This window comes from Leucopleurus acutus (assembly GCF_964270905.1).
Source record: "Leucopleurus acutus genome assembly, chromosome: 13".
NCBI lineage: Eukaryota > Metazoa > Chordata > Mammalia > Artiodactyla > Delphinidae > Leucopleurus > Leucopleurus acutus.
The window spans coordinates 61,846,249-62,050,947 of record NC_139155.1 but is presented as its reverse complement, the minus strand read 5'-3'; the positions used below and the strand labels follow the sequence as shown (position 1 = coordinate 62,050,947).

Here is a 204,699-nt window from a genome sequence, read left to right as displayed (position 1 = left end):
TGTTCTGAGGAATGCGGCTGCAATTCCTTTACTTCTGCCCCTCCTGCCTGCGGTCCTGGGCTCCCAGCCCTGCTGCTGGGCGTGTGAAGCAGGGAATGGGTGGGAGTCAGGTGGGCATAGCAGGGGTCCGAGGGGATCCAGGCTGTGATGGGGGTGGGGGCGGGGGAGCACGAGTCCGGGCCCAGGGGTCTGACTGCAGGCAGTTCTGTGCTTCTGGGACAAGCTGTGGTGTCTCCCACTGTCCTGGGTTGTCAGCCAGGAAGGGGACAGGCCTCTGTGGCAGCGTTTCTTAGGAGGAAAACCACAGATCCGAATGGCACCTGGCTCCTGCGGGTCTCCTAGTCTAGCAGCGGCGCCCCGTTTCCCCGCGGGAGCCGCGCTGCCCCCTCCCAAGCCGTGTGGTCGGGGCTCACCCCGCGTCCCTCGTGGCCTGGGGTCCCGCCTGACTCGGCCACGCCCGCCCTGCATCAGGCCCCACTTCGGAGCAGCTTTGTTTTAAGGAAAGGTTGCCAGTGCAGCTTGATCACCTCCAAAAATTCAGATCCACAGGCTTTCAGGTCACTGGGTTCATTCAGGACCGACATAAAACCCCACAGTAACATCTGACCCTCCTGTTTCCTGACAGACTTAAAAGTGATTCCACGTGTTAGCAGAGCATCTCTGGCTGAGTTTTGCTTCTGTGAGGTATGCTTTTCTGACATGAAGAAGACAGGAGGAAGAAGTGCGGTATCACAGCGACTCTCTTGACTGGTTTATTGTGGAGCCGCAGGCCTCATGCTGCCCGCGTCCCCCCACCCCATCCCCACCCAGGGGGCCTCCACCGCCTGGCCCCTGGAGGTGCCCTCAGGCCCCTTTTCTTTCCTGAGCAGGGGACACGTGGTGGGAACACAGCGTCTTCCGAATGCGTCCCTGGAGAGGGACCTGCGGGGTTGAGGTCAGCGGAGACTCCGCACTGTGCACCCCTATCCACTTGTGATCCCCCGGCGAGGGCGCGGGCTGGGCACCGCCCGCTCCTCTGTGTCAGCCAGCACTCGGAGCATGTAGGTGCCCGTGTGGACGAGACACTGACCGGTCATTTGGGCGGTGTGAGACAGGAACAACAGCAGGCTCCTGCAAGAGATGGGGCGGTCGGGTGGGGTGGCGGTCCAGCCTGTGGGGCAGAGGACAGGGGTTCCCCACTCCCACCCCCACATGCGCTCAGGGCCACACAGCCCACATCCCAGCACTTTCCGGTCCCAGCTCCCAGGGCACAGCCCCCCATCGCTGAGATGCGGGCGCCGGTTCTGGAGGTCTGGGTGGGACCTGGGACTCTGCGTTTCCAGCAGTTCCCCTGCCACTGGCCTTGGACCACTCATCCCCTGGCCTCTCCCGAATGTGGCCTGTCACAAAGTCACTGGAACATGCTGAGTGGGCGGCCCAGGCAGCACAGGCTCTGTCCTCCTTTGGCTGCTTGCTAACCCTGGCGGCCTTGCCGGGGCTGTGGAGCTTGTTGCTGAACTCAGTTGAGTCGGGGTGAAAGGAAACCCAGGCTGGAGGAGACTCAACACACCTGCCGTTGCGACCCTGTGACCCAGTTCGCTTAGGGCGGACAGGACACCCCGACTCGACCCTGGGCATCTGAGCCCAAGGCTGACCTGGCATTCGTGTTGTTTCAGACTAAAAAATAGCTCTAACTCAAATTCTTATCCTCTACCAAGTCCAAAGCTGAGGAATTCCACGCATTTTAAGGTCCGTCCCTTCACAAGGAACCAGGGGCTCGGCCGCAGTGGTAGGGGGACCTCCATTTCTGGCGTCCCCGCGGGGCCTGGCCGGCAAAGCCTCATATCTGGGCGCCTCCTGCAGCTGCTCGCACCACCCTCAGATCCACCAGACGGTGAGAATCAGTGACAAGAAGGCTGGGTCGTCTCTCGGGAAAGATTTTGCTGAGGTGGGTTCACTTTCTTTACACTTATCTAAGTTGTTGTAACTCTCCCGTCTCACTTGAAAACTCAAGCAATCAAGCTGTTCTTTCCTGTCTCAGCAAAAAGAGGAAGATCACTGGGGAATGGGGGTGGGGGCGGTCCAGATTCCAGCAGCAGGACAGTAACTGTTGTCTGGGACTGGGCCTCGGTGACTCTGGGTGGGAAAGGAGGCCAAAGGAAGCCACCGTCTGCCCGCATGACCATGTACTGGGCGTGCAGCCCCGTCAGAAGGACCAGCCTCATTTCCAGAATGAGAAAAGCCTCGTTCCCCGCCCACACTACCCTGCCCCATGCTTCCCTCAGGGAAGCCGTCCTGGGACAGCGGAAGGAGGGGACCAGCGCCCCAGAGAAACAGGCAGGCCCTGCCGGGGAGTTGTGCAGGGAGCATCAGGTGTCACGTGGCACCTCCTAGGCGAACTTCAAAGACCTCCTGCTCCTGTCACCCTCTCCCTGCATCCCCCCAACCCGAATCCCTTCTTTAGAGGCTCAGTGACAGATTAACGGAGGGCTGGAAGCAGGTGTATTTAGGGCCTATGCGATCAGAGAACTTGGAAGCAAACTCCTCATTTTAAAGATGATGAAACTGAGGCTCAGAGAAGTTGAGTAACCTGTTAAAGGTCACACAGCTCGCTGCTCAGAAGCAAGGCTGGGTGGGAGCCCCTGGTGCAGGGCTCACAGGCCGGGTGTCAGGAGTGTTCCTGGTGCACATAGAGAATTTGTTCAAACTGTTTTGGGGTACAGATCGGGACCTGTCTTCTCCAGGCCTGGCCTGTGGGGTAGGGGTGTCCTGGCAGTGCGTGGAGAGGGGCAAGGCCAGCGCCTCCTGCCCACCAGGTTCAAGTTCCGTAACACAGAACTACGTGTGCGAGTCCTCCTCCAGGTTTGGGGGCTAATCTGTACAAACCAGGTCAGAATCTCCCTGGCTCTGGTTTTAGCTGTCATTGCTGAGAAATAAGGTTTTTAAATGCACAGCTCTAGCTTTTAAAAGGAATTTGGTTCTTCTATTTATTATTTAGGTCATTATTTAGGTTTTCTTTCCATTTCGTATTTATTGGTCTTTGGAGAAAACTATGTATTTTGCCTCAAGTTTTTGTTTTCTGAGTAAGTCTGTGGCGTAAGAGTTTTTATGACAACATGAGTGAGAGTCAGGCCGGGGCTCGAGGGGATGGGGATGGGGATGGGCTGCCCGCCATGTCCAGACTCTCTGGTCCCCAAGTCTGTTACCTCAGCAGGGCCTTGAGCCCCGGGCAATGGATGTCGTAGGACACCGAGTACATCTCGTACATAGTGGCTTTCACGTTGAGGCAGCCAATGACATCCTTGGGGTTCAGCTTGTACAAGTCGAAGGTTACTCTCGCGATCCCCTGTCTCTTTGGCGGCTGGCGGGCTGGGATGTAGGTAGCACCCTAGAGCCGTGGAAGAAGAGAGCCTGCAGCACTGGCCCCGCTGTGACCAACAAATCCTGTGCCTCTGGTTTTAGGCTGGTTTCAGCTGTCCTGTCAGCTTAAAATCTGTGACTAAGCTGCTAACTATTCGAGGAATGTTTTCAGCAGAGCAGTGTGCTTACGTTGCCATGGGGTCCAAACCCATAAGAAAGTACCCTCCTCCAAGCTGCTCTGTTCAGTGACTGGAGATGAGTGTGATTTGGCTTCAGGGTCCAGGGGTCAGTGGACAGTTGTGCTGGTGACTTGAGGTGGAAATGCACTCACCCTGGTCACCTAGGGCCACACGGCCACCTGCTGATGACCGTGCCACAGCCCGCCTGACGGCCAGCGGGCACGCTATTCCCGCCGTACGAGAGGCACCATGGAGAGTGCCAGAATCCACGGCTAAGCCAGGGCTGGTGGCGTGTGATAAATCGTGGGCTCCCCTGATTTCTAGTTCCTGACCTGGAGGAAGGTTGGCCTCTTGCGGACACTAGTGGGACCTAGTCTCGGTCTACCTGAGACCCTTGTGGTTGGGAAAGAAGGTCAGAGACCTCTATAAATCCCAGGTTTATAAACAGTCTTCCCCCAGAAGCTTTGAGAAGAAACAAGAGAGAACAAAGCTGTCCCAGGTACACATCCCAGGTATATGTCCCAGGCACACGTCCTGGTGGGTTTGCTGCAACATGGTCCTGCAGTGTCCAGGATTCAAATAGAGGTACAACTTTCATGAACCTTAGGTGTTGGGAGTAGTTGAGGCTGTGAGTGTTAACTTCTCTGACAAAAATCTACTAAATTTGAATTTAAACCATAAATTCCCCTAAAAGCACCCAAACCCTTCTTGCTGGAGCCCCTCTTCTCTTCCCGCCCCCCGCCCCCCCCCCCGCCCACTTGGACACACGATGGTTGCAGCCCATCGACTAACGCACCGAGGTCCTGCTGCCTCGGAGGGGGTGTGTCTGTCGTTTAGGAAACGTTAGTAAAAATTAAGATTATAGAATCAAGGGGTGAGTTCCACCTGAGCCCCTGACACAGCTCCTCTCTGATGCATGAAAGTTTTAATCTCACTCCCCCAACATCCTTGGTCTTGAGTCAAAATCGAGATGCCTCCCCAAACTCGGGACCTAACGGGGGGTATGGTTTCCATCATCTGGACCCAGGAGACCCCTGAAGATGCTCTGAGGACCTGCTCCCCACGGGACAGGCTCCAAAGCTTTGGATTGAGGAAGGGAGACCCCTGGCGGCTACTTCTTGGAAGTTCTGGCCACGTCAAGTCAAGTAGGCTCACGTAGAAACCCCTACAAGTGGGGCAGGACTTACGATCCCTGCAGGAAGGAGGTCCAGACGCCTAAGACCCCGCATAAGACTCACGTCAACCAGGCTGTTACCAGACAGAGAAGCCTCCTCCCACCCCGAGAACCACCATATCGGTGCCACTCTCGTCCACAGCCTCCTGTCACCACCCTGACCCCCAGCTCAGCGCCCACCACGCGGGGGCTTCAACCTGTCACATGGCAACTGACTCCCCCACTAAGTAAAAGAGAATTTCACTCGCAAAACAAACAGAACAGACCCTTTCCTTCTGAATTAGTTTCCTGGGGCTGCTGGGACCAATGGCCACAAGCTGAGTGGCTGAAAGCAACACAGACTCATGCTCTGACAGTTCTGGGGGTTGGAGGTCCTGAGTGAGTCACAGGCTGTCCTGCTGGGGCTGCCGTCCCGGCTCCAGGGCGCCTCTGTCCCTCGGCCCGTGGCCCGTCTTCCAGTCACTCCTCTCTCTGCTTCCGCCCTCGCTGACCCTTCTGTGTCCCCCTTACAAGGACCCTGTGATGACACCGCCCCACCAGGCAATCCAGGATCATCACCCCATGCCAAGTCCCCTTTGCCACGTAAAGTGACACGTTCCTGGGTTCTAGGGATGAGGACGTGGGTCATGGGGGCCGGAGAGAGGGACGAGCTGGGTCACGAGCATCAGTGAATAAACTCCGTCCACTGATGCTTCCTCCCCGGGTCTCTGTAAACTACACTCCAGCTTGTGTGGTTTGGGACTCAGCAGTCCCTAAAGCCTCAGGGGGGCAGCTTGAGGCCAGGTGCTCAGGAGAGAGCTCTGGGCAGCTGTCCTCCCAGCGTCCAGCAGAGCTGGGGTCACTGTCTGCCCACAGCGGAGACGCCAGCTTCCCTGCCTGCTTCCCTCTCTGGATCCTGGTTTCCATAAAACGTTGGATTCTGAGGATTTCCCTTTCTTGAAGGTCAGTTAGGCATATAAAAAGATGTTTGAATATTTTGCTTTACATTTTTAGGTGCTTTATGGTGGGAGTGTTTTCCAAGATATATAACCTATAGTTTTCTCAGAAATAAAACGCTTTATTCTACCTCTTTGCTTGCCTAAATCACTGTGTTTACACCACACGCCCCTCCCTAATTTTACCAGTTGTGTCAGCTCGCCTTCTCCTGAGGTCACAGACAGTGAGTGGTCACAGGTCATATCCACACACTCTAACCGGATCTGCAGCCCCTCACTGGCCAAAGCCTGACCCTCAGAATTACTGGCTCTAAATCACACAGTCCAGGCTCATAAAGATGCCAAGTTTCCTAGAAATAGTTGAAAGCATCCCTGGAGGGTAGGAGATCCAGTTATCAGGTGAACACAAAGGAAGTATTTGGAAAGTGGGCCAGTCAACCCCAAAGTGGGGACCACACTTCCATAGGTGAGAAGCCTTCCCAGAAGCTGCCCAGACAACACACTTACCGGTGTCCACTTCTGTCCCTTCTCCAGGACCATGAGGTGCGTGTTGTCCCCCAGGGTCTGGAAGAACGCCTCCGTGTCCACCACGGTGCCGTCCTCCTCCAACACCAACGTGACCAGTCCGCTGTCAATAACCAGGGCATCCAGGGTCTAGGTTAGAACACACCAGCGTCACGGGGTGAAGTGAGAGACTCCGTTTGGACCCATCCATGGCATCAACTAAATCATGGTTCCAGAAGTGTTGGCCAATTTTGAGGGTTTTAAATGGTAAAGATGTACCTTACCTGGTGTCTATGACTCAGCCTTTGCTTGGAAAAGAGAAGTTAAAAAATCAAATGGACCTAACATCTTCAGAGGTTTCAACGACGTGAGATAAGGGGTTACACTGAATAATATTCAGTTTCTAAAATGTCCTGCTTATTTGGACAAATAAAAAGAACGAGCCTGTATCTGTGATACTTAAAGAGCCGACATCTCTGTCGCTTCAGAGACGGCATGTTGGATTCTCATTTCTCGTCTCCTATGAGTCTATGATTCTTCTTCATCTGGCGATCGAGGACGCTGTTTTAGATTAAGGACAATTCGTCCCTGGCCTTTATAACCAAAACCAGATTTCTACAGTTGCTGCCTCCCATATTCCCCCTGTCAAAGAACCAAAGCCACATAATCAATTGATGGCTACTTTGAAGGTTTTTGTCTCTGTACCTAAGTCTTTTATGGGACAGGGACACAGCAATATTCCCTTTAATGTCAGAAGGCTCCCCCAGACCCTCCGAGGCCAGGACACAGACCCTCTGTCTTGCACTGGCTTGTTCCTGGGGCCCATGTGGGCTGGTGGGGTACCTTGGTGAGGAGCTCCTGCAGGCTGCTGGCGGTCACCCCTCGGCGGCTGCTCCTGTCATGGTTGGAGACCCGGAAGGGGCGAGCGGGACGCATGAGGGGTGTGAGCAGCACCTTCTTCGTCTGTGACCCCATAAACGTCAGGGGCCTAGAAATGGAGGGAAAAGTAAAAACAAATTGATGTTACTTTATTATTATTATTATTTTTTTTTTTGCGGTACGCGGGCCTCTCACTGTTGTGGCCTCTCCTGTTGCGGAGCACAGGCTCCGGACGCGCAGCCTCAGTGGCCATGGCTCACGGGCCCAGCCGCTCCGCGGCATGTGGGATCCTCCCGGACCGGGGCACGAACCCGCGTCCCCTGCATCGGCAGGCGGACTCTCAACCACTGCGCCATCAGGGAAGCCCAAATTGATGTTACTTTAAAGCAGAGTCTTTAAAGAGAGGTTTGAAGTATACAGAAATAAGACAAGCTTAACATTTGCACCTAAAAGAAAGGAAGCCAATGGCTGGGGATGATTAAAAATTGTGTACCTGACATCCCAGGAACAAACAAATACATAAAATTAAAAAATACAATCATCGTTACACCCATTTTTACCAGAACATTCAAAGCCCTTGCAGTAACAGTTTGAGAAGGAAAGGTAAGGTCATCAAAAGAGAAATAACAATTATATTCTGCAAACATGGGTTTTAGAGCTGAAAAATCTAAGAAAATGATTTCTCCAGGCCATGTAGTAACCGAACAGAGTTAAAGAATTAGGCACACACACAAATAGTTACATATCTGCACAATACAACAAAGCCAGAAATTTAAAAGCCAGATAGTGTTCACTATAGCAATAAACCAATTTTTTGAGATTAGGATAAATGAGGAACAGCAGAACCCTGTAATCACTGCGGCTGGAAAACCAACCTCTTCAGATTGTATGTCTGTCATGTGGCACTTTGGAGTGAGTTCCACATTTATCAAAGAATTAATTTAACAATTCACCACAAAAAAAGAACTAACATAGGAAAAGAAAACAACGTAGGAAAACCAAATCAAGACAATTTTCTGAGGAAAAAATCCCCAACCCTTGATTATTAAAGTTTTGTTACCTAGCAAATACTAAAAAGTAATAAAGTGAAGGATAAATTAAAAACAGCTGATAAGTAGTAACTTTAGTAGTTTTTTTTTTTAACATACACATATTTTGCTTTATATGTATTAACTCAATCCTCAAAAAACCTAGTTTTCTCAATTTACAGGTGAAGAAACTCAGACCAGAGAGCGGGCCCCACAGGTCAGAGCTGGGATTTAGACCAGGCACCTGGTCTCTGCCTCAGAAAGGTGATCTAGATGCCACAGGCTAAGAAGGAATAAGAAAAGCCTGCATATCAGTGAAGAGGTGAAGATTTCACAACAATCAAAGAAATGCAGAACCACCTTTGACACCAGTGCTCTTAAACCCACATGCAAGAAGTTGTCTAAATAACTCTGGAGGGAACCAGATGTGCCTTGTTGGTGGGGCTGGAAGGGGGTTTTCAGTCTCTGTGGCGACCAGTCTGGTACTGAGGGAGGAGCTCCACCCTGGACAGTGGATGTTTTTATATCAGGAATGTATCTGTAGAGAAATTATTCACAATATAAACAGAAATCAGCAATGTCCCATGTCCTGCTTTGTGTTGGCCACTGTGATAAATGTTGGACACTCAATCTCCTCAGACTCCGAGGGACTAGCACCTGTCATGGCACTGTCCCCCAACCCTGAACAGCGCTCAAATAGGTGGTGACTATCTGGACAAATCCTTGTTCAGTGGCAATCAAGAGAATGAAACAAAGGGCTTTATTTTGGGGGACAACCTTGAAGAAGATACAAAGTGAGGACATCACTGCTTTCTGACACTTATAGCAGTTTGTCTAGAGTAACTCTACAAAGGTTAAAATTCTAGGAATACCTGCTCTGTTTGCCAGTGTAGGCCACCTGCATATATATATATACTATATACACACACACCTGCATCTATATACATATGTGTGTATATATATATATATATATATATATATATATATATATAAAATCTCACACTCACAGTCATTTATCTATCTATGCTTTATTTCTCCAACTAGACTGGACTTTCCTTATGGACAAAGGTGACAACCTGGACTTGCGACTGGCATCTGAAGTGCGGGGGGCGGGCGGGGGGCAGTCTTGTGGGGCTGAGCCCTCACCCTGTGGAATCTGATGCCGTCTCTGGGTAGATGGTGCCAGAACTGAGTTCAGGGACTTCCCTGGTGGTCCAGTGGTAAAGAATCTGCCTTCCCTGGACACCCTGCCAGAGACTGAGAAACGCTTGGTGCTGTGTGGGAAGCCCCTCCCCCATCCTTACATGCTAGAATTGGTGTCACAACCTCTTTACCTAGATTGTCAGCAAGAATTTGGTGTGACGCATATTTAGCCAGCATCGGGCTTGTGCCTCGTGACTGCAGGCATCCGAGCACCTGCCATAGCCAGCAACGTGCTGGCTTTTTATACATTTATTTATTTTTATTTTTGGCTGCATTGCGTCTTCGTTGCTGCGCACAGGCTTTCTCTAGCTGCGGTGAGCGGGGACTCCTTTCATTGTGGTGCACGGGCTTCTCATTGAGGTGGCTTCTCTTGTTATGGGGCATGGTCTCTAGGTGTGTGGGCTTCATTGTTGTGGCTCACGGGCTCAGTAGTTATGGCTCTCGGGCTCTAGAGCGCAGGCTCAGTAGTTGTGGCACACGGGCTTAGCTGCTCCACGGCATGTGGGATCTTCCCAGACCAGGGCTCAAACCCGTGTCCCCTGTATTGGCAGGTGGATTCTTAACCACTGTGCCACCAGGGAAGCCCTGTGCTGGCTTTTTTAATATATTAACTAATTTCATCAAAACCTTACAAGGAAAGTATTACCCCATTTCTCAGGTGAGAAAACTGAGGCTCAGAGTGGTTTCTCAAGGTCACCCAGTTAATAAGGAATCTCTCTGAACTTCAAGTCCCAAGCAGTAAACATTGGCCAGAGCCAGTGAAGAAGAGCTGTGGGCTGGGAGGACACCCACAGCTCCTCTCCAGGGTCACCACCCAGCCTGTGGCCAGCGTGGCAGCTGCAAGGGGACTATGCCTAGCCAGTGGTCCCCACATGGCTCTCCCACCAGAATTAGAGCGGCCCAGCGAGGGAGACCAGGGCTGAACCAACCCTGTGGAGGGCCTGGCACACGGCCGCCAGACCTCTGCCCCAGTTCCAGGGAGTTACACAGGCTCCTCATTACACAACACGACAACCAAGGGCCCATGTTCTGCTGGGCTGACACTCAGAGCCCTCCCTGGCAACCCGGTGGACAAGGCAGCGAGGATTATCCACACAATGCTTCCCAGCTGGGACCTGGCTCTGTTCTCAACCTGATCATAGCATCATAGGAAACTTGAACTCACGGTGAGGAGAAAAGAAAGGTACCAGCACACTGCCTGACCAGGCCAAAGGCGAGCATCGCAGCTGAGTACCAGGGAGGCTCAGGGCATGGAGGGAGGGATCGTCAGAGTCGGGGGTGGGGGCGGGGAGGTTGCCCACTGGTGAAACCCTCTTCTGGTGCGGGGAGCCCGGGGCCTGCCAGCAAGAGCCTCCCTCCCCCCAGAGCAGGGAGTCATTCCTTTGTCCCCGAGTAAAAGACAGGCTAGGGCCAACCATAGAAGTGGGAGGGTGGGAGGACAAAGTTCACGTCTTGGAACCTGGGCCCGGGCCCTGTGGGGGGCCAATGGCATGCCCTGGGCTGAACAGCTCTGACCCAGTTAGTCTGGTCTGTATCTCCTCATCGCCACCTTTGTGAGCCCCCAGGTGATCCACTGACCTAGCTCCGCCCACCACAAAGCCCTCATAGTCTTTTAACTTCTGACCAGATTAAGTGCTGGCAGTCACTCCCGGGGCCTTCCCTCCTCGCTGCCCTGAGATAGCCGATCTCAATAAGGAAGGAAGTCCAGTTGTTGCTGTTCTTACGCTGTACGTTTCCCAACAGAGAACTGGGTCACTGTTGGAGAAAAGGCTTAGGAGCCACCTAAAAAGGTCCTGCAGGCATGAGCCATTCTTTCCAAGGAACAGGATGAGTGATTTGATGCGCTGAATTATATATAATCAAGACTACCTTATAGATGATGTAAAAAGGGGTTAAATGCTATCTTAGGTACACTAAACATACTACGTCTGATTACTCTGCTCCAGCGAAAGGAACAGCAGGGACAACCAGGTACAAGAACAAAGCAACATATTAATCCAGCTCAATTCTGGTCCTCTTAATGGGATCATTTATGTCACTGGCCACTAGACCAAGGCTGAAAATGTGTTGCTATTCCCCCTGAATGCTGTACTACATCGAAGTGGTCACAGGAGCACTAAGAAGACTTAGAATCCAGCTTTTGGCAACCCCTCATGCTGGCCGCCCTCTCATCCCTGGGAACGTGCAGGCAATCACACAAAACAGGAAGGGAAATGGCTCAGTACACGGAAAAAAAAAAAACCCAAGGAAACAGGCTCTTCAAGGAAATCGATTGTTTGGGGAAATCAAGACGATAAGAAAAGTCAGACTTCATAGAACATTCTGGAAAATTGTGAGGGTGTGTATCTCCCAGAAGTGAAGGAACAGGGAAGTCTCTGTATTTTTCCAGGAGGGAGTGAGAAGTCCTCAACTCGTAGAGTAGGAAATAAAGCAACAGGCACAGACTGACAGTGGACGTGAACCCCGCTGCAGTGGAACACAGCTGGCCCACAGGCCCCAGGAAGGCGTCTTTCTAGGCCGCCTTCTGGACTGATGTTTGTTCTGAAAGCGCTGGGGGAGAAAAGCAGGCCTGGGAACAGGCCGTCACGTGGACAAGTAGGGCCCACGTGAAGAGATAAAGCTCAGACAGAGCTCTGTGCCCAAAGCCGGGTGACAAGGACAGTGCAGGGAAGGGAAGTGTGACCCCAACCATGGGAATGCAGAGAAGGGGCAGGCCTTGGAAAGCATCCATCAGGCTTGGCGGGGCCTCCGAGAGCTGCAGGGACAGTGGCTGAGGGACAGTCTCAGGGGTGGTGGGGTCTCACCGCGGCAGGAAGCAGAGGAGTGTTGGCCCCTGCGAGGCTTCCTGCTCCCCCGCGGGCCCGGCTCATGACAAGCAACACATGGGACACGTGGGCCCCACTGGGAGCCCCATGGCGGGACTGTGGCAGCTCCCGGCTGTGCCTTGACCCGCCCAGCAAAATGCTTGGCTAGAAAGCATATCCAATACATGACCGTGAAGTCTTTGAACACTTTGAATATTATTAAAATGAGAGTGTAGACCACGAAGGAGTAAGCATCAGTAACCTGAGAGATCGACTTGTAGAAAAGTCAATTCCTTGCTTACATCACTAACAAGACTGGTCAAATTTGTACTGAAAGGGCAGCTATTCAGAACCTAGAGTTCCTTGTTCAAGGAAAGAGGTACTAAATAGCTACAAAAGCAGCTACTTTGCACAAAGTGTAAAGGAAATCAGCTCTGTAACAACCTCAGGGTCAGTGTGAATGTTACCAAAGCCAGAACACAAAGTCAGAGCAGGCTTCCTCCGTGGCAACACACACCCTATGGACATCCTGGGTGTCCAGAGCTGAGCCAGGAAACCTTGGGCTGTAGCTGCTGGGTCTACAGCCTGGACTCGGCTTTAAAGAAGGCAGAAGACAAAAGTTTTGCTTTCAGCAAGTGTTACAGATGGTGCAGAAGCAGGTGGGGTACCAAGAATTAGAGCAGCTCAGTTCTCAAGCAGGAACCCAATGACAGTGAGTCCCCACAGGTGGTCCCTAGCTCCCTCCCAGAGCCCTGCACTCAGGGCTGTCTAAGCAGATCAGTCCTTCCCCATGTGCTCATCTGCCAACATTTCAGAAGCAAGTCGCTTCCACCTCACACAGAGACGTTTTGGGTTTGGGATTGTGCTGTAGGGTTAGGTACAAAGGCAGGGGCAGCCTTAATTCTTCAGGCCTCGTCTCCTCCCGCTGCAGGCCACACCAGCCAGGGCTTAGGGCCCCCTCACAGTCCTTACAACTTGGCCTGCCAGCTCAGTGCTGGGAGGACCTCGGAGAGGTCCATGGGAGAAAAGTTTGGAGGATGCATTACAAACTGTCAGCAGTTGCTACCCTTGGGAGTGGGACTGGGGGGCGAGTGAAGCTGGAGGTAGAGGAAGAAACCAAGGGTCTTCCCCTTAGGCCTAAACCACATCAGTGAAGATGCATGAAAATGTCTGTTTCTCACCTTCCTGGGGTCCTGTTTTTAAAGAGAAAGCCCAAGCGGCAGACAGCGCCCCTTCCATCTTGGCGGCTCTCTCTAACCTTGGGCCTGGCACAGATCCCCCTTTAAAGACCCAGGTTCAGAAGCTTACAGATCACACTCCCCTCTCTCTCACCCACCCCATCCCTCCAGCCCAGTCACCTCAGAAAACCTGCATTTTAAAGAACTCAAGGAGATCTTCAGAGAAGCAGGATTCCTCCCCCAAGTCTGTAAAGTTACTGCCACCCAATATCTTTAGGATTTTACAGACAAGGATTGGTTTGGGTTTCCTGGGTGTGAAGATGAACCCAAGAATGGAAAAAAAGTGATGCAGGGCCTGGATCACGGGCGCGTGGACCGGGAGAGGAGGCAGCGGGCGTCCGCGGGCCCCTCTACCCCTCTCCGTCCCCCAAAGCGTCACCACTTCCCCCCAAACTCCTCCTTACAAACCTGGGGGCTCAGTCAGCACGGTCAGGGAGCGTCCAGGCCCGGGCGCGCCCCGGTTAGCCCACCACGCTCGGAGCCGGAGCCCGCGCGGCCCTGAGGGTCAGCTGGCCGCCTGGAGGCCGCCCAGCGTCCCCACCAACGCCCCTCGTCTCGCCCCAGCTCGCACCGCGGTCCGGGACCCCGAGAAGCCTGGCCGCGCGCGCGCCCGGGCCTCCAGGGACGGTCCCCGTCCGCACCCGCGGCGGTCGCGGCTACAAATGCAGCCGCTCCGCACTCACCACGGTCACCTGTTCCGCGGACGCCCGCGCACCTCGGGAGCCACACCTGGCGCTGGCGGCCGGCCGGAGGCGGGGAAGGGATCGCGCGCGGGCTCCGGCTGGGCGCCTGGGCGCAGGGGCCGCGGGGGTGGGGGAGCGCAGGGAGAGCGGGGCGCACGAGGACAAGGTGCGCCGCGGTGAGAGGCGCAGGAGGCGCAGGAGGACCGGGGCGCAGGGGGACGAAGGGGGCAGGGGGATGCGGGGCTCGCGGGGACAAGGGGTGCCTGGGGCGCAGGGGGCCGAGAGGGGGCGGGGAAACGAGGGGCCCGAGGGCGGCGGGGTCGCAGGCCCGCGGGGCACTTGCCTGAGGAGGGCTCCGGCGCAGTCCCGGGCCATGTCCATCGCTCGGGTCGCTGCGGGGCCGGCCTCCCCGGGCGCAGCCTCTTAAAGCGCCGCTGCCGGCCCCGCCCGCGTCCACGCCCCTTGGGCTGCGGAGACCGCGGAGGACGACAGTCGCCACGTCCCGGAGCTCAGCCGCTCCGCGAGCTATAGGGGTTCGCCGGTCGGCCTGTCGGAGGTTGGGGCAGTCGGGGACACCACCACGCTGGCAGCGTGGCCTCGGCTGTGGAAAGGCGGGTGTGGCCCCAGGATTCGGGAGACCGTGGGGCGGGATGCACGCAGGTCCCCCAGGGCCGCGCCAGCCGTTGCCTTTGGGGCGAGGACCCGCCCTCAGGGCCAACCCGCCAGTCTGTCTCGCGGCCGGGACAGGGGGTAGAGGAGGTGAAGGACCCGGGGGACTTCACAATCCTTTACCTACAGGGACGGGACTTTCTCAGAGTAAGGAAGGCGAGAGAAACACCGAGCCAGGGCGAGGGGGTAACCCGGGTCCTACTTGCATAGCCCTCGGGATGGTAAGATGCAATAGCGCCTGTTCAGACCCCAGAAGGGGCGGAGCTGTCAGGGATTCCATAGCTCTTAATTGCGAACTTGGAGCGGACTCTGTTGAGCGGGTTAAGGAGTGGGGTGGTCTCCCAACCCTGGCGCTTTAAAACGGGTAAACCGGGATGAAAGCGTGCCCTGCACGCAGGGTGACTGGCCCTCGCCTTGTCAGCCTGCTGCCCGTGCTACTGCGATGAGCCGGTTTCCAAAGAGCTGTGACCTGACCTCTGCCTCAGTCCAGGACTCACTTGACCAGCACAGCAGGCCCTTCTACCCGCTCCCCCTCCCTTTAGTCACAGAGACAAACACATGTCTTGCCCTGAGGGTCACTGGTGTCACCGAGATGAGGGTGGAGCCAAAAGCAATTTCCTTCCAGAGTCCTGGACTCCACAAGGCCTGCCGAACCCCAGCCCCAGGCAAGGTGGTTCCTGCCCAGAGCCCCGGGGCTGGACTGGGCCTCAGCTGCCCCTCCCCCGACCCCCTGCCGTGGTCTGAATGTTTGTGTCCACCCCACACTCATATATTGAAACCCTAATGCCCAGGGTGATAGCACTAGAAGGTGGGCTTTGGGAGGTGCTTAGATTGTGAGGCCGGAGCCCCCATGGATGGGATTAATGTCCTTATAAAAGAGGGTCCAGAGAGCTCCCTCACCCCTTCTGAGGGAGAGGATGGCCAGCCATGAACCAGGAGGAGGTGTCACTAGAACCCGGCCCTGCTGGCCCCTGATCTGGGACTTCCAGCCTCCAGAACCATGGGCAGTAAATCTCAGCCATTCATAATAAGCCACCCTGTGTACAGCATTCTGTCAGAGCAGCCCTACCAGACTAGACACGCAGTTTGACAAATGAGAAAGTGGGTCCAGCCAATTCAACTCCCCTCTTTAAAAACTTTTTATTGTAAAAAATTTCAAATATAAAGATATATAGGGGGGCTTCCCTGGTGGCACAGTGGTTGAGAGTCTGCCTGCCAATTCAGGGGACACGGGTTCGTGCCCCGGTCCGGGAAGATCCCACATGCTGCGGAGCGGCTGGGCCCGTGAGCCATGGCTGCTGAGCCTGCGCGTCCAGAGCCTGTGCTCCACAATGGGAGAGGCCACAACAGTGAGAGGCCCGTGTACCCAAAAAAAAAAAAAAAAAAAAAAAGACATATAGGGACTTCCCTGGTGTCACAGTGGTTAAGAATCCACCTGCCAAGGCAGGGAACATGGGTTTGATCCCTGGTCCAGGAAGATCCCACATGCCGTGGAGGAACTAAGCCCATGCGCCACAACTACTGAGCCTGTGCTCTAGGGCCCACATGCCAACTACTGAGCCCACGTGCCACAACTACTGAAGCCCATGCGACTAGAGCCCATGCTCCGCGACAAGAGAAGCCACCGCAATGAGAAGCCTGCGCACCACAACCAAGAGTAGCTCCCACTCCCTGCAACTAGAGAAAGCCCGCGAGCAGCAACGAAGACCCAATGCAGCCAAAAATAAATAAAATTTTAAAAAACCTTTAAAAAAATATAAAGACCTATAGAAAGAACATGCCATGAGCATCCTTATACCCAGTGCCTGGATTCAATCACCGTTAACATTTTGACATATTTGCTTGTTCTTTTAATCTGTATTTTTATTTGAACCCCTTCACATCAAATCCTTCAACCTGCATCTCTGAAGAAACCAGAACGTTGTCACACACACCATAGTGATGTCACCTCTCCTAATGAAATAAAAGTGACTCCTAGTCACACCTGTTCATCCACGTGGTAGCAGTGGTCACGATTTCCTTCCTTTCTAAGGCTGAATAATACCTCACTGTGTGGATGGACCACATTCCGTTTATTCATCAGCCATTGATGGACACTTGGGTAGCCTCCCTCTCCTGGCCACTGTGAATAGTGCCACTGTGAACACCAGTGTACAGATATGGCATCATGTTTTTTAAAAATAGGAAACCAGGGTGGCCCAGACCTTTTCCTTCCTTTTCTGCACTGGTCTTGCTGCCAACCAGAAATCTGTCAGAGCTGGTGCAAGACCAGGACACACCCATGCCAGCTTCGAGCCATGGCAGTGACCAGGGTGAGCAGAAGCTGAGGCTTTTCTCGAAGCTGAGAGACAGCAAAGGCCATCCGTGTGCCCAGGGATGAGACTCTGGACGGCTGGGAGTGGCAGCTCCAACCCTCTTGCCCCACATGTCCACTCTGGCCCCATTTGGCTCCACATGTGGCGTACCCGCCAAGGTGGGGGAGGGGGGACCTGCCACCAGCTGCCTGGTGGCAGTAAACAGCTCTTCCTCTGGCCACCAACCCGGCCGCCTGGGCGTCTGGCTGCCGCTTTGCCTGCTGTCCTGCCGACCGCCGCCCGCCCCCCCACCCCGGCCCTTGGACCCCCGTCCCACAGCCTAGGCTTTGCATGAATACTCTCCAGCCAAGGCTGCCAACGGGCAGACTGGTGACACCACTGTGGAGGCACCGAGGTTTGCGAGCTCATACACAACATAGAGCTCTGTAGAGGACCAGACTGTGGCGGCACCACCGTCCTGCGAGGTCTCTTCAGAGCCTGTGGGAGCGGTCACGTGCCTTTCCGCGTGCCCAGCACATGCCCAGGGCGGGGACGGCTCGTGGGGCCCTGCCGACGCGTCATGAATCCGTGCGTGACCGCAGAGCCCACTCAGGTGCACCACAGGGGGTTAGGCGGGAGCTGCCACCAGAAACGCACGATTTCCCCAGATCCGCACAGCAAAGTGGGGCTGCATGTGCCCTGCAGCCACGGCCCTGGGACGGCTCCTGTCTCTCGCGTCCTCCCACCACCTTGGGATAAGATCCTGCGGTTAGATGCTCTGCACCTGTGGTGCTCAAGCTTCGCAGAGCTGTGGTCCTGCACAGAGAGAAGCTGCTTCCCTACTTCGCTGTATTGTTTTCATTGATTCTAGAACACAAGGTGTGAAGAGAATAACGTCCTACATGCGGTCGTACAATCCACCAGCTAGGACAGCTGGCGGTGTCCCAACAGAGGGAGCTTGGGCTGGCTGGTCAGGTGGGGCACAGGGGCCGCCAGATGGAGCCTGATGTCTAGAGGCCACACTGGCTTGGCGGTGGTGGTGGTGGGGGCGATGCTGGTGCCCAGAAGGGAACCAGAGCCACCTCACCTGGAGGCGGGGGCAGGACAAGACAGGGATCTGAGTCCTGACACCACCACACAGAAGCCTCCTTGGTTATTCGCAGACCCACAGGTGAAAGCCAGAGCTGAGACGGAAGCTGAAGGATCCCAGCGTGGGGGGTGGTCTCTGGAGGACAGTGTGCCTTCAGTGGGGGTCAATGAGGGGCCGGACACTGGTCGGGGTGCAGGGGAGATTCGAGGCCCCGAGGGGTGGCAGGGGCACCAAGTGGCCGCTGAGGCTCCCCACCTGCATGCAGCCTGCGGTCCTCGTGTGGGTATCAAAGGTGGGTCCTCATGCACAGCAGGCATGAGACGCCCTAGTCCCAAAGGAGACCCCAGTCCTCACGTGTCTGAGCCCTTTACCTGTGTGCCTTTCAGGACATCACCTGTCACCCCATTCAGATCAGATCAGAAAACTCCTTCCTAAAGATAGCGAATGTATCAATCAGTAACCCAAGGGGAGATGGAGGTGAGGCCTCTGGGGATTGGCTTGGAGAGGGAATTACCCCCTGGGAGGCCCCCTGGGCTCCACCAGGTGCGTGAGCGGGCCCAGTGCACCTGGCCTGTGAGCAGCAGGTGGCACAGGGGAGTCGGCGTCGTGGGCTCTGAGGCCCTGCAGTGTCCACAGAGGGGAGCAGGGCAGGTGGGCTTGCCGAGGGTCTCCAGGGTGTGGTTCGGTGAAAGTGCCTGGGTCATTGCACAGGCCGAGCCCCGGAGTTTAGGTGCCAGGGCCGCTCTAAATACTTTTTTTTTTTTTCGCAGTACACGGGCCTCTCACTGTTGTGGCCTCTCCCACTGTGGAGCACAGGCTCCAGACGCGCAGGCTCAGCAGCCATGGCTCACGGGCCCAGCCGCTCCGCGGCATGTGGGATCCTCCTGGACCGGGGCACAAACCCGTGTACCCTGCACCGGCAGGTGGACTGTCAACCACTGCGCCACCAGGGAAGCCCCTAAATACTCTTTAATTATTGTTGACTGCAAATTAGGAACACGAGGGAGAAAGCTAAGCGTGGGCTGGAATTGCCTCCATCCTAAGACTGACTTCCTCAACTTTTAAACTTCAGAAAAGACACGTAGCCAGCCAGTGAATATCCTCATTAGAATTATTCTTATATATAATTCCTCCTCCTAAAGAGGAAAACAATAAGGCCCAGAAAATAATTTTCTTCGTTAAACCGATCACAAAAACATTTTAACACAGCATTTTAGACGTTTGGTTTTCTTCAGTCTGACCCACGTCTCGGATTTTAAATACTGACGTGATAATTACTGAAGTTGTTTTCATCACCCGCGGCAGGCAGATAGCAAGCATGTCACCTCTGGGCTGTCATATGCAAACTTCCCTAAAGAGCCTGTGGATTTTGGGGGTCGTTTGGGGAAATAGGCGACACACTTGTGGAGGGAAACAAGCAGAGAGTCATCATTTGGTTTATTGCATTCTGAAGTACCATGGGCAGAGGCGGGGGAGGTCGCTGAGAGCAAGTCTGCTTTATCAGCAGTTCGAAAGCCTTATTACCTGAGATTTGCATTCTGGAAAAAAAATTGCAATTGCAGTATCAATACATACATCCTGTGAGATCCAGGTTTTGGCCCCGGTAGGAGGGCTGGACCAACCCACACAAGGCTACGTGAGATTACAGAGAGGAACCACTGGACACCAAAGTCACCAAGACGTGGGCTCAGCCAGACAGCCCGGACTCCAGCCTGATGGCTCCTTTGGGGATCAGGAACTCTTGCTCCAGGTTCCCAGGAAGGCCCCGTCCTGGGGCAGCCCTGTCTGCTCTCCTCACCTCTCATCGTCCCGCCCGTAGTTAATCGTCTGTAGGGCCTGAGCTATGAGCACTGCCATTTCCCGTGTGCCCGCAGCAACCACCCTGCAAGACATGAGGTCTAGCGGCCCGCCTGCGGACAGAGGGACAGGGTGTCTGGGTTAGGGAGGGGGCGGCACGACCCCCATCAGCCCAGCACTCAGGCTGAGCCAGCCCAAAGGGTGGAGGCTCAGCCCCGCTCTGCCCCAACCTGGGTGCCATCCAGGACCGGCACTTCCTGAGGCTGTGCTGGGAGAAAGCGGCTTAAGGTACAGCGTTCAGACCCGAGGCTCAAACAACGTTAGGTCAGGACAGGGAGCAGTTCTCAAACTCTGTGCTGCACGGGCCTCCAGGGACCCAGGAGGCCTTGGTGGGGGGGTGCTGGGGATGGCCTTTCTGCTGGGCCCCTCGACGTGGCTGCTCTGTGCACCAGGTATCTGGGGCAGGATGAAGGCCCTCGACCTCCTGGAGGTGTGAACAGGCCTAAAGGCCTCGCTGGAGACCTCAGTGCACATGCGTGCATGCGTGTGTGTGTGTGTGTGTGTGTGTGTGTGTGTGTGTGCGTGCGTGGTCACATCCAGGACAGACATGTCTTTAATGGGGACGGGCCTGCCTGGCCTCGATGCCCAAGGCTGACCCCTCTTCACTTCACACCCTCCCGGAAGCTCAACTAGGGCCTCCCGAGGAGAAGGAGCAAAAACGGAGCAATCATGGGATGAAGGGCCCACCGCCAGCGCCAGCAGTTAAATGGAGCCCAGTGTTTCCGCAACAGGCTCTGGATTAAAGCTGGGGGATGATGGGCTCCACAGAGGACCCCAATGTCAGATGAGGCTCCATGGGCGTCCCCGGGACAGGGACGCTGTGGGACTCGCCCCCATGGGGTCGGTAACTGGGCATGGTGACTCTGAGGCAGAGGAAAAGGTCACCTCTAGGATCCGTCACCTAAATCCTTGTCATTGGATCGGGGAGCATGCTGCCTGCTCTGTGGTCTCAGTGGACTGTGTGTGTGTGTGTGGGTGCGGCGGGGAAGTGAGTGTTTAGAAAACACAGCCACCCGTCCTGACCCTGGGTCTATTTTCACACCTGGAGGTAGGAAGGGGGAGGGGCCTTCTGGCCTAGCCCACTGCCCTCCCTACACGTCCCTGTTAGCAGAGGAGGGGGCCTGTCTGTCTGGTGCATTGTGGGTCTGTCCTGGGGATTCACCCCTGGGGACGGAGGGCGGGCTGAGGGCCCGAGCTCACCTGACGTGTCCATCACGACGCCGCCTGCTTCCCTGATGATGACAGTGGCTGCAGCCAGGTCCCAACAATGCAGGCCAAACTGGTAGTAGGCGTCAGCGGCGCCCGAGGCCAGGTGGCAGAGCGCCAAGGTGGAGCTGCCGATGACTCGGACCCTGGCGGAGATGGAGGAGGGGAAACACACTGAATGGCTCTGCTCCAGTGCCCGCCCCCTCCACTGCAGGCACCCCCAGGAGCTAAACAAGAGCCCAGGGCCTCTTCCCAAAAGCTCGATTCTGAGCCCTGGGCCCAGAGCCATGCCGTCCAATAGAACTTTCTGTGGTGATGGACCACTCGGCCCCGCGAAGCCACCAGCCCAAGGCTGTGGCACTTGAAGTGTGGCTGGTGCAACTGAAGGATACAACCTTCACTCTGTGGACCTTCAACGACCTTAGATTTAAACCATCTGGGGTGGCCACAGTCACAGCGCAGACCCGGGGGAGACTGGGCTGGGGGGCGTCACTGTCATCACAAAGGGCGCTGAGCTCTGGGCGCACACGGGGCTGAGATGGGCTCCCACAGGTCCCCTGCCACCCCACCCCCACGGGCTGCACGAGCTCCCGGCTGGAGACCGGGCGGGCTCGCGTGTCACTGCTCCTGTCCCGGGGAGCAGCCTGGGAGCTGTTCGTGGGGCCTGGGCATCCTGTGGGTCTCGGGGAGGGGGAGCATGCACCCATGGGTCCCAGTCCCGGGAGGGGAGCGCGTACCCATGGGCCCCAGCACGGAGCAGCCTCTCCATGTTGCTCAGGAACAGCTTCAGTGTCATGGGGTCTCGTCTGGGCCCGATTTCTGTCAGAACCAGGGCCTTGGAGAGATCTGTGTGGAGAGAATTTCTCCAAGTCAGAAACACCAAGGCTCAGTTCTTACCCAGCAGCCGGGTTTTTCCTTGAAGCGAACTGCACACCCGCCTCCAGCGGGTTTGCGTGATTCAGTGTCATCCCTGGGCGGCTGATGCTGCAGAGGTTTTTGGCCTGGGAAAGGAAGGACGTGCTGACTAGAGTCGAAGCCACACTCTGACCATCTCACCTCCCAGGCCCCAGAAAGTCCCAGATGCAGGGGTGGTGGGGGGCAGACCTCCCAGTTCTCTCCTTTCAGGGACGCTTACCAGCAAGAGCTCGGACGGGTCTGGTGGCTCATGAAACCAGCATCATTCAGTCACAAATAAAAACAAAGTGACTCCAAACTGGGAACGCCCCATGTTTGGAGGAAAAAAATGCCTCGTCAAATAAATCTGCCTTTAAAAACCTTTCTTGGGACTTCCCTGGTGGTGCAGTGGTTAAGAATCCACCTGCCAATGCAGGGGACATGGGTTCGATCCCCGATCAGGGAACAAAGATTCCACAGGCTGCAGGGCAAGTAAGCCTGTGCACCAAAACTACTGAGCCTGCGCCCTAAAGCCCGCGAGCCACAACTACTGAGCCCGCGTGCCTAGAGCCCGTGCTCCGCAACAAGTGAAGCCACTGCAATGAGAAGCCCGCACACCGCAACGAAGAGTAGCCCCCGCTCGCCGCAACTAGAGAAAGCCCGCGCGGGCAGCAATGGAGACCCAACGCAGCCAAAAATAAATTAAAAAAATAATAATAATAAAAGCTTTTCGCTAGCTGCCGTGATGACAAAGATGGAAACGTCATCCCTGTGGAGGAAGTGACTGCTAAGCAACGTCTTTGGAAAGGGGTCCTCGGGAGTAACCCCCCAGCATCGGGGGTAGATGCTGTGGCCATCAGACACAGGAAAGTGGCTGCAGGCGGGCCGGGCCTGACTCATTGCGGGGGTCATAGCACTGTCCCTCTTGGCCACACACACAATCACATCCAGATCTAGTGTCCTGTCTCGTCAGGCCTTGCCGTTCAGGCAGGATCAGCCACTCCCGTGTGTTCAGTTGAGAGAACAAATCCTCTCCATGAAGTGGAGGAAAACCACGCCCATAGGTAACCTCACTCCCTGGGGTCCAATCCCCCCTGACTCCCATAAAGTCACCTCCCACCGGGGACAGACCACTGGGAGAAGACACTGAGTCTGTACCATTTCCCCTTTTCTCACACTGGAGGCTCTCATTTTATATTGTAAAGACTTTCTGAGACCTGGCACCACAGCTTGGCCAGTGACCAGCCCTGCCATGTGTCTGGTGGCGGCTCGGGCTCTACCCACACGAGGGGCACAGGGCGGCGGCTCCAGGACCTCCGGGGACAGGACCCAGTCTGCCCTCCAGAGCTCACCTCCCGACCCCACCCTCACTGGGCTGCAAGCTGAGAGGGCACCTTCCCACGGAAAAAAGACTTGTGTTGAAGAAAAAGACCTCAACAGGGCCAGGCACAGTGGGTTACCTGCAGGAGGTCGTGAGGCCCAGACCTTGACTCAAGCTTGTCTGGTGATGATGCCAAAGAAAGGGTTTCTTCCCGTAGTTTTTCATCTGTGAGAAGACACCTCTGTGCCCAGTGTCCCCCGCCCCCCAGCTGCAGTGTATCCACTCTTCCTCATGCTTGCACAGTGGTGTTTTTAAATGAAACCCAGACAATTAAGAAGTCATCTGAACTCTGCCACCTGAAGCAAAATACTTTCTACTGTTTTCTTTTGCCCAGATAATGAAACAAAGGTAAAAATGGCAATCCCCTCTACTTAATATTGTCTTATATTATGATTAATTCTGACTAGCTCTCCACAATTACTATGACTTACTATGACTTTTATTACCTTTCAAACTATTTTTATCATAATAGTTTAGCTCTTAATCAAATACTAATATATATATATAATTTAAAATATTCTGTGACTTCATGGGTGTGTGTGGGGGGGCACGGGGACCTATTGCTTAATGGGTTCAGAGTTTCTATTTGCAGCGATAAATAATTTGGAAATAGAGGAAATGGATGCACAAGATCGTGAATGTAATTAATGCCACTGAATTGTACACTTAAAAATGGTTAGAACGGCAATTATTATGTTATATATATTTTACCACTATAAAAAAAATCAAATAGATTTTGAAGCAGGGCATCTATGCATCCTCTTTCAATAAACAAATTTTAGGGTGAAAAAATAGTCCGTGAATTCCAACAGTTTGAAAACCCTTTTTCTGGTTGAGGATCAGAGCACTGTTGTCTTGAGAGAGATTTTACAACTTAGAGGTGAGAGAAGCAAGTCCTCTGTCTGCCCTGAAATACGTCCTTACAGGAAAGAGGTGACTGTGCCTTGAAGTGTGGGCATGAGCGCAGGTCGCGCAGCTCCCGTGATGGCCTCGGACCGGCATGTGTGACACACGTGCTTGGGCTTCCAGATCCTTGCAGACCGTGAGCTCCTCACACGAAAAGTAGTATTAGCTGTACTTCACTGAAAACCCCAAAACTAGACAGAAAGAAGGCTGGGGGCTGTGAGGGAGAGGCAGAGAGTGACCAACGGGAAGGGGTTACCCTGGAGCCACCCAAACACGGGGCGCCAGGAATGTAACGCCACTGAATTATTCACTTTACAACAGCTAATTTCATGTTACGCGACCTTCACCTCAATACATTATGTTCAAAAATAAATAATTGGAAAAAAAAAAAGTATTGTTCAGAATCCTGGAGAAAGACTGCCCTGGAAACCTATGTAACCTCTTCCAAATCCCCTCTGACAAGAAAACAGAGCAGCTGGGAGAGCAAAACACAAACCACAGACAAAAACCATCTACAAAAACCTACATCCACAAGGACGTATCCAGGCCCCAGAGGGCAAGTGGGCGGGCAAACCCCTGACAGCTACTACGACCTCTCGTAACCGACCTTCCAGGGACTCTCAGGGCAGGACCCACTGAGCAGAAACGCATGGGAGTGAACCCCAAATTCACTGGACGGGAATCAGGGGCAAAGGAGGGAGACGATACAGGTAGCACTGCGGGAGGGGCAGAGCCAACCGTCCAAGGAAGAGGCCAACTTTGCAGGCACTTCACAAACACAGCAGAAGAGGGAGCCCTAGAGCCACGAGACGATGGAAAGTGTTCACCGCCCCCCCCCCCCATCACACCACCGGCCTCCAGAGCTCTTTCAATTAGAAAGAATGTAAAAGAATGATGTTTGAATCCCATACACAATTATCATAAGAAAAAAGAGAACAGGAAGCAGAATAACATCTCTCCAGTCGATCAGAGATTTCCAGAAAGACCTGTCCACAAAACAGAAGTAGCTGCAAGAGAAAGAAACGGAGAATCCGCGGAAGAAGAACATCACTCAGAAGTAGAGGGGAGGGAAACTAGGAAAGAATTAGGAAAGGAAACAGTTCAGAAAAGAAGGTCAAGCTAAAGGAACGAGAATAAATAAACACAATAGATTATGCTTTACAAGACATGGAAGGTGAAAAGGAGGAAATTTTTTTTGAAATTTTTAAAAATTAAAAAATCAGTGAAAAAGGTGGAAAAGATTTAAGAGAAAGTGACAGAGAGATACGTACTGAAATGCTGGCTAGAAAGCGCCATTATGTCTGGGGTTTGTGGCAAGGAGTTGTTTGGGGTGGTGGGGGCAGGCAGCTTGGAGGAAGCAGGGTTGGCCGCAGGGGAAGGGCAGAGGGGTGACAGCAGGCTGTGATGGGTCATGTGGGTTCACTGTACTTTTTCTGTCTCCTTTGTATGTGTTTGCCGTTCTGCAAGGTAAAATTTTGAGAAAAAGCTACCAAAGAAATTCTGGCCTCATCTAATCCTTTACCGCTATGCAGTGTGGTCTTTGCTTTGTTTTTGTGAGTTGAAAACATTGCAGAAAGGAGCACAGGAAAGAGAAGGCAAGGAAAGCAGGGAGATGAGTGGTGGTTGTTTCAGCGACCGCTTCCTCCAGAAACGCATCCCAGAATTAATAGCTGGTTGATCTCGTGCGAAGATTCAAATTCCTTCTCTGATAATGACTCTCATTTTGGGCACCAGCGCCAGGCCGTTCCTGAGTGCCCTGTGGGTAGGATTTAATTTGATCCTCACAGCTGTCATCAGCGTCACCTCCCGCCCACGTGAACACTGAGGTTCCAGGAGCAGAGCTGACAAGTCACATGTGGAAGGTGTCAGAATCAGGCTTTGAAGCCAGGTCTGTACAACACCTAAGGACCATGCTGCTGAGGAGAGCTTTCCGTCACCTCCTGTAGAAACCTCGTCACCCGGCAAATAGAAGACAACCAGGGCTGAAAACATCACCCTGGACTTTATGAGTCAGAAGTTTTTAAAAATCCCAAGTGAGCTTTGGGACACGAGCACCGACGGACTTGGGGTTCTGTGTTGCAGAGGGGGGTGGACGGCGTGTTTGAGCAAGGAGGCCCATGGGCGGAGGGCCTGGGATGGGTGTGAGCGTGGGCACGGAGCCTCGAGTCACAGCAAATGAATGTGGAGCAAAGTTCACCAGGGTCTTTGACAACTCGCTCCCTCACCCCCGAGTTACACAACTGGCTGGCAGGCCAACTCCTGGCAGGCGCAGCTGTAATCAACACTGCTGTCTACGTGGCCAAACCAAACAGTCCCCGGGCAGGAGCCTGGGCTGGGCGGTGGCAGAGGCCGGTCCGTGATCCTGCCGGGCCCCTCCCTCTGGAGCTCCTGCGATATTACTTCCTGCCCAGCTCCCCCCCAACACTCGTGAGGCCTGGGCCTCCTGCCTCGCCCGTCCTTCACGGGGCGATCATCTCCCTGGCAGATCCACGGCTCACAGTCACCCCGGTCAGGGATCCAGACGGCGCTGCTCTCACCGGACCTCAGCGGACCTGACCTGGGCTGGAAGGCCCGTCTCCTCACTGGCTGCAGGCAGCTCGGGGGCAGGGACACTCCTGACCCCTCTCACCACCTCTCAGGCCAACTAGGCACATACTGTCAACTCTGTATGTTATGGGCAGTCTGAGTGTAACAGCAGCCCTTTGTAAAAGCCACCGGTGTCCTTGGGTCCTGCTCCAGCAACGACAAGGGCAGGGAGCATCTGTGGTGCATACACCACGGCTCATGGACACAGCTCCCCTGCGGCCGTCCGTGTTCTCGCAGGGACTGAAGCCAACGGCAGTGGGTCCACATCCAGGGAGCCACAGCCCGCACTTGGGGAACCGGGTCACCAAGAGGCTCCGAGGGCCAGAGTATGCCTCTGACCCTGCCCTTGGCCTGGCCAGCTCGCCCGGGCCCACTGGGACCACGCGGGAACTAGTTGCCAGGTTCCTTCTCACATTAGGGATGAAAGGTGAGAGCAGAACAGAAAGGGCCCATTGAAGGCTCCCGGCCACATCCACATCCACACTGAGACACAGACTGGCTCGACGTCCAGCCCACCAGGGGTGCGCTGTCCCCGAAGAGACTGGACCTCGGTAGGAGATCCCCACCACTGCCTCGCGGAATGCGTGACACGAGCGGGGCCCACCTGTCTCCCTGGAGACGCGCAGTCGCTGGCCGTTGCAGAAGGCGCCCCGGCCCCTCCGGCCCGTGTACAGCCGCTCCTCTGTGCAGTGGTAAATCACCCCGAACTCCAGCTGTGGGGTGGGCAGGACAGAAAACAGATACAGGATGTGACACAGGGACCGAAGGCCATGCAGCTCTAGCTGTGACCACTAACACAAGGACCGTGGATGGAAATTAGCTTTCGAAAGGGAACTCAAAAAATCAGCATCTGGATTCAAACCTAGACCTGGACATGAAAGCAAATGTTCTTTTCTTAAATAACTATATTTAAAGATATATTTAAACAAATAAAACTATATTTTAAACTGACATCATAATCAAGCATTAGTAACTAAAAATTACTGAAAAAGCTTCCTTCTTCAAAAAGGCCTCTTTTGTTTTCTCTGGGAGGGGAAAAAGGCTCTTGTGACTCCAATCAAACCCCACAAGAAACCCTCAAAATTGCTGACGTGTGAAGAATTCAGAATGCATCTGGAGATCCAAGAGCATCACAGAGCCTGGGGCGGCCCAGGAAGAGATGTGATTCACCAGGGGGGCTGATCCCTCCCTCACCGCACACATCACCGGGCCCGCGGCCTCAGTCCCCACAAGCCAGTGCCGAGAGGAGGGGAGCTGGGAAAAGGCCTCCCTACACCCAGAGCCCGTCTGCCTCTCCTCCCGGACTCCCTGCCGTCCTGGGCTAAGAATAGCACGCGTGCCTGGCCTGTGGGGCTGCCAACTGACAGAGAAAACGAGGAGAAGCCCCGCAAATGCCCAAGGGAAGTCTGGGCAGGCAGGAGAAGGGCTCACTTCTGGGAAGACCCTCCAGTCAGCACACACCCAGATCCTGCGCCCCCCTCCAGTCAGCACGTGACCGCCCCCCTTCTCAAGCCCAGGTCAGTCCTGGAACCGGCCGGCCTCTGAGACACTGAGGCAGGCAGCCAGGGCCTCCACGACGAGGCCAGAACACGTGTACCCAGCGCACACCCCAGACCGTCACAGGCCTCGGTCTGGCCAGTCAGAGACCCTGCCGTCAGGATGAACAGCCCCTGGGCCCCGAGCTTCCTGCTTCACTTGCTCATCTCAATGACCACATTTAACAGAGAAATAAGTGAGTAACTGACTCCCTCACCAGATCTCAACATTAAGGCTCTTGCTTATCTTCACCTCAAAAGTTAAGTTCTTTCTCACGGGTATGACTCCTCTGCTGCCCCAGAATCTGCGCTAACCCTGAGGGTGCCCTGATGAGGGCTCCCTCCGCAAAGCCTGGCCCCCTGCCCTATTCAAGTGTAACTGTAGCAACTGCAACGAAGGTAAGGCTTTTCCTAAGTGTAATCGCTGAAACTGGATAATAAAGCTTAAGCCTGGATCCAGCCTTTTCTGCAGGTCCCAAGATATGGCCCAGTTCCGAGGGTATATGGGAACCACGCAACAGCCATGTTCTCACCCAACAGCTAGAGGAGAATGAAGAACTAATAGAACACTGGGATTAGAAATGTCCTCCAAAAATAGGAGTTTCTTTTGTGTGTGACTTGATCACACGCCCCAGGGGTCAGATGGAGACTAACTGGGAACATCTGTCCAGAACGTCCCCTCCACGGGGCATCGCTAAACGGCCACCAAGGGGGAGGGCTGGCTGGAGCCCCAAACTCACACACCCCAAACCGGTTTGCATTTGTTTACTTTCTTGGATTTGAAAACACATGCTTGGATTTACTCATCATGATGAAGGCCGAGGACAAGGAGAGGAAAACTGAGGTTGGAACCAAGAAGCAAGATGAATAAACAACACCCAAGGGGCCGCGTGGCCGGGCCCCACTCATCACGTACCTCCTGGTTCACAGCAAACCCAATGCTCACTGCCACTGTCGGGAACCTGCAGAGAAGACAGATGGTTTACACGGTGACACACACGGACGCGTGCAAACTCAGGAGCCTCTGTATGGCTGGAGGCGCAGAGGACCCTTCTACAGCGTGGCTGGGTTTGTTTTGTCAAAAAGTACCTCCCACAATTTCACTGAGCGCTTCAAGGACAAGCAGGCCGAGCTGACATGTAGGACAGCGACCTTGACAGACAACAGTGCTGGCCGTCGTCAGGACGGACGTGACTCAACAGTGACCACGGAGGACCCGGTGGAGAGTTGTTAATAATCAGCTTTCTGGTTCTCAGAGGCTGAAGGGACGGAGGGGCCTGGCTCCTGCGTCCATCGAGGGGCTGGGTCCAAGACAGTCGCGTCCCTCCTGCCGTGACCCCTGGGTGAGCCTCGTGCAGGACAGCAGGCGTGGCCACTGCGTGTAAGGCAGGCGGTGATCTTGCATCCTGCCTGCGGGTTTACAGGTTACGTCTCCAGAACGATTTCTCCTTTATGTGAGGATCGTTAGGGCTTAACGAGTAGGAACAAGGAAGGGCTGCTTCTAACCCAGGAGACTCGGGACCCAGCCTTGCCCAGGCTGCGCCGTGATGTCCCCTGCCGTCTCCATGGGGAGGCTCTTGACACGCCACGGCCGGGCCTGGCCGTGGTTCCCGCCCTCAGAAGGCTTTTCCCACTTGCTCTAGTCCCAGTGCTGCTGGACACAAGGAGGACAGGTCCTGTCCGAGGTGCAGTGGCCAGAGGCCCCCAAATGCCTTTAGGCTTCAAGGGTCACCACAGCCCTGGACGGCCCTGGACTGTGTCTGGAGCCTAAGGGTCAGCCTCACAGCTTGTTTCCCAAATGACACTCTCGTCCAGGTTCTCTCTCTGGTCCTGGGGTGGACATGTGGCCTTTTCCATGGTAGGGCTTGGCCCGTTCTGTGCCTACCACCCTCACACAGTGGGACAGGAACAGGAGCCCCACTCAGAGATACACACCCAGAGGGGAGCCCTGTGGTCCCACAGGACTCCCCAGGGGTGTCATGCTCTAGTTAGAGTCTGATGACACTGTTGTTGTCACCAGATGGCTCTGTTCCACCATCTCTAAAGGACCACCTGTGATGCGCTGAATCACTTTCCACACTTACACATAAATGCTCCATTTGAGGACCCCACACCCCGGCCCCTCTCACTGTAAGGAAGGAAGCGGGCAGCTGGCTCACCTATGGGAGGGGCCCTCCCCACGGGTCCTGCTGGTGGGGGCTGCAGGTCCACAGGCCCCCCAGCCGCCGATGGGGACCCGGGATGGGGCAGGAGCCCGGGCCAACCAGCTCTGGGGCTGCACGAGTGTCCTCGTGGGAGGCTTTGACAGCCCCCCACCCCGCCCCCCGTCAGCGCTCCTGGGGCTGGGCAGGTCACTGCCATCACATGCCTCTGACCTCCCAAAAACCTGCTGCTCTGGGCTGACATCTGTCCAGGTTAGGCCGGCAGCCGGTGGCTCCTCAACCCCCCAGGCCACCATCCATACACGTGCTCCCAAGGCTGCTGGACCAGACACCCTGCGTTATTTACAACCCTGCCCATCTCTCCAGGGGCCTCCTTAAGGGTCCTTCTTAATTCAACCCAACATTTAAATGTGACAAATGCAACAGTTTTTAAACAAGTGAAGATCTCCTACATGCTCTGAACGTATCTCACAAATGGGAAACTTTATTTTAAAGTATCATGACTTGTAAGTGAGACCACAAACCTGCTAGAGGTTTGCTGACGTGCTGCTTCGGAAAAGCCGGGGTGTGCCTGCGCTCACCTGTGCACGAAGTTGCAGGTACCATCAATGGGGTCAACGATCCAGGTGGGGCTGGGGGTGAGCACACACTTGGCCCCAGCGGCTGCAGCCTCCTCCGCGATGAACCTGCAGTGGACAGAGCTCAGCCTGAGAAAAGGCCAGGAACTTGAGACTCAGCGTTTCGAGCCCCGGCCCCGGAGACCAGCAGGCAGGGTGAGGAGATCTCACCCGGCCTCTCCGGTCAAACAGGGGCAGCGTCCGGGAAAGACCTTCTGCATTTTGCCCTCTGCTAATCTGTCACTTGGTGGGACCCAGATACACAAGGTGACACCTTCTGTTAAAGCACCAGGGGGTGCGGTGGGCCAGGCGGGGGTCCGAGGATGGATGTGGGAAGAGCTGCCGGCGAGAAGCTGAGCTCTGCGCTGACTTGACTCTGCAGGAATAAGGCCGAGAAGAGAGCCAGCCAGGGGCCTGAGGATGCTGGGGGAACAGGCTGCATCACAGCTGACACTCCATCTGTACCCAGCCCAGCCTCCCCGAACCGCAGGTGCTGACATGGCATCCGTCCCGCATGCGGGAGACAGGAGCTGACGTTGCTCCTGGGAGGCCCCACCCACCCTGGGCTCCCCTCTGGACCCCATCCTGCAGGAGTACGCAGGCCACGCACCCCGGTCCCCTGTCCCCGCCCGTCCTCTGTGACGAGTCCTCTGAACACAAGCCCCACCGCAAGGCCGTCCATGCCCTGTTGGGAACCTGAACTAGATGGCAACAAGGCAGAATCCACTTGGTCTGTCTCAGCAACAGGGGCCGCCAGGAGCCAGCCGCCTCGGCCGGAAACCAGGGATGGCGCCCCTACCCCTCCTTCTTGTCCCCCCGCACCATGCTGGCTCATGCTGGAGGGTCCCCCGAAGCGTCTGCATCCCTGTCTCCTGGGAGGAAAGAACAAACTCCACCTAAACCCCCAGGACGGCGCCCAACACAGGTTTCCGACCGTCCCCAACAGATCAGGTTCACCTTGTCCTGCCAAGGGCTTCCCACTAGGTCCTCACACGCATGTCTGTCCTAGAGCAAAAGGGGCCCTGACCACAGCACACCTCTACCAAGAAGGAAAAACGAGTGAAAAACAAGAAATGCTTGGTGTCCTACTGCTGGCATTTTGCACACCCCAGTTGTAGTCGTTGGGAAGCTCTTTTTTATTTTTATTTTTTTGCGTTACGCGGGCCTCTCACTGTTGTGGCCTCTCCCATTGCGGAGCACAGGCTCCGGACGCGCAGGCTCAGCGGCCATGGCTCACGGGCCCAGCTGCTCCGTGGCACGTGGGATCTTCCCGGACCGGGGCAGGAACCCGTGTCCCCTGCATCGGCAGGCGGACTCTCAACCACTGCGCCACCAGGGAAGCCCGGGAAGCTCTTTTTAGATAGAATTTAAAAGTTAGAGTTGGGGACTTTCCTGGTGGCACAGTGGTTAAGAATCTGCCTGCCAATGCAGGGGACACGGTTTCGAGCCCTGGCCCAGGAAGATCCCACGTGCTGCAGAGCAACTAGGTCCGTGCACCACAACTACTGAGCCTGTGCTCTAGAGCCCACGAGCCATAACTACTGAGCCTGCGTGCCACAACTACTGGATCCCGTGCGCCTAGTGCCTGTGCTCTGCAACAAGAGAAGCCACTGTAACAACGAAGAGTAGCCCCGGCTTGCCGCAACTAGAGAAAGCCCACGCACAGCAATGAAGACCCAATGCAGCCAAAAATAAATAAATAAAATAAATAAAAATTAAAAAAAAAAAGTTAGCGTTGGCGCCTTAGTCTCACTAGTCACATGGGGGTCAGAGGCCACCACACTGGACGTGCAGACAGAACACCTCTGTCACCGCAGGAAGCTCTCCAGGCTGGCATGTCACGGTCCTAACACTGTGAAGGTGCCCTTCATTCTGGTGTCACTTCAACGGACACAGTGCCGTCACCTGCACTGTCACTCAGCTGGTCCCCCTCAACTCTGGCAGCATTTCTGTCCCAGAGATTATGAAACTCACGCTCTATGTGCAGAGTCATCCAGACACAGACAAACCACCTGAAGCTTGTCCGTGTGCACAATGAGGCTACATCATCATTTTCAGGTTGCTGTTCCCAGCCCGCCCACTGCTGTCCCTGGAAAAACCCACCTGTGAGCAAGCAAAGCACCGGACTGGGGGCAGGGATGAGGAACCTGGAAAATTCGTGTGAGTGGAGGAAGCCTACAGCTGCCCCCAGGAGCTTACAGCCCACAGGGCAGACCACATGCAGCCAGGAAGCTCCTGGCTTTTGTCCCTCCTCCTGCTGGGCAGCCTCCCTGCCATCCTCCCCCCTGGGAATTTGGATCATTCGGATCATGTGACCCAGGTAGGCGGGTCTAGATGAACAAGGTCGTGGTGACCATCAAGTCAGAGGAGGCTGGGCGGGGTGCGGCCAGGCAGGGTGACTCCCTGACCACTAACCTGGCAGAAACAAGGGGGCGATCCTATGCCGCAATTAGCTCTGAGGTTTTCTGAGTCAAAGATGTAAGGTATTAAATCCGTCTTCAGTGCTTTCTGCAGCTACGTGATTTTCCTGCAACAGTTTGTGATTATGTTCTTAAAGAAAGGGGGCCATACCCGAAACACACACACATGAGGACAAAGTCCCAGGCTTGAACTGGGCACAAGGTCCAGGAAGCAGTGAGAATACGTCACTAAGGTCGAGAATAGAAATGACTCACAACAAAGATGATCCCAGGAACCTGGGAGGAATGTGGAATCTTCTTCCTTTTCTAACCTGATTTTAAGCGAGAAGCTGGTACCTACTAGGGGGGTTGGCAGGAGTCACTGGGGTCCTGGAGGAGGAGGAGGGGCCGACAGCGCAGACAGCTGGACCACAGCCTGCAGCTGGCCGTCAGTCCATCAGCAAATGTGTGTACGCGGTCTCTGGGCTCCCGGAGCAGCCCCCATGATGCATCTGCAGACACAGCTTTTGTCCTGTGGGGCATTTCTGGTGGGAGTCACTCCAAGCAGCCACTCCAAGGCCTGGCCTTTCTGGGCGTCGACTGTTCAGGCCGAGGGCACCCTCCTCTGGACCACAAGCCCAGGCGGGGGAGCACTGGTCACCTCCCCACTTGCCTCGTGCCCGTGGGTGGCCCTGGGGGCAGGGCCTCAGACATGTTCACTCTTCTAAGGCACCAGAATACCTCCCCAGCCTGTGGACCCTGATTTTCTCCGTGTGGGAAGGTAATTCCTGCAGAGGCTGGGGTACATGGACTCAGATGGCGTGTGAGAGAGTAACAGACACCTCAACAAGAGCGCTGGACTGTCCACGAAAAACCCACAATGTAAACAGAAAAAACACATGTGACTGAGCATGGGGCCATTTCATAGGCCTATCGAATGTACAGAGGAAAAGAGCACCAGGCACAAGGTTCAGAGCCTAGAAACAAGTTAGGCCAATACGTTCTGCTTTATTACTTCTTACTAAGAGTCGTAACAAACTCTCATGATTTTGATGGCCAGGAGCACCCAGGCCTTCTCTTTGGCCAGTTTGTTGACTCTGTGACAAGGTCAGGGTCACCTTCAGTCCACTAGGGAGCCAGCTAATGTCCCCGGCCTCATCGCTCAGGCTTCGGCCCAGGCTCTGCTGCTTGAGGACACAGCGTGAAATGCAGCGGGGAGACAATGCAGGCAGGCATTCAGGTGGTGGTGGCCAGGAACGCCTTATCCCCGAGTGCACGCACCCCACAGGGCACAGGGGCCGGTCAGCACAACAGTGCAGTCACGTCCCACCAGGGGCCCAGCCCGGGCAGAGGCGAGAGAGCACCAGCCGTCCTCCTCCCCCGGCCTGTGCGTCCCGGACAAGGAGACGCGGACAGGCTTAGCGATGCTACTGCATGTCTTCAAAGTCGCCCCACTTGGATCTCACTTGGGAGCACAGCTGGAACAGGTTTCGGCACCCACAGAGGCGGCCCGGACGCAGACTGAGCTCATGCCTTCGGCGCCAACACAGTGCTTCGGGAACGCGGCACTGACCTGGTTCCTTGTGTTACCTCCTCCGCGCGGCAGTGTCAGTGCTGGGTGACACTGTGGTCAGATTCCCATCCCTGGGGGTGGAGCAACTGCCCAGCCGAGGGCGGAAGCGAGTGCAGTTTCTGTCCACACCCATCTCCCAGGCTTTGGATTTCACCAGTGAGTAAAATAAAATAGCAAAACCAGGGAGCCCACAGTCAGGTTGTTTCTTATTTTATCAAAGTCAAAACAGCTACATTCTATCTTGTCTTTTAATTTTTTTTTTTTTTTTTTGACTGCGTTTGGTCTTTGTTGCTGCTCATGGGCTTTCTCTAGTTGTGGCGAGTGGGGACTACTCTTCGTTGCAGTGTGTGGGCTTCTCATTGCGGTGGCTTCTCTTGTTGTGGAGCATGGGCTCTAGGGTGCGCAGGCTTCAGTAGTTGTGGCACACAGGCTCAGTAGTTGTGGCTCGCGGGCTCTAGAGCACAGGCTCAGTAGTTGTGGCGCACGGGCTTAGTTGCTCCGCGGCATGTGGGATCTTCCCGGACCAGGGATTGAACCCGTGTCCCTTGCGTTGCAGGCGGATTCTTTAACCACTGCACCACCAGGGAAGTCCCATGCAATCTATCTTTAATACTGTTTTGTGAAAGACTAAAAATGAGGAAGAGGATAAATTCAGACTTCTTAAGAAAGGGTGACAGCCTTATACCAACTTGTTGTTTAAGGGATATATTTAAATACTCTGAATGCAGAAAAATAACAATATACTATTTTATCTTATAATATGCATGCAATTTTTTTCCTCATCACAAGATTCTCAATTTGTCTCTGATCTAAAATACAATTAAATGTCCCCAAATTCTGGTACTTTCTTTTAAATCTTAATCATTGGGAAAAAAAACAAACCTGACTTAGGTATGCTGAAAAATGATTTCACTTATCTGAATTTTCTAGGCAACAGAGCAGAGAGTAGCATCCTGGCTTTGCTCTCAGAGCCAAGAGGGGAGAGGGAGCAGAGCCAGGCTGACATGGGCAGCCAGTCCCTGCCTCGCAGCCTGCAGCTTGGGGACCGCTGCCTCTTGTTAGGGGTTGGGGGGTACCTGCACTGCCCAGGGCTTTGTCAGGTGGGCTGGCAGGCACAGTTGGAGAGGCTCCAGGGGGCCTGACACCCACCCGGGGTGGGGACTGCTGCTCTGGGCGGACCCAGACAGTCTTCCTGAGGGGCTTCGGAGCCTGAGGCCCCCCGTGTGACACACTGTCTTCTGTCCTGTGATACTTGTCAAGGAGTGTGTAAATTCACACTGTGCAAACAGACACCAGGCCCCATATCGACACAACAGTGCATCCAAAGCACCAGCAACCGGCCAGCACTTTCAGGATTCGGTCTGTCAGAGTGATCTGACTGCAAAGCGCCAGAAGGCCTGGGACCACCACCACGCAGACCCCTGCAGTGACCAGAGCCTTTACCTGGACCCTGGACCCCAGGGCCCCACAGTCCAGCTGCCTCACTGCTGCTGGAGCCACCAGACGATACAGGGACAGAAAGAGCTCCTGAGCCAGAACCAGTGGTGGTTCCTGAGCCGTCACCTCTCAGGGAATCCAACTGCCTTGAACACGGTGGGGCCAGGGGCACTGACCCTGCCAGCCAGCCCCCGCCCACCCTGCCCTGCGTCTGCAGCCATGTCTGCGTGGACCTGTGCGGCTCAAACCCATGCTGTTCAAAGGTCAGCTCTGATTCTTTGGACGCTGCCATTTAATTTAGATTTTTGAAAGTTAAGAAATCATAAACAGTGCAGAGCCTGTAGCCATTATAATAGATGCTAGGGTCCTGACTTTACGCCCAACAAGGAAAAAGGGAGAGACGCTGAAACACAAGGGCTGCCGTCAACACGCCTGCACACACACACGCACACATATACACACACATGACCCCCCAGGTGATGCGGGTTAGAAGGAAGGAGCGGGGAGAAGGTGCGAGTGTGTACGGCCTATCCCCTACCCCCCAGTCACTCGCAGGGCGTCACGCGGCAGGAGGGAGCCCCTCACTGGTCCACATGGACGTGGGGCCGGACAGACATGTCGTCTACACCTGGGAATCCAGCGATTGGGCTCCAGGGTGAGCAGCTCCCTAAGGAAGGAAAGGGACACTTGTGCCCAAGGAGCCCCCTCTCTGAGCTCAGAGCGTCTGCCCCTGGGGCTCTGGGCCCCCTTGGAACTAGACACACAGCGCTGGGCAAATGCTGGCCTTTTTCAAGGAAAAGATTAATTGTTGCATCGGATTCTCCACACAGTGACCCAAAAGGTCAGGGACACCTGCTCTGGAGGGGGGTGGCCCTGAGGGCTTGGTGTGGGCTTGGCAGGAGGGGCGGGCAGCCCTGGGGACGGCCACACACGGGGATGCGTCCTGGGAAAGTCCGCGTGGCCCTGGGCTGACGGGGCACAGCAGAGGGGACTCCCTGCCAGGATCCGCGGTGGGGCGGGGAGTGGGGGGACACGTGGCCGGGGGCGGGAGTCAGCGAGGCCCCAGCGCACCCACCTGTGGGAGGGAAAGCGCTGCTGCAGCTCCTGCAGGATCAGAGCCTCCACCATGTGATCTGTTTCTGTCACCAGGTCCGCGGCCGACGTTTTTGTTGAGACACGTTTTTCCTCAGAAAGGGCTTTCCTGATGATCTGCAATGAAAGTCGGGAGGTGGGTGATGCTGGCCAGCACCCCCTACGCTGGGGGCGGTCCTGCACCAGAGCTGGGCCCCCTCCCCCACCACGGACGGTGGCGCCCGGCTCTCTGTGGGGCTCCTGGGAACCTTCACTGCCGCCTACTCTTCTCGCGAGAAAGGCAGTCATGGGTGGAACAGTCTTTCTTTGGAGGAAAGAAACGCGGTTCTAAGGACGTGAAGCTTCAGCCACGGAGCCCCATGGAGCCCCCGAGCTTGAACTCGGGAGATTTCAGTGTAGGAACCGCTTCTCCTCATTCACTTTACCCGTCACGCGAACGTGCCCCTGGATCGGGAGCCCAAACGGTCCAGCCGAAACCAAACCCGGGAAAGTGAAAACGCATGCAGAGAACTGGAAGGCAGGCCCTGGCCTCACGCCCCGGGGGCTGGGTGCATCAGGTCACAGGACCGAGTGGTTTGGTCTCCCAGGAGCTGCCAGCGCTTCGCCTACACCCGGGACGGAGGGCTGAGCTCCAGGGCCTCCCCGGGGACCCACACAGGAAGTCGTTGAGGGTATTAATCAGGAAACAGCCCCACTGCAGCTAGGGCCTATCCTGTCATCTCTGCCCGAGTCACAGCTCGAGTCCCCAACCACGGTGACATCAGGACCCTGAAGCGACCTCTGACCTCTCCTCCAAGACCCGCTGCACCCAGGGTCCCTCACCTCCTTCCATGGACCCCCTCGCTCAGCCGCCACCTGACATCCACACCGCCAACCCCATGATACTTACTCTTCAACCTTAGGTGGGTGTATCCCATGCCCTGTACACACACATCGTGTACACACATGCCATGTACATACATGCCTTGTACACATGCCCTGCACCCACATGCCGTGTACACAATGCCCTGTATCCACTTGCCGTGTACACACATGCCCTGTACCCACCTGCCCTGTACCCAGATGCCATGTACACACATGCCCTGTACACACATGCCCTGTACCCACCTGTCCTGTACCCACATGCCGTGTACACACATGCCCTGTACCCACACACCACGTACACAATACCCTGTACCCATATCCCATGTACCCACATGCCGTGTATACACATGCCCTGTACCCACATGCCGTGTACACACATGCCCTGTACCCACATCCCATGTACTCACATGCTGTGTACACACATGCCCTGTACACATACCCTGCACCCACATCCCATGTACCCATTCGCTGAAGAGGAGGAGGCCAGGAAGACGCCTCCAGGAAGCCTGCAGATAGGGGTGCTCACTCAGGATTTCACAGAATAAGCAGGACCCCCTAGACAGGGGCGGTCCTCATCCCAGCACCAAGCCCAGACAGTTGTTTGGTTTTCCGAGCTTGGTTGCAAAGATAACAGATTGGTTGTAATGGTTTCTAACAGAAAACCTGGCTTGCTCTCTGCTCCCTGCTGCACGCCTGGTGTCTAGGGTCATGCCCAGCACACAGCCGAGGTGCAAAACCCTTCAAGTCACCAGTACATTATACCTCAGACTGCTTAAACAGACTCAGCACCGTTTTTTCCAGCCAGACCTCATGCGCTTGTGGAACACTGACCCCTTGATCTGTCTTGTTTCGCCTCTTGTTGCCCTCAAAGCCCATCACCCTCTGGCTTCCATCCTGTCCTGCCTCCTGGGCACCCCCCCCCGCACGTCCACTCCCTGCAGTGCAGCCAGAAGGGCTCGCTAAGCCCGGGCCCACATAAAGCACCTAATGGCCCCGTCTCCCCGAGGATGAAGTCACCCCCGACGTAGCTCACAGTGGCCTCCGTGGGCTGGCCTGGAGCAGACACAACTGGACACGAGTAGCCGGCCCTCTCCCTTCTAGGAAAAAAGCCCAAGGTTAGCAGGGCACCAAGCCACATACATGGCAGCCCGCATCGCAGCCTCCTGTGCAGGCAGGTGTGCCCTGGGACCAAGGTCGGCCCCGAGGACGCGAGGGGAAGCGATGCGTGTGACTCCCGAGTCACGTCCTCAAAGGGCCATTGTTGGCACGGCACTTCCTCCTGCCCTTCCACTCCCTCCGCTGTGACTTGGGCGTGGTCGCCGGGGTCAGATCAGCGGGGTCAGAGCAGTGGCGGGAAGGGACGGGCCCCTGGGTGACTCGGGAAGCAGAGCCTGCCTCCCAGACTCTAACTGGACTTGGGAGGGTCGGGGAGAAAGGACCCCCTGCCTCTGTCCCCGACTCTAAAGGAGCCAGCCCATCGGCCCACCTCTGCGCCCCCGCATACCCTGCCCCTCCTGCTGCACCGAACCGTCACTCACCCTCCCGCCCCCTTCCCACTGGACGCCAGGTTCCTCTGGCCCCAGCACTCCTCCTTTGTGACTGGGATGTCACCTCCCCGCAGAGCCGGCACTCACCCTGCAAGTTCGCTCCTGGCTCCCGGGTTAGGACCCTCGTCTGCCCTGTGTCTGAACCCACCCCCCAGGCGGGCTCTGCAGCCTGACACATGGTGAGGTCTCAGAGAACACCTGCTGGGTGCACACGGGGTCAGGTAACTAAGTCGGGAAGAAGCTCAGCAAGTGTTCTCATGAAGCCTCATCTGAGCGTCCTGGCCTCTCCATCCTCTGGATCCAACGGAGAGGAGACATGCCCAGGGGCAGTGGGGGAGTCCTGATGTCATCTGGGCTCCTTCCCAGGGAGCCAGGCCCCCAGCCACAGATCACGCAAAGGACGGAAATTACGGATCCAGGAGGAGGATGCTAGAGCGTGTCCTTTTATAAGGATTTCTTTTCCATTTCTATTAGTGTTTATTACGGCTGTGTGATGATCCTTTCCTTGTGGGCCTGTGTCCCTCAGCGCAGGGCAGGCCACACCCGCATTCCCAGCCACCTGCAGTGCTGCCATGGCCAGCCCTCTTCACCGGCTGCTGCTCCTTCCGGCCTTGGACGCCTGGGAGGAACCTGCAGACCATTCCCGACTCCTCCCTTTCATCCGGTTGCACTCCCAGATATTTAGATCCCATTTCTGAGTTATCGTCCCAGACTACACTGCCCTTCAGATGAGCCAGCCATCCTGGCCCCAGACACTCTCCCGTCCACTCCTCTGAAGGCCCATCCATCCATCTGAGGGGGCCGAGGCCTCAAAACACTTAATGCCTTACGACAAAACCCCCCAAACCTACCACATACACAATGTACAAATCTCAGTACTAGGTTAAGAAAAGTTCAATTCAGACAATTTCCTACACTGAGAGGAAAGGTGGGTATAGTGTCTTGTTTTGTTTTGTTTTTTTTTTCGCTGTATGCGGGCCTCTCACTGTTGTGGCCTCTCCCGTTGTGGAGCACAGGCTCCGGACGCGCAGGCTCAGCGACCACGGCTCACGAGCCTAGCCGCTCCGTGACATGTGGGATCTTCCCGGACCGGGGCACGAACCCGTGTCCCCTGCTTTGGCAGGCGGACTCTCAACCACTGCGCCACCAGGGAAGCCCAGTGTCTTGTTTTTAAACAAATCATTATGAGACTCAATCAGCCCTGCCTTTTAACCACAGTCGCATCCTCAGGGGAAAGGCCTGTGGGGTTCCGGGGGAGTTACCTGCTAAAACCCTTTACCACAACTGTTTTCTCTCAGTCTTGGGATTTTAAACATTCTCATTTTGCCAGCAATAAGTTAGTGTGGCTGTTTTTAATTAATGTTTTTCAGCTACTCACTAACTAAGCCTGCACTTCATAGACCTCCTGGCCTGGATCTCTCCCTCAAAATAACATTCTGTTAATGTTTAATATATAAAATACGGGACTTAAGTCACTGAAGCCTGAATTTCAAACCCCATCAGCTCCAGCGTCTGAGGTGTCATTCAGAGACACGTCCAAATGCCTCTTTCTTGTCTGTGAACCATCTCGGTTGTATGCTACTGTCCCCAAGTCGACCATACGATTATCACCCATCCCTATGGAGCAACGTGTGTGAGCTCGAGGACCCATGGAACGCACACGGAGAACTCTGCGGAAGTGGGGTTTCAACAGGCAACATCTTTCCCCTGCAGATGTGGGCCTGGCGGTACTGCCACGTTTCAGGTTCCAGACTTATGAATGTGATGTGATGGTTAATCTTATGTGTCAACTTGACTGGGCCGTGGGGTACTCAAATACTGCGTTGAATGTTATTCTGGGTGTCTCTGCAAGGACGTTTTTGGATGAGATGAACATATTAATCAGTAAAGCAGACTGCCCTTTGGAATGTGGGTGGGCCTGGCCCCATCAGCTGAAGGCCAGAACAGACAGAAAACACAAACCCTTCTCTGCGTGAGAGAGAGCTCTCCATAGACTGTCCCTGGACCCTCAGCCCATGCGTGCCAGTGGGGCTGCTGCTCCAACTGCCAGTTGCTATCTCACAAGTTCCATCTTGGCTGAGGCTTCAAATGTGGGTGAAAGTGTTACAAATGTCATCATGGGTGACCCCACTCTGTGGAAGCTTGGGGCACGGGTGCAGGTGGGGCTGACAAGGCCAGGACTGACAGTGGAAATGGTGAGGTCACCAGCTGCCGTCTCCATCCTCAGCCAGGACAGCAGGGGGACCTCCACCTCCACGTCCCGCCAGGTTGCGATCTCCCAGAGGAAATGCCGGTAGCTCGACATGGGATCCGCCTACGGAGAGCCCAGGGCAGACAAGCCTGCTTGTCCCCGTCCTGGGCGGGACCCAGCCTGAGACATCAGCCCAGGCTGACTGACGGCTCCCAAACTGGCGCCTCCACCCTCAGCCTCTCACGCGAACTCTCCGCCCAAAGGTCCCCACGTAGAGATCCACCGGCATTTCAAGGTCAACAGCTCACAGCTCGTGGAACACAGGACCTGACCTCCACCTCCAAACCTGCTCCCCCTACAGTTCCTGCAAATTCACTGGACAGTTCTTCAGACCCGAACCCTGCAGGCACCCCTGGCTCCTCTCATACCCGCTTCCGATCTGGCAGCTCTGCCTTCGAAATACATTTGTTTACCACCTTCTTCACCACCCCCAGTCAGATCCACCCTCATCCTTCACTCGGTCCATCGGAGATCTGGTTCTGCCCCACCCCCTGTGGCGTTGCAGCCTCACCCCCACCCCAGCAGCAGCCAGGGTGGTCTCCCCATCACCCTGCAGGGCTCCACATGGGACTCTACCCCGAACCTCAATCACAGAGTAAGGTTAAAGTCCTTTCCAGAGTTACTCAAATAGTTGTTGTGCGAATGAATACATTTCTAACCTGTTTTAGCACCACCATTTTAAAAACAGAGGCCAGTAAACACATAAAAAGGCACTTAAGTTCATTATTCATACAGGACATGCAAATTAAAACCACCGCAAAACACCACCTCAAACTGGTCACAAGGGCTAAAATGGAAAGACAGACAATACCAAGTGTCGTCTGAGAGATGAGGCAACAGGAAACCTCACCTCCTGCTGGGGAATCATGAATCCCTGCATCCGCCTTGGAAAACCACCTGGCAGAATTTCATACACGATGACACAGCAATTTCACTCCTATTGTTAATCTAACCCCAGCAGAAATGCATATGGAGGTAATCAAAAGACACATGCGAGAGTGCTGAATGAGCAACATTATGCCTAATAATTCCAAACTGGACATCATCCAGAGTTTCTTCAAGAGTTGAATGAATAAACTGTCATATAGTCACGTAACAAAATACTACATATAGCAGTGTTTCTCAAAGTGCCATCCCCAGCTGGACTGCATCAGCTGGGGTTTTGGTCGAAGTGCTCATTCTCGGCCCCAATCCAGACCCGGTGAGTAGGAACCCTGTGGTGGACGCAGCCTGCTGCGGAGGCCCTCCAGGTGCTTCTGATGCACATGAAGGTGTGAGGACCACATGTCCCCAGCAGCGAGACCCATGAGTGTCTATACCAAGGAGATCATCAGAAATTCTGTTGGGAAGTCAGAAGATGGCTGTTGGTAGGTGTGTAGAAAACTAAGCTAAAAAAATATGTTTTTTTGGCCTTAAGGAAAACACAAGCTGCATAAGAAAAAAAGAATATGTAATACAACCATGCTACCCAGCTTGACCGTGTGCTACATGTGGTCATAGCACGTGAGCACAGGCACCAATGGAACCAACAGGTAACGCAGCCACAGGACATAACAGTGTCTAATGCGGATGACGTAAAAAAAGAGCTACTATTTAGAAAACGGGTGTAACTACCAGAAAACTGAAAACAGTGAGTTCTGGGGAAAAGGATGAGGATGACACGGGACAGGACACTGCTGGTTCCATGACAGTCCCTTCAGCAGTATTTCACTTTTTAAACTCCCTGTGTGAATAACTGATAAAAATAAAATCACAAATCAAGACAACACCTGTGGGGACTTCCCTGGTGGTGCAGTGGTTAAGAGTACACCTGCCAATGCAGGGGACATGGGTTCAAGCCCTGGTCTGGGAAGATCCCACATGCTGTGGAGCAACTAAGCCCGTGCACCACAACTACTGAGCCTGTGCTCTAAAGACTGCAAGCCACAAACTACTGAGCTCCTGTGCTGCAACTACTGAGCCCATGTGCTGCAACTACTGAAGCCCGTGCACCTAGAGCTTGTGCTCCCCAACAAGAGAAGCCATCACAATGAGAAGCCCACTCACCACAAGGAAGAGTAGCCCATGCTGGCCACAACTAGGGAGAAAGCCCATGCACAGCAATGAAGACCCAATGCAGCCACACACACAAAAACAGAAACAAACAAACAAAAACACCTGTGGCAATGCAAGCCAGACAAATAGGGATGTTGGGTCAGAGCCCCCGCTGTGCCCCTCTGCTCTGGGCAGTTGGAGGTGGACATAGGGCATTCCCTCAGAGCACACTGGAAAATTCTTCCCTGTCTGACAACTAATATGTAAAATAAAACTGACAGGATTCTCAAATTTGATGGCAATCCTAAACATTTATATGACCCTACCAATAACAAGTTTGAAGCCTGATTAAACTTTTCTAAACCATAGTAATCAATTTCAATGAGCCATCCTACAGGAAAGCCTGAATTTACCTTTCTAGTCTCTCCATAGAAAGTACTACAAAATCGTTGTCATTCAAAGATGTAAAGAGTATAAAGCCAAAAATGGGAAAAGAGTATTACAGAAGATTGAGAAGCAGTTAAAAAATTATTCTTATGTATTTTGTTATATTTGTTAGCATCTTAAAATTTACGCTGTTGTGATCTTTCTTATTCTAAATAAACTTTTATATCTAATTTTGAATTTGTAATTTTGTATTTTTTTTCTTAAAGAGGTCCTGTAAATTGTCTAAACTTCAGGTTCAAGAAAACCTGGATCTATCCCTGCAGGACAACTTAAAAAGCATAGTTTTCTAAGACACTTTTTTTTTTTTTTTTTGGCGGTACGCGGGCCTCTCACCGCTGTGGCCTCTCCCGTTGCAGAGCACAGGCTCCGGACGCGCAGGCTCAGCGGCCACGGCTCACGGGCCCAGCCGCTCTGTGGCATGTGGGATCTTCCCAGACCAGGGCACGAACCCGTGTCCCCTGCATCGGCAGGCGGACTCTCAACCACTGCACCACCAGGGAAGCCCTAAAATACTTTTGCTCACACATCACCTAAAAGATGATAAATACCCATTTCGATGAATATCACTCTGTGTACTCGTGGTGGTGATGGTGTGGGGCTGACGTCACCCCCTTCCCCAAAGCCCAACAGCCAGGGAGGGGCTTCTGCAGTGGTACGGTGGTTGGGACTGGAAGGGATGCTTCTCAGGGGCACCACAGGGATGGGTGGTGGAGAGACAAGGAAGGAGGGGTCTGGGAGGCCTCTCAGGATGCGGCAGAGGGGAGGTGGCAGCAAATCGTCCAGGGCTGCCCTGAACCAATGTCTGAAACATGGACGACAGACATTGTCTCCTGGGAGGGAGGGCACTCCCTCTGAATGTAGAGAACCCAGACTCAGTGGAGCACACAGAGCTGTCTCGGGAGTAGCAGACTTAATAAAACAGCAGAACGTGAGAGGGTGGGCACGTTGGGCCACAAGGCCACAGAACCTGTACCAGATGTGCCTCTGGCTAAGGAGGACTCCCAAGAGTCACCACTAACCACCCTTCATGCCTCTTGGGCTACAGGCCAGTTTTTCTCCAATCAGCACCTTGTTATTGTCAGAACATTACTAAGACAATCTGTTCCTCTTTACACGGGTTAGGATGACCCTGTGTGGCTTCTGTCCCTCCCAGCCACAGACAATTCGGCCACTCTCCCCGCCACTGCCTGGCAGGCAGGAAGCCTCAGCATAATGCCCAGGAGGGAGGGAGCCCAGAGTGCTGGGCCCCCTGATCAGACTTCCAATGGCAGAATCCTTATTGCATCCTTCTCCCAGTCAAAAAAAGCTTTTTCTGTTGTTCTTGGCAAGTTGCAAAAGCAGAAGCTATCTCTTAAATGAGTTGAAGTTCCCAGGACCCTTAGAACGGTGCCTGCTATATTGCAAGTTCTGTGTAAGCATTTGTAAATTTGTTTAAAAAAAGGGGGGGGGGTTCAAAAACCCTTCTGTTTCCTCAAGGATCTAAATTTGAAAAACCACAGAAACCGGTAACAACTCACCAGGGTTTACACAGTGGTGTCTGAATTCTAAACTGGCTTCTTCTCAAAGCTGAAAGAAGAAAAGTTGTATGGCGGAACCTGAAAGTTACCAAATATCCTGAGGACGCTCACTCTGGAGAGGAAGTGAGGGTCTCGGGAGGGGGGAGGTCAAGCGCGCCACTCACACAGTGGACCGGCTTTCCAGGAAGAACGTTTGCCCTGAAGCCATGAGCTCCATCAATGCAGCAGGTAAGGCTGGGGTCCTCCTTTTCCCCAAGGATCAAGTCTCACAGAGGGAGGGTCCACTAGTGTTGAAAGTTAACTTTTAGGGGACCAAGGGACCGCACTGTGACTGTTCACGTTAAGGACTCACTTCAGATGCAGGACTGGAGACAGCCTGACTTTAGCCCGTGGGGCACTTTCAGACCGAAAAGGAACTGCCGCTGGGAACAGAAAATCCGTCTGCGGGCAGGGCTCCTCCTCTGTCCACCCTCCCGCTCCGCTCGCAGGAACGCAGACGAGCGCCTTGACGCGCGAGCAGGGAGCGAGTGGTCCCTGCGCCCTGCCTCCCCCCGCGCCCCCCATTCGCCGCCGCACGTGGCCTGCGGAACCCCAGGCATGAAGCACCGAGGAAATGGGGGAACAAAACACACAGGAAAGTGCGAAGAGAGGGGGCTGCCCTCTGAAGCTTTCTTCAGCTCCGCTGCTTGACCGTCACCCTTCCGGTGCGGGTAGCAGTTCCTCCAAACGCAGAGTGGAACCCTCTAGACTCCGGATGCGCGAGGACAGGCTGTCCGCCCGACCTCCACGCGTAGGGGTTCTAACCCGGGGCAACCGCACCGTGTCCCGCCCACTGGGTCAAATCCGAGGCAGTCCGCGCGCCCTGACCCGCCCGCTCCCGCCAGGCCGCCCTGCGCCCCGAGCCCGGCCCGCGCCTCCGGGCCGCGGGATCCAGGGCGCCCGTCCCGGCGCAGGCGTGGCAGGTGCACAGTGTGCGGTAGGCTGCGCGGAGCTCCTCCGCGGCTCGCGCCCCCAGGTCCCGGCCCGGCCCTCTGGGTCTCCGTCCGCCCAACGCCCTGCGTCCGCTCTGCCCCAAGTCCGAGTGCGCCTGCCGTGCACCCGGGGCCGCGCTCACCTGTCCAGCCCGCAGCGCGAGCTGCGCCGCTGCCTCGAAGCACTCCTCCCACGGGCCCCCGGCCTGCGCCGCCCCGTCCTCGCTGCTCGGCTTCATCGCGGCCTGCGGGCCCGCCGGTGCCTCCCGCCGCTCCGCGCCTGGGCCGCGCTCGCCCGCCCGTGAGGACTTGCGAGGGACCGGGAGCTGGCGGGGAGCGGACCTGGGGCTGCCCCTGGCCCTGGAGCAGCGCCCAGCGTCCCGTCCCGCCCCTCGCCCCTCCCTGACCCGCTCTCCTGCGCAAACCCCGCCCCGAGCCCCGCTCCTTTCCTCCCTGGGTCCCTCTCCCTGCGCGACCGGCGATGAGCCCCGCCCCCACAGCGCCGGGCCCCGCCTCTCCGACTCCCCGCTGAAGCTGGGTCCAGCTTGTGGGAAGCTGAGGGCCGCGTGGCGGGAGAGGGGCCCGGCTCGGACCCTCGCGGAGCTCAGAGCCTTTCCCGAGGGTGTGGCCGCGAGCGAGGAGCGTCCCCCGCGCGGACCCGGCCGGGCAGCACCTTGGGCGCCGCTGGCCGCGGGTACCGCTCACCGCGAGTACCGGGCGGCGGTCCTCCTGCAGTTGGAGCTCAGGAGCTCAGGAGCTGCCCGGCCCGCCCTGTAACAAGTGCTGACCGCTTGCACCCCGACGGGACCCTGTTCACACTGTCAGCCTTCGTCTGTGCCCGCCGTGCGTTGGACACCTGGTAGAGAGGCTTTAGGTGGAGGAACGAGAGACTGGTGGAAATACAAACAACAAGGAGGAATCAGGAAACGGAGTGTGTTAGGGTCGCCCGGCCACCTCGCCCTACACGTGGGGAAACTGGCGGAGAATTGCCCGCTCCGCCCGGCCACACTGGGGCAGCCGAGGGCAGGCTCCGCTCCATCTTTCTTGTTCATATTTTTCATGATTGTCAAATAGGGAGTTGGTTTCCGAAAATACTTAAGACTGCGCTTCGGATGCTTCATTTTAAAATTAAGTGTATTCAGTTGCTGATCCTCATGGCAGGTTTTCATTAGAGATTACTCCCAGCACAAAGCAAAATTAGGAAGTTAGGACATTTCTCTTTGGCCTCTTCTCAGCTACCCTTTCTGAACACACCCCCACTCCCAACCCCGGCCCGGACCAACCTGGGGCTCAGATAAACTCACATGGAGTCCAGCCTATCACACATCTAGAGAAAAAGACCGTAACTTCCTTGCCTAACTTCCAAAAATCTTAAGGCAGAATCATGTGGTTTTAACTAGTGTGAAGTTTGGTGCCCCCAGGTTTCCTAAGTACTTTAAGTATTGGCCTCATTCCTTCCTTGCTGTGTGCATTTGAGCAAGTTACAAATAACCTCTTTTGACTCAGTTTCCTCAACTGTAAAATATTTTTGGTAAGTATTATACGGGTTAACATACATGTGCTTGGTACTTCTTGTTTTTTTTTTTAATTTCATTGAAGTATAGTTGATTTACAGTGTTGTGTACAGCAAAGTGACTCAGCTATACATATATAGTCTTTTCCATTATGGTTTACCACAGGATATTGAATATAGTTCCCTGTGCTATACAGTAAAACCTTGTTTATCCATTCTATATAAAATAGTTTGCATCTGCTAACTCCAAACTCCCAGTTCTTCCCTCCCCCAGCCCCCTCCCCATTGGCAACCACAAGTCTGTTCTCTATGTCTGTGAGTCTGTTTTGTAGATATGATCATTTGTGTCATATTTTAGATTCCACATATAAGTGATATCACATGGTATTTGTCTTTCTCTTTCTGACTTACTTCACTTAGTATGATCATCTCTAGGTCCATCCATGTAGCTGAAAATGGCATTATTTCATTCTCTTTTATGACTGAGTAATATTCCATTGTACATATGTACCACATCTTCTTTATCCATTCCTCTGTTGATGGACACTTAGGTTGTTTCCATGGCTTGGCTGTTGTGACTATTTGGCACCTCTGTTATTAAAGACTTGTTCACCAATGTACCCTAAAGTGATCACCATACTGCTTAGCTATAATGGGTGCTTAATAAATATGCTAATCATTGAATACTGAAATCAGCCTTTTCTAATGGATTATCCAAGTTTCCCGTGCTTTAATGGTGATTCGCTGTGGAAACGTGAAATGCTCCTTCACCATCATGCCCTGTATGCCAGTCTGCTCGCTGCCTCTTCCAGGGGCCCTGGGGAACCACAGTAACTTTGGTAGCCCCTAGAGTACCGGGCTCCGCCCTGGAAAACAATTTCCTAACTGCCCCTTCCCACCCCCACCTGAGGGTGCAGCCTAGGTGGATGCTCTGGTTATCAGGAGGTGGCATGCAAGGTGCCCAAGCTGGGCCAAAGGCGGGGGTGCGGTGAGAGGTGGGAGGGCATTCAGGAGAGACTGTCTCCTTTATGCCTCCCCCTCTGTCCTTATTAATCTGGGAGTCCCTTCCCTCCTGTCTTTTCTGGGACAAAGCAAAGTCTAAATAAATAAAATGTCCAAGTTTTCTTTTCTTCTACCTACTTCTCTACCTCCCCAAGTTACTTTGATCTTATTTCCCAGGGCCACGACGGCTGGTTTGGACATTTGATGAGTTTGTTGTTTGTTTCATCTCATCTGAATCCCAGTATGACGTCTGGCCATTCTTAACCTCAGGTGGGCCCCCACACCCCCCACACCCCCCGTCATCTGGATCCACCCTCCTCCACGCTGACCGTGTGCTGAGACGCACGAGACGATCCTAGTGGATGGAGGCCAAGGAAACTGTCAAACATCCCCCAGTGCAGAGGACAACTCTCCCCCCACCACACACACCAGAGCAAAAGATTGTTCAGCGCAAAAGGATAATAACCCTGGGGTTGAGAAATCATGTCCTACTTTAACTTTATTCCGAGGAGTCTGGCTCCAGGTCAAAATTACACGTGTGATTTTTCAGACCTGACCATAGGCAACTACAGAGTTTTACCTGGCAGGTCTCACAGGGGTGGGGTCTGCCCTCCCTGCACTGGACTTGGGACTCGGCCAGCGTGCTGCCATTTTCTGGAGGGAGTTCAGCCCAAGACTCAGAAGCCTCCCCACCCACTTCCCCAGCCGTGCTTTTGGGCACATCTGTGAGCCCGGCCCAGGCACCTCCATCCCCTTTCTCAGGGTCTCTGCCAAGACCACCTTGTCTGGGGCCCTTGAAGACCTTGCCTCTCCTCTGACTCAGAATCAGTAATTTTCCACTCCTAGGCCTCCCCAGGCCCCTCCCAGGCCCCTAGGTCCCGGCAACTCCCCAACTGGCTGCAGACCTAGACACATTATGCAATTATTTGCTTTTCTTTGTCTTTGAATCTAGTAGGCACTTGCTTTTAGAACTGAACGAACAGAAGCATGTGTCAGTTTTGAGCTGACAAACCAAAGAGGTAACTCACAGTAGATAACAGAATAAGGCCTCAGGGACTTTTGTGGACGGCTTGGCAAAGGGAATTGTAACTGGGGTCAAAGTAAACCCCTCCGTTTTGCTCTCAGAGAGTAACTGCAAGTGTGGAGCAGGTGCCTGGACTGAGGAGCAGGTGTTATGATTCCCTGATACTTAAAGCTGTTTAGGTTAGTGTCCAACTGTGCTCTGGCGGGTCGTCCTGGGGTATCTTGTTCAGTTCTCGGCATGCTCCAAAAGTTATTTACTTTAACACGTGATTAAGGGCATTTCAGAATGAGCTTTCTCACACATGTTCAAACCAAGAAGTTACTGAGTTTAGTTTGCAGGAGAGTCCGAATCTCCACTCCTGTAGGCGTGCCCTCACATGCTGGCTTCCTTCTTAAAGACGGCTGCAGGCCCCCCCCAGCTACCACCCAGGAATGTTCGTTGCTGCCCTAATGGTCAAGGGCCACAGCCTCTTGGTCCTTGAGACAGGCCAGTCAATGCTTCATCACAACGAACCACGGGTGATCATCTGACTGATAGTGATGCGCGGCCACCATGGGCCGCTTCTCATCAGCAAGGAGCCTGGCACTGCATTCAAGGCCTGCCCTGCCCACATCAGTCCCGTAGCCTGACCTGTGAGTCTGCTTTCTTGGACCATCACTCCCAGCATGACATCAATCATGGTCGGTCAGGACAACAGAAACAACACTGGGTATTTCAACAGAGAGAACTGAATAAAAGAAATCGGATAAGCAGGTAAAAAGGCAAAAAAAGAGAACTGAGACCGCAGAGATAGTAAGGCAGGAAGCAGCTCCCAGCCTCAGAGCTGGGGTTGCCAGAACCTGCTGGGAGGGAGGGGTGCCAGGGGCTGTGGCCAAGAGGCGCTGGGGGCAAGACTGCTGCCTGTGGGAGCTGCCACCTCTGCCAGGTGCGGGCAGGCTGGTTCAGGGTGCAGTGCTGTCAAGACCAGTAGGCGAGCAGGCCCTGCTCCCTCCTCCAGCTGCCCAGCTCCTCCAGGCCTCTTGCTGGTGGAGCCTAGCAGGGAGCCAGCTGGCAAAGGGACCTGCATAGTCTTAGCCCCACATCAAAATGCAGAGCTGAGAAGATGGCTCTGAGCTGGGAGACCAGTAAGCAGCACAGCCTCCCTGCCCTCCTTCCCTGAGGATGCCCAGACTCCTCGGGTGGCCCCCACGGCCCTCACCATCTGCAACCCCCCCACCCCAGTGTCTGCTGCCCCTGGGAAGCTGCTCCCCATCACTCAGGTGGAACTGGTGATGCCCGCTCCCTTACGCTGCTCTGGACCTGCCCAGGGAACCAGGAAAGCCCTGAGCACTTCTCTTTATGTTGACATGTCTGTTCCCCGGACTAAAATTCCTAAGCCCTTGAGGAAAAGAATGGGTTTTCATTATTGTATCTCCAAAGCCAGTGCTGTGGTTGGCACATAGTAGGTGCTTTAAGAACATTTGTTGAATGAATGAATGTCTTAAGTATTTGCCCAATTATGGTTATCAATATTCTAATCATCAGAGGTCCTATGAAACATTCACATACAAATTGAAAGCCTCTAAAGGAAGGTAAAGGATATTGGACTCAAATTAAAAAAAAAAATCTTTCTCAGTCTATAGAAAACTAATATAACTTCCATTTAGTCATCGAATGCATTGGGTAGCTCTTCAGAAAGCTTGAATATCTGGGTGTCTAAAAGCCTCCACCACTGCATGAGATGATTAACACATGGAAAACGCTTGTGGTCTGAGACTAGGAGGTGCTTCTATATAGGGTGGAAGTCTTTATTTCACATTTTCTTTGGGGAAGATGGTAGAAACAGCACAATTCTACTAAGTTTCCTCCCAGGAAACGCAGGACCTTCTTTTTTCTGCTCCCTGGAGAATGGAAGGGCTCAAGTGATATCTCTGGGCTCAGGACTGGCCCAGTGACAACTGTGGAGGCTAAAATAATGCTGACTTAGTAATCATTTGAAAGGCACATTAATCAAGGGGCACAGATGCTTTAAGGAGAATGAGGCTGATGCTTCTGCCGACTCAGGCAAGGAGACCAGGCAGCCAGGCTGGCCCGGGGGAGGCCACAGCGGGAGCAGAGCTGGGCGTGGGTGACAGGCAGTGGGCGATGAGCTGGGCCACGTGAGCACAGGTTGCCCAGCCCCAAGCGGGTGTGACGGGGGCAGGGCTGGCCACGTGCAGCTGGATCTTGGGTCCGAAATTCCAAGCTGGGCACTAGTTTGCCCACAGAGATGGTCACACCCACACGACAGTAATACGGCCAAGCCCGGGAGATGTCCACCCAGCTAAGTATATTCCATGCAAAACATTGTCTTTAGCTGAGGTAATGTCCTTTCTGTATTTGGGTGAAAAAAGGTCTCTGTAATAAAATGATTCTGATGGGAGATGGCAGGTTTTGTTTTGCTTTTCCCTCTCACTTGGCCACATAAATGGTTGACAAATCTATGTAGGTCACCCCCCAAAAAATTTTTTTTTTTGAGCTGTCATTGGCGTCTGGAATCCAGAAGTCTGGGAACCATGGAAACGGCTTGTCCCGGGGGCCCTGTCATGAGTCTTTCCTTAACCGGATGGGAAGAATCAGAGGGGTCCAGGGAGGGCACACTGCATCCTTGCCTGATGAGAAGAGAAAAACAAGCTGGTGAGAATCTGCAGAACTCGCTGAGCTGTTCCAGGAACTGAACAGGGAACGCTCGCTCTCTCCCAAAACGCCCTTTTGGGTGGAAAAACACCCATTGGAAAACACTACTGTTACATAAATATTCCAAAAATTGTATTAATCAGAAAAAAATCCTACAGTCTTTAGGAAGAAAGAGCTTTGGCCTTTTCTGCAGTTTGAGCAGCTGCATGTCCTTTGCTTTTCGAAACTGTGGCCAGAGGCCTGTCCCTTGAGTGTTTGGTGGGGAGGGGGTGTTATGCTCAGAAAAGAAAAGAAGCTGGTGTTTTTTTTACCAGTCCTTAATGAACTAAAATTATAAAATCAAAACCAAATGTTCTTCAAGCTTTATGTTCAGTTTATGAGTCTTGCTAATCAAGTCAATGGCCTGATAATGTCAGCAAGTCCGAAGACAGTTCTGTAATCAATGCTCAGCTTGTATATACATTTGACAGATTAAATTCCCCCAAACAACAGCATTTCTAAACTTGACCAAGTTACGGTAGATAATTCAAGCTGTAATTATGAATGGAGTATCTGCTTCTTTCAAACACTTCCACAGGGCACGTTTATAATCCTTGAGGGCAGATTCCCCCTGCACACGTCCGTGTTCTTATCCACCTGATGCATCAGACTTCCAATCCCAGCAAATCAGGCGCCCTGACCCCATCAAACAGGCTAACAGCAGTCGAAGCAGACATAACACAGCACGTGACTCGAAATCTTGCTGCCACAACTGGATACAAGCCAATGTCTACTCAATTGTGGGTAATTTCTCCTCTACACCTTTCAGTGTTTTCAAATGTCTTGCAGTTAACATATTACTTTTACATTTAAAATGTCTTTGGAAAGTAAAGTTTTCATGGCGGGCTGACAGCAAAAGCAGCTGCAGAGAGTTAAAATATCGGTGGATGGGCGGGAAGGGAGGCTGCAGGGGCTGGGGGCTCCACTGTTCACTGGAAATTAGTCATAGACTTGAACTTCCAAACTCTTTCTCTGGAAACTTGTGAAGACAGATGTTTAAGAACTTGATTAATAAAGCTCTACTTTCTGTCCCAGATTTGAGGATGATTCCAAAGAAAACATGTTATGTTCCCTGCCTCTTGTCCAGAGATGTAAATGCTTCCCATTCTGCTGTGTGCTCGCTCGTTGAAAACGCACAGCCCAGAGGTCAGAATGTAAGTAACCAGCGAAGCAGCAGAAACATTGATTTATCCCAGTAATCCCTAGTCAAAGTTCCCTGTCCTGAGGTTTCCTTCAGAATTGGTTTATCTTTCATTTGTTACAGGAAAGCTTTCCTCATTTATGAGCTCTTCACCAATTATCCTACCAGATAACAATACTTTCAGATGTCCTAATTCTTAGTACTTTGTTGTCCTTTGTGACTTAATTTAAAACTCTGTCTTGGAAGAATTCTTAACTTTTTCAGAGCCCCAGATGATGTGAATGAAACGTATTATCGGTGAGGTCAGTGCATGTTTTTAAACAGTTTAACATGAGAAATAAACGTAAAAGCCTCCAGATTTTGTCTTCCCTACTCAGCTTCCCCTGGAATCCTGCTCAACGATTTATTTCCTAACCCAAACTTACCTGGTTAGGGGCTACTGTTTTGACCATCACGTGAAGAGGAAACCTATTTTGACACTAAATGGACCCCAGGGTGCGAAGTCTCATTCGGCAGAGGGCAGCTCGCGCCATCTGCTGGGGACATTAATAGTCCTTCCATCCGGTCATGAAGTAATTGGCTGCAATCTAGTTAGTTCACGACCTGATCGCCTTTACTACTTCTGACGGACAATTTTTTTTTTTTTCCTGACCGACAATTATTTGCCTTGAGACCCTCTGTCTTTTAGATTATGTTTCAGGGAAAAGCAAAGTATAGTTGACCCTAGAGATAAAAATAATTTAAACCAAAACATGCAGTTATCCCAGCCATTATCTGCTCTTACCCTAAAGGATGCTCTAGGAAGGGCTAAGATAATAGGTGTAGTTTGAAAATAGTGGATTTCTTTAGGCTGATCACAGTGGGGGTGTGTGTGGGTGTGTGTGTGCGCACGTGTTCCCACCAGAATGATGTCCCTCCCTCCCTTTTCTCCTTCCTCCATTTCTTTCTTTTTTTTCAGTTTTCTGTCTCTCAGTTCTTTCCCTTTTCCCTTCCTTTAATCCTTCCACTCTTATTCCTCCTTCTCCTCCTTTCTTTTCCTTCTCCTCCCCCTCCTCCTCCTCTCTCCGTCTGTCTGTCTTTCCCTCTCCTTTTCTAATTAACAAAAACCATTTCTGGAAAATCTGATGTGTGTCCAGAAGAAAGAGCATGAGTGAAACAGCTCTGCGAATATCCTTCTGTTGGCAAACTCCCCACCTCCAGTCGTGGCAGAGGACGGTGATGTGCTCTGAGGAAAGACATCTGCCCAGGAACTCAGGGCCCTTGTGGTTCTTGAGTGCTAGGCTGGGAACACCCTGTCACTAGCCTATCTGGTGGGGCCTCTGCAGCCTAGAGGGACAGCAAGGGTGCAGTCTGGGACCTGGCCTTTGGGGTTCAAAACTTGGCCCTGGTCTCGTTGCCAATATCAGTTGTTTCTCTTACCACTATCCAGCCTGCAGAGGTGCTGAGCCCCTGACCTCTCCACTGCCCTGGGAGCACCCCCCTGTGGCGGTGTGGACACTGGCCTTTGCGACCTGGCCTTCCCTGTAGATGCGGGGTCCACTGCTTTCTCGGCTTGGTTCCAACTGGTTGCTCTTCCAAGCTCCATCCAGCTGCTCCAACTGTGGGTACTTTAATCCTTGCTCTCCTCTGCTTGTGACGACAGTGTTTCTACACCGATGGCTCCAGCTAGTTCTACCTGCAGGGATTTAAGAAAATCGCTGTGTCTAATATGAACTGGAAACGCAATGAACCAATCCTAGAAGCTCTGGGTCTACTTCTGGATTGTTTTGTTTCTTTTTATAAAAGTATAATATACCAAGTTGGACAGATTATAGATAGCTTAAGAGAGAAAAAGTTTCCCTGAATCTCGAAAACATTAAAGAACCAATAATATCCTGAGCAAAAGTCATGAAAGAATCATAATCATTTTTCATCAGGCACTGATAGAATATCCCATAGTTACTAATCTGCTTTATCCCCTCTTATACATGCAAGAGTGTTAGAAGGACACTACAAATAATATTGCTACCAATAATGCTTACTGAAAACAAGGATTTGTCTCTGCATTTGTGTTCTCCATTCTTCCGCCATTAAAAAAAAAAGCTGTACATCTATCTTGTCAGAGCGTATAGCTATTACATACCACTCTCTCTCTTAACCCTAACTTGGTCTTAGTTCAAATGACACTGTGACTTTGATGTTCACCTCTGGTCTTTACAGCAATGTCTCTCCCTAGTCATTCTGATGGTCTGAAGATTGTTTTCTGGGAGAAATCACAGGAACTGAATTCTCTGAATTCCTGCATGTTGATAACAGTGGTCTATGACCTTAATACTTGAAATTCATGGCTCACATTTTCTTTCCTTACAAAATCTTAAGTACATGTACTTTGGTCTCTTGTGGCATAAAGCACACTGTCAGAGTTTGATGATAACCTAAATCCTATTCCCTCACTTGCTGTTTTTGCCTGGATGCCCAAAGATATTTTTTCATTTTTATTGAGAACCCAATAATTTTACTAGAATATGTCTTGGTGATGAACATTCTGAATTCATAGCCTCAGGTACGTAGTGTTTGCCTTCGATATGTTTCAAGTATGCCTATTTTTAATTTCAGGAACGTTTCCTTGAATTGCAGGTTTTAGAACTGTTCTCTCACGTTGCTTTTATCTTCTGGGACTCCCGTTATCTGTTGGTTGCTCTTGGCTGTCCTCAATATTTGTCAGCCTCTCTTACACTCATTTGTCTTTCTTCATTTTTTTTAAATTTATAAAGATTTTCTCCTTTTCACTTTCCATTTCTCTTAAGGTGCTGTTTGTTAAGTTCCTTTCATTCCTTTAGTTCAGTCTTTATTTCTTAATTTTTTCTTTTATTTCTAATTTCTCCTGATTCTGATTTACATTGTCTCTCATTCTCTGAATGTCTTTAGTTTGTTCTGAAATAGTAGGTGACAGTTTTGGTCTGTTTTGTGGGTATGTTTCTGTGGCATGCTTTCATCGTCTTCAGGAATGTTATACTATTTGTTGCTCTCTTTTTTCTGATGATAACTTTGCTAACTTTTGACCTCACTTCTTCTCTAATGCTCATTCCTGAATTTACTTCTGAACATCCAAAAGGAGCAGCGTTCAGAGAGCTTTCGCAACACCTTCTGTTGCTGTCATCGGCGGGCTAACGTGTGAGAGCTTGCCTTCTGCAATTCCCTCTTTCCCAGTTTTATCTGCACTTCTTTCCTCCATGTCTCTCGTCCATGTCCTGAAAATTCTCATCCCACCCTGGGAGTCCCCCTCCATGTGGGGTCTTCTTCCAGAAGAAGAATTTCTCCAGCCCCTCAGGCCCATCCGTGGGCCCCTTGCTGCTGGACGAAGAAAAATCCTTCCTGTTTTCAGCTGCTCTCCTCTCCATGCTTCCTGCGGAACCTGATGCTATTTGGGGTTCCCTGTCATCAGGTCCATTAGATTCTTTACTGTTCCTGTTTCTACCTGCATCTACACTGATGTCACCCGGTCTTGTAGTGATCTCTGGTTCATCCTCACTCCCCTGACATTTGGGGGGTTTGTGGGAATAACTCGTCAGATCGTTTTGCCCTAAGCATCGTCTATGGGTTTTGGATCTGGTACCTACTCACTCAGTTCACAGCACCTAATGGATAAATGGCCCTTTAACCTTCAACACATGTGTGAAGTCTCTTTTGCCACGTAAGGAAACCTGTTCACAGGTTGGGAGACATGGAATGGACATCTTTGGGGGCCATTATTCTGCCAAACACTGTGCCATACACCCATCTCCTTGCTTCAGCATTAGCAACATTTTGCCAATAGCGGTTATTCTCCTATTTCCCTACCGTAAAATTTTTTTCTGGAGTATTAAAGAAAATTCCAGAAATCATATAATTTACCTATAAGTATTTTAGTATGATTCTCTAATCTTAAAAAACTACAGGGGAATTCCCTGGTGGTCCAGTAGTTAGGACTCCAAGCTTCCACTGCAGGGGGCATGGGTTTGATCCCTGGTTGGGGAATTAAGATCCCACATGCCACGTGGGGCAGCCAAACAAAACAAAAAACCCAAAACCAACCAACCCACCAACCAAACAAAAAACCCCAAGAGCATTATCATAGCAAAATTACCAATAACTCTTTAGTATCACCTAACATTCATTCCATGTCCAAGTTTCCCAATCTTTTAAAAAGTGTTTTTGGTGTTTTTTTTGAAGTTAGTTTGTCCCAATCATGACCCAACCCAGGCCAGGAACTGCATTTGGCTGCCTTGTTTCCCGTCTGATTTGCAACAACAGATCCTCCTCCTGCCCTCCTCCCTTTTGTCGTGATGCTACTTGTTGAATAAAGAAATTGGGTCATTTGGTCTGTAGACTCCCCACATTCTGGGTTCGGCTGACCGCCTCCTGCTGGTGTAGCATAACATGTTCCTTTGGTCCCTGTATTTCCTTAAGCTTGTAGTTCTAGGCGTAACCGGATTTCATTTTTTTTCCTTTACTTTTCCGGTTAGTGAGAATACTTTGGAGGTGATGCTTACCTCCTGTTGCATCATATCACTGTTCATACAGAGTCCAGTTGTGCCGGTTTTGGTGATGTTAAAATTGTTTACCTGGGCATATTTGAAAATATTCAAATATTTTAATTAATAATAATAATTACCACTTACTGCTTACTTACATATACCAGGAATTTTGCTAATTGTTTTCTATGCGACTTCTTATATTACATCTCAGTACATTCACTGTACTCATAGATTTGAAAAACGGACCGGACTTGGTTGTTTGGAAGACTCTGAACCACTGCTCCGAGCTTCAGTTTGTTTTTTTGACATAGTGATTCTTGCTTTTGATATACGTGGTTATTTTGAGGATTATTTGAAGTAATGATATGAAAGCATATTGAAAAGTAGAACACGCCCTGCTATAGTGTTATAAAAAATTTTTTTAAAGAAAATCCAAAATAAACAGTTACTGTGATGTCTGTCTCACTTATTCCGCACCCGTTTCTTGAAGGCGCTAAGCCAGGCCCCGCAGAAGAGGATGAAAGCGGCCCGGTGCCGGCGCGCAGCAGCCGGAGAGGCGGGGACGCAGGTGAGCGGCCGCACAGCCACCCTCCGCGGGAGCCCGGGGAAGGGCCCAGAGCCGGCCCGGCGCCCTGCGCCTCGCCGTGCGCGCCCCTGCCCAGCGCCCCTACCGTCTCCAGCCACAGGCGCCCCCGCCCAGCGCCCCGTGTGCGTCCCCTCCCCGCGCCCCGCCCCAGTGCCCCGGCCCCCGCCTCCAGTGCGCCGGCCCCCGCCTCCAGTGCGCCCCGCCCCTCCGCCTGCGCGCCCCGCCCCTCCGCCTGCGCGCCCCGCCCCCAGCCCCTGCACCTCTACGCCCCACTCCCCGCCCCCAGTGCGCCCCGCCCCTGCGCTTCCACTCCCGAGCCTCTACGCCCCGCCCCCCGCGCCCCAACGGCGCTCGGGCCCCGCCCCACGCGCTCGTCGCCCGCAGCCCGCTGGGTCCGTTGCGGAGCAAGCGTCGCGCCGCTGGCAGGTTCGGGACGTCCGGCGCACTGAGACTGGTGCGGGAACGCACGGGGCGCGCCTTGCGGACCGGCGGTGGGAGTCCGCGGCCAGAGGCCGGCGCGGGTCTGGGCCTCCGGGACAGGAGCAGGCGGCTGCGCAGGCAGGTGGGGGCCAGGCAGCTGGGCTCCGTGTCACCTTCGCGCTGAGGCGTCGGTGCTTCCGTTCGTTGCTGTTACCGGCCCTGCGAGCTGCAGCCCCCTTGCCCTTTTAGGAACGCAGGTTTACCTCTTGAGAAAACCGTATACTGGAAATTATTTATTTGCTGGAAAATTACCTAAGGCCCATGTATTAAATCGTAGGGGCTGCTCCCTTCCTAGTTTGCTGCTGTAGATTTTTAAAAACCCGTCTTAATTTAAAATGTAATTTAAGATGGAAAATTTAACATGCAAACAGCCACTGATGACATTGTGGTAATAATGAATTTAACATTAGTGGACAAGTATTAAACATGTTTTAATGCTAATTTTTTTGGGGAGGGAAGTTAGCTATTCAGTGATAGCTTTGAAGTTAAAAATCAGTCAATGGATGAAATATTTTGCTCCCAGTGATGGACTGCAGCTACTATTGTTGTGTGTTGGGCCATACAGAGCGATCTTGTATACGTGTTTTATGTGTAAGTATTTATACTACAACTTAAAAGAACTGTTCGGGCTTCCCTGGTGGCGCAGTGGTTGAGAGTCCGCCTGCCGATGCAGGGGACACGGGTTCGTGCCCCGGTCTGGGAAGATCCCACATGCCGCGGAGCGGCTGGGCCCGTGAGCCATGGCCGCTGAGCCTGCGCGTCCGGAGCCTGTGCTCCGCAACGGGAGAGACCACAACAGTGAGAGGCCCGCGACCCGGGGGGGGGGGGAAAAAAAACAAAAAAAAAAACAACTGTTCTTGGCCAGTAACTAATGTCGGTCGTTAGGTCGTTAACTCTGTGGTTCTCGCTGTCTTTTACTTTCAGCGTGGCTCAGGTTCCTTGTGGGCAGGAGGCAGCAGCCACTGTGCCCTCTAGGAGGTGATGCATTTTCCGCTTTAACGATAGTTAATGAATGAAAGATTATTCTGCCGCAAAGCACACAGTTTGTCTTTTATTTCAGGTAGAGGCGCTCTGATTTTGGGGAGCACAAGCCAACCTTCATACCGGTCTCTGTCATTAAAAGGTGAGAAGATGACCCAGTGATATTCCCCTGAATCCAAGCTCCCAACACTTTTTCTTCTTTTTTTAAATATAAAAGTAGTGAATTTAAATCTAAAAGAAAGCCCTTGTTATAGGACATTGTTAACTTATAGGGTCTTCTGTGTGCGTGTCTTCTTTTTTAAAAAAATTGTGGCAAAACCTACATAACATAAATTTTACCGTTTTTAAATGCACAGTGCAGTGGCATTAAGTACATTGACATTGTTCTGCAACCATCACCACCATCCATTTTCAGAGCTGTTTCCTCTTCCCAAATGGAAACTCAACATCCATTAAATAATAACTCTCCATTCCCCCCACCCCAGGCCTTGGCACCCACCATCCCACTTCTGTCTCTATGGAATTGACTTCTGTAGGGCCCTCATATATAAATTTATTTATTTTTGGCTGCGTTGGGTCTTTGTTGCTGCGCACAGGCTTTCTCTAATTGCGTTGAGCGGGGGCTACTCTTCGCTGCGGTGGGTGGGCTTCTTATTGCAGTGGCTTCTTTTGTTGCGGAGCCTGGGCTCTAGGCACGTGGGCTTCAGTAGTTGTGGCATGTGAGCTCAGTAGTTGTGCCTCGTGGGCTCCAGAGCCCAGGCTCAGTAGTTGTGGCACACGGGCTTAGTTGCTCCATGGCATGTGGGATCTTCCCGGACCAGGGCTCAAACCCATGTCCCTTGCACTGGCAGGCAGATTCTTAACCACTGAGCCAGCCACCAGGGAAGTCCAAGGGCCCTCATATAAGTGAGATCGTACAGTATTTGTTGTTGTGTGTCTGGCTTATTTCACTCAGCATACTGTCCTCAGGGTTCATCCATGTTGTGGCCTGTATCAGAATTTCTTTCCTTTTTTAAGGGTTGAATAATATTCCATTGTAATTAGATGTTCATGCAACATTTTGTTTATTCATGATTCATCCATCAGTGGACACTTGGGTTGCTTCCACCTTTTGGCCGTTGTGAAACGTACTGCAGTGAAATTAGTGTACAAATATCTGAGTCTGTTCTTTCAATACGTTTGGGTATGTACCCAGAAGTGGGATTGCTGGATCATATAGTTCTATGTGTAATTTGGGGGGGGAACCACCGTACTGTTTTCCACAGTGGCTGCACCATTTTACATTCCCACCAATAGTGCACAAGGATTCCAATTGCTCCACATCCTTGTCAGCACTTGTTATTTTCTGTTTGTTTTGTTTTTGATAATAACCATCCTGTCCCTTTTTTATTTGTTTTGTTTTGAGTGACTTGCGTGAGATCACTTGCTGGGAAATAACACACTGGGGTGTGGGCTTCCCCGGCTGTTGGGATCACCCGGGCCCCAGACTTTAGGGGAGACCCCAGGAGCTCCAAGCACTTCTGTGTCCTTCCCTTTTAGAAGAAAGTGTTTACTCCAAAGAGGCTGGGGAAGACTGTTATCACTTCCTACCAACCAGAGAGCTGCCCGGGCTCTTCCTCTGTTTGAGTCCCACACTGGGGCTGGTGAGAGGATGGTTCTGGGCACGCATTTGCCAGTCTTTACGTTCCTGCCTGGCTCCCACTCAGAGGAGCAGGAACAGCCTCTGTCCTTTTCCCTCTTGTGTCTGTGATGAGGGTAGACTGTTGTGCATTTAAAGAGAGATGATGGACTGAAACAGCCACGCTGTGTGTTTGTAATTCTAAAATGCCCGGGAAAATAAATAAAACTAAACGTAAGCCATTAAGTCCACACACATTAATTGAGCACCTACTGTTTGCAGGCACCAAGTGGGCGTGAGAGGGGGGGACATGAAGATAAATGGGCTGGGTTCCTGTGCAGGGAGCCGAGAGCCTAGTGCAGTAGGAAGTATTGTTGATGTCATGGCCAGTGCACACAGGCACGTGTACAGAAAAACGGAGCTCAAAGCTTTACTCTGCCTTTCCTCCACAGTGTGCCCTACAGGCTTGTCTTTTCTGTGTTGTTTTATTCTATTTTATTTTTAAAAATTTGGGTCAGAAACCACCAAACTGATTTTATAAACCAGTGATGAGTCTCTTCTAGCTTTTTTTTTTTTTTTTTGCGGTACGCGGGCCTCTCACTGCTGTGGCCTCTCCCGTTGCGGAGCACAGGCTCCGGACGCGCAGGCTCAGCGGCCATGGCCCACGGGCCCAACCGCTCCGCGGCATGTGGGATCTTCCCGGACCGGGGCATGAACCCGTGTCCCCTGCATCGGCAGGCGGACTCTCAACCACTGCGCCACCAGGGAAGCCCTCTTCTAGCTTTTTGAAAAATTCTGGGATAGTAGTGTTATCGAACCAAACTTGGGTCTAATCTACTGACACCAGATTGTGGTGAAGGAAAATGGGGTATTTATTGGAAAGGCGCCAGTACAAGGAGGACAAGTGGCTCCTGCTCTACAACCCCAAACTCCCCATGGTTCTTCAGAGAAAAGTTTTTATAGGCAACATTTGGGGGGAGAGTGCAGGGTGTGTGGCTTTCTTCTGTTTGGTGGGTGGGGAGGTAGCAGGGCGGGGCTCCAGGGATCTTGTGCTCAGCCTGAAGTTGCCTTCCTCCACCTGTGTGGGAGCCTTAGTTCTGCAAAAGAGCTCAAAGTCATTATTGCGTCTTGAGGACCCTGCCCCAAGGCTGCACTATTGTTTCTAGACTGTTACTTCCTTGTCTCTGCATTCCTTCCCTTTCCTGATTAGTAACTGTTTGAATCTGCCCTTTGGGACTCAGGAAAGGTCAAGGAGGTTGAGTGAAGCCTGTTTCCTACAAACGAGAAACGGGGCACACAGAAAGGCCTTGTACCGGAGTGGGCCCCATAGGGTCCTGCTCCATTTCAGTAGATGTTACTGAGCTGTTTTTATACTGTTGTCGTCTGTGTTGTCAGGAATAAGAAGTGTGTGTGTAGTAGAAATCAAAATACCAAGATTCAGCCCTGTAGGGGTCAGCAGGGCCTCTTACATGTAGATAAGCCAGGAGGGGTCCTAGACCTGTGAGTCTGCCCCTTCATCCGAGGCCACACTGAGCTGTGTCGGGAGCCTGTATGGCTTTCCTGCTGGGTTAAATTTTTTTTTTTTTTTTTTTTGCAGTACGCAGGCCTCTCACTGCTGTGGCCTCTCCCTTTGCGGAGCACAGGCTCTGGACGCGCAGGCTCAGCGGCCATGGCTCACGCGCCCAGCCGCTCTGCGGCATGTGGGATCCTCCCGGACCGGGGCACAAACCCGTGTCCCAAACCCGTGTCCCCTGCATCGGCAGGCGGACTCTCAACCACTGCACCACCAGGGAAGCCCTGATGGGTTAAATTTGTTGAGCTTAATAAAACTGACAAATTGAACTTAGGGAGTGAAAACAATAACATTTTATTAATTTTGCCTTTTGAGCCCAAACCTGCTAACGCAGAGGAAAGCTTCTAATATGGACAGAATTATTCATCATTAATCCCAAGAAGACAACACACAGAATATAGTCTATCATAACCTCCCACTTCCTCCTCTTACAGGCTGGTGATACAGATGGATAAACACATCTTTTTCGTGTGTTTATTGATCAGGCAGGAGGGGACAGTGGCATCTGCACCTGGGAGGGACCAGACCCCCTGTCGCTTAGTCTAGGAAAGAACACGTTTTCTCTCCATTCACTTGTGAGAGCCTGGACATGAAAGGGACAGTAGCATTTGGTGGTTCAAGCTGTGGCTGTGTTACCGGAAGGGGAACCCCTTCCAGGGCCCAAGGGTGGGGTCTTTAATACTCAGAAATGAATTGTCCAAGGAGACACATGTACTGATGAAGCAGAAGACTTGACTTTAGTGGGAAGGGGCACCCAGGTGGAGAGCAGCAGGGTAAGGGAACCCAGGAGACCTGCTCTGCCACATGCTTGTAGTCTCAGGGTTTATGGGAATGGGTTTAGCTCCCCAGGTCCTCTATGGCCAGTCATTTTGCTTGTGCCTGTATTTGGTCCAATTCCTGGCAGTGCAGGCATCTCAGTCAAGATGGTTTCCAGCGTGAGGGTTTCTGAGAGGTTGGCAGGACATATTGTACACTGGCGTCTCCTGCCTTCTTTTGGGCTCTCCCTAATTCTTCTGGCTGTTGGTAGCTTGTTTGTCAGTCTGTGTTCCTTATCAGGACCTCCTGTTGTAAGATAAATCATGCAAGCGGTCATTATCCTCCCTGGGCAGGGCGGGCGGTTTCAGTCAGTGGTTCCCTAACAGCTGTGGGGATCTTAAGTCACTGGTTTTAATTATGGTTGAGATAAAACATAAGGTTTACTTTTAGTGAGGCAAGGGTCTGGGGGCTTCAGGTGTGAAGCGTTAGAAGCACCACGTAGTGAATGAATGGAGAAGCAGGGTCAGCCTGGCGGCCATGGCTCCCAGACCCTCCAGTCACTGGCCCTCCTTCCCTGGACCTGCTGGGTTCCACTGACCGAGCCTGCGGGAATCCCTCAGGGTGTGAGCTTGACGCTAATCTTGTCCTGAGTAGCCTGCCTCATAGGGATGAAATATAATTCATATTTTATGGTAAGGCGAGAAAACCTTAGATACAAAATTTTTCTCTGCCCATTTGGGCCTCATCCCCCATTTAGTGTGTGCTGTGCACCTGCACTGACCAGCCCTCCTAACTTAGAGAGGGCCTTCCTTCTTCATCTCATCAAGGGTCACAGCTCCTTATGGGGTGACCTTCCTTCTTCAACTTGTAAGGGACCGTGACGGCCCACCAGTCACTGCTTGTACATGCAGGTCTGGATTGTGTAAACTGTCAGTGATACATTTGATGTGTGACTCTTTGTCTCAGAAACAAAAGAGCATCTCCCAGGTTGGCTTGAATAAAATTTTCCATTTTTTCCTTAGATCGACTGTTGGTTAATTTTACTGTCAACAATAGAAAGACTTACTTTAAAAAAAAAAAAAAGCACTTTTGTGAACATTTCTGTTAATCTCCACGGGTGCAGTGGGGGCAGGTGCTGTGACCCCGCGAGGCCCAGGGAGGGTCGGGGACTTGCTGAGGTCCCCCAGCAGAGCTGCGGTCGATTCTCACAGATCTGACGGAGGATGCAACACCGGAAGAAGAGCCAGGGCTGCTCCGTCTCGCTCTTCCCTGCCCCGCCGGCCGCAGGGTAGTGATTGGTTGCCCATGGCTGCAGGTTCCCTCGAGCCGGGCCCGGAAGTGAGCAGCAGCCAGGTCCCTGAGGCCGGCCGCAGGCTAGGAGCCAGCAGAGGGCCGTAGAAAGCAGCCGTGGTGGAAGTGACGTCTGGGCCCCTGGCGTGGGGCTCAGAGCCACGCCTGGCCTGGTTCCCCCACCGTGTCAGCCCTAAACACTGCCTTCACTTCAGAAGGTCAAGGGGGTGGGCTGTGGCCATGACGTTGCAGACAGCGTTAGGAACACGACTTTGATGGATGGTACAGTGAGTTTTGGAAAGAGGAAGAAAAGCAGTTTCCAAACTTTGAGAAAAAGGAACTCTGTTTGAAAGATTTGGTGTAAGAAGCTGTCAAATATGGTTTTCACTCTGATGGTGAGTTCTATTTTTTTTAATGATCACATTATACCAGGTTCACGTGGTATTGGGGTTTTCTCCAGAAAATGTGTCTCAACAGCCTCTGGCTGGCCTGCTGCCCCCCTTCTTTCCTTTCTTCCCCTTCCCCGCCTCCTTCCTTCTAAGTCCTGTGGTTTGTTTGTTTATGGCAGAAAGAACACGGAAGCCTGAGGAAGGGCCAGGGCTCGGCTTGTGCCCTCTGACCCGTTTGCCTGGGCCCTTATCTAAGCTGACAGCTGTGGGGCATAGGGCGGGCTGGGAGGGGTCCCCCGTGCCCACGGTGCAAACCCACCGTGTCTCTTCTTGTCCTCGTGCTCTTGTGTCCTCCCCCCGGGGTGTGACCTCCCTGTGCTCCCAGGTCTCTGTCACCATGCCGTGGGGAACAAGGTTCTCTGACGGAGCAGTGGGTGTGGAGGAGCCATTTAACTTTGTCCTTAGGGTTTTCTCTTGGGAAACTGGGACCCACAGAGCAAAGGCTGCTGACGGAAGGCTCCAGACCAGCCCCAGGGCTGGGGCTCCCTCCCTCTCATCCTCGTGGTTGGGGACATTAGGGTCTAGCAAGTTTCAGCTGCTGTTTTGGCCTTGGCTTTTAGGATTTTAGGAGATTCTAGGACTTTGAAAGGAAATGGGACAGTGAGAGCAAGTGGTTTTGGTCCATTTGAATGAGTCCAGGCTGAGGCTGATGGTGTTGAGAGGGTTCGTTACTCCTTCGAGTCCCTTCGCTTTTCCCTCTTTTATCAGCGAGCAGAGAGTCCGTGCCCCGAGTCACACTGACGGTTGTCCACACCTGAGGTGTGACCGTGACGAGTGCATGGCAGCAAAAAGGACTTGCTCCTCCTCCTCGTGCCATCCGAGGAAGCGCTGGCCATGTGGGCAGAGGTTCGCGTCGGGTGACCACACGTCACGAGGCGGCGCTACCACCCTCAGAGCCACTCTGCACTCTCCTTAGAGAAAACAGGTGGGGAGGACAGTCAGGTCAGAGGGGAAGGGCTGGCTCCCATCACTGACGGCCCAGACCTGGGGGTAAAGCTGTCGTGTGTCGTGCGTCGTGCGTTGTGCGTCTTCCGTGATCCCAGGTCACATGCGCGGCTGCCTGTGACCTCTGTGTCCCAAGGGACGTGTTTAAAATCTAGCCTTTGAGCCCTGCTCCCTCTCCCATCGGGTACTTACTATAAACAATGCGGTTCCCGGGCAGACACGGGACAGGATGGGGAGGTGGGAAGCACCTGCCCGTCATTTCCTCGTTTCTAAAAAGCCGCCTGTGGAGGTGAGTCCTGAGCAGTGCAGCCCCACAGCCGTCAGCATGATTTCAGTCGTCGCAAGCCGGCTTCCTCATTGATCTGTTTCTGGTATTTTCAACACTGGGTTGTGTTTTAAGCTTTTGTTTAATGGCTCAGCATACACGTTTGCCCGTGTTTGTTTTTAGGTGAGGTTTTGCTGTTTTTCCACGTCTTAGGAGTTGCGTGTTATAAACCCCACTGTGGAGTAGGCTGGGCTTGTACAGGTGCAGGTGCGAACATTCTGGAAGCCGGACTTTGCGGCGATTGTTTTAAGCCCTAAAAGAATGAGTGTCCTTGTCCCTTTGGTTGTCAACCATATGAAGGTTCCTAGATCCATCCTAGAAAATCACCCCCCTGGAAAGGACTCTGTATTTATTGGCTCAGTTAAGATCCATGGTGGGTGTTTCCACAGCTCCCCCTGCCTTCTGGGGCTTCTCCCGAGTCTGAGCTCTCTGTGGCCTCCAGGTCACCGCCTGTTGTAGAATCCTGGTCTTGAGCACTAGTGGAGGAAGCTAAAGTGGAAGGCCACCTCTCAAAACCCACCTCAGGCCACTCTTTCATCAACATTCTCGTCAGATGTGTCAAAAATGGATGCAAAGTTCATCTATGATTCAGATGAACCCGTGAACATTTGAAAGGTTCCCGAAGAGAGACAACCGCACATAAATGTCTTATAAAGGAAGGCCATCTAGAGTTTAAGGCTGATGTGCAGGTGAAAACCCATGTTTGTGGGAATGTGTGTAACCCAACGCGGTGTTCATGGCTGTGGCTGCATCAGACCCCAACCCTGAGCCAGCGAGGAAACACCTTGTCTGTGAATGTCTACTTCTTTCGTGGAAGAGCCGTGTAGAAAAGTGGAGAATTCACACCAAAGGCAACACTGTTACATGGGGCTACGGCCTGTTGATTTTTGAGGAGGTAGGTGGGCATCCTTTTGGGAGCCAACTGGCACCTGTTTGCTAATTGTTGACTTTTCCTGTTATGTCTTGCACCTTGAACATCCTTCCCTAGACTCCCTCCATCTCATGATTTCTAAAGTAGTAGTAAAACTTTGTCATCTTGGTGGGAAGATCATTCTAGTAGCGCTATCCTGTCATGTGGAGGTGTAGAGACCGCCTAGGAAGCCACTGTTTTCCCTTATCTGTAAGTCCTGTGGTGGGTCGTCCTGGTGAAAGTACAGGACAGTCCTGTTTATCTGGGAAGGTGATAGGGTTCTGGAACTTGCTAGTTCTTAATGGAGGGCTAGTGACAGTGGCTTGTTAAGGGACACACATCACCCGGTCCTCTTCCTTTCCCTGCAGGTACTCGGCTAAGACACCAGCGCCAGCTGCCTCTGGCCAGGAGTCTAGTTTCCTTGGGGGAAGTCTCGTGGATTTGACATGGCTGCAGAGGACACGGCCTCGACCCGGCTGGGGGCCGGGAGGCAGCACCTCCGTCCACTGAAGAGGAGGGGCTTGGTGCTGCTGAGACTCACGGCCATCGTCTTTGCTGTGCTTGTCTTTTGTGAATTTCTAATCTATTACCTAGTGATCTTCCGGTGCAGTTGGCCTGCAGTGAAAACTCCCGCGGATGCCGGTGGACTCGGGACCCCTGAGCCTGTGCTCAGGGCCATGTTCTTGGCTGACACTCACCTGCTCGGGGCTGTGAGAGGCCACTGGCTGGACAAATTACGGAGGTAGGGGCTGGACAAATTACGGAGGGTTTTCTGTGGGTCCGTAGGCTGGAGGCTTGTCGGCCTCTCCCCACGGGTTGGGCCTCACGGCTTCACGGACGCGTTTGTTATTTTCTCCTCAAAGAAGGACGTTTGGGGCATTTGGCTTTTCCTTTAACTTACTATTCACTGAGTGTCTGTTACGTACAAGGACCCAGGATTGTGAGTCGGGTGTGGGTCTGGGTCCTGTGGCTCTGAAATAGTTATCAGGCCTCTGAGCTCCTTTGTCTCCCTGTCTGCAAGTGGATTCATGCGGGAAACCTCACAGGCCATGTGGACGAGGTCCGCGGAGGGGTCTTCCTCTCCCCCTCACCTCTCTGGTGTGAAATTTTGAGCCCTTGGGTTTGCCCCTCTGGGAGACTGGAGGAGGAGCAGATTGTGGTTGTTTCCCTGGGGACAGCTTAGACCTGCTTTGCTTAGTTTGTTTTCTCATTGGAAGGCTTTTTAAAATGTTACTTAAAAAATTTTTTAAAAAATTAATTATTTTTGGTTGCGCTGGGTCTTAGTTGTGGCAGGTGGGTTCCTTAGTTGCAGCTCGTGGGCTCCTTTAGTTGCAACATGTGTGCTCCTTAGTTGCGGCTCGTGGCCTCCTTAGTTGTGGCTCACCAGCTCCTTAGTTGTGGCTCACAGGCTCCTTAGTTGTGGCATGTGAGCTCTTAGTTGCGGCATGCATGTGGGATCTAGTTCCCTGACCAGGGATCAAACCCACGTCCCCTGCATTGGGAGGCGGATTCTTAACCATTGCGCCACCAGGGAAGTTCCTAAAAATGTTACTTTTAACTGTGGTAAAATGCAAATAATGTAAAACTTACCATCTTAACCATTTTTAAGTGCACAGCTTGGTGGCATTAAGCACATTCACAGCACTGTCCACCTGTCACCCCATCCATGCCCAGAACCTCATCATCTTCCCCAGCTGAGACACTGTCCTCACTGAACACTGACTTCCCCTTCCCTCCCCCAGGCCCTGATCCCCCACCATCTACTTCTGTCTCCAGCAACTTGACTGCTCTGTGTCCCTCAGTAAGTGGGTCCCACAGTGAGTGCTTGTCCTTTTGTGTCTGACTTGATTCACTGAGTGGAACGTCCTCCAGGTCCATCTGTGTGGTGGCAGGTAGCAGGATCTCCTTCCTTTTTGAGGCTGAGTTTTACTCTGCTGTCTAGACGGACCACATTCTGTTTATCTGTCATCTGTTCCTGGACACTGGGTTGTTTCCACCCTTTGGCCTTTGTGCTTGATGGCATGAAGGCAATTCCTGGCTTGGTGGCCCTGTCCCTGGCACCTTTTCGTCACCATGGCTTCATTTGTGCCTCCCTGGACAGGACTTTACTCCTGTAGGTGGGAATGTCCTCCAGTGCTTGGAATGTCCCCAGGGTGGGCGAAGGAGGCGGGATGGACGGCGGGGCTGCTGTACCTTCTTCCTCAGAGTTTTAAACCCCAGGAGGCATGAGCTAGACCAGGGCTAGGGTGAGGCCCAGGTTCTCTGTTTGGGCCTCACCTAGGGAGCCTTGTTTATGAGCAGTCCCACGAGCAGCCTGCCGTGTCCTCTTCCTGCTGCTTCTACACGCTTTCCTCGCCAGGGTGAATAACAGTAAATCAGGGCAAACCAAGATGTGTATTTGTGATGCGTCCTGGGTGAAGCAGTGGCCACGCAGAGAGGTTTCTTGGCCTCAGTCTCCCCTGACGGACAGTTACCGTCCCCTCTATCATGCACCAGACGTAACGCCCGCTTTGGGAGGGCAGAGGAGCTGGGATCACAGGACAGTGGTGGAGTCGGAGTTGGCCAGGGAGCTGGAGGCGGGGCAGGCGCTGCCGATTTGAAGCCCCACCAGTGTGGGCACCGTGCCCGCTCGCTTCATCCCGTGACTGTCCGTGAAAGCAGGTTTCACTGTCTCGTTGACCACAGGGAAACCAGGAATCAAAGGCAGTAGGCAGCGTTGGCGAGGCGACCACGGGTTGCTGGGGGCCGCTGTGTTGGGCTGTGGCCTGATGGGCTGCAGACCCGAGGCTCTGAGCGATCATCTTCCTCCGGGAGTTCTGATGCTGGGCTGTGTCTCTCGTCTCCCCCAATAAGCCCTGTGCTGCATCTCCTCTGTGTGTCCGTCGGCATTGGCATCTTTGGAAGCCGCATCCAGGCCTCCCAGGCCCCTGGGCTCTGGTGAAGGAGGGACAGCTTCACGTGCCGGGTGGGGCTGGTCTGAGGGTCCCACCCAGGGAGGCAGTCCCTGCGGTGGTGGGAGGGGCAGCCTGATGGTCCCCTGGTGCCTTTGCCCCCTCAGTGAAGCAGGTGGGGACCCTGGCTCTTCCAAGCAAGGGGGGCCATGGAAGAAGGAGCGGGGACCTTTTAGTTCACATTTTAAATGGCCTGTCAGACCGTCCGCTGGATGTAGCTCTGCCCGAGAAGTGCATTGACCCTTCCTTTTCTCTTGGCCTCCAGGGAGTGGCAGATGGAGCGAGCCTTCCAGACGGCACTGTGGCTGCTGCAGCCCGAAGTCGTCTTCATCCTGGGAGACGTCTTTGACGAAGGGAAGTGGAGCTCCTCCCAGGTGGGACCCTGCAACCCTGGCACCCTGGTCCTGTGCTGAGGTCCAGCATAGGAAGCCCAGGGGGTCGTGGAGCCCTGGCCGTGGGTCGGAGGTTCCAGCATGAACAGTGTGTGGCCTGTCCTGAGGTCTTTGGGCTCTGTGTCAATGACAGTCGTGAGTTAGGTCGGCTCATCTTAGGTTTGCCTGTGTAGGAGACACCTGGGTTAGCCAGACGCTTCCCACGAAGCTCTCAGAAGGGGAAAAGTAAGCAAGAGGGAAGCGTTTCAGTTGTCCCCGGACTTACAGAGTACATGCTGAAACGTAGCTTGACTTTAGGCTCTTAAAATAGAATGGCTACATCATGAGATTGTGCTATGTACAGGTTACTTGCTTTCCTCTCATTTTCCTTCCTCTGAGGAAGGTAGGGGGAGCCAGGCCCTGGTGGGAGTTTCCTTTGCCCTTGGGCCCGAGACAGGGTGATGTGAACCTTTCCACAAACCAGAGAGAAAGGCCCTTCCCACCTTGGCTGTCAGAATGCTTTGCCTACTACATTCCTGGGATTAATGGGGAAAAAAAAAAAAAGCTGTTCTCGCTGCTTAGGTAAAAATGTTCTGTCACTAATGGTTTTGGAAGATTTTTTTTTTTTGGCTGCGCCGTGCAGCGTGCGGGATCTTAGTTCCCCAACCAGAGATCGAACCCGCGCCCCCTGCATTGGGAGTGCAGTCTTAACCAACTGGACCACCAGGGAAGTCCCCTGGAAGATATTTTAAAAAATTCATTGAAATTTCGCAGGACGGTCCTAAGCTGTACAAAGAAAGTCTTGGTCCATGTATGACAGAAGCCCAGTGTTCATAGGGTTGCAGTGTTTGTTGTGATCTAGTGCAGAACTAATTATGAAACAATGGAAATGCTGTATGTAAAAAGCAGCTAGTTATAAAATGAGGTTGGATATAGATGTTGGTTTTGCAAATCAAAGGGAACATTTTATCTTTTTCTAATTTTATGTTATTCTAACCTTAAGTATTATTTGTTAAAGTCTTTGTAAATGTATTGAAGGAATCTCTATCCAGCTTATTTCCCTTGGTTGGGCCAAATTTAAAACTTTTAGGATAAAGTTGACTACTATTCAACTAGGTATCGTCCAGCCTGGAGTGTTTGTCCAGTTTATGTTTTTAGGCTTAATAAAAGTAAGAACTAAACAAGCATCATTCTCAAGCTTTAACAGTTAAAGTCAGAGAAGTCTTGAGAGATTTGTTGGACTTTGTCTTTCCCCCACGTCTCATTGGGCCCTACCCCACCGTCCAGCCCCAGGGAGCTGCTGGTCCTCATCCTGGGGGGACACACAGTGTACTTGACGTTTCTGCAGAGCCCGTTCTTAGGACATGCTCAGATCTGCGGGCATCCTCACTCAGCCTGGGGTCTGTGCGTGGCCGTCAGGTGACCTTGAAGTGGTGTATGAAGCAGGTGGTTTGGGGAGATAACACCATTTCATTAAAATTTGGCATCAAATTAAATAGTTAAAATATTAAGTTAGTTTTGGGAAAAGAATGTTAGAAATTCCACACGATGGCTTTATGAACGTCTGATCTGGGCGGGAGTGACCTCCTCACCCTCAAAACAGGGCAGGGAAGGCTCCCGGGCCACAGCGGTGGTGCTTCTCCCCGCAGGCCTGGGCGGACGACGTGGGGCGCTTCTGGAAGATCTTCCGACACCCGCCCCATGTGCAGTTGAGGGCCGTGGCCGGTAACCATGACATCGGCTTCCACTACCAGTGAGTGGTCAGAGGAGGCCCCTGCGCACGGCTGTGCCTTCCTGCCTGCCCAGCCTGGGGGGCCTCACCTGTGCGGTCAGGTGGCGGGGCTCCACGCGGGCGGGACTGCTGTCCTGCACATCATACGCCTGCCCCACGGCTGATCTGTATGTGCCCTGGAGTGATTCTAACTTGAAACTTACATTTCGTGGCCAGTTTTCTTCGGGAATCAGAAAACGACGATTTGGGCTTTACTAGCTAATGTTCACACAGTGCTTCTGATGTGCCAGCCTGTTAGAAGCACTGTACTTCTGTACCTTTAATCTCTTATTTTACCTAGTATTTTTTATTACTTTACCCACTGTACCAGTGAGGAAGCTGGGGCCCTGGGGACGAAGCCGCTAGCCCCAGGCTCCAGGCCCTGGGCTGGTCAGTGGTGGGGCAGTGGGGGTGGCACCTCGCCCACCTGGGGCCCATGGGAGCTCAGAACGAAGGGTGCTGGTCAGGCCCTCAGGTCCCGGAAGTTACTTTCTGTGTTCATGATACTTCTTAAGATGTCTTAAAATGGCTCGTTCTGAAAACTGTTTCTTTTTACAATTGAACATAGGATGAACACATACAAAATAAAACGATTTGAGAAAGTTTTCAACCCTGAAAGGCTGTTTTCTTGGAAAGGAATTAAGTGAGTATCATCTGGGGATTCTTATGAAGACCCCTAGAACTTGAATTTCCTTAAGAAAGTTTAAACACGATGGTCATGTCCCAGATCATTGGATTAATCGGCTTCTTATCTCTAAATTCTTTAAGTGTCAGGCACCTTCTTCGTGCCCGGTGGACGTGCATGTGGGAGAGGAAGACACATGTAGTGGGCGTCTCTGACAGTGCACTAGAGGGAAGGGGGCCCAGGGAACCACAGCTGGCCTTGTTGTCAATCCCAGTTTGGGCTCCTCTGGCCCAGCTAGCTCTGCAGCACCCCTACCCCCGCCGGATTTTAGGCTTTGCTCTGTTGTCTTATTTCATGTCATCTCCAAAGGGAGCCAGGGTGTGTGGGTGGGTCTTCGTCTCCCCATTTTACAGCTGAGATCCAGGCATACAAGGTCAGACGCTCGGCGTGGCGGTCACCTGGGACCTTTCACACGTTCAGGGTGGAAAAGCCTTTACCGCATCTTGGACTCGCCCAGAGATGCTGTTTTGTCCTCTTAGCATCGTCTGCACCTGCAGACACAGCACAGCCAGGCTGAGACTTACAGCTGTGCTGGGATTTCTTCCCCGTGGGTGTGTAGCTTCTGTGTCCCAGGGACACAGTCGCCAGTGGACAGCACAGGTGGCCCATGGCTGATCTCCTGCCCTTGCCTCAGTTTCGTGATGGTTAACAGCGTCGCACTGGAAGGGGACAGCTGTGATATCTGCTCTGGAGCAGAGGCTGAGCTCCTGGAAATCTCTCACTGGCTGAACTGCTCCCGGGAGGTAGGACCTCACACCCTCCCACCCCCAGGGCATGGCCTCCCTGCCTTCCCTCCCCACTGTCCACCGTCCAGTGAAGGCGGGGATGTGAGTTAAGGGCCTGACCTCTGACCAGCAGGAGCATCGTCCCCAAGAGTGTGGAGACAGGCAGCGGCTGCCGGCCTCGGCCCCCATCCTCCTGCAGGTGAGGGGGTCCCCGCCCGTGTTTGGAGGAAGCGTCCAGGGTCTTATGGTCCCCTGACTCCTCTCTGACCCTGAACAGCACTTCCCGCTTTACCGGAGAAATGACGCCAACTGCTCCGGGGAGGACACGGCACCCCCCGACGAGAAGTACACCCCCTTCAAGGAGCGCTATGACGCGCTCTCCCAGGAGGCCTCGAGGAAGGTTTGCTGCCTCTGGGACGCAGGGACGTTGGGGACACAGGGACGCGGGGTGGGACAGGCAGTGCCTGCACAGCTGTTTCATCCTCCCGCCCCCCCTGCCCCCTCCCCAGGAAACCCACTTCTGTTCCCTAAGATCTAGTTAATAACGTTCTCAGCTATTCTTTATTCTGTTTTCCTATCACCACGTATTTGGGAAGGTGAATGACACTTAGAGTTAAGTTTTTAGGGACTTAATTAGAATGCGCTTTCTTAAGTGTGTGTGTCTGTATGTATATATTCACACGAATATTGATATACTATATGGTGTATGTAATATGCAAAGCAAGTACATTTATGAAGTAGATTTATAAAAATATTTATAAAGAGAAAATATAATTGAAAATATGAAATCTGGGAGGAGAAGAATAGATTCTCCCTAAGAGCCTGAGCTCAACTTTTGGTGGAGTCTAAAGAGCCCAAAGGGTTTTCAGGGCCGAGGGAAGCGGGCCCGCCCACCTGCGGGGGCTTCGTGGTAGCCACGGGGCAGTGGCCGCGGGGTGGTGTCTGTGGCGGTGGCCCTGGGCCCCGGCTGCACTCTCCCCACCTCTGCTGTCACTGCAGCTGCTGTGGTGGCTCCGGCCGCGCCTGGTCCTCAGTGGCCACACGCACAGCGCCTGCGAGGTCCTGCACGGGGCCGGCGTCCTGGAGGTCAGCGTGCCATCTTTCAGTTGGAGGAACAGAAACAACCCCAGTTTCATCATGGTACGTGAACCTTTATTTTCGTCTCAAAGCTTTCATACGTATTTAAATCAACACAGTGATCAACTACTGAATTGCTGCAATCTGTGAAAATACACAGAAGCTGTAAACACCACCCCCCAGGCGTACCAGCAGGAACACCTCTCAGGGGACAGTTGCAGCTGCACAGGGACACCTTGAGGCGTCTCATCCTGCGTCCCTGCAGTGCCCTTGGGTACCAGCTCTGCCTATTCCGTTTTCTAAGGAAGCAGGGTCATCTTGTGTTATTTTCCAAACATGCCCATTTGTTCTGACAGAAAAATGCTACAGCTCTTGCACGTTTACTAAAGATGTTAATTAGTGATGACCTGAAGCTTCAGCTCCTCTCTTTGACCCATGAGTCCAGCATCCAGGTCACAGTGCTTTCATGTCAGGGGCTTTTACTTCATAACAAGATGGGGAAAACCTCCTGTTTTCAAATTCAAAGTAAATGAACGTTCCCCACTGTCATTCCACATAGCAAAAACATCTACCAAAAAAAAAAAAGAAAACAAAAGCCCACTGAGATGCCCCCAGCACACGTATTTCTGGTAACAGTTGCTTATTTCAGCATCAAGTGGCGTGAACAACAGCCGTGTCCTGCTTGTTCCTGGATGACCACTGATGCTAAGTCTCCAGGCCTCTCTGAACCCCTCTGCCATGTGCCCCCCCGGGTTTTAGAGGAACCCCCCCCCCCCGTGCCAGGGGCTAGATTCAGTGGAGGTCAGCTCTAGGTCGTGTGCACTCGGCACACTGGGACCCAGCGCTTGGGGGCGGGGGCCGGCTAAAGGCTGTGCCCTCGGTCTCGGGTGCCTCACGCCCAGCGGCTGCCTTTCCTCGGTTGGGTCTGTGGGTTGGTGCTGTCACGGCAGCTAACGGTGGTCTCGCTTACTCTCCAGGGCAGCGTCACGCCCACAGAGTACGCCCTTGCCAAGTGCTACCTGCCCTGCGAGGACACGGTTCTGACCACGTACTGCACGGCGGCCGGGGGCCTTGTGCTCCTCACGTTAGTCCACGCTGGACTTGTAGCCTCACCTTTTCATTTCGGTTGGAACATGCTCAGAAAATTTAAGACCACGTGAGTAGCAGGAGACGTTCTGCACTTAGTAGTAAGTCCTGAAGCCAATGAAACTGAACTTCGGGCAGTGCTTACGGAGGGTGAGACCAAAGTGGGCCATGGGCACAGCTCGTAGGATCTGGGTTGCTGGTGCAGAGTCCTGCAGAATCAATAGTTGATTGTGCTGTTCTCACGCTGTGAAAATGGGACTTGTCTCTACAGCTGGTCTGTCTTCTCGTTTTATCAAATATATGTGTAATCAAAGATTGTGTCTGTACAGTGTGTAAAAGCTATGAATGTCATCACTTGCATGCACTAGACAGCCTTCCTTCCCCAAGACGGAGGGTTAGCTGTTCACAAATGCTGGGTTTGCTTCTGTCCTCCTATGAGTAGTTCTCAAGTTCTTATATTTTATAAAGCTGTATACTTAAAATAAAATACAGATGCTACAAGCAGGAATACATTGTTCTCAAGGCTTTTGTATTTCTGTGCTAAATTAATGGAATCAGATTTTTATTAATTAATTAATTTTTTTTGGCTGCACCACGCGGCATGCAGGATCTTAGTTCCCTGACCAGGGATCAAACCTGTGCCCCCTGCAGTGGAAGCACAGTCTTGACCACTGTACCACCAGGGAAGTCCCTGGAATCAGATTTTTAGATGAGTGTAATTTTCTCTCCAGCAGACCAAGTTGTTAAATTTGAATTGAATGCCTGTCAGTGATCAAAAGAAACTTGAAAAATGGACCAGGAAGAGGCTTTTTGTATTTAAAAATAAATATGCCGTGGTAATTTTAAACCGGATAAAATGTATTCTTTTTGTGTTTTTTCCCTAAGAGTCTGGCTCTTCAATCAGACTTTTAAATAGGAAGTTTAGTTACAGCGGAATTGTTGAATAATAATGCACGTAAAAATATACAATTTCATTTTTTTGGGTGTATGTGTGGGGCTGTAGCTCTTCAGATTTTCATGTTTTACTTTGAAAATGCAATGGAAACTGAAAATCATTTCCACTTTATGTCTCAGTTTAACTGAGTTTTATGAAATAATCAAGGATGACAGGAACAGGAATTCGATGATAATGAAATAAAAAAATGGGATGGTGCATTGTCTGTAAGTTGTCATCCTTTATTTCATGGAAGAGCAGTATTTAAATGTGGATGAGTTTACAAAGGATTATAAGATGCTGCTTTATAGAGTAAACTTAAAAATATTAAAGACTAAAAGACGAAATGGAAGTTAATGCAGTAACGCAGGCTAGGCTGCCCCATCTCTGCATTTGTGTCGTTGAAATATAAGCTTGGACAATTTAAAAGATTGTCTTTGACCTGAGAAAACCGCCCTCAAGGCCGTGGATAGACGAGAATGGCTTTCTAGGTCTTGAGCTGGATGTAACTCATGAGGCTGCATTTGCAAGTCTTTCAGGGTTGAGAAACAGCCATGTATTTTGACTTTGTATTTCAAATAAAGGCTTTGTAATGTTCCTTCTTCAAAAGGCAAATCACATTCTATCCTTTGATTCTCCAAGGCCAGACACAAGCCTGGAACCCTTGTCTTTTTCTCACTCTTTGTTTACGATGAGACCTGTGGTCAAGTTAAGTGGTTCAAAAACTTTGACTAAGGGAATGGGTGACCTTGGAAAAGTCTTTAAATTGCCAGATAATTGAGAAACATGTTTTCTGGAGAGAAAAAAACATCCTTGGTTCCCCGAAAGAAGCTTGTGATGTGGGTGTGGCATTTTGTGAAATGTGGATGATTAACGTGTATCATTTATATTTATATAAATTTATATATATATATATATATATTTATCAAGGAGTATTGTTAAAAAGTACCAACCTGATAAAATACCCTAAACTCTCTATACACCATTCACTCCCTTTCTCAGAGCAAGCGGCAGTATGATGACAGCTGTTCAGCACAACAGAAACACGTTTCTTTTACAGGGACAGCCATAGTCAAGGCACGGAGATCTACAGGGATTCTCCTTGAGTAGTTATACAAAATAATATTACATTTCGTGGTCTGTACAGTGTAATAAACCAGCAGTAAAACAACAAAAAGAACCTATGAAAGGAGGCCGTTGCCTGAGCAGCGTGAGTCTGGGGACCATCGTGGATGGGACACGTGTGGCCAGAGCGAGGGGGGGGGTTTCTGCTGATGTGTGGATGGTCAGAGGGGCTCTGACACAGAGGCTGAGGCCAGCCGCCCCTGGAGACAGGACTGAAGGGGGTTCTGTCCCCACTGCGGCTTGGGGGCTCCTCTGAGTCGTGGGCCCATGGGGTCAGAAGGGCGACGCCCCATCACGCTTGGGCCAGTGCGTCTCCCCATCTGCCACATTCTCCACGAGTCGGGGCCCCCTCACCCCCACACAGACCGGGGCGGGGTGGTGGGGGCAGAGGTGGCCGGGGGCCCGGAGGTCACGAGAGCCCGCACAATGGACGGGGACTCGCTGCTCTGTGCCGGGTGGCCCTGGGGCGCGGGGCGGGGCTGGGGGGCTCACAGGAGCTCGTACTGCTTGAGGTGCATCCGCTGGATGATGTCCCTGCAGTCGTTGAAGACGCGGCGGATGTTCTCTGTGTCCACGGCACACGTGAAGTGCGGGTAGCAGTAGTGCTTGCCGTCGCCCGTGGCCGTGCTGATGCGCTGCGGAGATGCAGCCCGTCAGCTCCGGGGGACCGAGGGCCGGGGGTGGGGGCGTCTGTGTCAGGACTGAGCGCCCCCATTTCTCACTTTTTATGTAAGTTTGAAATCATCTCAAAATACAGAGTTTTTTGAAAAAGGGAACGTCTGAACCTGAGCAGGTCCGTTTCCATGTGACCCTTGAGCTGAGGAGAGGCCACACCCCGCATCCCACTGAAAGGCAACATGCAAGCGGGGTCGGTCATCTCAGTGCTGCCCCGGGGCCTGTACCCTGCCCGTTCCTGCTGGGAAGTTGTGTGACCTGAGGTCGGAAGTCCGACCTCTCTGAGCCTCCGTGTGCTCAGCTATGAGATGAGGGAACGACACCTTCCCATCCCTCACTGTTTGGGGGAGATTAAATAAACTCGTGAGAGACTAAGTGCAAAGAGCGGGGTCACCCTAAGGTGGCAGGACAGCAAAGGGCAAGGAAAATGCTCACCAAGAACAGATCCCGGATGAAGAACTTAGCTCTTGTGACTTTGGGATCTTCTCCCGCATCTGGTGTCGCTGTAGAAAATCAAAGGGAATTTTATTTAAATGACATGACACACAGATACAGCTGGATGGAGGCTGTGCACACAGAGCACGGAAGCACACGGGCCATGCAGCCAAAGACTGAAACGTGACCTTCGTCTCTCTCCTCCTCCCAGGTCACTTTGACTTCAGCAGTGGTTTTTGTTTGGTGCCGGGTGAACAGCTTCTACTCAAGTCAGATGAAGCGTCTCACTGACTGGTGAGCCGGCCCCCAGTCGCCTGCACCTGGTGAACCGTCCTGCAGGGAGGGCTGCCAGCTCATCCTGAGACTTCCCAGGAAAAATGCTGACCAGACAGGGTAAGGGGAGCGAGGGGCTGGTTCCCAGGAAAGGTCAGAACAGGCCCGGCTGCTGCGGGGTGGGTGGCATGGGGGCTGGGGTGCTCCCAGACGGCGGCTACTACCCGGGCCCAGGAAGCACCCCGCCAGGCTGGCTGAGGTTGGTGCAAAGACCGCGATAGGTTTCTTAACTTCTAACTGAAGTTTCTGGGAGAGCCCCCTTCATCCTGCTTTATCCAGTTTGGGATTAAACCTTGAGGAGTGGGGTTATTTTGCCATAAGCAAATCCCTCCTTGGAGACTCTGGTGGCCCAGGAAACTCAAAACCCAAGAGCAGCCACTGGAAATGGGTCCCGACTCCTCCGGGTTTGCCAGACGGGACCTTCCCGGCTTCAGCACTGAAATTCCCACGTCCCAGGAGCCTCACAGCCTCCCGGGACGGCTGGTCACCCGATGAAGTCACCATGCTGTGGCCAAAGTCATCACTGGGGACAGAGGCCTCAACACGGTGGTCGGCAGCGGGCAGCTCGGGACAGAGGTCACTGCTGCCCCGTCCCTGCGGGCCTGGCCGGAGTGACTCAGACAGCGACTTCCCGGTCAGTCACTGTGCGGGGTCAGCAGGCAGGTCCAGGCGGACCGACCGACACGGGGCCCCGGGAGGCAGAGCTTCCCTGCAAACCCCGCATTCACGTCAAGCTGCCCTTCCTCCTCCTGCTCAGCGTGGACCAAGCTGAACTCTGAAAATTTTACAAATGGGACCCTAAGGACATTTTAATACTCTAGAACCTAAGGGTGGGGCAGGAGTCAAGAAGATTGATCTAAATTAACTGAGTTTCCTAGATTCATCAGAACCGTAGGAATTACAGTTCCAGGGCTATGGAAAGAACAATTCTTTCCCTTAATCACAAGATACTTATTCTGGAATCTTACCGTCTTCAGGAACAGTATAATTGGCGTACTCTGGGAAATAGTCTTCAATCTTTGATTTCCCTGCCAACACTTTTTCTGCCAGCATATCCTGTTTGTTCAAGAACAAGATGATGGAAATGGTCCGTAACCACCTGGAAAGGGGCAGGAAACACACACAGGTGTGGGTGCACTGCCTGAGCAGGCACCTCTGTCGCAGGCATTATCCATGGAGAGGACAACGTGCTGCCCTCCGGACGAGGCGCCGGGCTTGGGATTATTTGGTGCCCCGGAACCTCAGCCCCCACTCCATCTGCACACAAGACTCCCTCATGAGGATAAACTCTCAGGAGGAGGATTCAGCTCCACAGGGCTGTACTGGCGCCAAAGCCAAGGTTCACGTCAGGAATAAATACGCTCGGATTTATGTGGTGTAATTTACTAGTAAAGGGTCAGAAAAGCGGGAGAAGTTAAAGCTCTCACAACAACAGAAACGGAATAGATGGTCACGCAGGGCATCTGCGGCTCTTGGGCGAGGAGCTGGGTGTTGAGGGTCTGGGTGGGGACCTGTCACTTCGCTGACAAGTCGAGGGAGGGGCTCAGGGGTCATCGAGTCATGAGCGGATGTTTTAAATGGGCGCTTTTTGCATTTTAAAAACCAAACGAAACCAATTTTGAACCGTATATAACCTTAGGCTTCCAAATCAGAGTTCTGGATTTTCGTGACAAAGTCCCATCAGCTTCACACCCCCATCTTAAATAAGTCTCTATACATTAAATGGCCTGAAAGAAGCTTCTTATGGTTTTAGAAGATTTATCACAAGGAAGGACTCCATCAGAGAACAAAGATGAAAGCAAGCCCAGAGGCATTTTTAAACGCAGCGGGAGACTGAGTTTACTGTCTTGTCACCTGTTGTTCCAGATGCTCTGGAAAAGGTCCAGGGACTCCCGCAGGCGGTTGGTATTGTTATCTTCCCGGATCACCATGTTGTAGCTGCTGCAGGCGGCCACGTAGATGATGGCGGTGACGTCTGGGTGGGAGGAGTGGGGGAGACACCTTGGTTATTTAGAGCAGTTACAGCCACCCATGTCCGGGGAGAGCTCCCTTGTGATCGCAGAATTGACCCGGGGCCCCCAAACTAGCAGAGACAGTGTGACCCCAGGATGCTTAACTTCCGTATTCATGGGACTAAGACACTTGATAGGTGAGTGGATTGAAAGCTACTGAAACACAGCAGCAGGAGGGAGTGTGGGTTTGTCCCCATTTTCTTGAGAGAGGGAGAAATCACCGTTGAAGCACTGGATCCATTTTCTTCTCTCGTCCCTCTGGCCTCCGACGTCAAACATGCTGGGGGAGAACATGGGTTGGGGGGTGCCGTTAGCCGGGGGCGGGAGGACATCCGCCCTTTGCTGTCTCCCTCCCCCTGGCCTGTGGCTCTGCTCCCCAGGTGACCTTGCAGACGGGCCCAGCGGGGCCTCCCCAGATGGGTGTCCACACCCCAGTGTTTCTCTGATCCCGGCCCTTAGCCCTGTTATCAGTGGCTGCTTGGCTCTCTTTCCCCCTGGGCAGCCCCTTGCCTGCGTCCTCCTCCTCTGCACCTGACTGAGGCCACCGGGCTCGAGTGCCTCCCTTCCCTGCACTGACACCTGGGCTTGCGGGCGCGCACACGGGTTTGCAGCACTGCAGGCCCGGGATCGCCCGGTATCCAGGCCGCTTCCCCGACCCCAGGCCTGGGGGCCCCGCGGGAGGGTCCTGCCCACACGCTTACTGGAAGTTGACCTTGTCCACTTGGAATCGTGTCTCGAAAATCCCTGACGTCAGAACTCTGCACCTGAGGAGGTCCTGGGGGCAGAGAAGAAAGAAGCAAACAAGTGACCCCTGTCCTCAGGAGGACAGCCCGGGGCAGCCACAGGCTGCGAGTGTCCCAAACAGCAATTCTCTCCATCGGAAAAGAAACAGGACTTAAGAGACCAAGAGACAAATGCTCTTGGTCTCGCTCCCCGGAGAAAGTCACAGTTAATGTACTGGTTTGGTCTTGGAGACTTGATGGCTCTGCTTTTATTTCCTTTAGAAGCTTCTTGTAATCACTCCTGAGTGTTCCCGACTGACACCATGTCCCCAACAGCCCGCCAGTGTCTGGGGAGAGGCGCCCGTCCCGCCAGCTGCCGCTCCGGATCAGACTCACTCTCTCTCCTCTCACAGTTCTAGTCTCTAAGGTAAAAGATGATGAGAAAGCCGTACAGTTTCACAAGGCTGACACCTCTGCTGGCCTGTCAGGTGTCAGGGTTTCTTTCCTGGTCACCAGATCTATTAGGATGTAAACTGGCCACCGCAGTGACTCTGGAAGTGGAGGGCGGTGGCCCCTGTGAGCCCGATGAGAAGTGTGAGGACAGACTCGAGGGGCAGGCTCAAGGCCAGGGTAACTGAGCTTCCAGGGTCGGCCTCGTAGAGGGATGGACGCCAGGGGACGACCAGAAGCTCAGACCTCGGGGGGGGGGCGGAGCAGGGAGCCTTCCGGAGGGGCATGGCTGGGCTCCGAGGGTACAGTGTCCCCCGGTTCGGGCGGTGGTCGCGGCCCAACCCCACCTACCTGGTCTGTGGGCGTGTAGTCCACCAGGCTGACGCTGTCAATTCTCTCCAGGAAGCTGAAAAGAAAGCCAGACATGCTTGGGACGGCTCTGGGGATGCCTCTGGGCTGGGGGGCAGGTGTGCAGGGCCTGCACGAGCCCAGGGGGACGGGGCAGCCATGGGCCAGCAGCTTCCCGCGTTCTTCCTGGACACATGTCTCCCCAGCAGGTCAGAGTCCTGAGGGTCCTGATCCGTCACGGTGGGGGAGCGGGGGTCCAGGCCTCTGCCCTCCCTTGACAGGTTTGACATGTATTTGTCTTTCTGTTTATCGTCTGTCTCTCCCTCCAAATGTGGGACCCACAGGGCAGATCTGGCTTGTTGGCCGGGTTTCCCCAGCGCCTGTGGGGCAGCCCAGCCCCTGCATATTTGTGGGATGAAGTGAGCAGAGGGCTGTGAGGCCCAGCCTGCAACCGACACAGGAAGACACAGCGCTGGTTAACCAGTGAGCAAAGGACCACTTCTCGAGGGGTGGGGGCAGCAGAGTGTGTGATGAGCGGGCGGGGCTCTGAGTGCCCCGGTGGGGCTCTCCTGGTGGGGGGTCCCTGTGGCTGAGGTGGGGCTCCGGCCCTGGGGAGAGTGGATGTGACCTGGATCAGGGAGACTCGGCCGGAGTCCCTGCCTGGACAGCTCGGGGTCCACTGTTCCGTATCTGGAGTAAAGTCATGGTGGGCCTTTCTCCCAGCCTGTGTGCCCGTGAGCTTCTGCACAGAGGGGGGAGCACCTCCCCACCTCCACACAGTCCCCCTCCCCAGCCAGCACTGCAGGCCCTTGAGCTGCTCACAGGAGGAGGTGGGAGTGCAGAAGACCCCGGAGGAGCCACAGGAGGGGACCCCTGAGAGCTGAGTCTGGTTTGAAAACCACAGTGCACTCTGGCCCAGTCCTTGCCGGCCTTGCATTTGGTGGAGTGGAGGGCACCTCAAAGTCCACCCCGACCGTCTAGCAGGACAGGAAAGGGGCAAGAAGACTTGAGTCTGTGATGAAGCGGGAGGGGTGTCTGCCGAGGTGGGGAGGGACTCTAGACTATAGCCCAGAAACCTGGGGGCTTCGGTGGGGAGATGAGCCACCCCCCTTCCCTGTGTATGGATGTAATAATTTGAAGCAGAAGTGGTCTGTCCTCTCGGCAGGGACATCTAATATGAGAAGGTGATACAGATACAGATCATCTCCGATCGAAAGGGCTGGAAGGAACTGAAAATCAAACCAAATATGAAGCCTTCAGCCCTGGTTAGAGGGTAGGAGGCGCCCGATTTCAAACACGATGCAGACAGGGTGGAGGGGGTGGGTGAATCTATTCAGATGGTAATAACGGGTTAAGTAGAAACAATGACGTGTGGTTAACAAAAAAGACATCAGAAGTTGTTGAAAGATCAGAGACCGCCTTCCCGAGGACACGTGGGAGTACCTTCCTGACCACTTCCTGACCGCGACTAAGGAAAGATATACCATCTGTCCCCACCCCTGAGCCCAGGGTGAGTGTCCAGGGTTCCTTCCAGCTCTGGTACTTAACCACCTGAGACCTGACCGGCATCAGTGAACATTTCCCAGAGCATCTTCTGAATTGTTACTGATGGTGAATAGTCCTCTGAATTCATGGATTTCAAGTTTGTGCAATGGAAGTAAAATGTGAAAATTCCCCAGATGTGAATGTTTCCCTGGACATTTGAGAGCCTCTCTAAGGAGTAAAGGCTAGCAGTTGATTTCTGCCAGACTTTTGACTTAATCTTTGGTTCAATTGGGGTATTTCCCACACGTTGTAGTAGGACTTCTTCAAACGGGGGCTCTTAAGATAATATATATAGAGAGGAGTTGTAAAAGGATCTTCCAAATCATGCACAGAATTTTGTCTGACTAAAATTTAAAAGGTTTTGTCCCTAAATATACCACTGCCTGTTATGCCATAAAATTAACAAGATCTAAGAATTCCACTTGTAGACCATTCACTCCCACTAGATAAAGAGTCGCAGAACGATAACAAAATACAATTATAGAAAGTCACCCCCCGGACTTCCCCGGTGGTCCAGTGGTTAAGACTCCGTGCTCCCAATGCAGGGGCCGGGGTTCGATCCCTGGTTGGGGAACTAGAGCCCCCATGCCGCAAGTAAGACCCGGTGCAGCCAAATAAGTAAGCAAATAAATAAATATTAAAAAGAAATGTCACCCCACCCCCACCCTTATGGTCACTTTAAGAAAAGCAGTTAAAAGGCAATTTACTTTGATTTCTCTTCACTGTTTCCTGCTACAGCTGAGGATATTTGTGTTTACAGAAGTGTTTTTATTTTGGCCACTGGGATCCCCTTCTGCTCGACATGGGCATGAAACAGCAATTCACTCTTCATTTCTCATCTGTCTGCCACCCCAGTAACTCGGGTTCTTGTGGGCCGGGGGCGGGGGTTGAGGGGGGGGATGGTGAAAAGATGAAGCTATCCTGTTAAATGCCTTTGAACAACTGGATCTCAGGAAAGGCACCAACGATGTTTAATTAAAATGTACTTAAAATGATTTCTTTTATGAAAAATGCAGCAAGTCGGAGCTGTGTCAAGGCAAGTGTCAACTACAAACTGGCATTTTCCATTGGCACTTGCCATCTACCTCTACAAGGATTAACTCTTGTGCTGCTGCAGCTGCTGACTGTCAACACCCCCTGAAAGGACTTCAGGTGGACAGCAAAAGTGAGGCACTCTGTGCTCCAGGAAAAACTGGCAGAACAGGTCTTCAGAGAGTTGGATGTTTTCAGAAGCCGATTTTATGAGCCCAATTCTTGTATCTGTTCATATCTAGAAAAGCACTAAAATCCTTCATGGTGACGACTGCTCCTCGTGACTAGCAGAAACCTTCTGCAAAATAGTATGTGCTCAGTTGCATGTATTCCCCCTTCACCAAAATCACATATATACTGACCTTCCCCCGCTGCCTCTTTGGAGCAGTTTCTCAGAGCTATCTGGGATGCTGTCTCCCGGGCTGTAGTCCTCATTTTGCCCCAAATAAAACAACTCGCAACTCTCACGTTGTGCATTTTTTTAAATCGACACAAGTAAAACCCTTTTCTCAGTGTCTTACTGAAATTCACTTCATGATGATGTAAAAAATTTGATGTAAAAAATACTGGAGGAAAACGTTAGCAGTAGTGACAGAGCATCAGCCTGATCTAATGTGCAGCAGGGCTGAGATCCAGGCCACGTCAGAGGTGGTCCTCGGACCAGAGCCTGGGCATCGGGATTGCGACTGAGCCAGAGCCGGGGTGGATGAGTGACCCACGTGCCCTTGGATGTCTGAGAAGCATCATGCCTTTTCCTCCCCTGCACTGGCCTGTCCTCTCCCGTCACCTGGATGGCACACCTGATGACTCACATCCTGTTCCCGCCCTCAGTGAAGTCAACCCTGAATCTGGCCTCCGAGCCCTTTGCAATGCGTCCCATCTCTTCCTTGTTCTTCTTGAGGTCAAACCGTCCACTCCAGTCAAATCCCCACGTAGTTTTCGCTTTTCAGACCTTTGTGTAATCCCCACTTTTTTTTCTTTGAAGCCTCAGATTGAACCCAACCTCTTCTAAGAAGCCAATTCCATGGAACAGAATTGAGAGCCCAGAAACAAACCCACACACATATGGACAACTGATGTATGACAAAGGAGCAAAGAACATACGGTGGAGAAAGGATGGTTTCTTCCATAACTGGTGTTGGGGAAGCTGGACAGCTACATGGAAAATAATCACACTGGACCATTACCTCACACCCTACGTAAAAATCAAACTCAAAATGGATTAAAGACTTGAACGCAAGACCTGAAACCACAGAATTCCTAGAAGAAAACGTAGGCAGTATGCTCCTTGACATTGGTCCTAGCAGTATCTTTCTAGATATGTCTCCTCGGGCAAGGGAAACAAAAGCAAAAATAAACAAGTGGGACTGCATCAAGCTAAAAAGATTCTGCACAGCAAAGGAAACCAGCAACAAAACAAGAAGACAACCTGCCAAATGGGAGAAGGTAATTGTAAATCATGTATCTGATAAGGGGTTAATATCCACACTATATAAAGAACTCACATGACTCAATAACAAAAAAACAAACAACATGATTTAAAAATGGGCAGAAGTGCCAAAGAGACATTTTTCCAAAGAAGACATACAGGTGGCCAACAGGCACATGAAAAGATGCTCACCACTGCTAACCATCAGAGAAATGCAAACAAAAACCACAATGAGATATCACCTCACACCTGTTAGGATGGCTGTTATCAAAGGCAAGAAATAACAAGTGTTGGTGAGGATGTGGAGAAAAGGGAGCCCTTGTACACTGTTGATGGGAATGTAAATTGGTGCAGCCACTGTGGAAAACAGTATGGATACTCCTCAAAAAATTAAAAACAGAACAACTACTTATGGACCTGCAATTCCACTCCCGGGTATTTATCCAAAGAAAATAAAAACACTAATTCCAGAAAATATCTGCACCCCAATGTTCATAGCAGTATTACTTACAATAGCTGAGATATGGAAACAACCTTAAGTGTCCATCGACAGATGAATGGATAAAGAAGATTTTATATATATATATATATACACACACACACACACACACAAAGGAATATTACTCAACCACACAAAAAAGGAAATCTTGCCATTTGTGACAACACAGATGGACCTTGAGGGTATTATGCTAAGTGAAGTAAGGCAGATGGTGAAAGAAAATACAGTATGATTTCACTCATGCGTGGACTATAAAAAAACAAACAAAACCCCCAAATAAATGAACAAGCCAAACCAAATAAAAACAAACACATAGATACAGAGAACTGAGTAGTGGTTACCAGAGGGGGAGAGGCAGGGGGAGGGGGAAATGGGTGAAGGGGATCGACTGTGAGGTGATGGCTGGAAACGAAATTTTTGGTGGCAAGCTTGCTGTAGTGTGTACAGAAGTAGAATGTTGTAAACATGAAACTTATGTGTCATAAGCCAGTGCTACTTCAAAAAAAAAAAAAAGGAAGAAAAAAGAAACCAGTTTTAGGACACTATAATCCCATCCTCCATGTAGTTTGTTTCATGATTTGATTAGCTCGGAGCACAACTTACATCGTGATTTCCCCCCTTGTATAAGCTGAGGTATAAAACGGTGCGCAAAGAGCACTGACATTACTTATCTTGATGACTCTATCACACCTGTGTACACTTGTGTATTTTCCTCTTTTTGCTTGTGCCTTATCTACCTAACTCCACTGAAGACCGTTTAAGGCAGAAGCATGTCTTTATTTCTAGAAAGAAGCCCCAGACAGCCAGCATCTGACACACCTCAGTCCAAATCTTTTACTGTATTCAGTTCTCAACAAACACTGCTGAATTGTTTGTCCTGACACCGTTCAGGAGGGATGGAGGATGTACAAACCCTAAAGAGCAGGAGCAAATACCTCAATTTGGAGAAACACGATGAAGGAAGAGGACAGGGTGGTCCTGAGGGTACATCTGGGCTCTGCTGAGGGCCCCTGCACCCACTGTGATGCTGTCACCGGGGAGCTCTGGGCGTGGTCACGAGTGACAGCACCCAAGGGAGATCTGCATTCACACCTACTGAGCTGGGTATACCACCTGATGCCCAGGAACCATGACTGAGATGCACTGGTCCTGCCCCACATGGAACCTACTATCTGGTTGTAGGAAAACAAACCCCGGTACACCAGGCAGGCGCTGTCTCATTCCAACCAGTTGATTAAAAGAAAAAAAGAGATGGGGGCCTGCTCATCAGTTTGTTCAACGACCACAGGCTCACAGCTTTTTGCCAACAGCACCCGAGGTCCTGAGCTTTGGATTTTGGCTATGGAAACGCTTCCAAGAGGGTGTCATGCCTGTTGCAGAGGAGGAATCTAGAACATGAGGTGCCTCACTTCTGCTCAATGAGGTGAGGTTGTCCGGCTGACCCTGAGATCACGTTCAGTGAATAAGGTTGTCAGATGGGTGCTTACTTTAGGCGGCACCTTTCCAAATCGAAGACAGCAGGGTGGGCACACGGCACCCTCATCTGAAAGGCACAGACACATTAAGTGTCCTTCAGGAAGAAGCATCTGTAGTTAAGAAAGGTCTCCAATAGTGCAGTTATCATCTGAACTGAAATAAACTAAATAGTTCCTAAAGTAAACTTAAAAGTTTATTCTAAATCCATTTGGAAACTGTGAATTTGAAGGCAGAAAAATACAAAGGAGAAATAAGAGCAAAAATTATACTAGTAGTTGCATGGAAGATGAACCATTTCCTTGGTATGTTTGAGCTGGATCCTTTTGGAAATTCTCTTGAGCCTAGGCAAGTTTCAGTATGAGGAAGAACCTTGTTGCCACGAAGAAACTATTACAGTAAAGAAATAACAACTTGGGCTTCAAGAAATATGCATGCAAACAGAAATTCAGGTGCTAAAGGTGAGTCTGGAAAAATACTATGCTTTCTGAACCAAATCAACCTCTGAATTCTTTTTCCTTAAATAGCTTTGTAAACAGGATGTACAGTAAGTATGCAATAACATGCAGTTTAAAATGATTTATTTGACAAACTTCTGTGGTTCATATTCCAGCATTTCATCAACTGCAAAACTGAGGAAATAATTCATGGGCCTGGTATGCTTTTGAAAATATTTATGTTTCATAAAAATGTACATTCATATAGTTTGAAATGAACATATTTTAAGAAAGTTCAAGCATATATAAGCATTGTTTAATCTCACAAAATATATTAGTTTTGTTGGGAATTATCTGCACTATAAAAGGGTCCTCAATTTACCAAAGGATCAACACCAAGCTATTATTTAAGTTGTAATGATGTTTTCAGTCTGAAGAGGGGTTAGGACTCATGCTGTGCTCACCAACAGCTGCCTCTGGGCAACCTTGTGGATGAGAGGTGACACCAAAAGGGACAAGTTCTAGAAAAAGGATTTGGGGCAGACGACTGACAGATGTCCCTTACAGAAGACTTTGGAACAACATCCCGTCAGACATAATGACACTTATATACGAGGGCCAGTCCTCATCTGCACACAACTCTTCATTTTTTTTTCCCCCTTAATACACACACATTCATACAGTAGGACATGTTGTAACAGTGAATACTTGGTTCTCAATCTTTCAAAGGGCTTGGAAGAGTCCGTTTAATTATTTTCTGAAATACTAGAATTCTCTCCAGTGAAGGGAAGAGGGAATTTAAAATATCCTTAAGTGTTTAACTTAGATTAATATGCTCGCCAAGGCAAAAGCAAGTTGCTGTTCTCCATGTTTTGCGGCTCTGAGAAAGTGGTAGCTACAGGCTCTGCTTTTTCACTTTTACTTTACACACCACCATTCCAGAAAGATGGAAGGCAGCACATCTGGGCTCTGGCCTGAGAGGGTCGAGCCTACTGTCTGACCCTGCATCTGTTCTTCCCAGACTTCCACGTGGCTGCATGTATGTGTAAGGAATTTGCATGGCTAAGCCAAACACTCCAACTTGTATTTTCGAGGTTTTAAAAGAGCTGTTGCTTTTAAGACAAGATAATAAATGCAAATAATTAGAACCTAAAATGCAGTTCTAATTTTATTTCTATTTTTGATTAAAATCAAAACAAAACCTACACACACACAGTCCCAGGGCTTTCTCAAACTGATCAACGGTTCTTTGGCAACGTCAGAGTAATGTGACTGTCATGCTAATTGCCATACTTTAAAAGAAGTCTAATTAAATAGGAAAATAACTAGAAACATGAGAGAGAAGTTCACTTGGAAAAAACTGTCATACTAACGTTAAACCTTGTAAATCTTAAAACCATAAATGAACACTTTTCTCTTATGATAAATGGAAGTTATGTGGCATTTCCAGTTATAAAAAGACAACTACCATAAGAAAAATTTATAGGACGTAAACAGTAACTGAACATTATGCAGGAAAATCGTAAAGTAATTTTAGTGTAAGTTATGAGAACAGATGAATAGTCACCTTTAGTCTGGATCTGATTACAATAAACAAAGGATACACAGAATAGCACTGCCCATGAAATAAATCTCTTAATGAGGTACTGATAGCGCTGTAATCAACCTACGTAATCACCTCCCGTCAACTCTAGATATTATCGATTACACAAAATTAAAAAGAAAACCTTCAATTCTGGTAATTCGGGCAGAATACTGAATACATGGGAACTAGAGTTTTGACCAAATTTTTAAGGAAGATTCATATACGCCAAATTAACCAGATCTGTTAAAAGGCAGCTATAAAAATACACATGATAACAAGCTATACAGAACTTTCAAATCCATTTAAGAGTGGAGAAGGCCTGGGACGTCTTCGTGTATCTGGAGAGCACTGTAAAACCCAAAGGTAGAAGCATCTTGAGTAAGAGCAGTTCAGCATTCCGGCCGGTTCCGAGTTTCTGGCGTAGAGTATCCGTCTTCGAAGGTGGCTGCGGCCGGGACGCCTGAGAGCGGGTTCCGCGGTCACACTTGGTCCCGCAGGCGGGCCAGCCTCTGGGACAGTTCGTCCTGCTCGGCCGAGGCCACGCTCGTGCCCACGGAGCCGGTCTGGCCCTGCGGCAGCTCCATGTTGAGGTCGAGGCCGGCCTCGTCTGCCATTTCCTGCAGCAGCATATCCACCTGGCCCTGGGGAGTGGTCAGCGTCGTCGTGCTGCTCATCGTGTCCTCCATCTGCTGCGTCTGCACGTCCAGCGTCTCGAACTGGTGCTCGAACTTGTCCATCAGGGCGGAGATCTTCTCGAGATTCATGGTCTTCAACGTCGCGTCCATCGACTTAACCACACCGGCCATCGACTTGGTCACCTTGCCCATCGTCACGGCCGTCTGGACCCTGGCGGCCACCGCGTCCACCCGCGCGCTCATCCTCAGGAAATTCACCGCCTGGTTCTTCTGGCGAATCGCGTTCTCGGCGTGAATCCTCGCAACTTCCATGTTGCCCTTCTGAATGGCCTTTTTAATCTTGGCCTTTTCGGCCTTTTCCTCCTTGTCGCATTTTTTGGCACTCCTGCCCAGTTCTTTGGCCGCAAACTTTAGGTTGAACAGGTGTTTCTCCATGTTGGACATGATCGGACGGCTCCCGGGGGTCGGCGGCCGGGGCCGAGGTGGAAGCCGGAGGAGGTAGGAAAAGAAAGACCGCTCCCGGCCGCCGCTCCTTTGTTTTGGTCCCACTTCCCGTTTCTGCAGCACGCGGCGCAGACCGTGACGTCATCGCTCGGCGCCGGGAGCGGGGCAGGCGGGGCGCACGGCGTAGGGGGCGGGGCTCCCGGACCTGGACGAGGCGCATCTGGGCCCAGACGGCCAGATGTTGCAGCGCTTACCGCGGCGCCCCTGACCCCCGCGCTCGCCCTCTGCACCGAGTCCCCCCCGCCCCCCGCACCAGTTGTTAAAGAACTGAAGCATTAGTAAATTAACGGAAATGCGTGTCCACACACTTTCGTAGGCACGGACAGGATTGTCTGGAGCTGCACGTAAAAACTGTCCAAACTTGGTGGCCTGAGGTGTCCAGCCAGAGGCTGGAAACCAGGAAGCTGTCCTGAGGTTAGCAGACCACAGCCTTCTCCATCTGCTCTGGCAAATTCCACTTTCTCAGGGGAACGTGGACCGTTAATAATTAAAAGTACGAAACAGAAAAAGTTGTATCACTGACCTGCGCCTCGGTCTTTGAGGACAATCTGGTTGCAGCCTGTGACATCCTTTTGCTGCAGCGCGTGAAAATACCTTCTGGTCCGCGGACCACCTCGTCTATGCTGTGGCTGAAGGTCAGCTTGTAGATGAGTTGCCAGCAACTCCAAACATAAAAAAATCCTTGTGTGGTTTAGTAATAAAAGACCCATCTTTTGCTGACATGATTCTGTTTGATATTTTATAAATATCCAAGGAACTTCACTCACATTTCATTTTGACACGAAACTGTCATTTTAAATTATGCAGGCAGAGGATGGTGAAGTACTGGGACCCACACCCACTGGCGTAGATCAAAACTGTCACTATGTATTATACCCTTTAGAAGTGCAGGCTTTCAGATGGCAGCACACTGTGCTGTGGCTTTTTTCTTTTAGGAAGATTCCTCCCGTACAGCAATAACAACATAGCAGGGCCCAACCTGCCCTAAGGAGCTAGGCTGAAAATGAACTCTGAGTGTAATTCTGTTTGAGAAAGTTTTAATCCGAAGTCTCACCATCCCTTTGGGCCTCGTGTGATAGTTTGCCAGTGGTGCTGTTGCACATGCATTTTCCTAAAACGCAGCTCTGGTTATATCACTCTCTTGCTCCAAAACCTGAGCAGAAAGGCACGCGGCGAACACGGTCCCCACCCTCCCTTTTCTTTCCCTCCTCACCCAGTCAAGCCAGACTGAGCTTGGAGGCTGAACACCATTTGTGTCACTTGGTCAGTGTGGATGAGGAGGGATGGTCCTCCGGACACTGTCCCCACTGCCTGGGCTTCTAGCCGTCGCATCTCTGCCTGTTGTGATCCTGCCCCTGCTCAAAGCTGCTTCTCCAGGACCCCCGCTCTGTGCTGTCCCCTTACCCCGCACAGCACACATGTCAGACTGCCTGGCATGGGGTCCGGGTACCTATTATATTACGAACTGCGTGGAGGCAGAGAACAGTCTTATTCCTTTTTCCCCCGTGGAACCCAGCACACGCTCTGCAAACAGCAGGCACTGAACCCAGTAAGGTTTTGCTGAGTTGAACTGTGGCCGAGAGGGTCTAGGACGTTACCCTCGTCAGCAGCTTAGCCAAGATTACTTTTTTTCCCTAAAGCAGAACTCTTTCTTCACATGAGACATTCCTAGAAACAGAATATAAAAGACCAATAAAGGGAAGAAATCTGTTTAAAGTGGGGCTTAGAGGGCCCCACCCCCTTCACTGCTCACCCACTGTCCCCCCGCCCCCCGCCCTTTCTTTTGGGTCCCTTGCAGTCAGCAAGCCAGTTCCTTGACCATTACCCATGGCCTGTTCCATTACATGACAGGGTTTGGAATATAAGCATGAGAAACCTTGACAGATTATGAGGATAATGACAACTAACATATTAAGTCCTGATGTGCTGGGTTGTTCTGGCCACTTTGCATGAATTGACCCATGTCATCCTCACAAACCCTAGGAGGTAGACGCTGTTAACACCTCCATCCTACGGGCCAGGGAACTGGAGCACAGCACGCTAAGCCACTGGCTGGGTCCACAGCTGCTAAGCGTGAGGAATGGGATTCCAGGGCTGCGGTGGGACAAGTAAGAAACAATGGGGGATGCAGTAAGTTAACATGGGATCCAGTGGAGTTATCATTTCTACTTAAAGGAAGAGGTTGATGCAGCAGGAGTTGTTTTGAGACAGCTGAGGACTGGATTGACTGCGAGGTTAACAGGAGCTAAGGAAGGCTGCTCAGAGAAGTTGACAGCCCCTGAGGCTACGCTTGCTGACCGAGGCGGGTCTCCTCTGGCTGCTGGACAGCCTGGACTCCAGACTCCAGCTGAGGACTCCAGAGGCCCGGGCAGACTGGACGCCGAGGGGAGGCTGACCTTGCTGTGGGCCCTGCTTCCCAGGCCTGGCCCTCTGCTTTCTTCTCTGACACCTCAGCCACCCCACCGTGCTCAGTATGACCCAGGCTGAAGCTCTCATGGTCACTTTCCGAGAGCCAGCTTCCTTCTGAGCCCAATGTCCCAACGACCTGCTGACCCTGGAGAGCTGGGGGTGCAAGGCCGTTGGCAAGTCCTCCCACTGACTGCTCGGTCCTTCCCCCCAAACCTGCTCCTTCTGCTAAAGGGCATTCCATGCACCCAGCTGTTCAGGTCAGATTCTTAGGAATCATCTGGAACCACCCACTTTTGAAAGTTCACTGCTTGGCACCAGGTACCAGTCACCCTCGGGGACACATGGAAGCTCAGTGTGTTTCTGCTGAACATATGACTGCAGGCGAAGGACCCGGCACTGGGCACATACCCCCTTGGTGACCATTTCCAGGAGTGCATGACATACACCACTGCACCTATTATATATATAATTTTCCTCTCTATTCATTTAGGAACACAGCCATAATGTGAGACTCCGAGACTCCTCAAACCTTGGGAAATCGCAAAGCCATTGTCCTTCAAATTATATTAACATGATGTCCAGGTTGAAAAATGAAAACAAGAAAGCATTAGAAGGAAACAGAAAAGTCGCCCCTGAGTGGACTGCCACGATGCTCCGCACAGGTGCAGCTGGGAAATGCCCGGTCAGCGGTCCTCACGGTGGCAGCACAGCCCGAGTCCCCCTGTCCTGATGGTCTAATCACACGGACATAGGGATTCTCCTGCTCTATGCTGAACACCTTACTGATCTGACGACAGGCTGAAAATGAAACCTCAACACTCTAGGCTCTAAAGACTTCCGGGATTTCCCTTGGTGCAGAGGAAAGCAATCCCTACTGCACCCAGCCGTTCACAGAAGGAGCCTCCCCACCCCTTCCCGATCCTCTTTGCAATAAAGAACAATTTGATTCAGAAAACAGCAATAGCAGTAATTCCTTTTTTTTAAGACTCTAAATATTAATTTCCCCCCTTGAGTTTTGTTAAAACATAACTCCAGATTCTCTTCAGTTTGGTCTTATTTTAGGACGATTTTGGACTTTCCCAACAAAAGAAGCAATGTGAAAGCAAGAGGGGGAGGCCTGGGTGTGACCTTGACTGGGAGTCAGGGCACCGGGCGCTGGTCCCTTCTGGTAAAGCTGGGTGATTCCTCGTGTGATCGGGCGTAGACCAGCTCACTTCTACGGGCCTCAGTTTCCTCAATTGTAAAACTGGAAAAGGAGGACCTAGGATCTAACAGTCATGTCTTCATCAGGTCCTGGAACCGGGGGAGGCTGCTCAAAACTATTAAATTAAAAAAAAAAATCCCTGAATTCAAATAATTCAGGCAAAGTCTCAAAATAGTGTGCTTTGGCCAAAATGTGAAACAGTGAAGACTCTCATACACTACTGGTGGGAGTGTCAGTAGACAAAACCTCTCTTTTTTTTATCTAATAAAGTTAAAAAGTGCACCCCCATGAGCACCAGTTCTGCTTGCAATGACCCACCCCAGAGAAACACTTGCATGTGTGCCCCGGGTACAAAACAAGACGTCATGACCTAAACCTGGAAACAACGTAACTGTGAACAGAACAGAGATATGAATTGTGGCAGATTTTTACAATCGAATACTGCATAGCGATGAAAATAAATAGCTATACCCGTACTCAAAGCATGAATACATCCTAAAAACTTAACTGGAGCAAAAGGAACAGACCAAAATGGTATACATGGCATAATTCCATTAAAAAAATCCCTAAAACAGTCTGTAGAGATTCGTTTTAAGATTTACTTAGAGAAAAAAATGTGCTGTTTAAATTGCTTTTCTCCCGGCAGTTGTGATGGATGTTGCCAGATCTCGTGTGGAACGCACAGAGAAGATTCAGCAAAAGGGAGAAGGCGGACTGTGTCTATCTTTATGTTACTCCTCCACATACAAAAGTTTGTAGGAAGAAAATCTCCTCCTTTGGTGAGAAAATCTCCTCCTCCTTCCTCAAAGGGACAGATGAACATAAGCAGAGAGTAAGGAACTGTGGTCGGAAAACAAAGACCTGAAATATTTCACTGCCTGCGACATGTGCCTGCACGCCTCTTCCCATCACTCTTTCCATTCGTCACTGGGAATCTTTATTCTGCTACTTTTTCTTTATTTTTAAGAAAAGCTTATTCCCTGCATAGAAACATGTTGCAGTACCTAACAGCTGCCTGGCTGCCTGATGGGAAGTAGGTCATCTTGCGGCCACTGCTCTGGGTCAGAAGGGATTTCAGGACCACAGGTCCGGGGCAGGTGGACAGGACTGCTCGCCGGTCCAGCGGGCTGCAGAGGGGACCGCTCTCCAGGAACCTGGAGGCTGACGGTTCTCACACAAGTTTTTTTTCCCTTAAACTTGAACATTCAGCGTACAAGCCGTACATTAAAAACAGCTACTGTGCACCCTGGGCAGTAAATCTGCTACACATCACAGCCCTGTCTAGGCCTGCTCCGGCAGCTCCTTCTGGGAATAATGGAAACATTAGAAGCAGAGCGTCCTCAGGGTTTGGTGGGGTTGAGTGTCAGGACCCAACCCTGGGCCCCTCATTGCCGCTCCCGGTACCGGTGTGTGCAGCTGATACACCCACATCCTTAATCGGTGCTGTATCTGACCCACCCCGAGACACAGCTTTTAAGTAGCATCCTGTCACAGTTAAATTAAGCTTAAGTGGGTCATGTGATTTAAAATACCCATGGCCACAGAACAGAGGACAGTGCTGACAGCCATGTACTCTGAGAACCACTTAAAGTCCCTTCAGGTCTAGTTTAACCCACACTGTCCACATAAAAGAAGGAGTCCCAGGCCATTAGTGCCCAAGCTCGCAATTTCTTTTGTTCAAGGAGGAGCTGCAATCAAGCTTTTGAGTCAAAATATAAAGCTTTTGTTAGTTTAAGCTGATATCTTTAGTTAGGAAGCAAAACAGGATGAGAACTCCACTATAACGTAACTCAAAGAATCCTACTAGAGATAACTTAAACCTTCTATTTAAAACGTGAAAAATCCTGTTAAAAAAGCCAGATACTTGTTAACACTTCTACATTGCTATAATGACTATGATAGCCTTCAGTTTCTCTGAGGCAGTGAACACCTGTGGTCTGAAGGAGGCCAAAGGTAGGTATTTTTAAAAGCAGTGTCAGCTTTAAAATGGTTTTGAACTGAGTCATCAGATACAAGGTATCTGAACTCAAATATACTGGCTATGCTTTCTTATTCTACTATTTGGTGGACTTGGGCCAGACTCTTCCAGCTCACACCTGTTTCCACAAGTACTGCCTGGCTCGAGGCTCGGGATGTACGGCGGGGGTGGGAGGTGGGGACAGGTAAGTAATCCACACACGTGATGCATTTATACTGTTCCACAAAGCAGAGGGGTGCATTTCCCCCGCATTTCTTTTTTTGGAACGGTCGCCACAATTGGGGCACAGAGGTGCTGGCGGAGCTTCCCTGATAAATCTGCCCAGTGAGGCTAGGTTCTAGCAGATATTTCTATTCCAGGAACCACTAGGCTGCCTTGAGGCATGTTTAACTGTGTCCTAAATATAATAAATCCCAGCCAGGGTTAACATCTGGAAAACAATACTTAACAGTAAACTCTAGCATACTGCGGGAGAGAGAAAATGTATTTTCAGAGCAGTTTAGGGGTTAAAAGAGAGTTCAGAGCTCCCTGAATTTCAGCTTACACAAATGGGGGAAATGCTGCAAATTCTTCAATGTCTTTCACATGAAATAAAGCAAGGAAATAGCACAGGTGGTGTCCTCCGTGTCGTGTGTCTGTCACAGCCCCGGGACCCAGGTCCCACCACCTTCCAGGTCCTGGAGAGGCAGCTGACCGAAGGCAGGCCAGCCTGAGAAGCAGGGGGTTAACTGAGGGCTTCCCGATGCAGACAGCCTTCTGGAGGCCCAGGGCCACCCTGTCGTCAGAGACCAGATACACCCCTGGGTCACACCAGCACACCATGTATTAGAGGAAGAACCACAGTGAGAAACGGGCGCTCCAATCTGTGCTCACTTCACGCCAAATTTCTTATTTTAGAAGGGATCTGAGATGTCGTTAAACATGGTCAATTGAGGATAATAAAATGTATCCTTTCTTGGAAAAATGATGTAAGTCTTGTCAGTTTTAGAAGAGCATATATTGGGACTTCCCTGGTGGTGCAGTGGTTAAGAATCAGCCTGCCAATGCAGGGGCATGGGTTCGATCCCTGGTCCGGGAAGATCCCACATGCCGTGGAGCAACTAAGCCCATGCACGAGCTACAACTACTGAGCCTGTGTGCCACAGCTACTGAAGCCCACATGCCTAGAGCCCGTGCTCCGCAGTAAGGAAAAGCCACCGCAATGAGAAGCCCGCACACCACAACGAAGAGTAGCCCCTGCTCGCTGCAACTAGAGAAAGCCTGCGCGCAACAACGATGACCCAACGCAGACAAAAATAAAATAAATAAATAAATTTATATATAAAAAAGAAGAGGATATATTTAGTTACTGCATACATCTTAGCAGAGAGTCACGGCAAAGTGACTTCCTTCTGAGCCCCCGTAGCTGGTATGAGGAATCCTTCATTCCTTCTCCTCAGAAACAATGCCCGGCCCTCGAGGTTCACATCGATGGAGAACAGGATGGGAAACACTGAGTACCAAGCACTTAACTGTGATCACGTGGATAAAACGGTTAGCGAGCACATGGGAATTCCATCTGTGCTTAGTAAGTTAATATAAGAACAGAATGAAGCTTGTATTTGAAAGGTAGCTTTCTGTTGGTATCATGGAGTCTAATTATTATGTGATCAATGGAATTTGGTGTAAGGAAGAAGGACGGTTTTACTTTCTTCCTTTTTTGAAAGCTTTCTTTGACGTGAAATTACCAAAGGGCAGCTTCTCCACTCCCTGAATCATACTTGAAAGGCTGTAATTACATTTCTTGACAGTGTGAACACATGCTCACTGTTTACTGGAAGGAGGGAAGTCCTTATGTAATGTACTATTTACTAGAGCAGCCCATTTTCTCTGAGCAGAAGTGAATGCTTCTGCTCGAAAGGAGGCCATGTGAAAACAGGAACCAGCCTTTCGTCCTGTCAAGGCTGAACAACAGTCATTGTCTGATTAGACCACATTTGTTTCTCCTTTCATCGTACGATGGACATTTGCGTTATTTCCACTTTCTGGCTACTCTGAATAACGCTATGAACAGATATTGTGCCTTTATCTGAGTTTTAGAGAAAGATGAATTCTGTACAAACGAGAATGAACAGTTAAAATGTAAAAGTCCATTCATGTAACAGTTGCTTTCTGAACACCTACTATGTGCTGGGCTTTGTTCCAGGCATGGTGGGGAACAGCCAGCAGTGGCCCACTGACCCATTCATAACGGAGAGTTTAAAATACCTGATTAGATTTACTTATTCATTCAACAAATATTTAATGAGATGTTACTGTGTTGGGCACTGTGTGGAGGAGAACAGCTCAAAATCCTATGGAAATAACTTCTTATAAAATTACCTGCCAGTTTCCATAAAGATATTTTTTAGAGATATCAAGACATCTTTTCAGTATGGGAATCATATTTTGAATCAGTAGTTTTGTTTTTCCATTTCTCCTCTTCCCTTTTCTTTCAGCAGCATACCTGTACTGCCAGTTCAAGCACACAGGTGAGACAGAGATCCTTTTATAGGGTCAGGAGCATTCACTTCTGTGGAGCAATCGTTCACCGCTTTTGAACGGAGTCTCTCTTTTTGCTTTTTCCTTGGTATTAAACAGAATCGCCCTGAAATTAGGCAGATTCAAATGATCAGCAGTCTCCATATTAATTTTACTGTGGTGTCCAAATTAATCTAACAAGCCAGTTGCAACAGGGGGTCTCAAAGTGCATTTAAAGCACACAATTCAGTGGTTTTCTTCGTACTTCTAGACTTGTGCAACCAGCTCCACGATCACTTTTAGAATTTGCATTGCTCCAAAAGGGCACCCGGTACCCATCAAGCAGGTCCTCTCCTCATCCGCCCCCTCAACTCCCCTCAGCCCTATGCAGCCCTAACCTACTTCCTGTCTCTACAGAAATACTTATTCTAGGTATTTCATACAAATGGAATCACACAGTATGTGGCCTTTGTGTTTGACTTATCACATCTTCAGGGCTCATCCATGTTGTTCTGTGTGTGTCAGTGCTTCATTCCTTTTTGCAGCTAAATAATATTCCATTGCATAGACAGACCACAATTTCTTTATCCATTCATCAATTGATTAGGATTGTTTCTTTTTTTTGGCTGTGCTGCGTGACATGCGGGATCTTAGTTCCTCCAACAGGGATCAAACCCGTGGCCCCTGCATTGGGAGCACAGAGTCTTAACCACTGGACCACCAGGGAAGTCCCTGTCTTAAAGTTTTGGTATAGATGTATGTTTTCAATTCTCTTGGATGTATACCTAGGAATTGCTGGGTCATACGGTAACTCTGTGTTTAACTTTTTGTGGAACTGCCAGACTGTTTTCCAAAGCGGCTGCACTATTTTACATCTCTACCAGCAAAAATATGAAGGTTCCAATTTCCCCACATCCTCACCACATTAGTTTTCATCTGACTCTTTGATTCTAGCCATCCTAGTGAGTGTACAGTGGTGTCTCATTATGGTTTCAATTTGCATTTCCCTGAGAGCCAATGATGTTGACCACATTTTCACAGCTTACCGGCCACTTATATATCTTATTGGGGAAATGTTTCTTCTGATCCTTTGCTCATTTTAATATTGGGTTATTTATCTTTATTTTAAAATAAATTTATTTTATTTATTTATTTTTGGCTGCATTGGGTCTTCGTTGCTGCGCGTGGGCTTTCTCTAGTTGTGGTGAGCAGGGGCTACTCGTCATTGTGGTGTGCGGGCTTCTCATTAAGGTGGCTTCTCTTGTTGCAGAGTATGGGCTCTAGGAGCACGGGCTTCAGTAGTTGTGGCATGTGGGCTCAGTAGTTGTGGCTTGTGGGCACTAGAGCACAGGCTCAGTAGTTGTGGCGCATGGGCTTAGTTGCTCCGCGTCATGTGGGATCTTTCAGGACCAGGGCTTGAACCCGTGTCCCTTACATTGGCAGGTGGATTCTTAACCGCTGTGCCACCAGGGAAGCCCTATTTATCTTTCTGTTATTGAGTTGTAAGAGTTTTTTATATATTCTGGATACAAATAACTTATCAGATACATAGTTTACAAATATTTTCTCTTTTTGGTGAATTATCCTTTAAATTTCTTGAACTATGAGGACCTCTATAAAAAAACCCCAACTATCCTGGTTTTCATTTGCAAACTATGTTTGATACACGAATGTGATAAAAATGAACAGTTAAGAAGAGTGACTTCAGAATCTGAGAAAATGGGTGTCCTTGTGAAAATCCACTTATTTATAAGCTAGGATCCACCCTCATCATCTTTAAAATTTATTCTGTGGCAGCACCTGGCATGCATTTCATGCTCACATAATGTTTGTTAAACTTTTAAACCATAATAGTCTCTCACAATCTTTAGGTTTAAAATGTGAAATCCTGGCTAAATCAAGTAACAGCCTGGTAGTTCTATGTAGTCATGGGCAGTTTTGTTTCCTCCTCTGTAGAATGGAGATAATAAACTCTTTGCGTTTGTGTGAGGATGGATATGTTAACTCATATGATGTGCATGGTAAGTTTCTATAACAATGGGCTATTCTGCAGCTACACTTGGAAGCTGAGGATTACAGGACACGTCTCTTAACATTACTCTGCAGCTGCACATCTTATTAATAGTTAGTAGTATGAGTGGTTTTCAGCCTGAGTTCCCTGGGCTCTTTGCAAGTGTTTCACATAATTCAACAAACACTTAAAAGAATGGTAGTAAAACCCTTCCACATCAAATGTCTTATGTGCCATATTATATACTTCATGGGGTACTACCAATGCATTACTCTGTGCTGCTATGTTATTTTTCTGTAGACTTCTGATCACATCTATACTTATGTATATTTTTCTTCCCCCTACATTTTATTATGAAAAATTTCAAACACACAGCAAACTTGAAATAATTTTACAGTGAATACTTGAATACCCACCACCTAGATTCTGCCATTACCATTTTTACTGTACTTTATTTTTAATTTATTTATTTTATTTATTTTTGGCTGCGTTGGGTCTTTGTTGCTGTGCCCGGGCTCCGGACGCGCAGGCTCAGCGGCCATGGCTCACGGGCCCAGCCGCTCCGCGGCATGTGGGATCTTCCCAGACCGGGGCATGAACCCGTGTCCCCTGCATTGGCAGGTGGACTCTCAACCACTGCGCCACCAGGGAAGCCCAGGGGCTACTCTTCGTTGAGGTGTGCGGGCTTCTCTTTGCGGTGGCTTCTCTTGTTGCGCAGCATGGGCTCTAGGCTCGTGGGCTCTAGAGCGCAGGCTCAGTAGTTGTGGCACAGGGGCTTAGTTGCTCTGCGGCATGTGGGATCTTCCTGGACCAGGGCTTGAACCCGTGTCCCCTGCATTGGTAGGCAGATTCTTAACCACTTCCCTGCCACCAGGGAAGTCCTTTACTGTACTTTAAAAAGTCACACATCTACCCCATTTATCCATCTTATTTCTGATAATTTCAACAAAATAGCAAACACCAGAATGCCTCCTCCTACATGATTCAGCACCCAGGTCATTAGCTAAAATCAATGTTTGCTCACAGTTCACTCTTTTGATGTAAATTTTGATCCATAGAAACCCAAATTGTGAGTGTACGTTTGCTGAGTTTTGACAAATGCATACACCTGTGTAACGCTAACTCTTATCAAGACGTTATGCACATGTTTTTAGATGTGCAGTTTTGGGGAGAAAGGACATCTACTGCTTAGACGACCAGCCCCGTCCAGCTGCAGGACCTCGAGGTGAGGACAGGGCACCCGCTTCTTCAGATGCCACTGAAGCTCGGGCTCATGTGAGGGTCAGAGTCCCGTCATCACAGTTGGAAATGTGACACATTAAAACATTTAAGCATCTATCTGACTTTACCTTAAGGAATGGGAGGAGTGGTTAGGGGCTGCTAGGAATTCCAGTTGGTGGGAAATTTCTTGCATTTCTCCTTTCCACATTCCTGCATAATTAACTTAAATGTTTCCTGTGATTGATTATAAGGCCAACTCGAAAAAACCCATTTCTGCTACCGTTTGCAGCTACTCAACCACATAAACCAGAGTATTTCCACACACCCCTCCCCCAGCAGGAGACCCTGGACGCTGAGCCCAGAGGAGACCAGCCGCCATCCATACCCACACTACGCAGGTCATATAGTAAGTTAAGTGTTACCAGTGTGAACACTGAAAATTTCACTCTACTCAAGTACCACTTTGGTTTGGTATTTGATGCATTTCATTCTGCTGCTACAAATTCTGGACACTAGCCCTAATTTTTAACCTGGGCCCCGTGGAGACTGGGGTTTCCTGGCATCAACTGAGTGGCCACAAAGGCTCTGGGGGGGCTCTAAGGGCGACACCTCAGCCCTGTGGAGCCCTCGGCACCTCAGCCCTGCGGAGCCCTCGGCACGCTGGCACCCCACGTGGGATACTGTTTGACAAAGGGTCTAGCTCTAAGGAACATGAGGAAAAATAGCTGTAAGGCAGCAAAAACGTGTGTGCGTGTGTGTGTGTGTGTGTGGGTGTGTGCACGCACTTAACACTATCTGGTTCAATGGCCCTATGTCCACAGCCTTCAGAATGAATCTGACAATACATAGTGAACAGGAAACTTGTTCCACCTGCTGGAAGGGGCGAGGACGTGGAGTCCTGCCGCCTTTACAGGAAGTCTGAGGACCCATGAGACAAGGAACGGGAATCCCCCAGGATTCTCCGCTCAGGGGAGTAGTTTTTCTGAGAGGTTTAAAAAGATCCATGTATACGGTGTGAAATCATGGAAATAAAAGGTAGTCTTTGTTCCTGGTTCCTGACACAGGGCTCCTGAAACCCATGAAATTTCCTAAGTGAGAGGAGCAGCTTTTGTTCTAATGGGGTGACTCTGGGTGGGCTCCTGGTTGAGGGCTGGTCACCAGAAAGACCAAACTGTGATTAGAAGCTGGGAATTTTCAGCCCCACCTGCATCCTCCAGGAAGGGAGGAGGGGCTGCAGACTGAGTTAATGATGTGTCATGCCCCCACGGGGAAGCCTCCACAGCAAACCCAGCAGCATGGGGCCTGGAGAGCTCCCCTGCTGTGGACACACCCACATGCTGGGAGGGGGGACCCCCAACTCCACAGAACAGAAGCTCCTACCCTCAGGACCCTCCCAGGCCTTGCCCTGGGGACCTCTTCATCTGGATGTTCACCTGTGTCCTTTATCATATCCTTTAATAAACCGGTAAACGTTAAGTAGGCATTTCCCTGAATTCTGTGAGCTGTTCTAGCAGAAAACTGAATCCGAGGTGGAGGAGGACACGGGCACCTCCGATCTGCAGTCAAGTGGGACAGACGTGGGGGGTCCCCTGGGGACCTCGTCGTGACTGGCACCTTAGTGGGGTGTCTCGCGGCCTGAGCCCTTACCCTGTGGGGCCTGAGGATCTCCTGGGAAGGGAGTGTCAGAACTGAGTTAAATGGTGGGACACCCGGCTGGTGTAACACATCTGGTGTCAGAGTGTGGTGAGTGTGGTCACAGTGGGAGCAAAGAGGACCCACGAGGAAAGTGCAGGTTCCCACCCTCAGGACCCTCTCAGAAGCTGCTTCTCGGGGTGAAGTTTCCGAAGACGGCAGAGGAGAACCAGGCTGACCCACTTATACTGAGATATTTGCATGTAATTTATTCTTCATACTTAAAAACATTACTGCCCATAAACAGGAGCACTTCCAATGCTACAGATCTAGAAAATGAATCTGAAAATAAACTTGGCTGAAATGAAGGTCAAATCCAGGGTTCAGAAGCACTCAGATAATTGACTGGATATTTAGTGAGTTAACACTATATAGTAAGATGCATATTTAAAATTATAGTTTATTTTACAATGACCTAAAAATCCACTTTGAAGTTGAAACTTCATTTTTGTGAATAATTTCCAGATTGTCCTGAAAGCTCACATTCAAGGACTTGCAAGCCCTGAGATCCAGGCTGGTGTGGAGGGGACAAACGGGCCCCCATGGGCTCCTGCCGGGCGGCAAAGGGCACACGTGGGAAATCACTACACCTTTCTCACTGCTCTTTTCTTTTGAGGGGGATATTCTCTCCTTTCCAGAGTGTTCTAAAACCAATTATGTAAATGGATGTATACGAAAGGTGAGTATCACGTAAACACATGTGTGCAAAGCGTGAGAACCTACATACACTCCAAGTTGTAGAGTTTCAAGTTAGATTAAGCAGAGTATGATTTTATAAACCTGTTCTAAAGATACAACTTTCCAGGGACTTCCCTGGTGGCTCAGTGGTAAAGAATCCCCACCTGCTAATGCAGGGGACACGGGTTCGAGTCCTGGTCTGGGTATATCACGTGCTGCAGAGCAACTAAGCCCACGAGCCACAACTACTGAGCCCATGAGCCACAACTACTGAGTCCACGTGCCTAGAGCCCGTGCTCCACAACAAAGAGAAGCCACCGCAATGAGAAGTCTGTGCACTGCAACAAAGAGTAGCCCCCACTCTCCCCAACTAGAGAAAGCCTGCATACAGCAACCCAGAACCCAACGCAGCCAAAAATAAATAAATAAATAAATAAAAACCAGATCTTCCCTGATTTCCTTTCTCTCAAAATAGCTGTTTCCATGGCTACATAATCACTTATTATTAGCACTTAAAGGAAACGCATTTTGGGGGCTAATGTAGTAGAGATTGTTTTTAATTTTCACAGTGGGAATTGGGGACCTCTGTATGAAATATAATCTCTGCTAATTTTCTCAGCTTGCTTCATGTTGCAAAGACACTCATTTTTACCAAATGTATAACCCTTGAAGTTCATAATAATGATTGTTGCCATGCTCCTCCAGCCAGGCTGGTCCTGGTGTTGGATGGGGCAGTGCCCACCCCGCCTGTCGCAGCCCTGCTTGGGGACGCAGAGGTGGCCGCTGGCCGGGGTGACAGGGACAAGGCTGCCCGGTTGGAGCAAACCCGTCTGCCCTGTTTCCTCTGGGCCCTGGTCTGAGGGTTATGGGATGGCCCCACGGGTCAGCAGACAGGGACAGAGAGGTTGTGATGCCTTGGGCTTCAGTGGCTCTGAGAGACTCAGAACAAATCCCCCCTTTCCTGAAGGAGCCTTAGCAAGTGTCCGCGCCTTGCATGCCAGGTAGCACGCACAGACCTGAGCAGACTTTCTCATTTTTATATGAAAGGTGATCTATAACTTGGGAGCTCCACGTGCGCCCGTGTGTCGCGGCCTGGAGAGGGGGCGACGGGCACAAAGAAGCAGGCCTTAAAATGCTTGCTTAGACTTGAATCTGTTGTTGGGAAGAGGACCGAGAGGAGGCAGGATTTCTGCTCTCACGAGTCCTCACCAAGACTGACTGGTGGTGCCACTGCTTGTCCTGCCCTGGACCCTTCCCTCCCCTGTAATATTTCCTTTTTTAAATTGAGATATAATTCACGTAACATAAACCTCACCATTTTGAAGTACACGATTCAGCGGGTTTTAGTATATTTATAACCATCACTATGATTCAGTTCCAGAACATTTTCATTATCCCCAAAAGAAACCCCGTACCCTTTAACAGTCACTCGCAATTTCCCCCTCCCCCAGCCCCTGGCAACCACTAATCTACTTTCTGTCTCTATGAATTTGCCTGTTCTGGGCATTTCATACAACTGGACTCATCCAATATGTGTTATGTCTGGCTTCTCTCACTGAGCCTCATGTTTTCAAGGTTCCTCCATGTTGTACCACGTGTTGGTGCTTTGTTCTCTTTTATGGCTAAATAAGATCCCATTGTGTGGCCAGACCACGTCTGTTCATCCAGTTATCCTTTCATGGACATTTGCATTGTTTGTACTTTTTGGCTGTTGTGGATAATGCTGCTGTGAACATTCATGTACACATTATTATGTGGATGTATGTTTTTAATTCTCTTGGGTGTATACCCAGGGGAGAAACTGCCGGGTTCCTCTGTGTTTAAGCTTTTGAGTTACCGTGGCGAGACCATCCTTGGGTTCTTCACTGGCAGCTCAGCCCCCCTGGGAAGTGCCTCTTCCCCCAAATAGTCCCGTGGTTTCTGCCATGGAAGAAATTACTTCAACAGGGCTTAGAATGAATCCCTTCTTAATTAGCACTTGGGCTCAAAACACAAGACTGCTGAGCAGGTAACATAGTGACTTAGAGTCACACTGAGATGTCGGCAGATATTTTCTCAGAGGATTCAGAAGAGAGAGGAAAAGACCTGTCAGAACCCTGGACTCTGCCAGGGCAAAGCTCAGTGCCCCATCGGCCCCGCGCTGAGCCCCGGGCTCCCGATCTGCCCATTCGCTTATTTCCGATAGCCCTGATTTCATGCAAGAACTCCCACTAAGGAACCAGGTCTTTGAGGAGGAACAACACGCATTCCCCAAGGAATTGGAACTCCGGGGCGCTAGGCAAGCCGGCATGGGCGTCCTGGTCCCAGGACATCCCCGGCTGGATGTTGAAATGTCCTTTCTGTCCTTTATTTCATGAGCAAAGGTGATGGGAGGTGGAAGCAGCTACGTTCCTGCAATATCTTATTTGACAACAAAAAAACATCTGTCTCCATGTGTCGGTCTAACAAGAGTTACTGAAATATTACTTGTTTTTGAAACGTCTCACCCCCAACCTCAACATCTGAGTGCCGAGGAAAAACAAGATTGTTATTAAGAGACAAAGGTTGCTGACCTAACCTGATTCCCATGCATATTAAAATGGATTAAAAAAGCAAAGCTGGGACGTTATGATTGACCCAGATAGTGAGGTTTAGGGGGGGACGGCTTTCTGTGATTCTGCCGAGCCCAGAGTGAAGACCGCAGGAACCCTGGTGTTTTATTTTTGACGAGCCTGGGGTCTTGACCTCGTGCCTCAGAGTCTCACTCTCTGTAATTTGAAAGTACGGAACTGAAAGAAATAGCAGAGCTTGGCGGGGGCTCCCCGCCCCGCCACCCCCCAGGTGGGAACCCTGATCTCAGTGGCCTCAGGTTACCCCCTGGACCTCGGTTCCCACGTTGGAGACACAGCAGCGAGAGCTCAGGAGGGCTCACGTGTGCCAGGTGCCACTCTGGGGTTTCGGGTCTCTACTTAACCCTACAACGACTGTACAGGAATACAGCCCATAATTTTATCCCCATGGAAGTAACCTGCCCAAACTCTCTGCTCTCGGCAGCAGAGCAAACATCTGGATCCTCACTGCCTGTTGTCAAAGCTCATGTTGCTTCTTTTTGTCAAATTTACTTTGCATATTCTATTTTAAAGTAAACCATTAATTCTATTGCTATGGTGATGCGTTGTCTCTTTTTATAAGAAAGAGAAACTCCTAATGTGACATTGAAGGGCGCTCTGGTCCAGAGGCGACTTCGCTCAAGAAATACTGGGAACCACGGTCAGACACATTCCCCCAGAACCTCAAACGCAAACCTATATGAATGTTAATGTTATCTCCAGCTGTGCTAGAAATTCCCTCTGGCATCACAGCTAGACTTCCCCAAACCAGAGCTTGATGGCATCCTGTCCTCCATAAACGACATCTCCTGGGTCCCTGTCCCAATAACGGCCCCGTGGTCATCCTCATTGACCCCCCCCCTTTCCTCCACCTCCCTTGTTTGATCCAGTGCCTGGCTCTGTCCCTGAGGCCCCACGCTCACCTCCACGGCCACTACCTGCCTGTGTGCACCCACGGGTCTCTGCCGCCTCCGTTTCACCCTCCACGCAGCACCAGAGTGACCTGACAGCCTCACTCTTCCAGCCGATGGGTGTGGCCCCTCGACCCCTCTCGCCTGTCCACGGCCACCTCCATCACCGCTGGGCACCCACAATGCTTCCTGTCAGTGCTGGGGACATGCCTGCGTCCCCTCCTGGGCCCTGCCCACCCCGCTCAGCACCCCTCGCCCGTGACAGGTGATGGAGCCTGAGCTCCGAGGGGTGGGGAGGGCCCGGGGGCGGCCGCACCTCCCTGGCCTTAAAGTAAGTATTCACAGTGTAGTTCTAAATAGTGTAGATTTGGTCCCAAATACTGTGAATTCCATTTGACGCTTCTGGAACCTTTCCCACAAGTATGGATTTTTAGAGTTTACAGACTTAAAATGTATAAAAGCTTATTTCTTGCTGCCCAAAGGGTTATTTAAGACAAACTTTAAATACAGTTTTTGTTATCAAATGAGCAAACACAGCTAAAACTCATTGATTAACCTTCTTCTGGGGACCATTATGCTGTAATAGTTATAGACTGAATCTAAAATAGCGAAAGATAGGAAATAGGAAAATGAGAATTTCAGGGAAAAACAATGAGCCAGCCTTGGCACCAGAGTCCTTTGCTTATTTCTCCTCATACATTTTTTTCATCATATATTTACTTATTATTTTAATTACCATCTACTCTCGAGGTTCTAGCCTACTTCAAATGTGTGTAGGATGATCTCATTACTTTAAGTAAGAGCTTCGGCCTGACGGCAGATGTGGGTTATTTAAATTTTAATTTGGGGGCCCCGGTTCCAAAATTAAAATATAGTAATGTTATAAGTATGTTATAAGTATGTTATAATTTATGAACATGTTATGAATTTATGTTATGAATTTATGAACATGTTATAATTTATGAACATGCCTATAACTCTATAGAAGGCAAAAAATGACTAGAACTGAATACAAAGATGGAGGTAAAATGAATATAACTGCTTCTGGTTCTTCCCTGAAACACTGCCTCCTGCTGGATTTTCAGTTTTGCATCTACTAAACTCATCTTATGTTAAAAGCTGGTTTCTGCAATGAGTTGTTAATTATTTGCTCCTTGTACTTAAGGAAGTTCAGAGATTCTGGGAGGGCAGCACGGATTGGTCCTCGCGGACAGACTCACTATTGGGCGCAGTCGATGAGCTGGTACTCGTTGGACCTCTCGAAGCAGGCCTTCACGCCTTCGTCATCCCAGAGCTTCTTCACGTGATCGAAGAATTCCTGAAGTTTGAAAAAGTTACAGATAAGAAAACCCATGTGTTACCTTCTTCCGAAAGTTAAAAGTTAAAAGAAAATGCCAAAGACATTTGCAGGGAGTGCATAAATTGTTTTCTTCGTGGAGTGGAAGGCCCAGATCTCACCACTCAATCTACTGCTCAAACATTCTTATTGTTCCAGAAAGTTCCTCAAAGTGGAAATGACAAGTCAAAAATTAATGACATTCACCAACTATCAATACAACTAAGAATTTAAAGTTCTCAGGACACAACGACCTGACTAGCAGAATGGCCATTTCAGCTGTGAAAAAACATGCTTGTTACAACGGCAAGTTCTGTTTTAGCTGCTTCTTTTAAATTTTCTAGGTGAGCCACGATTATGAATAGACATGGTTGAGCAGACGGATTAAATTCAGCCCCAAAGCATTAGGTACATAAGAAAGAAACTTTTAAAATTATACCCTTTGGGGATAGTGATTTACTCTTTTTGACCTTTTTAGAAACTCTGAGTTAAGCGTGAACTGGGATTTTTGGTTCACACACTGTGCACAGGCCCATCCCTTACGGCACCAGCAGCCTCTGAAATAGCAGCCTGTCTACCTCAGTAAAGGTGGCTCTATGAATCCGTATTTCCAAAATTATCCAAATTAAATGAACAGTGCTATGGAAGCAGATGACTATACGTTAGCAGCTAAGTATAAAATAAGTTACATAAATTTTCACAAAACTCTTTGTTAGAATATTTATATCCCTTCCCAAACCAAGGAACACCGATTTCCATCTCTGCTCTGCAGGAGAGGGCCTGGGGTGACCCCGCCAGGAAGCAGTCGAGGCTGCTCTCCCTAAGAATCAGCGCAGATTCTTTGCAGGAAAAAACAAGACCTGAGTTGCTTCACGATTCCATACAAGGGTGGATCCAAGTATTGAGGGGCCTGATGCTTAGACAACTTGTGGACCCTCTTTGAAAAAAAGGAACACAAAATTATGAGTACAAATCAGGTACAAGACCTGGAAGGGGGAGCAGGGGGCCGAGTGCAGCTTCACCAGGTTCTAGTCCATCCCAGCCTGACTCCCAGTGTCGGGAGCAGCTTTTAAGCTTGTGCCGCACGTCTCTGTATCTATCGTGTCTGCCTGTCTGTCCTCATCAACAACAAACCCAAACTGCCCACAGGTGACAGGAAGGGACAGTCTCCACGCCAAGGAGAGGAGCTGGACCCTCAGCGTTTATCCTGTCTCCCTGGATTGATGCTTCCTTCTGGAATCTTCCAGGGCCGCTCTCATCACTCCATTGAAGGAGTCTGTGGGCTTCCTTGAAAAATTTCCTTCAAAGAGTCAAATGAGGAGACACACACACACACACACACGCACGCACACACACACACACACACGCACCCCAGGTCTAAAGAGAAATGCTCTATTGTGCTATTATCCAGACGGTCCAGGAGGGCAGTTATACCCCTGTCGTGGTGATATTGGGATTTGAGCCCCACTTTCCCCCTACTGCAAACCCCTGTGCAGTGGTCCTGGAAGAAAGTTCCTTACTGTCTTTAACAAGTGTCAGAATCATTTTTTCTTCAATAGTCTGAGCAAAAGCCTTTGAGACAGAGTCACAGAGGGGTGCTTGACCCAAGAAACAAAATGCACGGTTCCTGGGGACATGCCGACAGCAGAGTGAGATGGGAACCGTGAGTGCCGGGATCTTACAGCAGGCGCCGTGGACAACATGGAGGAGACAGAACAGGCTCGATCTGCTGCTTTGTCTTCCTTGTTGGGAAACAAGAAGCGGGCTTAGACCAGGGCCAGGTCCCCAGGATTCCCTACGTTTACTCTTTAAGGAGTTCTCAGATCTTCGTGGAAAATTTCAGGGCTGCTGCTGCTGTGGCCCCTTCACCTTTTTATCAGGGAAAATGTCAAACTTACACAAGGAGAGAGAACGCCCCCTGGGCACTCACTACCCACAGGCAGATTCCACACTCAAGTGGCTGTTCTCTTTTATCTGTATCTCAGCCCTTTTCTCCACCTTTTTTTTTTTTTTGGAGTATAATTGCTTTACAATGATGTGTTAGTTTCTGCTTTATAACAAAGTGAATCAGTTATACATATACATATATCCCCATATCTCTTCCCTCTTGCATCTCCCTCCCACCTTTATTATTTAATAGCAGTTCTCTCACACCATATTATTTTATTTCAACATTATTTCTAAAAGATAAATCTTTAGAAGTCATAGCCACAATACCACAATCTCAAATAAAAATACATAAACCAGTAAAGAAATGATTCTGTAAAATCATTAACCACTGCAGCTTCTTTAGCTGTGCTCAAACATTTGTCCAGAGACTGGCTAGAATTCTTGTACATTTGTTAAAACAACTGGGAAATAAATATGAGGAATACTTTTAGTATGCCTCCGTTAGCAACTAAGATGAATAATACTAAATAAAAATAATTTCAGTGGGGTGTGTGTGTGTGTGTGTGTGTGTGTGTGTGACTGAAAAGGTGATTCACAGTGACGTCTCACTTGTTTTCGACATCTGAGAGTTGAGAGACACTGAGAGCATAAAAAGAAAATTACTAAATGACATTTCTTAATTTTTTCTGTATTATTGAATTTGAGAATCACCTTGTGATCTTCATATATTTAGCAACTGAAATACATGGTCATTTATGTCATTCTAATTCAAAGGAGTTTGAGTTGTGTTATAGAAAATAAACATGATAATGATACCAAATTAAACCTACTTTTAAAAAGCAAGGCTTTAAATTTTCATAGCATAATTTTGATGTTTAAATCAAAATTTAAACTAAAATTAAATACCCAACTCCTCCATTTCCTATTACAGCACTTTCCTTCTCGTTCTGCTGTTTACGCCTTCCTGTAGGTATAAAGTGTACTCAAAGCTAGCCTGGAATTCTCAGGTAGGTAACAATTTTAAAAAAAATCTTTAGGGCTTCCCTGGTGGCGCAGTGGTTGAGAGTCCGCCTGCCGATGCAGGGGACGCGGGTTAGTGCCCTGGTCCGGGAAGATCCCACATGCCGCGGAGCGGCTGGGCCTGTGAGCCATGGCCGCTGGGCCTGCGCGTCCGGAGCCTGTGCTCTGCAACGGGAGAGGCCACAACAGTGAGAGGCCCGCGTACCACAAAAAAAAAAAAAATTTTTTTTAATTCTTTGTAACTGCTTTAAAACAGAAATAAATGTCTGCCAATAAGAAATGTAAAAAAAAAAAATTATTGCATGATTTCTCTGCTAATGTAATACAATAAAACAACTTTTGGTTACACTGACACTTAAGACTCACTTTTTGTTTTGGACATAACCATCAAAAGCATAATATTTCTTATCTGGTGAAAGAGATGTCGTCCAGTGGCCTGGAGGGCACCCAGGTCTCAGGTGGAGCTGCTCCCACATGTGGTGCCCTGTCCTGAGGGTGGTGGAAACCCTTACTGGGTTGAATGAAAAATGTTATTCCTAGGATGTCTTATGGAAAGTATTCCTCTTTAATTTTAGTGTCAGTAATACTTTTTTGCATCTCTCAAGAAAATGCTTTACCAATTTCATTATTAATTTTTAATCCTCTGGGATCCTGTGACTTTTCTGCTGCTTTCATTTATGTCACTGAATTGACCGCCAAGAAGCTCAGAAATCCCATTTGGGGGTTGGTCCCAGCTTGTGTGTAGACCTTGCCTTTATGCTCTGGGTACCAACTTCACCTCTGCTACCACATCACTCACTCACCTGTTCCTAGCTTCCTTCTGCCATACTTTGTTTTTTTTTAATTAACTTGTATTATAACTTTGTGAGTGGCATTAAATCCTTTCTGGAACACGCTGGAGCAAAAATAAATGATTACCGGAACTTTCCACGGTAATGCAGTGAACAACGGCCACCACGACCATCAAATGGGCCTCAGAAACAGTCAGGAGAGTAGCCATTTAAGTAGAATTTTCTAAAGCTCAAGTTTGGGTCTGATTCATTTAAAATACACCTACTCAGTTTTACCCCTCGGGGAGTAGAATGATCTAATAGGTTTCTGTCATTTCTTTTTTCAGATATCTGGTGGATGTCAAGTTGAAGGTCTGTGTGGGATCCGTCACGCCTGGTTATTTATAATCTCTGTCCATCCTCAGGTCTAAGTTAATACAGGATGCTTCAAATTCTATTTAGAAACAGCTTTCAGAGACCAGGCTAAACAAACCAAATAAAGTGTCGACAGTAATCAGGGGTCCCCAAGCCCGAGTCTTTCCCAGCATGAAGCACGACCTCCGTGGGTGACAACCACAGCAAGTAACCAAACGTAAAGTGGCGTCACCCTGGCCTTTCCTGGGGCCTCGTGGGTCCCAGGCAAGCTTCTCAGGGTCTTCGGCCGAGGGCTCACTTGAGTCTCAAATGCAGGTGATGCAGCTCTCGTTTTACAGATGACGAAATGGGAATGATCTTGGATCCTTTGTACTTGCCTGAGTCCCTGACTAGGACGTGATCAGTCTGGATCTGGAAGCAGCCTCAGGGCCTGGCCAGCTTCCTCCTTCTCTTCTGTAGCAGCTCCCCATGGCTGGAGACCAGTGAGAGCAAACCCACATTTACAATATATATCACACTCGTCTTTCTCCCCCTGTGACAGCCAACTTTAACTATTCTTAGAATCATTTCTAACAGCCTCTTGAGGTATACTTTATACGCCCTAAAATTCACCCATTTACTTATCCGGTCACACACCCAACTAACACAGCCAAGTCTTAGAACCCCTCCACCATCTGCCCCCTTCCCGGGTCTCAGACAACTGCCAATCTACTTTGGTCTCCATAGTTTTGCCTTTTCTAGAAATTTTGTATAAATGAAATCATATAGTCTTTTGTGTCTGGCTTCTTTCACTTAGCCTGATTTCTCTGAGATTCACCCATTTTGTTATGTATTTTAGCAGCTTAAAAAAAAACTGCTGAGTCCTATTCCATTGTATGGATAAGACCACATTTTACTTGTTTACTCACTCACCAGTGGATGGACATTGGGGTTATTTATGGTTTTTGACTGTTATGAGTAATGCTGCTAGGAATATCTGTGTACCAGGCTTTGTATGGACTTCTATTATCATCCCTTTTGAGTGAATACCCAGGAGTGGAATTGCTGGGTTACAGGACAGGTGCATGTTTAACTTTAAAAAATGGCTAAATTGTTTTCCAAAGTGACCATTCCATTTGCACTGTCAAGAGCAATGGGTAGGGGTTCGAGTTCCTCCAAACCTCACCAATACTTGGTTTTGTTAGTCTTTTTGATTTTAATTATGCTAACGGGTGTGTAAAGGCATCTGGCTGTGGTATAAGTTTGCATCTCCCTTATGGCCAATGACGATGGACATCGTTTCACGTTGGCTGCTCGCATATCTTCATTTTGAGGTGTCTGTTCAAATATTTTTCCCATTAAAAAATTGGGTTGTATGTCTTCTTCTTATTGTTTTATTTTTCATAAGAGTAAAATATTCTAAAAAATTGCCTGGATTCAAATCCTTTCTTAGCTACAGGTTTCGCCAACATTTTCTCACCCAATGTGGCTCGCATTTTAATTTTCCTAAGCGTTTTTTTTTTTTTTTGCGGTACGCGGGCCTCTCACTGTTGCGGCCTCTCTCATTGCGGAGCACAGGCTCCAGAGGCGCCGGCTCAGCGGCCATGGCTCACGGGCCCAGCCGCTCCGCGGCATGTGGGATCTTCCCGGACCAGGGCACGAAGCCGTGTCCTCTGCATCGGCAGGCGGCCTCTCAACCACTGCGCCACCAGGGAAGCCCATTCCTAAGCATCTTTTGATGAGCAAAGCTTTTAATTTTGATGATGTCTAATTAATCATTTTTTTAAGTTTATTTATTTATTTGGCTGTGCCAGTTCTTAGTTGCGGCATGCGGGATCTTTAGTTGCAGTGTGAGAACTCTCAGTTGCAGCATGCATGTGGGATCTAGTTACCTGACCAGGGATCGAACCCGGGCCCCCTGCATTGGGAGTGTGGAGTCTTAGCCACTGGACCACCAGGGAAGTCCCTAATTAATCAGTTTTTGCTTTTCACTTTTTGTGTTCTAAGAAATCTTTGCCTAACCCAAAGTAAAGTTTTTTTCTCCAAGATCTCTTCTAAAAGTTTAATATTTTTAGCTCTTAGATTTAGGTCTACAATCTGAGTTAATTTGGGGATATGGTGGGAGGAAAGGGTCAGGCTTCACTTTTTTCCATGCGGATATGCAGCTTCCCCCCCAGCATATTTACTGAAAAGACTACCCTTTCTCCATTGAATTTTTGAAACTGACCTTCGGACCTTTGCTGAAACTGACCATACACACGTGGGTCTGTTCCTGGACTTAATTCTGTTCCACCGACCCACATGTCCATCCCTGTGCCAACTCCATCCATCATGATTACCGTAGCTCTGTAGTCAGTCTTAAAATTAGGTGTTAAGTCCTGCAACTTTGTTCTTTTCCAACATCATTCTGACTATTCTTGGTCTTCTGAATTTCCACATATGTCTGAGAACTGGCCTGTAAGTTTCTATAGAAAAGCTGCTGGTATTTGGCTGGAATTGCACTGCCTCTCTAGGTTGCTTTGGGGAGAAGTGCCATCTTAACAACAATGCTTTTAAATCCATGAACATGGTAATATCTGTTTGTGTCTTATTTTCTCTCAATGATGTTTCCTAGTTTTCAGTGTATACATCTTTCATTTGTTAGGGTTTTTTTCCTAAGTAATTTTTTTGGATGTTGTTTTGAAGGTGCATTTTTTTTTTTTTAATTTCATTTTTGGAATTTTTCATGGCTATACAAAGAAATACAGTTGACATCTGTATTCGATCCTATATCCAGCAACCTTGTTAATTTCATGTATTAGTTCCAGAGGCTTTCACTTCCTTCCTGTGTAGCTGAGCAGAGAGTTACCCACAAAGCTCTGGCCTTTCTCTTTTCTCCCTGAAGCATGACCCACAAGGGCTGGGGCAGAATCAGAATTCCCTGTGGTTCCAAGGTTCAGGGGGACTGAGCCAAAGGGGCCTTTGCTGCCCACCATGGCCAGGTGGCATGCGTTTTGCTGCTCTTGCACTTGGTTTAAAAAAATTTTTTTTTAAGATATAGTAAGATTTGTCTAAGGACTCTACCTTTTATTTCCAAATTATAGTCTCACAAAACAACTGATAAGTATAAAGTTCTAGTAATTAGATCCATGACCCACAGTAGAGAGTTAAAGAAATCCACCCCATTGGGATGGGAACATATAATTTTCCTTAAGTATTTTTTCCCACCAAATTAATTCTTTAGCTTTTGATTTTCTCCTTCACAATACTCCCACTCTTATACCTAAGATTCTCTCTCTAAAAGCCTAATTCTCTGAGAAACTTGTGCACTTGAAGCATGCCAAAGAGACTCACAGGAGAAAGTTATTTGTGTGGGAACAGAAATAAAATAATTATGTATTTTTATTAGGGATAAGAGACTCAAAGAATCACGACTTTGGTCTTTGCTGCCAGACAGGCTCTGTCAAGTCGTCTGACAAAAGTTCTCCGTGGCATCAAGCTTGATTATGTAACACCTGGAGGTATTATTCTTGGTCTTTTAGTCACTCTGAGTCCTGTTTTACGTGCTGAGAGGCAAAATGGAGGGAGAAGACCCTCTTTTTGGGAACAGGTTAGATTTAAAGCAAATGTCTGTAAAAGTGGGTTTGGTATATTCCTACTGACAATGGCTGTAGAATTAGATACATATTTCTTTGGGAAAATTTTAGTGTAAAACATAGTAGAGGTGCCTAATGAGGAATCCTAAAACAATATTTCTGGTTGAGCATGGATTTTGGGTTCAGGTCCCAGCCAGGGGAGCTTCGTCACTCTGACCACTATGTCCTATTCCCCGGGGACAGAACGGGTCCTTCTGGTCAGAGGCTGGAGCTTCAGCTGGAGTGATGAGCACACAGCCGACAGGTGGAGGAGGGGGGTGAGGATGTGCACGTGAGGGGCCAGGGCAGGAGAGAGGCGGTGAGAGGGTAGCAGGAAGACAAAATTAGAAAGGGGTGGGTGGACCAGGCCTCAGGACAGCCAAGAGGTGAGGACTGACCTGCGAAGTGCTGCTGGGGGGAGGGTCAGGGAGCTCTTGGCTTTGGGCACAAGGACAGGGCCAGAACACGGGCTGCAGATCCGGCAGCATCATGACAAGGCCGCCAGGTGCCAACAGGCTCACAGAGAAGCACGTGGCAGGGAAGAGAAGGCCGTGCAGGCTTGAGGACTGAATTCCAGAAACAGCTTCAGGACACCCAAGGGCACGAGGCATCACACCAGGCGCTGGGGAGGGGGCACGGGTTCTGAACACAAGAAGGGAATGTCCAGATCACCAGCAAGAGGTAGGTTATGGTGGCCAAGAGTGGGCCTCGGGGACAGGAGCCCCGAGGGCACTGCTGTGGCACTGAGCTGCACCCTGAGCTTCTGGTGCCTGGGCTCCCAGACCCCGTGCTCCCCGCCACAAGGCCCCCAGATCCCTGCACTTACAGCTGGAGAGGGAGTGGGGCTGGCTGAACAGGACTGCAGCTGCTTTCTAGAAACAAGGGCCAAGCCCTTGTAGGAGAACGTGTGCCGTCCCATGGAAGGGCGCCTGGAAGCTGAGCCTCCAAGTCCCCACATGGGAGGGGGTCCTCGGGGCCCTGGAGAGCCCCACCTCAGCCCGTAGGCAGCTGGGGGGCGGGGAGGAGGAAGGGGAGTGGGCTGGGCCAGGGTGCAGGCCCACGGTCCCCATTTACTAAGGGGGATCTTAGTAATTAACTAAGCTGCACGTGTACCCGACACCCTACAACAGGCTGAGGGTGTCCTCAGTGGGAATGTGCAGCCTCCCTGAGAGGAAACAATGATTAAATGGAAACGCAACACCTGCGGTGCATTCCTGGAGGGATTAGGGGATTCACGTTTCCACGAAAAAAAGATTTCAAAGGCGCAGCAGATCTCCTGTGCAAACCTGCAGCAGCTGCAAATCTGGCACCAGACACAAAAGGGAAGGAAAACTGTCCAAAGAACCCAAAGACCTTGATATTCTAAACTCATGTGTTTGTATGAGATCACCTTTAAGATTTCTTCCAGTTCCGGGACTCTCTGATTTTAAGTTTTATATTTTCCCTCTGTCTATTTTTAATGGAACAGTTTTATTGACCTATAATGCATATGCCATACAGTTTACCCATTTAAAGTGTACAAGTCAGTAGTTTTTAGTTTATTCACAGACTTGTGCACCCATCACCACGATCACCTTTAGAACGTGTCCATCACCCCAGAGAAACCCTGCACCCACGAGCAGTCACTCCTTATTCTCACCTCCCTCTGCCCCTGGCAAACACCAGTCCACTTTCTGTCTCTACGGATCTGCCTGTTCCGATGTTTCATTAAAAAGGGACTCATACGATGCGTAGCCTTTTGTGCCAGGCTTTCATTTAGCATAATGTTTCCAAGGGTGTAACATGGGTCAGTGCTTCATTCTTTCTATGGCCAAATAAGATCCCACTGTGTCGACGGACCACGTGGGTTCATCCATTCATCCTTCGATGGACATTTGGGTTGTTGCACGTTTTGGCTGTTGTGAATAGTGCTGCTGTGAACATTCGTGTCCAGGTATTCGAGTAAATGTAGGTTTTTAATTATCTTGGGTATATACCTAGGAGAGGGCCTCCTTTCCCAAGAGAAACATCTGGAACCATTTTACAAGAGTTACTAGTTGGAATTTCTGATTCATCATGCTTAATCCATCTCAGCATTTAGCAGCTTTATTAAATGTTTTTTTACCCGAACGGAGGCAGGCAGTGCAGCCAGTGTTACAAGATGTCACTCTCGTCCAGCTCTTGAACGTGTTTCTTTTTTTTTTTTTTTTTTTGTGGTACGCGGGCCTCTCACTGTTGTGGCCTCTCCCGTTGCGGAGCACAGGCTCTGGACGCGCAGGCTCAGCGGCCATGGCTCACGGGCCCAGCCACTCCGTGGCATGTGGGATCTTCCCGGAGTGGGGCACGAACCCGTGTCCCCTGCATCGGCAGGCGGACTCTCAACCACTGCGCCACCAGGGAAGCCCCTTGAACGTGTTTCTGATTTAAACTTGAACACAGATGGACCTGACATTCCTGGAGCTCCCGACAATTCCCGACAACAAGGAAGCCTCCTCCTGGGCCCACTCTTTGCCTCCTGAGCTGACTTTGGCCACGATGGTCTGGAAGAGGAGAGATCAGTGCAGCCCAAGGGGCTGTCTGTGACACAAGAAACCCTGTAAATGGATGGCTTCTGCTCTTACTCTCTCAATCTTTTAGGCCAGTTACCTCAGTGGTGATGACAGGATCTTGGGGGAAAACCCATAAGAAGCATGGTCTTTATTAGTTTTTTGCTAACTTGACTCTAAATATCACGAAAATGATATTTGCTTGGCAAGTGCACTGTCCAGAGGGAATCAAAGAAGGCATCTGACAATTGTAGGAAGAAGAAACATTTTTCTTGTAATCTTTACCCGAAACCCACTTTCTTCCTAGACAAGAAAAATGTTCCTAACCTTCCAGGGAATTGGGTAACCAGGTCCACGCTGGAAAAAGCTTTGATGTCATAAGTGGTCCATGTGATGATTCTGCACCGCTCGGCTCACCGCGGTGACTGTTCCGAGGACCTGCCCGGGAGCACGTATCTGAGCGCCATCTCCTCACTATGCGACCATGAGCAACTTCCTCAGAAGAACCTGTTACCTGAAGGTGAAGAGCAGTTCTCGCCTCTCCCCGGGTGTCCAGTGCACACTGGACACTCGACACGGCCGGAGCCGAGCTCCTGACCCCCCATACCTGCCCTGCAACTTGGCGGATGGAGGCTGTGTCTCTCCGGTGGCTCAGACTGAGCCCTGAAGTCACCTGGATGCTCCTGTGTCTCTCAGGCACGTGAAATCCATCACCATGGCTCCACCTCCACCGTTTGCCGGGTTCCGACCAGTGGCCTCTCTCACCTGATTACTGCAAGTGCCTCTCACCCGCCACATCTTCGGGGCTGCACAGAGCAGTCAGCTGGGGTCACCGCCGTGCTCACCGCCTACAGCCTGTCCGCTCAGGGTCCCTGCGTGACACCAGCCCTGTTTCTCTGGCGCCCCCTTTCTGTCGCCTATCCAGCATCTTGTCCCCATTCTGCCCTCCCTCTCGGTCACTGTTCCAGCCATACTGGCCTCCCTCTCGCACCCGGGCAGCGCCTTAGCCCTCCTGTGCGGCTGCCTCTTCTCCTTCGGGGCCTTCCCAATCCCCTTCCCAATGAGACCCTCTCTAACCATCCTCAGTCTTCCACGCCCAGGCCCCCCCGCTGCACTGACTGTTCCTGTGTCCACAGCGCTCAGCACTTCCTAAAGCCTGCAATTAACTCATTCACCATGTCCTACTTAGTCTCTGTATCCCCTGCTACACTGTCAGCCCCACGAGGCAGGGATCTTCATGTTTTTTGTCCTTGACACTTAGTAAGAGCTCAATAAATATTTGTGTCATGAGTGCTTGGGTGAATAAGCTTTTCTGGAAAGTCCCCTTCTCTTGGCCTGAGCAGGACTTTCCTCATAAAAAAACTGATTTCACTTTCAGTACAAGGCTTGTTATTACATCTGCCTCTTGGTCACTATCCTCAGATCTGTAGCTTAGCATGAATAATACATGGTCAAAATGCTATATTTATAAGTTACTTTAATCTATTTTTCACTCAACAGAAATTTAAGAAAGGTAATTATTCCTGACGGTAGGCACAGACGTTGTTAGATGCCTGCGTATGTATGTCTTTTTAAAAGATTAAGAAAATTGAGGTGAAATTCACAGAAGAGAAAGTGAACTATTTTAAAGTGTGCATTAGTAGAACCACGATGTTGTGTAACCATCACCTCTATTTGTAGGTCCCAAAACTTCCATCGTCCGAAAGAAAATCCCTTGCCCACAGAGCAGTAACTCTCCATCCTCTCTTCCACGCGATACGAGGCAACCACTTTTCTGCTTTCTGTCTCTGTGGATGCTACCCAGTGTGGAGAATTCATACAGCTGGAATCACACAACACGTGGCCCTCTGTGTCTGGCTTCCTTCACTGAGCATGTTTTCGAGGCCCATCCACATTGCAGCATGTGTCACAGCTTCATTCCTTTGTAGCTGAGTAATATTCCATCGTACGGATCCACCACATTGTGTTTATCAGTTCATCTGTTGATGAACTTTTGGTTTGTTTCCACTTTTTGGCTATTCTGAATAACGCTGCTATCAACACTAGTTTACACATCTCCTCAATTCCCTGCTTTCAATTATTTTGGAATTGCTGGGTCATATGATGATAGCTCTACGTTTAGCCTTTTAAGAAACTGCTGAACTGTCTTCCGTCACTTTACATCTCCACCCACAGCATATGAGGGTTCTAGTTTCTCCACATGCTCACCATCACCTGTTATTTTCAAGTTTTTCAAAAACCTTATAGCAATTCTAGCAGGTCTGGAATGGTATCTCATTGTGGCTTTGATTTGCTAATGACGTTGAGCACCTTTTCTTGTGTTTATTGGCCACTTGTGCATCTTCTTTGGAGAAATGTCATTCAAGTCCTTTGCTCATATTTAAATTGAGCTGTTTGTCTTTTTGTTGTTGGGTTGTGAGAGTTCTTTATATATTCTGGATACTGGGCCCTTATCAGATATATGATCTGCAAATATTTCTCCCATTCTATGGGTTTCTTTTCACTTTCTTGATTATGTCCTTTGATGCACAAACGTTTTAATTTTGATCAAGTCCAATGTATTTATTTCGTCTTTCATTGCTTGAGCTTTTGGTGTCATATCCAAGAAATCACTGTCAAATCCAAGGTCAGGAAGACTTAGCCCTATATTTTCTTCTAAGCAGTTTATGCTTTTGACTCTTAGATTTAGGCCATTGATCCATCTGGGGTTAACTTTTGTGTACGGTGTACGGTTATGTATGTTGTTATAGGGTTAGTTCAATCTAGATTATTTCTCAAATTCACGTGAATTTTTGCTGGAAAATGACATATATCAATACTATAACAAGTCCATACTACATAAACAGGCCTAATCTTATTAAAAATTTTTGTAGTGCTCTCTCTCCCACAAATGGACTACGAAGTTTCATCGTCATGTCACCGTGATGGTAGTTTGTCAAAGACATTTTAAAACAAGGACGACCTCCTCCCTCAAAACTTGTCATCAAAGCCCAAGTATCGCCTAAGTGCCAACCATCAATCATTCACCAAATGTTTACTGAGTTTCAGCTCTGTGGCAGGTGTTGTGTTAGGGGCTGGGGAGAGTGAGGTGAGTGAGTGAGGAGGTGGTCCCTGTTCTCAAGGAGCTTGAAATTTTGCAGATTATGTGCCCAGAATGAGGCGAGGAACTGGGGAGAGGGACCCCCAGAATAAGCCACGACTCCTGGTCTCAAGAAGTTAACACTTTCAGTAAGGAGATTGCAGCTCGGATATACCGAATAATTAGGCAACTATAAAGGGCAATAAGTACTGGATATAATATAATGACCAAAGCTGGAGTGCCAACTAGGAGAGCCACAGGAAGTGAAAGCTGCGGGAATTCGGGAAAGGGCGAGATCGCCCCATTTCAGAACAGACTGGAAAGGTCTCCAAAGGAGGTAGAGTTAAACTCAAAGAGTCAGCGGGGGGACTTCCCTGGTGGCGCAGTGGTTAAGAATCCGCCTGCCAATGCAGGGGACATGGGTTCGAGCCCTGGTTGGGGAAGATCCCACATGCTGCGGAGCAACTAAGCTCGTGCGCCACAACTACTGAGCCTGCGCTCTAGAGCCCACAAGCCACAACTACTGAGCCCGCGTGCCTAGAGCCCGTGCTCTGCAACAAGAGAAGCCACCGCAATGAGAAGCCTGCTCACCGCAACGAAGAGTAGCCCCCGCTCTCCACAACTAGAGAAAGCCCACGCGCAGCAACGAAGACCCAACACAGCCAAAAATAAAATATTAAAAAAAAAAAAAAAAAGAATCGGCAGGACATGAGCGATGAAGGTGGTAACAGCCAGGAGCCTTGAAGAGACTGGCTTAACTTACTGAGTGGAAGATGTGATACCAGGGGGCCACCCAAGTCTGGGTGACATACCTACAAGCTGACCTGGTTATGCTCTACTGACCATGTCTTACCTAAATGGGTAAGACATGCTCTAGTCGCTGATTTTCTTGTGGGGGGAGGGGATATGATACGGGCGTAGCATCTTATTTAGATCGTGTGGAGTTGGTTATAGGTTTGTGTTTTCTTTTTCCTTTTTGAAAGCCTTTAAAATGTTTTTACCAACAAAAGCACCCAGGAGAGAAATCAGCTCATGTATTTGAAACAAACAAGCGTGATCTCTTGATAATGAGCCTTTTGTTGAGGAGGCAAATAGGCTCCCTTATGGCTCTTCTGGTCTCTCCTCCTACCTGGGTGTCTATTGCTCTGCTGTGGCTACAGAAAAACACCTCACTTGCTCCGCTTGGGTGGCTGGCAATGGGGACACTGTGGACAGGGAATCTGAAGATAACCGTGGCCAGCAAACCTCTTAGAGTTTCCTCGCTTTCCTGGAAACCTTCGTTAGGATCCCAGGCACGTCTCACGAATCCAACAAGCTTCTCAACACTCAGCTTCCCTTCCCAACACTAAAGGGACACAGCATCATTCCTAAGTCAGGGTACCTTGCTCTGTACATTCTAAGCAGTTCTTTTCTTTCTTTTATTAAGTACTGAAATAGCTCTGGTAGAAAAATCAACAGGCTACAGAACACAGAATTTGACATGATGTTAAATGCCCAGGGGTCTCAGAGATCAAGGTCAAACATGTTAACAGGCTCCTCCTCCCTTTGAACCCCGACCTGCTGTGGTGCTGAGAATTCACAACAGTGTCAGAAACTCCTGGAACATCTGCGCTCACAGTGAGGTGGATCCAGCTTGTAAACAGCCCTCTCCGGGGACTCAGTGATGTCAGCGTGGGAATCAGAGGCTGTGACAGCCATCGCTCCAGCAGAGCGGGGTGAGGTCCCAACCCCACCCCACCCCACCCCACAGAGACCCCACACTCAGCTCAGCGATTCTATTCACACCATTAAAAGCCATTCACCACTTTAGTCTTTACTTTGAATACATCTGGCATCTCATTATCTTTTGAAAAGAGCACCTTTCCCGGACCCTTGGGGATCTCCAGAAAACTGAAGCCTTGAACTTGGTTTCCTAGAATTTTCTTCTCATGTTCGCATCAGTCCTGAGTCTTTCCTTCCTTATGTATTTACTTATTTACTATTCATGTTATTGAGGTGTAATCCACATAGGACATTACACTAGTTTCAGGTGTACACATACTGACTCGCTATTTGAATAATCGCAAATGAGTCTTCTCTTCTTCAAGCGTGTATCTAAGATACATGTAATCAGGTTTGTGATGTGTTCCCAATAAAATATTTACTTTAACTTCAAACAAAACATTTTTGTTGATACTTTTACTCTGAAACACAGCAGCACAGACGGTGGCAGACTGAATCTTGTTACAACGCATTTCACAACGAGGTGTTTTTATAGCTTCTGGGTCTAAACTCTTCCTATACCTCCTCAAAATCATACGAGCATTATTTGTGTAAATGACATGTAAAACTCTGTCAGTTTAAGATTGTTTCCAAATTACGGTAGCTAATGACAAGAAAAAAGCGGGCATAAAATGTAAGTAGAATAAAAGGAGAAACACGGAGAACTTTATTTTAAAAATCCACGTTACAAAGGAGATGTGGCCTGTGTTTGTCATCCGTAAGATGCATAACTGCCTGATTTGATCCGAGGGAATCTGGCTGTCTCTGTGTGGTCTGCCCCCAGACACGCTCCTGGGTGCACAGCCCTGCCCTCCCTGTACATGGGGGTGAGGCGAGGGGAGAAAATGCTGAGCCGACAAGGAGCGACCCCATCCTGCAGTCCCCAACTCTGGAGGACCTCGCGTACAAGGCGGAGTGGGGGGCGCTGGCGCGGGGGGCACAGCTCCTGACACCATCGAAGCCTCTTTAATCCCTCAGCGTTTCCCGCTGAAACACGAGGTGCCCATATTCTCAGGACTCTGGCTCCGCCTGGGCTGTCCCACCACCTTCTCGGCTTCCAAAGCGACCCCCCAGCACTTGTGCTGTGCAGAGAGCTTCCCAGCAAGCCCGCCCCAGCCGCCCCGGTTTCCCCGCAGGCCTGGTGGGGGTGGGAGCAGAAGGACAGGCCAAAGGAGGCTCAGGCCACCCTGCCTGGGGCTGGACGACCCTCTGGAGGGGGCGCAGGTGTCAAGCCCTCCTTACGATCGATCCTTGACATTTAATGTATCACACATTCTGTTTTTAAGCAAAAATACTGTCGATGACTTTGAATGAATCAAGACTTACCCTGAATTGTAAATACAAAAATGGCTACAGTAAGGTGCAATTATCACTGTGATTCTGAAGTGAAGTTACATATACGTCCGGCAACCCACGCCCCATTACCAGAAGTCACTGCAAGTCCACGGCCGCAACCTGGCCCCACCAGGCGCTGAGAACCACACCAGGAGTCTGGTCATTACTGCCCAACCTGGGGGTGCAGTGGAAACCTCAGGGAGCTTTTCAAATGCACAGATTCCTCTAACCTTCCCCAAGAATTCCTACTCAAAGTCTCCGAGGGCAGGCGTTGGGATCTTGCTTTAAAAGCTCCCCAGACGATTCTGAGGTGCGGCCTGATCTGGGAATAATGCACTGACCCCGTGGCTGCCAAGTTCTCAGGCTGCTTCAGATCTCGAAGGCCTGATTATGGGATCGGCTCCGGGTTTGATCAGGATTCTTTATTGGGGCAGCAGGAAGTAAAAAGAAAAGTCTGCAGAAGGCAGTGGGAAACTGGCAACAGCAATGGAACAGGTGCCTAAGTCCACCCTGTGCCTTTATTGTGGAGCCGGCCCAGCGCAGCTGGCTCCCTAAATATGCATGAAAACTTCATGACGTAGAACTGACCAAGGCAGGTGATCTCAAATATAGGAAATCACCCAACTGGGTTTAACGTTTGTTAGTTAATGATGCTACCTAATGATGCCAAGGTATGAAATGCTCTATATTCGTCCTTTACGTCATTGTTGCAAAAAGTCACTAATGATAAAATTAGGTGATGCTGCAAAGGTCGAGAATGGCTTCCACCCATCTCACTGAATAGCGTGTTGTCACTTCCAGGCACCAGAGCTGTCGCCAGAAAAGTGATGCGTTATCGGCAGAGACTTCAGTTCTAATACTTCTACATCTGAAGGGGGATGGGGAAGGCATTGTTTTGAAATTTGTATGGAATAGACTTTCGCCATTGTCAGGTTCTTATTTCCTTTTGTATTTGTGGAAAGTAGAGATAGTTTTAGACTAGGGTTTAGTGAAATCCTAGGATCTCTCTTTTTTTTTTTTAAACTAATTAATTAATTTATTTTTGGCTGTGTTGGGTCTTCGTTTCTGTGCGAGGGCTTTCTCTAGTTGCGGCGAGCGGGGGCCACTCTCTTCATTGCGGTGCATGGGCCTCTCACTATCGCAGCCTCTTTTGTTGCGGAGCACAGGCTCCAGACGCGCAGGCTCAGTAGTTGTGGCTCACGGGCCTAGTTCCTCCGTGGCATGTGGGATCTTCCCAGACCAGGGCTTGAACCCATGTCCCCTGCATTGGCAGGCAGATTCTCAACCACTGCGCCACCAGGGAAGCCCTCTAGGATCTCTTGATCTGTAGCTTTTCATGTGTGTTGGTCTTATCTTCCTACTTAGACCACGAGCCCTAGAACAGGGATTATTTAAAAAATCTTTACCCCACCCCCTCACCCCTGTCTGAGCCCCTAACCTGATGCTTCCAGCATGGCTGGGGCTCTGTGAACATAGCTTGAACAGTTTCATTAGCTTGGGCTGTAGAAAGGTGAGCTGAACTAACAAATTATGAAATGATGTTCATAAAATACAAAAAGATTTAAATGGAGACGTGTGGGGATCCATCCCCCTACAGTCTTTAGTCAAGTGTAAAAGAATCATTGCTTCTCATCCAGATCTGACCCTCAAGTGGATTCATTTTCAGTGGCAGTTCTAGGGCTCCAGGGGTAGGAGACATAAACCGAGTTTCCTTTCCTTCCCCTTTGATATTCTTCTCTGTATTCAGTTACTTGGGGTCTTCCAGTCATGGCATCTCCTGCTCTGTATTTCAGGACCCTGGGTTCTAAGCTGAAATAGGCACACAAGGCAGCTGGGATCAGCTTCCTTCTCCTGATTTCTGGGAGCCGGCATGACAGCATCCTCACAGGTACAGAACAGCAAAGGAGGGCCACAACCCACTTTTCTCCTCTCTCCTTTTCAGAACAGGGAACAGTCATTTTCTTTCACTTTAATAATTTTCTCCCTTGAGAGAGGAATTCAAACGTCTTTCACTTGCCAGAAGAGTGGGCGGGAGGTGGGTGGAAATCTTTCAAGACTTCAATAACAGCTCGACACAGGGCTGAGCCGGAGGAGGTGCGGGTGCTGTAACCCGTTGGGAGCCGAGACTCCGAATATTTGATATTCTGCTGGAGGGGGACTTACCCCAGGTCTCTGGTCAGAATGACCCTTTATGGCCTCTCATACAACGACTTGAGCCCAATTTAGGAAAGACACATTGCCAGAAAACCAAAACCAAACCAGAAACAATGCAATTCGGTTGTAAATTCACCAGCAGTGACTTCTTTTACCTAATGGGATGAATCGTACGCTAGAGAGAGAGAGAGAAAGAAAACCCTAGGAAAGGCTGCATGGGAGCTCACTGGGACCAGGGTTCTCAGCAGGTCCTTGCTGGCGTCGCTGGGCTGGGCTGGGCGGAAGCCCCCAGCACCTGGGCACGAGCGCTGGCACCTCCGAGTGCGGCCCAGCACCCTTGTTTCCTCTAATTGTCAGAGCTCTAAAATTTACCTTGTCCATTTGTTCTACTTGTTGGGAGGTTCAAGGCACACAGCTTGCTCTGGAGCGTCCCAACTGCCCATCTGCCCTACAGACGCCCACCGCACCTTTGCAGAGCCTCCCCAGGGGTGATGCCGGGGAGTGGGCAGAATCCAGGTCCACCTACCCAAGCCTCGTCCCAACTTTCAGCTCCCCTCTCCCCCTCACCTGTCTACACTCGATTTTCAAATGCCACTGGGGCAAAATCTTGCAAAAAGAAATATCTAGAAGTCTTCAGGGGACTGAAGCTGGGGAAGAAAGGTGCTCCTTTCAAATGGCTGACAGGGGACAAAAACTAAGCATGGGACAGACAAAAAGTATGAATCACAGCAATTCCAGACTTCGGAGAGACTAAAAATGTTACAATATCTGGAACTTTTTCTCTTCAAACACCATTGTGCGCATTGTCCTCTGGTCCCCAGTTTTAAATAGCGGCAACTGAGTAATGCTTCTTTGCTCATTCCCTGTTTCCAAACTTGGATTCTCTGCTCACCATGAATCACACATTTCCTCCCACTTTTCTGACTCCCTCAAAGACGGACACCCAGGCCCGCCCAGCTCTCAGAATCCAACAGAACACGCACAGCGAGTTCCTTTAAGGCTCAGAAATCGGGTTCTGGCTTTTTCCTCCGCACTGAGCTGAAAAGGAATCTTTTCTCCCCCTATGTATCCTATTTAGATTCGTAACACAGTCTTTTTAAACACACATAGACCAGAGCCAATTGCTGGGCTCAGAAGTAAATGCTAATTTGTATGTTTTCAGTGAATTACTCAATGCCCTAAAAAAGTGCACGCATAAAAGAAAACGAAAAGAACAAAATCGCACAATCTGTCTCTGCTCAAGCAATCCAGAGCCACAGGGCCCTTTTTGGGCAAAAGCACCCAGAAGGGTACGTGTCACACACACGGCGCTAAGCTCATGGCAGCTTTCGATCATGACAGGGGCGTCATTGGGGAGTGTGGTGAAGCAGGTCTCGGAGGTACGCCTGCTGTACATACACACAGAGGCCCGGCCGCTGGCAACACCACCTACAGATACGGACGAGGGCCACGTGGCTGACTGTCCCAGAGTCAGGACATGGCGAATGACACGGGAGGCTGAGAGGCAGGGAGCTGGACTGGAGTCATGCTAAATGGTGGGCACCTCACCCACCGACCTGCACACAGAGAAGCCTTGCAGAGAAGGTTCTATAGGAGGAGGAGGTTTTCATCAGCATCGAGAGGGCAGACAAGTGTGCCTGCCCCGTGAGGAGGACACACGCTGCCCGGCCCAGGCCAGGCCCCTCCTCAGGGTATCCCTCCCCACCAGCCGGGGCTCGGATGGCCACATGGATGTCAGGGTCCCCGTGGGGGCTCAGAGAGGCCCAACAAACAGCCACTGGCCTGCACCTGTCACTAGCACCAACGCTCAGGCTGGTTAAGAAGAAATCACTGTCCTCTGCTCCATCCTCAGGTCCAGCCCTGTCTGTCTGATGTGGCAGCCGCCACTGACAGGTGGCTTCTTCATCTTGAGGTGTGCTGACATGCGCAATACACAGTGGATTCCAAAGATTGATTAAGAAAAAAGATGACAAACTATCTCATGAATAACTTCTAAAAACTGCACATTGAAGTCATACGTAGAATATATCACGTTAAGTAAAATATATTATTAAATTTCACTTGTTTCTTTGCATTTTTCAAAAAATGTGCCACTAGAAAACGTAAATTTACACACGTGGTTTGCATTTGTGGCTCTCACTACACCCCTATTTTCTGTATCTGGTCAGTGCTGGCGTGGAGGACGCGCTCACTGAGAAGGGCCAGCCACGGTCTCATGTAGTGATGCAGTTGCTTTGAGATCAGCAGAGTGTCTTGGCTTTGCAAACAGACAACATAAACATTTGATTTAAAAATGGTTTTCTTCTGAATGGCTAATCGGGAATACAGAGACCAGCAAAGGTGGAGGCCAACCTTTTCCGTATATTAACTCAATCAATTCAATCCTCATGGGCTTGGGGCAGAGGTTCTGCTGTCACGTCCATTCAACAGAGGGACACACTGAGGCTCAGGGTGGTGGGGTCGCCAGGAAGGGCAGAGCCGGACTCAGGCTCAGGCAGCAGCCTCTCCCCACACCCATTTCTTTTGAATGTTGAAAGTTTAGAATACTTTCAAAATAACCTGGCTTACATTCATAATAAAAAAGAAATGGGACAGCACCCATCTCTGGAATTACTGTAAGAATTACTGCCAGGATGTGATACGAAGTTTCCAGAATGACAGTTACTTCAACAAACACCGATCTTCCACCATGCCTTCTGCACAATCGGAATCTGTTTTTTTAAAAAAAATTATTTATTTATTTTAAATTTTATTTATTTATTTATTTGGCTGCATTGGGTCTTCATTGCTGCACATGGGCTTTCTCTAGTTGCAGCGAGCGGGGGCTACTCTTTGTTGCGGTGCGCGGGCTTCTCATTGTGGTGGCTTCTCTTGTTGTGGAGCCCAGGCTCTAGGTGCACGGCTCAGTAGTTGTGGCACAAGGGCTCAGTAGTTGTGGCTCGCAGGCCCTAGAGCGCACGGGCTTCAGTAGTTGTGGCGCACGGGCTTAGTTGCTCCTCGGCATGTGGGATCTTCCCGGACCAGGGCTCAAACCCGTGTCCCCTGCATTGGCAGGCGGGGATTCTTAACCCCTGCTCCCCAGGGAAGCCCCTGGAATCTGTCCTTACGGAGGAAATACCCTCAGCAGCGTCGTGCCAGCGAATCTTAAAGCACCATCTTCTATCACAAGAAATGCAAACCTCAGTAAAACTCTTGAGATTTAGGATTTTCTTTACTGGATGTTGTGCTCACACAGCCGCTTCGAGTTCATCTATGTAAACTTCCCTCTAAGTGGGAACAGGGCACAAAGAAGAATCTATGCTAATAAATTAGAAAACTCCAATTTCTTTTTAATGGGGACTGCAGGTGAGCAGAATTGGGGAATGACACAGGGCCCTCTTTGCCTTTGTTTTGTTACGTATTTGTTTATAATACAGAGAACACTCTGAGCCCCTCCCATCCCCCGCACCCAGCGTGATGGATAACTGATGTTCACCTTCTGCAGCCCTCTCCTGCCTCCTCGCGCCCACCCCGAGTACTGTGATGCTCATTCTCTTCTCTCTTACAAAAATTATCACAAATATATGTGCGCTGAAACAATACGGTACTTAGTTTTGCTTGTTATTTTTTTATTTTTTTATTTTTTGGTACGCGGGCCTCTCACTGTTGTGGCCTCTCCTGTTGCGGAGCACAGGCTCCGGACGCGCAGGCTCAGCGGCAACGGCTCACGAGCCTAGCCGCTCCGCAGCATGTGGGATCTTCCCGGACCGGGGCACGAACCCGTATCCCCTGCATCGGCAGGCAGACTCTCAACCACTGCGCCACCAGGGAAGCCCAGTTTTGCTTGTTTTTGAACTTCATATAAGAGTACTGTATTCTATATAACCTTTCATCACTTCAGTTCTTCATTCACCATAAAGACACGGAGACCCACCCATGTCGTGATGGGGGTGGGATCCACTGCTGCTGCACCCACCCTCCTTGGTCCCCGCAGGGTCTGTGTCCACTATCCTATGGATGGGATGTGCTGTTCCAGCCTTTGGTTCTAAGAACAGTGCCACTACGTTTCCTGTTATATATTCCTCACGATAACACTTATTAATTAAAACGAACTTAATTCTGAAATCCACTGTAATCCCTGCAGTAGCCAGAAATCTCCTAGGTTTTCCTCAAAAATGGCAGAATAAAGAAACATCCAGTACCTTGGGGATTCTATCATGTGCAACTCAGAATTTCCTTTCCATATTGCTTATCAAATAGAGATTTTCAGTCACTTTAATTATATATACATATATATATATACACATATATACCACAAAGGACAAGGTTTCTCTTCAAAGAACTCAGTAATTTGTTCATTATGTAAAATGATATTTTTTTAAGAATTATGTAATTAGCCAAGGAAATGTTTACAACTGTTCTTTTCCTTTTTTCGAAGCAATATGATATTTAATTTTCCACAAAATGCTGTATTTTCTCCATTCTGGATGTACTACAGTTATAATAATAGATTTTGGGGGGTGAGGGGGTGTATGGGAGGAGAATGCTGTCACAGTAAATGTGCATAGCTATTATAAGACACATGGCAATTTCAGAGATTCCACATTTTTAAAGGTGTATGGTAATAAGGCTCCCTCAATCCTGGGTTAGGCTCCCTCAACTCTGGCTTGGGCTCCCTGGCTTGGGTGACACAAAGGAAACTTCAGAGTTGTTCAGAGCTGTACATCAATGGTTAGGCATTTCTGAGTCCACTTTCTTATGTATAGGTCAGGGGATGCTTAATTTGCAGCGACCATGGATGTGGCATGTTGAAAAGATGCCTATAAGAGGAAACGTCTATAACGAAAAAGAAAACATATTTTCCCTACACTTAAACTCTAATTTGAAACAGCCGTAAAAAGCACTGAGAAGTTTTAGTCATTCACTGGTTGATATTTAAAATTGAACTTGTAGAATATCAATCCTGCGGTCCCAGGCTCTGAGTCGGTTAAAATGACAGACACCTGGAGGATAACACCTGCCATCAGTCACTTAGGCCTTGGGGTGGCCCAGGTCTTACGGGAGGGGAGTGGGGTTGGCAGCAGTGTGTACATCAAATTGGATTTCCTGCTAATTTTTATTGTAATTCCAAGTCCCTTTCTGGTTCTCGTATTTCAACTTGGCCAACGGTAGTAACCATAATGATTCACGGCTATTCTGTTCTTTAAATTACCGAGCTTTCTCATGAGATCTAATTCATTCTCAGACACGAAGCACGTATTACCGTCCCCATTTTACACACGGGAAAATTGAAAGGCAAGTTGGCTAAGAGACTGTGTCTGGCCAAGAACTGAGTCAAGTCCTTTAGATCTTGGGCTCGCCGTGCTGCACCTGACTTCACTGGGGCTGGTTGGAATAATTCTGAAAACTGTTTGGAGAGAGGCCCCATCCTTCCACTTACAGCTGGAATATTTTATTTTAAAGAGCCAAAGAGGCTCCCATAAGCATTGACTTTTTTGAAGACCTGAAAATACCTAAAGTCCCAGAGTTAGCACATCTTAAATGTGACAAAACCTTATCCTTTCTAAAATATCAGGCACATTATAAAAATTTTTAGTTATTTTCTCTAAAAGATGGGCTTACATAATAGAATTCAAATATGTACCAACAGCACACAGGGATAAATACCTGGCCAGGAGGGCACGGACGTGACGATGCAAAAATCCCTCTACTTTAGGGACTGGACTCAAGTTCCTATAGAATAATTTCGGGTGTCAGAGTATGAAAAGAAGTTTAAAAAGTTAAAAATTGAAACTTACCACAGAGATTTTAGATTTTTTTCATGTGGACCATTTTAAAAGTCTTTACTGAATTTGTTACAATACTGCTTCTGTTTTATGTTTTGGTTTTTTGGTCGCAAGGCATGTGGGATCTTAGCTCCCTGACCAGGGATGGAACCTGCACCCCCTGCATTGGAAGCGAAGTCTTAACCACTTGACCGCCAGGGAGGTCCCTATCACAGAGATATTTTTATACTATGTCCGAGCAATGTAACACGAGCCATCTGAGACCCCAAGGAAGAGTATAAACCAAAAGCTGGGAAGAGGCCCTAATGGGGTGACGATCCACGTTCTAATGGCCTATTTAGTTCATAAACAACAACAACAAATTATTAGAGGCGTCTTTCACCAGCTCAGGAAGCTGCACGACGCTTCTTCAAGGGAGTAGAAAAATAATCCCTGGTTGATACTTTCCACCTTGATTAATTAATTGACCGCACAGCTAAATGTTTGCAGTATGATGCAAGGGAATGAACAGAGCTGCAAGAGTGTGCCCGTGGAAATGGCCAACTTGCAGTGAAAGTCGGGTGAATGACGTGCCCTTCGGGGCAGGACCGTGTCTTGGTCACTGGGATGTTCCATTTTCCAGGCCACCCTAGCCTTCACCCAGGAGGCCTTCAGGAAATTCTACTTGAATGAGTGAACGATCCAATAATTCCCAACTTTCATTTTCATTCACTTGCATTTTTGCTCCTAAGAGAACTGAGTGGCCACCAAAGCTGACTGTTTACAGCACCACTAGAGGTGGACCGGAGTGACTCCAGAGAACACCCTGTTCTTCCAGGAAATTTCCCCTTTCCAGGCTGCTCCGAGGGGCTGCACGTGGCCTGACCAAGCCCCCACCCCTACACCCTCAGCTGGAATGAGGCTGACCCAGCGATCAGGATGGACCAGCAGTTCCCGAGCCCAGGAAGGCCACACAGCAGGCTCCAGAGTCAGACCACCGGGCTCCAGCCCCGACCACCTGCTCCCAGATCCCAGCTCTGACCCTGGACCAGTCAACCGCCTTCTCCGAGCTCCTGTCTCCTGAGGTATGCAGGGAGGATGACAGAGATGCTGTGACCACTGGATTCAGGACAGGATGTGGCCTGAGGGCTTTGGGAGCTGAGGCCTTATTTTCACTTGTATCAAGCTGATTGACCAACATTGCCAAAAAAGGATGAAAACCGAGGGGGAGAAAAAAATTTTTGATAGGCTTTTATGTATTTTAAAATCCCAATTTTGTTTTTCTTTACATTTTTATTCTAAACTATGAATTTATCCCAGATCAAAACGTTTTCTGCAGAGTATAGTATTTTTGACTCTGCCCATGCAACCCAATCCTGGAAAAGCTGCAGAAGAGAGGCCCCTGCAAACACCACAGCCAGACCCGTTAGTCAGAGGCAGGCTTGTTCTGGGACCACTCCCAGAGGTGCCGTCAGACGGGGCAGCCTGTGTGCAGCTCGGACATCCAACAGCGGGGACGGTCGGGCTCCATCCCAGCCTCGTGGAGGCTCCCGTCTCCCTGCTCCCCAGGGCCCTGCTGGTCTCAGGAATCCAGCAAGGACACTGAGAGCTCACTGCCATCCTCAGGAGAGATGTAAGGTCTCAACTCTCCTTTCATCAGCAACAGGGTTCTCTGCGTGATTTGATGACAAAATCCCTGAGTGAAGTTTCCAAAGCTGAGCATGTGGCAACATCTCAGAAGGCAGTGTACATACATTTACAAATATCACATGAAAGGGCAACCAGGATGACGGCTGACGTCTGTTGGACGTTTGCAGCATCCAGACACAAGCCCGAGCACTTAGATGCATGACTGTACTGAATTCCCGTCACAGTTTCATGAGACAGGCGTCATTATTACTGACCCCATTTTACAGATGAGAAAACTGAGCCCTGAGATGCTCCTCAACTTTCCCAAGATTGCAGGAGGAGGCAGAGACGGGACAGGAACCACAGAGACTGCATCCTCAGACACAAGGTTGAGGAACTTTTACTGTATCCACCAGAATGATTCAGATACAACGGCTTTTATATAATTATATATGTCAAGCTCTTATGATTAGAATTTTGGTACTACTCTGCTTCCTTTCTTTTCAAAAAAGAGCCTCCAGAAAGGACACCGAGCTGACTAAGGGAATTATTTCAGAGACTTGTTATGCAGAGAGCATCCTGTTTCTCTCCCACCCCAACATACACTGAGGCTCTTTTGGGGTGATTTCACACAAAGTCCTTTAAACAGACTGCGTGAACCTGTAGTTGTTACAACTGTAGATAAGCAAACACATTACATGCTTAGTTACCCAAAATTTGTGGCTTTGGCTAAACCAGCACTGAAGGCGCAGGAATGAGAGGCACCAGGTGGGGAGTGGGCGTGGGACACGTGAGCACACGGCTTCGGGGGGGGACACTGGCTTCAGGGGGGACACTGGGGCTGCCTCTCATCTCACGGTGGGGGGTCTTCCAGGAGACGGGGCTGGTTGGAAGGTTTCTGCCCAAACACAGGAAGAGACCTGGGATGGGAGGGAAGCACCTCGGGGTTGGCGGTGGGGGTGACGGAAGTGACCAGAGTGAAAGGCAGCCCTGAGGAGGGAGCCCAGGACTGAGAGGACAGAGCTGGGCCCCTCGGGGGCACCCGCCACACAGATGCAGGGCAAGGGACCAGGCGACCGAAGGGACCGAGGCTGGCAGGTGGCACGAAATCCACAAGGTTGAACCTTATGAAGCGGCCATGTTGTAGGTCAAAAATGGCCACACGTGGGCAATTTCTTATGTTTCTGTTGAACAGATCATAAAGCTCCTCTGTACAAATGTGGGTCCGACCCACACACGGATAAGGATGGTGAGCAGACCGCCTTTGGGGGTCAGAAGACTGTCGTTGTCCTGACCCAACCTCCAGGGCAGCACGCCTGGGTGACACCCCCCGCAAGACTCTGTGCCGGTCTACAAAGTGAGACCTGGACCAGACACCCTGAAGTCACGACCAGCTGAAAGGCCGAGATTCAAGGAGCAGCCGCCAGAGTGTAGACAAGGGGCACCGTCAACACCAGGTGGGCTGCCAGGTGTGCCCGACCCAGGACCCGCTGACGCCGCAGCAGGGCTGGGGGCTCCAGAGGGCACAGAACAAGGCTAGAGGCAGAAGCCTCACACGCTCACTCTCCCAGACTTCTTGGTAAAGAGAACCAAAGAGAAGCATGGCTAGTAATCTAGCTTGAATACTAAGTAGTTTCAAATGTACTCTCCATGCAATCAACCAGAACAATGTAAGACAATCTTTCTATTGAGGCACAACCATTTAAATGCCTCCGAATTCTTTTCTACTACCGGCACTGGTGCTTTTATTTCTACCATAATAGTCATACTATGAAATGTTACACTGCAGTTAGTGTAAAAGTCTCCAGCTGAATTACCTAAATATTAGCTTCATGAGGGCTGGGACTCCAAGACCATCTGGCCATGGTCCTTCTGCAGGGCTAGACTCTCTAAGTTCTTCATATGATGTAGGGATTTGGGAGACGGACCCCTTGGATGCATCCCCCACTGTACACTCTGGCCACACTGCCCTCTGTCCCCGGTCGACCTGTGGACCTGTCCACAAGTCAGTCCAGGCTCCCCTGGGACCGAGCCACCCAAACCTCACCAGCAATCCCTCCTCCCCTGCACCCACGTGCGAACCTTTCCTAATTATTTATTGAACTCTGCACGCACCCTGTTATTCCTCACAGACATGCAGACGGGCATGCATTCACACTGGTACTTCCAACGCCTAACACGGTTCCTGACACATATCAGGCCATCACTGAAAAAAAATCAAATAGGATGCCTCTTCAGATAAAGCGGATGAAGGCCGATTTGAAAGATTTTAACTTCTAGCGAATTAGAGGAATTTATGTGATGATATGGATATGACGTACAACTTACTTATAATTTTTTAACCGTAGAAATAAGAAACATGGATGATAACCTTTATCACCTAAATTCTTTCAAGCAGCTAAAGATGCCAGTTGGTGCCGTTTGAGTTTCTTTGGGAGGTGATGACACAGTTTAACAAAGAAACAAATCAAAATACAATGGTTTAAGAACTATTAAAAATACCCTTAAAAATTTAATACTGAATACTTTGAAATGATATGCCATTATTTACTATGTAAAGCAATGGGACATTTAGACAATGTCTAAAATTCAGGAGAGGGTTTGGGAAACTAAGGAGCAGAGGCTTGGGAAAGTGGTGTAGGAACCCCCTAGTAATTTCTCAAATCAGCCAACTTGTAGTAAAAGGTGTTCTTCTGGGTAATGAACACACTACTGTGGATGAGAATAAATGATGATAACTCCATAAATCCTTTAACGTTGTAGCTGATAAAAATGAAAGCTCAAATATCAATTGTCATTCTTCTACCGACACTCATCTGATTGAGTGTGCCAGTTAGTTTGGGGGTCGATGTCCCACCTCTGTAATGCTCCATCTCCCTTCAATACATACCTCTGACTTGTGCTGGGTCCTCCCCACCACGACCCTCAGTTCTTACTGCTCTGCTGGTGACACTATTACTAGCCCAGGAAGCCCCTCTCCCCCAGGGCATGGTCACCAAGCCTGTGGTCTGAGCACCTGTGGTTCTTACGGGTCTTCTTCCCTGAATGGGTGCAGAGTTTCCAGTATACCCCACAGAAGGTAGCCTGACATTACAGGATACTTTATTGTTCATTAATTCTATGTTACGTATTATATGTTACAGATGTTACACATTACGAACATGTTGTTTCTTCATTAAGTCGTAAGTTCCTGGAGGTGAGAAGTCATAACTCAGAGTTTCTTAGCGTAACTCACGGTCCTAAGTGTAGCACTGAGCACATGGCAAACACGCGATTTTCGAGCACTTTTTCAGAGCATAACTATATGCCACATGCCGTGCCAAGCAAGGGGAAGAGACTCCCACACCCCGTAAATGCATGTTTACTGGCAAAACTCAACATGACTAGTCATGATGTGAGCTTCAGATAAAAGGACAGGCGTAAACGTTAAGCATTTGGAATCATGACACATAATCTGCTTTCTAAGTAACTCTAGCCTTGTTAGTTGGAGGGATTTAAAAGCGGCCAATAACTTGTTTCTTTAGTTATTCTGATCACTCAGCATTAACTGGGTGCTTACTGAGTGCTCAGGACGGACCCTGGCAAATCACTATTTAAATAAGGGCAAATATACAGCGTGAACACTGTGCTCTCGGGAATCTGAGCTTTTCAAATAGAGGAAGAAAAATCAGCAGGCGGGTTTTCAAGGTGGAAAGAGCCAGAGCTGGGGAATGACCTGCAGATGGAGGAAAGCACGTCGCACCTGGGGACACTTGCCCTTTTCAGAAGAATAGGACATGGAAAATACCTTTACGTATTTTTAGGGCTTTCTCCTGGGCAGAAACTTCCAATGAGGTCTGTGAAAGGAAGCTGGGTGTCGGGGGAGACGGTGTGTCCTAAAGCCAAGGCGGGATGGGGTCAGACCGAAGAGGTCACCCACCACACAGAACCCAGAGGTAAAGTGCCCTCCCGTGTCCTGCTCTGCTTAACTGTGTCATTTGTGGTTTCCCTCCAAGGATGACGCCTGCAGCTTCTGCACTTTAAAATCTCAGTATTTTATGGATGCCTAATAAACCTCTCTTATTTTCGTCACCATCCACTCTGGCATTTTGTCTCGGCATCAAAACAGTTTCAATACAATTTACTTTAATGTTAAATGTTATTTGAAAAAATGCTTACTTGGCAATTCAGGCTAGATATTTTCTCCATACTGATAAGATTAACTGCAATGACATTTTATAACTATTTGCTATGAGATCAAAATATGTTTAAAAGATTGCTCTTCGAGGACCCTAAGTCGATTTTACGTCACCTTGGCTGTCTCTTGGGACGACATGTGGGTGCCTGGGGGCAGGAGTGAGGAAGGACTTGTCATTCTTTCCTATCTTTTGGATTTTGTGCCACACACAGACACTTCCTATTCAAACAAATACAAATACAACTTAAAACATGAAATTGCTATGTGCAGTGAGAACGTTACATGTGAAGTTGATTTAATTCAATCTATATGCCGTAATAAAGGACAGGATAAAAACTGTGTGGGATTATTTTAAGAGGTGAAGAAAAACCCCACATATTCATGGATGACATTCTCATGCAAAACTAAAAACTTGAAAAGTCAGTGTTTCAAAGGAATCTTTTCAGGAGCAACTTCATTTTTCTGCTTCTGAAAACCTCATGTACCTGTGTCATAAGCCACGTGTGTTGACTCACTCAAGCCTTAATTTGACACAAGAAGATCAACTCATTCGCTCCTTCCTCCGTTTCCGGAGAGACAGATGAAAAGGTAAAAACGTTTTCTCTCAGAGTTACATAAAACTGCAAAGGTAAGGAATATTACGCAGCCTTAAAAAGAATGAAATAATGCCATTTGCAGCAACATGGATAGACCTAGAGATTATTATATTAAGTAAGTCAGACAGAGAAAGACAAATACCATATGATATCACTTATATGTGGAATCTAAAATACGACATGAACTTATCTACGGGACAGAAACAGACTCACAGACATAGAGAACAGACTTGTGGTTGTCAAGGGGAAGGTGGGGTGGGGGAGAGAAGGACTGGGGGTTTGAGATGAGCAGACGCAAACTATTGTATATACAATGGATAAACAACAAGGTCCTACTGTATAGCACAGGGAGCTATATTCAATATCCTGGGATAAACCATAATGGAAAAGAATATGAACAAGAGTATATATATATATACACATACACATAACTGCGTCACTTTGCTGTACAGCAGAAATTAATACAACATTGTAAGTCAACTATACGTCAATAAAATAAAAATAAAACTGCAATGGTAAGGACAAAATGCCCCATTACTATGGTATTTTTAATGTCAAATGCTTCTGAAAAGTGCAAGTGTCCTCAGAAGTGAACTTTGCTTTGGTAAACCTGATGACAAACTTCCAATACATCCAAATTTGAGGGGAACCCTGACAACAAAAATCTCACACTTTCAAAGGATCTGAAGTTTCAGTGACATCTTCTCCAAGGAATTTTCAAAAAATGTTGCCTTTCTTTGTAACCCTTAGAGTGTATTTTCTATAAAGAAAAATACTTTAGGGAAAATGTGTCTCGCGGTTTCAGCCCAGATTTCTCGCCGTGAGGGTATAGATGAGAGGACGCTGCTCTGAGGGACCCTCACAAACTCTGATTGTTAACAGCATGAATGACAAGCTTTTTATCGTACGCAAGGCAGCACCAGGCTCCACACTCTATTTACTTCTCTTCATGGGATTTAGAAATAATTGAAAGAATTGTCAACAGCTTTCCCTCTTAAATATTTATTGTGGATGAAATTTATTAGTGCGCTAAAATGAGAGTGTGGAAGGTTTGAAAAGAACAGGGTGTCTACACAGTCTCAAAGGATATTCCCCAAACGTACTCATGAGCTACAAGAGGGGGAGGTAACTTTACAGAGGAGAAAGAGGCAGACCCCACCTTCACTAAGTGACCAGAGTTAATGTCCCCAACCACTGGGAAGGCCACTAGACCCTGCATTGGATTATTGACCAGGGTTACCGACAGAATTATTATTATTACTATAATTTCACTATAATTATTGGGACAACTGGTGAAATCTGCATAGGCATTGTATTCATGCTAAATCCCCTAATTTTGATAACTGTGCTTTGGTTATACAAGCGGAGGGCCTTGTTTGTAGGAAATACACACTGAAGTATTTATGGGGAGCATGATGGCTGCAACCAGCTATCAAATGGCTCGTAAAGGTGTGCTTTAGTATAGACAGGGCCAGAGAGCAAATGTGGCCAGAGGTTACCTCTTGATGAACCTGGGTGCGGGGTATGGGAGTTCTTTGTCCTACTTTTGCATTTTGGGGGTAAGTTGAAAATTGCTTCAAAAAAAGTTATTATTTATTAGGAATATCCCTTGTGATAATATTTCAAAGAAGAAGATGGAATTTTAAAAAAGTATCTTCTGTGAAGCCCTAGTGTGACTAATTATCTAACTGGGATCTTTTACTAAAAGGACAGCCCTTCCTTTCCCCAGCACAAGGAACGTGCAGGACGGATCTAAGCGCTAACTGCCTGAGCCACCCTCCTCCTGGCAGCGTTTGGACAGAAGCCATGGGAGTCCTGGAGGCAGGCCTCTGATGGAGAAAGCGCCCCCTCCCAATTCAGACCAGCCCCTGAGCACATTCCAGGGGCACAGACAGAGGGCGGTCCCTGGATGAGGTTTTTTTGTTTAATAACTAGAGAACATACCCTAGGACATTTTAAATATTTTATTTACGAAAATTCAAAATGCGGGTAAGTGGCCTGAAAAGACACCGGCTCTGGAAATGGGACATTTCGGTGTGAGCTCCCTGTGGGTGGGGACCGGCTCAGCCCCCATCACCAGGCAGCACAAGGCAGAGGCGTGTGGGGGAGTGCTCGGTTGGAAGAACAGCCAGAAGCTTGTTGGAACTTGTGGCAAAACTGGGTGGGACCTGGAACCCCAGGGGCAAGGTAGAAGGTCTGACTGAGATCTGAGATCTCGCAAATACAGGTGCGTCCAGGGGCCTCAGAGAACCTGTGGCCGTTGAGGCCACCTGGAGGGCAGGACAGAGGTGGGCAGAGAAGGTGGCAAAGCAGGAGGACCAGGGCCGGTTTAGGAGAATCTGACTGAAACTAAGGTGCAGGGAGAGGAAGAGGGCAGGGTGGGACTTTGCAAACTATAAGGTATTGGCAATTCTGGTCGACTCTTTGGTCATACTTGTTGAGAAGATTAGACTCCTGGATGTGTTAATATCGATGCGCTAGTCCGGGTAGCTTGTACTTCTGACAAGGAAGCAGGGTACCTGAGTGCTTCCTTAGACAGTAAGTCCTCTTTCCTCTTTGTTTGCTGTGGCCTCACAGCACTACCCTGGCGTATTGGAATTTTCTGTTTATGATCTGTCTCTCACTATATGGCAAGACCTTCTGATTCATCGCTATTCTGTGCTCCTAACACTTAGCAAAGCGCCTGGCACATACAGTGTCTCAGTGTTTGGGGGCTGCTGGTGACGGAGACCAGGCAGGGGTTACCTGGGCGGGCTCTCACCTGGGCTTCTGTAATCTGAGAGGCAAGGATCGTCCCTTGGGGACAGCTGAGACACCCCCAGGCAGGCTGGGAGGCGTTGGGGACACTGCTCAGATCCAGCCACGGGTCTGATCTGGGCCCAGGTGGTCTGGCTCTGGCGCCACCCGCCACCCCACCCCCCTGTGGTTTCCGACGGTGCCTGGTGGGGTCCAGGGCAGATGCTGGGGGTCCCCGTGGGGCTGCGGCCTGGGCGCTCCTACCTGACTTGTACAGTGGGCTTCAAAGGCTTTTTGGGGTGGGGGAGCGAGAGGGTTCAGTTGCTTAAAATATCACAAGGAAAACCACTAGCCTGGATGGTGTGAATCAGGATTCTGCATATATTCCCCAAAGGAGCGGCAGCTGGGAGCCACCGGCGCTGGCACCTGGCAGGGCTCCCAGCCCATCGCCCTCCGCAGCGCTGCCCCAGGAAGCCCAGCTCCCACCCTGTTGTCCGCCGAGCGGGAGGCCTCTTGCTCCAGGTCACAACTTGCTCTGAAGTGGAGCCAAGGCCCACGGTGGGCGGGCAGGCTCCCGGGGAAGGCCAGGTCCACTCTGGCGAGCTGGCCTGCACCCCAAGCAAATGTTTGCTGGGAAGAGTAACGCCTGCTCTCCGGGTGTGTGACCACATGCGATTCTGATAAATGTTCACTTAGGAAATGGGTGGTGATAACAGAGTACTGACTGACCCGACCGCTTTCACATTTCTCACTAAGCCTCACTTATCCACTGACCCTTATAAATGCCAGCAAAACACACTTTTAAGGGAGCTAATAAAATAACCACATTTTGGGAAGAAAATACCAAACGCACAAGTTAATACTCCAATTTAATCCGTCAGTGATTTTGTCCAGTATTGTGCGAAGAGTTTTGGGAAGTGCGGGGGCAACCACAGTATTTTCCCACTTTGTAAATGATCAGGTGATGTGCGTTCTCTCAGGACCACCACCTGAGCCTGTGTATTTCCTACTGCTTCCCGTGTCGATGGGCTGGGTGCACAGACGGGGTGCCGTCCCAGGAAGGGGTCCCGGGTGGAGCCCTGTCCAGAGTGGAGGTGATCTGGCGTGCTCATGAGCAAAACGCTGTGAACAGGCAACGGCCAGTGAGCCATCCCAGGCCACCCAGTCTGCCCCGGTGTTTGCCATCCGGACTGTCACAGGAGTCACCTCTTCCTCCCCAGAGCCCGTCTCCGCCAAAGGCCAGAGCGACCTTGATAAAACACTCAGGTCACGAAAATCCCCTCTGAGAGGGCTCCAGAGCCCTTCCAGGTCGGGACAGACCAGGCCTAAGAGGCCAGTGAGATCTGTGGCCCTGATGCTGGCCCTGACTTCCCCCGGCACCATCCCCTAGGCAGGCCACCCGCCAGCCTCACTCTTCTTTCTATAATCCAACTGAAATTCAAGTAGGAGGCAATGTAAAGAGTAAACCCAAGTGTGACATTCTTAGAGGAAATCCTTAGGATTCTACTAAGATACTGTAGATTTTTCATTATAAAGAGTAATCTCAGGTAGAATCTCAAATTCTTAATAATAAAGAAGAATCTTAAACATTCTAAGTCTTCCTTCTAAAATTAAATAACTCTGAAATTAACTTTTAATGATAGGACATATTTGGTTCAAAAATTGTTCTAGATCTACAGGAAAATAAACAAGATCCTCAAGGAATTGGATTGCGACACAGACTTTCTCAAGGATTTAATCCAAAAAAAGTACTAGACTTAGTAAATTCGTGTTATGTTTACTACTGAAATACTTGAGTTAGCTCTACTTTTATGACTTTTACAATACACATTTTCTTTAAACAAAAGTTAATTGTCTTCAAATGTACCAAGTGTTATTAGTATATAAGTCAGAGATTTGTCTTAATGTCACTCTTAAGGGGATCATCAAAACATAAATTCAAGAACTATTTAATCTAATGATATAAGTGATGACTATTTCAGAGTACTATAGAATAAGTGTTACTGAAAACTGTGTGCATATTAAAATACAATTTTCAGGAAGAAAGTTATATATTAGATATTAATTTCCTCATTTATATAAGTGTAGGCTCAGTTGTAAACATAATCTCACTTGACATGGACAGAGACACATATGACAACAGAATGTAGGTTTAAAAACTACCAAAAAAAGTATTACCTCTGAAAAAGTATTATAATTGCATTTGCATCTGCTGGTTCCCAATTCTCTTTTATTTTATTAATAGTTAATTACGATTTCCAATAATCATTTTTTTTTTTTTTTTTTTTTGCGGTACGCGGGCTTCTCACTATTGTGGCCTCTCACGCGCAGGCTCAGCGGCCATGGCTCACAGGCCCAGCCGCTCCGCGGCATGTGGGATCTTCCCAGACCGGGGCACGAACCCGTGTCCCCTGCATCGGCAGGTGGACTCTCAACCACTGCGCCACCAGGGAAGCCCCCGATAATCATTTTTAAGTTGCCTCAACATATCTATACGAAAATACATGCCTTCAATGCAAATGGTTTCTTCAGTTTTATTTTTTTAATTAAAAATCATGCTATACCTCAAAAACACATTTGCAAATTAGGCGCTTTGGATTCCTTAGTAACCCACGTGGGAGTTACTGGATTTCAGATAGAATCTGGGAGCTCTTGTCACATGTGAGTTTGTCATAAACAGAAGAAAGAAGATGTGACAGATCGATACATCTCGATGCTAATTTCTCTTTATATGCTAAGAATAACTTTTCCCTTCATCAGAACCACATAGGAAATGTTTTATTATGACTTTTAGGCAAGCATGCAGGACAAAATTTAAAACTCAAATACATGTCTATAAATGTGTAAATCTGAAGTTGAATAAGAACAACCTGATTTCAGCTAGGACCTTGCAGTCTTGGGTGACTTTTCCAATATGTAAATCATCACAGTGAGCTGGGAGGACCCAGAGCTTCAGTTGGCTGAAGCAAGGCTTTGGCCCCCCATCGTCTCCTTGAGCCCCCTCCACACCACTCAGTTAAAGACACAGTTAACTAAAAAACACTGTGCCTGCCACGCCAGCTGGCATGGCCCCCTTTTCTAGGTAGTTCACCACCGCTACCTCTGTTTTTTTAGAAATTCTAGGCTTATATTTTTTAGAAATTCCCACTGGCTATATGGGAATGCTTATTAGAAACAAAAATCACATGAGAGGATGCAAAAAAAAAGCTTTAAAATGTAATTCTTATCCGCCATCTGGATACAGAGCCTACAGGGCAGGTGTGTTCTACTGAAGGGGAGGGGAGGGGGCACATGGGCCCATCTGTCTTACACACTGGGTCCTGCATCAGCTTCCCTCAGAAAAGAGGATTCTGAGAATGAAAAATGTCTCAAGACCACCATGCCAGGCAGTGGAGACTTTGAAATACTGTTTTGGAGGGGTACACATGCACACACACACATGCTCTCTGGGCACAATTGTTAACAAAAATGATTTTCTGAGAAATTGAAAAACTATTTTCTCCTTCAAGACATGTTTAATCAAATTACCAAATAACAATATTTTAAAGAAACGTACGTCCACCAAACAAGAGAAGACTAATATTCATAACACCCTTTCGCATAAGCAACATTGCCATCCAAGCGATTAGAAAAGCAGCCCTAAATCCTGCAGATCTGAAGTAAATCACATTTTCCCAGGATACAGTCAACATTCAGAAGTAATCCATGTATGACCTACAGCTGGCATGCGCCTCTCATTTGAGCTGAAAGATGCATGTCTTTTAAGAGTGAACTGAATTCTGTTCTATTACTCCCAAGGATGCAGTCACACACCATAAAGCCTTTCTCTCTGCTTGTGTAATTTCTACTTTTTTGTTATCTGGGAAACGGCTTAATTGTTGATTTAGGAATACACAGAGGAAAAAGTACTACCAGTATTTCTTAGAGGTATGCTGTCTCCCTGATCATCACCCCCACCGATATACTCATAAAAGCATTTCTTACAATCTTATTGTCTTTAATATTTTTAACATGTTAATATTTGGGTATGGAGGGAAGCACTTCTCCTAAGCAGAGAGCTAGATTTTGAAGAAAGTCAAAGATGAAATAATATTAACGTTGGTTCTCAGTAAGCCACCTCGTTAAAAAACTGTTCCACCGTGTACCATTTAAAATATTTCAGTAAGGATTTACTTACCTGGGAATATTCAAAGTCAGTGATGGGGGCTATGCTCTTGATATAGTCTGATCGAAACTGGTTTTCTGGGTTGGCCAGTGGAACTGGGGGAATTATAGTACTCATCGCCGAAACAATCGTCTAAAGTGGAGTGAAGGAAAAAGATACATGGATAAATAAACCATTTAGGCTCCATGTGTGGTAATCTAGTGCATAATTTCTGTCTACGCAGTTTGAGGGAGCAGAGGGTGCAACCTTACTACTGAACAAATATTAAAAAAAATTCCTGGGATTTCCCTGGCAGTCCAGTGGCTTCCACTGCAGGGCGCACGGGTTCAATCCCTGGTCGGGGAACTAAGATCCTGCATGCTGCACGGCAAGGCCGAAAAAAAAAAAAAAAAAATTCCTTACCACAATAGCATCCTTAACGTTTTTCCGGATGTCCAGAATTTTCTGTTTCTTCTCCCTGTATGAAAACAGAATGGTTATTAATTAACTTTACACATTGCCCCAAATCAGTTGAGTGGGATTTTAAATTCCCAGCTGCAGGGGGTCTACAATGGTACTACCTGAGGTCAACATTAGCCCCAGGACAACAGTGCAAAGTTTTTTATGTGGAAAAGGAAAACATCCACCTTTACTGGTTTGGACTCTAAACAAACGTGCACACACCACAATCTCTAGCTCTAGACAACAACACAGGTTTTACGTAACATGGCAAAATCATCATGACTATTGCATATAAACACTACAGGGCTACACCTGTAAATATGTTTTATTTGAATCTATCCATATGTTGATTGAAATAGATGCAGACAAATGATATAGAAAGAAGTATACATAGACACATTGGTTAAGTGTGCTCAGCGCAATATCAATAATGCAGATCAATACCTCAAGAGTATTTAATAAATCATATATTGTTATTTTATTTTGATGTAGACACTGCCAGAAGAAAGATTTGCCTAAATATGCCAAATTCAACAACTTACTTCTATATCCGCCCCCCCTCCCCCAAAAGGTCGACTCAAAGATCAAATTAACTGTTCAGAGAAAACACTTTGGGGAGGCCGGGAAAGCAGTGACAAAATGTGCATGCAGTTGGGAAGCAAACCCGAAATCGGTCATTCCTTACTCGGGATTAAATCCATTGACGTGCAGGATCCTCATTTGTTTGACGATAGTGCTTTTCCCAGACTCACCAGCCCCTACAAACAAACAGAGAGAATGCTGTGATCTGTGGCCGAGGACCGTAGCCATCTCTCACGCCTACCGAGACTGAACTAGTGTCCTGCCCCCACGCGGGCGTTTCCAGGTGCGCTCTTGCTATCTGCGGGGGCGCGGGCCCTGCCCGCCCGGCCCTCTCCGCGCTCCAGGCCGTGCGCCCCGGGCCATGCGCTCCGCTGGGGCCGTGCGCCGCCACGCGCCCCCCGCCTTACCCAGTAGCAGCAGGCGGTGAGTCGCTTTGTAAGCCAGGCGCTCCTTCTGCAACTGCTTCTCGATCTTTTTGTTGGCCTCACGTCTTTCCTTTTCATCGACGCCCTGGTCTTCTGGCGTCTTGCTGTTGCCCAAACACCCCATGCCTGACCGCTTGCGTGGACGTCAGGCGCAATTAGGAATTGCACAAAAGTAGAGAGTTGTAGGTGTGCGTGGATCCTGCGGCGGCCCCTCTTCCTCGCTGCTGAAAGAGATGCTCAGGTCTCTCGGTGTTTTCCGATCGGAACAGGCGTTTCTTCTCCCTCCCCCTCCCCGCCGCGAACTCTCGACTAAGAGGACACAAGGAAGACGCGCGGAGCCAACTACTTTTTAAAGACATTTGTTTAGAATTATCTTCTGGATAAACAGCAGTGAGCGGAGACGGGGCCAAGGGCGGCAGGACCGCGGGAGCCAGCTGGGTGGCGCTGGCCCTCCCCTCGCCCCGCGCCCGATGCGCTGCCCGGGGATACCCCGAGCAGGCACGCTCGGCCCGGTGCCCGGGCCCCGCCGGTGGCGGCCGAACGCGGCGCGGAGGGACGGAGCGCACCGGGTCCCCGCCAATAACTGCGAACACCCGCCGGCCACCCGCGCCCCATCCCGGGTCCGAGCCCCTAGGGCCTCTCCGCGGCGGGGTGGGGAGCCGGCTCGGGGGTGGCCAGGCCGCGGGTCCCGGGGTCTGGAGGGGTGGCGGCCGCCCTCGAAGGGCCCCCCCGGAGGCTCACCCGCTTGCGGTCCGGACGCGGCGCGCAGCTCCCTCGCAGCCCGAGCGGCACTAGGTCTGGGCGTGCGCTCCCGGATCCCGCGCCGCCTCCGGCTCCCAGCGCGCGAGGCCTCGCGCATGATCATGCATATTCTATCAGGGGGAGGGTCCGTGCCGGGCTCGGGCACCCCGCCTTCCCCCGTTACCGTTCTAGACGGTTCCAGCGCACCCACGCCGCGTCCCGCAGCCTCCTGTGTGCCTCCCGCCCCCGGCTCTCTGCGCGCTCTGAGCAGCTTTGCTACTTTTCTGGAAGACGCCGTGGCCCCGAGCCTGGCACCGCTGCCAGAACCAGTGAGGGCGGCTGCTGGTTTCCACCTGTTGAGCGGGTGCCCGGCGCTCCCCATCCGCGCTGCTGGACGCGGGGGGCGCAGAGCCGTGACCGCGGAGGTCGCCTCCTGGTACGTCGCTGGTACCAGTTTCGGGTCTCCAGGCCAGGGGCCCTGACGCCGCCGTCAAGTCCCCACTCCCCTCCGGCTCCACCGTATTCCCTCGCGGTCATCGCGCCTGGCCTCCTGCACGGACCGCGGTCTCCGCCGCCCCTGCCCCTGCGCCCTGGGCCCCGCGGGCCTCACCCGCCTCCCCGCTCTCTTCTTCCTTCTCTACGGATTGTTCCGTCGGGCGGACAAACACGTTCAACTCCGTCCCATTTGACGGCCCATCCTACAGCCTCAGGCCCTGCGTCAGCCCCGCCGTGTCCTCCTGCCCACAGACCGGCTCCGAGTTAAAACCGGGATCTGACTCCCTTTGCCATTCCCCACCTCCCATTCACGCCTCAGGTCCCGGCACCTGGCTTCGGCCCACCTGCTTCACTGAAATACTCTCACGGGGTCATCAGTGGACCCCCGGGGTCAAACTTCATCCAGGAACTGTGGTCTTTACCTTCTCTGACCCTCCTGGAGTCTCTCCGGTCCTTCGGCTTCCCCGACGTGGCCTTTGGATTTCCCGCCCACTCTCTACCTGGAGAGGAGGCTCAGACCCAGCACAGCCCTTGTCCCCGTAATGCCCTGCCCTCGGGGGCTGACTGCCTCCCCCATCCTCTGCACACGCGGCTCTGACGACGGCCACACAAGACCTCCAGCCCAGCCCACCCTCCTGACCACCAGTGCGGCAAGCACACCTCCACCTCCGTGCCTCCAGGATCTCCTCCCCGTGCCCACCCACACCTCCAGTGCGCTCCTCTCTCTCTCTGTGAATAAGGCCCCTGATTTTCCCAACCAGAACATGGCAGTCATTCCCGACTCCTTTTCCTTCTTGCAAACCCAGTTACCGTATTCCTTTGGGTCCGTTTCCTAAACATTGTTCCTGTTCTTTCTACCCCATCTGCCGTTGCCATGGTCACTGTCCAGGCTGGATGTCACAAGTGGCCTCCTGCTCACACATTCCGGCCCACCTGCACAGTGCTGCCACAGTGACAATGCAAATCTCACCACATCACTGTCCCCACCACTGCCAAGCCCCCAGCCACGGCCCATCAAGACTGGGTCCGTGTAAACTCCTCAGCTTCAGCTCTCATGTCCCCCCTTCCTGGCGCTGCCCCAGCCCCCCTTTGACCCCTTGCACATGGACACCCGAGTGCATGGCGTGGGTGCATGCGCTGCTTCACTCTCTGCGAGACGTGTGTCCCCTTCTTCACTTGACCTACTCTTAGTCACCCTTCCTGCCTCACCACTGCTTCCACAGTCAGGGCCAGGCCCCTTCTCTGTTCTCCAGTATCTCACAGCGCCTACACTGTAACGGTTTGTTTGTTGCTCTTTCAAATGTCCACTGGACTCGAGACCCAGTGAGGGCCGGGGCGGAGCCTGCACTTCACACCTGCTGGGCTGTGCCCAGTTCAGTGCCTGGCCCGGGGAGATGCCCCTGGAGTCTTTGTTTGATGGATGAACAAATTCACGAAGGCCAAAGATAACTCCCGCTCCAAGTGTGGGTTCTCATGAAAGGAATTTGACGATCAGATTTTAAATTCGTAAAATACTTGTCCAGTTTAGTACTGTATCCAAATAAGAATACTCTTTAAAAAACAAAAGCAGTAGTGTCTCTTCTTGACACAGCAGAAGCAAACACGCAGTGCCATGCCATATTCTGAGCTGGATAAGAGTTTTAGCTTGTGGAGGGACACTGTTTAGCACTGTTGTGAGGCCTCACTCCTTGTGTTAACACAAGCATTCACCTACGGCAACATCCACGTGGCCTGTTCGGTGGCTGACGGGGCAGTCGGAGGCGAGAACAGGTGTACAAAAATAGAGTGCGGTGGGATGTTTTAAAAGATTTGTCTCTTTTTTTAATGCCAAGGTTTCTATAAATTGTTAGCTGGAAGAAAAGGGGACAAAACAAATCCCACCAAACTTATAAAGGGAGAAAAAAGTTAAAACCTGGAACCCTGAAAACACAGCAAAAGGTTTTCACTTGTTCTTATCTAGGAATTAGGGTTAAAATAACTCGTTTCTACGACTTATCCAGTGATTACTGGCCCTGGGCTAAATCCTTTCCATGGAGCAATTTATTTAGCATTTGCAATAACCCTAAGAGGAACTACTGTGACCGTTATTTTACAGAATGTTAGGGGGTGCATAAGAGGTGTGTCTGTGATCTAAACCCTTGCAGCCTGGCTGCAGCGTCCGCACTGTAAGTGCACAGAACACTGCTAACCACTCCAAAACATAAAAGCTACGTGCCTACAAAGCGATGCAACCTTTCTGATGAGAAATGCCAAGCCCATCTTTACATAGTCTATTATCAGGTAGGAGCTCAAGACACTTTAAAAAAAAAAAAAACCCCAGTCACCTGGCCTTTTCCTAGTCTGGTCTGGGAAACCGATCCTCATTTGAGTTTTGAACCCTGGGATCAGAATCCAGAATCCCTGCTGGCTCACCTGGAGCGCGGGAGCGGCGCTGTTGGGGAGCAGCCTGGAGCTGGCAGTGCCGGCATCTGTCGCTAGGCAACGGCAGCGCAGCATCAGCACCACTCGCACAGCGCACACCCACCTGCGGAGGCGAAGGGCCGCCGGCAGCGCGCTGCCAGCAGAGGGGGCGGCCGGGCGGGGGACGCCCTGGGCAGCAAGAAGGGTTGGGAAGGCACAAAGTTTGGGGCGAAAGGGCAAACGTAAAACAAAGTGGTGTTTTCCTGCTCTTGTTGATGTTTAAGACAAGGTGTCTCAGAAGTCTTAGTGCATTTGACTAAGTGCATTTGAATTATTTGAATTTCTTTTGTACTTAGTTTTGTGAATTTTGAATAACAATTTTGAAATCTGTTTTTGTTTGAGCCCCTCCGATTGAAGTTGGCAAATGTCGAAAAGATCACAGCTGTTCTCTGGTTAGCTGGACCCAAGTCCTCGTTGATAACAATGAGAACAAAATTTGTCTCCCGTTATAAGGAGGACCTCCGCAGAAATTTAATTAACAAAATGAAAAATTCAAAGGAACTGTTTCACATCACTACAGGCCTGGATCCAGGAGATGCTGAGCCAGTTTGAAAAGTGACTAGAATGCTGTCTGGCATGAGATAGCGGACATATTGAATTTAATTTTTAAAAATCAATGTTTTAAAACGTTAATAACTGGTCTAGCATTTTATACTGTAAAGGTTAAAACTGCACTCTAAGGCATTTGGAGCAGGTACATTGAAAGATTTTAAAGAAGAGGAACAAAGCAGAGTGGGAGAGCCGAACCCTCACTCAATGCAGTGACCAGGCCGAAGAAACGAAAAGCTGCGCCCAGTTTTGTAAACAAACTTGGTGGAGCTGGAGCCGAGGCGGTGGAGTGGCCTGTGTGCACACGGCCCTCGTGCTGCTTCCTGTCATTTAACACCTTGCAGTTCGTTGTTTTCTCTCTTTCCTTTCTTAGTGTCTCGGTGGAAATGGTCTGTGTGGATTATTTTCATTCTCAGCAGCATTCTCACCCCACGACCTAATCACAACACACTTTAAAAATCTTGTGAATTTTTTTTTTACATTTTTAAATAGAAAAGTAGGGAAACGTTTTCAACATTCCCTTTCTGTACATAGCACTCTGCAATCAAATATTTTAGAATTTACTGAATTAATTCCTTTTTTCCCTACTCCTACAGCAAAGTAGTATTAAGGAGCTTTCAGAAGTACCATCCAAAAAGGGTAGGGATGCAGTCTTTTTAACTGATGGCTTCAAAAACCCAAACAGCGAATGAGTAGGAAAGGTAGGTTAGCTGTCTTTGACTTCACCCTGTGTCCAAAAACCCAGGACTGAAATATCCTCATTGGAAGATGCAACTCAGTGCCGAAGACAGGGGTTTAGTTTTGGTGTGAAAACGCGAGGTGGTCACTGAATACATTAGAAAGTAGGATGGTGGTTACCAGGGAGTGGTGGACGGGGAGGGGGAGCCAATGTTTGATGGGGGTTGGAGTTTTAGTTTGGGAAGATGAAAAATTCTGGAGATGATGGAGGTGATGGTTACACAACGAGAATGTACTTAACCGCCACTGAGCTGTGTGCTTAAAAATGGTTAAGATGGTCAATTATACGTTATGTATATTTAACCACAAAAAGACAAGAAAAAAATTTACATTTAGGGTCTTCATCATGACCGTGGTTGAAGACAGAAATCCTTCTCGCCCGTGATTTCCCGCTATTCGTTTTGAGGCTTCCGATTACAGCCACGTGACTTCAATTCCTCCTTTACAAACATCTACTGCAGTTATAGTTCTGACCAGCAGGTGGCGATGCACACCCTGGAGTCAGAAGGAGGCTCCAGGGGAGCCTGTAAAGCGGTGAGTTTCCATCATTCACTCACCGTAGAGCATTTTTTGAATCCTACACACACGTAGCCTTGAGATTACAAGGACGAACTCGACCTTGTCCCTGATCGCAAGCAGTTTAATCGGCTAGGAGAGAGGGGCAGACGTGCAATCAAGTCCTCGGGATTCTGTAGAGATTACAGTGGGAGCACATAGGGGTGTGTAGTCAATTATACAAGTGAAGAAAAATGTCACTTCCTTCCTTAGAGCGATGTGTGTTAACCTTTGTAAGTCACCCTTCGTCTTATTTTTAAAAAGACACTGAAAGGTGCTCTGTTTCTAGTGGCTCATCTGATCAGATCATCGCAACAGCTACAAGATTATCCACACTTTGCAGAGAAGGCTGCTGGTCCGAAGGTTCCACAGGGGCCTGATGGGGGTGGAGCTCTGTCTGATCCCAAAGCCTGAGCCCTTTCCAGAAGGAACTTTGACTGGTGGGAAAAAAATGGCACCGTTCTCTCTTCCAAAACGAGAAATCAAACAAGCCCACCTCCTTGCTAACACAGGCAGATTAATCTGCATATAATGACTGATGAATTAATTAACTCTTCACTCAGTTGCCTTAGCAACTGGTTTCTTTTAGAATTTGGCTCACAGAGTGTAAAGCAACAGTTTCCCTTGTAATAGAACATCAACCTGTATATGAAATTAAACAGAACATGAACTTGCTCCATCATAGGTGGGAACTACGGGCCTTTCCCAGGAAGGTTGCACGGGCTCTTTCTGAAGCTCGCGGGCTGTGAACAAGGGAGACAAAGCCTAGGAATCGTCTGTATTTCCCGTTCGTGGTTTATTTGCTCATTAAGTAGGAACGGTTTGATGAATTTAGACGACAGATAAATTCAAGACTGAGGTTCAAAAGGGAGACTCTGAGTGCAAATCCCAAACCCTTAGGTGCGTGAATGACAGGACGGGGCAGGTGGACAGGTGCATTGAGGTGGTTACTGAGAACCAGGATTTTCAGAGAGAAAGAGGAAGGACAAACACGGAATGGCGAAACGCAAGGCACACCCATGGGATGGACTGGAATTGTAGCGACCGGAATGAGCTCGTGATGTCTAGAGTATGTATGTATGTGTCTGTGATTATGTGCACATACGTGTGTGTGTACACTGTACACCTGTGCATGTGCCACATGCATCTATTCCCTCATTCTGTCTGCTGAAAAGACCCAGGCATTAGACACGCCAGTGGCGGTGAGCGCACCTAGTGCCCAGGCCTTGGTCTTCAGTATCACACAACCCAGAGGAGCCAGGCCTCCTCAGAGAAACGGCAGATTCCGGGGTGGGGGCAGGGGAGCCACAGATAAATCTGGAACATTTTTATGCCAGAAAGTAGGAAAGTGCTTTCAAATGCTGGGGGCACCTCCCGAGAACACAAGACCAGACAGAAGGGGCTCCTATTTGGCCAAATCTGGGATGATTTCAGCACCAAGGTATTTAAGTACAGGAGTGACTTCTAAGCCACTGAACAATATAGAAATACCATGTGTCCATGCCAACAACAAAGAGATAAATAAAGGGGGGGGGGAGAAGGGAACATAACATCAGTCATGGAGAAGTGAGAACCCCTCTCACTCATTTCTTGGTTCCTTTCCTTCCTACCTGCTGGCGAGCTGGATTTTGTTTGTGTGGAGTTTATCATCAGTCTCCCCGAGTATTTATGCAGTGCTGATGGCATGGCCGGTGTTGCCCCAAGGAGTCACGACTCACGCTGTCCGGCTGTGGGTTCTGTTAGGGATGCTTCTTTATCCCCAGGATGGCCGGAAGTCAAAGTTGTCAGCAGGGCAGGGATGGGGCAAGTTTTACGTGGAGAATTGATTACAGGCCGGACAAAACTAGAACCGGTGGTCGTCAGGAGGAGGGGTGCCCTCCTTGGGACAGAGATGGCGGGAAGAGTCATGCAGAATGGACAGGTGCATGACCTGTCCGGGGATGTACAGCATCACACAGGCACACAGAACAATTATTCCCAGGAGAGAAAAGGGACCACACAAAGGAGGCGCCGCTTTAACCGCCACTGGGGGATGCTGCCGCGTGCAGGTGTGTGCAGGTGTGCGCAGGTAAGGGCCCTGTCGGTGGGGTCCCCCCCTCCAGGGCCCGCTGTGCCACTGGCAGGGCATCCTTCGCTTTCAACTCTCGCCCAGCACCACCACTCACACCTGGGAGCTCAGTACAAGCCGGTTTCCCCGCTACCCGCCCGGCGGCCAGTGCGGACCGCGGTCCGGGAGCAGCTGCTGCCCATCCATCGGACTTCCCGCGCCGCAGCGCCACCTGGCGACCGCCACAGGAACGACCGGCCGCGCGCACCTGCCTCGCCTCGAGAGGCCCTGGGTCCCCACAGCCCGGTCCCAACTTCGCTTCCTTCCCGGCTTCTTTTCTCCTTTTCTGTTTGCAGTATCTCACGTGTCAGTTAGTCAAAACTCACAACGCGCCTATTTCAAAATACACAACCTCCCCTACCCATCCCTTCCCTCCCTCCCCTCTTCCTAAGGCCGCTGTTTTCCACCCCCACCATGTCCCTGTATTTCTGTGTTACTGCTGTTAAATTATCCTGTTCATCATAAACTATCGGGTTCTGTTGATTTCACATTCACGTTGATAAAACAGGGTTTCAAAGTATATTGACATCTTAGAAAATTCCACATACCCACCCTCCATAAATATGTAAATGTTGGTAAGGTCCATATCTAGAAACTTGGAATTAGACCATGGATAGTGCAAGGCAATTGTACACGGCAATTAAAATTATAAAAATAGAGGCAAAACTTGACATTATTCGCTATTGAACTGATATTCTGCAGGTTAGGGTATAGGTGCAGAGTTACACGTGGTTAAGAACAAAAGGCTCCAGCAGACAGAATATTTAAGAAACCACTGCAACGCAACAACAGAAAGACAAATAACCCAATTACAAAAGGAACAAAGTATTTGAACAGACATTTCTCAAAGGAATATGTACAAATGGCCAATCGGTGCACCCAAAGATGTGCAACATTAGTCATCAGAGAAATGTCAAGCCAGAGCACAGTGTATACCATTCCACGCCCACTAAGATGGCTGTAATAAAAAAAAGATGGACAATAACAGGTGTTGATGAGAACGTGGAAAAATTGGAACCCTCACATGTTGCCAGTGAAAATGTAAAGTGATTCAGCTGCTTTGGAAAACAGTCTGGTAGTTCATCAAAAAGTTAAACAGAGAGTTACCATATGACCAAGCCATTCCACTCCCAGATATGCACCCAAGAGAAATGAGAACATATGGTCAGACAATAACCTGTACACGAACATTCACGGCAGCATTAGTCATAATAGCTAAAAAGTGGAAACACACATTTTAGCTATTATATCTACCAACTGAAAGAACAGATAATAAGTAACAGGTGGCAGATCCATACGGTGGACTTTATTTGGCCATAAAAAGGAATGACGTGCTGGTCCATGTTATATGGGTGAAAACATCCTGTTAAGTGAAAGAAGCCAGACATAGAAGACTACATATTGTGTGACTTTTTACACAAAACGTCCAGAACAGACAATTCCATAAAGAGATAAAGTGGATCAGTGGTGGTCAGGGGTGGCAGGGGGAGGGGTGAGTGCTAAGCGGCAGGGGGCTTCTTTTTGGAAAGATGAAAATGTTCTGGAATGAGGTAATGGTGATGTTTCCACAACCTTGTGAATACGCTAAAGATCTGCTGAGTTGTACAGTTTTTAAAAGGGTGAATTTCATGGTATGTGAATTATATTTCAATTAAGAAAAGAACAGATGGCAATCTTTCTGGGTTGGAATTAAAATGCACGGCAGGATTTCCGCATTCTCATTTCTGTTTTGTCAACGATAGTTTCCCATTTATTTTATGCCAGGTTCTGCCAGGTGGCATGGAGGTTTAATAGATAAACCAAAGTGGACATGACTCCCATAGGATACAGTCTGATCATGGATTCCAGGTAAACTTATGAATGTCCATAGCAGAAGGAAAGGTATTCTAAGGGAGTTACATATAAAATGAGCAGACACTTCCAACAGAGGGGATCAGGAAAGGCTTGGAAGAGGAGGTAACACCCGAGATGACCTTTGAAAATGGGGGAGGGGATTCCAGGGGCAGAGAACCAAGGGAAGCCAAGGAGCCAGCGAGCAGGTGGCATAGATGCTTTGGTGTGGTGGGTCCACCTGTGTGTAGAGGGGAGTGAGCCACGAGAAACGGGGGAAGGGGGACAAAGGGTACAAACTCCCAGTTGTAAAATAAATACGTCCTGGGGATGGAGTGTACAGCACGGTGACTACAGTTAACAATACTGTATCGTGTACTTGAAGGTTGCTAAGAAAGTAGATCTTAAAAGTCCTCATCACACACAATTTTTTGGGTGACTATGTGTGGTGACAGATGTTAACTAGATTTATTGTGATCATTTCACAATATAGACAAATACTGAAACATTTCGTTGTACTGAAACTAATATAATGTTTTCTGTCAACAGTATCTCGATTAAGAAATACTAAAACAAAGTAACCTCCTAAAAAAAAAGAAAGAAAAGTTTGCCACTTGACCCTGTGGTCTTGGTCTAGAGCCTCGGTCAACCCTACAGTCCCCACCTGCTGGGGTGCAGCGGGGGTGGGAACTAGGGGACAGGGCGCCTGCCGGGCCAGCGCTTACACTTGCTTGTCACCATCTGACCTAAGCCTGACATTCGTGCCTTTACTGAAAGACATGCCTTCAGGCACGTGCAGGACACTGGAGACGCAGCAGGAAATGCAAAGGATGAGGTCTCTGGCCCCAAGAGCTCACTGGCGTCAACGCTAAGCAAACACGTGAATGAAAATGTAATTCAAAATGGGTTAAGTTCTGTGAAGGAAAGAGCTGCCCAGGGAAAGAAAAAATGGGCATCAAATAAGGCTTCTCAACAGAGAAACAACAAAGGCAAGATGTGAAGCTAAGATGCGTTCATGCAGGTGCAAGAAAGGGGACCCGTTCTCCAGGCAGAGGGAGCAGTGGGGGGGGGGCAGAAATGGCAGGGACACAGGGACAGAGACAGATGGTGTAACGTGCCCTGAAGGGGCGGTGCTCGGTGATATTTCACACACACAGATACACACACACGTACACACAGAGACCCACAGACACGCACACACATAGACATGCACATACACACAGTCACACACACACACAAACACACACAAACTACACACAGACACACACACAGAGACGCACACACAGACACATGCACACACAGAGACATGCACACTCAGACACACCCACAGACACACAGACACACACACACAGACACACAGAGACATACACACACATGCACGCGCAATGGCAGACACGTGGTCGGGTCCTGAAGGGCCTCAGAACAGCCTGACATTAGGTGGGGAATCTCGTTCTCTCTCCCGTCTCAGGAGAAAACGCTCCATCTCTCCGCATTAGAGGACGTGAACCTTCCAGCCGACAAACGTCACATCCTGGGTGTCATTTCCAGGATTTTAGAAATATGGCTTAGATATTGTATTTGCTGCCAAACACCAAACTATCAGCACAAAGATCAAAGAGCAAATCAGAACTGATGCCTGATATCTCTTCCCGACTAGTGGTTCTGACATTTCTTGTTGAGATTTCATCTGCTCCCTGGTCCACCCCTACCAGTGTTTAAACCTCAGGACTTTAAGTGATGCCTTATGGTTTCTCCCAAGAGAGGAGAAAGCCCTGTCCCTTACCCGTGGGCTCCCAAGGAAACAACTTGCCTTCGAAATGCCTAAGAGTCTTTAGCTTGCAATAGTGCTTGGGATTATACATCATAAAATGCACTGTCTAAGACAGGAATCCAGGAATATTTTCATTTTCTTACAATGATATAGCAAAAACCTATGCTTCTGTCCATTTCATCACTGTAAGGAAACAGAAGAAATTATGAAGAAATCAATGTCTTTTTTCAAAGATTAATGGTGAAATTAAGTTTAGAAAATATTAAATGCATTTATCTTAAAATGCACCTTTGAGGTTTGGGACAAGAACAGATACCAGTTAGAAACAATGTTAAGCTCTCACTTGAGCTGTCCACCCAGAACTGTTACCAGAGCCTCTTTCCTCTGGGCTCCTGAGACTTTGTGAAGTTGGAGCTGCTGGTGAACACACAGAACCAAGACCCGGGACAGACAGAGCCTGGCTGACGCCTCCTCTGCCTCTAACTTAGGCTGTTTGAGCTGGAATTCTATCACAGTAGAGTCTGGATGATAACAAGTGACTATGATTTCCCTACACAGTTGGCCCAGTGAATGGCTTCCTATCAGCCTTCTGCCTTTGCGTTTCAGCTTTACAACTTCAGTTTGGGGTCCTGTTTTAGAGAGAAGATAGGGGAGAACAGAACAGAAAAGTAGAAAGGCAGCAGGGGACCCGGTAACAAAACAGTTTATAATTTAATGATTTCCAGTGGATGTTCCCGTGACGCCTGGCATCACCCGGGAGCTCAGTAAATGGCTAGAGAAGCAGTTAATCTGACCACAACCCCCCTTTCACTCTGACCACATGGCAGAGAGATTAGCTACACCACCCTTGCCCTCACTCACATACCACGGTCCCATTTCAGCATCTGGTGTTTAATCTTTGGGATCATTAGAACACAGATCCTACAAATGGTAAGTAAGGATCTTTGTATTAAACATATTAAATTTAGGTATGGTGTAGCACAGCGGTCCCCAACCCTTTTGGGACCAGGGACCGGTTTCATAAAAGACAATTTTTCCGCGGATGGTGTGTGGCGGGGTATGGTTCAGGCTATAGTGAGAGCGATGGGAGCGGCAGATGAAGCTTCGCTTGCTAGCCCACCACTCACCTCCTGCTGGGCAGCTCGGTTTGTAACAGGCTGGGACGGGTATGGGTCCACAGGCCTGGGGTTGGCGACCCCTGGTGTAGCAAGCCATAATTTATTATCTCATTCTATAATTAGAATTGTCCCTCTTTTGAGTTTTGATCTATCCTTTTAAAAAATCCTTTTAAAAACAGCAAACATTTATTAAGCCTCTACTATATGCTAGGCACTATTTTTAAGGGTTTTATCTTAAAAAAAAGTAAAATTTAAATGCATTGAAATGCATAGATCTTAAGCATACAGTTTGATAAGTTCTCACATGTTTACACCTGTGTAATCACTGTCCCACTCAAGATACAGAACATTTCCATGACCCCAGAAAGGTGCTTCACGACCTTTTCCAGAAATCTGACCCCTGAAACTACTGTTCTGATTTCTATCACCATCGACTGGCTTGACCTCTTCTAGAATTCAGTATAAACAGAATCATAAGTAGATACTCTTTTGCACGTATACATAACACTCAAAAATCTCATCCATGTTGCTATGTTATCGATCAGTACTTTTTTTATTGTTGAGTATTTCATTGTATGAATATACACAGTATGCTTATTCATTCTCTGGTTAGTGACACTTTGAGTTGTTCCCAGTTTTCCGCTATCTTGAATAAAGCAGATAGAAGCATTTTGTATAACTTCTTATAATAAATGCATATTTTCATTTTTCTGCTGTAAATTCCTAGGAGTGGTATTGCTGGGTCATAGGATGTATGTTTAACTTCATAGAAAACTACCCAGTAATTCTGGGAAGTGACTGTACAATTGTCCTTGTGCCACCAACAGAGAGTGAGGCTTTGGCATCTAGATCAGGGCTCAGCAAACTTTGGTTTGCAGCCTGTTTTTGCATAGTCTGTGAGCTAAGACTCCATAAGTGGTTGGGAAAAAAAAATCAAAGGAATAGTATTTCATGATTTAAAAATTACATGAAATTCAGATGTAAGCATTTATAAACACAGTCTTATTGAAGCACAGCCCCACTCGTGTGCTTATGTGTGGTCTACGGCTGCCTGCATGGCGCAGCAGAGCTGACTAGGTCCCATGGTCTGCCCCTCATAAAGAGAGTCTGCTGACCCTGTTTTATATCCTGGTCAGCACTGGAACTGTGGGTCTGTAGGCCACCCTGGTAGGAAGGCCACCCTGGTAGGAGTGAACTGCTGTCTGTGGTTTTAATCTGCATTTCCTTGATGACCAATCATGCTGGCAGTGTACTGGTTTTTCACGTATCTTCTTTTGTGTACTGTCAGCTCCAAGTCATTTCCCCCCCCTTTTTTTTTGGCCGCATCTTGTAGATTGTGGTATCTTATTTCCCTGACCAGGGATCGAACCCGGGCCCCTGGCAGTGAGAGCTCGGAGTCCTAACCACTGGACCACTGGGGAATTCCCTGTTTTAATCGGCATCTTTTTATGTCAGTCTGTAGGATTCCTTTCTTTGTTCTGGAAACAAGTGCTCTGCAGGTGCATGCTCTGGGGATGTTTTCTCCCAGTATGGGTGGGGCCCCGCTGGGCCAAGAAATCCTACGAGGTGATTTATGATCCCATTTCACAGATGAGGAAAGCAAGTAACTAGATTTTTTGTTTTTTTTCTGAAGAGGAATATGAATACTTTCCTTTCCCGGCTGAGCTGGAATGTTTTTGTCTAAACCCTGGTTATTACGCTCCGGGCCTTCCCTGCCCATCCAAGCTCATTATTGTGCCCAAGCCCAAATGGGAGCAGTTTCTTCTAAGAAAACACCACCCGCCAGAGGGGAAAGTGGGTCTGAGTATTAAATAAACATCCTCCACTAGGGCGCAGGGAAGTGCATCAGACCAGCTGCGTCTCTGCCCGCCTTTCAGGCCAGACAGCACCGATCTATGGATAGCTGGTGTGCAGGACGCTGTTACGTTAAATTAAGAAATGATTCTAAAGTAAAGTACCAGGTACTTTAGAGCTTTTGAGAGAGAGAATTACATAACCATCCTTCCTGGCCCAGGAGGGAAGGACGGACAGAAAACGGCCATCTCCCCCTGGGTTTTGCTGCTTCTTTCCAGCGCATGGAATTTCCTTATACATGAAAAGCTCTAATAGCCAAATGAGAGGGCCCAACCTCACCTTCCAGAGGGACACCATGAAGGCTGATGGGGCGTTGTGACTAGACTGTGGATGCAGCTTGCGTGGGGCAGGTGCCGGGTTTCGATGGTGGAAAATATGCTGGGCGTTTTGCTGTGCATTTGCTCCAAGTGCAACCTTAATACACCGTTTTCCGACAAACCCCTCAAAATGGAAAAAAAGAATCCCTGGTCCCCTTTAAAAACAAATCTATTCTATGAGTGTACTTTGATCTTTCGGTGACCTCCATGTGGCCTCCCTTCCTCCAGGCCCTGCTCCATCCGCCAGCAGACTCGGCGTGATGGCGCTGGAGCCCTTGTCTCTGCACTAGGCCACAGGGATGCCTCTCTGCTGACCCTCCTGGGCAGGAGCTGAACTCACAGGTGGGTGGCCCGAAACACGGCCCAACATCCTTCTGAACACAGGCCATCCCCACATCAAATGACGATTAACTCCAACTTACACCCTCCTGGGCTGTGCTTCCTTCTAAGGAGAGGTGTGGGTTCAGGGTCCGTCCAGACTGGCCTTGGAGGTCCACGGCCCCACCTGCTCGTTCTCACTGCACCATCCCTTGGGCCACATCTGCTTCCTGAGTCTTGCTCCACTGATTTGAAACGGGGAGCTTTGTGTCTGCAGGATGCCGGTGACAGTTTATACAATAGAGTGATATAGAAGCTGTGGCTGCATCTTCTCCCCGGGCTGTAAGGACGTGTTGTGCATGTGAGTTTGGAAAAGCCAAGGCACAGCCAGAGCATCTGGAATTTCTCCTGACTTTAAAAGCCATGGGACTACAGGAGGCTGGGGCAGGACAAGGCAGCAAACTGAAAGGGAGGCGTCCTGGGGGTCCATGCAGCTCAAGTCCACAGCACGACTCAAGAAAAGAGACATTTATCTGAAAAAAAGTGATCAAAACCTCCCAGTGGAGAACATTCTGTTTTTCTGTGACTGTACCAAGTACTTCCTCTTAGAGACACGGACAGAGGTCAAGCCAGCGTTCTGGTTTCTACCAACAGCCAAGTACAAGAGAAAGGCAGCAAGTGTCCCACAGAGACTGCTTCCATCTCGAGAGATGTATTCCTGGCAGAGAAAGACCAAACACACAGGAAAACAACAGGAAATAATAGAAGGAAACAAAAAACATGCATCTTAACCACAGTTGGCCATTTTCAACTTGCATAATTATCTGGAAAAAATGATAATATCAAATGAATACTTTTCCAATCAGAATGTAGTGAACAAGAATTTACGTCATAGTCAACAAAAGAGGCGGAAGAACAATCAATGGCATCTACTGTCATGACTGTGTCATGACCCTATGAGCTCAGCTGCAGAAAGAGTCACTTGAAGGATGGGGAACCTGGCTTCGCTTGCTGTGTGTTCAGACAGATTATATATTTTGATCCCACACCCAGTCTCATCAACTGCGTTTTGCTGGTGTTGACCTGGGGTGGCTGTCCCTACAGCCCAGTGCTCGGCCTGTGGAAATGTCCCTTTAGCTTGGGAGAGATCCGACTGAGGTGAGACTTGGTGGCCTGTGGGCCACAGCAGGCACACAGATTGTGTTTTATTAATTTGAGCCAATGGTTAAAAATAAGGAGGTTTCAGATGAAAATGAGCATTTCCCTCTTATTCTGGAAATTCAAGACCCGGCAACACTGGGCCTGAATTCTCACAAGGCGACAGTGAGATGAAGCTAGGATGCACTGTCTCTGTTAGACCGACACCTGGTCTGGACTAAATGTCACCTTGACAGGACAGTTTGTGCTGCACTCTTGCTGCCACTGGTGGGAAGATCCACGACATTTTCCCCCCAAAGTGTGAGTCACCTGACTATGCATCACGTCATATATGATACTGACACACAAGGCTGAGGCAGTGTCTTTAAAGGGACAGTCTCTCAACATGTTATAAGAAACTGCTCACTGTTCAAGTCTTTAGATCTCACCTCCCAGGACCCTTTCACAGAATCGTTAACTTTAAAATTTTTTCTATATATTGAGCATCTTCTGCTCAATATATTGAGCATCTTCTGCTTCACATATCCTTTTAGACACTTCTGTCCGGCTGCACAATCACATTAAAACAACGTTACATTGCCAGAACTGTAGACCTTATTTGTTTTTCTCTTATTTTTTGAGACCACAATTCTCTCCTTTTTGAGTTATTTTAATTTGGTGCATTAAAAGAAATTTGACTGGAGTAATTTTTGATTTCTTTCCAGAAGAATATGTGGTTGGGGATGTACTTTGAGCAATTGTATGTCTGGAAATCTATTTTCCTCTCACAGTCACACTCACACACACACACACACACACACAGAGTGGTTTAACGAGGTACCAGGTTCTAGGATCACCATTCTGTATTTTCAGACCCCTGGAAACATTGTTCTGCCCTGTTCCAGAAGTTAGCACTGTAGATAACTCTGCTTCTGATGTGTCCTCTTCCCTTTTCAGATAATCTGATCACTTCTATATTTTTTGTTCTTTGTTACTTCAAAAAAAGTCCCTTTATGTTAGAATTCAGATATTTCACCGGATACAGCAGCTAGGTTTGTGCTGTTTTAGTCATTCATTCTTGCAATGGTGAGCCCTTTCAAAACCGAAGACTTAGTTGTTCCCGAGATCTTAAAGAAAAGTCTCACTCATTTATAAGCAGGGATCTTCCTCCATCGTGGGCCGGGTTCTTTCTTTGTGCCCAGGAGGGCACAGAACTCAACAATTATTCTTCCTTATAGGTCACAAAATTGGGGTCAGAAGCCCACGTCTTGCTTTTTATTCCCCCCTAAACTTTATTTTTTTTAAATTTATTTTAAAATATATTTATTTATTTATGGCTGTGTTGGGTCTTCGTTTCTGTGCTAGGGCTTTCTCTAGTTGTGGCAAGCGGGGGCCACTCTTCATCGCGGTGCGCGGGCCTCTCACTATCGCTCTCTTTTTTTTTTTTTTTTTGCGGTACGCGGACCTCTCACTGTTGTGGCCATTCCCGCTGCGGAGCACAGGCTCATGGACGCGCAGGCTCAGCGGCCATGGCCCACGGGCCCAGCTGCTCCGCGGCATATGGGATCTTCCCGGACCGGGGCACGAACCTGTGTTCCCTGCATCGGCAGGCTGACTCTCAACCACTGCGCCACCAGGGAAGCCCTCGCTGCCTCTCTTGTTCTCGCGCGCAGGCTCACGGGCGCGCAGGCTCACGGGCGCGCAGGCTCACGGGCGCGCAGGCTCACGGGCGCGCAGGCTCACGGGCGCGCAGGCTCACGGGCGCGCAGGCTCGCGGGCCCAGTTGCTCCGCGGCATGTGGGATCTTCCCGGACCAGGGTTCGAACCCGTGTCCCCTGCATTGGCAGCCAGATTCTCAACCACCGCGCCACCAGGGAAGCCCTCCCCCCTAAACTTTAAAAGCCATAAGTAGCATGAGGAACCCAGGCTTTGCGAGCACAGAGAATGTCTCCGAGTTGTTCACAGGAAAGACTGTCCTACTCGCTGAGAAATGCCAGCAAACGACGCGGTCTGTACCTTCAAGCACCGGTGGTGGTGTGCCCATTTTCTTGTGTGCAGGTGGCACAGCGAATGTTTCTGAAGGAGGAGCAAACATTACGACGGCACCAGGCTCGAACCTACTCAGTGAGACAGAAGGCCCGTACCCTGGGCTGTGGAAGTTATTTCTCCAAAGGGGACAAGCCACACCCACCAATGTAAAGGCCTCGTGCACTTGCTTTCACTCGCGCCCTCAGAACAAAGGCCGCCGCTGAGGAGGTGAGATGCACGAGGCCCCTCCGCGGCTGCACGCCCTGGGGATGAACCGAGTGAGGACGAAATTCCCGGGCAGGCTCCTTAACCGGTAACAAGTGAGCCACGGGCCCGGATAACACAGTGTGGAAAAGAGCAGAGTCACCAAGCAGCGCGTTCGCGGCCCAGTCACTCAAGTGGACGCTGTCGGGTAAGAACCACTCTAGACCCGAGACAGAACCCGCGGGGCCCGCGGACGCCCTGAGCCCAGTTCCCAGCCCAGCGTGCGCCGGGCTCCGCGCCCCGCCCCACGCCCCCCGCGCCTCCCGTCCCGCGCGCCCCGCCCCGCGCCCGGTTCCCCGCGCCCCCCGTACCCACCGAGCAGCAGCAGCCGGTGAGTCCGCCGCAGGTCGCGCTTCTGCTCGCGGAGCCGGCGGTCGATGCTCCTGCTGACCCGCCTGGCCTCGCGTTCCTCCGCGCGCTGCTGGTCCGCGCGCCGCCGCCTCTCTTTCTGCGCCGGGGTCCGCGCCGCGCCTGCCCCCGCCGGGGTCCGGACCGGGGTCGGGACCGGGGTCAGGTTCTGGTCCGGGGTATGGTCTGGGCCGGACCGCGCCCCCTCCAAGGGCGGCTCCGGGTCCCCGAAGAGCAGCGGCCGGAGGCTGTGGCACAGCCCCATGTGGGCGCGGGGCGCGGGGCTCACGCCGGGGCCCCAGCCGAGGGACTGGAGGGGGCTGCACGCGGACCCGGCGCGGCGCTACAGCCTGCAGGCTGGGGGGCACGGATGAGGCAGGTCCCCTGCCCCTCGCTGCCCCCGAGGGCCATTCCGCGTTTTCCACTGGTGTAGGGGGCGGCGACCGCCTCGGCAATAGATCACCTGACAACGCGGACTTCGGGCTGGACGGGCAGCCCCGAGCTCCGCCCGGCCCCCTTACCGTAAATACCGCCGCCTGGCCACTCCCCCCCCCCCCCGTTACCGTAAGTACCGCCCCTCGTCTCTGTTCCCATTACCGTAAAGACTGCTGCCCGAGCCCGGTGCGCAGCTGCGGACAGTGCCGCTGAGGCCGTGGCGGTGCCGCCGCTGCCCGGAGCTGCCATTGCAGCTCTTAAAACACCTCCGTGGCTGTGATCTTGGACAGTGGTCAATAGGGACGGAGAGCCAGGTAAAGGGGTGGGATGCTAGCTTTGAGATCTTGAATTCCCGGAGCAGCTGCAGCGCTCTCTTCACCTTGAGGCGCTGTTTCCTGCTCATCTTACACACGTGCACACACTTCGGCACACTCTTGACCCCTACCTTAAACTATTACACCTTCCATCTCGACAAAGTTTCCAAATCAGGAGGTCCAAGACATAATTTTCAACAATTTCTACACCTAGTAAAAAATTGAAAACAAGTGCCAATTGTCACATACCGTTTATATTTGCTAAAAGGAGAATACGGAATATAGCCCAGGGAGGAAGGAGCAGGCCGCTTCCAGACCCTGTGCCCTCTATCCACACCTCCAATCCACCAGAGATCCCTTGGTTTTCTCCTTAATTCTCACATAATGTCCATCATCTTATAGGGCTTTTGCAACACATGAACATTTCAACATACCTTTTAAGAAACCTGCTATAACACGTGTTCCTTGATTTCGAGCAAAATGACATGGGATGTTATAACTGATAGGTAAATATATCTAATAAAAATCCCGTTAATAGAGCAAATTGGGCCGTTTAATGCAACACAGCAGTGGGCATTTGGAGTAAACTTTATATTTGATTAATTTTTTAAATAAAAAATAGAGATCCACAATTCACATTTATTTTAGGGCCCTGTTAATAACAATGCCATGTAATGCTTTTCACCTAATATTATGCCAAATTTTTTGCCAAAATTATACTATACTTTTAGATCTTTGAGTAGAACAAAGGAAATTATACTATACTTTTAGATCTTTTAGATCTTTGAGTAGAACAAAGGGAAATCTAGTTAGAATCAAGTTAGAAATCAAGTTAGAAAATCTAACTTGAGAAGACAGAAGAAGGTTCTAAATATCACTGTCATGTGCATTCACTGACCTCCATGTATCCACTTGTTTATTAATATGTATCAAGCGCACACAATTTGCTTGGCTTCCTGGTTGGTATTGGGTGAAACAGAAGACATGGGTCATTTGTAGAGAGGTGGATGGACCTAGAGTCTGTCACTCAGAGTGAAGTTAAGTCATAAAGACAAAAACAAATATCGTGTATTAACACATATATGTGGAATCTAGAAAAATGGTACAGATGAACCTATTTTCAGGGCAGGAATAGAGACGCAGATGGAGAGAATGGATGTGTGGACACAGTGGGGAAGGGGTGGTAGGATGAATTGGGAAATTAGGTTTGACATATATACACTACCATGTATAAAATAGGTAGTTAGTGGTAACCTGCTGTATAGCACAGGGAACTCAGCTCTGTGCTCTGTGGTGACCTAGATGGGTGGGATGGGGGGGCAGTGGGAGGGAGGTCCAAGAGGGAGGGGATATATGTATACATATGGCTGGTTCACTTAGTTGTACAGCAGAAACTAACACAACGTTGTAAAGCAACTGTACTCCAAAAAACAAAAACAAAAACAAAAGACGTGGGTCCTCATGGAGTTTGTACACTAGGAGGTGGAAGTATGTTCAGTCATATAAACACAAGCCAATGTGTTTATTATATAATGCAAATTATACAAGTGAGGAGAAATAGGGAAGGTCCAATTTAAATTGGGGAGGGAAGGGGGTTTGTGTATGATCAAGAGAAGGCCTTTCAGAGGAAGGGATATTTGAACCGAGATCTGAGAAGTGCATATTAATTCCTTTTCTGTTATAACTTAGTTTACTATACACACTTTATCAAGTCGTATCACATGAGATGGATAACAATGTTTGTAAATTAAAGTCAGCTGAAAATAGAAGCAAACATAGTACAATTTTTTAAAAGTTTAAGCACATAAAATAAAATGCACCTAAATGAGAATTCACTCAAATTTAATAGTTTACTTAGAAAGAGAAGACAATATTCCCTCTTGGTACCTTACATAATAAACTGAAAAAAACCCTTACTATCCTATTAAAAGAACTCTAGGGAAAAAATGCTCTGCCCCTTGTGCCCACATTTCAGTTTCTTTCAAACACCTCTAATTACATCCTATTGATGGAAATAATCGATAACAGTCTATAATAGGAACAGAAAAGAGTTTTATCTGAGGCAAACTGAAGACTATACCCCAGGAGACACAGATTCAAGCAGCACTTGGGTTGTGTTCCTCCAGACTGCAAAGTGAGGGTGCCTAATAAAGGAAAAAACCACACAATTAGGTGAGTTGTTTGTCAGGAATGATAATTAGATCTGGTAAGAAGTGAGGCGCTTGTTAAGCCAGGATTGGTTGGGGTCTGAAGTCGTGGCATAGTTACAAGGGGAGACGTTGAGACCAGAAGGTTGCAGCTGGCAGCTGTTACCAGATCCTGTTTTGAGAAAGGCTGCTGGTGTCCTTGAGTTTGATACACTTCAGAAAATTCAAGTTCTCAGTGATGCAAGAATGTGTCTGAAACCATGTCCACAATGGACACCTGGCTCCATTTTGGATGCCTGAACCACAGTTACTCCATTTTGATTTTTAAATGCATTCTTGTCTTTAGTGGTTCAAGCAGATGCAGATGGACAATGCGTGGTTGACAGGCCAGGAGGCAGGCTATTCTAGTGAGCATAAAGTTCAAGCCAAATCAGGTGTAAGCCAGAATGACTTCCCCACACCTCAATATGCGAAAAGTTTTTCCATCAATACTAATTATTAGATGATTGAATTATGTGGTCTATGCGTAGGATAAATTAGAATAAAATATTTAATATTTGTATATAACTGTTAGTAAAATTTAATGTTTTTTCTTTAATCTGGATAATTTTTTAAAATTTAAATCATTGGGTCATAGATGTAGGCAATTTCTAATGTCAAAGAATGATTATGAATCTGAAAATAGAAATCATGAGGGGAGTCTAAGTAAATGTAACATTACAGCATGTTGGTATAATATGTAATCTTATGTATAATCTTCACTGCTGCAGGTAGAATTTTTCCATTCTTAATCCATCTTTCTCTGAACTTCCTTTTTTTTTTTTTTTTTTTTTGTGGTACGTGGGCCTCTCACGGTTGGGGCCTCTCACCGTTGTGGCCTCTCCCATTGCGGAGCACAGGCTCTGGATGCGCAGGCCCAGCGGCCATGGCTCATGGGCGCAGCTGCTCCGCAGCATGTGGGATCTTCCCGGACCGGGGCACGAACCCGTGTCCCCTGCATCGGCAGGCGGATTCTCAACCACTGCGCCACCAGGGAAGCCCTGAACTTCCTTTTGAAGAGCAAATAGTTATGATGTAGTGAAAGGTTATGTCTAAGGTCTTTGTATGGATATCGTGCTTAATTGATGAAAGTGGCACTTTATTATTGCCATTTTTGCACATTTTGACACTGTTCCATTGGAAACATAAGTAAAACTATAGGAAAGAGTTAAGGCCAATTTGGCTTCCTCTTCCCCTAAATTGGGGCTATGTTTGATTAGTATGCTATATAGTCCTAGAGGAGTCATTAAATAATGCGACGATAATGTATATAATAATGTAGCCGTTAAAAATGAAAGTGGAGGGCTTCCCTGGTGGCGCAGTGGTTGACAGTCCGCCTGCCGATGCAGGGGACACGGGTTCGTGCCCCTGTCCGGGAAGATCCCACATACCGCGTAGCGGCTGGGCCCGTGGGCCATGGCCGCTGAGCCTGCGTGTCCGGAGCCTGTGCTCCGCAACGGGAGAGGCCACAGCAGTGAGAGGCCCGCGTACTGCAAAAAAAAAAAAAAAAAAAGTCTGTTTAAATTTTTGCCCATTTTTTATATTTCTTTTCTTTTCTTTTTTTTTTTAACACCATGACCAAGTGAGATTTATTTCAGGGGTCCAAGGCAGGTTCAATATTTGAAAAATATTAATTGCAATTCACCAAATTAACAGACTGAAGAAGAAAGATCACATAACCATATCAACTGATACAGATATAGTATTCGACAAAACTCAACACTGATTCACAATTTTAAAAAACTCTCAAAAAGGTAGAATAGGGACTTCCCTAGTGGTCCAGTAGTTAAGACTTTGCCTTCTAATGCAGGGGGTGCAGGTTCAGTCCCCTTAGAATTTTTAAGGTATTCAGTTGACTTTTAGTTTTTAATATTGCTTTTGAAAATCTCACTGCCTTTCTTATTCCTGATCCTTTGTATGGAGCCTTTTCCCTCTGGAAGTTTATGGACTCTTTTCTTGTTTTCAGGGTTCTGATCGTCACAGTGTGAGTCTAATTGCATACGTTTTGCCAGGTACTTCCTGTTTTCTCATTTTTTAAGGCTTCCTTCCATCTAGAAACTTGGTGTTTCAGTTTTGAGAAAATTTGATTCCTTGATGATTTTCTTGTTCTTTCTTTCCTCTGTTATTTCTAAGACATCTGATCATTCAGATGTTAGACTTCCTGATGCTAATTCTCTTATTTTCCCTTTCTAATTTTCCAGTTATTTGTCTTCTTGCTTTACTTTTGTGGGTGATTTTTCTCAACTTTAAATTCTAAACATTCATTGATCTCTTAAAATAACACACATTTATTGAGATGTAACTCACATGTCATAAAAAGTCACCCTTTTAAATTAAGTGTTTTTACAATTAAGTGTACAATTAGTGTTTTTTTTAAAAAAATTTTTAGTATAATCACAAAAGTGTACTACCACCACCACTTTCTAATCCTGGGACATTTTCATCATCCCCAAAAAGACCACTGGTATCCGTTACAAGTAACTCCCTGCCTTCTCTCCTCCCAGCCTCTGTGTCTCTGTGGATTTGCCTGTTCTGGACATTTCTTATGAGTAGAATCACACGATACGTGGCCTTTTGTGTGTGGCTTTGTTCAATCAGATAGCGTTTTCAAGGCTCATCCATGTCGTAGCTGTGTCAGTGCTTTATTCTTGGGTTGTTATCAAATAGTATCCTCTTGTAGACCGCGCTTAATCTGTCCATTCATCAGTTGATGGGCGTTTGGCTACTTTCCTTTTTGGCTACTATGAATAACACTGTGATGAACATTTGTGTACAAAATCTTGTGTGGACATACATTTTCATTTTTCTTGGGAAGTGCTGGGTGTGTTTCACTCTTTGAGGAGTTGCCATGCTGCTTTCCATTTTACATTCTTACTAGTAATGTATGAAAGTCCCCTTCTGCACATCCTCACCCATACCTGCTGTTTGTCTTTTGGACTATAGCCACCCTAGTCGGTGTGCCATGCAATCTCATTGTGGTTTTGATTTGCATTTCCTTGGTGACTAATGATATTGAGTCATTGATTTTAAAAATCTGCTCTCAAACTCTTAATTTCCCATCGCTTTTTCCCTTTGGTTGTTCAGATATCTGTATCTTTTTTTTTTTTTTGGTGGTACGCGGGCCTCTCACTGTTGTGGCCTCTCCCGTTGCGGAGCACAGGCTCCGGACATGCAGGCTCAACGGCCATGGCTCACGGGCCCAGCCGCTCTGCGGCATGTGGGATCTTCCCGGACCGGGGCGCAAACCCGTGTCCCCTGTGTTGGCAGGCGACTTCTCAACCACTGCGCCACCAGGGAAGCCCAGATATCTGTATCTTTATCTATCTAAATATATAAAATCATCCTGCCCTTGTTTAATGGGGACATAGATTTCCTTGCCTCTGTGAGGATATTAATGAGAATATTGTGAAGTTTTCTTATTCTTGAATTCATATGTTTGTTTTAGTGTCTTTCACTCTGTATCTTTCCCTTCATATTATCCAGCCATCTTTTGAACTTAGAAGCGTGTTGAAAGCCCCGTGCCCGCGGGCATTACTGCTTTGCGCTATCTTCCCTGCAGGGTGATGTGGCCGGAGGGTTCCACCAGTGGAGCATCTGTGGTCAGATTCTCCAGAGACGTTTCCTTCATGCTTTTGCCCAGAGGGTCTAAGCTGGAGCTTGGGTCCCCATATTCTAACAGCTTAGTGGGGGGCTCATCATTCAATCTGTAAACTTTCAGTTAGTCCCTCTATTTTCAGTACCGTCATCCCTCCTTCAGCTGTCCAGCCCAGTCCAGACATCCTGATTTATCTTCTCCAAAGAACAAGGCTCGGGGCCCCTGCTGGTCCAGCTGCGGGGCAGTTGTTCAGTGAGTTGAGTGGGGGAGGGGAGGGAAGGGGTCTGACTGCTTTGTAAAAACTTTGTAGCCCCGAGATTACCCTCATTTCTGGATCTTTCTATCATATCTGTTATGTCCCTGCATCGTTAGTAGTCAGGTGCTCTGGGACTACCCCCCCGCCCCACTCTCTTCTGACCTAGCTTTCCTGGACCTGCGATGCCAATTACAGATAGATGGCAGTAGATCCATCCGCCTTCTGGCTTCCAAAATTTTGTTTGCTTCTCTGCTACGCTCTTTCTCTTTTTAGGTTTCTTTCAAGGTAGTGGGGTTTGTTGAAAACCCTTGATCAGTTTTGAAATAGACACCAAAATGAAGAAGTATCAACAGATTCTCTGTGCCTCTTGGATCACAAAATCCAATAATACTTTGATATAAAAGAAGCCCTATTGTGGTCCCCTTGTAAAAAAAGGACTTTGTCATCTGCAATGTCTGTCAAACCAGGCCAACTCCTTTTGGCACCAAGACCTGTGAAATGGAGAACCTAGTCGAGGTTGGTTTCTGTCTTGACACCAAAATGATGGCTAGAGAGCTAGTTCGGTTCATGCAGAAATCGTACAACAGCCTGCGTGTGAATCAGACTTATGAAGCAAAGGTCTTAGGCCCAAAAGCAGCTGTACGTGCTCTAGGTTAACACGGATGCAGCCTTCAGTAAACATTTACTGTCGGCTCGTCCATGTAGGTTCTTCAATTAGGTGCCAGTGGTGGTGGGGATGCAGGGAGGGGAGGGATGGTTTTCTACTCTCCAGATCGTCCTTATGGATCCTTCTTTGAGGAAGAACCTGTTCAGCTAAGATCTTGCTCCACACCTAACCAAGAAACTAGAAGAAAGTGAACAGGAGCTTCATCTTCTCTTGGCCAGATATGCAAACCTATGTTCATCCATAGCTCTGTTTCCCATCTTTTATCCAGGGGCCATCTCTGCTCCCATTAGAGGCTGCCCACCTGCCTCTGCCCCGGTGTCAGACCCTCCCACTGTCTCAAGCATTTGTTTTCCTGCAGTTCTCTCTTCTCTTTCTCTCGAAATATTCCCAGCAGGAACTCAGGCCTGAGTCCCTCTTCCAGCCCCTTCCTTCTGCCGCTGGCCGCCAGCACGGCCCTGGTCCAGGTCAGCGGAGGCTCTGTGCTGCATGCCGGCTGGGCACTTCTGTATCCCCATTGAACTCAGCTATGTTCGACACAGTTCTTAGAATTTGGCTTGTTTTTTGTGACCACACTCTTCCGATGTCCCTTCTTTTTTAGCTGCTTCTCCTCGGCCTCGTTTGCATCCCCACTCCTTTTGCTTCCTCTCTAAGTGGTGGTGGGTCCGCAGGCTCAGCCTTTCCCAGGTCGGTCCTGGTTAAAATCCAGCCCACAGCTTAAATCCTGCCTGCGTGTGGATGATCCCAACTTCTACCTCTTCCCCTGAGTTCCAGATTCCTGTATTTCATGAATGACTTGGCCTCTCTGTTTAGAAGTCGGACGGTCACCCCATGTTAACCTGTGCAAATGGAACGCACACTCCTCCCCCCCAAACTGATTCCTTGTTCTCTCTTCCCCAACTCAGGTAAGGAGATCGGGCCTCATCCACTGCTCACAACAGACACTTGGAGTTTCCTCTGTCCCTCTGTCTCTACCACCTCCACCTTGGTCCAAATGATGACTTTCTTTCACTTGTGTTTTTTTTGTTTGTTTGTTTTTTGTTTTTTGCAGGAGCCTAATCTAAATGTCTGCTTCTACCGCAAAGTGGCTGCAGGGATCTTTTTTTTCCTTTTTAATTAATTAATTAATTAATTAATCTTTGGCTGCGTTGGGTCTTTGTTGCTGTGCACGGGCTTTCTCTAGTTTCGGCGAGCTGGGGCTACTCTTTGTTGTGGTGCACGGGCTTCTCATTGCGGTGGCTTCTCTTGTTGTGGAGCACGGGCTCTAGGCGCACGGGCTTCAGTAGCTGTGGTACTTGGGCTCAGTAGTTGTGGCTCGTGGGCTCTAGAGTGGCTCAGTAGTAGCGGTGCATACGCTTTGTTGCTCTGCGGCATGTGGGATCTTCCCGGCCCAGGGATCGAACCCGTGTCCCCTGCATTGGCAGGCGGATTCTTAACCACTGCACCACCAGGGAAGCCCCAGGGATCTTTTAACAACATAAATCCACTGACATCACTCTGTTCCTCATAAGCCTTCCGTGGTTTCCCTTTGCATTTGGAGTAACCCCACCCCCTTGCCCTGTCTTGTGCTCCTGCCTGAGCTGGTCTCTGCTGGCCTGGTGCTCATCCTGCTGCTCCCTCCACAGCAGGCCTTGGTCCATCCCCACCCACTGTCCTTCTGTGCCTTAAACACCAAGGGCAAATCAAGGTCATTCCTGCCTCAGGGCCTTTGCAACTGCCCTTTCCTTGCCTTGAGAGCTTTCCCAGGAGGCTAGCAGCTCCGCTGCTGAGTGGCTGGGAGTCAGGAACAGGAGCCGGATGTGGGCTCCATGGGAGGGGGAAGCTAGTTTTTCTAGGTCACTGTGTCCCTGTGTTGAGCTCGGTGAATGATTTTAATCATCGTGTCCCAAAGGCAGAAGAGAGGGGGCAGAGTGCCAAGAAGCATTCGGAAAGCAAGTGAGGTGTCCTGGCCCCCACCCCATCTCACCTCCCATCCCCAGGCAGGGCTCTCCAAGCCCGGGAAGGAGAGACAGGAGGAAGGAGTTGTGTCCCGTCTTCTGGGTGTCTCACGTGGGGTTTCGGCACAACCCAGAGGGAGAGAATTCCGAGTTCAGGCTGCAGTTTGAAAACAGGGCCCCAGAAAACACAGCCTGTGTGCCAGGAAAGCAGGGGTCAAGTCAGGCGGGGGCTATGTGGCCGTCCTCGAGGAGAGGCTGTGACCCCACCAGTGTCACCGAGTCACAGGTGTTCACAGTAATGGAGAAAACCCCCCAGAGTGAGGCTGGGAAGGAAGGTGGCAGGAGCTGGCTCCCCCGGCACCTCTTTCCAGCCCCTGGTCAGTGACATTGTGTAGGGGGTTTGAGACTGGCTGTGGTGGGATTGTTTATATTATGGAAATTAGCAAATGCTAGAAATCAGGACTTTTTTCTTTTCCCTGGAGATCCTGGTTTACCAGTACACCCCTGGGAACAAACCTATAATTGACTGAGGGATTCATTCAATCTGGGGGAAACAAGGTCTCTCAATAGAAGTTTGGTTGGGTTATAGGGAAATACATGTTGTTCTTTGCAGGCACAAGGTTGGGATAGCAATTTCTTTTTTCTATTTTGGCCATGCGGGATCTTAGTGCCCCGAAGAGGGACTGAACCCATGGCCCCTTGCGGTGGGAGCACAGTCTTAACCACTGGACTGCCAGGGAAGTCCCTATTTTTCTTTTTTTTTTTTCCATGCTGGAAATGGTCTTGGGTGGGGTTCCCCAGAACCAGACCCTGAGACAGAGATTTGGATGCAAGTGATTTGTTAAGGAAGTTCTCCTAGAAGAGACTGGTGAGAGAATGGGGGAGTTGGGTGGGACGGAGCCAGGCCCAGTGGGCTTTCAAGGTACGTCTCAGCCTCGTCTGATCCCGGACCCCTGGATGCAAGTCACAGAGCAGTCTGGTCCTGCCTGACCCCGGGGCCTGAAACTCCCAGGTAGTTCCAGCTCTCAGCGGGCAGCCCAAAGGTGGTCGTCTGAGGAAGCTGGGGACAGACTTAAGTCCCCAGAACCTGATCAGAGTGGTGCCGGTGGCGCCGGAGGGTGAGACGGATTTACTCCTTGGTTCTTGGCCCACTACCCTCACTGGTCTGTGCAAGGCCCCTGCCTCGCTTTACTGTCCCTGCCTTATTCCCGACCCCCCACTTCCGTGTGCGCACAGGCACCCAGGCTCACGTGCGGGATGGAGGTGTACACCAGTGACAGCACCTGGGCAGGTGGGCACCTTGGAAGATTACAGGTTTACCTGTGTGAGTGTGTGTGAGTTTGCAGTGATTCAGGTAGGCTGAGTTTTCCGAGGGCACCCACCCAGGCCCAGAGGTGGGGAGGAGCAGGGCCAGGCCCCCTCCCTAGGACTCAGGAGCTGCATCCTGCACATGGGCCCCGGGGCTCAGGTGGCGGCCGGGCATGTGCATCGCCCTGGGGGCTGCGGGGACGGCGGTGGAGGGCGGCACACACTGGCAGTTCCCATGAGCTGTGCACCCACGGCGCTGGGAAGGGTGAGGGATCTGTGGGGCGCTTTCCGGGGAAGCCAGGCATGGCTCGTCAGCATTAGAATCGCTGCTGGAGCGGCAGCACCCTTCGCTGGGGGGGTGACCCTGGTACCGTGCACCACAGCACTCCCCGCCCCAAGTGACGGAGGGTCCCAGGACTCGAGTCAGGCTCGCAGAGGAGGCTGGGAGGTGCGAGACCCTGGAGCCGCACTCGAGTTCAGCTCACTCCTGGCAGAGGTTCCCATGAGTGCCTGGTGGCAAAGAAGACTCAAGAGCGAGAGGGGGCTCTGGGCGGGGGGAGCTCAAGTTTATTAGGCGATGGAATTTGTCATGTGAGCGACAGGCTCACTTCAGCACCTGCTCCGGGGAAGCCCGACCGCCCCCCAACTTCTGACGGGGGCTCGGCTCCCTGTCTCCTGGCCCTGGTACCCCCACGGACCCCCATGAGGGGTGGGCTCCAGGGGATGCCCTCCCCTGCCATGCCTGACTGGGTCGGGGTGGAGCCCTGACCTTGGGTGACCAATGTCAAAGTCAAGACTTAGTATCAAGAAAGTCTCCAGTCTCTGTTTGATATGATATGTTTTGATATGTGTAGGCTCAGGAGCTGTGGGGCAGCCGAGGGGCCTGGGGGTCGGAGGAAGCCCGTCTGCGAGAGAAAAGAACATGATAGAGGCTGGGAGGGGAGCCCAGGTCAGGCCCAGGGGCACCAGAGGCCTTTCCGAGGCCCAGCTGTGACCATGGCTCTGGGGCCTGTGAGACAGGCCTGTGGGCAGTGCAGCCCTTGTGTTTGCTTCTCCCATTTTCCTTCTTTCGGGACTTCCTCCTCAGCCTTTCAGAAAACCTCCTGGCCCTTCCTGAGTTGGGCTGGGCGTTCCCCTGTGCGTTCCCACAAAACAGCCCTCGTCCCCCACCAGGCTGGGGGCTTCCTGGAGGGGCCACATCTTGATTCATCTCTGTCCCCGTATTGTGTGTCGTCGAGCCTGGAACACGGAGAGCTCAAACAGAGTGCCCGACAGAACATGTGGTCCCGGGGATGTCCCAAGATGAGGACGGGACAGCTTCATAGCTCTGGGCGATGACAAGTTCCTTGGTGTCTTGAGCCGAAGATGGTGTTGGCCACATTGTGGGTGTGGAGCCCGATCGCGTGGATTAGACACTGGTCGGGAGGGATGTGTGGAACCGGAGAACAAACTGAGCAGAATTTCCAAGTAGTTTGCTTGTGAGGGGAAGAGAGTGTAGCTAGCATCCGGGTGAGCATGGAGGGTGAGTGACCAGAGAAGGGCAGGGGTCCTCGGCCCAGGCTGGCCCGGCCGGGCAGAGCTTGGCTGTGTCGCCACCCCTGTCCTGAGACTGTCCAGAATCTGAAATGACAGATCCCTGTGCAGAATCTGAAATGACAGGTCACAGCTGGTGGTGTTTAGGCACAAGGGCCGGTGGGTCTCGGACTAGACCCCAGACCAGCCATAGGGCGGGGGAGGGTCCCCCAGCCAGAACAATGTTCTGTAGCATTATGCTCTTTCTAACAAATAGTTTTGTGTGATCCTGAGCTTTTGACAAAGTAGTTAAGTGTGTTCAAAGTGCCCAAGCCACTGATGGAGACCATCACCAGCGCTGGACACTGCCGAGAAACTCCCGGAAAGTGGGCAGGTTCTGGGGTGGAGCCCAGGAGGCAAACCCAAGATGCTGGAGGAGGTGGGGATCTGGTCCAGCCTGGGGCCAGGATGGGAGGCAGTCCTGAATCAGTGGCAGTTGCTTGGAAGCCGTTGATGGGGGTGGGGGAAGGTAGGAGAGGGGGGTTGGAACCCGAGGCAGTTAGAGGGAGAGGTTCTAGCAGCCCAAGTGCGCAGGTGCAGCCGGCCACGTGCTGGGCTTGGGCGGAGGGGACGTCAGGCCGAGGGCGACCTGTGCCCCTTCCCTTTTTGGGCTTTGAAATTTCCCGAGTTTGGTGCTGCCAAGTCCTGAGACAGGGGCTGAGGGGGCAGGGAGGGGAAGGCCTGGGAGGAGGGGTGCTCTCTGCCCTCGCCTCTCCCTTCAGGCCGCCCTGCCCTGAGGGCACCTCTGAACCTTTCTCTCCTCCTTCCCGGAGAGATTCTGGGCCCAGACAGCAGCATCTGTCAAGAGTGTGGGCTTGACACCGATGTCGTCTTCTGTCCCCCACGCGTCCGGCTGGACCAATGGAAGAGCAGGGGAGGGTCCACACGCACAGATTGCCCCGGGCTCCCTGCGCTGCTCTGCTGCGCTGGGGTCCCTGTGTTTAATCTACGCTGCACAGAGCAGTTAGAGTGAAACAGCAGGAAGCAGCCCTGGCAGCCCCATCACAGCTCTGACCTGGCTGGTGCCCTGTCGCCTGGCCCTGCCCCGGCCCCCCGCCCAGCCTCAGACCTCACAGCTCCTCTGCCCATCCTCCTCACCCTCACCCTCCATCTTGGAGGTTTTCCTGCCCGATGGTGCCTCCCTGGGGAGCTCTGTCCCCACCTCCTGTAATTGCTCAGGGTCTCCCCACGGGAGGGAGCTTCTCAGCCGGCACTCAACACCTGGCCTCTGGTCTCTCTGTTACAACCACCCTGTGTGTTGGGCCGGCAGGAAGCCCCATTGCCTTTAGTCCCTGCTTAGAAGCTGTGGAAGCTTGATTTTATGGACTGAATGATCAGGGTCTCAGTCTGGCTCTGGAGCGTGCAGGTGTTTCTCACACTCTGGCTGGGGGTGAGGGCCCCGGCACCGTCCCCCCAACAAGCCAGCTCTTTCTGGGTCGTGTTCTCTGCTGTGCTTCCCCCACCCTGGATGCCCCTCTCTCTCCCCTCGGCAAGCCTGTTTTTCCACACTTGATTTCTCTTCCTCTGGATAATTTCCAGGATTCATTTTGAGATGGTTAACTTTTGTCACTTGATTGGACATCTCTCACGGATAGTTCTTTTTGTTTGTGCATGTCTGTTTTCCCCCAACCACTTTAAGTTCGAAAAGGATAAAGATTGGATTTTGTACTTTTCACAGTGCCTTGCAAGCACATGAAAAAAACTTCAATAAACTCTTAACTTGAATTGGTTTATGAAAAACAAAAAAAATGAGAATACATGATTCCTGCTAGAACGTGTGAGCACGTGATTGCTTGAGGCCAGAGATTTTTTAAATTGTTTTGATCATTCTTGTATCTTTGGAGCCTGGCATATTAATAAATATTAGCTGAGTGAATTCATCTTTGAAAATGTGGTGGGGAAAATATCCTTATTCCACCAAACTTTAATATTTTCTGATAATAAAAAAAAGCAACATGGAACTAATGCTCCTGACTTGTCCCTGTCAGTAGTTTTGTGGGTTTTTTTTTTTAATATTTATTTATTTATTTGGGTGCGCTGGGTCTTAGCTGTGGCATGCAGGATCTTTAGTTGTGCATGCGGGATCTAGTTCCCTGACCGGGGATCGAACCCAGGCCCCTTGCATTGGGAGCGCGGAGTCTTAACCACTGGACCGCCAGGGAAGTCCCAGCATGATTTTGGATGTTGCTATAATTTATCAGCTGATTCTTACTATGTTGCATTCAACTAAATCATCTGCTAACAAGATTGATTTGACATTTCTTTGAAGAAGTCAATGAAAAAGGAGTATATGGATTATGGAAATTCAGTTTACAGTCAGACATCTCCGGGACACAATCCCTGGGCAGAGCAGCATGTAGTTAATGCAGTCAGGGCGGGGCAGGCAGTGGGACCTGCAAGGAGGTGCTGAGGCTGTGAGTCAGGGATGGGTCCCAGGCTTTTTGTGATTAACCAGCTGTGTGACTTTGGATCAGAACTTGTCTGGCACTTGCTTGTCTCATAAACACAATGTTCCTTTAGTTTTACCATTGGGGGGTTATTTCCTGACCATGTCAGCTGCCTCTGAAGGTCACCCTGACAGAGCAGAAAAAGATCTGGACTGGGGTCCAGGAGCCTTGAGACCTTGGGGTGACAGGAAGGTGTACCAGGACCTCAAGTTTAATATCAGGGACTTGGAAGTGCCTAATGCACAGATAAGAGGGGAGGTTGGCCCAGGCTAACCTCAAAATTGAGTTTATCGCCCTTTCAAACTGACGAAGCTGAGGCCTGAGGTCCAACCTAAGTAAAGATCTGGCCCCCAAAGATTTTGGGGAGATGTGATCCACATGCAGAATGGCAGATAGTGCAGACAGTCTACAAAGCAAGGGCAGCAGGAAATCTGAGGAAGATGGTATTTGAGATTCGATCCTTTACCCTGTGACAGGCTGCACCTGCATTTCATCATTCACTGTGTGGTGTTGCAGTGGTTACTTGCCCAAGGCACTCGGACACAGCATTCCCGGACCTCGTTTTCTCTAGAATAAGGGATTGGAATAGGCACTCCTCCGCCTCCCTTTCAGGTCTACCGACCTGTGATTTAATTTTGCATCCCTGAAATCACAGGTGGCAGGTGCATTTTGACCTCATCCTCCCTCTTCAGTGCAGTCAGTTGGGAACTCTGTTGGGGGAAGGGCCACGATCGTTGCAAATCCCAAGGGCTGCAGGATGCCCACTGTGCAGAAGGCTTCTCAGCCTGGGGCTTCCTTTATCAGCACTGACGGGTTCAAAGAGAAACACGGTGCCTCCAGAGAACTTGCTGGATTGTTCCTGGTGGGACAGACTTGCAGGTGTGATGCCCAAGAAGTGCCCCAGCTTGCTTGGCCCCCGAGTCCCCCACGCATCCTCGACTGAGCCTTTCCCTCGTGTGACATGTGTTGTTTCCACGGAGTGAATGGCTCCACATCCTGCTTAGTTCCCTCCTTCCTCTGCTGCCATGACGCACTCTCACCACGGGCCTCCTCTCTGCCTGGTCAGCACAGCCAAGCTGGGGAGTGATTGCATTAACCACGCTCCCCCAACTTCCCAACACCTCGTGTCTAGTAGGAATTCTGTTAATAAAAATGGTTAGTGCCGTTCGTAATAACCATAGCAAAGTATTTTCAAAATGCTATGATCGCATAATTATTCATTTTTCCACTACAAAATGTCTAACAATAAATTGAAAATGCTGGATAATAATGTGCAGGCATTTACCTGTGATTACTACTGGCTTTAAAAGTGAAGACTCTTGGTTGCAAGTGACAGAAACCCAACTCAAACTTGTGAAAGCAAAACAAAGGGATTTTTAAGATCAGATAATTCAGGAGTGTTGGGGCATAATGGTTTCAAGCTGGACTCTGTCCAGGAGCTCAGATGTCATCAAGACACTTGCTGTGTCTCTCAGCCTCACATTCTCTCTGTGTTCGCCTCATTTCAAGTGGGTTCTCCCTAGCTGGTGACAGCTAAGGCTTACCTCCTCCTTCCAGCTAGTTTTCTGTGCTCAGAAGAGCTGTTCCTTTCCTGATAATTTCAGCGAGGTCCTAGGAAAAGGTCACACGCTCACTCCTGAATCAGTCACTGTGACCCCGTCTGGAAGGCACCTTGGCAGGCTGGGCAGGGTCTGCGTCCACTATGTCCAGAGCTGGGGACAGGGGTCACCCCTCAGAAGCACAAGGACACGGTTGGGAAGGGGTGGGTTCCCAAGTGGGTGTTGGACAGAGTGGGGACGTGCGTGGTTATGGGATGAGCGAAGCCGATGCCACCACGTTCCTGGGACGTGTGGTGCTCTCGGAGGAGCTGTGTTGATGTAGGTTGTCGTTTCTTTGGCTTTTGCTGAGGAAGGCACATCCCGGGACCCCTCACATAGCTTCTAACTAGTCCCCTCAAGGCCTGAATTTGTCTTCTCGGCTCCCAGGTGTCTGCTGATCCCAAAGTTGATGCATTGTGTTAGAAATGTTTAAGAGCAGGTTTGAGGTGAAGTGGGAAAAGCCCCGGTTCTCTGGTGGGCCCCTGGCTTCACCTCGAGGTCTCCATTTTCATTGCTTGGTAACCTGGACCCGGTCATCTCTCTTGGGTGAGACAGGGTGATCCACTTAGTTTATTCTACCTTAGAGAGCTTGTGGGGATCAAATGAGATTATGCATGGGATGGTGCTTTCATAAGATGCAAATAGCCCCATCAGTAAAGGCCTGTGTTAAATAATTTAAACTAATACATGAATGGTATGCTTGTAAATATTTGTTTGAGTGAATGGACTGTATTTTAAATACTTTGTCCACTTTATAAAGCTTATGTTTATGTTCAGTCAGGATATCACCATGTATTTTTTTTTTTTAATTTTACCTGGCTTAGTATTTCAGTCATTAGGTTATTTCCAATCCTGAGTTTCATTTTTCAAAGAACCTACTTGACAGATGCCAAGTCGTTTATCACCAGAGGGTTCTTTTTCAGCTTTACTGAAGTATAATTGAGCAATTAGAGATATTTAAATTCAACATTTCTCCCCCCACCCCACATGAAATATATACATATGTATTTTATAGAATAAATTACATATATATATGTTTATAGAAAAAGGAACTGAGGTATGAAGAATTTGGGCCCACAAGGATTGCAAACTATAGTCAGAAGGTCAAGCCACATATAGGTTTTGTTGGACGTGCAGAGTTTTAAAAAATACGTGAATGCTTTCAGGAGAAACTTGCATTCTCCAGTTTGCATCGCCACCTGTTCTTGCTGCCTTGGGCAGGACGCGTGTGTGTCTAAACACCCATGGAAACCCCAGGAGACGCTCGGTGCCTCCTCGTCCAGTCCAACCAGCTGGGATGGATATTCGGTTCACACAGGGGTTCTAAGAAAGTGGGAATTGGTTACAGACATTTAAACATTGCAGCATTCCATACAAAAACGTGTTTCTGGCTTTTCTTGAAAAAGGCAGAAGTCCAGGCAGCCTTAGGCAGGCGTGTCCACCCGGAGGGAAGTGGCCTGGGCTGGGTGAGGGCTGCCACCTTGATGTCTCCTGACGGTCCTGTGGGTCCTGGAGCTTGTGGCCTGAGTCCCTCAGAGCCGCCCCGGGAGAGAGGACAGGAGAGGGGCCCGCGGGTGACGAGGAACAAATCCAGAGACAGCACGGCTGCCGTTAGGGGGCCTGGCACCTGAGCCCCATAAACTGGTCGATTTCCTGCGTCACTCACATTGTTAGAAACATCAGCTTTTGCAGATGGGCTGAGGTCAAACATCAAAGCCGCGGAACGGGCTGTCGGAGGGCAGGGACTACAGCCTTCGCTGTGGACGTCTGGGCTTGGATGAGAGCCAGGGGCAGCCAGGTGGCCCTACCTGGAGACACGAGGGCCCTCTGCTTCTCTTTTGGTCAAGACTGGCTTTCTTCACGTTTGTCAGAGAGAAAAGGTTGGCCGGGGAGGCTGGGGCTGAGTGAGGGACTGGAAACTCGGAAGGACGGAGACAAGGAGTCTTTGTCCTGACTCTCGGGAAGATCCTGAGTGTTTTGGGTTTGGGGGGCGGTGTTCCCAGCTGCTAAAATCCTTGGAGGAGGAGAGGGAGCCACCTCGGCGGGGGTCACGTCTCACCCTTGCGGAGGGTAACGATTTGGTTGCTGCCGAGGAGCAACCTGAGCTAGTTTGATAGGTGACGGTGTGGCTTAGCCCTGGGGGGGCACTTAGGGGGTCCTGTGAGCCAGGTGATGGACACCCGCCCCGTGAGCCGCCGGGTGCTCTCACCCCCTTCCCACCACCCTCGCCAGACGGCAGGTCCTGCTTCTGAAAAACAAACACTGCACTGAGCCCTGCATACGGCTCTCACTGAGGTTCTGAGGAGAAATGAAGGGGTTCCACGGCTTTCCTGGTCCCTCCCCACTCTTGCTGTTCTTCTGTCCCTGTCACATCCCTTTCATCTAGGTCTTCTTGTTTTCTCTGATGTGCCTTCAAACTCGGACAGGTTGCTGCACCGTGGCGACCTGTTCTCTCCAGCAGGCCCACGGGTTATGGGGTTGGAAGGGTTAATTGCTGCTAGTTAGAAGCCCTCAGTTAACTAGTTAACTAGTACTTTCTGGGTGATGATTTGACTGCTGGCTTTCAAGGGTCCTCCTTGAGACACGGACCCCAGGGGAGAGACTTGCTTTTTGAACAAAAACAAAGCCAAACCCAGTATTTCTGTGTAGAGCCAGAAGTAAAAATCAAACACTGAAACGTAGAGTTAGAAAGTCTTGCCTGTAATGTCTGACTACAGGTGCTGTCTGTGGAGGGGTGCGGGTGGGGTGTGCGGGCGCGGCCCTGGTGACACCGGGGCCCGCGGCTGTGCCTCGGGTGCTGGGGTGGCTGTGGAGACACTGGGCTGGATGCTGCCCCCCTCCCCCAAGCGCCAAGATCACGTCCCAGGCGGACATCCAGGCCTCTGGGCAGGCTGGGGCAGACATGGGGACTGTATTCCCTGTTCCCCGTGGAATAATTTGTAAATTCCACATTGCTCACTAATGCTTTTGTGTGAGTTGGTTCTTCTAGGGAAACTTGGAGGAAATGTTAAATTTCATGACATGCGTTGTTGGGGGTCCAAGGGGCCCGGGGGTGACCCTGGGTGTGGGGGGAACAGGGACAGAGGGCAGAGGTCCCATGAAGAAGGACGTGTCTGGGACCTGCAGAAGGATTGGGGCGGGGACTTCAGGGGCCAGGGAGGTCTCTGCAGACCTGAGAAGGCACCTCTCACTAAGTTCTCTCTCAGCCGCCCTTGACCTTCAGGGCTTGAGGAAGCTGGACCAGATGGGACTTAAACGGGGTCCTAGGGTCCATGCTGCTGATGTCTGGAATCTGGTGGCAACACGAGCATTTTAAGGCTTCTCCCCCGCCTACCCTGGGTTTAGAAGGGCAGCTCCCTGACAATGCTCTGAGCTGTCACTGCCCCAGGCCGCCTTCCAGGTCTGCAGACAGACGGGCCAGGGCCTGTCCACCCCACAGGACGGTTGTGAACAGTGCATGGGACAAGGGGTGCAGGCTGCCCAAGTGGATATGCCGACCCAGCCAGGTGGCTGGGTGAGAGCTCTGGGGGTGCTCCCAGCACCGAGATCCATCTCGGCTCTGGCCTACCGATGGACACAGCAGTTCCACCTGTTCTCCCCGACACGGCGGGGCTGACATTTGAATGTGCCCCTCCAACCCCGCACACCCAGGCAGGTGTTTCGCTGGAACCCGCTGCCTCCCCAGGATGAAGTGAGAACCTGCCCCATCTTGGGGGCCCGCCCAGGCCTCTTCCTCCTCTTCCTGAATCAGCAGCCTCTTCCAGGAACCTTAAAAAAATTCTTCTGCTTAACCATTTCGTCCTAGGTAAAGACAGAGTTAAGGGGGGCACCCCAGAAGCTGCCTCCCCCACCCCTAGACCCAAGTTGACCCCTCCCAGCCAGCCCGTATCCCCCAGGCACACACCCCCCCCCAAACCCCCACGGCACACGCATCCGTCACACACACATGCGTTTCTGGGCCACCAGCTTTGTGGCCACGCTCAGGGATGCCCTCCCGCTGCGTGAAAGGCTGGTTCCCCGTCAGAGCTCCCCCTGTTCTGGGTGGTCCTGACTCTGAGCTCAGTGCAGACTCTTATTCTCCTGGGTCACCTGCTCCTTTGGCCTTTGTCCTGTATGAGGGACGTGCAAGCCTGGACCTCCTCCCCTCTGCCCCAGAAGCTGGTTGCAGGCCCATCCCCTTCTTGTGATGGGGCTGCATCCACCCCCACATGGCACCCAGGAAGGTGTGGTGTCCGGCTGCTCCGTCTTGGAGGGTGGTCCAGATACCCCCCATTGCATCACGGCTGTGCCGGGCCCCAGGCACTCGGTTAGCCCACCGGAGGGTCGTCTTGTTTCTCTGGCTAGATTGTAAGCTCTTGATCACTAGCTTGGACTCCTGGCAGCAGGAAGTGCCGGGGATGCTCATCCAATCCATAGGTGTTGCGTGTGGTTGGCGAGCATTCAGTGATGCTGGTTGGAGAGCAAGGAGCGCAGGCTTCCCACGCTGCTGGGAAATGTCGGCCTTCGCGCTGCCTGGAAGCTGGGAGCACGTGAGGCCAGGAAGTGTGATTTGGATTCTAGTTCCTTTGCTGTGGGTGATGGGAGTGAGCAGGGCGATGGATGGGTGGAATTGAATTCTGAATTCTGCAAGGGCTCCCGTCCATATGACAAGTTCAACATAAACTCCATAGAGAAAGAGAAAAAGCTGCTTCCTGAGCTTGCTTCGATGAGGGCTCCTGCTGACGTCCCCGAAGTGCAAACTCTGTGCCTCAGAAGGGCTCAGGGGCGGGGCTCTCCGGGCAGATTTAGGACGTCACCCTCGTGGACGGCAAGAGTGCACACAGATAAGAAGTAAGGTTCAGGCACTTGTTCTGGAGGAGAAGCACCCCCGCATCTTTCGGCCGCTTCCTGTGGCGTCTCTGTTGGTTCCTCCCTGCTCGGTCCTCTTTCCTGTGTTTCTGGGCTGGTCCTGACCCAGGCCCAGTTCTGGGGATCCTTCTATCCAGTGTGATGGGTACCCTGTGCTCACCGAAAGCACCGAGGGGCCGTGTTTTTGTTTTCTGTTTTCCTGCCGAGTCCTTGCAGTTGGTCTCAGTGGGTCTCTGCCTGGTTTTCTCTGTGTAGCCCCGCCGGCCTCCAGCTTGTGTGTGGAGGACACTGAGCCCCGGCCTGACTTCTCGGTCGCCTTGGCAGGAACGTGCTGGCCCTCCCTCCAGAGCCCGGCATGAGTGGATGGTTGCTGTAAAGGTCGCACTGCCCACCCAGCCCCGCAAAGCTGCTCTTAACCCAACCACGGCAGCTAGACTGACGTGCCAGGACCTCGGCCTCTCTGTGGACCTGGGCTGATGCATCTGCTCGCCCGGCTGGCAGGTCGGCTTCTTCCTTTCCCTCCCCAGAGGCTCGAGTTACCGAAGGGACGTGACATTTTGGGTCCACGCTGTGGTGAACAGTGAAACTGCCCCCAGGAAGGAGGCCCCTCAAGCAGGAAAGGCTTCCCAAACTCTGCCCTGCTGTTGTGGGAGGCTGGCGTGAGCTTTATCTCTAAGGGTTCAGAGCTTTAAAAAAAAATAAGTGAAAAATAAAAGTAGCTGATGACTTCAGAAACAATCCAATGAAAAAGAAAGGGAAGAAGATCACCTGATTTCAGAGAAACTTACTACCCACCAGCCAGTGGGGTCTGGAGACATAAATACTGTTGTAGCCAGAGGGGGCGTGTTTACGTCGGCCGGGAACATGTGGGGGTTGGGGTGGGTCTTTCATCATTTTTACATCTGGATCCTCTGGCCATTGCACCTTTATTTGGGGCCAGGGTGAGCCAGAATATTCATGGAAAACAGCTCGTTGGGTAGGATTTGCAAACTAAGCGAGTTTAGTTCATCCTCCTTTTAGTTGCTTTCTCTAACCAGACAGACATGAAATAACTGTCTACCTAACGCAGACCTGTGGGATCCTCGGTAGGAAGGCGGCCAGGAGTTGCCCAGCCCTGTTTGGGGCCAAGCTTGTCCTCACAGCGTCCCCGCCTCTGCTGATGGGGGCTCGTTCCACGTTTGCTGGCTCTTAGGCCTGTCTTTGAGCCCAACGTGGGTCTCCCCACCCCCCCAGCTGGCCCTCTCCTACTTGTTAGTTTTCATTGCCCCCCGCAAGGCCACATGGAATTAAATCCTGGTTTCAGTTGTGGTTCTCTGGAAATCAAAGCCGGAGGCAGAAGGAAGACAGGGGCGGGATACCAAGGAGTGAGGGAGCAGTCCACGGCAGGGAGCTCCGTGCTCAGAGCCGCTGACTTCCCAACCTACGGGACCGTGCCAGCCAGACCCCACCCGCTGTGGCCATGTGGACACTGTGGTGTCGGTGGTGGCCTCTCCAGGGCCTGGACCACTGTCCTGCTGCGCCTGCACCGGGTTGGTTGGGTCACAGGGGACCATAGTTCTTTGGAGCTGGAAAGTGGACACAATAATGATGCCAGAACAACAGGGGCGAGCTGGGGCAGGCGGCCACCCTCCTCGGGGCCCACGAAGAGCCGGCTCAAGGACTCAGGCCTCGAGCTCTGCAGAGGGGCCCGAGAGAGTCTGACACAGCTTTGTCCACACGATGGGCTGGGCTGAGGGTTCGTCCACTGTCCCAGAAGATAGTTATCAAGTCCCTGGGTGGCCATGGGGAGCCCAGCCGGCCCGCGTCTCTGCTCCCCTGGAGCTCGTAGTTTAGGACAGCAGACACCCACTTAGCAGATAATTCAAGAACAACCCAATTTCAGTTGCGGTGCTATGGAGAAACCCGGTGAATGGTGGCAATCAGGGAAATGTCCCCACTGGGTTATGCTGAAAGTGAGACTAAAGTACGGGCAGAACTGGTCAGGCCTGGCTGCGTGGAGGAGCGGCACGAGGGGGAGGGGAACAGGCAGGGCAGGCCTCGGGACGGAGGGCGCCCAAGGTGATAAGAAATGCGGCCACGTGTCGGGGGCACGGGGTCCAAGGGGAGGACTGGGTGGAGGCTGGGGCCAGGTGGCCAGGGGTCCCAGGCTTCAGTGATTTCAGCATTTGGAGCAGTGTCCCCACTGCCCGCTGCTGCGTGTAGTAGCTCAGATGCGGCAGGGCGGGCAGGGCAGCCTTCAGGATGCTCCCGGGAGTGCCGTGCAGTGGGGGGTCTAGGTGCTTTGGTTTGGATGGAGGGAGTCGAGATGGGGAAAGTGGTGGGTTGGGAATGTATTTAGGAGGCGGGATGGGCAGAGTTCAGCAGCATCGGTGGGGGGCGGGGCGGGGAGCGTCCAGGTGAGCTCCAGCTGAGGGCATGAACAGGCTTCTCTGCAGAGGTGTGACCTTCTGTGGGGTGAGCAGGCTGGAGGGGAGGAGCTGTTTGTGTGCTGGGAAGAGACAGATGCTGCGTGGCTGGCTTGGGATCTGCAGAGCCTGGGGTGATGTGAGGGCAGCAGGTGGGTGACCTGCAGAACTGGAACTTGGAGCAGAGATCTGGCCCTAAGATAGAACCTGCTTGAGGCGGTGGGTGTGGACGAGACCTCAGAGGGAGACTCGGAGAGAAGAGGAGGGGGTGCAGGACAGAATCTCGGTCCAGCACGTGCAGGAGGAGGAACTGTCGAAGGAAAGGAGGCCGGAGGCTCAGAAGGTGAAAAAGGGAGGGGTCTCTTGGGAAGCCCGAGGGGAGAGTGTTTCGAGAAGGAACAAAATGGTTCCCTGTGCCCACGGCTTCTGAGAGGCCAAAGGGGGCAAGACGGACGGGCCGCAGCTTCATCCACGAGCAAGTGTTTGCAGGCCTGCAGGACAGAGAAGAGCAGGGGGTCAGGGAGTTGCTGAGGAAACACAGCTGCGAGCCTGGGTGCCTCCGGGAGAGGCTGAGAGGAGATTGGGGAGCTCCTGCCCCTGCCCCAGGGAGGCTGTCCCTGTGGATGGGGTGGGAGCTCGTATTTGGAGGCACCTGGTAAGTTTCGTGATTTGGAGATGCACCAGGAGCGTAACCAGCTCCCAAATATTCACAGTGAACGCCCCCCTCAGAAGTTGACCCCCTGAGCCGGCCGCTGGGGGCGAGTGCTCGCTTTCTCGGGTCTGTCTCCGAAGGAAATCAAAGCAAGAATAAACCGATGGCACCTAATTAAACTTAAAAGCTTCTGCACAGCAAAGGAAACTATCAACAAGACGAAAAGACAACCTAGGGACCAGGAGAAAATATTTGCAAATGATGCGACCGATGGTGGGTGAATTCTTCTAGGAGGGTGTAGACTGTCCTCTGCTGGCCTCGTCCAGAAGCCCCGCGAGCCCTGGCCGGCCCCCCGCCCCCTTGCCGCCTTCAGGGAAGAAGACAGAGCTCTGGCAAGTCTAGGAGCTTAGCCTCTTGGCAATGGGAAGGTGTAGCGTGCTCAGTCCCCGCAGCGGTGCCATCTGTGGTCGTTAAGTGCTCAGTACTGTCCCTCGGGTCGTTCCTGCTCTAGGGTTTTGCTACGTCTGCTCCAGGGGTTTGGCGACGCTGGGGACTCGGGCTCACGCTGGGGGTACAGCAGGCCCCGGGTGCTGCCCTGCAGGACATCGGCTTGGCTCCTGGCTCTTTCTCCAAGCTGGGTTTTTCCTTGTGAAAAACAGGGTAGCTTGACTAGATGATTTCTAAGGACCCTTCCAGCTCTGTGTCTGTTGTAGCCCGGGGGCACATTTCCCTGAGCCCTGCGGGCAGTGGGGGGAGCGGGTGACCCTGCCTGGCCAGAGCGGGAGCTGGAGGTGAGTCTGCTGGGAGACACACACGCACACACCTACTTCCAGGCCCCCAAGTTCCTGCTTCGGGCCACCTGGGGCCCCTCCCTCCTCAGCTCCCCTCCCACCCAGCGGGAGCCCATTTCCAAACGTTCCCCTGATGCCCTCGGCTCAGATAACACCCTCTGCCCCCCTTGTGCTTCACGGGAAAGGCAGGAGACTTGGGAGCCTCTCGCTCACTCGGCTGGTTCCTGCCAGTCACGGCTGCCCCGTCCCTGAAAAAGCCTGTCTCTGGTGCCCCCTCTCATCTGCATCTTCTCTCCCCTTTCACAGCCAAATTTCTTGAAAGCAGTCTGTACATTCACTGTCTCCCATCGCCCCACCCCACTCAGGCCCCTCCCCCAAGGTCCCATCCACGTCCTTGGGAGCCAAGGCCAGCGAACACCAGTGTTTCTGGCCCTCCTCGCCCAGCTGGCCGGTCCTCACTCCGTCCCTGGCTTGGTTCCACTCCAGGCTCCTGGGTTCTTGCTCCGGCTGGGTGCTGGTTCCCAGCCTTGACCTTGGGTCCTGCTGCCTCTGCTTGTCCTTGGGCTCTGTCCATCCTCTGCAATTTTCTGTGTTGCTCCCGCACTTCCCCTGTTCTAAAGGAAACGGGGACAGAGGCAGGAGGCAAGGGCAGAGCAGGGAGGTGTCTTAGGTGGGTTGGCTGAAAAGCCCAAACTGGAGGGGCTTTGGTCCCCTCTTCTCGTTGGGAGCTGTGGGAGGGGTGGGCGCGGGGCGTGGGGTGGGCGCGGGGTGGAGGCTTTGTGAGATCTCGGATGGGGATGCAGGGCACAGGCACAGAGCGTCTGTCAGCTCCTGGGGGGCGTGGGACCGACCCAGATGCGCAGGGAGAACCTGAGAGCCTTGCTGGGGAGTTTGCTCTAGAGGCGGATTGGGGTGGGGGGGTTATACAGTAACTGTGACAAGGGGATCCCAGGAGGCCCACAGCACCAGCAGGGGCCGAGGTGGGCTGGATCAGCAAGGGGAAGTGTGTCCGCAAGCTCCTTCTGAAGGAAAGGTCTCATTTTCCAGCTGGATTCCAGGGGCAGGGCCAGACCACCTTGCGACATGAAGCAGCCAGTGCACACCCAGGACCCGATCCAAGGTGAAGACCAAGGCCTCAATGCCTTGAGGGCCCCGGCACCTGTTCAAGCCCAGAGGCCCTCCTGGAGGGGCGCGGGGGTGGGGAGAAAATGGAGAACCTTATCTACCCCCAAAAGTCATCCAAAAGAGCTCATTTAATTGGGTGGGGACGTGGTTACATAAATTGTCAAGTGGGAATATCCAAGTGGTTCCCCCGGCGGGTGGGGTGGGTAAAGAACCCACATTTTCTTTGCACACTTGAGTACAGTATAGAGGGAGAAATTTATAAATTTTGCAAGGAACTTGAAGCGACCTTTAAAATGCTTTAAAATATACATCTGTAATGATGGTAAAAGTAAAGTCTGTGGGTCGACATGAAAAGCCCCATAAGATGTAATATTAAGTGCGAAAAGAATACAGCCTGTGTGTTTGATTTTGACCAGGGAAGATTTTAGGCATTTGAGTGAAATCCTGGGAGAAAGCCCAGGGAAAGGAAGGCCTCGCTGGGGCAGGAATCTGTGTGGATTAAAAAAGGTTTCATTTTGTTTAGTATTAATAAAATGAAATTACTAATAACATTCATGTTATTAATTATGATAAGCTTTAGAATAAATAATGAATAAAAATCATATTTTCATTTTCTTCCCAGTGGAGTAGTCTGCCCCACACTTCTTTTTTCTCTCCCTGGAACTAGTGTTTCTGTTTAAAATCAGAATACGATTTTCAATAGCCATTGCTTTTAAAATGTCTTTCTTAAAAAGCATAAAACTGATTTCCTTTTACTCTGAAATGACATACGCATTTGGTGTGTAAAGCAGTCAGTAGAATAGAAAGTGTAGTGTGATCTCATTTACGTAGAACAATCGGTGGTCTCAAGCCCAGGCACCACCTCGCAGCCATGAACTCCTCAGTGCGTTGCCTGTCTCCCTGTGTTTCAGCAGACTTGCTTCTTTTGTAAAATTTTTATTATGAACGGTATTAGTTATCTTTTGCTGCGTGAAGATCACCCTGACCCTCGGGGGCTCTAAACAGCAGTGGGCATCTATTGTCTCGCACTGAGCCTGGGAGTGGCTTGGCCTGAAATCCTCGAGGTTGTGGTTAAGACCCCGGCCTGCATTGCAGGTGCCTGGGGCCGGGGGTCCAGCTGTGCCCACCGCCAAGCCCACAGTTCCTCCTGAATTTTGTTACAGTCGCGCCTGGTTCCACATTCCATCACTGGGTAACAAATGCCCCCCCCCCAACTTTAGACGCCGAAAGCGACATGACGGGTGTGAGTGGCCACGTGGTCTCTCCACAGGGCTGCCACAGTGATGTCCCCCTGGCCTGGCCGCTGGCTTCCCCAAGAAGACTGGTCCAGGAGAGCTCGGGGGAAGGCCAGAGCGGCTCTCATGACCTAGCCCTGGAGGCCACTCGATGTGATGTGTACGGCGTCTTGCTGGTTCCACGCAGGCCCTGCTCGCTGTGGAGCGGATGTGCTCAGGGCACCAGCGTCAGGAGGACAGGGGTGCTGGGGCCCCGTGATGCACGTCCTCTCCACACGCAAGATGCGCCCATCTCTTCTCAAGGCCCTTAAAGGCGTTGCCCCATTAAAGCATCTCAGAAAACCCAGGATCTCGTTATCGAATTCAGGCCCGAGTGTAGTTGTGGCTACTCAGGTTGGCTCCCCCGAATCTGAAGATCTGTGATTTAAAGAGATGAGTCATGTGCCTCCCCCGCACGGAACACCCGATGCTGGGAGATAGTAGGAAAGACGCACAGTCGTTCCTGTCCAGAGAGCGGGGAGACGGGCCACACACGGCCATGTCGTCCTACCGCAATCCCGAAATCCTCTGGGGCACGTTGAAAAGGTTACGTTAATGGGACTTGGCCCTGCTCCTGCCTGGGATGTGTCTCCTGGCCTCGCGGCTGTGGCCTCTGACTCCTGTTTCTCCTTTCCCGGGAAAGCAGACTGTGTTTGCAACCGAGTAGTTTCCCATGTTCCTGTCTGTCAGTGACTGAGGTTCGAAGGCCACTTGTCATCTGGACGCCTCTGTCCCTTTCCGTCCAGCAGGTGGTGGTTCTGCCAGAGCAATTGTCTTCGCGTCTCTGTGGGTCTGGGCCTCAGCAGGTTTATCCCCTTGGACACAAGTCACACACCCCCGTCTTCAGGACAGGCCTTCTCCACCCCCGGCTGTGGCTGAGACCCCGGGGAGGCAACGCCTTTGAAGCCTGCAGTAGTCCCTGACAGACAGCTCAGGGCTGAGCAGTTCTGTGAGGCCAGAACAAAGGCTTCTGAGTTAAACTCCAGGCCTCATCTTTACGCCATGTTTTCTAGACAGGGCCCTGGATCTGATCGTTGTCCAGAAGTGCTTTCTCAATTTTAGCCTCCTGTGCATCTGGAGAGCCTGGGGATTTTCAGACCCAACAATTCCTGGCTCTTCCTGTTGAGGAGTCCTTCCTTTAGCTTCTCTTTGCCAGTTGCATTTTAGTGTGAGCAGAAAGGAAAAAAAAACAGTGTCCCTTCAAAGTTCAGCCAGATGACCTAGTCCCTGAGGCCCATTCTATCCTCTGCACATTCTGTGGCTGACAGTGTTGACAGAGCATCTGCCACCAGGTAACCTGTGGTCTCCAGGGACGTCCTCCTCCTTTTCCTCCAGCCCCCCTGGGCCCTTCTCAGATGTCTCCAAGCTTTGCCAGCAGTTCCTTCAAAGCCCTCTAGGCTCTCAGGAACTCCCCGGAGCCCTTGCAGCTTCCCCTACGTCTCGGGGTTCTGTCTAGGAGCCCCTTCCACGTGCCCAGGCCCGTGAGCTCTCATTCTCTGCCTAGCAGATTAACCAACACTGGGGCGCTTGACATGGCACCTGTTTGCTTTCTCACTCACTTTCTGTAGGTAGGGGATGGGGGAGGGCTGAGCTGGTGGTCCTGCCCAGGGTCAGTGGGGGCTGCAGTCATGTGAAGGCTTTCCTGGGTCCACTGGGTCCAGTGGCGAGAAATCCCTCCCCCGCCGCACAGGCTGGCAAGTTGCTGCTGGCTGTTGGCAGGAGGCCTCAGTTCCCGGGCGCGTGGACCCCTCCACGGGGCTGCACGAGGGTCCTCCAGCATGACTGCTGGCTTCTCTCAGGCTGTCTTCTGGGACCTAGACTTGTCCCTTCTGCAGTGACGGGCTGCCCTGCGTACCGTGAGTGGAGCCGTGCAGTGGGACACGAGCGCCGGAAAGCAAGTCTGTCGGGGCCTCCTTGGAGGCTGCAACCACACAAAATGTGGGATCGGAGAATATATAGTCATGGAACTTCCCTGTCGGTCCAATGGTTAAGACTTCGCTTTCCAGTGCAGGGGGTGCGGGTTCAATCCCTGGTCGGGGAGCTAAGATCCCACATGCCTCGTGGCTAAAAAACCAAAACGTAAAACAGAAGCAATGTTGTAACAAATTCAATAAAGACTTTAAAAAATGGTCCACATCCAAAAAAAAAATCTTTAAAAGAAAAAAAGAAGAATATAGTCACACACACGTATTCATGCAAAACCCACCCCAAACAGAAGAGCACCTGTGCACGCACACGCCTGTGTAGAGTAAAAGAATAATACAATGAAAAATGTGTGCTCTCCGCCAAGCATGAGAAATAGAACATGCTCAATAACTTTAATGCTGAAGGCTCTGTCCCCCTCTCTTGTTCCTTTCCTGAAATGGGAAGCAATTGAATCTTGTGGTTATATTACCTCGGCCTTCTTTATAGTTTCTTTGAGGGGTAATATTCAAAGTATTTAACAACCAGTATGATGTGTGGGCACTGACCCTTGGGATGAGGCCGTAGATGCCCAGCACGGCCACACGGGAGGTCCCGCCATTGGCACCCTGGGGGCTTGTGTCAGTAAACAAGATGTGTTCTAGTTTTGGATGTTTTTATTTGGCTTTTCTCATTTACTGTTACATTTCCGAGCTTTGTTCATGCGGAAGCACGTGGGTGCAGTTCATTTTCACGGGAACCGCGTGGTGGCTAGCGTTCCGTCGTGTGAAAATACCTGATTTTTTTGGCACTCTCCCCTCCTGTGGCCACTATGTTCTTTTCACTTTTTTCCCCTGCTGTTAAAATAATGCTGGCATGAACCTATCTGTGTGTGTTTCCTGGTATAATTGTGCAGGAATTGCCCTGGTACCTGCCTAGCAGGGAAATTCCTGGACCTCAGAATACGTGTGTTCAGCTGTCGAAGGTGATGCCGAACTCTCTCAAAGTGGACACAGGAATTGATGCCATCACTACCATTTAAGACAGTGTTCTTTGCTCAACATCTTGGTATTGTTAACTTTTTTTTTTTTGGTCTGATGGACGTAAAATGGTAACTTAGGTTTTCTTTAATTTCCGTTTCTTGATTAATAATGAGAAAGATCATCTTTTTGTATTTGGGGTTTTGGTTATTGCTGTTTCTTCTTTTTTGGTGTCAGTTTATGGCTTTTGCTTGTTTTCCTATTGGGTTGCTTCTCTCTCCCTCTCCCCACCCCTAGGCCATACACGTCATGTTCCTCAGATAATTGACATTCAAATTCAATGGCTCAGTGATGTCAACAAGTGACATCAGCGCCTGGTCTGTCTGTCCCGTCCGCCTTTTGCGCAGTGTCTACTGCACTCAAAGGGGCCTCCTCAGGGTGCACAAGTAGTAGCTGCAGTTCCGAGCCTCACGTGCCCGCTCTGCACCTGCAGAAGCCGTGGAATGTGGTTTATGTTGCCGTGTCAGAGCGTGAGCTCTTGGAGGCCAAGGGTTACTGCCTGTCTGGTCAAGGGTATGTTTCCTGAACTTAACACCCGTGGTGCATTGTGAGTGCCCAGGGGGCGTGTGTTGTAGGGATGAGAATTGCTTTCCCGGGAGATGCTGTCTCCCTGGCGGCAGGGCTGCTTCCCCAGCAGTCACGGCCAGGGAGGGTGGCAATGAACAGGGCGGATGTCACTTCGCCCCAGAGCTGTTGGGACTTTCCATCTCTATGCATTTTTATCACTCATAGATTCACGTAGTCACCACCATAGTCAATATACTGAACAGTTCCCACACTACAAGGGTCCTTCACATGCCCTTTTATAAGCACACCCACCATGCTCCGGCCCTTGCTACCCCTCCTACCCCTGAGCCTTGGTAGATACTACTTAGTCCTCCAATTCTGAAATTCTGTCATTTCAAAATGTTATGTCAGTGGAATCATACGGTAATCTTTTGGGACTGGCTTTTTCACTCAGCATAATTTCCTGGAGATTCATCCAAGTTGTTTGCCATTCAGTGTAAACATTGTACTTTTCATCTCTAGAAGTTTGAGTCTTTTCTATATCTTTCATATTTCTTATTTGGTACATGCTTTTCTCTATATGACCTGTTTTAAGATCTTGAACTTTTAGTACATATCTATAGCAGCTGTTTTAATGTCCTTGTCTAGTAATTCTGTGTCATTTCTGTGTCTGTTCCTATTGCTTGATTTTTATTTTCATAGTGGGTCATTTTTAAAACTGCATTCTTGCATGCTTGTTAATTTTTGATTGCGCCGTAGAGATTGCCAATTCTGTATTGTGGGGTGCTGGATTTACTTGTTCTGTATTCTTTTAAATGTTTTTGAGCCTCGTTCTGGGATGCCGTCAAATTACTTGGAACATTTGTATACAAGGTTTTATGTGGATTAATGTTTTCATTTCCCTTGAGTCTATACCTCAGTATGGAATTGCTGGATCCTAGAGTAACTCTAAGTTTCACATTTTGAGGAATTGCCAAACTCTTTTCTGCAACAGTCGTACCATTTTGCATTCCCACCATCAGTGTATGAGGTTCCAGCTTCTCTTCATCCTCTTTAGAACTGGTGTGTTTTCCCCTTTATTTTGATCATAGCCATCCCAGTGGGGGTGACACTGGTGTCGCATTGTGGTTTTGATTTGTCTTTCCCTGATGGCTAATGATGTTGAGTATCTTTTCATGTGCTTATTGACCGTTTGTACATGTTCTGTGGAGGAATGTCTGTTCAGATCCTTTACCCATTTTTAAACTGGGTTGTTTTTATTGTTACGCTGTATGAATTCTTTACATAGTCTGGATAAAAGTACCTTATCAGACATGTGATTTCTCCCATATTTTCTGGGTTGTCTTTTCACTTTCTTGATGGTGTCCTTTGATGCACAAACATTTTTAATTTTGATGAGATCCAGTTTATGTTTTTTTCTTTTGTCACTTGTGCTTTGGATGTTGTATCTAACAAGGCTTTCCCTAACCCAAGGTCACAAAGATTACTCCCGTGTTTTCTTCTAAGAGTTTTATACTTTTAGCTATTACGTTTAGGTGGATTTTTTGGTTGGGTGTCCATTTTATGTTAATTTGTGTGTATTGTGTGAAGTAGGGGTCCATGTCATCTTTTTGTGTACGGGGATGTAATTGAGTACAATTTATTGAAAAGTTTATTTCTTTGCCATTGAATTTTCTAGAAGTCTTTGTCAAAAATCAATTGACTATAAATGTAAGACTTTATTTATTTACATTTTTCTCATATTCACCATTCCTGGTGCTCTTCATGTAGATCCAGACTTATATCCGGTATCATTTTGTTCACCTATAAGGTATTTTCACTTGGTATAGATTCTAGGTTGACATTTTTTCTTCCAGTATTTTAATAATATTGCTTCACTCTCTTCTGCTTATATTAGTTCTCATGGGATGTTTACAGTCATTCTGATTTTTGTTTCTCTGCATGTAATGTGTTCTTTCTTTCTGGCTGTTTTTAGATTTTTTCCTTTGGCTATAAGCAATTCCATTATTATCTGCCTTGGTGTAGTTTTCTTCATTTTTCTTATGCTTGGATTTTTTTGAGATTCTTGGATTTGAGGGATTATAATTATCACAATATTTGGAATAATAAGATCACTGGTGCTTTACTAATTTTTCTGTTTTTTTCCTCTGTGTTTCACTTTGGGTCATTTCTGTTGCTACATATTCAAGTCCAAAAATCTTTTCTTTGCAGTGTCTAATCTGTTTTTAATTCCACCCAGTGTAATTTTCAACTCAGGCATTGTAATTTTCATCTCTAATATTTTGATTTGGGTCTTTCTTCTGTCTCCTGTGTCTTACTATGCTCGGTTTCCCCTCTATTTTCTTGAATTTATGGAATATGCTTATCATAAATCCTTTAATGTTCTTGTCTACTGATCCTGTATCTGTGCCATTTCTGGGTCTGTTTCCATTGATTGATTTTCTCCTCATTATGAGTCATTTTCCTGCTTATTCCCATGCCTGATATATTTTCATTGGATGCCAGATATTGTGAATTTTACCTTGTTGGGTGCTGGATACTTTTGTATATTCTTGAGCTTTATTTTGGAGCATACTTACTTGGAAACGGTTTGATCATTTCACTGTTGTGTTTCAGTTTTATTAGATGGAAGCAAGTGATACTGAAGTTGAATTCTGAGCATCCTCTCTGTCCTGCTGGTGTCCTGTCCATTGTGATATTTCCACCTGGACAGGTGTAAGCTTCCAAGCCCCGTGTGACATTCTGGGATCTTTCCCTCTGCTACGTAGGGCAGTTCTCTTCGGGTGGTTTCCTCACATGTGTGTCCTGGTCAGGACTTTGAGGAAGACTCAGGACCCCTCTGCAGAGCTCGGGGGCTGTCTCCTCATCCCTGACGCCCTCCCCTGCTTTAGTTGCCCCTCACTCCAGTGCCTCGCTCAGGGGGACCACCTTGACTCCCTTTATTTTAGCTGCTGCCTAGAAACCCTCTCAAGGCAGAAACCTCAGCAATTGGAGGCCTTGCCATTTAAATTTGCACACTCTCAAGGATCACTGTACTGCACCTCCTGATTTCCAGTGTCTGACAACCATTGTTTCATAAATGTTGGCTGGATTTTTAGTTGTTTCAGAAGAGAAAATAGTTGGCTCTTGCTCCTCCAACTTGGGCAGAAGAAGAAATCCTTCATCTTGGTTTTTGAGGGATATTTTTGTTGTACACAGAATTTTGAATTGAGAGTTTTAATTTTTTATTTTCCCCAGCATACCTCACATTTTTGTTCCATTGAATTCTGGCCTCCATGGTTTTGGAAGGATGTTGGCATTTATATAATTTCCTCCTGTATATAAGATGTCATTTTTCCCCCTGGCTTCTTGTAAGATTTTCTCTTTTTCTTTATCTGCAATTTGACCATAGCGTGCATAGGTGTGGGTTTCTTTATATTTATCTTTTTTGGGATTCGTTGGACGTATTGTACTTTATTTTTAAGCTGAAGTATAGTTGATTCACTATGTTGTGTTAATTGAATTTATTGTACTTTTAATTAATGTTTTTCATCAAATTTGGGAAATTTCTGGTCACCATTTCTTCAAAATATTTTGAAAAACCCTATTCTTTCCTTTTGGGACTCATATTACACATATATTAATCCTCTTGATGCTGTTCCACAGTTTACCTAGGCTCTGTTCATTGTTTTTCTACATTTTTTTCTAGTTTTCTCTTTACAGTGGATATTTTCTATTATTCTATGTTCAAGTTCAATAATCCTTTTTTCTGCCTTCAGTAGTTTGCTGATAT

At 50.0% G+C, this 204,699-nt stretch overlaps 5 protein-coding genes across 8 annotated transcripts; 1 reads left to right on the top strand and 4 right to left on the bottom strand.

Moving 5' to 3' along the window:
- Positions 1-806: 806 nt before the first annotated feature.
- CIDEA (cell death inducing DFFA like effector a) lies at positions 807-14,347 on the bottom strand (the record flags this gene model as incomplete). Its single annotated transcript, XM_082852988.1, has 5 exons — positions 807-1,110; positions 3,186-3,367; positions 6,135-6,281; positions 6,975-7,119; positions 14,310-14,347. The coding sequence occupies 5 exons, from the start codon at positions 14,345-14,347 to the stop codon at positions 963-965; spliced, it is 660 nt and encodes a 219-aa protein (XP_082709114.1). The 3' UTR covers positions 807-962.
- Positions 14,348-19,420: 5,073 nt separating this feature from the next.
- On the bottom strand, positions 19,421-47,642 carry IMPA2 (inositol monophosphatase 2). Its single transcript, XM_082853011.1, has 8 exons — positions 47,439-47,642; positions 37,648-37,781; positions 31,128-31,232; positions 29,301-29,346; positions 27,454-27,562; positions 21,820-21,928; positions 21,077-21,228; positions 19,421-19,929 (listed from the first exon to the last, which is right to left on the bottom strand). Exons 1-8 carry the CDS (start codon positions 47,532-47,534, stop codon positions 19,814-19,816), a joined length of 867 nt encoding a protein of 288 aa, XP_082709137.1. The 5' UTR covers positions 47,535-47,642; the 3' UTR covers positions 19,421-19,813.
- Positions 47,643-61,292: 13,650 nt separating this feature from the next.
- Positions 61,293-79,548, top strand: MPPE1 (metallophosphoesterase 1). 4 transcript variants are annotated; one of them, XM_082853008.1, is made up of 11 exons: positions 66,572-66,844; positions 68,611-69,063; positions 69,447-69,820; positions 72,295-72,403; positions 74,050-74,153; positions 74,740-74,814; positions 75,491-75,599; positions 75,712-75,780; positions 75,859-75,981; positions 76,581-76,721; positions 77,636-79,548. In XM_082853008.1, exons 3-11 carry the CDS (start codon positions 69,525-69,527, stop codon positions 77,816-77,818), a joined length of 1,209 nt encoding a protein of 402 aa, XP_082709134.1. In that variant the 5' UTR covers positions 66,572-66,844; positions 68,611-69,063; positions 69,447-69,524; the 3' UTR covers positions 77,819-79,548. The 4 variants fall into 4 exon arrangements, with proteins under 4 accessions (XP_082709135.1, XP_082709134.1, XP_082709136.1 ...); XM_082853009.1 differs by lacking the exons at positions 66,572-66,844; positions 68,611-69,063 and adding an exon at positions 61,293-61,354; XM_082853010.1 differs by lacking the exon at positions 68,611-69,063 and having other exon boundaries at positions 75,715-75,780.
- A 726-nt stretch (positions 79,549-80,274) lies between these two features.
- On the bottom strand, positions 80,275-170,482 carry GNAL (G protein subunit alpha L). Its single transcript, XM_082853006.1, has 12 exons — positions 170,039-170,482; positions 151,120-151,192; positions 150,396-150,450; positions 150,006-150,125; positions 112,329-112,426; positions 84,782-84,836; positions 83,960-84,033; positions 83,480-83,538; positions 83,101-83,221; positions 82,215-82,345; positions 80,914-80,981; positions 80,275-80,438 (listed from the first exon to the last, which is right to left on the bottom strand). The coding sequence occupies exons 1-12, from the start codon at positions 170,334-170,336 to the stop codon at positions 80,292-80,294; spliced, it is 1,299 nt and encodes a 432-aa protein (XP_082709132.1). The 5' UTR covers positions 170,337-170,482; the 3' UTR covers positions 80,275-80,291.
- On the bottom strand, positions 91,180-93,959 carry CHMP1B (charged multivesicular body protein 1B). Its single transcript, XM_082853453.1, has one exon. It carries the CDS (start codon positions 93,855-93,857, stop codon positions 93,258-93,260), a length of 600 nt encoding a protein of 199 aa, XP_082709579.1. The 5' UTR covers positions 93,858-93,959; the 3' UTR covers positions 91,180-93,257.
- Positions 170,483-204,699: the final 34,217 nt, after the last annotated feature.

Coding starts and splice junctions, on each gene's coding strand:
- IMPA2 (XM_082853011.1), bottom strand. CDS start 47,534: ATGAAGCCGAGCAGCGAGGACGGGGCGGCGCAGGCCGGGGGCCCGTGG. Junction 37,782..47,438: donor TCGCGCTGCGGGCTGGACAG/GTGAGCGCGGCC, acceptor CTTTCATTGCAG/ATCATCAGGAAAGCCCTTTC. Junction 27,563..29,300: donor GGTTTGCTGTGAACCAGGAG/GTACGTGATGAG, acceptor CCCACCCCACAG/CTGGAGTTCGGGGTGATTTA.
- MPPE1 (XM_082853009.1), top strand. CDS start 69,525: ATGGCTGCAGAGGACACGGCCTCGACCCGGCTGGGGGCCGGGAGGCAG. Junction 74,154..74,739: donor GACATCGGCTTCCACTACCA/GTGAGTGGTCAG, acceptor AATTGAACATAG/GATGAACACATACAAAATAA. Junction 75,781..75,858: donor CGGCCCCCATCCTCCTGCAG/GTGAGGGGGTCC, acceptor GACCCTGAACAG/CACTTCCCGCTTTACCGGAG.
- CHMP1B (XM_082853453.1), bottom strand. CDS start 93,857: ATGTCCAACATGGAGAAACACCTGTTCAACCTAAAGTTTGCGGCCAAA.
- GNAL (XM_082853006.1), bottom strand. CDS start 170,336: ATGGGGCTGTGCCACAGCCTCCGGCCGCTGCTCTTCGGGGACCCGGAG. Junction 112,427..150,005: donor CTGACTTTGAATATTCCCAG/GTAAGTAAATCC, acceptor TTCAAACTTCAG/GAATTCTTCGATCACGTGAA. Junction 80,439..80,913: donor TCATCCGGGATCTGTTCTTG/GTGAGCATTTTC, acceptor GCATCTCCGCAG/CGCATCAGCACGGCCACGGG.